Below are 288,358 nucleotides of genomic sequence, written 5' to 3'. Positions count from 1 at the left end.
AAGGGGGTAGTGAGTTGGTGGAGGCTGAACTTCTGAGATTACATGGTGTATGTTGGTTTGGGTAGGATGAAAGATTAAGGTGGTGTTTTATTTTGTTTTTTTGTTTGTCTTTTAAAGATTTATTTATTATTTTTTGAGAGAGAGAGTGAGCATACAAGCGGGAGAGGGAGAGAGAGTCTCAACCAGGCTCTGCCCTGAGTGTGAAGCCTGAAGCAGGGCTCGATCCCAGAACTCTGAGATCATGACCTGAGCCAAAACCAAGAGTCGGATGCTTAGCCGAGTGTGCCACCCGGGTGACCCTTATTTTGTTTTTTTAAAACTATCTGAACAATCTGTAGCTACCGTGTGTATATGAATGTTCAAACATCTTACAGCCAGTAGATTTATCACACAATTACGACTGGATTCGCAAAATAAATACGAGAGTCACATGCTATTTTAAACACAGTATTTTTAAATTCAGATGTTTCTGGGGAGTGGATGATGAATGGAGAGGAACAATGGCCATGGCTTTCTTTGGAAGCCACACTCCAAACCCTGTCTAGAGGGCTGAGAGCAGAATCTTAGTTTTGAAAGGGACTTTCTGTGGCCAGCCGTAGGTGAACCGTAGGTGGGGATGCAAACTGGCGCAGCCACGGTGAAGACAATTTGGAGGTTTCTCAAGAAATTAAAAATAGAACTACCGTTACATCTAGTAATTCCATTGCTGGGTGTTTACCCAAAGAATACAAAAACATTGATTTGAAAAGATATATGCACCCCTATGTTTACTGCAGCATTATTTACAATAGTCAAGATATGGAAGCAACCCAAGTGTCTATCGATAGATGAATGGATAAAGAAGAGGTAATACATAGCTACAATGGAATACTACTCAGCCATAAAGAGGAATGAGTTCTTGCTATTTGCAACAACATGGGTGGATCTAGAGAGTATAATGCTAAGTGACGTAAATCAGTCAGAGAAAGAGAATACCGTATGAAGTCACTCATACGTGGAATTTAAGAAAAAAACCCAAACACGCAAATATGAGACAAACCAAGAAACAGACTCTAAACTATAGAGAACACACTGATGGTCACCAGAGGGGAGGTGGGTGGGGGATGGGTGAAATAGATGAAGGGAACTAAGAGTACACTTACTGTGATGAGCATTGAGTAATGTATAGAATTGTTGAATCACTACATTGTATACGTGAAATGAATATAACACTTGTGTTAATTATACTGGAATTAAAAAATTCAGTTGGTTAAGCATCCCGCTCTTGGTTTCAGCTCAGTTCATGATCTCAGGGTCGTGAGATCGAGCCCCACATTGGGTTCTGTACTCCGTGCGGAGTCTGTTTGAAATCCTTTCCTCCTCCCTTTCCTTCACCCTCTGCTCCTCCCCCGGCTCACATGTGCTCTCTCTCTCTCTCTCAAATAAATAAATACAATCTTTTTTTTTTTTTTAAAGCATGACCGAAAGAAAATACCTGCTGCAGTGTCATAGTACTGGAAAGGATTTCAAGGTATTATCTATTGTAGTTTAATCAATTAGATGTAATTCATCTAATATAATGTCACCAATTCATTGAGCACCTATAACATGCTGGGCGTTTGGATTTGGTATTGTGAAAGCCCTGAGGAAGGGCCCTTGGCTCAGGTGGATCAGAGAGAGTTCCCTGAGGGGATGGCGCCGTAGCTTAGAGTTGAAGGGTAATCAGACATCAGCATGGTGGTACTCAACAGTTTGGAGGGTGTAGTTTTGGCGATCGTTGTGCAGGGAAGCCATCATACTTGGTATAATTGGTATATAAAGTAGCAGGTTGGAAGGGGCAGGAGATGTAGTTAAAGATGTAAACATAGCATGGAAGGCCTTGAGCGCCATGCTGTATAGACTGGGCCACAGAATCATTTACCCCACATAGTATTTGCATTTCTGTACATGTGGAAGAGAGATTCACAGGAGGCCACGTTGACAGAAAGGATCTGTTAGGAGGCCAAAGTCCAGAAGAAAGAGATGCCTAAGAGAGTGAAAGGGTACAGTAGGAAGGATGATAGAGGAGAGAAGGGAGGAGAGAAAGGGTTTCCACAATGTCAAGGTGGGAGTATGAGGAAGAGGAAGAAATGCAGAGAGCCAGTCCTCTGGTGGATGTGCCCAGGTGGACGGAGCCCTTAACTGTGACAAGCTTGCAGAGGATGGACTTGCCCAGAGGAGACCAAAGTGAGTTGAGTTCTAGACTTGTTGATTTTGAGACCTGTCCAGCAGGAGTTGGATCTTGAATCTGAAGCTTATGGAGAGGAGGTCAGTGAAACCGTGGGAACAGATTAGATCACCCAGACTGATGTGTAATGATATTTAATAGCTGTTACAGTCATTACACACTTTCTGGGAGTTTGTATGTATTTAACTTATTTAATTCTCCCAAGAACCCATTCAATTGATACTTTTACCCTATTTGTGTAGAAATGAGAGATTAGGAATAATAATGAGGACTTCTATAACCTCCCCCGAATCCACCTGCCTTCCTCATGTACTTGGTCTGCTGGCCTCAAATATTTGGTTTACTGTGGACCAAAGTCACTCTTCTCAGAGTGCAATCCCTCCAGTTAAGTACTAGATCTCATCCTTTCTCACTGTGGACACTGTTTCAACAATTTTCCCGTCTCTCTATCCATCACAAAAATTTCCCTCTCCATTAGATCATTCTTGCCAGCCTACAAACATACAACGATTTCTCCCAATTCAAAGAAAGACCGAAACTCTCTCTGACCGCCATCCTGCTTTCTTGCTCATGTTCCATCCTTATTCTTTCTTTCACGTCTCAGAAGAGTTGCCTCTACGCATTGTCTCTAACTTGCTCTATTTCATCCTTATTTGGACTCACTCCATATAGCTCTATTGCTTCCAGTCTGCCAAAATTGTTCTTGGCAAGGGGCCAAAGACCTCCATTTGGCTAAATCCAAGGATCAGCATTCAGTTTTCATCTTAGGTGACCTATCTGCAGCATCCGACTCAACTGACCACTCCCTCCCTCTTCTTGTTACTTGCTTTGGAGGCTACCAGTCTCTTGGGTCTTCTCTTACTTCTCTGGTCACTCATTTTTTTTAAGATTTTATTTATTTATTTGAAAGAGACAGCAAGAGAGGGAACACAAGCAAGAGGAGTGAGAGGGAGAAGCAGGCTTCCTCCAGAGCAGGGAGCCTGATGCGGGGCTCGATCCCAGGACCCTGAGATTATGACCTGAGCCGAAGGCAGACGCTTAATGGCTGAGCCACCCAGGCGCCCCTGGTTACTCCTTCTTAGCATCTTTTGCTTATTCCTCGTCTCCCTGAGCGCTTAGTGGGCAGGGTCTCAGCACGCAGTCCTTTGCAGCTCTTCTCTCTTCTACTTTACATCTTGGTGGTCTCATCCAGGCTTATGGTGTTAAACACTCTCTGTATGTTGCTAATCCCAGATTTATACCTTTAGCCTATGCCTGTTTCCTAAGTTCTATATTCATAGATGTGACTGACATCTTCAATTTGACGTCTAAAGGAAAACTCAAGCTCAACTTGTCCAAACTGACCTCTCGATCTCCCCCTTCCCAACCAAGCGTGGTTGTCTTTCAGTTTTTGCAATTTTAGTTCATAGCACCTCTAATGTTCTGGTCGCTCAGCCCAAGTTCCTGGACCCATCCTTGATCTTCCTTTTCTCTCATATCCCATATCCATTGCAAATTCTGTGGACCCTACCTTCAAAAGATGACCAGGTTCCCACCTCTTTGTTCCATCCCCACTGGTTCTTCCCTGGTCTAAGCTGTCATCTGCTCCCTGTTGATTTTTGCAATAACCTTGTAATAATCCACATTTGTGACCTTTCAGGCTATTCCCAATATAGCAGCCAGAATGATCCTGCTGAGACTGATTTGATCTTGTTATCCCCTTGCTCAGAATCATCCAGTGGATTCTTACACCACGCAGAATAGAAGCTGAGGTCTTGGCAAAGTCTTATAAGCCCTTCCCTCGCTACACACACACACACACACACACACACACACACACACACGTAATTACCTTCTTGACCTCTCCTCTTTCTACTCTCTCCCTCACTCACGCCCACCACACTGTCATGCCTGCTGTTCTTTGAACACATCAGCTCTGACTTCAACTCAGGGTCTTCCATTTGCTATCCCCTCCACCTAGAACTTTCTTCCCATAACAATTCCCAAAGCTTGCTCCCTCACTTCTTTCGGATTACTATGTAAATGTCACCTTCTTAGTAGGTCCTTCCATGAAAATCCTATTGAAAATTGCCAGCAGTAGTCTTTATTCTCTTTCCTAACCACGGCGGGTTTGTATTGTCAATTGGGCGGGGCTGGAACTGTTCCCTGAGTGTCTTCCCTATGGAGTTCTCAGGCTGGTGGGCCACAGAAACATGTTGCATGACGTTTGGAAGGCAGAAGTGAAGGAATGGCCGTACTGATTGAACAGTTATAGGACCGCTTCGGTGTGCGAAGTGTGGGTGAAGCCCACTACGGTGTGGTTTACCTGCTGCTCTCCTGGTTGACACCGGGCTGTGGCCGGACCCACAACTCTCATAGCGCTCACTGGAGCTTCCTACAGTGTCTCAGACTCCTGGGTCAAGGGTGTGCTTAGCTCCATGATGAAGGCTGCTGGCTTCTCCTGTAGGACTTCCCCACATCCCTGAAAACAGAGACTTGGAGATGAAGAGAGATGGATGAGAATTCTAGTCCCTCCGCCTGGTTTCATCTCGCTTCCCTCACTGCACATTCATCTTCCCTTGCTGCCTGCCTGCCCTGCTGACCTCAGGCACCAGCGCCAGAGACGGAAGCAACAGAAGTTCCCACAATTGCATAGAGTCAAATTCCTATAATAAATCCGTGTGTGTGCTTGCGTGCATGTGCGTGTGTGCGTGTTTTATGCTGGGAAATGTTGAACAACTAGCTTTCCAGGAAAAAAAAAAAGGCCCAATCAGTAGCATTTGCCAATTTCCTTGGTATAAATATTCCCACTCTGAGCATTTTAAGCTGCTGATCGCTAAATGGACTGGGGAAGAGATGCTCGCAATTGGCTCTCTCAGGCCAGGGCTAAGCAGCAACTCGCACCGCTGGGCATCTGTCCTCGTGGCTTTGCTTCTCTGAGCGCACCTTGTCCTAGAGACCGACGTAGATTTTTTCCGTAGCTCTCAGCACCTTCTACCCTGCTACATTGTTTAGTCATCTGTCTCCTACCTCGGAGACTCTTTCAGGGCAGGGGTTTTTGCCTGTTTTGTTCCCTGCTGTCCCTTTGGCTCTCAGAACAGGTGGTGCGCTGGGTAGCTGTTCATATGTATCGGCTGGAGGGGGGAGGGAATGAACGAAGGAATGTCGTGTGGGAGGCTGATTGGGGCAATAATAGGACCAGATGTGTGGCAGATGAGGAACCTGAGTGAGAACATTGTCCAGGTGTCGCCTGGTTGAGTCAGTTCAACAAATATTTGTGGTGCCTGCCATCTGCCGGCCATTTTGCTGGTGGGGCACATACAAAGGGTAAGGCCTGGGGGCTAATCTGGCGAAATTTAGAGGGGTTGGAAGAGAAGGGGGAGAAATCACTGTCAGGGGAACCAGGGACACTGAGGGTTTTAAGAAATGAGGAGATATTCCACGGTGCCAAAGGCAGCACAATGGACCAGGAAGAAAGTGATTGAAAAGTATCCTCTGAGTGGGGCAGTTAGGAAAGTTAGAAGGGCTTTTCTCTGAGAAGCCCCCCCAGTATCTCCTTTCCCTGGAGGTTATATTCCCAAAGCTCTTTGGCCATGTTCCACTGCAGCCACGTGATAGAATTCGCGTTTCCAGCCAGCCAGCCCTTCCGGCGTGGCCTCTTCCAAGACAGCACTGTTGTTCAAACCCCTGACCCCTCACCCCGGTGCTCGGGCCAGTACTTAGTTCTTGTACACGCACAGCACGCATTGGATGAAAAATTAAATTACAAGGAGATTTAGAAAAGTTTTAGACGTCCCAGCTGTGTATCTCAGGCTTTTCTTAGAGTTATTTTCTCTTAGCGTTTTCTTCTGGAAACTTAACCGAAATCAGACTGTTACAATACTAATTTCATCTTTCAGTTTTCTAAAATGGAGAACTGCTTTTGGGATCAGAAATAAATATTAAGTGGTATTTTATAATGAGACAAGTCACATTCGGGATTAATAGCGAGTGGATTTGCAGCCCAATTTTTTAGTCAGGAAATACCACTGTCAGTGTGACTGATAACTGGACCAGGCTACTTTCCTTTATTCGTGTTCCTAAAAGGTGTTGTTTTATAGGATCTCGAATTTTGAAACTTCAACTTCCCATCCATCACTCACAAATTTTGTCCTGCTGGTTTCAGAAACATGTCATCTGGCCAGAGATCCCTCCCTTGACCATCTCATATGAATGGTAGCCCTTTGTCGCTCTAGACCTCCTTCCCTTCAGTTATATGCTTCCTGAGGGTGCGTGCCACTTCCTCACAAGGCATTCTAGAGCAACATGGCTGACAATGGTCGTCTCCCATGAGAACATGAGTGCCATGAGGGGAGGACTTCATGTGTTTAGTTCACTGCTAGATCCCCAGCACTGAGAATAACACTGGTGTAAAATAGGGACAGGAAATCTGTAGACTGGATGGTTATAAGCCTTCTGGAGAAGTAAGTCGATTTGTCCTTTTAATGGGCATTTTTTAAAAAAGAATTTCCAGAACGGATAACGTTAAGAAGATGAGAACTGATGCTAGGACTGTGTGGTACGTGGCATAGCGGCCCAGCCTTTTTTACAGATGGACAGATGGCTCTCCCCTCTCCCACGGCTCCCCTGACCCTTCCCTTCCAGCTCTTTCCAGCTTGCCCCTCTCTTCCCACCGTTACTTCAGCCTTGCTGCCAACATGCTCGAGTCTTTCCCTCTCCTGGAGACCTTTGTTAGAACCTTCTGCTCCCTTATGCCACTCCTTACCTTTCTCCTTTTTCTCACATTCCAAATTCCCAAACATGAGGATTGTGCTGACGACTTCCATCTCTTTCCCATCTATTCCTCCCTTAAACATTTATAATCTGCCTCCCATTCCTAAATACTTCTGGAAAGTTCTCCTTACGCAACTCGACCCAAAATGGTTTTTCTTAACTTTTTGAATCTATCCTCCAAACAGAGAGCAGAGTAATCCGTCTAAAATGAAAACCTGATCATGACAATTTCCTGCTTAAAAGCTGTCCAGGCTTTCCATCCACTTGAAGACCAAGTTCAAGTCTGTTTTTCATGACACCTCTTCCCTGATATGGCTGGTTCCGACCGCTCTGCTCTGCTCAGCTCACCATTCTCTGATGGGCATTAAGCTTTCCATCTGGACTCACTGTCTTATCCTTGCTTGCACTGTAATTCCTTTGCTCTGCCTGCCTCCTGTCTAAAATAGCAGAGCTCTCTCCCCTAACCCTGACGAGCCAATTCCAGCTGATGCTTTAATAATTTAAAAAGTGTTTTTTTTTTCAGTCAGTAAAGAGTGTGACTCTTGATCTCGGAGTTGTGGGTTTGAGCCCCATAGTGGGTGTAGAGATTATTTAAAAATACGATCTTAATAAAAAGAAATTTTTTGAGCAACTGTGTATCAAGTTGTCTCAATACCATTTATTGAGAACCATTGATTTTAAACATCACATCCAGCATATTCTTAAACTTGGGTCTGATTTGGGGATTTAAATTGTTTTATTAATCTATTCCTGTTTTTATTATTATAAATTTCAAATGACTTTTAATATCTAACATTAGGGAAAGCAAACCTTTCTACTTTCTTCCTGCATCACCTCTGACACCGATCCCCTTCTCCCAATTCATTTTCAAAATTTTCTTGATGAGGTGCCTAGGTGGCTCAGGTCATGATCTCAGGGTCCTGGGATCCAGCCATGCGTGGGCTCCCTGCTCGGGGCGGGGGAGTCTGCTTGTCCCTCTGCCCCTCCCCCCTGCTTTTGCTCTCTCTCTCTCTAAGTAATAAATAAAATCTTTTAAAAAATCCTTTTTCTTGGTTATTTTCAGATACTTATTTTCCCAGTTGAGCTTAAGAATCATTTTTTTTCAGTTTCTTCTTCAAAAAATGGGATTTAGATTGAAGTTGTACTGTAACTATCAATTACTTTAGAAAGTATTTTTTTGTTGTTGTTATTATAAAGCCAGGAAGAGGAAAAAGCAGAGGAGCCAGCAATTGCACAGCTATAATTCTCATAGTCCCCACCCATCACTAATTTGTTCTATACTTTGGATTTTGATAGGGTGCAATCGTTGATAAAATGGTTTCTTGTCAGGAAAAATAATCTGAGACTTGGGACTTGGCCAAAGAAACTATGGGCTTATCTTTCAGCGGAGTGCTGGGCACTGTCAAAAGAACACTAACTGATTTTGTAGGGTGTGTATACGTTTGATTGTCTCCTGTCGACTGTGGCAAAGTTAAAGTGGCAGAAAACTGGTAGGCATGCAAATGATTCTTGTCAATATATGGGCAAATCCTTCTGTCCAGTTGAGTTACAGTTGACTTCTGCCCTGTAGAAAGATAACCCCGGGGGGCCTGGGTGGCTCAGTTGGTTAAGTGTTTGCCTTCGGCTCAGGTCGTGATGCCAGGATCCTGGGATCAAGCCCCGCATCGGGCTCCTTGCTCAGTGGGGTGCCTGCTGCTCCCCCTGCTTTTGCTCTCTCTGTCTCTCTCTCTGAAAAATAAATAAAATCTTAAAAAAAAAAGATAACCCCAGTAGTATACATTATTTTCCTATGTAAGATTATCAGTTTCCCAACTATTAGCATGTTTATTTCAGCATTCCTGATTGCCTATATAAATGACCGTTCCTCAAATTCTTCTTGAAACTAGTTCTTAGTAATTAATTGTACCAGTACTTTAGTAATTAATTGAATACAATCTCTGACATATGTGCATTTATATTTGCATGAGTCATAATTTTATTCTTTTGAAAGTTATACTTCAGCAATATTGTGCCTTAACAGACTGTGTGGGAAATGTAATCAAAGCAGAATTCTTTAGCCTACGATCTTTGGAGGAATTAATCTATATAGGTCATATAGGACTATAAAGCAATTCAACTCTGCAGAAGCCAGCAATCTTAAATATCTTAAACCCAGGAAATATCATAATGCCCCTTACCTTAAAATAAAAACAATACTGTTAAAGACAAATTTTCAGACAATTTAGTCATGAGCAGATATCAAAGTTTTATGGCATTCTCGCAGGCAAAGGAAGGAGCATTTAGGGGGCTAATTCAAAGATTTATTTTTGGTAGGGGCATTTTATAGAAAAAGAGAAGCTTCTTGTGATCATCATAAGATCAGATACATCAATTTAAAAAAAAGTTTGGTAAAAAGGCACCTGATATTCCAACGGGTGAAGAACTCCAGAAGATTCCCCAGACAGATCGTAGTCCCATTAACCTTCATCAGCAAGCGGCCTGTGCATTTTGTGAGGAGTGCTAACTTCTTTCCGGGAGGATGTTTCTCCCAAGTCCAGGTTTGGGACAATTTTTTGTTTACACTCGTTTTACAGTGAAACATGAGAAAGTACACTAAAGTGCTGACTTTTCCTTGACTTCTTAGTGCTTTCAAATAAATAGTGCAGATTTTCAGTCCTTTTCGAATGTTTTTCTTCTTTTTTATGGCCCCGAGAAAATACATAGTCCTGCTGACTACAAGGTCTACAGTTAAACACAAAAGGCCCTTTTCCTGCTCCCAGGTTTTGATTCTTTTCTTCAGACTTGAATCTTCCTGGCATCTTCTTGTGTATTTCTTACAGATGTCCTGGGCATGGACAAGCAGACCTGTCTACAACCTCGATTATCTTTCTCCTATTCATCTCTAGAGATGGCCCCTCCAGCCTGACCACCTACCACAGCTGAGTGTGCAGTGACATCCAGGTGGACGAAGAAGAGCTAGGACAATTTGTCCTCCATGTGACTTGTCACTACTCTGGGTGACAAAGGGCTTGTAGGGAAGCCAGACAGAGCATTTCTGATGGAAAGAGGAAAAGCCGAGAGACACGACCCAGGAGAATTCCGACTCATGGTGGTCCAGGCACTCCCTGTTAGAGGGTCAGAGAGCTGGTCAGAGGAGAGACCAGCTGAGGTCCCAGTGAACCTGAAATGGCTGTTTACAAAACCCTGAAGGAGTTCATGAATGCTGGGGCTCATTTGTGTGAGGCCCTGCGTTCGATTCCCAGGCACCTTCCCTAAAACAAATACAAATGGTGGGAACTCTCTTACCTTTCTGAGAAGGTGAAGTGCCAGGGCAGGGGAGTGAGGCCAACAGTAAGGGGCGAGGAAGAGTGCCGGGAGGGTTGGGAAGCCTTGCGGGTATGTGTCTGGGGGATGGCAAGGGTGGGAGTCTTTCACAGGCCCCAACTCTGAGGCTATTCTCCTCTCGAGGGCCAAGAGGACAAGTTTGCAATTTCAATCAGTGCAGTTTTGAGACCTTTGAAGGCCTGGGTCCATTCTCTTCTTTGAAGCCTCACCACACATGCTTTCAAACACACTAAAATGTACTGAATATACCGACATTCCGTGTTACCCAAGTATAGTTTTTTCCCCTATAAAACAGTGGGTGTATTTATATAATTCTACTTTTGAAAATATTTGGCCGTAACTTTAATTTTTTTATTGCTTTTCTTCCTAATCATATTTACTTGTGATTTCTTACAAAGTGAGAAAATCTGATCTGTAAATTTTTTCAAATGCAAAAATATTTATGAATATTAAATGCAATGACAGATGAATTTCACATATGAGATTTGGTACATTTAATTAGGCATTTATTAATTTCACATCTGTAGCTTTAATTTTGGTTTAGAGCAAAAAATGTTCCCCCTAGGTCTGTCTTAAGCGTTTTTTGTAGACAGCATTGTTCAAGCTCATTGGCCCTAGGCCCCGTTTCTATGGTGCCTAATGGAGAAAACAGCTTGCTTACAGTCCTCGGGCTTGATGGTTTGAGCTGCTTCCTGGAAATGTCATGACAAAACTGCCTATCCCTTCGTGAGAATTCAGTGTGATGTCCACCCCGGGAAGATGAGGTACAATGGAAAGAGGCAACTCTCACCTCAGCTTTTTTTTTTTTTTTGCATTTTTATTGTTTTAAATTTTAACTCCAATATAACTAACATACAATGTTATATTCGTTTTAGGTATGCAGTATAGTGACTCAAAATTCCATACATCACCCGGTCCTCGTCGCAACAAGTGCCCTCCTTAATCCCCATCGCCTGTTTCCCCCTCCGACCCCCACGTGGCCTCTGGTAACTAGCAGTTCTCTGAAGTTAAGAGTCTGCTTCTTGGTTTGTCTATCTCTCTTTTTTCTCCTTTGTTCATTTGTTTTGTTTCTTAAATTCCACATATGAGTGAGATCATATGGTATTTGTCTTTCACGGATTTATTTCGCTCAGCATGATACTCTCAGGAGCCTCCCACGTTGTTGTCACCCTGACATTTTTGGGCCATGGATGCCTTTGTCAGTCTGATGAAGCTCAGGGACCGCTTCTCAGAATAATGTTTTAAAGGCGTAAAATAAATTACATAAGATTACCAAAAAAACTCCACAATTATATTGAAATATAGTTACCAAAAAGAATGTTTGTGATATAATCATACACGTGTTTATGAATGTAGTAAATGAGAAGACCTAGCTGTGGGCCGAGTAACTACCATCATTCAAAGCGGCGACGAGTATGCACAACACTTATTATGATCTGATATGAAAATATTTGTTAATTTTATCAGTGACAGGTCACCGGTACTGATACTACTTGGGTTTGTTGCTTATTTTGCAAAGACGGGAAATGTTACCTGTTAATTAAAGGTTAATGAAATTGAGATGTAATTGTTTTATGTAATTATTTTCCGCATCAGATTCACGGAACTCCTGAATTCTACCCATGACCGTGGACCTCAAGTTAGGATCCATGCAGGGTGAGGGGTTCTCCACCATCGTGGATTATTATGTGGGCATTTATAGGCACCATTAATGACTCTCAAGCCTGACAGATTCTGGGGCTGAGTCTCTAACTCTCCTGATGCAGTAGCAGTTAGACAAAAAGTAAGTGCCTTTGAGAATTCAAGATGTTCAAAGTGATTTCCAATCTCTAGTTCAAGGTCAGAGCTAGGACTCTGAATTGCAGTCTTTATTCTTTGGGTAAATGACCCCCAGACAGCTCTCCTTAGGTATCCTACCTTAGAAGTTTCTAATTTCTTCCTAAGATTTATTTCATCTTTAGCTCTAAAGACATGTAAAAACACATTTTACACCAAACCATCACTAACCCACCTTCTTTTCCTTCCTTCGTTCCTTCCTTCCTTCTACCCTTCCTTCCTTCCTCCCATCCCAACATTTACCATACATTTGTTACCATACAGTTAATAATGATATCATGATATAAAGCTATGACTGTGTAACTTATTTCTCTTATTCGTAACTTCGTACCAGGAAATGTCTACATTAGTGCAAAGGATTATCTATGATAGAAACATCCTCTAGGATTATTAAAGCAAATCAAGTCACTTCACTATGCAGGACTAGTTTTAGGGCCAATTTGTGAAATATGCAGTCTATTTTTGGCTCCCAGTCCTCAGTCCTGAAATGTCTAACGTTTGGCAGTAAAATCCCCTAGCCCACATGTAAGATGACACCTGTTTCCATGATGGCTCATTCTCTCTCTCTTTCCTCTCTCCTCTCTCAGGTGAAGATGGGCCAGCACCCTGTACTTCCTGTTTGCTTTGTCAGAAAACAGCAATGACTTAATCTGCTATGTCTGTGAGGCTTTGTTCTTTCATGTTCTAGGCTGAGGCTTAACTTTTCAGCACTCTCCTCTGGAGAGCCAACTCCATGGAAACCCTGACAAGTGGCTTCAATTATGACACTTGAATTATGACTCTTGAAGCAATGTTTTTCTTTCCCTTTTAGTCTTACCCAAACGGCAATGAATCACGGATCACCTACTCCATACACACCTTGCCCTTCTGGCCACACAGAGCAAAGTCAACAGCTTGAGGGCCCAGAACCCACAGCAGCACCTGTCAAAGCACGAGTCCCTGGTCACAGAACAGCTGAGCATTATTTTTCTATCTCCAAAGGTTCCCACGATCTATGTGTGAGGAATCAGCTGCTGCTGCTTCTCGCCACCATGGCGGGAATCTGAAAATCCAGTGCTTGGGACACTGTTGCTATGACTGTCTTCCCCATCCAAGAGCATCATCTGCAGTTCAGAATGATGGGCTTCCCCTCTCCCTGTTAGCTTATCAGGTGCCTTGGTGACCGGTAAACGTGGCAAAAACCAGGCTGTCTGTCATCTTCTCCACATGGACTGGCCCTGGAGTCCATCTTCCCTTTCCAATTGGCTTCCTATAACCATATATAGACTATGAGCGAGTACTTCACTGCTTGACCTTGGTACTTGGCGCATACCTTTCTTTATAACACTGATAGGGTTGAGTCCTTCCAGTTGATGTAATGCCAAGTTGATTTAAATGCCCCTATAAACTATTCAACAGCAGGGATCATGCCGCTTGTTTCTATGTCTCCACCGAGCACGGCGCCTGGCTGTGGCTCTCTATAAATATTTTGGTATGCATATGTTAATTAAGGTACACTTTAATTTTCTCCAATAATTTCCTTTGTTCATGAACTCCCTTACATACACATCTCTGGTCCATATTCTAGTTCGGTCTATATTCTAGGCACTAACTTTATGTATATAATTTTTAATGTGCTGATCCTGCCCATTTTTTTAAAAAAAATTCTGTTATGCATAAGAAAGTTGAGACCCAGAGAGTTTAACTTTCCCATTTCAGGTAGCTATTAAATTGCTGAGCTTTGGGGCGCCTGCGTGGCTCAGTCGTTAAGCGTCTGCCTTCGGCTCAGGTCATGATCCCAGGGTCCTGGAATCGAGCCCTGCATCGGGCTCCCTGCTCAGCGGGAAGCCTGCTTCTCCCTCTCCCACTCCCCTTGCTTGTGTTCCCTCTCTCGCTGTATCTTTGTCAAATAAATAAACTCTTAAAAAAAATTGCTGACTTTTTTTTTTAACTTTATCATTTTTTTATTAATCTCTACACCCAACCTGGGACTCAAACACATGAGCCCGAAGTCAAGAGTTACATGCTTTTCTAACCGAGCCAGCCAGGTGCCCCTCAATTGCTGAACTTCTTATCTAAGGGCTCAAACCCCAGTCTTTCTGAGTCTTGTTCTACCTTCCCCCCTTCCCCTCAGTATAAGGCAACAGTTCTCCAAGTGTGCTCCACAGACTCCTGAAATGTAGCTGAGACTCTTGTAGGGATCCACAGGCCAGAACTGTTTTCATAATAATACTGACTTTTTTTTTTTTTGACTGTGTTGACAACTGCACCTGGATGCAGAAGCAGGGGCAAGAATAGCCATTGTGTTGTTCAGTGCCATGCCTTTGCAGGAAAAACAACCACGGGCTCACTTTAAAATGTCCTGATGAAGCTATAAAAATTAATTTTATTAAATCTAGGCCCTTGAGCGCACATCTTTTTAATATTCCGTATGACAAAATGGGAAGTGCACACGGAGCGCTTCTGCTGCGTTCCAAAATGTGGTCTTTGTCTTGAGGCAGGCATTTGTGTGATTGCCTGAGATGTGACCTGTGCCCGCTGCTTTTTTCGTAGAACACCGTATTTGCTTGAAGAACAACTGATAGACAAACTCTGGTTCTTCGGGATTTCACAGAAATTTTCTTGGAAATGAATGGCGTGAGCTTAAACTATCAAGGAAACCAACTGACAGTATTTATTGCCAATGATAAAAATGGAGCTTTCAAGAGAAAGAATTTTGGAAAACCTGTGTCTGCCGTTGTGACTTTGATCGTTTCCCAAACACTTATAAACTTAACTTTTCTGATGAGATTGGTGGTGACATTAACCAGGAGATTTATCTGAGAAGAGATATGGAATGTGTTAACATTTGGAAGATCTCGATTTTCTAAAAGACAAACACTGTTACAAACCATGCATAGGTAAACGATCCACTCAAAAAAACAAGACTAGACTAATGGATTTTAATATAATAGAATACAAAAAAGTTCATCAATGTGATTTTTAAAAAAAAATTATTTATTTATTTGACAGAGAGAGAGCAGAAGCAGGGGGAGCAGCAGGCAGAGGCAGAGAGAGAAGCAGACTCCCCACTGAGCAGGGAGCCCTACGTGGGGTTCGATCCCAGGACCCTGAGATCATGACCTGAGCTGAAGGCAGACGCTTCACGACTGAGCCACCCAGGCGACCCTCTCTTTGGCTTTTCTGGTACCTTAGGACACATCTTGCTAATGGATGCACAAAAGAAATGGAGATAAAGCACAGATGCTTGTAGGCAACAGTTCCGAGCTTTGGCGGCTGGCTGCGGAGACGCGGAGGGCAGTTCCTGGGGCAGGAGCTTGGCGGGGCCACCCTCGCGGCTCTGGGGGGACGCTGCCTCTGTAAGCCTCGCTGCAAAACAAACACTGGGTGCTGTTTTTGCTTTTCACCTCTTTTCATAAGAGCAAAGTTATCTTCGGATTTCTTTTGGTTAGCAAAAACAGGTACGCATGTTGGGCTTTTGTGTAAATGAAGTGATGTGAAGGGAACTTTCAAAAAGCGAGGGATACCTGTATTCTTGTTGGACAGAAATAGGCAGGATGAAAACATGGGGTGATTTCATTGGCCTCTCTGCAAACAAAATCTTTTTATGAGCCTAACGGTGATGAGGTAGGCTATAAAAACCGTTCATAGACAGACACTGATTTTCAATAGTCCCGTCCGTGTCTTTCCACGCACGTGTACCAAGTGCCTATTAAGTGTGAGTACTGGAGTTGCCAGTTCAGTGAGACTGCTTCTAGGTGGTCACTTAGAGGAGAGGCTGATTTATAAGGAAAGAACTAAAATCCTGGGCAACAAGTGCCACATTTAAGTGGAACCAAAGCACAGAAAAAGCGAGGGATCCCTTCTTGCAAGTGTTTGCAGTCCTGAGGTGTGGGCGAAGAACGAGACGTGAGTCTGAGGGAGTTAGAACTCTTGAGCAGTCCAGTGAAACAGACATACAGATATGAATTTAGGGGCAACCTTGCAGGTCCCTGTTTGCATCGCAGAGCCAATGGACGCCCATTCTAGACCTGTCCTAGCTTGGGTGAATTTCTTTTTTTTTTTTTTTTAAAGATTTTATTTATTTATTCGACAGAGATAGAGACAGCCAGCGAGAGAGGGAACACAAGCAGGGTGAGTGGGAGAGGAAGAAGCAGGCTCATAGCGGAGGAGCCTGACGTGGGGCTTGATCTCGTAACGCCGAGATCACGCCCTGAGCTGAAGGCAGACGCTTAACGGCTGTGCCACCCAGGCGCCGCTTGGGGTGAATTTCTAATGGCACTAAGCCAGCTGAGCTAGAGGTTGCCACACTTCTCAGGCCACCTGGTGAGCCCTTTGCAGTGGTGGGAGGAAGTGGTTAGCTGCAGCTCCCGCCCCCACCCCAACCACTGTCTGTGGGCTGGCTCCAGCGGAAGAGGTCCCTGGATAAAGCCAGTCCACAGGGGGGCCTGCCTGGCTCAGTCGGTAGGACATGTAACTCTTTTTTTTTTAAAGATTTTATTTATTTATTTGACAGAGAAAGAGACAGCCAGCGAGAGACGGAACACAAGCAGGTGGAGTGGGAGAGGAAGAAGCAGGCTCCTAGCGCAGAGCCTGATGTGGGGCTCGATCCCAGAACGCCGGGATCACGCCCTGAGCCAAAGGCAGACGCTTAATGACTGCGCCACCCAGGCGCCCCTAGAACATGTGACTCTTGATCTTAGGGTTGTGAATTCAAGCCCCACGATGGGCATAAAAATGACTTAAAACAAACAACAACCCCACTCCCACCCCTCGTCCAGGGATTTAAAGTAGGATCGTGCTGTGTAGGAATAAAATTGTTTCTCACTGCCTCAGTCTAACTGGCTTTGTGAAATCTGAAGGGTCACTCCTGGTCCTTTGATGATTTCCTAGCATTACAGACATGACTGTATTGTTATTCACGCTCACCACGAACTGTAGTACATAGCATCTTTGTCTTCAGCCAAGGGTGTGGCTGACAGTTGAGCCAATTGTATTAAATGGCAATAACAGTCATCTTTAGTGCAACCAATAGCTATCCCATAAACAGGTGATGGTGAAGAGTCTGGCAAATAAAAGAGAAGCAAAAAAGTAACTGATGGTTCCTTTTTCTGTGTCAACTTGGCGAGGCCACAGTATCCAGAGATTTGGACAAATATTAGTCTAAATGTCACTGTGAAGATATTTTCTCGATGATGCTAACATTTAACTCAGTTAACATTGAAAGCAGATTTCCTTTATTTATGTGGGTGGGCCTCATGTGAGAAGTTGAAGGCCTTAAGAGACAAAGACCAGAGTTTCCAGAAGACACGATTCTGTCAGCAGACTGCCTTTGGACTCAAGCTGCAGCATTACCTTTGCTCTTGGTCTCCAGCCCGCCAGCCTGCCCTGCAGATTTCGGACTTGACGGCTTCCAAAATTATGTGAGACAATTCCTTACATGAATTTCTCTATCTATATACAGATCCTATTGGTTCTGCTTCTCTGAAGAACCCTGACTAATGCAGTAACATACCACAATTTGGAAAAATGGGGTGAGAGATGGTAGTTGGGGAGGGACTTAGAAGGATGTGATTTTGTCTGCTCAGTCCCAGGGGGCACAGATGTCTTATGAGCTCTTCTGCTCTTTAATTGTCTGGGCCCCTAATGAATTTGTGTTCTTCCAGCTGCCTGGGGACTCCTTTGGTCACCACGCTCCCCATCTCTTCTTTTTTCCTAGATCCATTTAATTTCATTTAAATTCAAATATATGCACCACCCTAATATGTTATAGATGTGTTGATAAGATTTCATAAAGAGCTACCATTGGGAGACGCAGGAAATAACTCACAAAAAACTTTTTTTGCTGTTTTTGGATGAAGAACTGGGTGAAGGAAACAGGCGTTATGAGAGACAGGAAGTCTTTGGGATCTTGTGTTGCAATCTCTGTACTTTTCCTCTAGAAAGCTTTTTATATTCAGGATCTGCTACCCTCAGGTCTAAAATTTTCTTGTATTCCATGGGGATTTTGAGAATCACATTCCTGAGAGAAATATACTTTCCCGATGGTTCCAGGAGCTCTCAGAGAATCTGTGAGGCCAGAATCTTAAGCACCATTCATGATACCCCCTGGGAGAAATGAAGACCAGAAGAGGACCAACAACCAGAGGCAGACACAGTTTCCTGGGATACAGGTGAGAGGAGCTGGCGGTACGTTAGACCAACCAAGTGTAGCTTCTGCATTAAAGAGCTTTATTGACAATTCCAGAAAGAATGAAATACAAAAGATATCCATTAATTGTAGTCAAAACACATTTCCAGAGATGGATTTCAGCCATACCCCCATGCCTGTCCATGAGATTCCTAGTGAGGTTGTCCATATGCTGTGTTAGGGGGAGTTCAAGACAGACTACAGCAGTTCCAGGAATGACTGCATCCTACCTCCCTGCTTTCGATTTCCTAACTTCACATGTGAGCTGTCTGTTCCTACACTTAGCTTGCGGCCAGGGGTCTCAGCTACACATAGCTCTCAAAAGCAGATGTGCAAAATAAGTGTCTTTATTTTTCTGTAACTGTAATTATTGTTTGGGTCTGCATCCACATAAGTGGGAGAAATTTAATTGCAGTCAATTGAGGATTCCCATCTTTTACCCTTAGGCTTGTGCCTAAACTTAATAGCCCAAGGCCCCATCTGGTCCCAATGGCATCTGTCCTCACAGACATCGGCTGAGATGTCCATCCCTCTGTCTGGTCCTTGGCTGTCCTTCTATGCAGCCCACTGTGGAGACAGTCTTATTCTTTTCCACATGGCCTGCTGGCTTTCTCTGATACTGCTGTGACACTCTTATCTCCAAGGAGTTATTCTCTTCCTCTGAAGACATGCTTTCTTTTGTAGAGTGTTCTTGGCTCCTTGTAGCTCTAGCCAGGAAACAGGCCTCTTTGATTTTGCATCCCACAAACTGTCTGCAGGATCCCAGGGAGCCAGCGAGGAACTGATCCTACCTACCATTTTTAACTTTCCCTTTGAACACTTATTCTAGCCTCAGAGGGTGGGAATGACTTGCTTGAGTGCAAAGAGCATCCTCCCAAGTCCTTTGTCTTTACCACGTCTTTCCATATCCTTTCTATTAGTGCAAAGTGGGGCAAAGACCAATCCTGAGTGGGGAAGAATATGTTGGAGGAAACACGGGTGTCTCAAAAACATGAACCTGCGTCACGCTTAAGTTGAGAAGAGAAATCGTGGGAACACAGAGAGTGAGCTGTCTTTAAGGAGAAGTTATCCCAAGAAAAGAAGGAAAGAGGAAGAATGGAGAGATGGGTTGGGAACATTAGTTTGTCAGGAAACAGGTGACCATTCCTAGCCTGTTACCCTACCCCTTGAGTTTGCTTGATGGGAATTTTCAGGAGCGAGATACACTATTTTGCTACTTTATATCTAACTACCAAATACGTCAGTTTCCTAGCACGTAAGTGGATTTTGTAACTCAATGGACTTTTTATTAAAGGAACGAACGATAAAAAGCCATGGACGTAACTGGATATATGAAAGCAGGGCAGGGTTAGACGAGCAGAAGGAGCCTCACAAGTGTTACTGTCTGAGGAGTGCCGGGGTGGCTCAGTCGGTGAAGCGTCTGCCTTCAGTTCAGGTCGTGACCTGAGTCCTGGGATGGAGCCCCGCCTTGGGCTGTCTGCTCAGCGGGGACCCTGCTTCTCCCGCTGCCTCTGCTCTTGCCCCCCCACTCCTCCCTGCTCGTGCTCTCTGTTTCTCTCTTTCAAATAAATAAATAAAATCTTTTAAAGAAATGTTACTGGTGGAAAGATTGAGATTAAAAATTAATTTGATATTTTCTTTTGCTCGAATAGCCCTTAGTAATCCTGGGGGCAAGTATGTACATAGTAGAGAACTCATTTCATTAACAGGTGTCAGCCACGCACTTGGATACTGAATGGTGACCGAAACAAGAAAAAAAAAAAGCCAGCTCTGCAGGGCTGTGTTCGGGATACTGGACTTTAACTCTCTGATTACAGGTACTACTACCACAGCGAGCTGACCTGCAAGATGGATCATCGAGATCAAAGGCTAGAAGTTATGATGTTTGCCTTTTAAAAAGTAAATGCTATTCTAACTTTCACAGCTTGTGGTTCCAACTGGAAGCGATAACATGGATTCGCGGGGCCTGCTTTGGTTTCTGTTCTCTGCCGTTCTCCTCGAGGTTCCTGGCTTGGTAAGGAAGCAACGTTTGGAAAACGATTAGAAAAGTTGGGGGCCGATTGCCTGTTTGTTCATTTCTTGTTTTTTAGGAGTTTCAAAATGTTAATGAAATGAGTGTTACTTTGGGGCCAGCAGGGACAGGGAGGGTCATAGGGAGTGAGAAGCAGTCCCCCCTCCCCCACCAGAGAGAAAGACTCAGGGACATTGACATAAAATTATATGTTTCTTTTAGTTTCATTTTTATGTAACATTTTCTTTTGATAACATGGAAAATGTGAAATTTGACAACCATTCCTTTTTTACTGCTGAGTGAAATGCATATTGCTGTTGCGGTAACGTGAGCCACGAATGGAGTGAATGATGAATGTCACAGGCAAAGCAAACCCTTACAGTTTTGTAGCATGGGGTTTCTCATCTGTTTCTTTGTCAGTTTCGACCAATCTTGCGACAGTGACAGGTAGTTTGTACCACAGACCAACTCAGGGTTTTAAATGAAGTTTCAAATGCCTAGGGGAAAAAACTTTAGTTGTGATTTAAAAATAATTTATTATATTGAGTTGATTCTCTGTAAATGGGATCTACAGCATTGATAACAAGAGATACCATTTAAGACACATTAAAATTGCAGTTTCGCACAAATACGTTACCAGTGTGCGGTGCACTGGTATTCCTCTGAGAGCGTGCCTTGTGTGGCCAAAGTGTAAGACAGATAAGGCACTTCTTAATATCAAAAAGAAGGGTAAACTACCCAATCAGTTCATTTCCATTGCTTGCAGAACAGTCCATAGGATTCTGTAATTGGATATGTAAGCCATGTTAACCTGTTTCACAGATAGTCTGAGTTTCAGGAGGGTGAACTGACCTGCTATGAGTTGGGTATAACTCAGACCTACTGCCTGCCAGTCCCACGAGCTTTTTCACTAGACTTCACTAAGACATTTCTCAGGTTTACTTAAGTTTTTCTATTGGGCATGTATTCTGGGTTTTTCATTTGATCACTTGTAGAACCTATTTTCAGATGTTTGGGGTTTTTTTTAGTTTTTTTTTTTTTTTAATTGCTAAGTACACCCATTGATTTTTTTTCTTAAACATTTGGTATTGTCTTTGAAAACAGAGTCTTGAGAAAAATGTGAAAAAAACCATGATTAATGAGATCTTCAATAAAATTTCTTTAGAAGGGATTGTTACAAATTACAATAATATTTCAACAATGGGGATAAATTATAGGTTTTTCAAACATTGCTCCATGAATCCTTTAGAGAACCATGTTTAAGGTGAATGCTTATCTGAGGTCTGGAGTCTTATGTTTTGCCTTCTTTTCAATCTGTGAAGCTGGTTTCTTGTTTCTTTCACCTTCAAATTCATATAACAGCCAGTTTCATTTTTTTATATGAAATAAGAAGACCCTTTGGTCAAAAAGTTATTTTAGACTCCAGACTAGACTAGATGTCTTGGATATAAGCCAGAAAGCAATCCACAATATTAATTTAAAAAACCCCACAAATTGCTAGATATAAATTGGAACCAAGAAGATCATTTATGCCATGGGCGTCATAATAATGTCTTTTTTTATGTTTGTTTCTCAGCCAACTCGAGAAAACTTTGGTGAGTCTGTTTTGAGTTTTTGCTCTTAAGTTATAGTAAAAGAAATTTACATGGATAACAGAACAACAAAACAGAAGAACTTAGGGACAAATTTAATGCCAAGCACAATGCATAATTGCATATGCATAATTTTATAATTGCTTTGAACTTTAATCGAACACTTCCTTCTTTTGATTTCTTGAGGAAAGTTTTATTGTTTCTGCTCTAGGACTCCACATACCCAGCAGAAAAAGAAATGGTGATATAGGAAAGTCCAAACACAGTGATTGACCCAACACATCCCATCAAAGCTTGCTATTGGTACTTTTGCTATTTTGTATAAACTCAGATAGACCTGATGTCCATCCTGTTTTGTTATACACTTCGAGATTTGGCTATATTATCCACTCCTTTGCAACTTAAAAAAGTAAATCAAATTTAAATTAGGAATTTTGCTGGAGAGTTCCAAGGTATGTTACTAGCAAGGGATAGATGGGGCAGATCGCACTGGTTTGACCAACTTTAAACATTTGCTTTCGATTTAATCTAATCATCTAGTCTAGTCTTTATTAAGTTTAATATTATACAGAGTGACCAATTACTTATTCTGGAAGTCATCTGACGTTCAAGGGATATGGATAGGATAAGAACATATACGCAAAAGCCCCATAGTCCCAAGCATGGCTCATGGGAGGTTCTCAGTTAATCAATCAATCAATGTATATTGAATCAGAACCTAGTAGTCACTTACCTGAGGCAGAAGAACCTTACTTACTTTTAATTTGGTAATTGATGAAGATTGTCTTCTTTCATAAACATAATGTTTAATGTGTTTTTCTTTGTTCCTTTAGTTAAAGATGTAGATGGTGGAATCGATCAAGATATATTTGATATCAATGAAGGTCCGTGAATTTTTAAAAATATTTTTTATTAAGTGGAGAGTTTGAATCCAGTTTGCTAACATGAATTTTTATCTTCCCTCTCAGATTTGGGACTGGACCTTTTTGAGGGAGACATCAGACTTGACGGGGTGAGTTGAATCAAAGCAAAGAAGGAATCTTCTGTTAATTATTGCAAACCAAAATACAGAGTATCTGAGAACTGTTGGCCAGCATGGGCTTTGTGAAGCCCAACTATCTCTAAGGGTGCAGAGTCACGGTGACAGACTTATTTAATGAATACGTTATACTCTGAGGGACTCCTATAATTGTGTCTTCATCACCCATTCCTCAGATTTCTGTGTGATCAAAGCCACCATCACGCACCATGTACGCCTTGGTCTTGTTGCTCTGATGGATTTTCATTATTGGAATAATATGATGTTTTCATTTTTAAATAGAACCTCACTGATTTAATCTAGTCGAAACAAAATTAAACTGAATTTGTAAACATCATCAATGAATCTCACTTTTTACCGTAAAAGATAGATTTTGAAACTTCTATCCTGACAGCTAAAGATAGTGTTGCCAAGTACAGACCCTCCCAAATCTATGCCTGAAGAGCACATGGTGCACAGACGCACGTCGGTACCTTACAGATAGTTTAAGTCAACCTCCCACTGGGAACTTCAAGAAGCAGAGCTGTGGTATCGAACGGTTGGTCCTGGGCTCTTCTATCTGTACTCTCCTTCTCGATCTCACCTTGTGCCCGGCCTTGACATGTCATCTTTATGCTGCTGAGTCCAAATGCGTGGCTCTCATCCATTCCTTCTGCTGCACACCGGACTGGTCTATCCAGGTGCCAATTGGTCGGTTCCATTTCCACATCTACGAGGTGCCTCAAATGTAAGGCGTCCTAAACTGAACTCGGATTTTTCATGCAAACTGCTCCTCCCAGATCTTCCCTCTTAGCAGTCATCCCCCTACTGCCCTGAATAAGTAAAAACTCCTAGAGTCACCTTTGCTTCTGCCCTTTCTCTCACCCCGCCATCTGATCCATTAGCAAGTTCTGTCATTTCTATCTGCAATGCATGCCCCCAATAACACAATGTTCTCCTAATTTGTCTTTCTATTTCAAATATTGCTCCCCTACAATCTTTTCTACTCTGTCCCTGTCCCCACCCTCTATGCTCCCCCAACAGCAAAGTGGTCTTTTAAACAGACAATGACACCATTTCACTTCCTGGCTTGAAACACTTCAACAGGGGGGCTCAGACGGTTAAGCGTCTGCCTTCAGCTCAGGTCATGATCCTGGCTTCCCAGGATTGAGTCCTGCATTGGGCTCTCTACTCGGTGGGGAGCCTGCTTCTCCTTCTCCCTCTGCTTCCCCTCTCCTTCTCTATCTCAAATAAATAGATAATATCTTTTTTAAAAGAACAACAAAACTATTCAACAGCTTCCTACTGCATGTAGAATAATATACAAATTTACCTACATCCTTCAAGACCTGCATAATTTACCTCCTGCCTATCTGTCCGTCCATCTCCTCTCCTTCTCTTTTATCCTTTTTCTCTCCTAATTCACTAGGCTACTGGCCTCAAAACAGATTAGAACATACCAAGTGTTATTCCCACCTCAGAACCAGACCAACCCCCCACTACTATTAAATGTATCCTGCTTAAACTTACTTATTTTCTTCCATTTTAAATTTCATTTATTTCTAGATTAACTATTCATTGTTTCCTAAGTTTTTGCCTGATTCATTGAATTAACCCTTCACATTTATTTTTGACAGGTACAAGAAAGAAATTCTATCATTGGAGAAGAATACAGATGGCCTCATACCATTCCGTATGTTCTAGACAATAGCTTGGGTTAGTATACACCTTGGAGTATCTGTAACTGATATATGTTCCTGACAGAATATAATCACAGTCCTTCCTTCCTTCCTTCCTTCCTTCCTTCCTTCCTTCCTTCTTTCCTTCCTTTCTTTCTTTCCTAAAGATTTTATCCATTCATTTGACACACACAGAGAGACAGAGAGCACAAGCAAGAGGAGTGGCAGGCTGAGGGAGCGAGAGAAGCAGGCTCTTCATTAAGCAGGGAACCTGATGTGGGGCTTGATCCCAGGACCCTGGGATCATGACCTGGGCTGAAGATAGATACCCAACCGACTGACCCTCCCAGCTGCCCTATAGTCACAGTATTTTCAACGGTAGGCTCATCTGGTCTTTAAGGGTTTGTTTGTTGCTTTATGGGGCCATGGACATTTACTTATAAAAATAAGCAAAATGAACAATGAAAAGAACTTAAAATGATTTTGTCTGAAATATTTGCTGAATTCTGACCAAGAAAGGGATTAATGCAACCAATATTTAAGGAGAACATACACTGTATTGTGTACTGGGGACATAAAGATCAGGGAGCTAGTTTTTATTTGAAAGCAGTGGTTTTTCATATGTTCAGATTTTACATGTGAGTTAAAAAACATGAAACAAACGAAGAAAACTTTAGGACCTGGCATTGTTTTACCAACATTTTATTTTGCCAAGTCAGGAACTACAAGAACCCACTATCTTTATCATCATCTTTTCATAAAATAAAGAATATTTCAGGATGATCTGGTAGATATCAAGCTCGATTCAGGGGACCAGCTGAAAAAAGGGTCCCCTACTCCTCCGCCATCTTTTTCCCCCCTCAAAATAAAGAATATTTCAGTACTAAAGAGTCAGAAGACTCTAATTCAAAACGAAAGACAGCTTTCCTACAGAAGAAATTTAATTGTAATGGAAAACTCTAAGCATGGTCCTCATTTTATTTATGGTGCCAGTTACCAGAATCACTTTGGGAACTGCTTTTTGGGAAACTTTTCTTAAAGTTCATACATTTTAGTGGAGATTCAGATATGCCGAAAGTTAATTATAATAGGGGCGCCTGGGTAGCACAGTGGTTAAGCAGCTGCCTTCGGCTCAGGGCGTGATCCCAGCGTTCTGGGTTTGAGCCCCACATTAGGCTCCTCCACTAAGAGCCTGCTTCTTCCTCTCCCACTCCCCCTGTTTGTGTTCCCTCTCTCGCTGGCTGTCTCTCTCTGTCAAATAAATAAAATCTTAAAAAAAAAAGTTAATTATAATAGAATGGAATAAACATTTTGCTTAATGATATATATATTCAAAAGCTATGGGAGCACATTGGAGGGGCATTGAACTCAACCTAGATATAAAGGCATATGCATCAGGAAGAAGCTGACACTGTGTGGCAAGGCTGCCATGAAAATTATGCAAGTTGTACACGACACATAGGTGCCTCCTGGGGGGGGGATAGTTGGACTGAAATCAAGTTTGCATTTTGTTCATCAAGAGGCATTTGTTACTTTGCATGAAGTGCTATTTATCCACCTGCCAAGTCAACACTGGCCACATCTGCCCAGATGAAGTGCTTCTTTGTAATTTGCGGAAAGGCATCATGTGGGCCAGGACCCCCTCTGATGGCAAGGGAAGGGTGCTCTGGGCACATGGATCACTACGTGCAGAGGCATGAGGAAAGGAGAAAACCCTTAACTGGAATTTAGATTGGAAGTGGGGAGTTAATGAGTTTGAACAGGTAGGCAGGAAAGACTTGAGTCTTTCCCCTGTTAAGTAACTTGGGGTGCCTACTGATGGGGAACCTCCCACGGTTTTAACATGGATGTGAGATTGTGATCGTACTAGTTGTAGTGTAGAAGATATACCGTTAGTGGGGCAAAAAGGAAGTAAGGAGATCAATGAGGAGACTATAGAAGAAATTCAGGGAAAGACTGAGAGTTTCTGAACCAAGACTCTCTCACTGAGGATAGGCGAGAATGGACAATTCTAAGGGAGACCTAGGAGACACTTGTTAAATTTGGTGATTGACTGCAAGAGGTCAAGAAGAAGGTGGGTCTAGGCAAAGAGTTCTTGGTGCCCAGGATTCAGTCTTAGGCACCCAGTTGGATGGTAGTGCCTGTATCAAGAATGAGGAATATGTCTTGAAGAGGGTAGAATAGAGAAGTGTGGTAGAAATTAGCATTTGGCATGCAGAGTTTGAAATGTATCAGGCCCACTGTGGTGGGGAGATCATATAAATCAGTGTATGACCTTCTCATTAAAGATAGAGAGGCATTTGGGTGTTATTAGGCTGTGGGAGATGGTTGAAGCCACGGGTATGGATGAGCACCTCCCACAATGCCCTGCATATAACAGGTGCTTCTTAGATAATTGGATCTTATTGAGTGGCCCAAGAAGATTGTATTGAGGGAGAAGATGGCCAAGATCAGAATTCAGCTCAGGAGGAGAACTCTCTAGAATTGATATAGATGGAGGATCTGATAGAAGTTATCTGGCCAGCCCTCACTGGCCGGAAACATAAATGAAAAACCAAGAGTAGATAGAAAAAGTCAAGAAAAAATTAAAAAATAAAAATAGAAAAATAAACTGATACATGTATATAAATCAAACATGTTAGGTAAAAAATTTAGTCCAAATCTTACCGTCCAAACTGTGTACACTTTTACATGAGTATAACCATAGTGTTTTAAAGTTTTTTAAATTGTTTTATTTTTAATTCAATTTATTTGTTTGTTTATTTTAAAGTAAGCTCTACCCCCAATATGGGGCTGAACTCACAGCCCCGAGGTTAAGAATCGCATGCTCTGGGGCGCCTGGGTGGCACAGCGGTTAAGCGTCTGCCTTCGGCTCAGGGTGTGATCCCGGCGTTATGGGATCGAGCCCCACATCAGGCTCTTATGCTGTGAGCCTGCTTCTTCCTCTCCCACTCCCCCTGCTTGTGTTCCCTCTCTCGCTGGCTGTCTCTATCCTGTCAAATAAATAAAATCTTTAAAAAAAAAAAAGAAAAAGAATCACATGCTCTACCCATTGAGCCAGCTGGGTGTCCCTGTTTAAATTTTTTGATCTGCTTTTTTAACTTAATATTACAGCATCATTTTGTACTAGTTTTATAACATGATTAAATTTCAAATTTTTATAGGTCATTTTTTAATTCTATGATTTTGATTCTTTCTCAGTTAGAAAGTACTTTATCTCTGTTTAATATTGTAGCGTTGAACTTGCTTTCTATGCTCAAAGTGAGAAGAGTATTTCCTTGCATTTCTGAAATTCAGACCATGACATTCAGTCATCCAAATGACTCCAAGGAAATCACTAAGCAAGGCCACTTTGCAGGTAGCAAAAGAAAATAACTGTGAAGGGTTAGTAAATAGCTATGAAGGGTTCACTGGATAGTAACCATATTAAATTGTCAACATATAAAAGTCTGCTTTAGTCTTCTCGCTTACACTTCAAGTGTTACCGGCTGTTAGATGCAGCTGCCCTGAAAGGGGTAACAGTTGAGCTTCTTTTCCTGAATGTCTTTGTCAGAGGCTTTCACGCTCCATGTCTATCCAACCTGTTAGCATCCCTCTTCATTCAGAAGTAATGGTTCTCTCTCTTTTTTTTAAAGATTGTATTTATTTGATAGAGACAGAGAGAGAGAGAAAGAGAGAGAGAGGAGCAGAGGGAGAGGGAGAAGCAGACTCCCCGCTGAGCAGGGAGCCCGGAGCAGGGCTCCATCCCAGGATCATGAGGTCATGACCTGAGCCGGAGGCAGAGGCTTAACTGACTGAGCCACCCAGGCGCCCCTGAAGTAACGGTTCTTAACCCTAATGTGGGCCCTGAACTCGCTTGAGAAGCTCATGAACAGTCTCCCCAGGAAACAGACTTTGCAGATATACGGACTGATACAGATGATAGATAGATGATACAGACACAGAACAGAACCAGGTGATATAAATACAGATACTTCACACACAGTTGCAGCATATTCACGGACCCGTCTCAAGGTCCTCAAATTAAAAGCTCTGCTGTGGGGCTTTAAATACACACTATAGTTTCTCAGAAGAAGCCTGTGACAGTGAGTGTTCACTCTGGCTGCCTGTGATCCAAGGTATATGTTCTTTGAGGCAAGGACATGTCTTTTCGGTTGTTCTGTACTCTCTAAAGGTTCCAGAGAAATAAAAATGGGGCAAAATCAGGGATCTGAAGAACAATAAAATACTTGCATATGATACATACTTAATTTGTAAAGAATACTAAATTTGGTAAAAATAAAACACTTCACATTCATGAAGGGACTGACTCATGATAAATAATATATTGCAGAGCCTGTTTCCACGGTGAATCATTTAATGGTGATAATTTTAATACGCGTGTTTTTTTGTTGTTGGTTTTCTTCCAACAGAAATGAACGCAAAGGGAGTTATCCTTAATGCATTTGAACGCTATCGCCTAAAAACGTGCATTGACTTCAAGCCTTGGGCTGGAGAAGCTAACTATATATCAGTGTTCAAGGGCAGCGGGTAAGATGGAGAGCTTGTCTTCCGGGGTTCAAGCGAGAACGTTGCAGCTGTGACCTGTCACAGCAGTTGCCCTAGGCCCTGACCTTGAGGTGGGTGGGGGGCTTCCTTAGCTGTTTGCTGGGGAGTAGAAGACAAACAGCATTTAGTGTCTCTAGCTATGAAAATAATATTTTCATACTCGCAACCGTATTAAGACAGGGGGGGTGGGGTTACATGCCATCCATCCCACAACTCAGCGAGTTTCAGCCATTTGTAGCTTCCATCCTCCTCCTTTCCCTCTTCCAGGAGAACGCGTGTGTGGGTGTGTGCGTGTATGTGTGCACGCACGTGTATTTCAATTTATTTTAACCTGCACTTTCTACTTGAGTTCAACTGACGGTGTTATTTGCCCAGAGCTCAGCAATTCTGCGGGGTTGCTGTACCTATAACGCCTTATTAGCGATCACCCACATACCAAGGACAATGTGAAAAACCTAGAAATTTCCAGGAAAACATCAGGACTAGGTTGATTGGGGGAGGACTTGCTCCTATGTACTAGTTGGTGCCAGGGCCAGAGCTCCAAATACCGTCTGGTCTGTGGGGTTTCTCATACCTTCGTCAGGGTTATGAGAGAAATGCATTGTCCTGACATGAGAGCGAAGCTTCTAGGTGGGCACTGGGGATTTTACTTGAGACGTCATGAGAACACCCTCTCCCCCTGTCCTGTGAACGCTCCTGTAAGGTGCTGGTCTTCAGTGGGAAACAGGCACATGGGGAAGCAAGAACTCTCCATTGGGGAGAACTGCGACAGAATCGCAACGGTTCAGCACGAGTTCCTGCACGCGCTGGGATTCTGGCATGAGCAGTCTCGCTCGGACCGGGATGACTACGTCAGCATAATGTGGGACAGAATTCTGTCAGGTACGTTTCTTTTGCTTTCTTACTTTTGTTGTTGTTGTTGTTGTTAAAAACTGAGTTTCTAAGCATGTGCCCTCTCCCGCCAACTGTTAATAATAGAAAAACTGATCTTTTGATGTTTTGCTTCTATGAGCTTTGAAGATCAGATCCACCTCACTGTTTCCACAAAATCACCCCTATTTCAAGTTGCAGTCATTGCCTGTCAGTGTGATGCGAAACAACTAGGCATCTTCCCTACATATACTTGCAACTGTATAACTTGCACACATGTTCCATTAACCATGAAATTGCCGGCTGTATCAGTTCCTTCTGATGACTCCCGTCTGTGTTGTTCCCAGGTGCCTTTCCACCACACCTCTCCCAGTCCTCTTACCTCCATTTCCATCTACTTTGGGTGCCCCCACCCTCCCATCAGCACCTGCCCATGACCTTGACTATCTCCACACCACCTTTGAGAATCTACCTTTCTGTTAGCAGTTCCTAGAGCCTTACACTAAATGTTAATGTCCAACCTTGGGAGATGATTGAAACTTAGAAGAAGGTAAAGCTAAATGTTGTGAGCATCAAATAATTAAAGATCTTCTCAAATTTATCATTTAGGCAAAGAGCACAATTTTAACACCTACGATGACCTAGTATCAGACTCCTTGAACGTTCCCTATGATTACACCTCGGTAATGCACTACAGTAAGACTGCTTTCCAAAATGGAACAGAGCCAACAATTGTCACAAGAATCTCCGACTTCATGGATGTGATCGGCCAACGGATGGATTTCAGCGACTATGATCTCTTAAAGTTGAATCGACTGTATAACTGCAGTACGTGGCAGCTTCTTTGAAATGCCTTCTGCGTCTCTCTGTGTGTAGGAAAAATTTTGCGCTGCGCCATTTTGCTGAGCATTGTTGGCTTTTCTGAAGTGATGGTTTGATACTTGTTTGATAATTATAGTTCTTTTTTAAGATTTTATTTATTTATTTGACAGAGAGAGAGACAGCCAGCGAGAGAGGGAACACAAGCAGGGGGAGTGGGAGAGGAAGAAGCAGGCTCCCAGCAGAGGAGCCCGATGTGGGACTCAATCCTAGGACCCTGGGATCACGCCCTGAGCCGAAGGCAGACGCTCAACGACTGAGCCACCCAGGCGCCCCTGATAATTATAGTTTTATAGTTGAAGTTCGATATTAAAAAAAAACAACATAAGAGCACACAAATCCCAATCCACAGCTTAGAGGCCACATTTTTCTTCTGAGAAGTTCTGTCCTTCAGATCTAAACACAAATTGGGTCCTAGAGTAACATGCCCCATGTGAATTTTTTTTAATGAGGCGCCATGATACAAATGGGATCAAATCATCTGTGTTGCAGTTTAATAATCTGGATAACTAGAGGAGTGTAGACTCAGGTTCCTATAAATTAGATAATGAAAGAAAAACATCTTGGGGCAGACAGCTTCTTCAGAGACACAGAGTTGATTACTCCCTTGGTTTTGCGGATATCAAGAGGTCTTCAAACCACTACCCCCAGAACCAGTGAGGTGTCCCCTTTAACGCCATCCTGGTATTCCTAGTACTTCCGCGACAAAGTCGGTTTTTATTACTTGGGATTATCATGTTGGAGGAGTGCCAATAATTGTTGTTTTGCTTTTGTAGCCACTTCCCTGAGCTTTATGGACTCATGCAATTTTGAACTGGAAAATGTGTGTGGTATGATTCAAAGTTCAGGTGACAATGCTGACTGGCAATGGGTGTCCGAGGTTCCCAGGGGGCCAGAGAGTGATCACTCCAGCATGGGCCAGTGCAAAGGTAAGGGGAGTGAGATACTTCTGGATTTTACACTCGGTGGCCCCAGCATTTTCCTTTGCTATGAAAGACTGGGATTTTATCTCTAAGTTCTATCAGAATTTTTAATGGTAACACATTCGGTTGCTACTAAGGAAACAGTCCTATGCCTTATACGGACATGGTTCATTTCTTTGCATTTCCTTTCTGACCCTTCTCTTCTTTCTGTGAGTCAGAGCTGGGCTCTGTGAAGCCTCTCCCTGTCTGTGCCCACAGCAGGAGGGGACCGTACCTCCTGGAAGGGCTCTTATCTCCAGGGTAGTGCGGTGGTTTTCTCAAAGCTCGCGAGATACGGGAGACTTCCCAGTGAACAGCACAAGGCTGTGAATTAATCAGTTTCAGAGTTTCAGCTGGTTGTGATTACACGCTCTTGTTATAAAAATCCTGAAAATAAAGAGACAAAGTACCATTTATTTAATTTTATTCAGATGAGTATCCTTTTCCGTCATAATTTTGTTTTAAATTAAACAGTCATTTCTTTGGCTCCAAGTACTCAGTTTTTATTTATTTGTTCATTCCTGGCAACAAAGATGTAAATCTAGACTCAGAACAGGGTCCGTTCGTTGCATGACAGCTCAGCCAGTCTAGGCAGCGGTTGGGGTCCCTAACAGCAAAGAGTGCTTTTCCTTTTCTCTTTCTTTCTTGGAGGGGCGGGGGGCCGGAAAGCAGATGTGAAGGGTACAGACTTACAAGGAGTTGTAAAGAAGCCATGGAGATCTAATGCACCACGCAGGGAATATAGACAGCAATATTATATTCTAATCACTAAACTTGCAAGACTAGAACTTAATTATTCCAACTACAAAAAAAAGGATAATTATGTGACATGTTAGAAGTTGCTAATTATAGCTACAGTGGCAATCGTATTACAGTGTATAAGTGTATCGAGTTAGCATGTCTTACACCTTAGATTTACACAGTGCTCTATGTCAAATATATGTCAGTAAAAATATCCTTTTCTTTTAAAATGCAGATTTGGATAGTGGATAGTGGTCTTCCACAGGCCAGACGGAAGGAGGAAAGAAAGGAGGGAGGGAGAAGATGAGAGAAAGAGAGAGGGACAGAGATGAGGCCAAGAAGGTGATACCTTTTTTCTGCTTTTGAAAGCTATAGTAAGGAAAAGGTGGCCTGAGGTGTCTTTTATCAACCACCTGCTTGTGCAACTGTACTTGATGCCCAGACAGCGCTCTGCACACACGGGCGCTAAGTCGTACTCGTGTGCCCACAAGACACGCAGTCCTAGCCCTCGTATCTGCTTTGTCAATTCCGCTTTTGTTTCCTGAACAGGTTCCGGTTTCTTCATGCATTTCAACAGTAGCTCTGTAAGCGTGGGGGGCACGGCCGTGCTGGAAAGCCGGACGTTATACCCCAAACGAGGGTTTCAGTGCTTGCAGTTTTATTTATATAACAGTGGAAGTGAAAACGACCAGCTGAACATCTACACCAGGGAGTATTCTGCAGACAATGTGGTCGGTACTTTAACGCCTGTGGAAGAAATAAAAGGTACGATGTCAACATTCTTACTATCTTGGTTCAGAGTGAGGTAATCTTCACTCTTTAAGTCTGTGGCACTGAGGAGGTCAGTTCTTGGCAAGTAATAAAAATACAAAGAGAGAGGGGCGCCTGGGTGGTGTAGTCAGTTGAGCATCTGGCTCTTGGTTTTCCGCTCAGGTCGTGTTCTCATGGGTCGTGGGATCGAGCCCCGCGTTGGGCTCCGCACTCAGCAGGGAGTCTGCTTGAGATTTTCTCTCTGCCCCTCCCCCTGCCCACTCAGTCTCTCAAATAAATAAATAAATCTTTTTTAAAAAATACAAAGAAAACTAGTTTAGGCAAAATGGGAAGTTACTGCTTCCCTGTAAAGAGATTGTGGGATGGACGAGGGAGGAACTGGCCTCAGGCAGGCCTGGACCTATCCGTGAACATGGCTGGGGACCTCTCATGTTATCTCAGATGGGCTTTGTCCCCAAAACTGGTGCTTTCGATATTTCACTTCCCAGCTCACATTTTTATCAAATGTGCCATCAGACTGGAAAAGGGACTCTTCCTCTAATTTCTAGCTTTAAAAAAAAATAAATCCCAGCAAAGAATTCTAATTGTTACGATTTGGGTTAAGTGCAACTTCTGGAGCAATTCCTGGGTGGAGAGAGGGCAACACTCCATTCCAATCACGTGTCAGAGAGGTGGGTCACATTGACCAACTATAAAAGCAGGTGGTTAAGAAATTTCCCTGCTGCCAATTCTGCTACTGTCTGCTCCACATATTGACTCCTTGGTTTGAATGAATTGAGTAAAACCTATTATAAAATCGATCTACATTATGCTATATGTCATACCATTTTCCTCCCATAAACAGTAGCACGAAAGGTACTTAAGAAATGTGCTTAGGAGTCCAGAATTTAAATGGATAGTGCTGATCATAATGAAGTGGAAGGTCTCATGAAAGATTTTTGTTCAGTCCAGAGTCGACCCACGATAATAGTATTTTCTCTAATTTGGATATTTCTAACTTATTTTCACATAATTGTATTTCACATTAAGTGCCAATATATTTAAGTTTTAAGTCGTTGTGTTACAACTAGTTCAACATGAATTCCTGAGTTGTTCTCTACCTGGGGGATTTTGAAATTTTAAAAAATGTATTGCTTCCTGTTTGGGTATGTGATGCAAGAAAATAAGACAAGATAGCATAGCCTGCTAGCTAAGGATAGGGATGGTAGTGAAGGGGGAAGTGTAGGGTGCAGAGAAAGATGATGGTCTCAAATATGACGACGTATTTAAAACGTTGAGTCACTAGTAAATGATCTGAGCAGTGAACAGTAAGTGTGGGCTTTCTGGGGTTTGGTGGATTCCTGTTTAATACAACCAAAATGTTGATTGAAAATTTTGCATGTGAACGAAGTATTTCAATCAAACTCTACATGAGGCTTTGGGCGAGTCTCACAGGAATCCTGGGTACAAGTGTAGATGCTGGTGTTAGGTAACATAGAATGGAGGTAACTCATGGACAGGGCATGGAGAACTCCTAAGTTAGATGTGGTTGTCTGGGCACCCTTCGCTGGGAAAGGGTGACCTATCTGAGAAACAGTAGTTAAGCATCCAGGTATTCCAGAGAGCGGTTTGACACCACAGAACTCCCTTGAAGGGAACGGGCCTGGGCTGGAGAAGTGAGAGGAACACACTGCAGACCTGTAGCATCAGCAGCTCAAGGATGATCATTTGTTCTGTGAAGGTTAAAAACTCCAATGTTGATTTGCACATGATGCTCAGTCCTTTGCTTTGGAATAATAATGTCTCTTTTGCAGAGATACCCATTGGGAGCTGGCAACTCTACCACGTGACACTGAAAGTGACCAACAAGTTCAGAGTGGTGTTTGAAGGGGTCAGAGGCACGGGTGCATCCTTGGGTGGCCTGTCTATTGACGACATCAATCTTTCGGAAACACAGTGCCCTCATCATATCTGGCATATAAAGAATTTCACGCAGTTTATTGGCAGCTCAAGTGGAACTCTCTATAGCCCTCCATTTTATTCTCCCAAAGGTTATGCCTTTCAGATTTACTTGCACCTAAGTGATTCGACTAATGCAGGGATATATTTCCACTTGATCTCTGGAGCCAATGATGATCAATTACAATGGCCGTGTCCTTGGCAACAAGCCACGATGACACTCTTGGATCAAAATCCTGACATTCGACAACGTATGTCCAACCAGCGGAGTGTAACTACAGACCCATTTATGACCACCGGTTTGTGACTCATTTTCTTTATTGCTAATACATGATCGTTGCGCTAGGAGGGATGGATGATTTGGGAATGAGAGACTGCATGGTCAGGTACCTAGGGAGGATTGAGCCCCAAGTTTTAGGAACAGAAGATATTGAGGGGAAGGGCTTCATCAGTTGTGGGAGAGTCCTCCAGGCAGGACACTGTCAGGAATGTGAGTTGGGAATGTCCCAAAACATACAGAAGGTACGGATGTTATTCCTGGCAATTGACCATACCTGAATTCCCAGTTGTTCAGGTGTTGGTTTTAGAGTCTGGCATGCCTGGGTTCAATTCCAAGGTTTGCTTCTCCTCAGCTAGGTGAAATTGAGCAAATACTCTTTTGGAACCCCAGTGTCCTCAGCTATAAAACTGAGATAGTGACAATAACCACCCCCTTGCCACCAGGGCTGTCAAACACAATGCAGCTCTTGTAGAAGGGGATGGTTCCTGATGAGAAGGAAGACGTTGAGCAGGTGCTCTTGAGTGTTGGGAAGGCTCTGAGAAGGGATTATAACTTATTAAAGAGTTCTGGAGGACTCGCCAATGGTGACATGATTCCCCATCTTCCCAGTCTCAGAAAGGAAGAGCTCCCCCCCCCCAAATGATCACATTTCTAATTTTAATAATCCTCTGCACTCTGGGAACCTAATAAAAAATGAAATTATGGCAAGGTGAATATTATTGCCAAATTTGAATTCTGTATATGAAAAAAGTCGACCTAAGTGACATAGGAAAAGAGAAACCACTAATCTGATAGGAAAAAAGAAATATTCACAAACAGGATTGTAGGGACTTGATGTTCAGAATTTCTTCACTTTTTTCCCCGCAAACATGTTTCCCTGAATGACATTGAAAATGGCTCAAAGTTGGGTGGGTCATCACCTTTTCCCAGAAGCAGTGCTTCTCACTGTCTTCTTTCCCTGAAGGACTTTGCTCTGGTAGGTGAATAATTCAGTTAATGAGATGAACTGTTCTATGTTAATATTAAAAACTCTCTCAGGGCGCCTGGCTGGCTCAGTCGGGAGAGCATGTGACTCGATCTCGGGGTCGTGAGTTCGATCCCCATGCTGTAGATTATAACATTTTAAAAAATTCCCAGAAACATTTGGATTTCACTTAGTTAAAAGGACTATCTGTGACTCCAGGCAACTGAGGAATGATTTTAATGGGCAAGGGAGTTTCTACACTGGCCAGTGAGTATAGGTATGATACCCCACCCAGGACACTTTTGGTATGTCTCCACACCAATTCCAGAATGCGGTCTTCCTTGCCAGGCAATCTCATTTTCTTTAGGACAGTATGAATGAACAGGCTTCAGGGACTTGCCAGGGACTACATCACAGGTCAATAGCATCACTTAATTATTTTGAGCTCTCTCCTAACTGTGTTTCACATTGCCTGTTCTTTCCTACCACCAAAAGCTATGATGATGTTAAACACAATCCATTAATATAAATTGCTTTTTCAGATGATGGAAACTATTTTTGGGACAGGCCTTCCAAAGTGGGAGAAGTGGCTTTTTTCCCAAATGGAACTCAGTTTAGCAGAGGGAGAGGTTTTGGAACCAGTGCATTTATAACCCACAAGAGGCTGAAAAGCAGAGATTTTATAAAAGGAGATGATGTTTATATCCTCCTGACAGTGGAAGGTATGTCAGTAAAAATAGTTTTATATAAGCTATTTTTGTTGTGGTCGTGGCCATTGAGTATTTACTGTGTTCTTCTGGGTTCTAGTTTTAGGTATAGGAACAAATGGGCATGAGTGGGATTTTCTTCTTCTTCTTTTTTTTTTTGGTATGAATCATTAACAATATGAAAATAACTTAAATAAAAACTGTGACCATTCCAGGATAAATAACTTAATTATCACCACATGGAGCCATGGAAAATTTAGGCCAGAAATCTTTAGAAACAAGTGAAAGTACAGCTATGCACCCTAGAATTATACTCTGGGGTTCCAGAAATAGAAATATCACACAAGCATATGAAATTAAACTGGAAATGAGCTGTCTTTAATGTGTTTTTTCAAATATATATATATATACACCCACATACATATATACATGTACATATGAGCATACAAGCTGCATATATATTTTTATGTATCCTATATAAGCACACACACGTATGTTTTATCAGTAGTAGCATTAATCTATTACCTTTTAAAATTTCTTACCCATGGCAGCCAATAAATACATTTTCCAGGAATACTGGTGGTTTCCATGTGTTATGTGGCACCATTTTAACTCATTTACTCTTAAAGACCCACTTGCATCTCAGTAAATCAGCATCTCGTTTGTGACGAAAGGTAGTGCAATTAAAACCCATGAAATTTTTATGTCAGTGTCAATTAGAGTAAATCTAGATGATACTTCTTAGAAAACATTACTCAATAATAACTGTGTCAAGGGAAAAATCATCTTCTGTAGCAGAGTAGAAGTCCCACGTTTATCAATTCAGTTCAACCCTGTTTGGAGGAGAAGCAACAGAACGCACTGCAGCAAATAGAGGCCTGGTTGTTTGGGGGACCTGGTGGCTTGTGTCAAATACCCCGCAGCTCGCTCCCCCCCCCCCCCCCCAGCAAGAGACCTGTGACCTTGGGCAAGCCCATCAATCACCTTGCTTTGCTGTGCTTTGGTCTCCATGTCTGTCCCTTGAGGGTGGGTTGTAAGGGCTTGGGCCCCTTGTAGCTCAGGCAAGCACAGGCCCAGGCAGGCATGTGGTTCCGGTGACAGCCCCGTAGGCTGGTCCAGCTTCCGTTTGCATCTAGATTTTGACTTACTAATTATTTCACTGCCTGTGAAACCTAAGCATCTATTTTGAGACTTAAAGATCAAATGCTTGTTAAAGTCAAACTGATTTCCATCCACATTCTCCCTCTGCCCCCCTTAGACATTTCCCACCTGAATTCTACAGCAGTTGAGCCAATCCCAACCTCCACCATCAATGACTTTTGCGTGAACTTCACGTGTGAGAACGACGGCATCTGCATTGTCCAGAACGGCAGAGCCGGGTGCAGGTAAGGGGTCCCTCGGACGAGATCCCCGCATTCTCTTGTTAGAAATTTTATCCTTTCCACATTGTAGGATTAAACACTGATGTGTTACATGAATGATCAGTTGGTTCTCATCTCAAAACAATTCATGGGATATTTATTTTTTGCTCTCCATTTGGGATTTTGGATGGCCACAAGAACAGTAAAATTATTTATGAAGAAATAGTGCATTATATTGTAATTGCCTGAAAAGTCCTCATGAGTTATATGTCTTATGAAGTCCTCACAACCGTCTGATGGGGTGAAGTGGAACTGTCCCCATTTTCTAGATGGAGATAGTTCTCAGACGTTCTGGGATGAGCTTGGCCAAGGGGTACGGGGGGAGGTGGAGGCACTGAGCCATGAGAACTAAATTTTCTCCATGATCTATGCTACCTTCCTTTCCCACCTTAGAGCCACTGTTTTGAGAAGTAATTCCATTTCTTTTGCACTGGCCTTGCCTGGCCTCCTGGAGCTGGTCTAAGCATTCTCCTCTGGTTGAGTTCCACATGTCAATGACCTGAATGTTGACCCACACCTTCAACGGTGAAGATTTTCAGACTGAAATATCAACTCGTAACTCTGGGTCCCGTTCCGACATGCAGGTGTCCGTCAGGGGAAGACTGGTGGTACATGGGGGAGAGGTGTGAGAGGAGAGGCTCCACCCGGGACACCATTGTCATCGCTGCGTCTTCCACCGCCGCTGTGTTTGTCCTGATGCTGATAGTCACCCTCGTCAGTGTCTATTGCATCAGGAAGAAATACCGTAGTAGGACAAGTTCAAATACGGCAGATATGACTCTGCAAAATGTAAGTTGAGTCTCATAGTTGGTGATTCAAAACCTACTGATGAAATCATATGAAGAAGAATTAGGACTCTCTTATATGCTTAAAAAGGAATCTCTTTCCTTTCTATGCTGAATAACAGCTTTGAAACCATGAGTTCCTGTTACCTTCACAATAGATCAGCAGTTCTTAAATCGGAGTCCTTGAAGGAGTTCATATCCTCCTGGAACTGTATCCAAAATTGTGTGTGGTTGTACATTTTTTTCTAAGGTGGGGGTCTGTGACCCTTCTGAAAGGCAAAACTGATTTTGCCTCTACGTCCCAACCTTCCTGGTAGAGGGGACCGGTGAACTGTACGGGTTTTTCTCTAAAGGTCTTTTGGAGGTGGTTGAGCTGAGGCTTGTAAGAAGGGGTGCCGACCTGTTTGAGGCTTTTCCATTAACAAAGGTTCCAATCCATCTGGCTCCATGTGCAGCAACTAACTCCAAGGCAAGATTTTTAAGTAGAGGGTTTAAAGTCTAGCCTCAGAAAGTCTCTAAAATGACAATAGACTTGAGATTACCCTGTCTCAGACTGGCTTCCCCGGAGAGAGTGTTCCTGGGAGCACGGAGTAACAGAGTAAGGGAAGCTGGACAGGGCAGAGGGTGAGGGGACACGGAACACGGTGATGGGGTTACAGCTGAGGCCTCTGCCCCGCTACGGAGCTGGGATAGTGTCCTGAACTTAGGCAAGGAGGCCGAGCCAATGTACCCCCCACATCAATAGCCATTGGATTGGGGTTGCCCCTAGGAGGGAGCGGACAATTGGGCGAGGCAGGGCCCCAGGCAAGGGCATGTCCTGCACGAAAGCCTTCATTTTGAAGGGCAGGACTAAGCAGTGCACCCCAGCACCCATTACACAGGCCGTAGTAGAGCACACGGACTCCTAGTCTCACACACACAGGAGCGCAAGGAAAATGGCGTCAAATCTGAACAGTGTTTAAAAGGGAAGCCATAAAATTCTTCCAGTTCTATTTCATTCAAAATAGTCTCTGAAAATTACTAGCAAAACTGAAGAAGACACATGCCAATGAGGGTATCTCTGAAACTAGAAATACCTCAATTAGCTAAATCGAGAGCATATTTTCTGAAGAAAAATGGCTATTCAAGACATACTGTATTTTGCAATAGTGATTTTTTGAAGTAGACAAACTGGTATTGAGACCCTGAATTTGTTTGTGAAGTTAGTCAAAAGATGGACAATGATAACAAACAGAAAGCAAATAGTTTTTTTACACACGCTGCTGTCACATTTCCTCAACGACAGGAAGCATTTACAGCTCATCACAAGCTTGTTAGAAAAGTACTTAAAATGCATACAGGTGTTTTGTGGTGTGTTGTTTAAAAAGACAAACAGGTATGACTCAAAATAAAAGGGACAGATCAGCCGATGACCTCATGGGCCAACCTGATGAAAGCCGTACTTGCAGGCACGGTGCCCTGGGCCAGGAGGGATGCACTTGAGGGTTGACCTAGTGGCAGGGAAGTAAGGACACATTAGCTAGTAGATAGGGCTGCCAGGTTATTCTTCTGGAAATTGGAAAATAGAGGTACTATTTAAAGGGCTGACTTAGGAAGCAAATATTGGAAGGAGTTAAAGAAAATGATAAAGAGAAGAGAGAGGAAGAAGCAAGTTAAATCAAGAAAGGGGAGAATTATCAGAGTATCAGGGACACTGTAGGGCCGCTAAGTAAACACACAGGCGTGCATGCACACACACACACACCTAACCACCATATTCCCAAGAGCAAGAAATCAACTTATATTTTCCCCAGTCTAGACATTTCTACAGTTAATTCACTAAAAATGGAACCTCCAGATTTAGTTTAGGTCTTAAATCAGAATGCCCTTCTTTCTGAGGCTGCAGTGTGTGCTGGTCCTAATGGTTTAGAATTCTGCCAGCCAGACAGGCCGGTGCATCTTCCTGGAGACCTGGCTGGGGCAGCCCTCCAGCTGGGGGGTATGCCAGGAGCCTGTTGATGGCACTTTATTTAAAAATGAGACTGCTTCACTGTGATTCACTGAAATGACAGTTTTTAAATTTAGAAATTAAATCATCAATTGTTCTTTCCCCTTTTAGCAGCATGCATTTTGAAGATTAACTCAACAATACGACCAGCAAATGAAATTAAAAAGGATTCTTCATCATGGATTTCACCTCGAATCTATTCCAACTGCCTTGTTCATCTATAAATGGATCTTCTCTGTAAATAGCTGGATATGCTATAAATCATTATTTTGGTGAAAGTCTAACTGGTGAAATGTTTGTATTTTTGTTTTTAAAGGAGGGGAGGCAATTCCAGTTCCCGGAGAAGTATAATATTGTCTATAAAAGCGAACGCCATAGCTGGAGGTAGCTTTCCAAATTACTGATCCTTCCCTTGGGGGGCCTAGTGCAGTAGCCTCACCTGTGATTGTCTGTGTACCACTGGAAACACCCAGTGGGAATGATCTACCTGCCATGTCAGCATTTGCGTGTGGTCCCGGCCCAGTGTAGGGAGGGGCGGTAGGACACTCCCTTTCCGGGAACACGCGCCCCTCTGGCCAAAGCTGGCCACTCTCTTGTTTTCTGACACAGACTCTTCAGAACGTGAGCTGGGTTTAGAATTTGTTGGAACATGCAACTGAGAGCAACCAGAAAACTTTTAACTCTCAGAACAGTGGTTCTCCAAGTTCTTGGTCTCAGGAGCCTCAATATTCTTAAAAGTGATCGAGGGCCCCAAAGAGCTTTTGCTTGTGGATATCACATTTATCAGTACTTATGTTATTAGAAATTCAAACCAGGAAAATGTAAAACTATGTATTTCTTAATCATTAATAAATAATAAGCCCAATGTTTACAGGTTAGAATAAATAACATTTTAATGAAAAATAACTCTATTTTTCAAAACAAGAAAATTTAGCAAAAGGAGGGGTTGCGTTTTGCACTCTTTTGCAAATCTGTAATGTCTGGCCTAATAGAAAATAGTTGGATTCTCACATATGTGTCCGCGTTTGGTCTGTTGTGATACGTTATTTTCATTGAAGGATACAAAGCAAATCTAGCCTCACACAGCTATGCAGTTGGAAAGGGCAAGTGTATTTAAATAGCTTTTCAGGTAATTGTGGATACTCTTTTTGAATACTTTGTTAAAAGTTGACGAATGGTAATTTCTTAAAGGTTAGCTGGGACTGGAAACTGAGACAGTATCAATGACCTTCTGCATGCAGGCTAGTATTATCCACCAGTCAATCTTGTATTTGGAATGGATCATCTATGTGTGATTTTGTAATATCGCGTATTGATCATTTAGAAAATACCTTACTGGTTCACTGAGTTATGCAATGCCTCCAGCTTGTGGCATGTTTCAGTATACAGTATCAAAACATGACATTAGTTAATATCACTACTGATCTTATAAACAAAAAAAAGTCTTCGAGTCTCGGGAACTTGACACTCATGGTGGCGAAAGCAAATTTTCCAAAATTCGGATTTTTGCTTGAAAGCTTACATCTTATCATCGGCAACAAATCCTGTTTTCCTTGTAGTGACAGGCTCACTTCAGTCAATTTTTTAATTCAAATTTTATTTTAAGATAATTATAGATTCACATGTAGTTGTTAAAAAAAATTAAAACAACAGGGAGAGATCCCTGTACCCTTCTCAAAGTTTCTCTCCGTGGGAACATCTTGCAGTGCTATGGTACGATGTCACGGCCGGGTTATCAATAGTGTTACGGTCAAAATACAGAGCATTTTCATTACCGCAAGGATCCCTCAAGCTGCCTTCAAATAGCCACTCCATTTGCCTATTGTTCCTACCCGCTGTTTAACCCCTGGTGACCGTCAATGTGTTCTCTATTTCTGTAATTTTGTCATTTAAAAGAATGTTATAGTAACAGAACCATGCAGTATAGCATCTTTGGGCATTTTTTTTTAACTCAGCATAATTCTCTGGAGATTCATCCAGGTCGTGTACACACTAGTTTATCCCTTTTTATTGCCGAGTGGTGTTCATGGTACGGATTCACCACAGTGTAACCATTCATTGTTGAAGGACATTTGGGTTGTTTCCAGTTTGGGGCTATTACAAATAAAGCTCCTGTAAACATTCATGTACGAGTTTTATAGAGACATAAGTCTTCATTTCTCTGGGCTACATGCCCAGGATAGCAATTGTTGGGTCATATGGTAATTGCATGTTTAGTTTTTTAAGACACTGCCAAACTGATTTGCAGAGGGGCTGTGCCCTTTTACATTCCCACCAGCAGCATACGAGTAATGCCATTTCTCTGCATCTTCAACAGCTTTTGGTGTTGTCACTGTCTTTTTTTTTTTTTTAATAGACAATTCTTTTAGAGTACTTTTAGATTCACGGTAAAATTGAGCAGAAAGTACAGAGTTCCCACATACCCCTTCCCCCCCACATACCCACAGCCTCTCCCACTATCACCAAAGTGGCAAATTCATTGCTGTCAACGAACCTACATTGACCGAAGTGTGGACTAAAGTTCATACTTCCATTAGGATTCACTGTTGGCGTGGTACATTCTATGGGTTTGCACAGATGGATTCACTGATTATAATATCCTACAGAATAGTTTCACCACCTGAAAAATCCTTCTGTGTTCTGCCTAGTCGTCCTTCCCTCCACTTAACTCCTGGCAACCATTCATCTTTTACTGCCTCCAGAGTTTTGCCTTTTCCAGAATGTCATTGGGTTGGAATCATACAGCATGGAGTCTTTTCAGATTGGTTTCTTTCACCTGTCACTATTTTTATGTTAGCCATTCTGATAAGTGTGTAGTGACCTCTCATTATGGTATTAATTTGCAGTTCCCTAATGACTAATGACATTGGACGTCTATCTATATCTATCTATCCATTTATCTATAGTGTTTTTGGGTGTATCTCTTTGTATAGCTTTTATAGTGCTTACTCTGAGTATTACAATTTCATATATAGAAGTATATAAAATATGTGGTTATAATTATATATTAAATATAACATATAATGCATATGTTATATATAATATATACTTACTTACATATAAATATGTTTACATAGCTATACAGAAATGTAATATATAAATTCTATTATATATTATTATATATAAATTATGTAGAAGTATGTATAAATGTAATATATATAATTTATATTTTTAAAATTTATATTTATAGCCGAAAAAGATGTATACTCAATGGTTAAGCTTTCATAAAGTTAATAATGTTTACTGCTTCATTAGGGACATTCTTAAGTAAAACTGGCTTTAAAATTATGTATTTATTTATTTACTGCGGGTGTACAGCAGTGAAAATTACAATGACTTCCAGTGACAGTTTGGTGTGGCTGCCTCGATTTGTGCTAAGACACTAGCAGTTTTACCCATGATTACTTCCCCCCCCCAGTTTTTTTTTATTGTGGTAAAAATTTGTAAACTATAAAATTCTCAGGATGCCTGGCTGGCTCAGTCCCTAGAACATGAGATTCTTAATCTCAGGGTTGTCAGTTTGAGCCCTGTGTCAGGGGTAGAGTTTACTTTAAAAATAAATAAATATAGGGGATGCCTGGGTGGCTCAGTCCGTTAAGTGTCTGCCTTCGTCTCAGGTCCTGATCTCAGGGTCCTGGATCGAGCCCCACATCGGGCTCCCTGCTCAGCAGGGAGTCTGCTTCTCCCTCTCCCTCGGCCCCTCCACCTGCTCGTGCTCTCTCTCTCACTCACTCTCTCTTTCAAATAAATAAATAAAATCTTTAAAGAAATTAAAAAATAAATACAAGGGGCACCTGGGTGGCCCAGTCAGCTAAGCATCTGACTCGTGGTTCCGGCTCAGGTTGTGATCTCTGGGTTGTGAGATCGAGCCCTGAGTGTAGTTGAGCTCTGTGCTCAGTGGGTAGTCTGCTTGAGATTCTCTCTCCCTCTGTCCTTCTCCCCTGCTCTCTCTCACTCTGTCTCTCTAAAATAAATAAATCTTGAAAAAAATAAATATATAAAATTTTTAAAAACTATAAAATTCACCATTTAACCATTTTAAAGTGGCATTTGGTACATTTAAAATGTTATACAAGCACCACCGTTCTCTATAAGTTTTTGTTTGAACATCTATTTTTTAAAATATTTTTAAATTAAATAATCTCTATGACAGTGTGGGGCTCGAACTCATGACCCTGAGATCAAGAGTTTTACGCTCCACCAACTGAGAAAGCCAGGTGCCCCTGAACATCTATTTTCAGTTCTTTTGGGAATACATCTAGGAGTAGCATTGGTGAGTCATATGGCAATTCTAGGTTTAACCGTTTGAGGATTGGTCACACGCTTTCCATGGCAGCTACACCATTGTACATTCCCACCAGCCATGCCCAAGGGGTCTAATTTCTTTACATCCTCACCAGATTTGTTATTTTCCATTTCTATTGTTGTTGTTTTTTTAAAGAATCATCTCTACACCCAATGCGGGGCTTGAACTCATGACCCCTGAGCTCAGGAGGCGGATGCTCTACAGACTGAGCCAGCCAGGTGCCCCTATTTTCCATTTTTAAAAATTATAACAATTCTGGTGGGTGTAAGGTGGTATCTCACCATAGACTTACAAATACTATGGTACCAGAAGTTCAAATGTCGCCATAGGAGAGGCACATCACATTTTAGTATTAATATGAAAATATTTTTCTCTCCGTGACCCCACGAAAGGATTTGGGAGGTTGTTAGGGTTGCGTGAACCACCCTTTACGAATAGCTGCACGCGTTAAATGCAGGGGGTAATGGTAGACTTTACACACCTCATTTTATTTATTTTTTATTTTATTTATTTATTTATTTATTTATTTATTTATTTATTTAAACATTATATTTATTTATTTGAGAGAGAGTGAGCAAGGGAGAGAAGGAGCAGCAGGAGGGGCCGACAGAGAGAGAAGTAGGCTCCCATTGAGCAGGGAGCCCGACATGGGGCTCGATCCCAGGACTCCAGGATCATGACCCGAGCTGAAGGCAAACACTTAACCTACGGCGCCACCCAGACGCCCTGGTTAGTGGCATTTTAGATGATTTTTCTTGGCTGCTTGCCTTTCAGAAGGGGCGTTTTAGGAGAGTGGCTAACGACACTAACTTTTGTAGCAGATAGACCTGGATTTGAATCCTGGCTCAGTATATAGTAGTTACATAATTCTAGGAAACTTTCCTAATATCTCGGAGCCTCAGTTTCCTCAGCCATAAAATAGGGACAATTCCCTTGTGGGGATTTTTATGTGCTTTAATAAGACAATAAGTGTAAGTTGTTCGCTGCATAGTGAGCACTCAACAAAGAGTAGCTATGCAAAGTAGGTAGTATTAAAAGTGTGATAAAATTTATTATCTAAACAGGGCAATTTTGAGGTCAAGAGTGCTGTCAGAAATGACTATGGATGGGGTGCCTGGGTGGCGCAGTCGGTTAAGTGTCTGACTCTTGGTTTTGGCTCAGGTCATAAACTCAGGGTCATGGGATCAAACCCCCCAGCAGCCTCAACGGGAAGTCTGCTTGAGATTCTCTCTCTCCCTTTCCCTCCACCCCCTCCCCCAGCTCACACTCTCTGTCTCTCTCTAAAATAATTAAAGCTTAAAAAAAAAAAAAGAAATGATTATAGACAGCAGCATTTCCTTTTCTCAGACAAACCTGGAATACAAAGAAGTTATAGGAAGTCCCTTTAGCAACAGTGTCGCCCAGGTGCTGCTGGGTAAGGGTGCAGGCTCTGGAGCCGGACTGTCTAGGTTCCCATCCCACCACACGTTGGTTGTAGGACGCTGCACAAACGACTTCACCTCTCTCTGCCTTAATTTCCTCACCTCTGTACTGAACGCTAACGATACTTTTCTCAGAATGTTGCGGGAATTAGACTAGATGATCTGTGTGACGTGCTTCGAACAGTGTGCTTTGAACAGTGCCTGGCACGTCACAAGCACTTTGTAAGTAAGAGGGGCTATTGTTAGAAGAGGAAATGCAAGGGGAGGGTAAGAAGAGGGAGGGTTGGGAGGCGGGAGGACGTGTCTTGAATGACAATGGGTTATTTTCAGTAAACTGGCTGCAGTAGGGTGAGGGGATTAGTTAAGAGTAGTTTTTTGTAAGCGTCTAATTGGCAATTTTGCAGGTGATATTATCTGTAGAGCCCACTTTTCGGCAAACAGCTCTAGCAGTGGAACATAGAAAGGGCCCACAGCGACCCCCTGGCCGAACCCAGCAGGCCCATCAGGTGACCCACCCGGAGATTTCCAGAGGCCCCAACTGACCAATGGGCTACTCACACCCAGGCACGGTTACCAAAAACGGGACATTTTGTAGCTCCTCACACCTCCTCACCTTTCCTCTTTAAGAGCGGCCCACCCACGGCCTCTGCAGTCCTGCCTGCTGCCCCCTTGCCCTGCAGTCACTCAACTCTGTCTCCTTTGTTCTGCCTCAGGTGAATTCTCGTCCCTGCCTGCATCACCAGCTTCCACCCAATCATTGTTGTCCCACATTGGGGCCCTCATCTGATTGAGACACCCCCATTTAGACACCATATTATCCTTATTTGGCAGAGAAGAAATATCACTTCTAGAATTAGGTCAACTGGCTTTCAACTTGTGCTGCTCCGTTCTGCTGTGTGCATGGGAGGCCGCAGGCTGTACCTCGGAGTGGGCGATGGGGCAGCTAATCTGTCTTTGAGGTCCACAGCTATTGGAAAAACTGCAGGGAAATCTTTAAGGTGGTCAACGTCAAGCAGAACCAAACCAAATCCACCCTCTATCCCCAGAACAAATGGAAAAGAAATCCTACTGGGAAGTGTGTAGTGATATAATGATTGACACTAAGAAACACATATTTGGTCTTCCTCTGGTTCCTGCCACAGAGCTCCTAAAACTCCTGGAATTTCCTAAATGGTGAAAGCAGGAAAGGTGTCTTTTGCTCTGTTAATGAGGTGATTTTGGAAAATAAGTTTAGGAGCTGGTTGCCAGGAGAACCAACCAAGATTAGGTAGAAGTTTCAGTCCTATCCTGGTTTCTGGGCATGGGGTGGGGTGTCGAATCAGTCACCAGTGGCCAGTGATTTCATCAGTCATGCCAATGTGATGAAGCCTCCAGACAAACCCAAAAGGGCAGAGTCTGGAGAGACTTACAGGTTGGTGAACATGAGGTGGTGGGGGGAGACTGGTGGGCTCAGGGAGCATGGAAGCGCCAAGCCCCTTCTCCACACCTTGTTCTATGCATTTCTTCCACCTGGTTGTTCCTGAATTACGTTCTTTCATAATAAACTGGTAATCTAGTAAGTAACACGTTTGAGTTGTGTGAGCTGCTCTAGCAAATTAATCCAACTTAAGGAGGAGTTCGCGGAACCTCTGATCTATAGTCTGGTAGATGGTGCTGGAATTGAGTGGTAGGACACCCAGCTGGCACCAGATAATTGCTTGGTGGTGTGGGGACACCCTCCTCACCCCCTACATAGCAAAATTAGAAGCAGAATCATTAGTTTGGAAATGTGAGGTAAAAATCTGACTCAAGATTTGACTGAGACTACAGAGAGGTTCCTCAGACCGAGGAATTTGTTTTACCAAGGAATGTGTTTGACTTGCCAATCCAAGGTCAAGGCCTCGGACCTGAGGCCTTTGTCATCTCTGCTTCTAACTGCTCTTGACCCCCTTAAGACTTAAGGTCTGGGTTCCAGTTTCTGAAGTTCAGTAAGCCTTTTTGTCCCAGAGCTGATGACTATAACAGCTTCTGAAAGAATATCTTGAGATCTTCCCCCTGTCCAACCACCCCCATGTGCACAGCACAGACAGGCCTCCCAGAGGCTTAGGAGAAGCACGCATGGGCAGGAGCAGGAGGAAGACGGAGAAGGTACCATAGTTCTTTTCTAATCTTTTTTTTTTTTAAAGTAAGCTCTATGCGCAATGTGCCGCTTGAACTCACGACCTTGAGATCAAGAGTTGCACATTCTGGGGCACCTGGGTGGCTCAGCCGTTAAGCGTCTGCCTTCGGCTCAGGGCCTGATCCCAGAGTCCTGGGATCGAGCCCCGCATCGGGCTCCCTGTTCAGTGGGAAGCCTGCTTCTCCCTCTCACACTCCCCTTGCTTGTGTTCCCTCTCTCACTGTCTCTCTCTGTCAAATAAATAAAAATAAAAATAAATCATAAAAAAAAGAGTTGCACGTTCTACCGACTGAGCCAGCCAGGCGCCCCTCCTTTTTAATTTTTTAAGTGTGTTCCAGTAACTACATTAGGATGTCTAAAGTATAAGGAGAAGCTTTAAAAAAAAAGGAATCTTGTGCATCTTTCATAGAACTACCTCAAGGGCATATAGTCTAGTGCCGAGTTAGCTATGTGGGGTTTTTAAAGTTTTCATTTTCTAACTATTTTCAAATATGACATGATCTTTTTGGGTTTACTTGCATTCTTCCTCTAAAGATCACAATAGAGAGATTTAATTTTTTGTCATCCTCTTCTGGTAATTGCATAACAAAACAAAAGTCACCCCCAAGTCCTCAAGAACTTACCTTTCCTGGGTGATGTCCCGTCTCTGCGCAATGACTCAGTCACCATAAACCTTAATGACGGCGACCTGGTACACCCTAGAGCAGCTAGGATTATGAAACATTTCTTTTTAGATGGAGCCTTGGAAAGCGAGCTCATGTAATGAACCCTGGAATTGTCAGGACGGCGCCGATAACGCGGGAGCCGATAAGGCTGCTGGACTGTCAGCGATGTGCCGTGAACGTGAACGCCTCTTATCTGCCAACCTGACGCAGACTCACCCTGCTCACAAGGCACTTCCTGGCTTCCAGAGTCTGGCAGTAGTTCATGCATTAATTTTCACTCTCTCTGGAAGCTCCCGAGCCGATATTAGGGTACTATAAAAAATGAAGTTCGTATCAGAAAAGGGCCAAATACGCGTCTCTCCTTGGAAGCTCTGACAGTCCCAAGAAACTGACCTATTTTCTACTCTTACTCTTCTGTCCAATTTCGGTCTTCTTTCGGCTGCCACTGCCTCTGCGTCTGTCTGCAGGTTACAGTTTCTTGGGCCATTTATAATGACAAGAGGAGAAGGAACAGGGAAAAGCAAAGCTAAAGAATTGATGGCTCCGAGTGGCAGAATGGGAGTATTTTCTGAAAATAATGCTCTGAGAGCCCACTGACTCATAACCCACGTGATCTACCAACCGACAAGCAGCCTACAAAAAGGACTCCCGTGCCCCCATTGGTAGGCTGCATTCTTCTTCTTCTTCTTCTTCTTCTTCTTCTTCTTCTTCTTCTTCTTTAAAGATTTTTTACTTATTTGCTAGAGAGAGAGCGAGCAAGAGCACAAGCAGGGGGAGCGGCAGGCAGAGGGAGAAGCAGACTCCCCGCTGAGCAGGGAGCCCGACGTGGGACTTGATCCCAGGACCCTGAGATCATGGCCTGAGCTGAAGGCAGCCGCTTAACTGACTGATCCACCCAGGCGTCCCCAGGCTGCATTATTCTTGAAAACTTCACTTAGAGAAAGTAGTTAATGGTCCCCCAAATTTGGGGATTCCAGAGGTATGTTCCAAATAGTTACTCTTTAGAGAGATTTTTCTAATTTATTAAAAGAAAAGAAAGACTGCGGCTCTGTTTAGTATTTGAATTTCTAATAGTTAATTGCATATTGTTCTTTTCATTTGATCTTAAAAACTGTAGAAATGATTAAAATGCTAAATTTAAGAGTAGAGATAGTCTTAAAATTTGTTTTTTGTTTGTTGTTGTTGTTGTTGTTATTTTAGGTAAACTCTACACCCAGCATGGGACTTGAACTCACAACTCCAAGATCGAGAGTTATATGCTCTAACGACTGAGCCAGCCAGGCCCCCCAGAGATAGTCTTATTAAAAAGAAAACAAGGGGCAGAAGAGCATGAGACTCTTGATCTTGGGGTTGTGAGTTTGAGCCCTACAGTGCTGTAGAGATTACTAAAAAAATAAATAAACTTTAAAAAAAGACCAATAAAATGTGCCTTTAAAAAAAAAAAGGCAGGGCGCTTGACTGGCTCAGTCAGTGGAGCATGTGATTCTTGATCTCCAGGTTGTGAGTTCGAGCCCCATGTTGGGTGTAAAAATTACTTAAAAATAAAATCTTTACAAAATAATAAAAAAAATTTAAAAAAGAAAGAAAACAAGTTTCAGTTACCATTCAAAAATTCTGATGATAGTTTTTTTTTAAAAGATTTTATTTATTTATTTGAGAGAGAGACTACAAGCTAGGAGGAGAGACTAGGGGAGGGAGAAGCAAACTCCCCGCTGAGCAGGGAGCTCAATGAGGGGCTGGATCTGGGAACCCTGGGATCATGACCTGAGCTGAAGGCAGACGCTTAACCGACTGAGCCGCCCAGGCGCCCCAGACTTCTGATGATAGTTGAAAAGGAAAAACAAATTATAAGGGAAATAAGGAAATAAACATTTTAATTTTGTCGGTGTTATGAGTCTATTGTTAGAAAATTCAAAGGACTCTATCAAAAATTATCAGAGGTAAAAAGTTCCTATAATTGTATATGTAAAATAAATATGCAAGATTATTTGTACATGTGGACGCCATCACGCTAAAATAATAATGAGAATGAAATGATAATTTGGATTCTGTACTCAATTCCAATCCGTGTGTGTGTGTGTGTGTGTGTGTGTATAGGGATGGGGGATTACACACACAAATAAGCAATTCTCAAGACATCAGGCGGTGTCTTAGAATTTAAGTCAGTTTCAAACTATCTACCCAGAGACAGCATCAGATTCCACAGGTTCTGGGCTCAGTCCTGCAAGACCGCCCCTCACCCCCCAAATCAGATGCCTGTTGAAAGCCTGAGTTGATACTTGTGCTTCCCACCGAGGGCCTATAGATCGGAGGTTCCCATACCTCTGCTCCAGCCTTGGGCTTGATTAACTTGCTAGAGTGGTTCATAGAACTCAAAGAAACCTTTTATTTACTAGATTACTGGTTTATTCTAAAAGAATATAACTCAGGAACCTCTGGATGGAAGAAATGCAAAGGGCAGGTATGTGGGAAAGGGGCGTGGAGCGTCCTTCCCTACTCTGGGCATGCTACTCTCTCTGTACCAGATTCACCAACCCAGAAGCTCTCCAAACCACGTCATTCTGGGTTTCTATGGCGGTTCCGTGACATAGGCAAGATTGATTAAATCACTGGCCATTGGTGGTTGAACTCAAATTCTAGCACCTCACCCTTTGCCAGAAGCAGGGCAAGAGGTGAGACTGAAGGTTCTGACCCTCTAATCACAAGATTGTTTCCCCATACAACAAGCCACCATCCTTAGGTGCTTTCCAACAGTCACCTCAGTAACATAAACTCAGCTGTGGTGGAAAGGGACTTCTTATAAATTAGATACCCTTTTCACCGTAATGGCTCTAAAGCAATTTCAAGAACTGAGGACAAAAACCAACTATTATGACAAAAACCACTCCTGTTCCTCTTAATAGCTCAGGAAATTCCAACGATTTTGGGTGCTCTGAATTATGAACCATAGATAAGGACCCAATATAATGAGAAATACATTTTGGTCGTTCAGATGATTTCTTATGAATCATAATATCACTGATTCCTTTTTTTGTTTGTGCAAATATTGAATTATTGATAATTAACTCAAGACACACAACATTTATAAAATTGTAAGATTGTAACATGAAAAATAAGAGGACAAGAATAAATGGACAGATATATAATAGTTCCAGTTGAGAATTTTAAATACAGAAGACAGTAATTTCTAACTGAATGTAATACATAGGTTTATGCATCATTGATGTATTATCAGTGGAAGTTATAACAGAATAGAAAATAGAACTTGACAATTTGATAGTCACATGGAGGACCAAAGAACTCAATATGAATTTATAAATATGTATATGTTTACATAAAATTGTTCTGTCATATTTGAAACACTTTAGAAAGTAATAAAAACCAAAACATTATAGTACTGGGTTAAAAGAAGATAAATTGCCCAGGGGATTCTCTTCCATCGTTCATATACTATAAAATTAATGTATGGTGAGACAGAAGCAATATGACAACTGGGGAGAGAGGCTGGGGGTGGGTGAGTTGGTAATTCTGCTCTCAGCTGGCCTCTCTGACTCCCTGTCTCCATGCCTGAGCTCCTGCCATTCGCTTGGCTAAGTGGGTTCAGGGCCTGCCAGGTGTCTCTCTTCTGTATCTGCACATCATTGTGTTGCTATATTTGGTATCTGGCCAGAAAGTGGTATTATCTTAGGTGTTGGGGTCAGGCTTTTGTTGGGAGACCCAAGCTGCATGCTCTAACTCAGCTTTATTGCATGGAGACACTGGGAGTATTGGACGGGAACCCAGTTCTATCCAAGCAGTGCTTCCTTACCTGCAATTTCTTGGAGCAGGTTTCCAAGTTCCTAAGCTCTTGTCCCAAGTTCCCTGGGAGCCTGTGGTAGCAGGGAAGGTTTGGATGGATATGGCTGATAAAGGCGGATTGAGAATTCCTGATTCTTTGACTATCATGCAATATAAACTCACTGCAAGTTCTTCCCAAATCATTGCTAAAGAAAGTTTATTGTGGTAATTGGATATCAGGATAGGGAAAAAATTAATTTAGATTTATACTTATTCTATACACTGCAATGAATCTGAAAAAATTCAGAGGCCTAAACATTAAAAAATATATGAAAAACGAGAAGAAAACAGAATAGCATATAAGACACGTGCCATGTCCTAGCCTGGGCAGTAAAATATGAAGTCAGATTAAGAGTAACCTCAACATAATAAAGGCCATATATGGCAAACCCACAGCTAACATCATACTCAATGGGGAACGATAGAAAGCTTTTCCTGTAAGAGACAGGGCAACCCTCCCGGGCCCCCTCCCTGCCTCGGAGATTTGTACTATCACTTTGGTATTGCTCAATAAATCTTGCTTTGCTGCTCACAAAAAAAAAAAAAAAATCAGGAAAAATACAAGGGTGCCCACTCTTGCCACTCCATATAGTACTGAAAGTCCTAGCCCAAGCAATCATGCAAGAGAAAGAACCAAAAGGCATTCACATCAGAAAGGAAGAAGTAAGACTGTCTCTGTTTGCAGATGATGTGAGCCTATTTGTAGAAAATCCTAAAGACTCCACCAAAAAAACCCTGTGAGAACTAATACATGAATTTGGTACATTTGCAGGATACAAAATTAACAGACAGAAATCAGTTGAGCTTCTATACACTAACAACGAAATATCTGAAAAAATTAAAAACAAAGAAAACAATCTTATTTATAATAGCATCAAAAACAGTGAAGAAAACAATCTTATTTATAATAGCGTCAAAAACATCAAAAATTTGGGAATAAATTTAACCAAAGAGGTGAAAGATATGTATACTGAAAGCACTAAGACTTGAATTTAAAAAAATTGAAGAAGACACAGGTAAATGGAAAGATATTTAGTGTCCATGGATCAGAAGGACTAAACTTGTTCAAATGTGCATAGTACCCAAAGCCATCCAGAGATCCAACGTAATCCCTGTCAAAATTCCAGCCGCATGTTTTACCGAAAAAGAAAAAACAATCCTAAAACGCATATAGGATCACAAAAGACTATAAATTGGCAAAACAAGCATGAGGAAGAGCAAAGCTGAAAGCATCACACTTCCCGTTTCCGGTGATGCGATGAGGCTATAGTAATCAAACAGTCTGATACTGTCATCAAAACGCGTACTTAGACAAATGGGATCGAGAGTTCAGAGAGTCATCCTTGCGTATACAGTCAGCTAACATTTGACGTGGTAGTCGAGAACACTCAATGGGGAAAGAATAGTCTCATCAGTAAATGGTGCTGGCAAAACGGGATAATCACATGCAAAATGATGACAGTGAACCCCTATCTTAGACCACCCACAAATATTAACTCAAAATGGATTAAAGCCTTTAATCTGAAACTATTAAACTCCTAGTAGAAAATATGGGGAGAAGTGTTCTTGACAGTGGTTGCAACAAGTTTTTGGATCTAATACCAAAAACACAGACAACAAAGGCAGAAGTAAAGGAGTGGGATCATACGAAACTCAAGCGCTTCTGCCCAGCAAGAGAAACAATCAATGAGAAGCAAAGGCAACCAATGAAATGGGAGAACATATTTGTAAACTATCCGATAAGGGGTTAATATCCAAAATACATAAGGAAATCCTACAACCCAAGGCAAAAAAAAAAAAAAAAAAAAAGATTAAAAAATGGGCAGAGCGGGGCGCCTGGGTGGCTCAGTCATTAAGCATCTGCCTTCGGCTCAGGGCCCAATCCCTGCGTTCTGGGATCGAGCCCCACATCAGGCTCCTCCGCTGGGAGCCTGCTGCTTCCTCTCCCACTCCCCCTGCTTGTGTTCCCTCTCTGGCTGGCTGTCTCTCCCTTTGTCAAAAAAATAAATAAAATCTTAAAAAAAAAATGGGCAGAGGTCCTGAATAGACATTTTTTCTAAAGAAGACATGCAAATGGCCAACAGACACACAAAATGATATTCAACGTCACTAATCATCAGGAAATGCTAATACTCAAAACCAAATGAAATACCGCCTCACACCTGTTAGAGTAGACAAGAGGTAACCAGCGTTGGCGAGGAAGTGGAGAAAAAGGAAACCCTCGTGCACTGTTGGTGGGAATGTAAATCGGTGCAGCCACTCTGGAAAACAGGATGGCGGTTCCTCAAAATATTAAAACTAGAACTACCATGTGATCCAACAATCCCGCTTCTGGTTGTATATCCAAAGGAGATGAAATCAGGATCTTAAAACTCTATCTGCACTCCCATATTTATTGCAGCGTTATTCATAGTAGGCACTATCTGGAAATACCAAAATAGAAATGAACAGATAAAGAAGATATGGTGTAGCTATATAATGGGTTAGTCAGTAATGAGAAAGAAATACTGCCATTTGCAACATCATGGATGGACCGTGAGGGCATAATGCGAAGTGAAATAGACAGGGAAAGACAAACACTATAAGATCTCACTTTTATGTGGAATCTAAAAATGCCAAACTCGGGGTGCCTCGCTGGCTCAGTTGGTAGAGCATGTGACTCTTGATCTCGGGGTTGTGAGTTTGAGCCCCATGTTGAGTGTAGAGATTACTTAAAAATAAAAATCTTTAAAATAAAAATAAAAAGGCCAAACTCACAGAAACAGAGAGTAGAATGGTGCTTACCAGGAACTTGGGGTTGAGGGGAAAGGGGGAGATGTTGGTCAAAGGATACAAACCTCCAGTTATAAGATGACTAGGTCCTGGGAGTATAATGTACATAGTGACTACAGTGGACAATACCGTATTATAATACTTTAAGGTTGCTAGGAGAGTAGATCTTAAATGTTCTCATCGCACACGCGAATGGTAATTATGCGAAGTGACGGAGGTGTTAACTAACTTTATGTGGTAAACATTTGGCAGTATATACATGCGTGAAATCATCACGTCGTATACCTTAAACTTACACAATGTGACATGTCAATTATATCTCAATAAAACTGGAAAAAAAGTAAAAGGAGAAAAGTAATAAATTGTATTTTTCTGTCTTTTGCCTCCATTTGCTTCTGTGAGAACTCCCACCACTTCTAAGGCCTCCACAAGAGTTTTTGAGAATTTCCAGAGGCTTTCCCACGTGAGCTGAGCTGCACGTGACATCCATCACTCGCCCTTTTCTGCTCCTACCAGTGTTGCTTCTGCTGTTATGGGTTGGATTATGTCCCCCAACCTTTATATGTTGATGTCCTAACACCCGGTCCCCCAGAACATGACCGTATTTGGAAACAGAGTGCTCGTAGATGTAATTTGTTAGGATGAGGTCATACTGGAGTAGGGTGGGCTCCCAAATCCAATATGACTGGTGTCCTATAAAAAGAGGAAATTTGGACCCAGACATGCACACAGGGAGAACATCATGTGAAGATAAAAGCCCAGAGCAGGGTGGTGCTTCTACACACTAAGGAACATCAACGATTCCAGTAAATCACCCAGGGGTGAGGCGTGGGACGGATTCTCTTTCATAACCCTCAGAAGGAAACAACGCAGCCTGCGCCTTGCTCCTGGAATTCTAGCCTCCAGACCTGTGAGACAATGTATTTCTGTTATTTCGGCCACCCAGCCTGAGGTCCTTTATGATGTCAGTTCTAGGCAACTGATACACTTGACAAGTGCTTTCTGGAATCCAAGCCCTACTAAATAGGCAGACACCAAAAGTGCCTTGTTTGTCATTGTGCTCCCAGGGTTTAGGTCGGAGTCTGACCCACTGTGCACAGTCATTCTTTATTAAGTGAAAGCCTAAATCCCTGCTAGTGCTGTTCGTGCTCACAGACTCTGGTGGGGAGGGGCGGCTGTGTCCTGTCCTGTCCTGTGCCGAGCGGGACACGGCTGGTGGGAGGGTGTCCTTTCATGGAGGCTTGCTGCTGAGCCATGCGGGAGCTGGCTGTGTTCTCTGAAAGCACGCTAGACTGAAGGCAGTGTTCCCAGGGTGGCGTAGGGCTCTTACATAGGGATCATTCTTTGGGTCTGTCTTTTGTATTTCGGTTTTCCTAGGGTTTTGCTATGAATCCATGAAAGTGTCCCAGAGAAAAAATATTGGACTTACTCATAATGTGCAGAACTCAAAACGCCACCTCGCCTCCAAGAAACCTGGTATTGTTTCTTTTTTAACGATCATGGAACCTGATTGCTTCCCCTTTATGTGCTCTCTCAGCGAGTGCCTTGGTGGCCATCCATGACAGTCTCTTGGTTGGCCCATCCCACCTGCCCTCTCGACTTGTCTGTTCATCGGAGTCTACCCACGAGGACTGTGTCAGTGAAGCAGTGGTCCCAACTCACATTCCAGCTCCCAGGGTGTCCGTGTGTGATGGTACGACACTGGAACTTGTGTTTATATGTTCACCGAGATCCTGTTTCCAATGTCTACTACTGGATGCAACTGCGCAATCCATTCCATCCATCCACGCATTCATTCAACAAACAGTTTCAAATTGAAAAGCGTTGGTTCTTAAAATGGCAAGCTTCGTCACCTAGATAGCTCATTTCCAGCTGGCAGTGAATGGATAGTACTTTCAGACCTCAGCATCCTAGAAATAGGCTCTGTTAACTGATTGACCAATTTCATTGGCCTGTATCTGAATTTAGAGTCTTACAAAATGCCCATGCAACTCACCCTACGACGTAACGCAGTGCGTGCTGAGATTCATGGCAAACATCCAGTGTCCCTACCCATGGAGTTCTCAGCTGTATCATTTTACCAGCGGCCCCTGACTGTCTTTTTTTGACAGCAAATCGAAACAGAAGGATTTCAAAATCACAGAGAAAAAAGGCGTATATCTGTAGAAATGTGGATGATCGCCATCTTTTGCAAAAATTCAACCCAAAAATTCTACGTTTCTCCTTCTGTTCACATCCAATTGTCCATCTGCTCTGCATTCCTTGCTTCCCCGTGGCTCACTTTGCACCTTTTCCAGGGCTCATTCACACTTGTCATTCAGTCGTCTGTCCTTTCAAATCAGCCGCAGCCACACTCTCATTCAACAGCGAGATGACAGGTGTTCCTCTGGCTTTAATGTGGGCTAATTTGAACAATCTGCAGTCCTCTGTTTATTTTAATTTTCAGCCTTCTGCGGATGTTATCTCCTAGCACAGCAGAGGACGTTTTTGTTTCTAAGCACAGTGCAACAGATGCTCTGTTGATTTTCCCATAGAGAAGGCAACCAGGAAGGCTAGAAGCGTGGCCGCCATGGGGGGCTGGGTGAGCCTCCACGGCAGAGCAGGCTTCTGGAACAGCAGGGCACCTTGCTCTGACCTTGTTTCGATTTTGATACTGAAAACACGAGTGAAGAGAGGCACAATCTTTTAAAATACGGGAGGTTTGCATAAAAATGTTCTGGAACCCATGGCAGGATACTAGGTTTAAGATGCTTGAGGTCCCCATTCAGCTTTACCTTCTTACCTTCCTCCCCGCCCCCCTCCCCCCATCCCATTCCAAGTTCTCAGGACTACACAGTAAATATTTGTGGAATTGAATTGAATAGATTAGCACAATCAAAGACATGGTAAAGACAACACATATCAAAGAACTATTCTTTAGAGAGAAGCTTTAAAGTAGAGACAGTACCTCATTTGGGTCATTGTTATTGGCTAGCTAGGCCTCAGTAATATTTAGGGCACTTTTTTCACTCGCCTGTCACATATAATTGTGCCATTTTTCCTTTTCTCAGATTGGCAGTCCTTCCGTTTGACATAAAATGTTAGGAAATGAGCAAAACACATCATCCCAGATTTTAATTTTTCGTGACATTTGAACCATATACTTAAAGCAAAAAGACAACACTCATCTATAATCCAGAATGCGTTTTATTTTCTTATATTGTTTGTTATTCTTTATTGTTTAAAAATTGTATTCCTATAGTTTGATATTTGTGCAGACTTAGCTCGAGTTCCGTGGTTGTCCTAGGCCTGGGCTCTGGCTCTGACCCTTATCTGAGGCATCGGAGCACGTGGAGAGCGTATTGGCGAGGACGGAACGAGCATTCTGTGAAACCTTGTGGGACAATACTGGATATTGATCGACTGAGGGCTCATACGGGTGCTAGAAAAGTGGGTGGAATATGGAGTTTCGAGAAAGCAAAGGAGACCTGGCCTCAAGGCTGTTTTGAGAAAATTCTGTGATTTACCATTCATCCGTTCAACACTATTTTTGAGCATACCGTTCTAGGCACTGGACTTCAGCAAGCAATGAAACAAAGTCTGGCTTCCTTTGGGCTTATAGGCAACGCATAAACCCACGGGAAAGACAGATTTTGACAAATGTTATGCGAAGTTAGGGAAAGTGAGTGACCGACTGGTGGCTACACTATTTAGGATATCTGGTGAAGTCTCTTGAAGGTGACAATTAAGTGGCAATCTGAATATGTCACAGCACCAAATGTGGGAGATACTAAGGAATACTTGGAAGCAGGTATTCTTCAGGAATACTTTTTTTTTTAAGATTTTATTTATTTATGAGAGAGAGCACAAGCAGGGGGAGTGACAGGCAGAAGGAGAAGCAGACACCTGACTGAGCAGGGAGCCCGACATGGAGGTCGATTCCAGGACCTTGAGATCATGCCCTGAGCCGAATGCAGACGCTTAATGGACTGAGCCACCCAGGCGCCCTAGGAATACTTTCTAATGAGTCCTTAAGTGACCATTCCAGGGAAGTGTTGAAAGCTAAAGTCGTGCTCTTGAAAACTTCACCACCATTCTCACCTGTGTGATATTTTTCTTCTCCGAATCTCCTTTCTGCTACGTTCTGGGTGAGCCCTCTCAACGTTCTACTTAGACATCAGTCATAGAGCCTAGGGCACCCTGAGGCACTGATTTCTTTACAAGTGTATCCTCTTATTTTTCCCTGTCAAGCTCTTGAGGACAAGCTTTGTGTCTTCCACTTCTTGTCTGTGGCTGGCAATCCCTGGCATGGAGTAAGTATTTAATAATTGCATATTCAACCACTATATTCGTCTCATCTCCACAGCTAGACAGAAAGGCAGACCATGAATCACATGTATTTTTTAAAAATATATAGTGTTTTATTTATTTAAGTTATCTCTACACCTAAAGAGGGGCTCAAACTCATGACCCCGAGTTCAAGGGTCTCGTGCTCTACTGACTGAGCCAGCCAGGTGCCCCCGCATGTGTTTTTGCCTCGCCAAGTGCCCAGGATTGGAGCAGGATTATGTATTGGGGCAAGATTTGCCAATTGCAGGTTCTTAGATGCAAGCACTTGAAATCCTTTCTTAAACCCCACCTGGCTTTTGAGTCTTTACTCAAAGGGTAAAGTGGAAAGATGGGGAACAATGGAGGCAAGAGGGAGATTTAGACAATAGTCCACTTTTTTTAGGGTGTTTGTTGGGTTTTTGACTAGATCGACTTAGGGCTAGATAGAAGGGGGAGAGGTCGGGGGGCAAGTGGGGAATTTGGGGAAGGGGATTGATATATTGGAGACAGGATATTTGTTACAAAGGTCAAATGATATTCTCAAGGATAAAAAATGTTTCTAATAAAAGGCAAGCACATTTCTGTACAAGAAAATGATGACACCGTAATTGTGCTAGTTTGGCTTTTTGTTTTCTTGCTAATATTACATCATCGAGTCACACAAGCGTGGTGAGGAGGGGACAATAAAAATAAGTTATCAATGCACTATTAACTCAGCGTGCTCTTACCTATTAATAAGACATTGATGTCTCCTCTTATGCGTGTCCCATCGAGAAGCACTTTCTCATTACCTCCAAGCAGCATACACAAAATGGCTTTTCTAATATACTCATGCCTGTGGATGCTTGGTGCTAAAGACTTGTTTAAATGGTCAAAGATACCCTATTTAAGAAACAGGAAACACTTACATTGCACATTATCAACATTAGAATAGGATCTCATTATCCATTAGCTGGTATTTGTGCGATTTATAACTCACTTTAGATTGAGTTTTGCAGAATCTCATGATCTTTGCCACATCATCAGCTGAAAACGTAGGTGCTATGTCTTTACTCATCAGTTTATATTATTAGCTGGGATTATGGCCTCGTGTTTTCTAGGCTGGAGAGATCTTTTAAGAGACGCTGCTAATTAACTATTAAATAAACGCTTGGATGAAGTTATCTTCATAACAGATAAGCTACTTGGAAATTGCTTTCAATAAAATGGAATGAGTTAAATTTCTTTCCATTTTTGTAAACCTTTGCCTGTCTTCTCTAAATCTCTGACAGAACGCTATACTGTGGTTTTGCTTTGTTTTGTTTCCCTACTTGTGCTCTCTCAAAACTTTCGAAAGAAGGAACTAGCAAAGAGATCTTTTCTGAAATGGCCTATGGGAAATCAAGATGCTTCCAATGACTACTGACGCTCTCTCGGCTTTGGGACAAATCTGGCACAACGCACCTGGGTGCTCACATAGCGGAAGAAGGAGACCTAACAGAGGCTAATGTTTCGTACCATAAAAAGTAAATCATATTATAATTTAGAGAGAATTATATATTCATTAAGTTGCATATATATATTTTACCATTTTCAATGAGAAAAGGTAAATAAAAAGTCAAAAGCTAGGGAAATTGGGAGCCTTGCTGGCTCATTTGGTACAGCATGCAACTCTTGATCTTGGGGTCATGAGTTCAAGCCTCATGTTGGGTGTAGAGGTTACTAAAAAACAAAACAAAACAAAACAAAACAAAACAAAAATTTTAAAAGAATTGGGCGCCTTGTACTTTTTTAAAGCTATGGCAGATTATTTCATTGGACTGAAAACTAAAGTCAGGCTTCAACTTTAAAAACAAAAATGATGCCTTAAACAGGTAAACACAGGTATCTTGAGACATTTAATGTTTTTGGCAAACATTGATCTTCCTTTAAAAAAAATGACTTAAGGAAAAGTTTGCTGGCAAAAGCAGATTGAAATGGTTCATTTGTTTCCATTCGTTGATCCAACAACAAATAGTTACTGCATCTGAGCAGAGGGGGGCAGGCTGAGAAGCAGGCAGGTGGGCCAGTCTTGGGGGGACCAGGACTGAGATAAAGAAGGCATGGGAGCCTACAATCCAGTGACAAAATGGGAAGGTTTAGACCCCAGTTCACGTTCTAGAGGAGAATGTCTCTTATGGCTAATGCGAGGATATGCATGCTGGTTCAAACGGTATTGAGGACAGGGCTGTGGGAAGGTATCAGGGGGAGAGACCAGGAGAGAGAAACTGCTGCAACACTGGAGAAGAAAAGAGAGGAATTTGCTGAGTTTAAACCCCAACCAACTCATGCACTTGCCCACCCTATTCATCCATGAAATAGCCGACAGTTACTACCGAGCACCCACTACCAGCAGAAGCTCGCTGCCGCGCTTGCTGTCGTGAGGAGTAAAGACATACAGGACCCAGTTCCTGACTCAGAAGAAGTCTAAATGCCAACCCTTTCCTTCCAGTGAAAAGGTCAATCCCTGTTGGGTCATTTTCTTGCCATTTTACATGACAAATAATGACAAAGCGTCACCTTTCCTCTTTCCGCTAATATATAAGTCATGTTGCCTTTTTATTTTTCCTTTGGGCTTAACTTTCCTCTTTCAAGGAAATGAAAGTCTGGCTCTTGCTTCTTAAAGGCAATTTTATTTCTTCAATACTGTTCCCGAGACTCTGTTTAGGTGTTTTGAAGTCAGATAAAGTTAGACATCAGTTATCCTATACTGAGGGGCAGACTGACTCACCACCTCTGCTTTGTGGAAGATACCACTTCTTTTTCTCCCCTGTCCTGCCTCGTTGCCTTCCATTCATGGGGATTGCGGTGACAGGGGTTGTTGGGATAAGTACATTTTAGGCTGGAAGTGGAAGAACAGGACAAAAATAAATGAAAAACTGCAGACGTGCCTGGAGCTTTGGGCTAAAGAGTTCAGCTTCTTTATTACTTTTGTTTCTTGCTTAGACTTGTGGGTAAGTCTGTTTATATCATCACATCATTCTTATCAACATCCAGAGATTTCAAAAGAAATTTCTTTTTTTTTACAACTTCACAACCCTGAGATCGAGATTCTATGCTCCACCCACTGAGCCAGTCAAGTGCCCCCGAAGACGGTTTTAATGGAAAAGGTCTCCAATGTAGCTCCGATTATTTGATTTTTTAAAAAAGATTTTATTTATTTATTTGACAGCCAGAGACAGCCAGCAAGAGAGGGAACACAAGCAGGGGGAGTGGGAGAGGAAGAAGCAAGCTCCCAGCAGAGGAGCCCGATGCGAAGCTCGATCCCAGGACGCTGGGATCACGCCCTGGGCCGAAGGCAGACGCTCAACGACTGAGCCATCCAGGCGCCCCCGATTATTTGACTTTTGTTCCTGTTCTTCGATATTTCTTTCAATGTGAGGGACCGGTTAGATCGGTGGTTGCTGCTTGTGTGCATATGTGTTGGGGGGGAGGGGGTGTCCTTCGTGGTCACGTGGCTGGTTCCTACTATGTTTAAGAACTAGAACCTCAAACACACTTGACAAAAGGACTGATTGGTAAGAGAAAAATCAGATCTTGGGCTCCACCAGAGTCTGCCCTGGAGGCCTGGGTCTCAGCTCTGGCTGTTTAAAGAGTTTCTCTAGGCTCTGGTTGGATCTTGTCAAATTCTTTCACTCACCAGCCACTATTTTGACCCACCAGCCAACTGGGCACCTAGTACTGGTCCATATACTGTGTTAGATGTTGAACATATATAAATTAATAAAACACAATTCCCTTCCCCAAGGCACTCAAAGAGTCTTTGTCTGTTTTTTTAATTATTTTTATTTTTTATTTTTTTAAGTAGGCTCTCTACCCAGTGTGGACTTAAACTCCTGACCCCAAGATCAAGAGTCACATGCCCCACTGCTCGTGCCAGGCAGGCAGCCCAATTGTCTTACTTTAAAAAGATTTTGTTTTAAATTCCTCTTCATATCCATTTATGATAACAGAATAAATCTAATTTCTTTTTTTACTATGTTTGATGTAAACTCGACGTATCCCCCTTGACAGGAGTCAGGGAAGGGTGTGAATAGGAGCGAGAGAACACTTCCAATTTTTTTTTTTAAAGATTTTTTATTTATTTATTTGACAGAGATAGAGACAGCCAGCGAGAGAGGGAACACAAGCAGGGGGAGTGGGAGAGGAAGAAGCAGGCTCATAGCGGAAGAGCCTGATGTGGGGCTCGATCCCATAACGCTGGGATCACGCCCTGAGCTGAAGGCAGACACTTAACCACTGTGCCACCCAGGCGCCCCCACTTCTAATGTTTTAACATTTTCATATATGTTTATGTATGTCAGTAAGAAGGGCAAACGTACTTACATGAGCAGGCACTGCTTCTTCTGAAATAGGAAAAAGCTAAAAATACAAATCATATATATCTGATTTTTATCCTGTTGTCTGAGATCAGCTACAATAGCTTTCCGGGCTCCATGCAAAATGAAAACATGAAGCCCCTTGTTCAAAAATTAATTTCAAGGCAGCAATGGCAGAGCATTAGCCCAAGTGTGGGGCATTTCCAAGCACGAGTCCCCGTGAGACTGCACGTTGCATGCTCAGGAAACTGGCTTTGGACCTTCAACCCTATGGGGTGGAAATCTCATGTTCCTTATATCTTGCCAACAGCTTAATTATGAGTGAACCACCTGGCCAAGAAGAACTAAACTACGTGATCTCAAGGTACTGGCCTGGATGAGCATTTCCCAAGCACGGTCTGGAGAATGGTGGGGAAATGTTGGGTTAAATATAGTCAAACAAGTTTTTATTGAAAATCTATCAGAGCCTGTAATACACTAATATGCCTTATGCATTTCCAGGAGGTGAAATATAATATTCAGCATTTCTCAAAAAATTTTTTGATGGGTTTGAGACAATTGCAAATACAGGCAAGAATAAGAATGCGATCCCAGAGCATTAATGGTCTAACTTGTTCTAGAGCTGAGTTCCAGCCTCAACTTCTGACTCATGTATCAAAAATCTCTCTAGCAGGATGGCCCGCATTCCTACAGCCAGCACTGGGGCAATGAGTACGTATTGCACAAGGGCCTATGCAGATGCTGCAGGTTATTCTGATGCTTAATCAATGTCTGAGCTCTTCTCCTCTGCCCAGAGAGCCCTGATTAGTTCAGGGTTAGAAATTCTCACCTATGTGACTGACGCTTGCCATTAGGGTGGTCACGTGACCTGGTTTTAGCCAAGCGGAAATCTATGCAGTGGCGCTTCTGGGAAATACGTTTCCTAATTAAAAAGACACAGAGTCAGTTGGCACGTGTCTTTTACTCTTCACACTTACGAGCTTGCTTTCTGCTTGGAAGTCAGGAAAAATGCTTGTCCGTACAGGATCCAAGGTATCATCTTGACAACCACAGGTGGGGGCGGTGGAGCAGGGGACCAGCAGGATTCTTGTTCCTGGATGACCTCCTTAGGTAGCCGCGCAAGAACTAAGCTGCCTTCTTTGCGCTTCTTGTTACTTGAGAAAAACAATCCTCACTCAATGAAGCCGCTGTAGTTGGGTTTCAGTTCTGTGCAGCCAAACAAACATAACCTCGACTGGGCGACTGTCTGAAATGCAGCCCACCGGAAGCTGACGCGGCACTTCCTTCCCACCCTGCTCCTCGGTTCTTTTCTATCCACTTGCTCCAGTGGACAACATGGATGCGATCTTCAATCCCACGTCTCCCTCACTCCCCGTAAGCTACGATCCTTGTCCCACTGCTGCTGCTGAAGGCGCTCGGGGCACAACCTCTGTCCCCAGCCCTGGACCAGCTGAAGTGTGGTCTCTAGCGGTCCTGGGGAGCCCTCTGACGTTGGAAAATCTCAGGCTCACTAGGGTTGAGGAGGCCCATGCGGCTGGTGGACCAGAGGGATGCTGCCTGACGAAGAAGGAGGTCCAGCAAAGATTCTAGCTGGAGCACAGTCATTAGTCATATAGTTAATATTCCCTTTGTTTAGTCTATGACTCAGACACTGAGTCAAGACACAGTGGTGTTCTTCCTTATTTGCTGCCAGAGCACCTTCTTGCATCTTCTCATAAGAACATGGGCGCTGGGTCAGAAAGATGTGGGTTTAAACCCAGGATCGGCCGTTTACTTGCTATGTGATGGATGTCTTGGATGAGTGACCCTTTTAGACTCTGTTTCCTCATCTATAAAAATGGGAAGAACAGTAGTCGTTACCTCTTGCTGCTTCTGTGTAAATTAAATGAGATAATGTGTGTGATTTCCTAAGTTCCAATGAATGGAACACATTAAGTACTCAATAAAAGATTTTATTACTGGGCTAACTGTAAACCATCAGCTTGTAGACAGAGGACGTGTTTTGTGCACTGGAGCGACTTTCTCACTCAGGTCTGTACTAAAAACTTAATATATGCTCAAAAAGCACTTGCTAAATGAATGGATGACCAGGAGAAAAATATAAGTTATTCCCATCCCCACCTTCTTTCTCATTTCTAAACAGGTTTAGTACTATTTTAAAACAGAATGAAGTCTTGGAACTAAGTGGTATCACATATATCAACTCATTTAATTCCCATAACCACTCTAAGAGGGAGCTGTTCCCATTTCTGTTTTGTAGGTAAGATAATGAGGCCAATCGTCACACTGATAATAAGGAGCAAAGCTCTGATCCAAGTTCAGGACTAGGTGACTCCATAGGTGTAAAATTATCCTCACTAGAGGGGTGCCTGGGTGTCTCAGTAGGTCAAGTGTCCAACTCTTGCTGTCAGCTCAGGCCATGATCTCAGGGTCATGAGTTTGAGCTCTGCACTGGGCTCCACATTTGGCACAGAGCCTACTTAAAATAAAAATAAGAAAGTGAGAAAAAGACACCCTCCTTCAAGATATACGGTGGAAGCATGTGCGAGAATATAATCACGTCTCTATGCGTGGTATATCAGAGCTTTCGCAGAGCATTTGGGTAGCTAAGGGTGCAGTTATGAAGAGGTCTGTGGTTTGTTATTGGGTCTATTTCCTTATGGGTTAGACTGTGAGTCTTTGAGAGCACATTTGTCTAGAGCGCGTGTGTGGGTGTATGTTTATGTGTATTTACCTGCTGGACACCTGGGATTATAAGAAAGCACACCTGTAACTCATGCTGATGGAGCAGCCTGGACACTGACCCTTTATAATGCTGCTGGGGAGAGGAAGGGCCAGAAGAGGACAGGAAACGCCTGTATGCACATCTTGAGTGACAACTGTTTGCAGAAGCAGCTGTCTAACCAGAGGTGGTGCCCAGGAGCTCCAGGCGGTGGTGAGTAGCAGGAAGCGATCCTGTGGCCTTGGCCAGGCATGGTGCATTCGCCAGGGCTGAGACTCAGAGGATGACTGAGTGCTGGTCAACCGAGGAGCAAATGAGACACATTTTCCCCTAAACACACTGGGCATGTGTCTTAGGGGCATGCCAAAGGGTCAGGGGCTGGCTGGTGAATATGTTTTTGATACCGAAAGTAATTTCAGACCTGACTGTAGCATTCATATATCTGGTACCTAAAAGGCAAAATTTTACCTCTTGGGAATGATGGTAGGCACTTCCCCCAAATTACTTCAGTTAATGAACCCATCCAATGCCACACCAATCGCCCTTTCTTCTTCCATTTGCCCATGAGATCAATCCAGTCTCCAGTGTTTGCCTGGTGGGCCTCTTTGGCTGTGATAAGAACATGTTTATGAAATCAGGTTAGAGAATGTTTTAAAGCATCCTCATGAGCTAATTGGAGATAGAACGAGAGAGCCTAAAAGGAATTCAGGGAAATGTGAAATTCGGGCTAAGTCTGGGTAAAGATCTAAGAAGGTCCAGGAAAAGAAGTGTGAGAAGAAACCCAGAATGGGGGAAGACAGAGTAGCTGGGGTCCTTTATTTCAGTGAACAGTAAGACCCGCAGTGGTCAGTGAGGAGAGCAGGTGAGCTAGGTGAGAAGGTAAACAATTCTGGTAGGGAGATAATCCACAGCTCGGAACATGGCTTCTGGAATTGGATGTGGGTATCGAATCCTTGTCTCCAGCAACCGCTGCCCACTTGCCCTTGACAATCTTCTACACCAAAACACAGCCCTGACACCGAGTGACAGTCAGGAGGAGATAAAAACCTATGGATGGAAAATGAATGCTCTAAAAATGGCCAATATTGGCACCAGGGTAAGACTAAAAATATAAAGAAACAACACATCTCTCAAAAAAGCTGGCAAGGGTTAAATAATAGCATTTTTTTTTCATCGAGCCTGAATTCTGGTGAGATATAAAAAAATAGTTAACCGAATAAGGAGAACATGTACTTCATTTTCCATTCCATATTTCAAGCTGTTCTTTTATAGTTAGTTATCTGTGAAAGATAAATGAGTTATCTCAACCTCCCAAATAACAAACTATCAATGATTAACTAATTCATGGATCCCAGTACTTTCTGTTACTAAAATAGTGATATCTCTACAGGTTGTCTTTTTCTTTCTTCCAGCACATATAATTTCCACCTCCTTCTATCGTCCAGGATAATTAGTATAGAGAAATCTCACGTCTTCAAACCGTGCCCCAGATAACTGGTGTACAACAGTGTTGTACCTTGGTGAGAAGTCAGGGGCTGTTCTCATCATGGGAAACTAGGAAGAACAGGAACAGTCTCAGGCCGGAGAAGAATGTAATAGAAAATGGCCCGACTCATAATTAATCACATGGAGGAATAGGTAAGCTTTAAAAAAATTGTGATATAACTTACATACCTTAAAGCTGAGTGGACAATTTAATTTGCAAAATGAGGCAGAAAAGGAAGAACCCAGGACCGTACGACGTAGAAACGGGAACTTCTCCTCTGGAGATCTCTACGTGTATAAATAGATCATGACAGTGTTTGAGGGTCTTTAAAGTCCTGTCCAGGACTCAGACTTTGAGTGGGTTCATGAGTAATCCTAGCCCAAGGAGAGATCAGTCAGATCACCTCTCCGAATTGCATTAGCTTCAATGATAAAATGATACCTTACATTGCTAGACTTTTTCAACTTTAGAAGGGGCCAGCTAGGGTGTATGTGAACTGGCTTCATTCTACAGTCTTCACGTGGATGAGAAACCAAAAGTGAGAGCTTTTGTGTGTTGGACAGGGGTAACATAAAAAGAAACACAAAACCAGGAGAGCTGATCATTTTACAATGTGAAGAACAGTGTTTCTGCGACATGTGCCCCAACTCTCAGAACAAAGCTATTGTCCCATGGCCCTTCATCTCCAATCACTGACATGTGGTAAAAACAGGGAAGGGTGGTTATATGAAAACTTGGGCAATTATTCTATTTCAAGATGGCAACCTAAACTCAAACTGAAATTATTTTATCTATTTAAAATTTTATTTTATTTTTTATTAAAGTATAGGTGACATACAATGTTATATTGGTGTCAGGCATACAACATACTGATTTGTTAAGTCTATATGTTATGCTATCCTCATGACAAGCGTGGCTACCATCTGTCAGCATACGTCACTGTGACAATGCTATAGACTGTATTCCTTAAGCTGTACCCTTCATCCCAGTGACCTATGCATTCTGTGACTGGAAGTCTGTACCTCCCACTCCCCTTCACCCACGCTGCCCATCCCTCCACACCCCTTCCCTCTGGCAACCTGCAGTTTGTCCTCTATTTATGGGTATCTTTCTACTTTTTTGTTGCCTTGTTCATTTGCTTTGTTTTTTTTTAGATTCCACATGTAAGTGAAATAATATAGTATCTGTCTTTCTGTGTCTGTCTTATTTCACTTAGCATAATACCTTCAAGGTCATGCATGTTGTTGCAAACTGCAAGATCTCGTTCTTTTTTATGGCTGAGTAATATTCCATTATATATATATGTGTATGTATACATACACATATACATATATACACACATACCATTTCTTCTTTATCCATTCATCCATCAATGGACACTGAGGTTTCTTCCATGACTCGGCTGTTGTGAATAATGCTGCAATAAAAATAGGGGTGCATATATCTTTTTGAACTAGTGTTTTTGTTTTCTTTGGATAAAAAATTGAAATTATTGGTAGTTCACTAGATTTGTAAGTTCATCTCCTTAAAAGTTGAATTGAGAGACTTCCTTTACCTTGTCAAAAACTGTGCTACTGAAAATTAGTAAAAAGCACAGAGAATGAAGCATAAACATATTTATGCAAGAGCTGAAGTTTGATGTTTTCTTTGTTAAAGTTTATCTTTTTTTTGTTCTTCCTTCCAGGACCAATTAGGTAGGTTCACGGTTTGATTAAGGTGAAGGAGAATTGAAGGAGATTTATTTTTCCAATCTTATCTTGGAAGTCAGCTTTAACGTAATGATACTTGATAGATTTTATTTCTGGTTGAGAGTTTTGTGGCTCAAAACCAACCGATGGAATTAAAAAAAAAAAAAAAAAGGAGGTACAGCTTTTTTTTTTTTTTCACTCATGAGCACCATTCACTTTCAAAATTCCAGAGACTCAGAACCAAGAAGGGGCAAGGCATCTGACAAGTCAGTTTTGCACTTTGAAAATTCCTCTACCCCTCTGCAGTGGACAAATGTGTAGGAACCACGGGCAGGCCACCCCAAAATGTGCCACTTTAGCATACTGATTATTCTAAATGCGTAAGAGGCAGCTGGTGCAAGAAGGACAGTCAGACCCTCTGTCCCCTGAAAGCAGGAAATATGTCTCCCATGAAAAAGTTACCTTCCCTATGCCAGGAGATAAAGAGACATCCTTATCACCAGAGATGGGAAATTTAGAGCCAAGAAGGCAGTTAAAAAAAAAAAAAAAGCACCTTTGTTACTTTTTATTAATTTACTGCCCCAGTCCAAATTCTGTTCAGAATTCCCTACTAATTGAAGCTCCCAAAGTTAATTGATTCCTTACAACTTATGGTCTCTTTATCTAAAAAGTACAAAACCTGCCAGCCTTGGTCATTTCTTTTGGTCTCAATTTTGTTATGGGGCTTCTGTGGGCACATAATACAAATTCGGTTCTTTCTTCTGTTAATCTGTTAAATTTAGTTCTTAGTCCAGCTGGAAGACTTCAAAGGGTAGAGGAAGAATTTTTCCTTCCCTACATATGGTTTGGAAAAACGACAGCGCTCCACTTTCAAATTTCTTATCTTTTTTGAGCCATTTCTTTCTGTTTCCATGACTTCAGGATTCCAATGTGTTTGGCTAAGGAAATTGGAAAACTGAATGAGGGGAAGTTGGAGACCACCAATACCGGCGGGACTAAAAGTTTTACTCTGTACTAATCCTTGCCTCACTGTTGCACTCCCTCTGAGTTGACTGGAATAAGCCTTGTATGGTCATTAGCTGGTTGGAAAAGCCCGACATCCTGCGGCCATGTTTAGTACTACAGTTGCTTCTCCAACTACATGTCCTAATTTGTAAACTCTTCCTAGGCGCTGGCATGGCTGGATACAATGGGATGAAAGGTGTGTGTACCATGTGTAAGTTGTTGTTTGTTTTCTGTTTTTTCTTTCTTTCTCACTTTCTTTTATTCTTTTCTTTTCTTTTTCTTTTTACGTTTTTTCACTTTATACCTGTCTCACTATCTCCATGGAGTCATCTCTTTTGATCAAGAAGCAGGAGACATGCTCAAAGCCTCCATTTTATAAGTAGGAGAGGTTTTTCTTGATTTCCAGCTAGCATTGGCTGGGTAGCATCAGTTTAAGATCTTAGAAGACAGAGAAGTTGGAGGACCAGGATAGGAAATTCTTTGCACTAAAAAAATTAATTTTTAAAAAAGTAATCTCTATGCCTAACATGGAGCTCAAACTCATGACCCTGAGATCAAGAGTTGTATGCTCTACCAGGTGCCCCCAAGAAAAAATTAAATATTATTAAAAAAAAATGAAAGTCGAGGAAATTGGGAGACAATGTTGTAATAGAATGGATACAGAATGGGGAACCAGGAGACTATTTCTAGCTCTGATTCTGTCACAAACCATATGTGGTCTGGGGGAGTCATTTACCCTCCCTGTGCTTCATTCCTATAAAGTTAAGAGGTTGGGGGTGTCTGGCTGGCTCAGAAAGTAAAGCCTGTAACTCTTGATCTTGGGGTCGTGAGTTTCAGCCCCATATTGAGTGTAGAGATTACTTAAAATAAATGAAGTTAAAAGATGGGACCAGATCATTTTCAAGGTTCTATGCCCTGCACAGTTGTGCTTCTGGACACAGAAACTCTCCATTTTCTTTCTTTCTCTCTCCCTTCCTTCCTTTTTCTTTTCCTTCCTTCCTTCCTTCCTTCCTTCCTTCCTTCCTTCCTTTTCTTTCGATGGATCTCTACACTCAACGTGGGGCTCGAATCCACAACACTGAAATCGAGAGTCAAACATTTCACCAACTGAGCCAGCCAGGTGCCTGACTATTTTCACCCGTCACTGCTGGTAGTCCTAAAATAAACCGTAGCTTAGGTCACTCTACCATATCTACTATTCAATTGCCTGTGTCTTTTAGAACCAATATTTCACTCAGTCTGTGGGCACACACTGATCTTTTTTAGTTTGTTTTATATCCATTAAAGATTGAAGTCATTGGCTTAATTAAACTGTTAGAAGGAAATTAATTCATTGGCAAACGATGCAAATGATCTGGGACTCTAAACGAGATCATATCTTGCCCTCTTTTAAAAAGTCTATTCAGAAGTCTTATGATCAATACAAGTTTCATTTGTGCCTTTTTCCCCTTTTCCTTCTTGATCTTGATGGCACAAAGCCTGGCTGGCAGCAGGAATGTGAGGGGTATTCATGCTGTCATTCAGTAGAACCCCAAGTAGCATCTACTTTTGAAGACACAACAATGGAGACATAAGCCCTGATACGAAGAGCTTATAGCTTACAAAGGGACAGAGATGGGCACGGAAGCTACGTCAGCACAGAGTGAAACCTAATCAGCTTTGGGGGATGGTACTGGTAAATCTAGAAGGAAGTGTATGAGTCAGCTAAGCAAGGAGGAGCAGGGGAAATTCATTTCAGTGAAATGAGAATTTATCATTTATTCAGTGAAAATTCATTTCAGTGAAATGAGAATTTATCCAGTAGTTAATCATTCTTTTCAATGATTCGGCTTTTTCTAAAGTCAGGATATTTGACTCTAACCCCACTTATTTCTAAACTCAAATTTACTTTGCAATTTTCAGTTTGGGGGAGTCATATGTACTAGTGTCCATCTATATAAGTACTCCTAGGACTTTGAGATAGATCCTTCATGTGTTAGCTAACCTCATCCTACAGGCTCAACCCTACACGTTCCTCCAGTGCATATCCCCAAAATCCAGGGAAGTGGCCACCTATGGATTTAGCTACAAGCTTTATCCCCTGTGAAACCGGACAGAGGATTGAAGGCTTAAATAGAAGATGATTTGAGAATGCTTTGTCTAGTAAAAGAGTCAGGAAGATTCTGTGGATTATGAAGCTGGGTGGTGGTGGGGGTTCCTGTTGGGCCCAGGACATGGGTTCCTTTTAGCCTCTCAACCCCTTGACCCTCCCCTAAAGCCTCTCCACAAAATGGTCTGAGGCTATTTCATGCTATTTCGAGTAAAATAGAGGCTCTCCCAAGCAACCCCCACTTGTCATTTGCCAGCTTCTCTGTAAAACTCACTGGTGGATGTCGCAGCAAGCCGAAGACTCAAGACTTTCTCCAGTAACCCCCACCATCTCTCACCACTTATGCTGGCTGTAATTACATAAATTCAACTGTGTCTAAGCCCCAGAGAGAGGAATGTGTATTGTTTCTGTCCCCCATACAAACATGGACTCTTTCTCTTTTTTCTTCAAGCTCGGCAGTTCATCTGTATTTCCTTTTGTTCTAACTCCTGACCACACAGGTACTGGGTTTCCTTTGAATGCCAGCAAGTGACCTGGTTCCCAGCTGCTTCTTTGTTCGATAGCCATTGTCTTCAGTCTCTTAGTACGGAACGAATGGGCTTGCAGCATTAAGAATCCCTTCAGATGCGTTCTCATCTCCTTCATGAGGATGGGGAAGAGAATTCTAGAAAGCTATGCACTAGGTCCGACTCACTAAGGAATTGCAAGAGGAGCAACTTTTAAATTTTCTTTATTTATAGACATTTCGGAACCATGTAAATCAACAATGAATTTTTTTAGACATAACATACCATGTTTATCTTGAGGTACACATTGGGCCCATTAGATAATGCTCTGGAAAGTAATACAACTGTTAACTGATAGTTAACACCCCCAGTTTTCCAAGCAAAGAAACTATAAAGATGGTTACAAAATGCTTTGAAAAGAATATACCCTTTCCATTTAAATCAAGGAAAACTCCCCCAATTTTTAATTAATTGAGTTCAATTTTTAGGCTTAGCTTAAACAATATTTTAAACGGAACTTAATATGAAAATGGGAGAAGAGGTTGACAACTAAGAAATTATCTGAGCCCGACTACATGAGATTGTAAACAAAGGAAATTTGTAATCTGATAAGCTCATTACAAAATTCATAGCCTAAAAATTAGAGCAGCAAAATTACAGAAGATATTTGTACATAGTTTTAACTGAAATCACGTTTACCCCTTGTTTCTGGTTTTCACAATGAGATAAATTTTAAAACACCAAGTTTTAAAGACTAAACTGCAATGTGACTTGGCAAGAAGGGGCCATGAGAATTCCACAATATTACAACCCCACAGCATAAAAATCCCACTTTCCATCATTTGCAGTCTGGGCATTTTACTCTTCTTGCCCTAGCAGCCCATTGCCTTAACATTACTAGATCAAGAGTGGGAATTGACAGAATGGTCATAGTTTCTGAAAGTCTCATGTGTCCAACAGCAGATGTAACTTTCCTGGGGGACTGACCTTGAAATTTCCTTTCAATGGTTCACGAGGTACTTTGGAAAACCGTTTTTCCAGTTTGTTATTCAGAATGTTAATTTTATGCTCTTTAGGCATGATGAGTAGTGACTTGTTACACAAAGTGTTTGGAAAATGAAGGACCCTCTATCCATCCACATCCACCCCCTGAACTTCTCAAGGAATTGGATGGATGGTGTGCAGGTGGTTCTGGAATGTGAGCAGAGGGTGCTTGTGCATGTGTCTGAAAACAGTTGGAATGGATTGTCATAACAGTTACCCATAAGATTGTTTTATTTCTACACGAGACAAGAATAAACACAGCAATTTAGTCGAATGGGCAGCTTGCTGCAACTTCATAAACTTGAATGGTATGTGTGGGTGAAAGAGTCTAAATGTAAATTTCACAGTTCATAAAGTTGAGCAGCTCAACTTCAAGATTCTGAGAAAGAATTGGTCTGGGAGTGCGTGAGTGCTCCCTTCCAGCATGAGTTAGGTCCCTAGTCTACACCTTAGCTGCTTGGTTTGGCTTATTGCTGATTTTCTTTTCTGATGGGGGCCATGAATTTAAACCCCAAGAAGGGCCCTGTTTAAACACTTTCCCCCGAGCCCCACAGTCACCGTACTGACTGGAAGGAACCTGCCAGATCTGCTCAGTCTTGACCTGGTTGGTTAGAATACGTCCTGCTTCTGGGGATCTCTCTACATGGTTTCTCACTGCGCAGCTGCAGCTCTTGGAAGGGAAAGGCTGGTTCCTCCCGGCCTCCGCGCTGCGTTTCTTGCCATGATTCTCTCTGCCTGTGCGTACCTTGTCTAGTCAGGGTGCCAAGGTCCTCTGCGGACAAGTGTTCAGCTCAGGAACGACAACTACATCTATCTATGCCTTTAGAGATGCCAGAAGATAGTTATCACGGTTAAAAACATTCCGAATCGGTCAAAGAGAACATCAGCCAGTGGGAGTCTGAGATACTTTCTGCCTCCAACATATTCCAAGTTTTCACGATCACGTGGTGTTGATTTTCCTACCCCTTTTAATAGAGGCTGCCATTTCTCCCATCTGTGGCTTCTTTAAAGACAGAACACACTTAACTCTCCATACATCGAACTGCCCAGAAGATTTCACATCTCTCTCACTCACACATATGCAGTCTCAGCAACTGTGATTTTTAAATATAAACATTATGAGCTCCAAGAGGGCTTTTTTTTCAGCATTATCGAGTCATACCAGCAGTGTGCCTGGCAATAAAAGGTGCTCAACAAATTTGAATACATGACCCAAAGGCCATAGCGCCTGCCCCCAAGTAGCCGCTATGTTGCCACCAATACAAACTTGATAGAAACATGCCAGGACAAAACCCAGAAACTATTTGTGTCAAGTGTTTGCAAAAGAAAAAACAAAAAGAAAAGAGAAACATACAAGGAGTCAGCTGTTTAGGTGGGGCAGCCTTCATAGTAAACCCGAACCCACGCCTCCTCCCACCTGAATTTGAGAATTGTGCCCAAGGGTCAGGTGCTAAAGAAAAACATGCAGTGTTTCAACTGCATCCTGTCTGTTTTTATTTTCGAAGAAAGCACTGAGAGGTTAATGCTGCTATGGAAGCTTGCTCACACAGAAGGATGTTTTTTAAACGTGAAAATTACTGACGGGTCTCATGTCATGTGAGTGCAGTACCAGACACTTCCATATAGATTTTTCAGTTACTTCTGAAGGGGCACTAACCAGTCTGACAAATTGTACAGGATACTCTCCTTATGGGACACATTTTACCTAGAGTATTTACATTTTGGGACATGTGTTAAGGGGGAAAAAATGCCTTAAAAAAAAAAAGATTTAGGATGGAAAATGAGAAGAGGTATCAATTCACCTCAATTCTAAACCAGGAGATGGATTAAGAACATCTTTAACGTCAAGAAACAAAGCCATAGTGCATACTGCCTGTTGTGCGATCGTGGATCTTGTCTTTACATTTGTTTATTTATTCTGGTGAGCAGGAAGGTGGATAAAAAGATAGAAGCCAATCCTGCAAGTCATATTGACCGCTGGTTGGCCGACTTCAGTCGCAGATGTCCGCACATCCAGAGTCAGACTGGGGGAGGCAGGGCTATGGCTGACGGCTTGCTCGAAGAACTAGCACTTCTCTAAGATTTACATTCCTTCAAAAAGTCAACAATGATGATGAGGCCATTATATTTTGGAACATTTAATCACATTTGGCAAAACCCGTCAGAATCACGTCCTGGAATTCTTGGAATAAAAGTATGGTGATAATGTAGTTTCTTTGGAAGAGAGGAAAGAAGAGGCTTATGAACGAAACAAGTGTACTTACTGATACTTTACAAAAAAATTACTCAAAAGATGAAGGTCGTCAGTCTGATTTCTGAGCTCTCCTGGAGCACAAACATGTGGAGACCACCTAACACGCTCCGAGAAATGCTCTCCAGACCTCTCGCTGTTAGACACCAGGAAAAGAAGACCCTCAAGCTGGAGATGAATTGCCCTCTGACAAGAAACTACCATTTTCCCAGACATCGGCATGCCAAGTGTTATATGCAAACCACCGCCCATGGGCTTAAGATCAAATTTAATTCTTTAATACAAACCCTCTGCTGATTTCTTCCAAGCTTGCAGTGATGAAGCCGAGTCAGACTGAGCTTCGAGGGGAAGGGTTCTGAGAATCTTTGGAATCATTCTGTCCACTCTTCCTAAGAGAATCAACTTTGTTAATGGCCCCAAACCTCAATGGATCTTTGAAAGTGAACAGATGTTATCTAAAATATCAGACTAGTGATGTTTAAAACATATGTTTGTATTGTGTATACATATATACACATATATGCATATGTTCTGGGTTTTTTCCCCCCCCACTGCTCAATAAAATTAGCAGCAGTTACAGATGAATTATTGTGGTCATGATTTGTATTATTTCATACATCCTCTATCAACACACGACTTTTGGAAAATGCCTTTTGATGAAAAGATCCCCACCAAGCATAAAACAAACAGTAAAGTGTCATTTCATATTACTAACATTTTCAGGCACAAGAGTAAAACAATTAGCACTGAGCAATCCAAACGACAGAGCACAGAATAGTTAATTGTCTAAAGTCGATTCCCCCAAAGGAAAGAACTGTTGCTCAAAAACTGGTTTTTTTTTTTAAAGTTTTTTGTTTTTTTTTGTTTTTTTGATTCTTATGGTTTTCAGCTTTGGCTATTTTGTAATAAATATCATACCTTCTCGCATAAACCTACTTGGGTGAGAATTACTTCTCTGAACATGCCTTTTGTCTTTTAGCAGCTGTTGAGTGTTGAGTGACGTACAAGGCACACCTCTAAGTGTTCTGTACAGCATTTTTATTGATGTACAAAATAGCATGTTCGCCATTCAAAAACGTAGTCTGCATAGTAAGAGTTTCTCTTATCCCTATTTACAGAGAAGGTTTGTAGTGCAAAAAACATGGAATTGTGTCCCAGCCCACCCCTTCTAGCACACACGCTTGTCCGTTTTGTTCAATGCTAGCTGGGGTTATTTGGCTATATTTTGGGCCTCCAGCCATTAATGAATTGCATTATTTTCTTCACCTGCAGTTTGCTCAATTTGAAATCCTCCGAGAGGATTTCTTCCGTTAGCTGGACGAGCAAATTGCCATCGATCTTTTCAGTAACGAAGAATGATATGACATCTTCAGACAAACCAATAAACCGTAACGACTTGGACACTTCTTCGATAGACAGTCCCGACAGGTCAGCAGGCGGCTGCCACGGGGAGCCGTCGCCACAGGACCTGGGGGCCAGCTGGAGGTGGAGCGGAGATGAGAAAGGGTAGGCGACGGAGAAGATGTCCAGCATGCCCTTTTTCACAAAGTACTGGTCCTCAGAGAGGTCCGGCGACCCAGACTTGGGGTCTTCCTCAGCACCATCAATTTTCAGAGGCAAAGGAGAAGTGTCCGAGGCGGCCTTCTCTTCCACCGGTTTTGGAGCCCTGGGGGGTAAGGCAGGGCACGAAATACTCTGCTTTGTTGGGCCAGGAGCCAGTGTTTTCTCGTCTGTGCTCTCCACAGAGTAGCTGGCTGACTTGGGACAGGCAGAGACGCTGCCGCTGAATTCTGAAGTGACGGAGCCGGGGGGACTGGCCGAGAGCTCGTGGCCGTCCAAACCGAAGGGTGCTGGGCAGTTTCTCTTTGGTGTGCCTGGTGTCTTCTGTCTGGGGTAACTGTAACTCCTGCTTGGACCCAGCAGGCAGTCACTCCTGGTCTGGCTCTCCGACGCTCCCGAGTAATGGTTGGGCCACGAGAGCCTGGAGGAGAGAGTGTCAGCAGAGGGACTTCCCATTGGGGACTTCAGGTCCACGGAATCAGTTTTCACGCGGGTACAGGGATAGCAGGACACAGGAGCGCTTTCGGAAGGACACGTGTCGCTCTTAGGAACGCTGCTTAAAAGCAAACACAGAAAGGGAGGTGAGAAAAAAGTAAAAGCCAAATATCAAGCTGACCCTTATCCCCCGGATGTCACTTCTGAATAGAAAAGGAAGGTTAGGAAGAAAAATGGCAGTATTTCTTATCATGAATTCGATAAAATACCTGCTAACTTCACCAGGTTTTAAAAAAAGTTTTTAAGTTAGTAAAATACATTGACAATGACACATATGTGAATTATGATTTAAAAGGTTGTAGTAGAGGTGGCAAATATATAATTTTTTTTTTTAAACTAACGAGAAAATCACTGTGAGTGGGTGCCTGGATATTTACGGTGAGAAAAATTCTTAAGCCATGGTTAGGCTCATCACCAACAGGTCATGTGAATGGTGAGTCACGTCTGCAGCAGGAAAAGGTGGCGGGAGGGCTGCAAATGGGGGCCTCGTGCCTGTCGTCCTTGTGCCATGTGACAAGACTGCAGCACCCGCACCTGTGACTCTATTTCCATCCAAAAGTCTGAGGTGAGAAGAAATGCGTCAAACACAATGCTTGCCTTGGCTTCTGTTCAACTGAATGAAACTAGCATAAGGATTTAAACGTCCAGAGAACAAAAAATAACCGCAAAAGAAAGCTATTTTCAATGGTGAAGACCCTACGTGGAGTGGTGCCTTCAGCTGGGGGACCATATTTTAAGAGTGACAGGGAAGCCTGGGTGTGCTCGGAGGTGGGGTGACCAGGCTGATGAGGGACCAGGCATTGATGCCAGGGGAAACAGGTGACAGAGCTGAGGCGATCTCTTTGGAGAAGAGAAGACTTACATCTTAGCTGACTTCAAATTGTTCACAGGCTGACAAAGAGAAGCAGGGAGGATCTATTTTTTTGTTTTCCTAGATGTAAGACAGCTGAAAGTTACACGGAGATAGATTTCAACTGGGTATAGTGAAAGATTACCAAAAATCATTGGCGTTTGCCAACGATGGAATGAGCCGCCGGCAAAAGAAGGAGCTCACAGCACTGGAAGGATCCAGACAGAAGCGAACGGCTACCAGACCACAGTGGTCAAGAAGGGATTCCCGTACTGGGTGGAAAGGCAGAGCACAGCCAACAGGACCCTTTCAACTCTAGGTCCCAGCGGAAGGTACTGTCTGTGTGCTTGTGCAGAAGTCGGAGTGGAAAGAATGAGATGTTGGTTTGTGAGAACCGGTGGCACTCCATGGCTTCCTTTAAAGAGAATCCAGTTGGCCTTTATGGCTGAGTTTCTCATGAAGACTGGTTTCTTTTCTTCCTAGGACCCTGGCTCTTCCAGCCTAACCTGAAACCAACAGGGGCCCCATCATGCTTTTCTAGTGAAATTCTTCTGTGTTTAAAGAACGTTTCCTCTCCCCCCTCCTGCCTAGGCTACAGCTACCTTGACACTGTTCTCAAGAACCGGTGAGCTGGCCGACAAGAAGACACGTGCCCTGGCGTTCAAGACTTACATGTCGTGCAGCCCTGAAGAATAGTAGGACAAGGTGGGGCTGGGAGAGCGAGTCTGCTGCCGCGCTGGCTTGGCTGTACGAGGAGGGACCGAGGGGCTTGTGGACAAAGGCTTTGCGCTTCGGGGTGGAACAGGAGGGGCGTTCAGGAGCCGGCACTCTTCCCTGACCTGGCGCAGAAAAGAACACTCTGGGTTAGCAACAGACTGACAACGGGTCAAGTTGCTACTCTTAAACAGTAACAGCAGGGGGGTGAGGGAGGGAGAGAGAAGACTGCAGCGCCCAAGGAGGATGATAAACACAGATGTTGCCCGAGATCAAACCCACGCCTGTCGCGGACTTGCCGGGACAGACGGATTTTCAAGGGGACTGCTTGGCCAATGCCAGTCACAGCCAGTAACGTGCACGACAGCGAGTTAAAGGGCTCGTGATATGTGAGCTGTATAAAACGAAGTATTAAGAAGATAAGGACGAAGGCAATCATGATCTTAACAGAGGGTCAAACTCTTCTATTGGGTTGTGTTTATTCCCTGTTCAAACCGAATTCAGTGTGATCCAGACCTTAGGGACTGGAGGCTCTTCTCCTTCTGAAGTTATATGCAGGGATCCTCACTCCTAAGTGCGCTTGTGAATCACCCGGGGGTCTTGTCGATGTGTAGACTCTGACCCGGCAGACCTAGGGCCCGGGAACCTGCATTTCTAACCAGCTCCCGGGTGCCACTGGTGCCACTGGAACAAGGCTGCAGATGGGGTAGGGAGGCCGACTTCCAAACCCCAAACACAGCACTTGTCATGAGAGCTGCCTCTAACTTCCTTCAGCTTCACCTTGGAGAGGATTAGGTGACCTGTGATGTCCATGGCTTGCGTGAGTCTGTGGGCTGTTACCACCCCCCCCCGCCCCCTGCCGTTTCTTTGCCATTCACAAAGGCATTCGAGAACAGGGTTCTTTTAATGAAGCTGACATTTTTAAATGTACTTCTCTGTGTCAGGCAGCAGGGGGCAGTTTATACCCGGTGCTGCTGGTCTACCCTAAGCCACACAGGTAAAAACAGCCAATTCTGACTTCGTCAAAAACGTCCTTGCTTGCTTTTAGGCTGTGTTCCCAGCAATTTTTTCGCCTTTGCCTTCAATTTCTTTCTGTCCCAGCAGCTCTGGGGTAATGAGGACAATGAAACAGCAAGCTTCCATTAGCTTTGGTATTGGGTTTACTTAAGACCGAGTAAAATAGGTTCCCGTGACATTGCATCTTCCACCACCAACAAGGCACACTGGGCCTCTAACTGGCTTCCAAGACCTGAGTCGCTTGCCAGAAAAAACCAGATGTTAGGAAAAGTCACATGACCACGCAGACCTCAGTTCTAAGTGACATGGAAGCAATTTAGAAAGTCTCATCTGTTGCATTTCTTCCTAGCGCGGAGGATCCTCGCTCCCACCCGCAGGACCCACAGCCCAGGTTACTGGGACCCACCGGCGATCGTTTTTCATTTGGAAAAGCTCTTTAGTCCGAAACGAAGTATTCTGAGCAGCAGATTCTCTTCTCCAATAGCTGTAGGCTTTATTACCCTTTTGAGTTTTTAAAAAGGAGGTGGATGACTACAGAAAGAAAATCTGGGAGGACATGGGTTTGGATAAGGAAGAGAGAGGACCCTTCAGCTGGCCCGGGGCGGCGGGGGGGGGGGCGTTGGTGGGACGACTCCTGCACCCCTGGAGGGTCTCCTTTCCTTAAGGAGCCGAGAACCAACTAAGACACTGAAAGGCTCGGGCTGGGTTACCCCACTGGCTGGCTTTCAGGAGTAATACTGGTTACAAAATAAGTAACCAAGACAGTGAGTCAGCTTCCGTCTTGTTAGTGATTTGAACAGGAGCCAACTACCTTTCTTTTCTTTCTCAGGGAGTATCTATAGAGTCTAGGATGCATGGGTGTTACTTTACATGTGCCTGATTTTGTGTATGCTTACGGTAACAGGAATCATGGAAAACATAAGATAAGGAGCCTGTCCCATAACTCTTTAATTTTTAAAATAAACAGTCCCTTCTCAATACCGAGTTAGAGAAGAGCACGGGGAAAACATAGTTCATGCTGAATTTGATTTAGAAATGTCTAAGTTCTGGGAGTAGTCATTAACTGTGACGTTTCATTAGGGCTCACTTACCTAGATGTCAATTATGATATGCTGAGATGTCCATGACAATACGCATTTTAATTTAAAGTAACTGACTGACTTAGGTCTTAGAACACAGAAAAGCAGCCACCCGTACTTGAATTTGACCTATGGGAAGTCCCCTCTTCCTGTTCTTATAAGTAACTCCAGGCACTCAAGGTCACTTAGAGCTGGTTCTGTCACCTACTTCCGTCGCTGTGCAGTCCTGAAGAGCTTTCCAATAGGTTTCCCACATGAGAGGAGGAGTGGGGAGGAAGAAGTGAAAAGAAGCATTTGTAGGGGACAGGGCCCGGGGAGGTGAGCCACGGCTAACCGGAGTGTTTATAGCTAAACCCTAGACTGTATCGGAGATACAGGAAGTGTTTGGGGTGGCCACAGGACTCCTGCAAGGGCTAAGAGTGTGTGCACGTGTGTGTGTGCGTGGTTCTTGCTCTTAAAGGATGGGGTGGTGTCAGTGAAGAGATGCTATTCGAAGGCCAGAGAAACGTTCTCTTCCATTGTGACAAGAGGCCTGTTTGGGTGTCATTGTGAGTTCAGTGGCAAGGAATTAGGCTGATTTGAAATCCATTTTGGAGAAAAGGTAGTTGAAAAACAAAACAAAAAAATGACTTTCAAAGGACCTGGTCCATGACAAGAATTCAGGTAATTTTGTCGAGGCACAACAGGGCCGGCCTGTGCTCCTCGAAGCAGGTGCTCTCTACCTACTACTTCCAACTTGTTACTTCCTTTCTTTCTACTTGAAAGATTTTATTTTTTTTAAAATCATCCCTACACCCAATGTGGGGCTCTAACTCACAACCCCGAGACCAAGAGTCGCGTGCTCGGCTGACTGAGCCAGCCAGGCGCCCTTCAACTTGTTACTTTCCACTTGTTGCCACAGATTCTCAAACGAAGTCATATGCAGTTTATGGGAAAAACGACATGCTTTGGTGAAATACATACATTTTGGGATCCAGAAGTACAAATAGTGAGGGTTTGTTGTGCCATTTCACTTCCTACCTCCTCCACCCTAACAGTAATTGATCTACTTTGCTTCTTGACTGGATTCAACATGGGACATGTATATCCAAGAGGAGTGTAGTTCTATTTGAAATGAATTTTATCTGACAATAGAAGGCAATTTACAAGACTGGATGGCCAATCACCCTGCTTCCAGTTTCCCTCATACTCAATTTCACTTTCAAGTGCTACATTTTCAGTGGATTCCTTCTAAAAGTCCCAGCATGTGGCTTTCATCACGTTATTTCCCATCTCCAGTGGCACCCTTTGATTGTTGGGTAAAGTCCAGCCTCCCCTGCTTCCCACTGAAGCCTTCTGCAGTCTTTCTAGCTATATCTGGTAGCCACAGAAATTATCCATCTTATTTCTTCTTTCTAGTTACTTCTCCCACCATTCCTCTATATGAACACACAGGTCCACCCAAAGAGGCAGATTCACGGTCACCTAGACACACCTGTCCTTGTCTGCTCCTCTCTGCTGTGGTCATTACTGCCTGTCTCTTCCAAAATGCCATTTCCCAAGGCCCAGTCCCAAACATTACATGCTCAGTCTGGGGCCGCTGCACGTGGCCACCAGTACGTGTCACTGCTTCTGAACTCAGCTCACACTGTTTATATTTACTTACTTTCCATGTATAGTCAATTAGCCTACAAGTGAAAATGGTAGGGACTGTCATCGTTGTTATTGGTACCCTGTGGATGACAGAGTTTGGGGATTCGTCACCTTGGGTACAAATATGTCCCACAGAATGCTAGGTAGAGGTTAACAGATGTCACACAAAAATACAACAAAAAGGTACTTTTATTTCAAAATGTATACTAGAAGAATGCCTTTTATATTTTTATGTGGAAATTGTTATTGATAAGTCATTTGGGCTGGATGTTAATTTTTGGTGCGTCCTCATATTAGCGTCAGTGTAGAGAAAAAAATGCACCAGCAGACCTGGCCCTAAGACCGACCTCAACTCTACCACCACCACACTGGACATAGCAGGAGTGTGAAAGTGACAATGACGTATTTCTAAATTGGGAAATGTCAGCCCCCCCCCGAATAATTACTATTCTAAATGAGGATATTACAGAATACACCACGGCTGGTGGACTAGAGTCCTCTTCCTCTCCAACGCAGCACGTATGGCAGCACAGGGAGGGTGAGGTACCTGCGGATTATCAGGAATAAACCTCCAACACTGGTCCCAGGCGAGGGACTGGCACTGTTTTGAGACAGGTGTTACTGTCTATCGCAGATTATACACGACCTTTGCTACTGGTTGATCATTTCTGGTGAGTAATTTGGGTGTTTGCAGAGAAGCTCCTGGCATCTGCTGGTTTGGACAGGGTCAATGAGCACAACACGGACTCAGGTGGCAGCAGGGAGAGCTGGCTCCCTGCTGTCCCCAGAGCCTTGCTTCATGAAGTCTCCAGTCTAAGCTTTTCTTTCCAGGGCATCTGGGTGGTTCAGCTGGTTGAGCGTCTGACTCTTGATTTAGGCTCAGGTCATGATCTCAGGGTCATGGGATCGACCCTGAGTTGGGCTCTGCGCTCAGCGGGGAGTCTGCTTGAGATTCTCTCTCTCTCCCTCTGCCCCTCCCCCCGCTCAGACGCATGCACACAATCTCCCTCTAAAAATAAACAGATAAATAAATAAATAAACAAATAAATAAATAAAACTTTTCCTTCCAGCAGTTACACTTCTAGTACAAAGATCTCATCCTTGCTCCTTCCTGGCAGGGTCTTCCTTTTCATAAAATGCTCAATGATTAAATTCTTCTCCAATGTAAGATACCACTACTCAGGATTAAGACAACTGTCCTTAGCATTCATGCAGCAGACTGCTAACCCAGGGCTAAATATAAAGGTAATTTACTGACAGGTGGAAATGGTGAGTTCTGCTCTTTCTAGGACACTCTCTAGTCACCTTTCTTTAGTCTACGAGGCCTATTCACGTGACTGTCATCTAACACACTGACACAATTTAATAGGGTTTGAAGTAAGCTGTAAAAGGTGTCTAGGGGCTAAGGGCTGAGATCAGAGCCACTATCTACTTCCACTGTCCCTAAATGTCTGAAGAACATGTGGCCATCCCTTTCCCGTTTCCTACACACTACATTAATTCCATTTTGCTATTGATTTGTTCACATGTATGTTGAATGCCTATCACATGCTCACTGAGCTAGTGTTAAGTGTACAAAAATGAGTAAGCTCATGGAATTAGTTGGGAAGAAGAGAGACAAACATATAATCAAGAAACAGACTGGCCCTCTAATAACAGAAGTAAGACAAAAGTTAGTAGGAGCACCATTAATTTATTCAAGGTGATAGAAGAACAAAGTCATAGGAAATTGTACTGAGAAGGTCTTTAGGAAGAAGGAATTATGAGTGTGCAAAAGGTACCGAGTCTGAAAAAACCCACCAGTGTGATGCTTGGGTCTTGGGGCTTCAAAGATGAAGCAATACTGGTGCTATTTATCAGACAGAAACTTAGAAGGAAGAATGGAGCTTGGGAGAAACCAATGAGTTAAGTTTTGAAAACACTGAGCTTGAGCTGGACGTTCGACCGACAGAATCTGCATGATGGGGGCCTTGGGCTCTCAGATGAGAAGCAAAGAAGGCCGAACACCTAAGGAATGGGCAGAAGACGAGACAAAGAAGGAGGAAACAAATGACTAGATCTTACCACTCCCAGAACAGAATCCTGCCAAATGGTGTCAAATAAGTGAAGGGAGGGGAGGACAGCAGGAGAATGGCAGTGTAAGGATGGAAGGATGTCAGGAAGTCAGGAAAGGTCTGGAAGATATGTGAGAGTTAGCAGGTCACTGGGGATCTTAGCAAAAGAAGTCAGAATGAAAAAAAAGTAAAAGAAAAAAGCTTGGAAGACAGATTCCAGTGAGTCAAAGGCAGAACAGGAGGTGAGGGTGGAGCTGGGAGGGCACATCACTCTTTTCAAGAATACTGACCAGAAAGGAAGGGAAGAGGCAGTTATTAGAAAGGGACAGTGGATTGAAGAAGGAATGGCTTTTTTTTCCCCTAAGCTTGGGGGGGAAAATGTGCCTGGGTATGCACACGCACACACATAATAACCCGGAGGTTGAGTGCTTACTGACTCCCAGGACCTATGCTTTCCCTTCATGTAAGGAGACAGAGGAGAACAGACATTTTTCCATTGCTTTCTGCCTTGGCCATTCCACCACTGGCCACTGTAAAGCTAGAAAAGAAATTAGTGGCAACTTATTGTCTAACAGCAAGAGTAAAGATGGCACACACCGCCAACAGAATGAATGACTTTGGAAAGCTTTGTGTTTTTAAGTGAAGGCGTGGTCAACAAAGTCAAAACCCAACCCCAATCTTTGGTCAAAATCAAACACGTCATAGAATGGGACTATTTTATTTTCAGAATACTGTCCACAAAATTTAACTTGCTTTCCTGACTCTGGGAATAGCATTTAACCTTCCTTTCCCCTCTCCACTCCCTCCAGCTCCAACTCTGTGTGGCTGGGAGGGAACTGAGCACAGTGTAAAGGACCAATAATTTATGAAAAATGGACAAGAAGATCTTCTCCCTAAATAGCCACATGTTAAAAGTAATGCATGAGAATTTGTTCAAAGCACAAAGCTCATTATTGCGTGGTTGGAAAACAAGGTTACATGTATTTGTTAATGTATGTTTATTATATGTAACATTTGTTACACACAATTGGACCATTTTATATACATTAGCTCGGATCTAATTTCTTTCTCCTGTGACATTAAGTTTTTCTGACACTTCCTAGGGATTAAAAGAATACAAGAAACCAAAGACACATCAAGTGTTTATGAAACAGCACAGTGTAGGGATGGGGGTTTTGGTATAGTATTTCTTGGCAAGTTTTCATTTCTTGGAATTCTACTTGTCTTCTATGGAAGAAATAACACTTTTTATACCCTTTCACTAACTAGACCATAGGACCACTGGACCGCTTAAGAAAAGAAAATGGAACACTTACTGTGACATCTTTTGTGTAGCCATCTTTTTTGGGGAAAAAATCAATTTTATCGCAGTGTACTCAACTTCTAAATCCATGGCGATGGATCTGGAGACACCTGCTGACAAGGCCATACACTTCCCTTGTCTGTGGTTTAACATGTACCATCACACGCCCGTGGGTGAAAATCTTCTGTCTCAAAGATCATGCTGCTTAGAATTGTGGGCAGTCGCCGAAGAGATTTCGGCATCACTTAGGCAGAGTGAAGATCATTTTGTTTCTTTGTTGACAATGATTCAGAAAATATACAGATACTTTAAGTGAGCTTGATCTATGACTGGACTCACCTGCACTGTGAGTTTTCTTCTCTAAAAAGCCGACTTCAGGATATTGTCAGCAATCGAAAGAAAGGAGTTTTGTAACCATGCTTCCCTGAACTTTGCAACTTTGCCTTCACTGCATGCCCTCTGCCCTGGATTTTATATTGCTTCCCACACTCCCTCTCCCAGATAACAAAATCATTACAGCCTTAAGAAATCTTATTTATAAAGAGGCTTTTATACAAAGAGTTCATAACCCTGTCACATACCCATCAGGATATTTTCAGCCAAACACAAATGAAAGTTTATAATGACAAAATAGCAATAAATGAAACTCTATGTGATTAATTACGCAAGGGCAAATGTGATTTACACTCAAAATCCTGATTCTTAGATGAATGCTTATTTTTTTTCTTCTTCTTCCAGTTTTATACACTGACGATAAGGACCTAAAGAGAGACCTGGGTTTGAAATGACCTCCAGTCTCCAAGCCTCGGGCGCAGGAGGCAAGGCGGAGGCCACTCACTGGGAGGCAAGAAGGGCAAGTGGTTCTGAAAAGAATACTTGTTTAAATTCTAGGGTGCTTCAATGGACTCAGAAGAAGGAATACGCTATTGGGGCAGAGAATAAAGCTCTCTTCTGAGCAAGGAGTATAATACGTGATAGATATATTTAAATAGTATATAACCTTCACATTAATGTGATTTTGTGCAAATGGTACTCAAGAGTGCAGATTTGAAACAAGAGCTATCCCACAGAATATTATAATTATTAGCATTCTCATCATTGAGAGTTTCAAATGGATACAGGAGAAAAACATTTCTTGGTTTAGAAGGTTTCACTGAAAAACAAATAACCTACATGAAACCAGAGGCAATTAGTTTCAAATTACCAAAACACAGTAATAATTTAGTCCTTATTTCAATTAACAAATGGGAACGTAGGTATGGCTTGCTCTCAGAGTACTCCTCAAAAGTCGTAATTAAAATTAATTAAATGTCAAATGCCTTAGGAGACCTCATTAATTAGCGGAATCCTGAGTGAATCTTTTTGTAGAGCCAATTACTTTGAAAAATAAATAGTCACTTCCAGATTAATCTTTTTAGTACCTAAACCTGAATATTAATATGTCATATTTATTTAAGAAAATCTGTCTTTTAATGCCTTTTCTAACATTAACATTTGGTACAGGGCAGAAGCCCAAAGACAAAATAAAGTAAAAACTCACAGTCAAATCAGTTCTCATAGCCACTTCCCTTAGTTTATGAACAAACATCTTTTTATAGCTTTTTCCTAACTTTGGTAGTCATGTGAGGTCCCTAATTCTGTAGGGTGGATACCTCCAGGTGGTGACACCATGACCTAGCCATGCTGAGGAACAGAATTTGCCAAGGCAACTTGTCAGTCGTTTTTTTTTTTTTTTTTTTTTTTAAGATTTATTTATTTATTATTTATTTGTCAGAGAGAGAGAGGGAGGGAGAGCGTGAACAGGGGGGAGCAGCAGAGGCAGAGGGAGAAGCAGGCTCCCTGCCAGGCAAGAAGCCCGATGCGGAGCTCGATCCCAGGACCCTGGAATCATGACCTGAGCCGATGACGGATGTTTCACCGACTGAGCCACCAGACGTCCTGGCAACTTGTTAGTCTTCACATTTCTATACAGGTTTGTCTGGGAATTCCAGTTTCCTGACATGTGTTTGCAGCCTTAGAGTCTCCTGTGGCTTTTTCACAGGTACTCTGAAGCTCCTCAAAACCCCCAACTGCCCCCAGGAAAGGCCCCACATTACTGGGGTCCAGGACGCTGAGCATTTCTGTGCCTCTTTGGTGAGTACAAATCTGGCTCTGCAGCCGGGAACTATAACATGAACACCTAGCTTATCAAATGGATATTTTAAAAGTCAGATGAAAAGAATGTTTTGTTATTTTTAAACCCAATTAGGTTTTTGTAATATCTCAGAGAGCAGTAAAATGAAACTATCACACATGCTTTTGGAATGTGGGGATGAAGGGCCCCTGCCTGGGTGCTGGGCTGACAGTTGGAGGGAGAAGTGCGTGTTCCCATCAGCTTCCTTGACTCTTTGAAGAGGCCTTATTCCTTCATTAAGAAAGGACTGAAGGAAAAAACCTCCGAAAAATCATTTTCCATCTGACCCTAAATTGGAATCTGTCTCCTATTAAGTTACGGCTACTATTTATCGAACGCTTACCAAGTAAGTGCCAGGGAACAGTGCCAAGTACTTTGTACCGTACAACAACGCAATGAAGAAGCTGTTATTCTCCCCCCAGGAACTGACTCAGGGAGGTTAAGTATTTTGCCAAAGGTACGAAGCTACTATGTGGTGGAGTGAGGAGGATTCAAATCCATGGCTCTGTTTTTTTTTTTTTTTTTTTAAAGTAGTCTTCACACCCAGCATGGCGCCCAATGCAGGGCTTGAACTCACTTCTTTGAGATCAAAACCTGAGCTGAGATCAAGAGTTGGATGCTTAGCCAACGGAGCCACCCAGGCACCCCTCAAATTCATGGCCTTAATGTGATGTTACATGCCTCTAATTATCTCCCACATAGGGTGGCAGATCACTTCTCTCCCTGCTTCTAGTTAAATGCCACTGAGATGGGGAAATGAAGACTCCTGGGATGCTTGGCATTTCTTCACATTTTCTCATCAGTTGTTCAGCCTGTCTGAGGCAGATTGGATACTCTGACTCACTGCTGTATAGCTCAGTCCGTTTTCCCAAGCACCTACTGGACTAGGTCCAATCAAATGTGGCATTAAATTCACCCTGTAAGTCATATTCTTCCCAAACACCAACGACACACCTCGTTCCACTGAAGGAACTTTATTTCTGATGGACTTTCAGCCTTGCACAGCGAGCATGCTATCAGCCCATCTGACAGCAAATCCCTGCTCCTAGTTTCTCAGGGGCTCTGGGGCGTCCCTGTCTATCACCATGGTCCACAAACTTTTCACCAATCTGGCAATAATACTGCATTTAAAACAGTGGCTCACAACCTAGTTCCTTTTATGATTTTCTTCTCATGAACCTCAGGAACTGCTCTAATGTCAACAACCAAGCAAGACTGAACATAGTTTTTTCCTGTTACTGAAGGTGAGGGGGGATACTAATCCCTGGGTTCTGGATCCCCAGGTAGGATACTGCTGCATAAATGGTTTCAGAAGAGTCGTGGTCCTGCAGTTTTGATAATGGCTTGTAATTCCGTGTGTAGACTGGGGCAGTCTGGGACTCAAACCTTCTATTTATAGAATTTTATGCAATATAAAGTCTTTCCATGATTGCTCTCCAAAATGGCATCTTCTAAAGAGGGGGGAAAAACAGCTCTTGAAGACTGTCACTTGTTGAGTGTTTCTGGGTAAATATTTGTTTACTTATTTATTTTAAAGATTTTATTTATTTATTTGACAGAGAAAGAGATAGTGTGAGAGGGAACACAAGCGGAGGAAGTGGGAGAGAGAGAAGCAGGCCTCCTGCTTGAGCAGGGAGCCCGATGTGGGGCTCAATCCCAAGACCCTGGGATTATGACCTGAGCCGAAGGCAGACACTTAATGACTGAGGCACCCAGGGGCCCCTCTGTAAACATTTTAGACTGATCAGCCAGTACCCAGAAAATTTAGATTATGGATAGAGGCCCATGATGCTAGTTAGGAAGCAGAGGATGTGTTTAGAATACAGGTATGAAGCAAAGGGTCGCCCACTTAAGAAGGACTGTCAGGTCATTCTGATTTGGGGGCGTGTTGCACAACTTAGAAAAGTGAAACTGTCACCATTCAGCGAGCTGGGTATGCTCCCCCAGTTTGGGCTCATCTACAACAATTCTGAGGGATACAAGTGGCTGCACCCCTCTTAAACTCAGCACGATGCTTACTTTTTCCTGGGATATTCCTATGGGGAAGGGAGTAGCCTCTCCTATTCTGGAGAAATAAGTGCCAGAGTTTTGTTTAAAAAAAAACAACTGTATTTAAAATTAAAAAAACAAACAAACAAACAAACAAACCAAAAAACCACCCAATTTTTCACATATAAATGAATCTGGTTTTGGCTCCCTATTCTGTTCCATGGTTTAATTTTTCTAGTTCCATGCAACTATTACAATTTTAATCACAATAATTTTAGAATAAATATTGATAGCTGTGAAGGAAAAAAAAACTGTACTCAACAATCTGTACAAAGATACACGAAGACTAGAGCATATTTCTAAACAGCCACATCAAATACAAAGTACAACAGGGCTACACCGATTACCCCTCCACTGCGGATTTTCTGTTTGACCCCACCACTTAGTTTTCCGCTTCAAGATACGGGGAGGAAAGTGCTGAACAGCACAACCCAGATGTCACCAGAATCGTAGCACAGTGCAGGAAACACAGTAAGCATTACTGTGGAAGGGCAAAGATTTACTCTCTTGGTTACAGAAAGAAACAAAGACCACCAAAATGTGCTGGAGACAGAGCACAAGTACGTGTTATAACTTCGGACACTAGTGTAGGAAGTGAAGGTTCAGAAGAGAAGAATTAGGAGACAAGGAACAGGTGGACATGCACGGGAGCCACTGAACCCCGGGACGTTAACATGACGGGGTCACGCACTGTGGCAAACAGAGTGCATTTGCCGATTACCAGCTTTGCTTCCCTTACTATGAAAGACATGCTTTCTTTGACCCTGTTCCACTGTTCAGCACCTTCAATCCCTAAAGACCTGGAGGGAGTTGTCACCTTCCCAGATGAGGTCTCACTTGAAAGCTTATCACCATCTTTAATTATCAGGCAGGATAGCTGTTAGGTACATGGCATGTCTTTCTCCCAGGACTCACTCCAGTATAACTTTCCAAAGAAATTTTATTTAATTCTGTGGGAGCGCTTGAATTTATGCCCCATTAAAGTTCCCTTTTGAAAATTACAAGCTGAAGCCACATCTAACAATTATGACGTTTCTTTGGATCCCACACAGTTCCTAAAAATGGAAAACTCATTTCATGGTCACAGAGCCAATAAAAAATATGACTTCATTTGAAATGCCTAATTTTTTAAAGTAAATTAAGTGATTTCAGGTGTTTAAAAAAATTTTTTTTAAAGATTTAGCATTCTATAAACATTGGACATGCTCTGAAAAGACTCTCTTGTAAGACATTACATTTGAGACTGGAGACCAAAATCTTTGCTTCTCCCGTGGTTTGCTTTTGCTTTCAAATTTAACTCTCATAATTTTTAGTACCAAGGTCAAGAATAGAGCCTCTTAATATTTATGTTCTTACTCATCTTTTATTACACCATAGAAAAAACAAGTGGCGCTAGCTTCCTATTTCTTAAAGACTTAGTTACATAATGACTTTGGGTATGACCATCATGAATGAGTCAATCGATCATTTAACAAACATGAGTCCCCACTATGTGCGAAGTAGGACCAAAGTTCTACAGGAACAGCTCATGTGGTCACACTCCTATTGAAGATCGGGGTTCCAAGCTTGTAGTAACATCAAATATGTAGTTGAGTTGAGACACACTGAACACTGCTTACTTTCCAGAAGGACCATCCCCTTACTTTTTACCTGCTTTTTTGTGGGTGGAGTGGGGTAAGGGAATTCCCTTTGTCACGAATAAAAATACCAAGGGCTCTAACTTCACCAAGACTGCCCTGAAATTTTCCATGGCCTCTACTAGGTACTGGAATCTCTGGGCTTGTGTCTTGAGGTCTGTGGAAGATCCTCCAGGGAACAAGGGAAAATCCAATCTCTGGGGAGTTCTTGTGTCCTAGAGCAAACAGCTGGGGGGGGGGGTCCCCCCTCAGGAAACTCTGTGGCAATGAGGGCCCTGCACGGACAGCGAAGCAGGACGCCTGGCACAAAGTGCTGCCTGACGTTCAGGGCTGTCCGTGACCTGGCTCCAGCCTTTTCAGCCATCACCGCCCTTCCTACATTCTAGTCACTCTATTCTTCTGACTCAACAGCACTTCCTATTTTCCCTCACCTGTCCCAGCTTCCTTCCACACCTTTGCTCATGCTCTTCTGTCTGGAATGGCCTTCTTTCTCATCTCTCTGCTATTCCAACTCATGCATGTTCTCTCAGCTCATTTAAAATGCCATCATCTCCGTGAAGACTTTTCTCCTGCATCACCCAACTAGAAGCTTCTTTCTCCTCTGAATTCCCACACACATTGTGTCTATCTCTCTTCTATTGTTTATCACATTTTAACCTGTATGACAGTCATCGCATTTCATCTGTTAACTTCCCTATAAAACTGAAAGATACCGGAGTCCACAGTGCAGGTCTTATTGGTGGTCCTATTTCTTGCATCCCACCCAGTATTTCCATGGTTTTGAAACTGGGTTCTGCACAGCTGCAGGGTTCCCCAGAGGCGTCCTGAGACCACCATGGGAAGCAGAGAGAATAGATGCATATGGAGATATCCTCCCCCTAAATGTACTTCAGTCAGATGGGTTGTGAATTCTATTTATTGTGATTTGGGGAAGCTTTTTTTTTTTTCTTTAAGGATTCTGCCGGAGATAAGAAAAAAAAAAAACACCAAACAAAAACCATTGCAGTAAACACTGCCAAATAAACAAACAGAACTGTACCCAATGTCTCTAACGCTTTCTCAATTCAGATATAATTAAATCCAATGATTAAAAACAAGGAGCAAAGGTTCAGAGTGCCTGTCAATCAAAGAACACGGTCAAAACAGAGGGCCCTTTCTCCAGTCCCATACTGACCTTTATACAGTAAGATTTGATAGAAGCCTCTGGAGCCGTGAATGAGTTATTTTAAGGTGTTAAATAGAACCACTCTGGCTTGGGTTCTGCTCTGGTGTGTGTCCATGAACACAAGCACACCTACCATGGTTTGATCTCTGTAACTTCAGGGAAGTAGGAAGGGTTACAAATGACACTGATGTCTCTTGGTTCCTCCCCCCCTTGGAAACTCCCCCCAAATAAATCCACTCTTCCTTCAGTCTGCCCCACCGCAGTAACTGGCAGTAATATCCACTCTGTTGCTCAGGCTGAAATTCTAGGAGTTGTCCTTGATTTCCCTCTTTCCTTCACTACCCACACCCGATTTATCAGTAAGTACCGTCGGGGCGTTCTGAAGCAGCTCGTTTCTCCCTGCCATCCGCTGTGACCCACTGCCTGGTTCGGGGCATCGTCATTTCGTACCTCCCTTACGTAATGCCTCTTCTCTGGTCTCCCACCGTCTGCCCTCTCCTCCTTATTACCCATTCTCCAGACAGCAGCGAAAGGCATGTCTAAACCTCTCCTCTTTCAAAACTCTCAAGGTTTAAAAACTTGAACTCCTAACTGGTAAAAATAATCTAGCCAGCATTTATATTTCACTCCAAATGAAGCAAATTTTCTCATTCCGATCATTTCCCACTGGGAAGTTATCATTAGGAAAGATACGTGAGTAGGTGACCGAGCAGAGTTGGAAGGACTGACGCATCACTCGAGAACACAAATGACTTACGGCGTCAGATTTCGGAGGCACTGGAGGTGGAGGTAGGGCAATCTCTGAAGACTTCATGGCTGCTCCCAGAGTTCCCGGGACAGGAAGAGGAGAGGTTGCACATTTGGACCGAACGGAACCTCTAGACTGATCGCATCTGCTCTTCTCGCTCAGGGAACGAGTGAGAGGCTGATGGCTGGGCTTGCCGTCCTCTAGCCAGAGCTCTTCATAAGGAAGTTCTGACTTCCCCGGGATGCCTGCTGATTCTTCCCCGGCTTCCGGGAAAAGGTAGTCGCTCCCACTGTCACCCAGGTCCTGATAGGGCAGGATGTCATGAGGAAAGGGGGCCCACTCTCCCCCCAGGTCCCTGCAGCCATGGAGGTTCACCTCACTGTTGCCATGGAGATTGTTGCCATACACACAGACAGAGAGCCGGTGGAAGGACTGGGTGAGCTCATCGCGGGCGTAGCTAAGAGAATTGGGCACGTGGTTGTGGCCAGAGCACCGGCCCTTCTTGGGGCTCTTGCAGTCCTCATTCCAGTCAGTCTTCACATCTCGGACAGCCCGGGAATACTCATCGATGTCGAACTGTTCTTGGCAGATACCCAGCCAGTGATGGACCAAGGTCTCGGGCCATATGTCTCCCTTTACCAAGTGTTCTGGGAGGCTAAACTTGGGGACAGTCAAGTGCAAAGGGAAGTGCATGGGGAGGATCTTGTTGTTGCGTAGCACACAGCAAACCACCACCGTCTTGGTCTGGATGTTCACAAACTTGTAGCGATGGCCCTCGCGGATGAAGTGGAGGTCATACGGGTTCCTGGGTGGAGGGCTGGGCACAGTCACGTTCACGGGGAGCCTGGTTTTCTCCACAATGTTGCGGATGGTGTGTTCGCCCTCCTGCATCTGAAGCTCCAGGGGACTCCGGGTGCTAAATCTGCCCTTGCACTGGAATGGCAGGCTAATACTTTCATTGGTCCGGTGATTCATGCAAATCAGGCACGGCATTTTGCCTTTTCCCAGCTTGCTGATCGAATTGAGCTTCCCAATCTTTTTGAAGATAGTGTTGAGTCGTGACTTCTCCTTGAAAGTCTTTGCGTACAGGATTTCTGCCTGCCCCATGAGAGTGAGTTCATCCCCAGTGCAGAGGGTGATGTTATAAACTTCGGTGTCCTCATTGCATTCACCTGAAGCAACCTACAATAGGATAAATCAAGTTTTAGGTTAGTTGCCTTTAGTCCATTCCCACAGAAAAGTAGAGAACTTGCCATTAAGACACACAAGCACGCATACAAAGGAAAATGCTGTTCCCATACTAAATTTAGCCGCTCCATTTCTTTTATAATGTTTATATGGCTAACAGTAACAAGAAGATATTCGTTTAGACTTGTAAAAACACACTTTGTCCTGAAGAAATAAGCAATCTGTTCATTAGTAAAAATTTGGGAAATACGGAGAAACGACACAAAAAGAAAATAACGCCCACGGGCCTGACTCAGAAATAGCCACGGTTAATGGTTTGATAAACATTCTTCCAGTTTCTTTGTCTATGTAGAGTAGTCTATCATATGGATAATAATTCTGGGGCATTAATATTATCATTCTATCTCTTCCAGTTATAAAAAAATGGTTCCATGAAAACCACTGTAGAAAATTCCTTATTTTTTTTTTTTACTATTAAAATTTTATCAAATTTTCTAAAATTGGAATTGGGACAGAGGATGTAAAAATGTTTTATTTCTCCCTGTTCTTTAATTTTATTATACAAACTATTCATGTCCATTGGCAGAAATATTAGAAAATACAGAGGCAAAATGAACAAATTCTATAGTCTTACCACTAAATATAATCTATGCTAACAATTTTATATAAATAGAAAGAGACTATAGATGCATCATCTATCTTGGAGATATATAAATACACACACAAGTTTGTTGCTTTATTTCTCCCTGTTCTTTAATTTTATCATACAAACTATTCATGTTCATTGGCAGAAATACTAGAAAATACAGATGCAAAAATGAACAAACTCTATAGTCTTACCACTAAACATCTATCTTGGAGATATATAAATACACACACAATTTTGTTGCTTTGTTTCCCACTATATTCATTTTCTCCCGTTTAAGTATAAACCATCAGTTGCCAATACTGACCTTATGTATTTGATTATCTGGGCATATGCCTTAATTTATCTGACTAGTTCCTTATTGTTAGACAGATGGGTTTTCCCAATGTTTAGCAATTATAAATAGTACTGCAATTAATTTTTTTCAGTTCAACTATTTCCTTAGGATAAAGGCCCTGAAGTAGAATTGCATGGACAAAGCTATAGATATATATTTGAAAGGTCTAATGTGTATTTCCTATTGTGCTTCATCAATGTTATACCTATTTACACTTCTTCCACTTTATGAAATTATCTGTCTCTCCATACCCATGCTAAGTTTAATGTTTACCAGTATTAAAGGTAAAGCACGCATCCTGCATTTATTTATTCACATTTTATTTTGATTTGATTTATTTGATTATTAGGATAGTGAAAATATTTTGGTATTTATTTATCTGGCCATTTAGATCTCTCCCTTTGTGAATGTTTTTTGTGCCCTTCACCCATTTTTCTATTGGGATGGTCATCTTACTGATTACTTTTTATGTCACATGAATGTCGTTTATGCTATGTATTTTCCTATTTGTTGTGTTAATTTCAACCTTATAATTTCTTTAAGTGCTAAGGTTTTTTCTTCCTATGTAGCAAACATTTTCAAAATTTTCCTTTGTAATTTCACCCTTGGACAGTATGCTTCTACTAGTTGAGATGATATAAAACAGTGGTTCTGAGTTAGGGGTGATTCTGCCCCCACTCTCCCGCCGCTGGGGACAATTGACCATGTCTGGAGACATTTATTGATTGTCATGGCTGGGAGGATGCTACTTACATCTAGCAGGTAGAGGCCAGGTATGTTGCTAAACACAGTACAATGAACAGAACAGCCCCTCACAGCAAAAAATTATTTGTCCAGACTTCAGTAGTGCTGAGGTTGAGAAAAACTGAGATGATCAGCCAATATTTTCTTCTAGTATTTTGATGGTTTCATTTATTAGCTGTTTCACGGATTTAATTAAAATTTCTTTGATGGACTATTAAAGGTAGAGATCTAACTTTAGTTTTTTCTTAAAGATTTATTTATTTATTTGAGGGGGGAGGGGCAGAGAGAGACAGAGAGTCTTAAGAAGACTTCCCGCTGAGCACGGAGCCCAATGTGGGGCTTGATCTCATGACCCTGAGATCATGACCTGAGGGGGAACCAAAACTAGGATGCTTAACCAACTGTGCCACCTAGACACCCCCAACTTTAGGTTTTTAAACAGTTAACTGACTGTCCAGTATACTCCTTAAGTAACTATCTCCTTTCATCACTGATTGAAGTGCTACTTTGATCGTGTACTAAATTGATAAAATACATACACTCATTTGTATACTTATATTTGCATCTACTGGGAGGTCATTTATCCAAAGACCTTTCTGTCTATTTTCTCATCATAACTATACTGTTTCAATTTCTACATCTTTATCTTACATTTTCAGATCTGATAACAAAAACCCTCATTTGTGGTTATTCCAACTCAAGAGGTGTTTGGATGGCAAGAAACAAGGGAAGCAAAGTCAAAAATCAAGTAACAGTCTGAGAGAAAATATCTGCAACATTTCCACAAGAGTGAACCTCCCTAAAACATAAGCAACTTTTACAAATGACCAAAACTCTTCCAGAAAAACAGGTGAAAGTCATGAAAAACCAATTCACTAAAAAAAAGGCACACAACAGACTTCAAATCTATGAAAAAATGTTCAACTTCTTTTATAATTAGAGAAAAGTAAATGAAAATTATACTGAGATACCACTTCTTTATTTAGAACACTGATAAATATTCAAAAGCCTGACATCATGCTCAGTGGGTGAGGCTCTGGGCAAACAGGCACTCTTGTTCATAGCTGGTAGAAATGCAAAATGATACAAGTCCTATGGGCGGGCATTATGGCAATACCTAACCAAACCATACATGCATTTATCCCTCCATTCAGCAATCCTACTTCTAGGAAATTACCTGAAGACATTCCTCCAACAGTGTGAAAATACAAATGCACAAGGTTATTCACTGTAGCATTATTTGCATTTGCAAAATCTTAGAATCAATCTAAATGCCCAAACATAGGAGATTGATTGAATAAATTACGACACAAACACAAAATGAATTATGCAAAAAAGAACAAGAATGATGAGTTCAATGAATTAATAGGAAAATGACTTTCAGGATATATTAAGTAAAAAACAAAACCCAAAATGCATAAAAGCTTATATACAGTATACTACACCTTTGGAAATATCAGTATATATTTTTCTGCTTATTTTTGTAAAAAAAGAAAAGGATACAAGAAAAATAAACCAGAAAACAATGAAATTGGTATCTAAGGGAGGGAGGAAACTAGTGGAAGGGAGGGAGTGGTACCTCTGTGAGTGTACCTAGCTAGAGAGTTTTGATTTTTAGGAGGTAAGCCAATGTTCTAACATATTCAAAAAATAAAATTAAGTCAACAAAAAGTTAAAAGAAACTGAAAGCTAAATGCAAATGGAAACAGATGAATCCAATCTTATTTCAAATGAATAAACTAAGCACACAGGGGACAGAGACAGAGAAATCATCCAAGTAACTTTAAAATGCTTTGACTACAAATTGCTAGTAGGGAAAAAAGACCAACACATACTGTGTTGTTTTTGGTAGATTCATTTTGCATAGGAGAGTGGGTATAGGGATTCTGAAACAACTTTTATGTATATTATAGAAATAAACAAATGAGTAAATGTGTTCTTTTGAGCATCAGAGTTTTCACTGTGGAGAGAAGACAGAAACATGGAATTAGGAAAGGTTGGAAGAACTCCATCGCGTTGACTGAAATTGGAGGTATTGGTACTATAACCTTAGGAAACTATACATGCGCACACATATCTATTTCTTAGCTTTGTTCTTTCTAAGGGACTAGAAGCAAAGACTCCCACTATTATGAATATACCTAGTGCCCCAAACCGTTCTCCACTAAAAGGAATCATGGCTCCTTGGAGAAATGCCTGATTCCAGGGCTAGGACAGGAAAGGTACAAGATGAGCTTGGAACACTGTGTTGTCCCACAAAGTAAAGAAGTGCTCTTAAGATGATAGGAACATGTCAAAAGGACACTGGAGCCAGCCTGACCTGGCCTCTATGGGCCAAATCTGGGACAATTTGAGCATCACAACACACAAAGACTGCAATGAATGATAATCTATTGAACAAAGCAGGAATGTCTAAGTCCATACTGTTAACAAAAATACGAACGAGTGAAAAAAATGAATGGGGGAAAAGCTGACAAATGTGGGGGAGTGGTGGGATCTAAGATTGGGACACACAAGAAACATCACTGGATGCCCAAGTATAGGATAAGTTTGATTGAGGAGTAGGTTATGTGCATGGTCTTAAAGTATCTTCTCTCAGAATGCTTACTGACTGCGAAGGGAGAAAAAGTGAACTACAGAGTGCAGAAACTGGACAACACCTTGACCAGGTGGTCAAAGTTAATCGAAGCAGAAAGGCATCCCCATGTGTGTGCCTCTGGATATGATTCCCTGAGAAGGTCAGGACCTCCGTTACAGAACAGTCCACCTAAAAATGCATTACTGGGACCTAATTCCAAAGAAATATCAGACAAACCCAAAGTGAGAAATACTGTACAAATACCGGTACACGTTTGTGAGACACGTCCATGCGATGAAAGACAAGGAAGGTTGAAGAACTGCTCAGATTAAAGGGAATGAAAGATAAAATGCCACATAAATGCAATATGCATTCCTGAATGGATTCTGAACTAAAGGGAAGAAATGCTATCAAGTACTTTGACGGATTATAAAGACGAGTGTCACATCCCTGCTAACTCTCCTGAATGTACTGTTTTTACACAAGAAACTAACCTTATTCTTAGGAAATACATATTGATGTATTAAGGTGTAAAGGGCATAGTGTATGTAATTCACTCTGAAATGATTCAGAAAAATGTAAGTCGTGTGCCTGCGTGTGTATGTGAACGTGGGGAGTGGAGGACGAGAAAACAAATGTGAAATGTTAAAAGTTGATGAATATGGTACGGTGTCGAGGGAGATCTTCTATTATTCTTGCAACAATTTTTTAGGACTGCAAGTATTTCAAAATAAAAAATTAAAACATGGCAACAGGAAAATCTTAGGTATTTTGGCTCATTTTTCTAGATGAACTTCACAATCATTTTGTCTATGGTTTGCACTGATAATTTTATTGAAAGTGCTTTTACCTGTTGTTTTGGCAAGGAGTGACATCATCAAAATATTTCTAAATAGGCACATGGTAATTCTCATTATTTATTGAGATCTTTTATTTACCTTAAGTCGGCCTTCGTTATCGATTCCTGAACATTGCTGTTCACTCACGGTGGTTGCATATGACCAGTAACCTCGCTGTAAGAGGTTTTTTTTTTTTTTTCAGTTGATTACCTGGGGATTCTTAAGTGATTAAATCTTATGTAACCAATGCAAAATTCACCTTCATCTTTTTTTTTTTTTTAAAGATTTTATTTATTTATTTGACAGAGAGACAGCCAGTGAGAGAGGGAACACAGCAGGGGGAGTGTGAGAGGAAGAAGCAGGCTCCTAGTGGGGGAGCCTGATGTGGGGCTGGATCCCAGAACGCCGGGATCACGCCCTGAGCCGAAGGCAGACGCTTAACGACTGCGCCACCCAGGCGCCCCTACCTTCATCTTTTTAGTTTTTAGTTTTCATCCCTTCTCCCCGACAACAATGTGATGGTGAGAATGTTGTTCCATATGTTAATGTGAATTATTTGATATTAAAACTCATCAAATGAGAAATTCATTGGTTTGAGATGAATTTTTTTATCGTATTAATGTGTCTTTCCAATTCTAGTTTTCTAAAAGTTTCTATGAAGAAATTTTAAAAATATTTTTATTTCTTTTTTAAAGATTTCATTTATTTATTTGAGAGAGAGAGCATGCACACAAGAGCATGGGGAGGAGCGGGGGGGGGGGGGGAATAATCTCAGGCAAGACTCCATGGCTTAGCATAGAGCCCAACGCGTGGCTCCATCCCATGACCCTGAGATCATGACCTGAGCTGAAACCAAGAGTCGGACGCTCAACGACGTGAGCCACCCACACGCCCTAAAAAATGTTTTTAATCAAATGCCATTTCTGCATCCAATAAAACAGTCATATGTTTAACTTTGGTGTCCTGCTTTTTATTATAATAGTCGATTCCCAAATATTAAAACAACCCTACATGCCTGAAATAATCTGTATATGATCATGGTACACTTAGAAGTGTATTGCATGATTCTCTTTGATACTATTTGATCTATGACTTATGTATCTTAGTCACAGGTGAAATTAGTCTATAGTTCTATTATGTTATCTTTACCAGGTTGTAGTACCAGGCTTATATTAAGGCTGAGATTGATTTTTTTTTCTTTTATGTTAATGAAAAAGCATCTGGGTAAAGTGATTGGAAATGTTCATGCTGTTTACTGAGCAGTAATCATCAGTATGTGTTTAGAAGACTTGGTAGTGGCAATCTTTGTAAATAATTCCTCACGCACTGTTCTAGGTCATCTCTGTATAATTTTACACTTTGGAACAAGCAATTTGTCAATCCACATTAGTGCTATAAAAAACAAACAGCTCCGTTGTCTCTACAGTGAAGTGCATTTCTCTGTAGCAGGCACTGTCAATATATAAATGGCAACACAATATTATTTTAATGGCAGTTCAGGCCCCTAAGGTTTAAAGTCCATTTTAGGTGATTCAGATTAAGTGTTATTAATATTATTTTTAACAAGACCACAACTGTATTTACTTTCTAACTGTATTTACTTTCAGACTCAGTATTCACTTGGGCTGCTATACTGGAGTTAAGTTTAGGAATCTAAGTAAATAAATTAATAATAAATAAACACAATTTAACTTTTTATTTGGAATAATTCCAGATTTGCAGAAAAGTTGCAAAGCTGTATACCTTTCTCTAACTTCTCCTGTTAACATTCTACAAAACCATAGCATATTATCAAAACTAAGAAATTAACGCTAATACAAGATGACTAATTTAACCACAAAGCTTTATTTGGATTTCATTATTTTTCTCTCTTAATGTCTTTTTTTCAGTTCCAGGATTAAACCAGGATACTGCACCACATCCAGTCCTTGATTCTGTGAGTTTCTTAGTCTTCCTTGTTTTTTATGACCTTGACAGTTTTAAAGAATACAGATTAGGGTTCTTTTTAAAAAGCTAATAAATCATTTATAAATTATAGTACTTGGCCCATATGAGGGCTGACTTTCTTTTCCTACAGGACCTGTAAACTTCAAGGTTTCAGTTACTTTATTTTGTTGGCTTTGGTCACCAAGAGTCCTTAAAAAGACTCATTTGCTATTAATTCTAATTTTAGTTTATCCCTAAGGCTTTTATTTTCAGCTAGCATCCAGCTATGTTTACAACAATACAGATCAGAGGTCAGCAAACTACTGTGCACAGTCCAAATCTGACCCAACATCTGACTTTGTAAATAAAGTTTTATTAGGACACTGCCATGTCCATTCATTTATGCATAATTCATGAGTGCTTTCACTCCACAATGGCAGTGTAGGGTAGCTGCAACAGTAACTACATGGCCCACAAACTAACATATTTATTCTCTGTCCCTTTATAGAAAGTTTGCGAACCCAGGTATAAGATGAATAAAAAGAACTATGGCCTTTGGAAATTAATTGGGCCAATACTATTAACTAAATTACAGGCTAAGTTTGAATCTGCCCTCACTATTAGGTGACCTCTGAGAAAGTATTTTACTTTTTTGAGCCTCAGTGTCCTCATCTATAAAATGAGAACACCACTGTGTACTTCACAAACTTAATCAATGTATGTAAACAACTTCCCACAGTGGTAAGCTCTCAATAAATGGAGGCCATTACTGTTATTATTAGCTTTGTGAACAATAAAAACATTATTATTTTTTTTTTAAGTAAGCTCTAAACCCAATGTGAGGCTTGAATTCATGACCCTGAGATCAAGAGTTGCATGCTGTATCAACTGAGCCAGCCAGGTGCCCCCAAAACAATTAAATTAGTATTATTATTATTTTTAAAGTAGGCTCCATGCTGGGCTTGAATTCACAACCCTGAAATCAAGACCTGAGCTGAGATCAAGAGTCAGATACTTAACTAAGCCACCCAGGTGCCCCAACATTTAAATTCTTAATAATTCTGTTTCATGTTGCTTTTCACATCTCTGAATTTTCATGTTGGTTTCTATTTCTACCCACTACTGTTTTCAAGCCCAAACCACTACTTTAAGCATTATCCTTTCTTCTGTACTGAAGAATTGCTCAAGTTTTTATGCAATGTGTTATCCCAGAATAAAACTTAATGTCAGAAGAGGGCTTGAAATATCCTTACAGTTACTTCCCAAAGGAAGTGAACATATTGAAATGATTCAAAAAAATATACCGTTTTAAGATAGACTAGGCTCCAAGACACTCAGATGCACTGTTGTACTTCCTTTCTGGTGAATCTTTGTAAAAAACTTGGCAGTTCGTCCATTTGGATCAGGAAGGAGACAGAGATGTTGAGAGAAAGGGTTCCCAGGAGACTTGAGAAACACACACACACACACACACACACACACACACACACTCATACAACAAACTATCCCCAGTTAACATACAAGGAGCCAACAGTGCTTCTCAAATGTGAAGCAATACCAAAGCATATGTTTCTTCCTAGCTCTTTAAATCAATACTTAATATATTTTTCCTATTTACCTTTATAAACATACACCTTATAGAATGAAGAAATCATATGGTCTAGTGAGTACCACGCACCAGACGAGCTGAAAGAGAATGCCTATGCTGCTCGGGAGACACCGATCAGCCACAATGTGCACAGATTAAACAGATCAAAATTATCCTTACTAAATGTCACTCTCTGGGCACATTCACCAGTTTGGTCTACGTTTTTGTGTATGTGTATACTTCTAAAGGAAGTTACTCCTACTCCCGTACATAAAAATGCAGAACATATGTGAGGGCAATCTGTAATTCCATGCTCGCAAACCTGATGTCATCATTAACGCTAGCAGTTCGCTCTGCAGAAATTATGAGACCAACGTCCTGACCGACCTCGTGGTCACTGTCAGGGACAGATGAAGAATCTCATAAAGAAATGCTTTTCCTTCGGCAGTTGAGCCAGTCTCCGCTGGTTTCCACAGATGTGATTTATTTGCATAATTTCTTTCCTTTTTTATTTTTTTAATAGCAAAAGAAACAATGCGTTCTGTCTAAGTGCTTCGGTATGCGTGCCTGGTTAACATTTCCAGTTTCAATATTTCCTGAGAGGAAGTAATTCAAAGTGTGTTATCTAAACAGCTCTAATAGGTCTAATCCAGGAAACTATCAGGGTTTACTGTTCATAATATCATTCAGAATTAATACCCCATGGTCAAGCAACATTTTAAAACACTGATATAAAATTTTACACACACCCACACCCACAGATGGCTCTGGCAACAGATAATCTGTTTTCTAAGAACAGTTGTTCTAAAGATCAAACATGTAACAGAGGTTAAAATTGCAACCCATGGGGGGAAAAAATCAGGACTGATCTGACTGCTGGATTAAATATCTAATGTTTTATTCATATTAGATTATTTCCCCCAAAACTTCAATTTTTGTAACTCTTTCCTTTGCAAAAATGGCAGAAAATGAGAAACAAAGGGGCATGAGGAGTTAATTGTCAATCCTGAGTATCTCTCTCTTTCTTCTTTTTCAAGAGGAAATAGGGCAAAGATGACAAGTACAATGGCAGTGATTTAATTTGCGATGGCACAGAAGAGGGCTTGCCAAGAGGTAGTTTTTCAGACAAGGTCTCAAAACCTCAGATGACAAATCAACAAAACAAAACAAAACAAAAAAAAAACCTCACCCAAAACAAAACCCACTGGGCTATCTTCAAACACTGTAATAATTAACCTCACAATTGTACCCAATTTATCATTCTGAATGAATCCTGAAAATATATGACATCTGACTCATGGTATAGAAAACATGTAATTTTAAACAACTGGAAAGTAAAAATAAAAACTGGCTACCTCCAAGTCCTTCAATCTTCATTTAAAAAATTTGTTCTTACATCTGACAAAATTCAGGTTGCACAGTAATCGATAATTCCTGATCTCTCTGGAATACAGCCAAGAACAAGGCAGTCGGGAAAGGCCTCGAGCAGGCAAAAAGATGTGATGTTGATGTTAGGGCTTATCGAAAAGCCTTTCAGGGCCATAACTCAGCACACTTACACCCCCACAATCAAAATTCCATCCAACCTGGTTACCAGCCCGTAGCATAGCACAAGTGGAAATTAAAACTGGAAACGGGGTTGGTTAACTAAGGCAGGTATTCTCACTAACAGAAGAGGCAACAAATAATTTGAATGAGACCATAAAACACCCAGTTGTCAGGGTGTAAGTTCTCTCCATATAAAGACAAAAGTCATACACATCTCAGGAGATGGAGAGAAGTTCAACTTTTGTTCAAGTATGTTTCGTTAAGATGGCAATAAAGTATTATACATTTCAGGAAACGGAAATGAAATTATAATTCTTTGGACAGAACTTTTGATAAAATTCACAGCTCCCCCAAAAGCTGGCTAACTAGAATTACTCGTGCTCTAAAGGTGCCAGAGAGGAGGTAGAAAATGCCAGAGCAAATGATCCCTACTCCTTTTCATAGGAAAAACCCACCTCTCTGATTATAATAGTCTTACAACATGCGGAGGAGATGCTTTTTCTGAACTGTCATGACAGACACTAGAAATGGTATTTTTTTTTTTTTTTTAGATTTTATTTATTTATTCGACAGAGAGAGAGACAGCCAGCGAGAGAGGGAACACAAGCAGGGGGAGTGGGAGAGGAAGAAGCAGGCTCCTAGCGGGAGAGCCTGATGTGGGGCTCGATCCCAGATCGCCGGGATCACGCCCTGAGCCGAAGGCAGACGCTTAACCGCGGTGCCACCCAGGCGCCCCCTAGAAATGGTATTTTAAACTAGGAATGGTGGTTATGCCTGAACTATATAACACACACACACACACACACACACACACACACACAATTCCCCAAAGAACACTCATGTTTCAGCACCACTGTTTTGTATTACTTTACAGGACGACCATAGGACGGCCAACAGACACAGAACAAAGTCTACATAGCAAGCTGTTTTTGCCTAAAAGACAAAATGATCAGAAAGATGTCAGAGAATAAAATAATTATGACAAGAGTAGAATCACAAGCAGCCCCAAACCTCTCCATTAATGTATTCTCAAGGCCTTGTGTGTAGTTGTTCTGTGAAAAGGAGTAAAGAAAGCAACAGGACATATGTTTAATTTGTTAACTAACTACTTTATACCTGGAAATAAGATATAGTCTAACTAGTTCGCAGAAGAGTTAGAGCTTTATTTCTTCATCTTTTTTCAGATGGCAACTTTAAAAAGGTAAGTAATATTTTAAGATACGAGGCACATGAATTGCCTCAAATCTGTGACTTGGGGGAAAAATCAGCTGATTCTCAGTAACTTGGAAGCCTTGGAAAAAAGCCAAAGTTCAGCATCAAGTTGCACGAACCACTCACCTTAAACTTTAGAACTCTGGCTTATTTATTCCGTGGCGCCTTGTTGCCATCTTTAACACTGCTTCGAGCCAACAATGCAAGAACCCAACTGCATACAGCCTGGTTTCTATGATAATACTGGTTAATACTTAAAATACTCTGGGTTAATACTTTACAGAGGTATTTTTGTTGTTTTCAAAAGGATTCGTTTTGACACATGCTGCCCTGATGTTGATAGTACGTTAACTTACAGGATTTTGTTTTTTAAATATTGGCATCAGGAAAGATCTAAAAATCTACACATAGAGCTTTCATAAAACCTGCCAAGTCCTGTGTATGAGACAGGAGCTGTTTCCAAAGTACAAAAGACAGAAGGATTTGGCTGGGTAATAATTATAGGACCCATGTATTTAGATTTTTAACTAAGAAAATGAATTAACTGTGCAAGCTACTGTGTCATTGTGATAGGATATTCCGATCACAGTTGTGAGCCTTATTTCAATCCGCAAATAGTGTTCAGGGGGAGTACAAAGATGACCGGATTGAATCAGGAGACCTGGCTTTGCTGCTAAGTAGTTTTGTGGCTTCGTGTGAATCAATGAAGTCAGCTAACATCTGTTTCTTAGTTTTCCTATTTGTCAAAAGGAGTAGGACTCAGCGGTGTCTAAGGGCCTTTCCAGATCTAAAATGTGATGATTATAAAAACTCTTGTCTGTAAACTTCCTTAGTCGTGCTGGATTATTTATAATATTTTATTTTACTCTTGGTCATGTTTCTCAGTATCGGGAAGCTCAGCTATCATTTAAGTTCTCTGAATCGTACACGATTTTTTTTTCCTATTAAAAAAAGACAACACTGCAATCCTTCTCCCATTAGGACAGCTCTGCTGCTAGACACTACCACCCCTGCCAGAAACAGGTGCCAAACCCAGTAATCACGAGCTGATATGCAGGTGACAGGAATGTCGGCTCCGCTCTCGCCCCAGACCACATGGTAATGGTTCTTAAGAGGTCTGTGCAGGCAGAAGTGGTGACGATGCTCCGGGTTGGCCTGAAATCTCACTATTCCCCAGTGCGGCATTTCCCCCAGTTGATACAGTGCAAACTTGTTATTTTGCCTCTGGGGAAAATCTATGCTGGAACAGCTGAAACCTTGGACCTCACTAGCTGGAATGAAAATAGCAACATTATAGCATCCAGATTAGGGTATTTGGACTCTCTCTGATTTAAGAGCACTAATTTTAATGCAGAAAGCTTTTGGGTGAGAGCCGTGAAGTCAGAACGTCTCTTACGCACTTGCCGAGGGCGGCAAAGTTACCCGATGCCAAATTGAAGGTCATCTTTTCTTCCCTCTGCTTACGTCTCAGTAAAGACAGAAGTGAAATTAAGACGTAATTTGTTAGTCATTATTTTGATGGCAGAAAGTAGATGTGTGGTAAAATTTCTCATCATTATTGGGCTTAGTTCAAAAGGCTGGAAGACATTTGAAATAATTCACTGGGTACCAGTATAATAAGTTTCCAAAAAAGTATTTGAGGTGAAGGGGTATTTTGAAACAACAACAACAGTTACTATGTACCGAGTTTTTAATATCAAGTCCAGGGTACAAAGTACTAAATAAAGAGTAAGTGAAATAATCTGTGGTGGGAATTTTTTTTTTAATGCGAAACTTAATTTAGTATGATTTTATGTTCTGAATCAGGGGTTGGCAAAGTTTTTCTTACGGGGCCAGACAGTAACAATTTTAGGCTTGTGTGCCATATGATCTCTGCAGCAACTACTCAATTCTACTGTTGTACTGTGGACCCAGCCACAGACATTGAACACCTATATGCATGGGGTGGCTGCGTCCCAATAAAGCTTTCTTTGCAAAATCGGTGCCTTACCCAAGGCTGTAGTTTGCCAATTCCTATACTAGACACTTGCAAAAAGCACATTAGTGCATTACTTCATTTAATTCTCATGAAAAGTCTCTGTGGAGGGTAGAATCACCCCTGTTTTGCAGGTGATGACACCTAGACTCGAGGGGTCATGTGACCTTTTTGTGGTCACAGTCCAATGCCTGGACTTGGGGGTCTGAACTCAGCTCCGAATCCGGAGCCTGAGCTATGCTATACAGTCCAATATGCTCTTTACATCACGGCAGCTTGTTTAAAGAAAGGTGCATGCCTGAAAATTATTCGTGCAGCTATTTTTCTTATTAAAAGGTAGAGGAATGAGTCTTTAGTTGGGGCAGCCAACTGACATCTTCTGACTCTGGAAGTAAACATAGAGATGGCTGATGAAAAATTAAAACAATTAAGAAAGAAAATGCCTATTACAGTAAAGAACAAATATGCAGGGGTGCCTGGGTGGCTCAGTTGGTTGGGTATCCCACTTTTGACTTTGGCTCAGGTTGTGATCTCAGGGTTGTGGGATCGAGGCCCATGTTGGGCTTCACTCTCAGGGGGGAGTCTGCTTGAGATTCTCTCTCTTTCTGCTCCTACCCTTCCCCTCCCCTGCTCACGTGCTCTGTCTCTCTCTAAAATAAATAAATCAATCTTAAAAAAAAAAACCACCCAAGTATGCAGTAAAGCAGGTAAACAAAAACAGAACTCTCACCATGGGAACCAAAAACTGGATGGATAAATGTGACAATGTGAAGGCGGTAAGTTACTGCTGTTTTGTTTTGTTTTGTTTTGTTTTAAAGATTTTATTTATTTATTGGACACAGAGAGACACAGCGAGAGAGGGAACACCAGCAGGGGAGTGGGAGAGGGAGAAGCAGGCTTCCCGCTGAGCAGGGAGCCCGATGCGGGGCTCGATCCCAGGAGCCTGGGATCATGACCCAAGCCGAAGGCAGATGCTTAACGACTAAGCCATCCAGGTGCCCCGGCAAGTTACTGCTGTTTTAAAAATATCGAATGCCATTGGCTTAGAAGGGATTAGAGCCAATGTACACATGATGAGCAAGAGGCTACCTGTCCACATATTCTTTCACTTCCTTGACTATCTCATCTCCCATTTTCTGTTCCTATCACCTAGTTGCCCACTCAAACAGACACACTTAGATTTGTTTTTGTCTGCTTTTTAAAAAAGTTTATTTAAGTAATCTCCACACCTGACATGGGGCTTGAACTCACAACCCTGAGATCAAGAGTCGCATGTTCCCCCGACTGAACCGGCCAGGCACCCTGGACATACTTAGATTTGAAAAAATAGCTACTCCTGTCATTTCCAACATTATTGCCTAAAGTCCAATTTCAAGCATTTTATACTCTACCGCCACTCCAATTTTGCACATGACTTTCTTAACCACTTCAGAAGTTCCTCGACTCCATTAGGATCTCTAGTTTTCACTGGCATTACACTTCTTGTATGCACACTTCTTCATCCGGTGAGGAGTCCATGGCTTATCACTACCTGTCACTCTAGGGAACACTTCATCCACAGCTTTGCTAATTTCTGTTATACTCATCCAGTAGAGCCCCAACTCTGGTTTAACCTAATGCTCTGTCTCCTCTGTACCTACATCCAGGAAGCCAAAGACGGCTGGGAGAAAAAAAGTTGTTGCTGGGCACTCTCACTTGAAATGTATACCTTGACAAAATTCTGGGACCATCCTATTGTACTTCCCTGGTAAACTTACTTTCTGGGTCTCTGAGCTGGTTATTATTTTCTTTCTGTCAAGGCTAACAAGGCTTCCATTCTGCTGAATTTAATAGTTCACAGTCCTCCTCTAATTCAATCACTAAGTAGCATTTGACACTGTTGCCCATTCCTCTTTGAAACAGTTTTTAAAGTCATTTGATTTCTGGAACAGCTATCCCATGCTCTACCATATTTCTATCTCATTGTTACTCCCTGCAATCTCTCTTGGACCCCAATGCTGGGGTGTTCCAGGGCTCAGTCCTTGGTCTCCTCTCTTCTTCATCTAGTGTCTGGGTCACTACTGACATTTTGGGTCAGACCATTCTTTGACATGGGGCTGTCCTGTGCCCTGTAGGGTTTTTAGCAGCGTCTTTGGCTTCTACCCACTAGAAGCCAGGAGCACTCACCCTTCCCCAAGCTGTAGCAATCAAAATTGTATCCTGACATTGTCAAATGTCCCTGGGAGGAAAAAAAATCACCCCCGATTGAGAACCACTGATGTACGTGAACTCAACTAGCTCTACGGCTTCAGATGCCATCCAGGAGCTAATGAGCCCCAAACATACAAGCCTGTTCCTTGCCCCAAGCTCCAAACTTGTACATCCAATTGTCTCCTTGATCTCTTTATTTGGAGGTAGTATTTGTACTTCTACATTTATTGTCTTCAATTGACTATTTATTTCCAGTGGCCAGACATATAGAAGGTGCTTACAATATATTTGCTGGTAAAGAATTAAACATTTAAAATATATTAATTCACTTCATGCAAGTTAATCAATGATGGGGGCCATCAGGCAGCTAATTTCAAACACATCCAGGCATCTTAAAGACATATTTAACTTCAAGATAAAAGGAATGGCTTATTTTAAATTTTTTTAAAAGTAATCTCTTCACCCAACGTGGGGCTCAAACTCATGACCCCAAGATCAAGAGTTGCACACTCCACTAACTGAGCCAGCCAGGTGCCCCAGGAATGGCTTAATTTTAAATAAATTTGTGAACAGTACTAATCCTAGCCATTAAATTTTTAGATAAAATTCTGCTACAGTCTTGAAAGTAACAACCACTATAGAGTTCCCCATCTTTCAACACCTCTGTTACTATTCCACAGTGTTACTATACTTCATTTCTATTTGTTATTATAAGTATATATGACTCCATATAGATATATATCTGTTTCTTTATTTCAAATTATAATTGTGCCTTTTGACTCCCAAGATGCTAGTTAGCTGCCAATTCTTAACTGCAAGTCATTTCTTCAGTTGTTTATCCTCTTGGTCTAATTTATGCCCTATCTGAAGTGGAGAGTAGAGGGTGAAGTTTTGCAAGAAGGTTTGAATTCTGCTATCGTTGAAAAAATTGCTTTCTGGATAATATCTATATTTACATAATATTTAACACTACTTAATACTATTTATAATGGGCATAGTTATGAAAATGTGGTACTGTTGTGTTTTTTTAAGTTAGCTCTATGCCCAACATGGGCCTTGAAGTGTCGCATGCTCTATCAACTGAGCCAGCGAGGCACCCCTGTTGTCCTGTTTTCTGTTCTTTTTCTTCCTCTCCAGGCAAAGTAGTAACCAAGCATACTGCTTAGCTCTCCCATTAAGCACTGCACACATGCACGTTATAATCAATTCTTACAGACCATGACGTTCAACACTGTGTTTGGAGGGGGGGTGTCCATGTAGTACCCAGACATCTTTTCCATAAACCTCCTTGGTTTATTTATTTACTTGGGTGTTTATTCACTAAGCACACAGACTTTTGTGTATTTCTTTCTGCAAATTTCCTGAGGTTCCTTGATCAATTCTTCTTTGAATATAATTGAATGATGTCTTAATGATTAATGCCAGATGGATGTAATAGCATCTTAAAACTTTATAAGTAATAGAGTAGAGGTATTAAATATTTATGTATGCATAGCACAGGAACTCAACCCAAGTCCAGTCAGCTCTATGGATGCTGTCAACGTGAAGTCCACACACTTACCCATTTGTCTGTTCCTTTGAACTTTTTTTTTTTTTTGGCTTTTTAGAAAAATTGTGGTAATATATACAAAACATAAAATTTATCCTCTTAACCATGTTTAAGTGTGCAGGTCAGTAGTGTTACATTCACACGGCTGTGCTGAATTTTTAAATGGCATCTCTATTACGTATGTTCTCGTAAATAGAGTTAATCATGGTATTCTGTAAAAAACCATCAAACTGCATTGATTTCAGTATTATTCTTTCAATCACTGCTGATTTCATACAAATTCACACACACACAAAACAGCTGCTAGAGGCATTTAAAAAAATCTTTTGCAAGTACAATATGCCACAAAAGACCGAATGTTAAATTTTAATACCTGACAAAATCTTAAAAAAATCATAAAAAATTTTTATGCTTGATTTCTCATGATTTATCAGCAAATGCAAGATTTTCAGAAAACAGTTTAAAAGTATTAACTTTCCTTCCTAAAAATTTAGGAAATTTTAAATAGAAGCTTTAAGGAAAGATTTAAATCATATCAAGACAAGAACCAAATAGGATTTGATTAACTTCTGACCAATGGATCTTGGTATGTTTAAAAATGAACATGTTTTCACAAACCTTCAAGGTAAGTTCAAGTTGTCTTGAGGACTCATAGACTAAGTTACTTGAAGGGCTTAAAAGTTATAAATACTTTTGAATACAAGCTTAATTTAGCTAGTAAAGAACTGAACAGGCCACAGAATTTATCCACGTTACTAATAAAACCAAAGAAGTAGACTATAGCAGCTGTATTTTAGAACTGGAAGGATGACTTGGCTTAGCCGATCAAATGGGCAGGACCACCGCTCCACTCCAGAAGCTGCCTTGGGCACTTTCCCCGTTTGGTAAGGAGTGTGGGTGGAGTGACTGCTGCATTCTTGGACTAAGATACCCCACAGTCTGTTTTTCACATAGAGTGGATTTCTAACAGGCATCTTGCCCCCCAAATATTGAAATGTTTAGAGAATGTGCCTTCGCTGGACTTCCTGCTGAAATGAGGTTAATGCTTTCCTTGTGAACACTCTCGAGAATGTTGTAGCATAACTGTGGGTGTTGCTGAAGGAAACACAGTGGATTCCCAGGCAAAGAGGCTGGGGCTCAGTGACATTGCTTCTCTGGTTAGTCCCCCTTCAACAGCGAGCCTAGTCAAAGAAGCTCACTCACTACGTACCCAGGGACAGAATGGCCCCCTTAAGAACACAAAACGAATACAGCACAGTAAACACTATTTAGCTTTTCTCTGATGAACGAAGATCAATAAATACCTACTGGGCAACATTCTACACATCAATTTTCCCTGTGTCCTGACAGAGATAGTCTGCAAAGAATGGAATGAATACAAGCTGATGTCAGGGCGTATTCTGGAAGTTTCTCTCTTTTTCTTTCAGTGCTCGGTGTTACTTGTGTCGTCTGCCTTTTGCTTGCTCCCACGAGTGAGGCATCCAGCCTCACAGAAGAGCTGGCCAAACAACTGTTACATATTAGAGAATAAAGTCCAAACGAAAAAAAAATCTTTTGATCTGCCTTGACAGTCGTTCTAGGCAGGAGATACTGTTAACATTGTAACCTGCTGGAGAGTCAGGTCAGCTACAGCTCGTGGGGTTCTTAAAAAGACCAGTTTTGGCCACGGACACGAACCCATTAGGAGGATGGAACTCCCCTACGAGGCACAGAGGGGAACGTACTGCGTACATAATGACCTGAAAGTTAAGTTATTTCAGTGAGGATAAATATTTGGTTCTTCTAGAACTACCTTCACGTTGAATGTTATTTCCTCCATGACGTACACGCGTTCAGGAAATGCTTTAGCCACCTCCTCCACACTGTTGAAATATTGCACTGGTTCCTTTATATCTCGGTCTTGTTCCAGCAGCTTGAATTGCCCTAAAATACACGATAAACGGAAGAGATGTAAGATGTTTACGCTGGACAGCTGTCACCGTGGCGACAGCATCCCTCTCCCTTACCCCCACTCTTCTTTGTCAAAGGCTTCTGATCATTATCATTGGGGGAAAAAGTTCCATGGCAGAAGGTTTTCTTCAACTAGAATACAGATAGAAAAATCAGCTTACAAATGAAAATAAACACTTATTTTTTTTTCATTTTTTGTTCACATCGAGAGTTTATTACCAGATGACCAAAATCAAACTGAATGGATGCTTATCTGTAACTTGGTCTCAAAGTGAAAACTTTGAGACAAATGATTGCTCTTTTTTCCCCCACAGTAATCACCTTGTCATTTAGTTGTATTTAACACCCACCCATGTGTAGTCTAGAACAAAGGCCGAGTAACCTGGGGGAGCGATTTTTTTTTTTTAAATTAGTATTTAAAAGTTTTGCAGGTAGGATAAAATAATACAGTGGACCTTTGGCTCTCGCAGAATTGATGTCCTTGGTTTCAACAATATGGGGGTGACGCTGAGGGCTCGTGAGCTGCTAATTTGAGGTGTTACTACCTCACAAGTGTGAAGCCTGAGCAGAACGACACTGGGCCAGGGGGTGAGCCTCCTTCTGATCCTTTTTACTGCTCTGTACGAAGTTCATGTGAGTAGAATATACCATCATGGTATTCATAATTTGGGGGATTTGTGAAGAACTTTGAATGTATTCTTAAAAATTTCAAGGATCTATTGCTGTTTATATACTTTCAATATTGATGAGACTTCTGCTCCATTCTAGAGGAGTTGTTTTCAGTTTAGAATAAAAGACCATATGTCATCAAGCCAAAGACATAGTGTTTCTTGGTAGTCATTTTCTGAATGCTGTTTACAATCTAACACTTGAGAAAGTTGAAAAGGAATTAAAAGCTATAATGAGGCAGATCTCTCAGCATGTGACTACGGGGCATCCGGCGGAAATAGGGGAACTTTCATTCATATTCTCAGGACTTTTTTTTAAGCATCTATTAGGCATTATTCTAGATACTGGAGAGAAGTCAATAAATAGGCCAGATAAAAATCTCTATCCTCCTGAATCTTACATTGTCCTATAGGAGACGATGATAAATACAATAAATGACTAGGGGATATAATAAGTCAGGGGGTGAGAAATATTATTAATAGGGCTGGGCAAGGGGGACAGAGAGTGCAGGGTGGCCAGAGTAGGTATGGCTGAGAAGGTGAGCTTTGATGTCACTGGGAGGTGTGTTCTCAGAATTCTAATCATAGGCAATAAAGAGCTGCAGGTGGATGGGTGGCTGCCCGCTTGGCAGGCTACTGTGTGGCTGGAGTGCAGTGAGTAAAAGGTAAGAGGAAAGAGAAATAAAGTCTGAGAAATAACAGGTGGTCTGATAACATACAGCTTTGAAGACTTGTAGCTCTTTATCTGAGTGGGATGGAGAGCCGCCGGGGGGTATGGGTGAAGAAGTGATCTAACCAACATTATAGATGGACCACTCTGGCTGCTGTTTTGAGAACACACACTGTGAAGGTGAAAGGTATAGAGGCAGAGCAGGGAGGAGGCTCCTGCAATAATCCAGGTGTGAGATGGCAGGGGTTTGAAAAAGGTGAGAAAGTGTTACGAATTTGGCCTGAGCAGCTGAAGGAAGTAGGTTTGGAGCGGTGGGAGTAGGGTCAGGAGTTCAGTCTGAGACGTCTACTAGGCATGCAAATAGAGATATCCCAAGAGCTCTCAGAAGAACATGTAAGTGTGGAGCTCAGAGAGAAGTCTGGCTGAGGTAATAAATCTAGGCGTCCTCAGCACACAGATGATCTTTAAAGCCGCGGCACTTACTGATGTTGAACATGGCTTAAGTGTAGACAGAGGACTAAGGTTTGAGTCCCAGGAGACTACGAAGGACTGGCTGGGGGAGTGCGAGGCAAATCCAGAAGGGGTGCATTCTAGAAGCCAGTGGTGATTCGAGCACTTCAAGGAGCAAGAGAGATGTCACTGCTGCTTATAGGACTCTGAAATGAGGGCTGACAACAGTCGGGTTTAGCAACTTGTATTTAACTGGGGACTTTGACAGGAGCAGTGAACAGTTGGGGTCAAGCCTGACTGAGCTGGATTTAAGAGAGACTGAGAAGGGAGAAGTGGGAATAACAGGAATGGACAACAGGTGACATGGCTGTGAAGGGGAGAAGAGACACGGAGTGGTAGCTGAAGGGAGCACACGGAATAGGATCGAGGGAGTGTTTCTGGTTTCCTTAATATGATGGATGCTGATGGGAATGACCACTGGAGGGGCAAGCCTATGAGGATGGAATGATGGGAGCATGTCCCTGGGTAGGCAGAGGGGACACGGGAGAGAAGGCGCTGGCCCTCAGCAGGAGCTCACCTGTGAGAGCTCAATGGGAGTGGTGGAAACTCCCTCTTATTGCTTCACTATTTCCAGCAAAAGTCAGAAGAAAGGCATCCGTTGAGAATAAGATTGAGAGCGGCAGGAGGTCTAAGGAAAGAGGAGATGACTGTAGAAAAGTCCACTGAGACTGAACGACACATCATGACTGCTGGACAGCTGTAAATTCTCACTTGAGGTTCACAGTCATGAATTAAAAGTGAAACCAAACATTACGGTTGTATGTTTTTCTCTAGCCAATGTGCAATGCACAAGGGTTGGCACAATGCGGGCAGAGCTTTGGATTCAGCCAGGATTGTAAGACTGCCAAGTGAGGATGAGACATGAAGGAGGGGCAGAGGAGCCAGGATGTATGCAAGGGAGCAAATGTAATGACTGTTCGTGGAACTTGAGCTGGACCCAACATCTTGGGAGGGAAGAATGTGCATGAAAAGTAGTGGAATCAATGGATAGTGGGTTTTGATGGAGTTGAATTTCTGGAGCGGGGGAGCTCGAGAGCCAGGCAGAGGAGTGGTCAGAGTGACAGGCATGCACTTTGAGATCATGGAAGCATGCAGTGGCTGGTGATGACGTGGTCTAGGGAGCAACCGTGGGAGGTACATGTTGAGGTGACGAGAAGCTAGAGAATCTCAGAGGCCAGGGGTATTAGAAGGATCATATATGCATGCATTGAAATCCCCAAGAATGAAGAGAGAAGGAATGCTGGAGAGAAAGGCAGTGAGCCAGGAGTGAAAATTATGGAAAAATGAGGGAGGGATCCTAGGCATGGTAGATGACGGGAGCAACATGGAGTAGTGGGTGAGAGTCTGGGGACAAGAGATTAAAGCTGAGAGTTTCCAGGGAGGGGAGAAGTGGAACGGTCAAGGGAGCAATGAAGAACCCAGCTGCTCAACTTTGGGGCAACAGATAGAGCTGCTACCTGGGGGCCTTCAGGGAAGTGGTGTTTTCAGGGCAAACCCAGGTTGGGGTTTAACAAGATAAAAGCAATTTCAGAGAAGAGTTTAAGGACATAGGGGTTGTGCTGGTGACGGACCCTGAACGAAGAGTTTTCAGGAGTTAAGGGAGGGCGAGGAGGACAATGTAGAGAATGCACCTAGATACGATGTAACAGGTCACATACCTTTAGAGATAGGGAGGGGTATGAATAAAACATTCGAAAATATAGTCAAAATATGTTAGATTATATCCTTTTCACAAAAAACAACAGAATTTTTAAATTTAAGAAATTACATCAATATCAGTACTACTTAAACAGATTTTGCCACCATAACAAATCAAACCTTCATTTGTCTCTATTCCACTTAGTCCTCGTACAAATTCTTAATAATTATGGAGTCTTTCCAGTGTCATCTCTGTTCCTCACCATATTTTCCGACATCCCCCCCCCGCCACGACTACACTTAGGATGTTTGCATCACATTTCATAATGGATTTAACTATTTTTCTTTTCTTTTTTTTTTTTTAAAGATTTTATTTATTTATTCGACAGAGATAGAGACAGCCAGCAAGAGAGGGAACACAAGCAGGGGGAGTGGGAGAGGAAGAAGCAGGCTCATAGCAGAGTAGCCTGATGTGGGGCTCGATCCCGTAACGCTGGGATCACGCCCTGAGCCAAAGGCAGACGCTTAACCGCTGTGCCACCCAGGTGCCCCCGGATTTAACTATTTTTCTGTTCTTACACAATGAGTCTGAGATAGGCTAAGACTAACTTAAGTGCAAACTCTGCCACTGACACATGACTAATCCATTTGAGCTTTGTTTCCTCACCCGTAAAGTGGGGACACTTCAAAGGACTGTAGCTAAGATTGAGGGAGAGGATTTTCAGTACTTAGCACAACTAACCACTTAGCAACCCTCGGCTCCCCTTCCTGTTCTCAAGATGCACAGAGATTTTCTCTTCTCTTTTTTGTTCTTGTGGGATAAATTTTCTAGCGCAGGATTACTAAAGCAAAGGGTATCAGACAATTCTTTGTGTTTAACATGCCGGGCTATCCTGCTTTCTAAAATACCTAAACCAATTTATATTTCTACCGGTAGCCAATTTATATTTCTTCCATGTGCATCCTAGTTGGACCACAATCTTGCCATCAGTGAGTATTCTTTTTATTTTTTTTTAAGATTTATTTATTTATTTGAGAGAGAGGGTGCGCACGAGTGAGCACGGGGAGGGGCAAAGGGAAAGGGAGAGAGAAACTTCAGCAGTCTCCTCCCTGAGCTTGGAGCCTATGTGGGACTTGACCTCATGACCCTGAGATCATGACCTGAGCCAAAAGCAAGAGTTGGATGCTTAACTGATTCTGCCACCCAGGTGCCCCGGCAGTGAGTATTCTTTAAGTTAGATAATTCACTGGTTACTAAAAATGCATCTCCTGCCTGTAATCTGCATTTCTTTGAAGATCAGCAAAGTTAGACCGTTGGATTTTTCTTGTGCAAATGGCTGTATAAATATATAATAAACATATCTGATGTCGTCTAAATTTCTTTTAACTTCTAGAGACCTATGTCTAAGAGTCTATTGGATATTTATACTTGCGAGTCTCATTAATACCAAATTCAACATGTCTCAACTCAGGGGAGCATAATACCTCACATGCAATAGGTACTTAATAAATGTTCACTGAACAAAAGACAGAAAATTACTTGGTCCCAGGACTAGCAAACAATGAAGCAACACATTAGTAACTGTAGGTTTTCAAAGTTAAAAGTAAAAGGTGAACTGCATGACTGTATACAAGGTTTGCCTGTTTCTGAACATTAGCTGAATGTTTTTACTCATCAGAGAAAGAAAGTGTGTTATTGGTCTACTTAAAATTCATTATTTGAATCGTGCACAGAATCTCAAATAATACTTTTTTTTTTTTTTAAAGATTTTATTTATTTACTTGACAGAGAGAGAGGCAGTGAGAGAGGGAACACAAGCAGGGGGAATGGGAGAGGGAGAAGCAGGGAGCCCGATGCGGGGCTCGATCCCAGAACGCCGGGATCATGACCCAAGCCGAAGGCAGACGCTTAACGACTGAGCTACCCAGGCGCCCCTTAAGTAATACTTTTTAGGGAGGGACCAACAGAATAGATTAGATTAGCTAAGCAGTTGCAGTGATCTTCCAGGGTGAAATAGACAATGTTTGAGCACTGGAATGTGATTCACAGGGGCACAAAAGTAGTCTTCAGTGAGAATTCAAATTTAGAGGTCCACTTGGTTAGAACGTCCAGAACCATTTGACAGAGACACCAATTTTTGCCCAACATTTCCAATTTCTGTAATACTCTGTTAGAAGAATAAGAAAAGAAACTATCGATTTGGAACCTGAACATAATTCAAACAATCATTAAATCAGGTCTAGTTTATGAAAACCTACCAATGATATCATCTTTCCATGAGTACGAAATACTTTGTTTTAAATTTGTGATCAGTGTTTTAGAAAAATTTCCTAATGGGACAGGCAGAATCTGCATGTATGCCAAATGGTCACTAAGTGGTCTGCAGATGTACAATCTCTGAGCTACGAGACCACCTGAAAGCACACAGGCCTGTACTAAATTCCATTCCGTCCCTTCAGAAATGCATCCCGAGGCCAACTGTGTGCCACTGCACCCTCACTGTCTGTGTCAGATGGGACATCACCCTTTAGAATTAGTGCTGCCTAACCGAAATACAGCATGAGCCACATATGCGATCATGTATTTTCCAGTAGCCACGTAAAAAAAGTAATTAAGAGGTGAAATTAATTTTAATAATGTTTTACCTAAACCAATACATCTAAATAAGAGAACTGTTAATAAGATATTTTTATCTTCTTTTTTTGCATTAAGTCTTTATTGTTATTATTATTTCTTGCGTTAAGTCTTGAAAATCCTGTGTATGTCATACTGCGGCACTCCTCCGTTCACACCAGCCACGCTGCAAGCTCTCCACAGCCACATGTGGCTAGTAGTTGCCGTGTTAGATAGTGAGGGTCCAGAACATCTCTGCGTTCCCTTAAAACGGTGATGGCAGAAACTGTTCGAGTCCTTTCTCGGGTGACAGAATCCTCCCAGGGGAAAAAAAACTTATCTCCTGACAAAATAGGATGCTTCCTCTCATGAAATAAGAGCTTTAGAACTTTTTTTTTTAAAAAGATTTTATTTATTTATTCGACAGAGATAGAGACAGCCAGCGAGAGAGGGAACACAAGCAGGGGGAGTGGGAGAGGAAGAAGCAGGCTCATAGCAGAGGAGCCTGATGTGGGGCTCGATCCCAGAATGCTGGGATCACGCCCTGAGCCGAAGGCAGTCACTTAACCGCTGTGCCACCCAGGTGCCCCAGAGCTTTAGAACTCTTATCCTTTGTTTTCCTTGCCCTGTTTGTCATGATTGCTGATAATCTGGTTCTTCTAATTGAGCCTGGGATTCCTGATATAACTACCTCTGTCCCTTTAACACCATTTTTCTAACTCTCCCAATTTGGAGGCTTGACCTTCAAGCAATTCTTTAGTTCTTTTTCTAGTGTGTTTGTGATCTTATACTAATAGCAGCCTCAGATATATTTTGGCTTATGGACCCAATGAATAATCATCTCTGGTATGGTTGGTGTGTCAATATTCAGCTGAATAAAAATTTTTAAAAGACTGTATTAATTTATCTCAGAGAGAGAGCAGGGAGAGGGGCAGAGGAGAGAATCTCAAGCAGACTCCTGCTGAGCGCAGAGCCCCACTCGGGGCTCGATCTCATGACCCTAAGATTAGGACCTGAGCTGAAACCAAGAGTTGGATACTCAACCAACTGAGCCACCCAAGGCGCCCCTCAGCTAAATAAGTTCTAAACTTCTAGTCTCACCGGTGTCTGCCCCCTTGTTGAACAGAAAGACCTTAGAATCACATACACATGGGAGCACTTACAAGAAACTATGCTGAGGCCAATTAACATACAGAGATGAAAGAAAAAGAATAAAAGTAAAGTAACAGCTAAATATGACCAAATGTTTTAACATTTGAACACATTGTACCTCGGAAAAATACATTCCTTTCATTCACCATTTTAACTGTTCATTGCACATCCAGCAGTCAGTTAATGTCCCTTTTTTTTTTTTTTAAAGATTTTATTTATTTGACAGAGAGAGACACAGCGAGAGAGGGAACACAAGCAGGGGGAGTGGGTGGGAGAAGGAGAAGGAGGCTTCCCGCTGAGCAGGGAGCCTGATGCGGGGCTCGGTCCCAGGACCCTGGGATCATGACCCGAGCTGAAGGCAGATGCTTAACGACTGAGCCACCCAGGCGCCCCCCTTTTCTCTTTTCCATACAATTTCTTCAGACTGTCCTGGAAGATTTTAGTTTATATATTTCTTTGTGTACTTATATTATTCTTTTAAAATGTGTACTTATATTATTCTTTTAAACATTGTCCTAGTCATACGTTTAATGCTCTAAAACCAAATTATTATTTTTCATTTCTTACATCCCACAAACACCTTCAAAATCTAAGTATACCAAAGCTCTTTTGCCAAGATTTTATTTTTAAGTAATCTCTACCCCCAACGTGGGGCTTGAACTTACAACCCCAAGATCAAGAGTCACATGTTCCACTAACTGAGCCAGCCAGGCACTCCCTAAATACACCAACTATCTTAATGTAACATTCTAAACAACGGGTCACAGTATGTATGCGACTTCCTACAGCAGGGGTTGGCAAATGTCTTCTGTAAATATTTTAGGTTTTATGGCTAAATGGTCTCAATTGCAACTTGTCCCCTCTGGCGACATCTCCTAAAAGCAGCCATACACAATATGGAAACAAAACTGGAGCAGCTGTGTCCCAACCAAACTTTATGTACAAAAACAGGCAGCAGGTCAGATTTGAACCTCGGGCCGCACAGTTTGCTGATCTCTGTCCTGCTGGAACGAGTGGAAAGTTTGGATCAGGGTAGTGGCAAGAGGACAGGACATCAGACTGACAATGACCAGTTCCTTATATCCCAACACTCTCAAATAGTGACACTGAGGCCTCTTGTAAGGTGCCTTGTAAGGTACACACGTTCATCTGAGGATGGCAGTTTTTCCTTCCAATAGGAGTCTACAGTGAAAAAGTCTAAGCTGCAGACTGGACTGTATTAGAATAGTCCAGATGACCAGCAAACATGAGTGGCTACATTCTCTCATTGTATTTTATAAGACCATTTTTCTACGGATTTTTACTTAGCTTCTGTTCTTTTACAAAAGAATATGATGCTTGCAAATGAGTCACTTTTAAGTCCTCTGGGAAAGATGCTGAGCTCTTGCGTTACTATACTCCTTGCGACTGCTGTGGCCCGTCAAGAGTCCAAGCCTGGAGACAATCTAAAGAGTGAAGAGCCAGTTCCCTACCAAAATGTGAAATCGATTTACATAGCACATAGTCCCACAACCCCCACATGAAGGAACTAATTTTTTAACAGACCGTTTCATGAATAACAGAGTCTTTGTGCCACCAAATAAAAACATTTGGAGATCATCAAAACATCTGTTCTGAGATGTTACTGTCAAACTCTGGTCTTGGAGAGGGAGGAAACTGCATTGTTTTTCAACAGCTTTGATGATTCCAGAAAACGTCTCCATTTTGAGAACAATTCTGCCTGCAGAACCCAGAAACTCGCAGGAATTAATTCAACACCAAGGACATGCCCATCAATTAGAGCTTACCCAAACCTACAATAATATTTAAGAAGGAAAGATTAGGGGGGGGCGCCTGGGTGGCACAGTGGTTAAGCGTCTGCCTTCGGCTCAGGGCGTGATCCTAGCATTATGGGATCGAGCCCCGCATCAGGCTCCTCCGCTATGAGCCTGCTTCTTCCTCTCCCACTCCCCCTGCTTGTGTACCCTCTCTCGCTGGCTGTCTCTATCTCTGTCAAATAAATAAATAAAATCTTTAAAAAAAAAAAAAAGAAGGAAAGATTAGGGGGGAATGAACCATGAGAGACTGTGGACTCTGGGAAACAAACTGAGGGCTTCAGAGGGGACGGGGTAGAGAAGTGGGATAGGCCGGTGATGGGTATTAAGGAGGGCACATATTGCATGGTGCACTGGGTGTTATATGCAAATAATGAATCATGGAACATTACATCAAAAACTAAGGATGTACTGTATGGTGACTAACATAACATAATAAAAATTAAAAAAAGAAGCAAAGATTGGTATTAACTGTACCACTTTCACGATATGTTTCTGAAACTATATTGCGTAATTAATATGTTGACAAGAAATATCCATTTCTGTGGGTGTGTCCTTCAAGATATTCAGTGAATGACCTCAGAATGGATGAGGTGTGAAGCCTGGCTAAGAGGCCCGGAGTTCTCCCAGAGGCACCCACGTTTCAGGCACCTGTAGGGTGCTATAGAGGCTATACACCTTCTCCTTTACTTGGAGGGAAAAAGTCAGTTGTCAGAAATGAAAAGGGAAACACACTAATTAAGAAGAGACAGCAATAATGCTGAGACGCGTAGAAATAACAGGGAAAGTTAGGGATGGCCAAATTCAGGTCTGTCGTGTTTGTTACTGGCTGAGAAGTTATGGTCAACGATCAGTGGGAAATAAGTTCCATGCCACTGGCGAAGATGGGGCTCCCTGTGATTCGTGCTTTCCGGGTCCCTCTCATTACCAGTAATGAGCACGGCCTGTGGTAAATCTTCTTTTACAGCTCAGGTTTTACTGTTAGCACAGTGGTCAACCTCGTGTGTGTAAATAAAAAGAAATGGAATGAGAGCTGAGGCCTCTCTAGCACCCATCTGTGGGCCCATAACGCAAGAGAACACCACTCTACTGGCATTTCCCTCATTCTGGGAGCAGAAAAACATTGCATTAAGTCGGTGCAAAATGATAAAAGAGAAAACAAAGCAAAAGCAACAAAAATGGCCCCCGACCACCAAAGCAACCTTAGAGTAGCTACAATAAGCTATTCCTTTTAAATGGCTAAGAAAAAGGAAACCTGGAATGTTGAAATGCCATGACCATGTCTGTTTTATTCAGTGTGGCACCCCCAGCACAACCCCACACGTGGCATACAGTAGATGCTTATTAAAGAGTGAATGAATGAAAGCCTCCATTCTTCCCTTATCTCTTTCAGAAACAGGCCACCAATATCACTTAAAAGCTTGGACCCACAGGTCCATTGTGCAAGTGAAATACAATCTAAATCGTTCAAATAACTGAACTTTAAAACCTGTGGGCCATTTCCAAATATGAAGAAATGAACACTTCTCAAGTGATAGAAATAATAAACCAGTTGGCATTTTTCAGGAAGCAAATAAACCTGGGCAGGAATCTGCACTTACACTCAAGCTTTAACTGTATGCCTACTCTTATATTTTTATCTTTACCTATGTATGCTGGCTGGAGTTTCCAGAGGATTGAAATGTAGAAGTAGGATTGCCAGGGAAAAGATATGCATCTTGTTATTATGAACTGCACCAACCAATATAATGCTCTTTAAAAACTTTATGCAAATGGTCACTTCCACCAACAATGTATGAAAACTCATTTACCTCAACCCTTCACCAAAACTGTTGGTGTTATGTGAACAACTTGGTGTCCCTTTTCTGGAGTAAGGGAAAGAGATTTAAAGATTACTTAATATATGCAATTGCCAAAAAATTCACATAGTACCAGAGGGTAGAGGGTGAAAGGGAGTCTTCTTCCCAATACCATCCTGAGATCTCTTTGCAGAGGCAGGCCTGTCATTCTCTTGTACATCCATCCAGAGATAGTATCTGATACAATCTCTATACACACAGTGCCACTCTTTTCAAAACAACTGGTAGCATTCTGTACAGTTATTTCCTTATTCCATAAAAAATCTGTTTCATTCTAAGAGCTGGACCCCGTGCAAATACCATCACTAATTTAACCAGTCCCCTATTGATGGGTATTCAGATTGATTTCAGTCTTTTGCACCCAGTGATGCTGAAGTTCATATATTCGTACCAAAGGCACTGCATGCTTAATGCAAAGATACTGGCGGGAAAATGCCTAAACGTGGAATCGTTGGGCCAAAGGGTAAGCGCATTTTTATTTTTTACAGAAATTGCAGAACTAACCTTCATAGAGATTGTGCTCACCTATATCCCAACCAACAGTGTGGTTCCTCCTACCTTTCCAAAGACTTTATTGCCAAATTTTTTATCATTGCCAACTTGATAGATGAAAAATAGTATTTTACTGGAATTTTAATTGCATTTTTCTTATTATAAAGGTAGATCTCATTTTTATGATAATTAAGTAATTTATATTTCATATTCTGTGAATTTTCTGTTCTTTCTCTTTTTATCAATTTTAGGAATTTCCTGTAATCTTGAGCATAATTTAAAAAAATAATACAAATTTGAAATAATACAACACAGCATTTCCTATTCTGAAATCTGATTCCTACATCATTTCTAGTTAGTTCCTAAAATTATGATGTTTTGGGGAGGTGGGAGTAGAAATGGAACTGGGGGAAAAGGAAGGTAAAAGAACAAACATCAACCCAAAGGCTCAAAACATATAACCACAGAGAATAGGAATTAAAGCCAAAGAACAGAAAGAAATCATTAGCCAAAATATGGTGAGTTTCACCATAAATTATCTGTGGGTATTTTTATTTATTTCTCCACCTAAGATTATACAGCACAAAGTAGTCAGACCATTAGTTTCAACTCTGAAACTCCATCCTTGAACTTAACTAGACCTGGATTCAAAATGGCTTCATTCTATTTCACACCGTGCACATGTTTTCCCCATTTTTTTGAAAATGGGAAAATTGCATTTTTCATTGTTTCTAACTGGCCAACTGCTTCTTCAGGATTATCAGAAATTTTCTGGGGCAGAATTATCATAAACATGATGGAACTTATAAAGGTCTTAGATTTGAATGTGGAAATCTTGGGGTCATCTTCATCTTTCTTCTCTTATACTCATTTTCCCCTAACTCTCACTCTTTGGGCCCTTGCAATCACTCTGCCCTAAGCACTCCCTGGTACTCTTCTGCTTCGATCCTTATCACTTCCTACTGGTATTATAGCTTCAGGTGTTAAGCCCGTTCTCATTTCTGCCCTTCCAGGATCACTTTGCTCATCTTAAAACACAACCTGAATGGATTTCATCTCACTCAAGTGATCAGTGCTCCCTGGTAAAATAAGTAAACATATAACAGCCCTTCAAGTTCTGGCCCCAATCAGGCTCTTCTGCCTTAGTTTTCAAGTCTCTCCATAAACTCACTCCACTCTGCTTCTGCAAGCATTTCCCCCACCATCTGTGCGATCAGTACTCATTCTCTCCCTCTCTGCTGTATTTCAAGCTTTCTTCTCAGTCTCTGCAAAACTATGGGTCCTTTTAGTGCCATTCTAAGTTCTCTGCATGACCATCTTCCTCCAATATTCTACTTCTTCTCCCACCCTCTCAGCTCTCCTGGGGGAAGCCCTCTATCATCCTAGATCCAAGGACCTCCTAAAGGCTGACAACACAACAACCTTCCCTCCAGCCAGACCTCACTCGAATCCCAATGCTACCCCATACCTGCTGTGTATCTCCAACAACTCTCCCACAAAGCTCTCAAAATTGACCTATGCAGAACGGAACTCATTTTTTTTTTTTTTTTTACTTCTTGAACCAAGCAGCCACCCAAGTGAGAATCCTGGGTGGTCATCCTTGACTCCTCCCTTTCCCTAATCTCTTACCTCTAACTGGTGTTAATTCAACTCCCTTCCCCTTCCTGTATTCCTTTCTATTTCCACTACAACTGTAAGTTCCCAACTGCATCATCTCTTACTTTGGCTAATTTTCGTGGACTGCTTTGCCCCTGACTTCCATTCTAGGAAACTATTCCTTACACTACTGTTTAAAATTAAAATCTAATCATATTTTAAATGAGGACGATTTGCAGAGGATTTATTTACAATGAGACTATTGCTAAGGGTGTGGGTGGGCTGCATGGGAAGCACAGTGATAACCTAGGAATAGTAGCAGAGAAGGACCACCATAGGTGTGCCGGGACAAGGGGAGGGACTAGTTACTGGAAGGAGGCAGTGATGTAAATAAGGTCGCCTTGAAAAGGGGCGATGCAGCTGTTCCCTGGTGATCTTTGGAGGGAGGAAGCCAGAAAATTAAAGACCTTGACCTCACTCTCTTCCCGCCCATCTTCTGCTGGGGCTAGCTATCCACTGGCTGAACTTATCTGGAAATCAAAGAGCAGGAGAGTCTGGTGATTTAGCCCTATAGGTCAGCCTCTGGGACAGAGGCAAGAGAGAATGTACTGGGATGTGTGCCCCTCTATCCTCTGACTTTGGTGGCTCTCTATCTATGGTAAGTTTAACTTCTTACTGAATACGCAGGCCATCCAAGATCTGGCCCTCACTTTCTTCTCATCACACTAAAACCCATCTAGATCCATCCATGGTGAACTATGCTTCTTCTCATGCTGAATTCGGTATATGGAATGCCTTTCCTCTATTCCCTGGCTTAGCTACTCTTTTTATCCAGAATCAGTTCACTCATCACCTACTTTATTAAAAAATCTTATTTCATGTATATAATTTACCATACTCTTTAGTGATCTCATTATCTGTCTGTAGATTTTTATCCAAGCATGTACAATATTTTATTGTCCTTATTTGCTACATGTCTAGGTTTCTACACTACATAGTAAACTTCTGAAGAAAACACGGGATGTGCCTAACACCATTTTATTGCCAGTGCCCAATACTGTTCAAGACACATAGTAGGTACTTAATAAATGATGTCTGAATGAGGGAAAGAATTTAAGCACCAGCTTAAACCCAGTCGTCCACAAAGTTTTCCTTGATGACCTCAGCCCATGCTGATCTTTGCTCACATAAATTACCAGAGTTTAATGTTCAGTGATTCCCCCCACCTACTTCACCTGTTTTTGTATTGTTTTCTTAGGTGACCCCAAGCACCCTGATAGCAGAAGTCATGTCTTCTGCTTCTCTGACAACACAGTTTGAGTCCACACCAGACACTTAATAAATGATTGCTCTGAAGAGTAGGTATTTAGAAGCAGGAGAAATATAGGTTTTTTGGAGTCTCAAAATCAAGCACTTACATGACCAGAAGAGTCTTATAAATTGGTAAAACTGATAAAAAGGTGAAGATGGTAATCTGATAGCTGTAGCACCTGCTGATTTCCAGAGGCAGGAAATCTGGATTTTTATGGAAACACACCCAATTTTTAATGGTTTTTAATGGTTGGCTCAAATAAAAATCTCATCTAACCCAGAGACTACGCTACGTTTTTCAGAGGAGGGCATGGCTGTGGTTTGAGTAAGGGCTTATAACATCACTGATCTAGGTGATGCCGTATGTAAGTGGGTGAATATCGGCCAGGAAATGTTCAAGAAATGTAGGTGGAAGGTCTAGGCTCTTGGAATGCTTCATTTCTCCCTTAAGTTGAAACAATGATCTTTAGTGGGAGGCCTCTGTTTATAGCCTTTCACATGAGTGTTATGAGCAAGCTCACATAAGACACAGATTGTTGACAGCCTTCTGTCAGGACATATCCTGAGTTCCTACTCCTGCCCTGACAAATACATTCAATCTGAAAATGTAATAAGGGATGGAAGGTCCTGCCTGCTTCTGAATGCCAGGCTATGTTAAATGCCAGCATTGGCAAAGATTAGAAGAGACAATCACATACTAAATGACCAGCTTCTTCCTTTTTAAGATTTTTATTTATTTATTTAGAGCATGAGCAGGGGGATGGGCAGAGGGAGAGAGAGAGAGAGAGAGAGAGAGAGAATCTCCAGCAGACTCCCCGCTGAGCAGGGAGCCCTAGGTGGGCTCAACATGGGGTTCAATCCCAGGATGCTGAGATCATGACCGGAGCTGAAACCAAGAGCCAGATGCTCAACCGACTGAGCCACCCAGATGCCTCTTAAATGACCAGCTTCTTCAGAAAGAGACTCAATACAGGATGTGGAAAGAAAATAGAAAAGAAAGAGAAAAATCCAGAGGAGACCCAAGCCATCTCAGGATGCCTCTTCCCAGCCAGTCTCTCTCTCTCTCTCTCTCTCTCACTCTCTCACACATTATCTCACTCAACAATCCATGAGGGGGTGGGGATTACAGGAGACTTGACCCATGAGGAAACGGAAGCTGGCAGAGATTAAGGACTATGACTTTGGTCACAGCAAGTCAACAGTAAACCCAGGATGGTACCTCATGCGTTGTCACCCTAAGCCCACCTTATTTGCTGCTTCTCCAAACTACCCATACCTCCCTCTTCAGGATGAGGTCAACAGGGTAAGGAGCTGGCTATGCCTTGTGTGTTACTGAAAAAATATCCTCAAGATAGCAGGAAGAAGGATCATTTACTATTTATATATGCAAAGAATTCTTCTTTGATAGAGTTTGGAGGGCTATTCAGTTTGTTTTGTTTAATCTCCAAAATGACCTTGGCAATTGGTTAAATGATAAAACAGGTCTTGACTTAAGTGTAACTTAAGGTTATGGAAAGTATACGGTGTCACTGATAATTCAACCCATTTTGTGGCATGAGAACCCAGCCACTCTTTTTAATCTCTGGCATTGTACTCGTCAATGGGATGAAGCAGCTGCTTCCACTGAGGATCAAAAACCTATGTTAAAAAAAAAAAAAAGGTCAAGCTTCCAGTAAGTAAAAAGTAACTTTATTTGAAATAGGATGCTTTCAGAGAAATATAAAATAATCTATTTATCTACATAAAAAAATAAGAATAGCAAAATAAAATTCTTTTTTTTTTTTTTAAAGTATGCTCTATGCCCAGTGTGGGGCTTGAGCTCACGACCCCAAGATCAAGATTGCATGCTCTACTGACTGAGCCAGCTAGCTGCCCAGGTTTTGATTTTTACATAGAACTTAAAATCATATAGTATAAAAAGTGAGGAAGAAAAGATGAACAGAAAACGGGAAGCAGGGAAGAGAAATGAGGAGAAAGGGAGATAGGGAAACAGATTTTAAAAAGAAAATGGGACGTAGAAATTGACACAAGAAAAAAACATTATACACAGATAAACACAATTTCAACCCAGACGAGGGAGAGGAAGAGCACATCGATGCAGACAGGCGAAATACGGCTGACGCGACAAAGAGACTTTAAAGTTATGTTGTCAGCTTACACCTCCAGGCAAATAGGAAGCACACTATATAGAATCAACGTTGGGGTCTAAAAGTTTTCAATACTATAGTTCCTGCGATATATGGTTCTTTCCCATGCCTTATGGAAGTATTTAAAAAGGAAAAAGAGAGCCAAACTGCATGTCCAAAGTGTGTGTGTGGGGGGAAACACTCAAGGATTTTAACATTCCACTATTATTTCTCTATTGAAACATGACCCCATTCTTGGCTTCTTATTTGCTCCCTTTTCCACAGCCTAACAGTAAACTCCCACACACCAGTGGGACCACAGAGGGGAACAATAATACAAGCAGCTGCTCAAGCTGTGGTTTCCATTAGGAAAAAAAGTGCCTTGATTATAAGGGATTTAGTTTTTAACCTTTCGGCCAAAACTGAAGTGATTAAAACTCCACGTACAGAAACACGAACGGTTTCTTAAAAGTATGTACTCAGCATTATCCAAGTGGAGTGGGGGGGGCAGTCTGAATTTTGACACCCACCTTGGCTTAGTGCATGGACTTGGATATGGGAAAGCTAGCAAAGACACACAATCAAAACATACCGTATAGATCCTAAATTTCATTGTTGTAAAGGTCAGGGATACATTTTCACCAAATTCTTCAGCTACAGAAATCAAGCCTTAAATGATACGGAGGAACCTTAAATGCACGCGACAGAAGGGAAAGAAGCCAATCTGAAAAGACGACATGTTGTATGATTCCAACTACGACATCCTGGAAAAGGCAGAACTATGGAGACAGTAAAAGGATCAGTGGCTTCCAGGGATCAGTGGAGAGGGAAGGATGAAAAAGAGGAGCAGAGAGGACTTTCAGGGCAGTAAAAGATCACTCTGTATGACGTTATAATTGTGGATATGCTTGTCAAACACAGAATGTACAACACCAAGAGGGAACCCTAATGTAAATGACAGACTTGGGGTGTTCATGATGTGTCAATGTAGGCTCATCAACTGGAACCCCTTGGGTGGGGACATGAGGTATGTGGGAAATCTCTGTACCTTCTTCTCAATTTTGCTGTGGACCTAAACCCGCTCTGAAAAATTCAGTATTAAAAAAAAAAAAAAAAAAAAAAAAAGCAAGGCAACTCCTGAAAGGCTTGCATCTGATACAAGAGCAGAGCTAAGGTCTAACATCCCCAAAGCCAGGCATGTTCTATTCTCAAGGCTCAGCACATGGGTGGCGTCTCCCGATTTGCCATGTACTCACTGGCTTTCCTTTTGCCTCCACAGCTTTCTCTGCACAACAGTTACCTGCAAGAACTTCTGGAGTTGAAACCCTGGCTTTCTCCCTTACTGAGCAACTTTGCTTACATCATAACCTTTGACACTTCCATCTGCCTCCTGACTCTACAATACAAGGGCAATAAAACCAATATCAGTTATTGGGATAAAACATAAAGGGCTTAACCCAATAAATGGCATATGATTAGGTCTCAATGAACATCAGATGTGACAAAGATATACTTGTCGTGAAAGGAAAGGAGTGTGGTCATGCTACTATTTTGAATTCCTTTCTGTTGAGGAGAAAATTATTAGCTCTTGGAAAAACTCTGCTAGAGATGAGCCATTAAAAAGTATTCTAGGGGCGCCTAGGTGGCTCAGTTCAACTCCTGATCTCAGCTCAGGTCTTGATCTCTGGGTTGTGAGTTCAAGCCCCACATTGGGCTCTGTGCTGGGTGTAGAGCCTACTTAAAAAAAGTATTCTAAACTGGACATAGTTAAAGAAGTGGCACAGCTGGCCATCGGGTAGATGGGAGGAAGAGGGAAAGAAAGAAATACAGAGGACTGGGATTTTGGGTAGCTTGCTGCTACCTGCTCAGAGACTCCTGTTCCGGGAAAGAGAGTGAGCCAGAGATAACAAATGCTACTTTTTCTATGACAAGCTGCCTCCTGAACCCTCTGCTCAAGGAAGAGCAATTCCAACGAAAAGTTCTCGTGCTTAAGACAGAATTACTCTAATATATTTGCGACCACCATGACTGTGGATGGAGTCCTCTGCTCACCAGGAAATCAGCCAAAACTACAGGAAAGAACGGAAACTCCGGCAAAATGAAAAGGACGTACGAGACAGAGAAGCCTCATTCTTCTCAAATTTTTTCTTCTACTTAAAAAACGAAGAAGCAATAGTCATGCTGGTGCCCTGAGACTGGGGGCTCCATTTTTGTTGGAGTTTAATGAATGGGCATGCTTCCCAACAGTAACACATACCTTTGTCCTACACTTCCAGAACCAGCGAATGGTTTCCCCTTCACCCTGTTGTGTCAGAGCCACTCTCTCTTCTTGTGTTTTTGCTGGTCTCTGCGGGCGAAACGCCCCACTCCTGCTCAGCTCCCTTTTTCCAATACTTGCTTTTCGTCCAAATGCCTCCACTTCTATTCCCTACAGATCTAGCTTACTGAGCATTCCCTGGTGCCTTTCAGGTTTTGTCCCTAGACCATGTTATACGGGCTGCGGTGCAAGTGCAGGACTGTGCTCAGTAAAATATTCCATTGCACAAGGGCAGTTATGTAAACAGGCTGCTTCTGGCAGGAACGTCCGATGGGATAAACAAGGCTGGAGAGAAAATGTACTCCGCGAGCAGTCACTTTGTCAGGGCGCAGAGACATATTTCAAATAAAGAATTCTTGTTCCTAATGTAAGTCCTGGCTGTTAATAAACCTAAATTACTGGGGCGGGGGGACCCAAACAGTAAGGACTGAGTCAGCAACTATGATTTCTGAAACTGTACTAAGGGGATTGACTTTCAATTTCTGGTTCTAGAATTTTATTTTTTCAAAAACAAAAACCAAAACCATTTCAAGTGCCAGGGGAATGAGAAGGCTCCTGTAAGAATTTATAAGGTTTAAGAACCTATAGAGATGCTGAATGGAAATTATGGCTAATAATCTACCGATTAAATAAGATACGTAATCATCAGAAAATGTAGTTTGTATCCGTGTTGATACAGAGGCTTCTTGCTGTCTTAATACTTTGGTCCATAGGAACAGTGATGAAAATGTGGTATTTAGCCTCGCAAACAGGAGTATATGGACACAATTCACCATAGGAAGGTGCTGATAGCTCATGACGGAGAAAACAGGTATCAGTAAAACAAACAGGTCTTGTAATACCTGAAACCGGACACCCGCCAATATGTGTGGCAAGGGAAGAATGCCTAGAAAGTTTACGGCTTTTGTTTACAAATTTACCGTAAAACATACGGTGTGATGGCTAGTACATATCTGAACTGGAGTGATTGCTATGAAATGTACAACGCGCTAGTCAAATCTTTCTGCGTAAGTATAAACACATGTTTACATGAACACATGTTCATTCTGCAAAATATTACTTAGGCTTCCTTCGCTACATTAATGGTAGGCAATGTGAGTAGCAGAGGAGCCCAGCCCAGGAGCACGCAGACCTGGGTTTGAATCTCAGCCCTGTCCCATAGGAGATCTGGGATTTTGGGGAAAGGACATCTCTCTGGGCTTTGGTTTCTTCACCTATAAAACTGGGATGATAATACCTATCTCCTGGGATTATTGCAAAGACCAAACGAGACCACGTATTTACACAATACTCTCACGGAGCAGCACGCACGTGATGGATAGTAAGAGGAAACTGATACCGTTTCATATTATCAAGATTCAATAACAGAAATAAAAATAAGGGCTGAATTATTTTCCCTCCTTGTTTTAACTCTCAGTCAAAATAATCTAACAATCCAAGCATATTTATTTATTTACTGCTCTGTGCAAGGCAGTGCAGTGTGCGAAGTGCTATAGACATTTCAGGTACGTGGAGATTACTTGGCAGAAAAATACTTAGAAACCTGTGGGTTTTTTTTTCTTTCGTTTACATATAAGTTTGAATTTTCCAATACCTATTCACTTTTTGAGATGTGAATGATTTAGGGTGGGTTGTTTTATTTTGCGTGCCCTGCAACTAATTCATAAATCCAAAATACTGGGATAGTTCATAAAAGCAATCACTGAAAGATATAGTAAAATGGGACCTTAATTTACGCTGGCTGCTATGGCTGACATCCTGTAGGTAAAATAGACAATGTCAACAAGTAAAGGTTTTGCTCGGTAATCACACTGTATTTAAACCTAAGGTCCAGCCGAAACTTTCCAAGGCTGGGAGACAGCATGTTGACACTGTTTTCGTGAGTGTTATTCTTACTAGTCATAGAGTGCCAGCTTATTCCTCCAGCCCTTCTGAGTCATTCAACTTATACAAACATTTGTGTGGAATGAATGAAGTTAGAGAGGGGTAGAGAAATGGAAAAAAGCTTTATATTAAATGCCAAGGACTGGAAAAGACTATGTAGTCTTTGGTGTTCGTAAAACTGAATCCCTAGATAGAAAAAAAACTAAAAATGAATCCCTACCTGACACTATCTCTGGGCAAGGAAGGACAGCAACAATTACGTTAAAATTAAGATTTCTGTTCAGTGAAGGATATTATGGGAAAAGTTGACAGACAGGTGGTAGAACAGATGATGTTTGCAAAGCCTAAAACTGAAAAGAGATGATCCAAACTGTTCAATGAAATCCTGCAGATCACACACACACACAAACCCCCCCCCCCCCCACAAAACCAACCAAAAAACCCAAACACCATTGCCAGTATAAGCATGGACCAATATAAGTGGGCCATTTACTAAGGAGGTAGCCTAAAGACTAGCAAGCATGTGAAGAGAAGCTGTATAGTCAAATATATGCAAATCAAGAGCTATTACTTCACGCCTATTAGACTGCAAAACTGTAAATTACTGATGGGGGTCGGGAATCCTGCAGGACGGTGGTGGGAGTGAGCGGGAGCAGCCACTCTGGAGAGCCGTCTGGCATCATTTAGTCAAATTAGCTCCACTTATTTCTAAGACCCAGCAGCAGTTCCATTCCTGTGTCTGTATTCCAAAGAAATGTTCACCCAAGGCCACAGGGGGAATGGCCACGGATGCTCACTGCTGCATGATTTTGGCTGTCCATCCTTGGGAGAGAAACCACAGAAATACACAGTGGTAAGAATGGATTTTTAAAACACGTTGTATCTCTAAAACACAGTGCTACACGGAAAAAAAAGAAATATGAGATTTAAAACACAGTATGATTTATGTTAGTTTAAAATATTTGCACACAAACCCTTGCACTTTTCTAAGAACACATCCAAAGTTAAAAGGTACACTAAACACATTTAAAGGGTTGCACATGGGAAGGTGGGAGGGTAATGTACTCCCTGGGATGAAACGGAATAAAATCAACCCCCCCCCATTTATTTCCAAAGAGAAAACTCTTATCACTAGTATTTTTAACATTTACTTAATATATCAGGAAGGGAAGAAAAATGAGTGAAGGAGCCTAAAAGGTAGGAGGGAAGAAGGGAAAGATCCAAGTTTTCTTACAGGCCAAGCCTTGGGTTTGACCAACAAATGAAAATACTCTTTCTTGAAACAACAGCTGCCTTCCAGAGCTGTCTTAAAAATTCCACACAGGCCCCCACAGGATACACTCTGATGTCACTATATCCTAGCCTTTGAAGAGAATAGGAAATACCTCCCAACCTCACCAAGAGCTTTAGTTCACAAAAAATCTGTTCTTTTATCATTTCCACCAAATTGATGTCACGTAGAAAACTTTATGTGCCCCCTCCCCGCACTTCTATTCCATTCATTTTGGGGGTAGCAAAAACCTAATGATCTCAGGGACATTTCCACCTCACATTTAAAAACCTCACATTTGGAGTTATAACCCTTCCAGTATTATACTGCTTTCTGTACCAATAGGAGCCTCTCAATGGGTGTCCTAGGTTGTGAAGAATTTAACACTGCCCTACATATATCATGGATTCCTAACCAAAATGAGAGATGACTAGTCGTACGGAAGTAGGTGAAAATTGACTGGAACAGCTTGTATATTAAACTGTTACATACAATGCAATAAAAATACAAATTTGGGTAATGTCGTGGATTTATAATTTTATTATGGAAGCAACATATTAACATATGAAATAAGAAAATAAAGCAACACATCATTAAATTCTTAAGGAGTCGCATAAACTTCTGGTTCTCAAACAGGTGTGCATCAAATTCACCCGGAAGGCTTGTGAAAACACTGCCTGCCGGGCCCCACCCTACTCTCTGATTCAGTAGGTGCACGGTGGGGAGTAAGACTCTGCTTCCACTGAGTTTCCAGGTGCTGCTGCTGCTGCTGGCACCCACTCTGAAAACTCCATACCAGCTCAGGACAGAACTGGCGCTAACTATGACAGCAGACAGATCACAATGGCATTGTTGGGACAGAAGAGAAACTGGGACAGCAGGGACACCCTGAAGCTGGGTTGGGCTTTGGACAATTAGAGAATATGGAGGAGGTGAGAGTACCTGGGGGCAGGTAGAGCTGGGGGAGGAGATGACAAGCAGTAGGGACAGCCTGATGGGCTTGGTGACAGATAGGAAGGCAGGTGGGTGAACTCAATCTACTGAAATGTTGTGAGCAGAGGACGGACACAAACTGTTGCCCTGGACAGCCCTCCTGCCACTGGGTATGCACCTTGTCCCACTGCTACCCGCAGATATAAAGCTGGGGGACAGGAGAGCTAAGAGCCCTCACTGGTGAGCACTTTGGCCCACAAAGTTTTTGTAGCATTTATCACAATTCTAATCAAGCAAGTTTAAAAGGAGTTGTATGAAGTGTATTTGTCCCAGTCATATGTGAAAGACGGGGTGATATTTCTGGCATGTTACCCTACACAGCTCAGCACTGTAAATACATACTGAATGAATGAGCATGCAGGCAGGACCTCAGACCCAAGCTGGTCAGAGCACGATGAACTCTTCCTGGCTCCCTCTATGGCTCTCCTTTAGAACTCAGTGCCAAAGTCTATGCTAAGTCTTACATGTCTCACCTTACTTTGGGCAGAGCCAAAGGTGGACGGCACAGGGAAGGCACACCAGAACCAAGTATTACCGCTCTAAAAAGGGAGGATAAAAGAGGGAGGGAAGGAAGGTACTTAAGTTCCCAGTCACAAGATCCCCAAGGGAGCTGTCCCCCACTATGTAACCTAGATTGATAATCCATTTATCCTTCCATTCTGAAGTCTGCAGTCAGTCCTGTGATGTCTGGACAGTAGTTGGGGAAAGAGTGATGCCTGTTCCCATCTCTGGATAGAACCCAGTTCTTCCCCTTTGCGACCTGATGGGAAGCTGTGAGGACTAAATGGAATGAGCCTAGTAGAGTTGAGTGCAGTGCTTGGCACTCAGTGCTTCGCACATGGAAACAACCGATTCTAAGTTCCTAATGCTGTTCCCTCATAACACGCACGCACCCTGGAAGGCTGCTTGGGCCCTTCTCGAGAATGCTGGAATGAAAGAGTATGATTCACCAACATGGTGGTCTAGGAGAAGGACTGAAATGACAATGACAAAAACAGACACACCAGAAGGAGGATCCAGTTTAGGGGGTCAAAAAAACATTTTTCCTTTGCAGCATCTGAGGCTGAGGTGAGAATAAGAAAGTGAAGTGCATTCAGTAGGCAGCTGAGCTTTGCAAAGGGAGAAGTCGCGAAGCCAAACCTATAGAAAAGCCAGTGGAAGCTGTGAGGGTTAGGTTTTCTGCAGAGATGGTGAGAGAGAAGACAGGCACTGAGTCTTAAGGTCAACACAGTAGGGATGAACCAAAGAAGACAAAGAAGGAATTGAGAAGATGGGAGGAAGTGGGCCATCAGGAGGAGTGGCAAAAAGAGTTCCAAGGACAGCTGTCTGCTGTTGCAGAGAGAAGGAGCAGAAATGGGAAAGACCATGGCTCTGACCACTGGAAGTCATTGTGACATCAAGAGTCAGGTTTCAAGGGGGAAGGACCCACTGAGATGACCAAGGGCCCTACAGAATGGCTGTGATCCATTCTCTAAGTCAGAACTTGAAGAGTTCTTAAGTAACTTACACTACTTCTCAGGCCACGTATACAAACTCCAATAAAGTGGAAACCTAGCCTACTCTTTTTCATTCCAAAGAGCCCCAAATACTGCGCGTCTACGTGATTTCCTGTGAAGAGGCGGTTCGATCACGGCATTAGAGCTCATCCTCTGCATCATTAGCCGCTCCAAACACTCTTCCTGGCTGACAATGACACTTAACCTGGTGTTGCTTTTTTTTTTTTTTTAATTTTAGAAATTACTTCTAGGTGCTCATCATTAGTGTAAATAATGGCGGGAGGTGCATGGGGAGAAGCAGTGACTGGTTTGGAAAAAAGGCTCAGATCTCTACGCAGGCTGGTGTGTGATGTGCAGAGACAAGAGTGAAGTCTATTTCTATTCCACGTGAGCATGAAGCCATGACTGCACAGGCCAGCCCCTGCGGTGCTCAGGAGGATGAATCAGGGCAGAATTCATCAGGGATGCTCAGGGCCATACTGTGCACTGAGCAGTTAAGAACATAGTGAAATTACAGTTAGAAAGAAGCAGGTGTATGGAGAGAGGGAGAAAGAGCAAAAACCTACACAAACTGTAACGAAGCCAAATACTTCAATTCCCAGTCTAATTTAGCCACTTTCCCATCAGAAAAATCTATAAGAGAAGAGAGTGCTTTATAGGAGGCTTAGTCAATCAGACCCCAAGGGGTGCAAATTTTCGAGGCAGTTCTGATGAGTGATGAGAAAGCCCCAGTGGTATATTTAGACTCCATTGGGAACAGCTTTGAGACAGATGACACCCTGAGATGTCAAAATTGTTATTTTTGTGGAAATAAAATCTGCTGCCAAGTTTCTATTTACCAAAACTTCTCACCTTAAAGGGAAAATAAATAGAAAGCTGCAAATACACTAAAACGGTCCCATTTTGGCGGGAGAATGGAAAAATGAAAGCAAGGATGGTTTTGATATTTTTCCAGCCTAATTAACAGATGCAGAGGGGAGCTCCAACTTCATGAGGCAGAAGACAGTATCCCTGTGAGTGAGGTTCCACTTGGGAAGAGGGAGACAAAGAAAGTAGGAAAATGGTAAAAATGGGAGTTGTTTCAAAGGGCACAGGCTGTCCTGACAGGGCGTAACCCAGTACTCGTTGATGTTAACTTTGATAAAAAGTTATGTTAAAAAGTTAAAAAGGATATGCCAATCTTATCATCTTTCTTTAGAACATCTCTCTTGGGCTAACCAGGGGAATATGCTGCCCATTAGACTCTCACTTCTCTACTCTTTCTCTGTGAAAATCCTGTGATCGTGTTTCCCTCCTCTTGGTAGTAGTGGGAAACTGGTTCGGGTAGGAGATGTGTGGGAAACAGCAGGAGAATGACAGAAATACTGAAGAGGGGGTGGCCAACAGCACCCTATCTTTGCCACTAATGCCCACTTTGACCGGGGAGCTTTTAGGAACGCCCTTTTCGCCCACTCCTTCCTCCCTCCTCAAATATAGCCCCCCCCCCCCCCGCTGCCAATTTTCAAATTGGCACAATGATTAATGACCCAGGCAAGAACTTAATTTCCTGTCCAGTAGTACAAGGCTGATTTCCAATAAAAGAACTCACTCAAGACAACTATTTCCTCTCCACAGCTTCTAATCTTTTATTCAATTGTGGGCATTCTTCCCTCTCAGTGTGAAAGCAGAATCAATTTTTGAACTTCCATTTGGTGACTATTCCAAAGGATCACAGAATGCTAGAGCTGGAAGGGACCTTAAAGGCGATGTAATTCGACCTCCTCTTTTCTTGCAATTCAAGCAGGACTTAAGATGAAGGCTTTGACTCACATCTTCTGCGTGCGCATGGTCAAGCTGCAAGCAGAGAGGGAATTACTATCATTAAAGCACACAGCTTGGGTCCTCATTGGTCTCATTATGGAGTTACCTTTAATGAAACAGTCTATTTTAAATTGGGAACTAATCACCATGGGAGAATATTTCTGCAATTATGGGCTCAGGCAAAACACAAACAAAACAAGTGTCAGTGAAACCCGTCAGATGCAGCAACACAATTACCATGTTCAATTACCTCAGGACTCCTTAAATACCCATTGCAGATGTAATGAGTTGTCCTGATTTGAACTACATGTATCCATCTCTTGTCTTTATTTCTCAGAAATGCTTGATAGATAACTCCACTGCTTGCTGTGAAATTAATTCTGAAAAACAGAGATTCCCAAACTAGATGCTAATGACTGCATAATATAGTACCTTCTTTAGATGCATGATTTCCCATAGACAATTCTAGTTACAATTCAGGAAATGGTCTCTGGGTTGCTGCCTAAATTATCTGAAATTCACAAGTGAGGGTATGCAAATGGCAAGGAATGGGTTCGGCTGATGATGGGTTGAGGGATGGCAGAATGACCACTGTAGCGACAGAGCATGTTATGAGCAGTAAGCATTAACCCTGGAGAACCAGTAATGGACAGGAAGTTAAAAGATCTCAGGGCGTATCCTGCTCTACTTATTAGCTACGTACTCTTCCCTAAGTATTGCATTCTTTTCGAGGCTCAGTTTCCTTATCTGTAAACAAGCAATAATTGAGGCATGCTGGAATGTTATAAAAATCGTATTAAATAGATGATGGAAAGCGCCAATCACAGCACCTAGCAAATACTGGTGCTCTAAAAATACTTGTTGAATTTAAATACCTTAATCTCCTCATGTTATACTTTCCTCCTAGCCGAGACAGCTTGATTGCCATAAAAACATGCATTATTGCATTTCATTATTAAAGTCAGCATATAGCAACCACAGGATCCAACAGGTCAAATGTGCGTTGGCTCTGATCTATTTCCCGCTCAAATGTTCTGATGAACTAAAAATCAAATATGGGTCATGCATGGTCACAGAACTTAATGACATCAATCTGAACATTGTAATGAGGCGAAGCCTGAAAACTAGAAAAAGCATGGGCTTCAGACCAGGTGAGCTCCACTTACCAGCAGCAAGACCCTGGATAGATTATTTAACTTCCCTGAAACTTGCCTTCTTCTGTAAAGTGAGAACCCTACCAGTGACTTCACAGGTAGTTATGAGGATTAAATCATACTATAGCAGATGTGTGCAACCAGCCAGCTGGAATCAGTTCCTGGACTCAACACAGGTGACTCCAAATGGCAACTGCTAAAAATACACAGTCCAGGGGTCTTTACGTGAATGCTCTTCCTCCGTTTCCACTTATTTTATAAAACAGTAATGACACCAGCTGTCCTACCTACTGTCCACATTTGTCATGAAAATCCAATGAGACAATCTAGGGAGTAGTTCAAAACTATGAAGTGCTAGCTATGGACTCTATAGTCAAGGCAAAAATCACTGCATTTTGCTTTGTCTTTGGGTAATCAATCCCTGGAAAACATTTTTAATGGCCTGTTTTTAAGCTCCAGAAAGTTCAAAAAGGTGCCCAAACTGGGACTGATGAAGCCATACGCAATTTGTTGTGCTAGATCAAATGGAGCTTTGGCTATAAACTTAAACTTCATCCACACGAACCAAGGTAAATAACGTACACAAGGGAAGTTTTTGAAAATTTACAATATGAACGTAACTATGGCCAATTGACACCCATTTTGCACTACAACTCAGTATGTGGTATACACGCTTGAAAGTGGTAACTCCAGAAAATTTTGTAGGCCTGGGTGCTCCTATTCAGCTTACCCACTTACTTACGGGTGAGATGGCCGCCTGAGGCTCATCGCTTCCCTCTACATTAGTCCCAGGAGAGAAGGAAGACCTTGCTTTTAGAACCTTTGAGATACAGACGATCTAAGGTAGAAAGTTACATTTTTAAAACTAAAGTCTTTACCACACTTAATATGATAATGGGTAGGGATACGAACCTTCAAAATGGCCAAGAACTAGAGAGCCAGAAGGTATTTCCAAGGGTTATAGAATGTCTTAGCAGGATGTTATTTTCTATTGAAAAATCCATCTGTGCTCCAAGGTTTCCCAGCCTAAAATTAGTGGGTGGCTCAGTCATCACCCAGAGAACTCAGCCAGTCTGCCACTCATAAGTTGGACAGCACTTCTACCCTAGCTGGCTCTCTCAGAGGCAGTATTTTGAACTTCCTTGGTTGAATGCAAAACACATTAGCTAACTAACCAAACAAACTGGAAGGAGGCAGGACACAAGACCCAAACCTGGCAAACTCGACGACTGTGAAAGCATGCTCAGATGTTCTGGGGCTGCGGGGAGGGTGACCCAGAGAGGGAAGGAGGTGGTTTCTTTAAAGTTTCAATCCTTATGCGTCCACAAATATAGTCACCAAAAATGCAGAATTAGAAAGGAATGAACTGCAAACCTAAATTCTTCTAACTTGAAATATCCACAACCCCAGAGGGACCAAGTAAGGCATATAATCTGGTAAAATTTTTCCCCTTCCTATCCTGAATTCAGGTAGGAGTTCTCTAAGTATTCATTCTCATATTCATTCATGTTCTCTGCACCCGCCTTTATCCTCCCTTAGAAATAAGTTTTTTTTGGGGGGGGGGGGGTCAGAGGGAAGGAATGGTTCAATTTAAAGTGAAAGGACCGAGGTTCAATCTAGCCTCTTTAATAGCCACCAGTGTGGCATGGAACCTAATGTTGCCAGCCTCAGTTTTCTTATCTGTAAAATGGAAAAACACACGAACTGCTGATTTCTGTGTGTGAGTGTGCGTGTACTCTGCTTTTGAAAGGCAATGCAAACTACAAAACAGAACATGGAAATTATGAGGCTTAAATACCTCTAAAGCAAAGCTCCTGAACTAGGATAGGTAACAAGGGCCTCCGATTTTTAAGGATCTCAAAATTTTGGATGTTTTGAGTACTTCACATTTAAGCTCAAGATGATCACACTAAGGTCTGAACCTCCCACAGAGGCTGTCTTATATAGAACTTCAGTATTCCAGAGCTTTCCTGCAGCAGGCTAATGGCACAGGCAAGGACAGCTTAATAGGTGTGATGATTAATTTTCTGTCAGTTTGGTTCCCAGTCATTTGGGCAAAGACTACTCTAGGTATTTCTGTGAAGGTATTTTCTGGGAGGCAACTAACATTTATATCAGCACACTGTAAGTGAAGCACATTGCTCCCCATAATATGGTGGGCCTCTTCCAATCAGTTGAAGGCCTTAAGAAAAAGACAGGTTCCTTGAGGAGGAGATTCTCCCAACAGACTCTCTGGTCTCAAAATCCACCTCTTCTCTGTATCTTCAGTCTGCAGGCCTATCCTGAGGGACGTGCCAGCCTCCACAAATGTATGAGGCAATTCTCTGATATCGATCTATCTCCTCTCCCTACTGCTGTTTCTCTGGAGAAGCCTCATATACTGAGTTTCACCCTTCTTAGTTTTCGTTAACACTAAACCATGGACATTTACTTCATGTTGTCCTTCGTGTCCATTCCAGATGTTGACGTGAATGCTAGTCCTGTGGCCCATGATGAATGGCTCAAGAAGCACACCTACTGTGACTCCCATACATCTACTCTGTGGAAGCACTGTCCTAGTGGGGCAGGGAGGTCTCTGAGGGCAGCTACGCCATCACTGCACAGGATGCCTTCTCTGCATCTTTAAGAAACTGGAAACCCTGGAGAGAGAAGTTTTCTTCACAGAAGGTGATGGGCTTGGGCTGGGGCTACGGGGAGGGCTGCTGTCTGAACCACCCCATGCATACCTTCAGCCTCTACCTTGTACAGACCTGTACCCCCTAAATCCTCTCTAGTTCAGTCTGCCTCAGCCTCCACTAAACAATTCGTTGAGGATGCTTCACAGAGAGTTAACATATTCAGATCTCATTTCATAGTATTTCTCTAATTTGACTTTTTCCCTCTGCCTAACTTCCCAAATGAAAGTCAAAATCCATTACGTAACACAAAACCAGGAACCCGGATGTCCCCTTCATCATCACCATATGGCGTGACATCTACTCCATCACGTAGTAGTATTGGTTGTTCCATAACATGAGTATTGCTTGAATACTCATGTTCCCTCTGCTCCATCCCTGCGGCCTAAATTCTGGCTCTCCATAATTTTCATCTTGCTGACTCAGAACTCCACCCACCCATCCACCTGTCACACTGGCGTTGGAATGAGCTACTCTAAAATACAATCTAGGGGCACCTGGGTGGCTCAGATGGTTAAGCGTCTGCCTTTGGCTCAGGTCACGATCTCCAGGTCCTGGGATCCAGCCCCGTGCTGGGCTCCCTGCTCATCGGGGAATCTGCTTCTCCCTCTCCCTCTGCCTCTCCACCTGCTTGTGCTCTCTCTGTCTCTCTTTCTCTCAAAAGAATAAATAAAATACTAAAAGAATAAATAAATAAATAAACAAACAAACAAATAAATAAATAAATAAAATACAATCTAATGCTATAGTCATGGCCCTGGCTAAATCCTTCACCAGATCCTCAAAGACATCTGCATACAATTCAAAATCCTTGGCAGAAATGACACTATTCTTCAAAATGTAACAGCTCCCTCTTCTCTCTGGCATCATTTCTGCCAAGTCTTCATAGAGCCCAGAGTCTCTCCACACCTACCTGCACTTTTGGTTCTGGGGAAACCCTTTTCCTTCTCAGTTTGAGAAGTGCTGGGCCTTTAGAGGTTCTAGTCAAGTGAGGAGGGTGGACAGGGTGTCAGTTATTAAACAAACAATAACCCAAAGAAATATGCAATTACGAGTGGGATAAATGCAGCAAAGAAAAAGTACTCTGAGGTCAGGGGCAGCTGACCTTGTTTCAGGGACCCAGGAAAAGGGCACAGAGGAAGTGGAAGAAAATCAGCACGAGATAAAGCTACGAACACCCAGGCCTTGCAGGAAGTAATGAGAATTCCCCCAGATATTCTTGGACCTTTCTGTTCCCCTTTCCTTTAAAACTTTCTTTTAAATTTTTAAATGTTGGGGTGCTTGGGTGGCTCAGCCAATTTGAGCATCTGACTCTTGATTTCTGCTCAGGTCGTGATCTTAGGGTCGTGAGATCGAGCCCTGCGTTGCACTCTGTGCTCAGCACAGAGTCGGCTTGAGATTCTCTTTTTTCTTCTTCCTCTGCTCCTACCCCATCGTAAATAAAATCTAAAAAAAGACTGTCTCCCTCTCTACCCCTTCCCCATAGCTTGCACTCACCTCTCTCTCTCTCTCTCTCTCAAAAATAAATAAATAAATAAATAAATAAATAAATAAAATAAAATTTTAAATGCACTATAAAGGCAAAGCATGTGTATTCGAACAACTCAACAACAGAGAGGAAAATAAACATTAGAAGCAAACACATAGTACTTACTAGCTGCTGGGCACTTTCCAAAGCTTTCCTGCTCTTACTATCATCAGTAACAAGGTACAAACAGGTTAAGTTTAAATAACCTGCCCAAGGTCATACAGTTAGCAAGCAAGTGCTGGGTAGGGACTCAAGCTGTCCAGACTGAGGGTCTGGCTCTTAGCCACTACGGTAAGGCCACCACTTGGCCTGTCTCCAATCCTACTCTCTGAAATGACATATGCTTGTATATGTTTTTTGGTGCTCAAATACATAAAATCAAATAGATTAAAGAGAATCAACATATATTTGAATTTTTTCCCTACAAAAGGGAAATTTTGATAATTTGTCTTAAGAGCAATGGGAAGCCACTTGAGTTTGTTTCTTTTATGGCAGGAAGGCCATCAGATTTGTGTTTTAAGAAGATTCTCACACTCTGGCTCCCAAATGGAGAATGGGTGGGGTGGGATGGGGCAGGGAGAGGTGGAAGCGAGAAGCAATGTCATAGGGGCTTCCTGCTGTCCTCTGGGCATACTGTGGCATATGGCAGGATTCCCTTTATCCATTCATCCGTGGACACTGAGGTTGTTCCCACATCTTGCGTGTTGTGAAGAGTGCTCCAATGAACACCGAGTGGTAGTATCTCTGCAAGATCCTCACTTTAGTTCTTCTGAATAAATACCCAGAAGTGATATTGCTGGAGCAAATGGTAATGCTATTTTTAATGTTTTGAGGAATCTCCACACTGTTTTCCATCGTGGTTGCACCATTTTGCATTCCCACCAACAGTGAACCTGGGTTCCAATTTCCCCACATCCTTACCAACGCTTGTTGTCTCATTTTTTTGATAACAGCCATCCAAACAGGTGTGAGGTGATTTCTGTACTTCTCTGATGATAAGTAACACTGAATATCTTTTCATACACCTGTTGGGACATGTGTATGTCTCCTCTGCAGAAGAAATGTCTACTCAAATCTTTAGCTCATTTTTTAAAAAATTTTATTATTATTATTTTTTTACTATTGAGTTGTAGGGATTCCTTATATACTTTGGAAATGAACCCTTTATCGGGTACATGGTTTGCAAATATTTTCTCCCATTCTGCAGATCGCTATTTCAGTCTGCTGGCTTCCTTCACCATGCAGAAGTTTTTAATTTGATACAGCCCCACTTGTCCATTTTTGCCTCTGTTGTTTATACTTTTGGTGTCATATCCATGAAATCACTGCTAAGATCAATGTCCAGAAGCTTTGCCTCTCCTTCCAAGAGTCTTACGGTTTCAGGTCTTGTGTTTAAAATTAAGTCTTTAATCCATGTCCAGTCATGTTTTGTGTATGGTGTAATATAAGGGTACAATTTCATTCTTTTGCTGGTATATCTAGTTTTCCCAGCACTGTTTGTTGAAGAGGCGATCCTTTCCCTATTGTGATTCTTGGCACCCCTGTCAAAGACCAATTCATTGTATATACATGACTTTATTTCTGGGCTCTCTACTCTATTCCATTGGTCTGTATGTCTGTCCTCATGCCAGTACCAAACTATTTTAATTACTGTGGCTTTTTAATATACTTTGAAATCAGGAAGTGTGATACACCTTCAGCTTTGTTCTTCCTTCTAAAGACTGATTCGGCTATTCACGGTCCTTTGCGGTTGCACATGAATTTCAGAATTTTTCACAAGAGCACTTTTAAACCATGCTAGTTAAAAGAAAACCAAACCCAACTTGCACTTCGTATAACCCATCTCATAGGTTCCAGATTATTATATATTTTAGTATAACATATTTCCATTTGCCTAACATGCATTTACATCATCTTCATAGGAAACAGTGGTTGCCAACTTTAGCGCCGTCTAGATCCATTTCAGCTTAGAAAGACATCCAGTGTCAGCAAGCCATCCACCCCCCAGCAGCCTGTGAGGGTAGCAGTCCAGGATATTCACGGGTGCCTCCCACTCCCAGCTCTTCTGCCCAGTGCCTGCATACAGAGAGCTGCAGCCTGGTTCCCTCCCATCCCAAGCACTGGGCCAGGGGGTTCTCCAATTCCTTCCTGGGCACAAAGGCAGTCTTTAGATCATCTCCTGCTCTGCTTCTGGCAAGGTGCAGGTCTCCAGGGGCCTGTGTACATCCTGTTCTGGTCTTCTCACATCCTACCCTGGAGGAAGTCTTGGAAATGCCTTTTGGTAATGGTATTAATACCACCCCTGTATTATAGTCACACGACTGTGCTGCCTCCCCCATCCCGCCTCCAGCCCCCATCTGTCAGACTTTGTTTCTTTTGGATTTGATCTCTTTTTGGACCCAGCTATCCAACGAGACTTAGACTGGAAAGGCTACATTCTTGTTAAAACCTGGGCCTGCACTGCTGGCTTCTTCACAGAAATTATCAATAATTATGTCTAATCATGCTAAATGGCAAAAAAAAGTAAGCACTTACCATGCTGAATAAACAGCAATTTACTATATCTAGAAATGCCTAATTACTTGAATAATTTGGGGGAAATTAAATTATACGGATAAAAAATTAAGCTTAAAGAATTCTAATACAAAACCATTTTAAAAATAAAACACTACCGGGGGCTCCTGGGTGCCTCAGTCGGTTAAGCATCCGACTCTTGGTTTCAGCTCAGGTCATGATCTCATGGGTTGTGAGATCGAGCCCCCCAGTGGGCTCCGTGCTCATCGAGGAGTCCTCTTGAAGACTCTCCCTCTGCCCCTCCCCCACTCCTGAGCTCTCTCTTTCTCTCTCTCTCTCTCAAACAAATCTTTATCAATGATAAATGATAAAACACATGCATACACATATGCACAAATTTGTAGTAATGAAGTGACAGGTTGGAGAACTAGTAAATAGTCTACAATAAAATAATAGTCTATAAGCAAACCAGACAAATAAAATGTATAAGCAAATCAAATATATATACAGAGTACAGTTAAGTCTTCATCATACAGAGACAAATTAATGACAAAGTCATGGTATTTATGAAAAGGTTAAAATGACAACAAATCAGTGAAATGTCTATGTACTAGAAGACCACTGTTGGGAATCCAGTATTACTACCAAAGCATGGGGAGTCTTTCCCACTGATCATATGTTATCTAATGAAATTTGTTAAAATCTGTACCCGCAGTAAAATCTGGCAAGTTTTTAAACTGATAATTAGAAATACCATTTAATGATAAACCAGTAAAACAAAAAAATCACGATATAAAAAAGATATAGGATAAATAATTTCATTTTAATCTATGCTGAGTTCTTCAAGACTGAAAAATAGGGAAACCTTTAAGAAGTGTCTCACTACAACCTGGATAAGGCAATGCTAATTTGGTTAAATTGGCAGTGAGTACAAGAAATAGTTTCTGGTTAAATCTGCTCAAAAAAGCAAAGGCTTATTTAGTTCTCAAGATGAAAAGTACCTGATGAATTTCTGGCTGGGATTTACTTGCCAAGTCGAAGAAAATGACATCGGGGACAATGTGACCTGGGTCTCAGATTCAGGTGATGATGGCACTGTTGACTTAGGTAGTCAGAGGAAGGGTCCAGCCAGCCAAAAGCAGATCACGTGTGGTCCAGCAATTAATCTTCTCAAGGGTCTAAGCATTGGATGTGCTTCCCACTAAGCACACTCTGGGCTGGTTTTATTTTAACTCTGACTTGGGTTAAAGTCTGGGAGGCCCCACATAAATTGCCATATTTATCAAAGGTTGACAATATCAACATCGACATATTGCTTAATTATAAACATAACTGAAAAAGAAGCAAAGTCAAGCAAGTACAGAATTTTAAATGTAACGAGATACAAACATTTAGGGGTACTTTCACACAAAATAAAATGATTGCCCTTAAATGGCTTAGATCTATCAATACAAACTCACAATACCATTCTTTTATGAGGATTCCTTTAAGTGTTCTGCAATGCTTCATCAATATAAAGCAAATCCTCTTATAAAGCAATGGATATTATTAGAGGTAACTTGCCATATGAAGAATGTGTCTAAGCCCTGATTGAAGGTTCTTTCTTTTCAGACTCTATATAGAAATAAAATTCTAACAACACCAAAGGATTTGGATTCTCCTTTGGTGGCAGGAGAACAAATGGTTTATTGTTCTGCTTATTTTTTTGTTGCATTAATATTATGGGAATCAGAAAAATGATCAACGTCTTACTCCGGGTTGTGTTTAAGACATGGAAAAGTGAAGGGACATGGTATCATTTGATTTTGGAGAACTTCATAGTATCTGATTCAAGAACTTTTAATAAGGTTCCCAAAACACAAACTTAACATCAGAATAATATTTATAAAGCAGAGTTGAACTGCAGGGGGGAAAAGGCCTTGCAGAAGGCAGCAGATCTGAAAAGAACTTCCCACAATGGGGAAGGAGGTGGGCACCAGGGTTAAAGAGAAGGGAGGAGACGCGGTGTGGGCAGCATCTCGGTTCAACTGACCTCAGTCTCCGCTGTGTTTACGCTACATTGCTGTTTGGAAACAGAATCTGGAGAAGTTTGACTATAAACCCACCCTGGGAGAGCCAGGTCTGAAGCCTTTAATTTAAGGAACTATGCATACATATGTCCCCAGCTGCTAGAAGTGTACGTACAACAATAAAAAAAAAAAAAGAAGCAATTTTCAGATGGTTAAGGATAAGAACAGGATAGTTGAGAGAAGGTCAGATTCAAGTTTAGTAACAAGAACATTATAACAAACACACATGGTTGCAGCTCAGGTCTACTGAAAGCACTGCTCTGCGACCAAGGGAAGCCTCCTCTCCTTGCTGAACAAAGAGGATCTCCCATGCTCCCATCCGCTGCTTGTGCACAACGGGGACAAGAAGGAGCTCCTGTTGAAAATAAGGAAATGAGAAATATGAAATGGAACCAAATTCAGAAAAACAATCTTTTCAAAGGTGAACTCAGGGAACTGTACCAACCAGATAATAGAGAATGAGTTTGTGTCAATTTGGTAAGACGTCTTTTTTTTTTTTTTTTAAGATTTTATTTATTTGAGAGAGAGAACATGTGAGCGAGAGAGCACAAGCAGGGGGGGCAGCAAAGGGAGAGGGAGAAGCAGGCTCTCTGCTGAGTAGGGAGCCCGATATGGGGCTTGATTCCAGGGATCCACTTAACTGAGTGAGCCACCCAGGCGTCCCATTGGGAAGATGTCTTGAGGAAGAAAAGGAATCTTCCTTCTTTAGGAAGTGCCATGAGATGCACAAAATAAACGACTTGAACTCAAAAATCACAGACAAACCGAATCAAGGTCAATTAAAAAAATGTTATGTACATTGTACAATACATCAAAGTAGGGAAAAAGGAACATAATAGGGGTTTGTAAGACAGTTCTTGTCCACAGACAACGGTTATATCTAAGAAACAATAAACTGTGCGGCTTAGTAGAGACTTATCTTGCCTAACCTTTCATGCCATCTAACTATCTCATTTGCTTAAAGACCTCAATGGTATTCCATTATATAAATATACCTTAAGCACTCACTAATTTTGAGCTCTCACGGCCATGCATTAATTTCAGGGAAGGTAAGATCTGGAAGTCTGACAAGGCTGGGCTTCAGGTCCCTTTCTAGCTCTGCAAATTCACTATTGAAATTCCAAAGACCATGATTCTAAGACAGGAATGAAAGGTTGGTCGAGGCCTCCTAGCTAATTTGAAAACTACTTTTGGAATCTGCAATTATTTCTTAAAATAGAGATTTAAAAATTGCTGAATTCAAGCTAGATTTTAATTGATCTAGTTTAAACCTGCTTTAAAACTTTTGTAAAAAGCCACAAGGGAATGCTGTACAAATTATCAAAAGGATATATTATGTTGCTCAATGAGAACAAAGGGCAGAGAGCCAGGGTTGTAACCATTATTAACAACACTTGTCCTAGTTTGGGCTAGTAAATCAAGAAGTTCCATTATTTTGAATGAATTAAAATTTGGTTTTCGAAAGAAAACTATTTATACCTCACATTACCATAAGAGAAATGAAGAGTAGTTAATATCCAACATCAGCCTAGAAAGTCAACCAAAACTCAATTTAAACATTACTATTAAAGGACACCTCTCTTTCCCACCTTGTAAATATGTAATTCACCAACTCAAATGAGAGGATATAAGAGAAATCAAATATTTTTATATCAATAACGACTAACTGGTATTTTATTTTTTAGGTTAATTAGGTCATTAACGTACATTAACTCTAAGAAAGCCATGTAGACATCATCTGTTCGGTAATTACGAAGAATCATGTCTGAGGACAAATAAATTTCACAGAATTTATCATATTTATTCCAATCATCCTAACATGTAGTTAAACTGTCCAGAATTATTCAGTTATCCACGCCTTAGCCATAAAATTTTAGTCAGACTACATGTTCTTCAAGGATCATTTCAGAACTAAAATTCTACACATTGCTTTGGGTTACATGAGATAACTAGATCAAATGTAGTAGATATAAAATAAAACAGGTTTTATTTTAAACCTTGGTTCTCTGGAAGTCCATAAACTTGAATTTACACACATTTTAAAAGTTTGAGGGACTGAACTTTTCATGGTCCTCATAATTTCTCTATAAACGGAAAGTCCATTAAGTTTACTAGGACCAGTATACACAAAATCAAACTACTCCCTTCAACTGTAGCCTTTTCTCTAAATAATCTTCAAAAGCTGTTAGGGTTTTCTGATATTTTGGTTTATAGGCTGATATTATTTATGAAATAATTAGAAATAATTATTTATAGCACAATGGTTTCCAATCAGCTAACCAATAACCAAGAAGTATTGCAAGATACCGTGTACACTGAGTAACTTCCACATATAAGGCTCTCTTCCCAAAAATAGGCAGAAGACATTGTTATTTGTAAAAATTTAAAAATCAATAAATAATATTATAAAAATTTATTATAAATATTCAGCAAATATTTTATATCTATGAATTTAATACTAAATTCATCAACTTTCCATTTATTAGATTAGCAAATCTTATTGGTTTTTACACCTAATAAATGTCTGGTCATTCTGTATTTCCTTAAACAGCCAATACAAGATGTTATCGTGTGGGCCTACAAACAGTTGTGAGGTTAAAAATGGAGCCTTGATTTTGAAAAGGTAGCATAAAGTACCGAAAACAATGCATGCTTTTTAAATCCAACCCTAAAACTTCAATGAGCTCAAAAAGGACATTTGCTCGAGTCCAGGGAATGTGAGCACAGCATGAGAAATGTGAACATTCTTGGTAAGCTGACATCATCATGACAACTTTGGCAGGGCTCCAGGCGTCTGGAGCACAACCGACCAAGTCTTGTTTATGAAGTGGGAGAAAGAAACTTGGACTTTCTGATTTACACCTTGGCAACACGGAGAGATAGTTAAAAGAAAGGGAACACTTTTTATGTACAGTATCTGGCAACATTCAGTGAAGAAATGAAAAGAGGAGAAAGCTATCTGAAAAGTTAAAAACCGCCCCCCCTTTTCAGAATGAGTCATTCAGAGTCTCTCTCCTCCCTAAATATATATACACATGGAGACATAAAAAAGTCTATTTATGAAAGTAATATAACCACTTTACAGTTTGGAAAGTAAGAAATAAAATAACCCATAACTGTTCAACCTCAATAGAACTACTATTATACTATACTGATGAGGATTTTTGGCTAATATTAGAACATTCTTGCCCCAAGTCCTTTAAAAATAGAGCCAGGGTCTTTAAAGATATGAAAAAATGGACCCAAAGACACTTAAATTAGGTTTAAGGAAGGATAAACATTTCTACTCAAACTTGTGGATGTCAATATTTCTGACTAAAGATGGGTTCTAGCTGATACTGCTTCAAACTAAACATAAAACCCCTTTGCTCTAGGAAATTTGAAAACAGTGTGTAAATGCAGTGTAAAAAATCGCTTTACATGTTAACTCTTGTAGGTGGTGGATCACTTTTTAAAGTTCTTATTTGGATGTTTGTCCTTTATTATTTAGCAAACTACAAACGGAAGAGTTTTCATTTCTATTTTATGCAATAAAAAGATAACACGAGTGATAAAAATATCAAAATTCATACTGTAGAAACAAACCAAGCAAGGGCCTACTGGTTTCCAAATACACATGACATCCAAATGGTCAAGGTTTTACATTTCTGGTCCACATTAAGTTTTATGGCACATCAGGAATGTAAAGTATGACGTTTGAATAAAATTACAATTTATTAGATAAGTTCCTACTTTCTGATAAACGTACTCTGTTTTCAAATGGTATGCCTATTTTTCACTGGAAAGAGAGCAAACATTAGCAAAATAGTGTGTTGTGTTTGCGAGGTTGACACAAACATTTACCTAGGTATCTGTATCTTAAATTTAGTTCTTAGTCTTTTGGCTAAACATAGGGTGGTTTGTCATTTCAACTTTGAATTTTTATGGTGCACTGTTGTATTTCTTTACCTCATTAAAAAACGTTGAAAGTCATCAATGATGCTATTTTAATGTAACTAGGAAGTAATTTTCATTCAATTGCGTTAAAGCAGAAAGAACCACCCAAGCACCGCTGGAGTGCCTTAGTCACATCTCCTTTTTAATCACCGTTATATATTCACTTTCTTAGCTCTCCCATGGTTTTAAAAGGTTATCTTTAGATTTATTACTCATTAATCTGACTCAAATTTATCAGTAGAGGAGACCTAAGTAAAACTACTGATGCAAGCAGGAGAACTAACAATTACAGTTCTTGGCCCTAATTTAACTCAGATATAAATAATACCATAATAAAGGTTCAGATATTTTCCATGAAAAGCTTTACAGTGTGGACCAAAGGGCCGGTATGACACAAGTATCATACAATTCAACTACATGTACGAGGCACACTTCAATTAGTGAAGTTTAACCAAGAAAAGTGTGGAGACCATTAGTTCAAGGATGACCTTAAAAATTCAATGTCCTGGAAACCTGGGTAATAAACAGTCTAACTAATACTTGAAAAATGAAAATGTAAGTATTTCTAAAGCTATACTTCCTTTTCTTATCAGGTCTTTCTTCAACAGAAAACATTACTCACATAAAAACTCAAATTTTGCTCAGCAAGACTCAATAGATCCCACAGTTTAAATCTGACCAGCTACTCCATGTTAAAACTCTCAGTACATTCTTTGAAACGATGGATTAAAATATTAGTTTCCATGCCATAAAGAAATGCCTGTGAAAAGGAATCTTTTCCTCAGTGGAGGTACACAGCTGTTGATACGTAGATTTATGGAATTATCTGTATGTGAAATACATGTTTTTTGGTGCAAACGCACTATGTCTAAAATGCCCGAAGTTAAAGGGAGAAATAATATAAATGAAGATGATTCAAAAGTGCTTTTAGAGCGAAGTATTCTCAGTGTTAAAATAAAACCAACAACACCCTTTTCCCCCTTTCAACCCCCAACCCCAAAAAAGCCCTTTCGAGCAGCTGCAGGATACATCTTATCGGAAAGCAGGCAGGCACCAATTTACAAACTTAGGGTGTTGCAAAAGTTCACTTATTAGTCAGTTCTTCAAAACTTTATCATTTTCCCAGGGAAACAAGATTACAATGGGGGATTAAGTCGCCAGATCGGCACACAAAACCTGATTTAAGCTATGATAATACTAAGGCAGGGCCAAGAGTGCTACAGGACACTGGGAAAATGCATCCCAGGCCAATCCCACATGGGGTGTGAGGAGTCCATCTTCTCGCACTGCCACACTGGTCTGTCAGTGGCTCTCCTGTCCTCCTCACTGCTGGTCACTGTTGGAGGAAACTGGGGTGTGGGCTCCATAAGGCAGGGCTGGGAAGTGGCCTCTAAGAGGGCCACAATTTCAGGAGATGAGGGGCAGAACTGGGGGGTTCGGGATGACAAGTTGAATGGGAACATGGAGGGATGTAGAGAGGGGTAAGGAGGTGAGGAGTGGAAGGTAGAACAGAAAGAGGAATGGGACTGGGTCTCAGGGTGTGAGACTAGTGAGGATGGATGTGAGCCAAAGTTTACTCTCCTCCTTCTTTCTGTGGCTCTCTACCTTCTCTTTCCCCAGGATCAGATTAAAAAGACCAGACCTGTGAACATCTGTGATTATGAGAGAAAGCAAGACTCTCCATGGAAGAAGGGTTTGAAAGGATGGGATGAGAGAGAAATGCAGGCTGATGGGTGTTCTACAGAAGACAAAAACTCCCCAATTATGGCCATGGGATAGAGGAGTCCCTACCACCTCCCTTGTGGAGCTGCTACTAATATAAACTGGTATAAACTGAGAACACAAAGGGAATTAGAATATAAATAACAAAACAAAGCAGTTTGATGAATTTTTTATTAGTAACAGACCAACTCACACTAAATCTTTCAACCATAGATTTCCACATACCAACTAGATCATCTGTAGTTTTTGATGGAGTACTGAGTTCTTAGAAGAGGCAGATGTTAATATGGAAATAAAAGTTACATTCATTTTCTATTTAGGATGAGAACCTATACGTATCTCTTTCTCCACTGCCATTTATTTCACTTTTGTTGAATATTTTTAAATGTCCCCACATAAAGAAATGGACAAAAAAGTTCTAATCAGATGCCAATGAAGTCAGAAGATCACTTTTTTCAACAAATACCTTTTGAGAGCCTACTGTGTGCCAGGTATTTTCTCAGGATAGGGGAAACAGCAATGCTTTCTCAGAGAAGTTCTAAGTGCTACTTATATTTCTCAGCGACAATACTGCCACAAAGGAGGGATCTCAACTTGTAACTGGTCTTTGTGAACCACTGTTTATCTACATAATAGCTATTTCATTCATGGATGGCCAACTTTTTTGACCTTGGCCTAACCATAAGGGTTGAAAGAACTTGTCACACTTTGTTCTCAATTCACTGGTGTAGTTTATTGAATTTTTGCTTTGATTACATCAGGATCTTCTTTAACTCTATGCTTTAACTTTTGAGTTACGTTAGGTAAAAGTACGTTAGACAGAACACAAAGTTTACCAACAGATATCTGACTACCATACACTGAAGTCACACCACCACACCGTTGGGAAGTGGATTTCAAAATGCTTTCTGGTGGTGAATCAATTCTATGCTGTTCTATGAGTGTGTGAAAATACTGGCTAGTGGGACCTGAGCCCTTGAGGATTTAGAACTGTTAGAGGGCTAAGGAGAGCCTACAGAGGGATGAAGGGGAAGTAATGGAACTTGGGGAAGGGAGGGGAGGGGAGAGAAGAAGAGGGGAAGAAGGAAGAACTAAAACTCTCCAAAGTCAAGAAAACAAAGTTTTGTCCTTAGAATGATTATACAATTTTCACTTTTTAAATTATTTTTATTTTTAAATTTTATTATTTGTTTGTGTGGCGGGGGAAGGCGGAGGGAGAGAGAGAGAGAATCCTAATCAGGCTCCACCTCACAACCCTGAGACCATGACCTGAGACCATGATCAAAATCAAGAGTTGGACGCTTAACCAACCGAGCCACCCAGGCGCCCCATACAATTTTTATTAATAAACTGACTAGTTAGAAATGAAGGATTACAAATAAGAGATGTCCTATATGGGTCTATGTTAAGAAACTGGTGAATACTGGTGACGCCAAAGGAACCACAGATAACATACATGAGGTGTAAACCCTCTTATAATCTAAACTGAGAAGTTCATTAGCATTTGAAGGTTGCAATAAAAATGAAAAGAATCATTTAGTACCAGAGGTTGTGCCTTTTCCCCTCCACATTTATATTTCGCGTTCCCTATATTGAAATTCCTATCAGTGATGAAAATATTATTTAACAATATAAGCAAAACAAAATTAGCAAAGCATTATGTGTGTTTTCATAGGATTTTATATGCACCTCTAAATACGAATAGCTCAGTATGAAAAAAACTCATTAAAATACATAGATTTGCCAAGTTTAAAACCACTGTATTGTATAAGACATTCTATTTCAGTGCCTAAAAGAGTGCTTGGCACTTGAGGTCAATAAATACTTATTACATGACAATGAATGGTAAGACAAAGGCAAGATCACTATGGGTAGAAAAATTGCAATTTTCATCTAGGAGAGTCCAAAATTAACTCAAATTGCCACCAGCACTACCTCTGCACGAAAACTTGTTTCTTTTCTACCTACAAGGCAAATTTAAGACTTTAATAACACATCATAGCTAAGAGAGAAACAAGGTATAATTCTCTCTAAACCTCCACAAAATCAGGATTGACATTTTAATCATCCTAGAATGGGCTCTGAAGAGACCTCAGAGACAGCAAAGTCTAATTCTCTCAATTCATTGCTCAAACTTGGCCCAGAGAGGTTAAATGATATGCTTGAGGTCACACAGCACAGTAGTAATTAGAATGCTATTCCTTATGACCTCCCTCCAGTGTTTTTGCTCTTTACTGCATTTAAATAAATGTTTTATGAGAAACCAGAAGTCACAGGCAAGATAAGAGGGAGCGACAGAAGAATCTACTGTATTTGCCTGATGATGAATTTACCACAGAGATCACTGTTTCAACAGACTCTGTTCCAGGAAACTCCACAAACAAAATTGTCTTTACAGGCCTTTAAAAGAATGAAAATTTGGAATCAGAGATGGAAGAAAAAAATTTTAAGAGAAGATAGTTGCAGGATATTTAATTGTATTGAAGGGCTCATGTCTAATTAGGGTATTCCAAGTGTTTTCCAAAACTGTTGACCAGTTACACAATTTTACAGATCTACATCTAATTCCTTTAAAAACAAATCTGGGAACAAGAAGCCTATGAGGAAGGAAAAAGCAATGCAACATAGACCTGTACCTTTGGATAAATAAATACATAAAAACTTCTTACTTTGTATCTTCAGAAAAGATAAATTTTAGGTATGGCTGTTTTATTTGGATTTCTGTTTATAATAACTGTTCATATATTTTACTTTAAGAAATCAAGAACAGAGAGAAAAGTGGTCAAAATTACTAGCTTTCCTCTCATGTTTCAAAGCTTTACACTCAATGTTTCAGTCACTAACAATAGAAGGAATAAATTCAACCAACATACAAACATATTAGAAATTTCTTATTTCATTCTTACCTTTTTAAATAATGACAACTAAAAATCACTGATTTCATCCCGCTATTTATAATTATGGGGGAACTAAGGACTTCTTTCCTAGTATCTTGTCATCCTTAAGTTCAGTTTAAATTCACAGAAAGAAAAAAAGAGGGTGTTAATAGGTAAAAACTGTTCTATAAAAGAAATGGAGGATTTTGAATCAAACAAAAGCCTCTGAAAGGTTATAAGCCTACCAAACTGAAAGGACTTAGGTCCACACAATTGTTGAAAAAAAGAACACTCAGTACAGTGAACAGGAAAACTCCACACACACTTATCATCAGAGGAGGCTTATTTTTGAAAATGAACATATCTCTAAGTGCTGTTTGTTGCCAGGAGCAACATTCTTACAACCACATCCCACGGCCTGAATCAGGTCATGATTACCTTTAAACAGACCCTGCCATTCTCGAGAAGCACTTTTTCTTTCATTCAGGATTTCTGAGGAAATGGCTTTCATCTTAGGCAACTAAACACCTGGCTTCTTGGTTTGTTTTAAGAAGCAGAATGGGAAAAGAATGAATCACCACAAAGCAGGTCAGGTTAGCAATTTTTTCCTATTTCAAAAAAAGTTATAGTCTCCAAAAGTTCTTCCCTGAGAAAGTAAGTAATTCAAAATGCACTGGTAATTATAGATCAGGGATTTTCAAAGATGTCTAATGACCATTCACACTAATCTCCCATGTTTGTTTTCTACACTCTTACATCCAAGCTGTTTAGCTGTGATTCCACAGAGTAAAAATGCCAGGAGGAAAAGGAGTGACATTATTCTAGTTCTACTACTAGGCTTTCTGAGTTTTCCATCACAAAGACAAGTAAGTAAGTGTAATTTTTTGGGTGCCTCTCTTTGATTCTCAGCACAGACTCTTCTACTTATCCCTTTCCTACTTAATGGCCGGATAGTTTATTTATTCCTCTGCCCACTTACATTTGTTTGAATTCCTTGAATACATAATAACACCAACGAAGAAGACTATCATTCCCATTACCACTCCATATTGAGAGCTTATCAGATGTCAGGTACCGTACATGAGCCTTACACATGTCTTTCAATCTCTACTATGGTATTTGGTATTATCATACTGATTTTACAAGAAACTAAGGCCACATAGCTAGCAAAGAGCAAACTCAGGATTTGAACCCAGGTTTATTTGACAAAGCCTAAAATCTCCAGTAAGGTGTGAAACCTACCCCCTATACACCCCACCCCCTTGCCATATGTGACGGATCCAGTTTTGCCTATTCCCCATATATTAAGGGCTTCCGTTGTATCTGTCATTTTGAAATGACAGCCTTAATGAGCTTTGTTTGCATCCTGGCTGCGTGGCCCCTCCCTGCCTTTGCAGTTTAATCCGGTGCCACTCTACTCCTTCTCTTCTGAGCTCTAGAACTTCCTTTCTGAGGTCTGAACACTGACCTTCTTTGGATTCCTTTCATACAACGGGCTTGCTCTTGCTTCAAGTCCTTTGCACATTCTGTTCCCTGTGCTGGCAATACTTTCTCCTAACTCATCCTTTAGCTATCAGCTTACAAGTCATTTCCTGAACTCAACCTAAATTAGCTCTTCCTTTTCAGCTCTCAAGACATCTTAAACTTTTTCATTTACAGGGTTTATCTCAATGTGTAATGATTAGCATCTTTTCCTCCCTGCACTGTGAACTCCCCCATGACAGAGACTGACTTTATCCAGTCCAATCTGCATCTCCAGCATCTAGCACAGTGTCAGGCACGGGACCTAAACAGATATCCAGAAAAGCCACTGTAGACTGGGAAGAAGGAAGGCCTCCGATTGTTCTGTTAGCTTTACCTGGTATTCTAAGGCAAGCCTGAGTTAATGTAACCTGCGTGGGAGCTGTCACCCTTTACAGAACTGTTTTATCCAAAATGTAAAAGAGAGAGAGAGAATTTCATCTAAGCCATGAGTCACAAACATTTCCTCATACTACATAGAGCTCTCTCTAGAACATTACAATTTTAAATAATTTTAACAATAAATAAGACATAACTCCAAATAAATTCTTTGAAGAAATATAGCAGAACACATATATCCAAATTAGCTGTCTTTGAAATGCATCATTCTGGGGATGGTGCAATGACTGCCATGACACCATTATTGCTCTAGACATTTCTAAAGCTTCTCTTTGGTAACTGTCTTTAAAATCAATTTGCTAAACAAACACGAAAACCCGCCTCCTCACTTTACGGTGACAAGTCATATCCCTTAGTTGGCACTGTCTGCCCCCTCCTTCCACGCACAGGTGACACACTCAGCTTAGCCCCCACCACTGAGTTTCAATGATTCCCATCCCCCAAACAAGGGCCTTTGGCCAAAGGGTAGTAAAGAGGTGAAACAGATTTGACAGGTTCAGTCTGCCCATGGAGGAAGGGGACAGAGGAGACCCTTTCAGCACTTGCGTGCTTCCCCAAACTGGCATTCTCATTAACACAGGTGGGACAGGCAAACAGCTATGCAGTGACTAGCCAGGAAATGGGAATGGCCTGCAGAGGGCATTGCTAATTACAGGAAGCCAAGTGAGGTCTTTGCATTGGCCAGAAGGGGCCAGGTTTCAGTCCTCTTTGCTTGGTGGGGGTCCTTTCACACCCCAGAGTCCTCATAAACTTTCTCCCAAAGTGTACAAGAGTAGCTTTCCACTCCTCTGCTGAGCAATGCTGATTTTAAAAACAACTGGGGCTGGAAAAAGGGAGGGATGAATAAGCAGAGCATAGAGGATTCTTAGGGCAGTGAAACTGCTCTGTATGATTTATAATGATGGACATATGTCATTATAAAGTGGCCTAAACCCGCGAAATATACGAACTGCTATAGGCTGAATGTTTGTGTTCCCCCAAAATTCCTATGCTGAGATTTTTTAAAAAAGACTTTATTTATTTATTTGAAAGAGAAAGAGAGAGAGAGAATCTGAAGCAGACTCCATGCTGAGCGCAGAGTCCGACACGGGGCTTGATTCCACGACCACAAGATCATGACCTGAGCAGAAACAAAGAGTCGGATGCTTAACCAACTGAGCCACCCGGGCTCCCCACTATGTTGAGACTGAACCCCAATGTGATGGTATTTCGAGGTGGGAACTTTGGGAAGTGATTAAGTCATAATCCCTCACGAATGGGATTAATGCCCATATAAAAAAGACCCTAGAGAGCTCCCTTACCCCTTCGGACATGAGAAGACACAGGCCAATGCCTTGATCTTGGACTTCCCATCCTCCAGAACTGAAAGAAATAAATTTGTTATTTATAAGTGATTCAGTCTATGGTATTCTCTTATAGCAGCCAGAACTGACTAAGACAAAAACCAAAAGAATGCCCTATTGTATGGACTGTGGACTCCAGGTGATAATGACGTATCAATACGGTCATCAAATGTACTGCTCTGGTGGGGGATGGTAGTTGGGGAGGCTATGCATGTGCTGGGGCAGGGAGTATATGGGACCTCTCTACATGTTCTTCTCAATTTTGCTACAAACCTGAAAACGTTCTAAAAAATAAAGTTAAAAAAAAACACTCTGTGTTAAACACCTTCTTAAAAAAGAACAAAGAATTAACTAATAAAAGATGACAGAACAGTTTTCTGGGGTGTCATGTTAATACACGATTTCCAAATTCCCTTGTGAGGAATGTCCATTGACTCCATTCCTTGTGGTCATAGTCATTTCTGGGTGGTGAAAACAACAGGCCACTAGAAGGTCAGGGTCAAAGGAAGCAGCAGCAACCTCAGTCAGGCCAGAATTCAAACAATGTATCTATTAGAAGCAGGTCTGGCTACACAATTTGCAAGACAGTGCAAAACGAAAATATGGGGCCCTTAGTCCCTAAATCACTTAGATTTTCAAAATAGTGATGGCGGAACATTAAAGCAAATGCGGGGCCTCTGTGACTATACGGGATGCAAGCCAGTGAAGCTGGACCTGAGAAGAACCAGATAACCATCCCCAAATTTCCCATTGCACATTCAGCTAGCATTCCTCCTGCTGAGATATTCATGGGCTGTTTTAAAACTATAGGTGGTAGGCTTCGCAAAAACAATAAAACAAACAAAAACCCCTTTGCCTCTTGCTTTAATTTTTTAAGCAAAGTATTAGACATGCCCATCGTTTTACTGGTCAGATGGTACTGAATGTCATGTAATGGAAAAAGAAAAACAGCAGCCCATGTCCCACATCTCCCAACCGGATTCCTGCTCTCCAGCAAAGGTGTGTACATTTTTAACTGAGCAGTTTCTTCTGACATTTGTCTTAATGATTCTACATATGTATAACTTGTATGTATCACTTGCCGATTTCCTGTTATGTAGGAGGCTTATTACACCACCTGTACTCACACCATATCTCCCTCTCCAATCGGTTCCACGTCAGTGTGGGGATTCTAATCAATATTCAGTTTATATGATTCAGTTCATAGTGGAACCAAATGGATTACATATCTTGTCCTGTGCCACATTTTGTATTTTCCCCCCAGCGAGATAACAGTCTCATTTCTACATTTGCTTTGCTTTTTAAGTAACTATCACTAATTCTTGATCCAAAATATAAAAACTCTCTCTATATGATCAAACATGCCAGGTAATCAATCAGTTCGCTCTTCAAAAACAAAAAAGAACGCTGAAGATCATTCCCACCCATTCCTTTTCTGGAACACCTAGTGTTCAAACGTTGAGCCTGCTGGAGACATTCTCTAATTTTTTTTCTGCACTTATAGTTCTCTCCTTTAGAAAATTTTACTTCCTAAGAAAATTCCTCATATTTAGCCAACCAATCATTCCACTACTTTTCCTTATTTGGGGAATATTTTTACTTTATTATTATTATTTTTTTAAGTAAGCACTATGCCCAACATGGGGCCTGAACTCACAACCTTGAGATCAAGAGTCACATGGTCTACCTACTGAGCCAGCCACATGCCCCTATTTTGGGAATATTTTTAATTTCCAAAAGAAGAACTTGCTTGTGCTTCTTCTTTTTTTATTTTTTAAGAGTTTATTTATTTATCTGAGAAAGCGAGCACACATGAGCAGGTGGGAGGGAGAGGGAGAAGCAAACTCCCTGCTGAGCAGGGAGCCAATGAGGGGCTCTATCCCAAGACCCCGAGGCACCCCCACTCTGACTGCTGCTGCTGCTTCTCCTTTTTTTTTTTTTTTTTTAAGATTTTATTTATTTAGTTAGTTGTCAGAGAGAGAAAGAGACAGCACAAGCAAGGGGAACGGCAGGCAGAGGGAGAAGCAGGCTCCTGGCTGAGCAAGAAGCCTGATGTGGGACTCAATACCAAGACCCCGGGATTATAACCAACTGAGCCACCCAGGCGTCCCAGGACTGCTTCTTAAAAAAATATATCCTGGGGGCACCTGGCTGGCTCAGTTGGTTAAGCATCTGTCTTCGGCTCAGGTTATGATCTCAGGGTCCTGGGATCGAGTCCTGCGTTGGCTCCCTGCTTAGCAGGGAGTCTACTTCTCCCTCTCCCTCTGCCCCCACCCTCCAGCTCACATGTGCTCTCTCAAATATATAAAATCTTTTAAAAAATTACACACACCTATATATGTGTGTGTTTTTGCTGAATACATATCTTCTACCTGCCCATCTCCTTCAGGCAGTTAAGGACTTTTTCTTGATTCCTGGAAGGCATTTCTTCCGAGATTCTTTTTTCTTGGGACCGTCATGTTGCAGACATTTGTCACAGGCCTGATGCTCCTGTTTGCCATTCTGGTTTCAGAGGGAGAACTAAAACTCAAATGGGAAGTTTTGTGTGCAGGAAAGGGCTTGCTGACTAGTGATCAGCTGAGGAGCCTACATTTCATTAAGGGACCTCCAAATGTTAATATCCATAGACCTTTTTTTGAGGATCACTTTTCAAAAACAAGCAAACAAAAAAAACACCTCCTGCCTAATTACACCTAACCAGCAAAGTCCAAAGCCCAGTGGCTGAGGGCTCTGGGAGTCAGGGGGTGTTCTGACTTCCACAGAACTGTGTTTAGTACACGTATCTCTCTTCACTATGGCTCCAGTCTGCTGAAAATTTGGGAGATTATGGGTGCAATTGCCATGATTTATTTTAGAGATGTGTTAATATCTTTTATTCTGTTACTTCCTCTCCTCTTCTGTTTGTTCCTAAGGGTCTACATGTGTTCCTTTACTTCATTTTCCTGCGCTTGGGGAGAGAGCAAATACTAAATACCCAGGCAGACTCTGCACCTTTAAACAGACTTTACTGTTTGCTTCAGAAATACTGTTATTATGGCAGCCTTTCCAGTTAGGGGGAACTATATTTCTACTTAATAGTCTTTTAAAAATACTAAAATGCTCACAGATGACTGGCTTCTGATTTTTTAAATCCAATTGTTCGATCTTGGCATGCAACCATAAGAAAAACAGGCACAGCCCTGGGAGGTTCTCTTGGGCAGAGGAGTTTTTCTTTCTTCCCTGTCATCACTACCACCAGCTTCATTACCCCACACAATAACGTGCTCATACACAGATGATCTACTTTGAGGATCACCTACAGATAATCCCCAAATCTCAGACTGGCTCCTTACTTCCCACATCCCTCCGTGACCACATACACCTGGCCTACTTCCTCTTTTCTTTTTTTTTTTTTTTAAGATTTTATTTATTTGGGAGAGAGAAAGAGTAAGAGAGCATGAGCTGGGGGAGGGGCAGAGGGAGAAGCAGGCTCCCTGCTGATCGGGGAGCCCGATGTGACACTCGATCCCAGGACCCTGGGATCATGACTTGAGCCAAAGGCAGACGCTCAACCGACTGAGCCACCTAGGCGCCCACACAGGGCCTACTTCCTCATTTATTTATTGTTGACTCAGGCTATTTTTCATGTTAGAACCATCCAATCATGGTGAGAGAGGCAAATCTGTTATAAAAATCAATCGAAAATGTAATACTATATTATAATTAAATTTTAAAAATTAAATTAAAGTATTTCTGGATATTTGCTTCCCTTCAATGAAATTAAGAAAGAAGAATCAATTAAAATATTACCTCTCAACAACTGGATCTTACAAACTTATTTTAATAGTATGATTAACCACAAATTTATTTGGGTATACAGGCCAACTAACTCTCTTTTAAGTGCTGATTTTAGATAGAAAATTATTTTCAAGCAAAAGTGTCTGAAAATTTGACTCTCCCCCACACCCAACAAATGGGAAATGGAATCAAGACATTCTGTGAAAGACTTTACATCCATATTTTATCATTTCCAATACCCCGTTTAAGCTAATTAATTTAGACAAATTCATAAACTATTGTTATTTTCCAGTAGAATTTATAAAAGGTACTATGTTCACCTCATATAAAATCAACATCAAGAAGTTAAATCGATAGGTAGCAAATGGAATGGAATCTCTCTTTTGAATCCATTCATTCAATTGTCTTTTGAAGGCATATGCGCCAGGTTAAAAACTAAGATGTTGAGTACAGTACAAAATATCTCCATTTTAAGTGTGACCATCCATACGCATTGCTTACCAATGACTACTTTCAAGCAATGGTACAAAAATAAAAGCTTATAAGCCATTTCTGCCACGTTCAACAGCTACTAGAAATGTCCACAGTTGGTCTGGCAAGGGCAGGGGAAAAAGGCAGAGGTTCAGAGGTACAATAACCATGCAAATCCTCAATATTTGGACTAAGTAGCTGTGATCTTCAGTTATCTTCCACACCAGATGTTGAGGCTCCAAGAATTCCTATCCCAGGACACAGTCTCTCATTCATTCATCTTGGCATCAGTATTCACTATTCACACTTCCTTTCCATTCCGGTACATTTACCCTTAGGGTACTCAAAAGATCTCTCTGGAACCTGCCACTTTCTAAGTTAAGCCATTTTCATGCCCTTTCCAACTGATGATGAAATTAAATTCTCTTTTAGAGAATTTTAATGGGTTAATGATTTAGCATCCACTGTCATGTACTTTAAATTACAAATAATATTTGAAATTATAATATTCCTTCAGTTATAATACAAATCTGTAATATAAATATATGCAGCTGATCAATGATGGAAAAACTGTGTGATTTTCTCAGTTTTTCATCATCGGTTGTAAAGGCCAATTACAGAACAGAAAAATTACTGGGGAACATGAAACACTCCAATATAGAACAGCTGGAAGAGACCAATTTACATGATTTGACCAAATGATGGCCAACCTAGTGTTTACAGGAATAAAACACACGGTGCAAGACATCAAAGGGACGACCTATCTATTTATACTTTGATCTGCCCTTCCACTTTCAATTTCAAAAGAGAAAAACTCAAGACATTTTAACTATCAAAACAAGAGTGTATTCTAATGAGAAGTGATCTTTATCAACAGATTGCACTTTTAAAACAGTAATATCCTACTAATTATACAGTTGCCCATTTGTGCACCTCTCGTTAAAACTGTAAATTTGTATCTATATCGAATCCCTTTTATACTGACAAGCCAAGATTGCTCTTCCAAAGAATCGTATGGCAAATATGTCAAGTACATAATCATTTAATTAATTAACTAATTCATTCATTTTTAGAGGGAAGAGGGGCAGAGGGAGAGGGAGAATCCCAAGCAGACCCCCGCACCCCCCCCCCCCAGCATGGAGCCAGAGCTCAATCTTAGGACCCTGAGATCACAACCTGAGCCAAAATCAAGAGCCAGACACTTAACTGACTGAACCACCCCGGTGTCCCTATATACTCATTTAATTTAAACGCCTCTTTATTTGGATCTACACATCACGTTTGCTTAAACTATGGAGGTAAACTGGAATTGTAGCTTGTAAGTATTCAGCTTTGTCAATAGAGTACATGAGGAGTTTGGTTTTGAATCAAAATTGATGGGCCTACCTTGACCAAATAGAAATAATCCTGAAAAACTGGATAAATCACAATTTCCCTCATGATTATTACGCAAGTATACCTATGCTTCTTAAGGGAAAATTTTTTTTCCTGTCTCTAGGCAAAACAATCTTACTTGAGGACACAGTAAACCTTTAAAACACCAATTATTTAAGATTATTAAAAACAAATGCCTAGCCACTAACTTTAACCCATGGCTCCATTCCCTTTTTTTTTTTGGACATTACCTTGCCATTGTTTCTTTATAAAATGAATATGGCGTCATAATTGTATAGTTAACCACCTTCATCAGAATTACCAATGATCATCTATGTATTATTTGTGGCAGGTAAAAGTGAAATAAATATATATTTTTAGAATTTCCTTGATTTAATAAGATTTTCAATTTTTGGTGGGAGACCCTTTTGATCAAGGCACTGAAAACCTAGGTCTCAGTCTTCATTCCTAACAAATCAGGCTTCAATAAAAGACGTGAAAATCTGTAAAAATTTAAAATATAAGTGTAAGAAAAAGCTTAATGAGCTAACTCAATGCCCCTGCACCCACTCTAGGAATACTGGAACATTCTGAACTGTTTTTTTTTTTTTTTTTTTTTAAGATTTTATTTATTTATTTATTGGGGGGAGGGAGTGAGAGAGAGAGGGAGAGCAGGAGCAGGGGGAGGGGGAGGGGGAGGGGAAGAAGGAAAAGCAGGCTCCCTGCTCGCATGGAGCCCGACACAGGGCTTAATCCCAGGACCTGAGCTGAAGGCAGATGCTCAACCAACTGAGCCACCAAAGTGCCCCCACCCTGAACTTTCAAAACAGACAAAGCCTTACAGTTAGTGCATCTCTAGTCATCAGTATGAAGGAAGGGTTGTTCAGGTATTCTTCCTGGAACTTTCTGAAATAACCAAAGGAGAAGTCCTTGCCAGATCTGACTTTAAGGTGTACTCTGGTCAAGCTTATCATTCTGGTACCATGAAAAGAGTAATTTCAACATTTCACTTCCATAAACACTTACCCCAAGCCTCCCCTTCCCAACACAGACCATGCAACACAGAAACAGTACATGTGACAGAAAAAATCTAAAAGCAAAAAGTATATATATTGGTTTTTTAAAAGTGTGGTATTCTAGTGTTACCAAACATTCTATCTTATGAATACATTAATGTTAGTAAAATACATTTATAAAATTGTTTAATTTAGCTCACAGGACTGATATACAGGAAACTACTTTATAAACATAAAGCAAATATTAACAGGAGCAGAAAAACATAAGAAAAGTATACAAAGAGATGAAGATAATCAGATCAAAAATTTAAAATATGAGAATATACCATGTGCCAGACACATATGAGCACAAGAAAATATGAAGCCCTTTACTTACATTATGTTAAAAGTAAATTAAAGAGGAACTGATTTCCAGAGCATTAACTTAATAAAATCACAGAACAGTGAACGGTAAACCATAAACTCAAACCCAAGACTACTTCAAACCTGTGTTCTTAGCCTTTTATAGGAATTTTTAAAAATAGGCAAAGGGCAGTGAGATGGAATTGTTTTTATGTCCCAGCCCTCAGGAAGAATGTTGGTTCAAAACAATAATTTCAAATATAAAGAGAACCTTTATATATACAAAATTAATTTTATTTTTATTGGGAAACAATAAACATCATTTCAGTTGGCTTTAACTTTGATGTTCTACTATTCTGGCAATGATTAGATATTTTAGTTTATTCAACTGGAAAAAAAAATACTAGCCATTCACATCATCATGAAATACTGTCATTCCACACCCATAGTTACACTAAAGCAACAGAAACTATTTTGATTTCAAGTGTTCTGGTCGCTGTACAAATGTATCATGGAGATTTCTTGCAAATTCAGTAGTTAAGTACAAATATCTTACAGGAAGTGGCACAAAAATCTTTTATAAGATCACGGTTTCAATTTTTAGTTCAAAAATATAGACACTATACATAAATGTCATTTCACCTCTCATTTCAGGACCCCCCCGCTTCACGCTCCAACTGCCTTTTAGTTATCTACCACCCATGCCACCGAGCCCTTCATCGAAAGGCCTTCCTCTCAACATTAATCCTAACTCCCTCAGGCTCATTTTGGAAGGAAAGCAACATCATTAAAATAATGCAAAAGAAGTATGATTTTTTTTCAGTATGAGTTAAACCTATGGATATAATGCATTTAATAAGTAAAAGTTAAAAGAGAAATTCCAGTTTAAGGCAGGCAAGGATTTATGGAGGTGGCTGAAGATTTTCTGAACCCCTTCAAATAATATTCCTTAGATGTCGATGAAAGTCTTAGTAAATCACATATGGACCTCTGGATCAGACTCCTATTTACCAATTCCATCTCCCCATTTTTCCTTCTTCAAATTGTTGGCTCCAGTAGTTTCAAATATATAATTTTATTTCATTGAAATATACTGCTATCTCTCCCTATCTGTAACAATCCTCTCCTCTCCCCACCCTGTGACCCAGCAGGAACATTACCTGGTAGTTCCACTGATTCTACTCTAGTTTAGTTAGGAGCCGTTTTTAGATGGTCCTAGCATCTTGTGTTTGCCCCTCTAGTGCTACTTATTATCTTATGTTGTGACAGTATTTCAGGCAGCCTTAAGATTTCCTTGTACTTCAGTGACTAGCATAGTGTGTGGCATAGAAGAGTCCTCACAAATACTGGCTGCATGGATGAACTTATAAATAAAGTCAGGCAACGGCCACTCCAGGAGAAGACAAGAAAGAGAAATGTCTTTAGACTACAGTTTTAATATATTTATAGGGAGAGACCTGCGTATAAAAGAGAACCATTCTTGTTCACTGCAATCCATCCATTCAAAAGCCTAAAGCGTTGGTAGACTAGAAAGCTGCAACACTGCAGCTTTTAATCATCTTCCCGACCCATTTCTACAGGAAAGTTTAAACACTACATCATAAATATGAGATAAACGTTGGTTAAACTATTAACTGAAACTAAGTACTACAGTCAACCGGCAGTTATGCAACAAAGAAGAGTGATTTAAATTATATTTTGCTTCCGCCTGGCTGGGAGGTCTACATACCAAAACTGGGTTGGCAGCTTTCAGGTGTTGAGAAAGTCCTACAAATATTCTGGAAAAACCAGTGGGTGGAATTTAGGTCCTCAGTAATACAGCTTTTACTGTCAACAGGTGAAATGTAAAGTTGAGAAACCAAGTATCATCATACTAGGGTCATGTGCTTCACACACAAAACCGTGAATTAAAAAAAAGAAAACTGAATAGCTCTATTTAAAATTTTAAAAAAGAAAAAAAGAAAAATGGAGAAGTTATTGATGTTAGTTAGACCAAATGGAAAGGGCAAGGTTGGAAATCTACTTACATATCTTAATCTCCCCTAAGCCTTCTTACTCCTACAGCCAACCAGCAGAGCTAATGTTCTTTTTTTTTTTTTTTTTAAAGATTTTATTTATTTATTTGAGAGAGAGAGAGAGCCAGAGAAAGCGGGGAGCGGGGCAGAAGGAGAAGCGGGCTCCCGTCTGAGCAGGGAGCCTGATGTGAGGGTGGATCCCAGGACGCTGGGATCATGACCTGAGCCAAAGGCTCAACCAACTGAGCCACTCAGGCTTCTGCAGCAGTGCTAATGTTCTTAATTTATAAACTTGCATTTCTGATTTTCAAATGGATCCATGTCAAACAAAACCAGTAACAACAACAATAAAAAAACCGACACAAAATAAAAGCAGTAAACACTTCACTTTCTTTTATAATGTATCGACGTAAATCCCTTCATTTTCTGCAAAGCAAAAAGTAGAAAGTCTCTATTTAATGAGAAACTGATCAACTACTGTTTTCAAACAGTATTTAAAAGATAATACCATTGAACTAGTAGCAGAAACATAAGATACTGATTTCTGACTGGTAGAAAAACACTGCTTGGTACATATGCATATGCATATGATACCAGCTGATATGGGTAAAAGCATGTTTTTTCTTACTATAAATTCAGAGGCAATCAACTGGTTGTCTAAGACTAAGACTATAACTTTGAGGGGCGCCTGGGTAGCGCAGTGGTTAAGCATCTGCCTTCGGCTCAGGGCGTGATCCCAGCGTTCTGGGTTCGAGCCCCACGTCAGGCTCCTCCGCTATGAGCCTGCTTCTTCCTCTCCTACTCCCCCTGCTGTGTTCCCTCTCTCGCTGGCTGTCTCTCTCTGTCAAATAAATAAATAAATTCTTTAAAAAAAAAAAAAAAGACTATAACTTTGAGTCTAAGACTTAGACTATGCCTTTCTCTTCTCCTGACAGTTTTATAATACCTAGAATTAGCCCAGATTCCATTGATTTACAGAAAACATACTCCTCTGAGAAATTTCTTATACTTTACCTAGTTTTGAGATTACCTCTCTGACAAGACAAAACACGGGAAGAATAATCAATAAGGTCCTCATTGTCAAAGTCCAAATTTTGTTTTGTTTTATTTATCAAGCATTTGCAAGCTGGGCACTCTCCTAGGTTTCAGGGATACAGGGGTGATGTACAGGGTCCAGTCCCAATCCTGAGCCAGCCAGGGAAACACACATGAAATGTAATAACCATATGAAGTGAAAGGCTAATAACCATATGAAGTGAAAGGCTACATGGCAGTAAGAAGAGTGAATTCACTTATAGGAGGGATGACTAATTGCTTAGGGGAGCCAGGCAGCATTCCGCATGGGAAGTGACATTAATTGGGGCTTGAGGATGCATAGCCAGAAGGGCATTCCTGTCAGAGTCACAAAGACTCCATGTTTGAGGTGTTCACTTCTACACTAATCTCCTATTCCAGGCAAATCACATCTATTTACCTTTTTTTTTTAAGACTTTATTTTTTTACAGCAGTGTTAAATTCATAGCAAAATTGAGAAGTACAGACAGTTCCTATACTCCTGCCCCCACACAAGCATAGCCTCCCCCATTATCAACATCCCCCACCGGAATGGAACATTTGTTATAATCAATGAACCGACAATGACACATCATAATCACCCAACGTCCATAGTTGACATTAAGGTTCACCCTTAGTGTTGTACATTCTATGAGTTTGGACAAACGAAGGAAGACATGTATGTACCATTGTATTATCATACAGGGTAGTTTCATGCTTGTCATCCTCTTCCTCATATCACCCCTGCTTGGCCCTCCAAAGGAAAACACTGCTTAATAAATGTCTGCAGCCTCCCCACTGTTTATAGCAGCAATGTCCACGGTGGTCAAACTATGGAAATAGCCCAGATGTCCATCGACAGATGAATGGATAAAGAAGATGTGGTATATATATACAATGGAATATTATTCAGCCATCGGAAAGAATGAAATCTTGCTATTTGCAACGACATGGGTGGAATTAGAGGGTACTATGCTAAATGAAATAAATCAATCAGAGAGAGACAATTATGTGATCTCACTGATCTGTGGAATTTAAGAAACAAAACAGAGGATCATAGGGGAAGAGAGAAAAAAAAAAATAGGACAAAACCAGAGAGGGAGGCAAACCATTAAGAGATTCTTAATCATAAGAAACAAACTGAGGGTTGCTGGAGGGGAGGGGGGTGGAGGGATGGGGTACCTGGGTGATGGACATTAAGGAGGGCACGTGATGTAATGAGCACTGGGTGTTATATAAGACTTGATGAATCACAGACCTGTACCTCTGAAACCAATAATACATTATATGTTAATTAATTGAATTAAAATTAAAAATGCTTATAAAAAGAAAACAAAACAAAATCATTTCTGAAATAAGACTGAAAATAAATAAATAAATGTCTGCCTGCAGCCAGGGTGCCTAGGGGGCTCAGTTGGTAGGGCATCTGACTCTTGATTTCAGCTCAGGTCATGGTTTTGGGGTTGTGGGATTGAGCCCCACATTGGGATCTGCAGCTCAGCGCAGAGTCGATTTGGGATTTTCCCTCTCACTTTGCCCCTCCCCCCGGCCGTGCTCTTGCTCTCTGTAAAATAAATAAGTAATATCTTAAAAAAAAAATGTCTGCAGCCAATGAGGACCACTGATCAAAACGGAGCTATTCAGTATTTGAAAACTTGACCAACTTCTATGAACCTATGGATCTTCCGATCTGTTGGCAGCGTGTCATAGCTGGCCAAGTAATTTTCATGGACTACCAGGCAAAAAAGCTACATTGTAGAAATTAAAGAGAGGATTCAATATTTCTTCAGTAAAAACACCATTCTCCTTTTACACTCTGAGTCATTGTTCCCACTGCCTCACTGATAACCTCTAGATTGCAGGAACTCTATCTTTTATATATTAAGGTCATAAAGTCTCTACAGACCCTGATGCTAAGTACAGAGTGATTAAATTATTCATTTTAATGAATGGAAGTAGATCCATAAAGACCCTTCATAACCCAGCCCTAGTTAGTTACTTTCCTAGCTCATTCCTGGCCACTCTTTCTCATTCTTTCACACACTCCTCTCTTCTTCCCCTTCTCTCTCCCCTTCTTTCCCCTTCCCTCCCTCTCTCCCAAATATGCACACACAATATGAATGGGGCTTTTCGAAAACAGGCTCTGCATTTTGATCAGGAATCTGAGAAACATAGGTCCCCGGCAATAATAAATAATAGTGAAACTAAACAAACAAAAGGCATTGCTTAGCACTTTCATTTAAATATAACTAACCAAGAAAACTCGGCTTGGGGATTCAACAGTGGTAGTAATTGTCCTCCCAGAAGGTGGACAAATAGTCTGCAATTGATCTGAATGGCACACCTACACCACTGTTCTCAGTGAAGGCAGAGCAGCACAGACATCTGAACGATATTTTATTGCCTTGCCTTTCCAACAAACAAGCTTCAAGGATGACTATATTCCAGCATAGCTGCAAGTTATCAGACATCCTGAGAACGAGTGAGTGAAAGGCATAACCAGTTCCAAAAGTATATTCACAGTTCAGGGCCCATATGCTTCTTTCCAAGATGCAGAATGGCTTTCGCATCATGAATTTGGACAATGATCCAAATTACTTGAAGTATGCATATGTTAAGCATATATATGTATACTTTATATATACATATATATATATACTTTTAAAATATTTTTATACTTTAGAGAAAAGATAGTTAGAAATTGGCCTTGTAGAGTTTTTTTAAAGCTTACAGATCTGAAACTCTTTCCTTCTACTTTCAGCACTAACAAAGAGAAAGATACTTTGCTGACAATGTTATTTGTTGCAGGATATATATATATATATATATATATTTACTTATATGTAATATATTTTATTAAGATAATATATATAATATATAACATAACAAAATATATATTATATATCAAGCTAATACTAAGCTAAATATATATATAAATAATGTATATTTATTTATATATCTAAGTATATATTTATATATGTATATAATACATATATTTGAAACCCATATAGTCTTTTAAAATGAGAATGGTTAAGTGTATGGTTGTTAATAAACAAAACTTTCAGATAAAAACATAAAAAAAAATTGGGGAGGTGGGGGGTAGGTTCAGGTATCATTCAAAATAAAGACTTCTTACTTAATTTCTTCCTGATTAACCAAACCACATCATGCAGCACCTTGTGTGTTTTAAATACCAAGGACCTTTCTGGCTACTGTGTGGGTAGCAAATTTGGGGGGGAATCTGGAGGCAGCTCAAAGGCCACTGTAAATGAAAAAGGAAGAGGGTTTGAATTAGGGCAGCAGGAATATGTTTTTTTTTAAAAGGACACATTTGATATGTAGGGTAGATAGAATCAGTAGACTTCTAATCACAGGATGTGGGGGATGAAGTCGTGGGCAGACTACCAAATTTCTGGCTTGGGTGGTGATGCCACCAAACAGGACACAGGAAGAAGAGCAGGTTGAAGAGTGAGTTGCCTGAGATGCTCCTAAGGACAAATGTCAGGGAAGGAGAGGAGTGTGCCAGGGATGGCACTCTGGGCAACTCCAAGTACCTGGTGTGGGTGGCACTGACAGCGAGAGCCCGGAGAGGAGCTGTGAGCAGGTGGTGATGTCCTGGTGGCCTGCAGATCTGCAATCCCAAGGAGTAAAACAAACACTTGTCTTGAATGTGGTAGAAAGGCCCAGCAAGGAAAGGACTGGAAAGTGTCCCAAGTAAGTAGAAAGTAGGATGCACTAAGGATCTTAGTAAAACCATTTCAGTAAAGTTATAATAACTAAAGTCAGAGCAAGTTGGGAGGTAAATGAGACGGGAGGAGTGGAGATGCCTGACACAGAAATAGGGTTAAAGGCAGGGTTTGGGTTGGTGTTTTTTTTTTTTTTTTTAAATCAGTTGCTATCTCACCACCTAGAGATGGTCAATGTTGACATCTTGGTGGCCATCCCTCATACATTCTTCTATGCACTTCTATATGTGTGTATGTAAAATATATATAAAAATACATACACACATATACACACAATGCAGACACAACATTTACTCTGTTGTTGAGATTATTAGATACTAATGAAGCAAATTATATCTTCACACTTCAACCACTCTTTAAGTTATAAGAATCACAAACATACACACAAAAAGGAAGTATAGTCTCTCTCTCTCTTCTAAATCAAAACCCAAGACCTCTATGTGACGCGCTCTACCCTTTGACAAAACAAATGTTTCTTACTTCTGAGAAACATAGGAAACCGACACACCCAATTCTATTGATTTTTTGAAGATAGAGAGCCATTACCCACTTGGAATGTTTCCAGGGGTTTAAAGATAACGATCTTAGGAGTAGAGCCCTAGGAGCTCTACCTCTGTGGGCAAACAACCTCCCAGCAAAGGGGTACTGATCATATACACCCAAAGAGTGACACCCAGTGAGTCATCAGAGGGGCAAGTTCCACCCTGTGAAGCCTCCACACCTGTCTGTCTCACCATGACGAAAAGGAACAACACACAAAGCTCTCTACTGTGGTGTTGCAATGTCAACAAAGCTGGGAATACTGGTTAAACTGGCCGCGTCAGCTGAATAGCCACTGGATTTGGCTTGGGTTCCCTCTACCAGGAAATGGGGCAAGAGGTCAGAACTGTAACATAATAAAAGTAACCCCCAAGGACTTCCAGAGAAGAAAGCAGGACAAGGGTCGTTCCTGGAGAAAGTGGAGTATGGTGCCTTTTTTTTAGTCCCAGCCTCCAAGCAACTTCATTTTGGTTACAGCTCTCTCCGTGCTCCCTTGTACTCCCACGCTTACTGCTGCTAATGCCAGTTTCCCTCCCCTAGAAGTTCTCCTAGCAGTTATCAGCAGGCTTGATAAAGCTTTCTGTATTAAGCACTCTCCCTAGTCTGTATACAGCAGAAAGGCTTAAAAGCACTGATCGTGGATACTCCATAAAGAGTAGATAAATATCTGAATTTTTATTTTTAATTAGAGGATAAAAAACGAAACAGTCAAACAAGCCTAGCTGGAGGAGACATGCAAAACTGCTGTTATCAACTTGGAAGATAATACTATTTCTTATTTATAATGTCAAAACTCAACTCCTTCTGGACATGTTTTAATAAAAGGAAATTTTATCTACTTAGGTAAAAAGTAGGTTCCATTTGTGGGGAGCAGGGATTTCTTTCTACTGCCATGGAACAGACATAGGTATAAATAAAGTCGATGGCACCCTGCGATATAGGAGACAAGACTGGATGCAACTCAAAGCCCAAAGCAACGTGTTCTTCGATGGGGGGGGGCGATGAAACGAAGGGGACAATGGATAACAGGTACTTCCTGTTGGACACATCACTTCCTGTTCTCCCTGGCTGAGTTCTCCAGAGAATAACAGGACATACAGGTGCTCATGTCCTTCATCTACCTTAACTCACAGACACAAGTAGAAAATGTGTAAAACATAAAGCTTTCTTTCCTTGGATAACAACTGCTTGGTATCATCTTCTGGTTTGGTCAAATTATAAAAAGGAAAGAAAAAAGATCTGTATTTTTCTCTTCCTGCCCATTTTCCCAAGAAGACTCTGACAAGGAACTGTGAAAACATGAATTTTCAGGTTTTCAGGGTATATACCTTTACAAGTAAACCCCCTGAGATTAAGGCAGCCAGAAGATGACGGCAACATGGAATAGCGGTCACACAGTAGGCTCCAGCTGCCCTCCAGTATTTCCAGATCACTAAGGTTGGGTCACTACGTGCTGTCCTATTTTTCAACCTTTCAGACATATAGGAAGCTGGTCACTTTCTATCATCTGCTTTAAAGTGGATCAGATTTGCTGTCAGTGGTGTCCACTTATGGCAAGTCTCTCATAATTTCTTCTCTAAATTGGTCTTCAAGGCCTTATAAAACTGCAGGTGAGAATTTCTAGAAAATGAACCCTAAAATGAAACCACTGGGATTCACCCTAAATAAACTATGAACACACAGTGTTCGCAATTGATGGAGAATGTGCTCACAGATTTCATTTTGCCAATACACCGATTTGCTTACACTGAGCACGGGATGTCAGGAGCTTTAATCGTAACAGAGATAACAGCAGCCAGAGTTCTCGTATGTGAAATGCCTCAGCTTCCACTGAAGACTATGAACCCAGCGTTCACACTACATATTTCCTATCACATATTTCAAACATGGTCTTAAAAGACGTGAGAAACATTCACGGAGATGTTAGAAGGTAAAGTGAGGTCACGTGGTCATCAATTCCTTTTCTAGGCAGTTGTCCAATTTTGTACAGTGTTCAGTTATTACATACCTCTCCACTTCTTGCTCTGTACGATAATTAGAGTGCGTCCTTTAATTTGCAGCTTGGTTTTCTAAATATAAATGTATATGTTCTTGGGTCAGTGACTTAACTCTCCACCTCTCCTGCCACTGGTATTTTCCTTGTTTGCCTATGCCCGTAGGACAGGATTCTACCTCCAGCTTAAACCAAACTGGTAATAATACTCGCCTTACGCTAGACCCTTTCTTACACTCAAGTAAAACAATATAGCTCCAACAAAAGCAACTGAGCATTAGTTTTAAGCAGTACCTCTAGAAATATATATATAAATTGTATGTCATGATGATGAGACAGAAAAGTAAAGGATGAAAGGCAAAAGGAAAATGCCTGAATGATTCTAAAAATAAAAATGTTTGTAAAATAGGAGTCTTTGCACAACTCTAAATGGCAAATAAGACACGCAGCAATCTAATACTTCCTCATGTACTCATTTATTCAACCATTTAAACATCTATGTAACAGGCATGCGGCAAGGGACTATGAAGAATGCAAAGATAAATGAACAACTATACTCAAGAGCTTATAATAAAGTAGCAGATAGATATAAAAGGCATGTTATATACTGAAGTCCCAGACATGGTTTCAATAAAGTGCTATGAGAATTACAAGAAGAAACAGCGCTTCCTACAATGGCATTTGAGATGAGTGCATTTAGAATGGCTTTAAGATCAGGGGCCACTTATTCTAAGCACAAAAGATGCCCACTTTTCCTAAAGAAGGAGCTTAGTATAGAAAAACTGGGAAAATCTCGACCTACTAAAAGTAATGCTTTGCAAAAGGATAGTTCATTATAGTTTGCAGAGCTTCTATATGTAATATATTTAATATCATAAATATTACTATCACTCTTTAAAATCCCGGACCTGAGAAAGGATAAAGATACTTTTGGAAGTTATAGAGATGGTAATGTTAATTGCAGAGTCAAGCACTAGAATCTCTAACTTCTGACTCCAACTCTAAAACCCACTGCACCCCACACAGCCACCCAAGAGCCTGCGTACTTCAAAGAGCAATTCTTAAGCCTGGTGAGACTGCAGATCCTAAACTATATGGTGTTTTCCACAGGTTTGTCTGACTTTGGGGAACCTCCCTAATCTTACTCGTTCAGACCAGTTAAACTGAGTCAGGAATCACTTGAGGAACCCCATCCATTCAAAAGCTGCCAAGTGGAGTAATCCATCCCTTGAATTAAGTCTCTTGTAGGTACAGCATCATCACGTTAGATACCCTGCCTATCCTTACAGCTAGTCAAACTGGAAATCATCTCATTGAAGACAATGGCTAAGTCCAGTGATTTGGAATTGATTCCAACATGAACAGATTTTTAAAGGACGATGGTACATGCCTGACTCTTCAATCCAATTTACATGAACTTTGTTCAGAACATGACCAAACAGGGCCATCCCAGCGTAAGAACTGCCGCCATCACCACGGTGGAGCCATACGTGGATTGCCAGGAACCTTAACTTCTAACAGGGGTCTATGCATACTTAATGGAATTTGAAAAACAATCTGGAAAATGATCTTAAGAAACTCATGATACGTTACCATGTTCAGCCAAATGGCTGGGTTAAAAGTATGGTAGAAAATAATCAGGGTCTCTCATTTGGCTGAACATGGTGATGTATGATGAGTCAAACAGGTATTTGGAGGAAATCTGTAAATAAGATCCTTCACATAAAGGTAGAAGGGACATTTTAAATACTATAACAAATCTATACATAACATTTAACATGTTTTCACATGCCAACAAAGAATCACTGTCTTATTGAATAACAGATGTGTTGACATTTCAAGGCTTAACCACCTTCATTTAAATCAAGCAAAGACATTATACAATGGAAACAATGTGTTCTGGATGCTGCTCTGTACTACTCTGCAGAAATTACATTCTCCACTTAGTTATTTCTAGAATATTAGAAGCATTATGGATTTTTATAACCTAATCTTATACCTGACCACTAAATTCTGATATTAATTATAATCTTTGGTTCCATTGCTGTACTTGGATATCCTAGGGAGACAATCATAAGACATTTTCTTCTTCCTTTCCAAAATCTGGAATCTTGTCTCCTTTTTTGTCTAACTATGTCAATCACAAAGTAACAGGAAAAGCAGCAGGGACTATTTACAGATAGAAAACACTCAGGATAGGTCAGATACTCTTCTTAAATTTGTTAGTTACATACACGCTCATTTCAGCCTCTTGGTACGTAAATGAGATAGGTATTATTATCCCTATTTTATAAAAGATGAAATTGAGGCACAGAAAGTTTAGGTAACCTATATAAAAGATCCCAAAGCCTCTAAGCAGTTGAGCCAGATCAATGAACCACCTCTTTATGTTGTCATTTTGGTATAGAATGCACTCTAGTTGGGAAAGTTCAAGTTGACAGGCCACTGGTATAAACTGAATGTGTCCTCGTCCCCGCCCAATTCATACTTTGAAATCCGAAAGCCCAATGTGATGGTATTAGAAAGCAGGGCCTTCAGGAGGTGTTTAGGTCATGAGGGTGGGGCTCCCATGAATGGCATTAGTGCCCTTATAAGAGACCCCAAGGAACTCCCTAGTCCCTTCCACCATGATGGCACAATGATATTGGACTTCTCAGCCTCCAGAACTGTGAGAAACAAATTTCTGTTGTCTAAAAGTCACACCGTGTGTGGCATTTTGTTACAGCAGCCCAACAAGACTAAGACAGCCACAAAAGAGCAGACGTGAAAGTGGGAACCCTCATTGTGCTCCTGATTCCAGTCGTTGCTGTTTGCTGCAAAGAAGGGGGCAATCACCTTGAGTCTGCCAGGAATCACAGAGCCGATCCAAGGTGGTTCCTGCTACCTCATCATCCTGGAGCCCATGTCATTCAAGGTCTAGTGTTACTACTGAGCCAGAGTGTGGCACTGTCTGGATAGTCAAGCATGAAGACAGTGGTCCAGGGACGACTGGACACCAGCAGCAATAGTGGGTATCGTCCTGCCACACAGCAACATGCTCGGCAGGGATGACGGATGGAACTCACCAGGAACACAGTGTCAAAGAGAAGATAATTTCTTAATGGTTCCAGCCACAGGTAAAATGCATCATCTGACTTTCCCTCTATCACTTCACAAAACAAGACTGCTCACTCACTATATAACATGTGTACGTGTGTGAATTCAGGAAGAGAGCAGGACTGAGGTGAAGTGAAGTTATATATGCCAAGAATTCTGTGGTTCGGTTTAAATGTCTTTATTCCTTAAGTTTCCAGTGGTCTGCTCTACTAACCCAGACACAGGGTTTTGCTCAAATAAGAGGACTGCTCTTTCCCTCGCCAGTTTATACCTTGGGAACACACAGACCCTTCCACATGGTGCTCCAAAGAGAAAGAGAGGGGCAATAAAAAGCCCTCGGATTTGTGAGCTTTTCCTGCTAGACAAGCAGAAGAACAGTATTGTAGGTCTTACGGCTGACAAGTAGCTTTGTTAAATGTAAAGGAAAGATAAAAACACTAAAAGAACAATTACAGCCTCAATCAAAACGCTTTCTCATACCTGAGGTTATATCCTCTTCCTGATTCAGTCAGCCTGCCCCGAGAGACTTCGGAGCAGTCCTAAAGAACAATGGAATGTATTATTTGCTATTTCCACCTTCCTTAGGCAATTTGCGAGTCACAAAGGGCCACCCCCACTGGCTGCCAAAGAGTTATCTCTAAAACACAAATATAACATCATGGGAGGGAGCTCCCTGCTGACAAGACACAGTGCAAACCCAGAAGGTTCATAAGAACGTTGTGACCCAGCTGCTGTAGCAGGATGCAGGCTGAGTGCTCAGGCTTCACTTGGGTTTGAATCTCGACTTCATCTATTGATTGCAGGACCTTGGCTAAGATCCCAAAGCCGTGGTTTCCTCATCTAGAAAGGGACAGTTTCTATGATTAAATAGGAGATGCACTGGCCCGAGAGCTGACTGTTGTGGGTCTTACGTGCACAACACGTGAGACTCCCTCCTCTCCAGCTGTCTCTCCATTCTCTGCCCCATCGCCCAGTGTCTAGTAGGTATTCAGTTATTCAGTCAATCTCCGAACATCTCCACAGACCAGCAGGCCTGCTTTCAGGTCTCCTTCCTAGATCTGAACTCCTTCGGTGTCACCTGAACTTAAAAAAATGCTTTTGTTAAAATGTTGGGAAGGGAGAAGAGAGAGCCATAAAAGAAAAATAGTGATACACTTCCATTTAGGGGGTCTGGGAGGAGGGCCCTCAGATCTTGACCCCACACAGCAACACCCTGCTCAATTCTTAATTTCAGCAGCGTTTTAAGAACCACACGTTCTGTGGATGCATACGCTGCAATCCGAAGCAGGAAGACCGGGTTTCACAATGTTGTTATAATTCTTCTAAAATCTGTTCACGTTAGGCATTTACAGATATACCCTTTTTTAATATAAAGGAAGAAGGCAAGAGCCAGGGTAGTCGTGGAGGATAAAAAAGCCTTGCAACTCAAGGGACTGCTCTTTTGCTGCCCCCTGAATTTTTCTGCCGTGACACACATGGCTGCTGTCGGTCTCATGCACTGTGTGCAGAAAGTCATGTCTATTCATAAACTACGTAATGTGGGTTTTTTTTTGTTTTTTTTTTTTTTAAGTCTGGGCAACGGCTTGTTATGTTTCAGAAATTAACTCTGACACTGGCTTTCTAGACCATGTCCGTCTGGCAGCCTCTATATAAAAAGTGAGCATTTTTGATAATGCAGCATAAAACTAATGATCAGTAATATAATACTAATTTCTGGTTTCTCCATCTCGACAGCACTGACACTTCGGGCTGGAGAGCTTTCTGGTGGCAGCTGTCCCGCACGTTGCTGCAGGTTCGACAGCATCCTCAGTTTCTGCCCACAGATCACGGTAGCTCCCCTGCTCTCGTTGTGACAACCACACACATCTCTAGACGTTGCCAAATGTCCCGGGGATGGAGAGGTGGGTGCAAACTCTCAAAGTGGTTGAGCAACTTGCTTGCTCAAACTTGGTTGAGAACCACTGCTCTATTAAAGAAAGAAAACAATCGTTTGTTTTCTTAAAGAAGTAACAGAGTTATTAAGAATTGTGATAAATTCCGGAGCACCTGGGTGGTGCAGTCGGCTGAGCACCCGACTCTTGGTTCCTGCTCAGGTCCTGATCTCAGGGTTGGGAGATGGAGCCCTGCGTCGGGCTCTACGTTTAGTGTGGAGTGTGCTCCAGGCTCCCTCTCCCACTGCCCCTCCAGCTCTGCTTTCTCTCATTCTCAAAAAAATAAAACAAATCTTAAAAAAAAAATTGTGATAAATTTCATAAGAGATGTTTTGATCTTAACAAGTCCACCTACAATACACATATTCTCCTCCACAGATGAATTTATTATGGTATTCAAAATGTGAGCAGACTATTTCATTCAATTCATCAATGTTTCCTAGATTTTTTTAAAAAAGATGTTACGTATTGGGGCGCCTGGGTGGCTCAGTCATTAAGCGTCTGCCTTCGGCTCAGGGCGTGATCCCAGAGCCCTGGGATCGAGCCCCACATCAGGCTCCTCTGCTGGGAGCCTGCTTCTTCCTCTCCCACTCCCTCTGCTTGTGTTCCCTCTCTCACTGGCTGTCTCTCTCTATCAAATAAATAAATAAAATCTTAAAAAAAAAAAGATGTTATGTATTTATTTGACACAGAGAGCGAGCACAAGCAGGGGGAGCAGCAGGCAGGGGGACAGGGAGAAGTAGGCTCCCTGCTGAGCAAGGAGCCTGACATGGGGCTCGATCCCAGGACCCTGGGATCACGACCTGAGCCAAAGGCGGACGCTTAACCGAGTCACCCGGGCGCCCCATTATTTCCTAGATTTTGATGCATAGAACAGATAATTCCTTTTGGATGAAGGAAATAAGTAATTGCCAAATATAGGCAAAACTATTAAATCTTTACGGCATCAATCTTTCAAGGCTGAGATTTTTGTACTCCCCCCCCCCCATCATCTGATCTCTTACTCCAAACATACTTTTCTGTGGAATTATCTCTGAGGTACCTGGCATCAGAACTGAACTGGGGGTGCCTGGGTGGCTCAGTCGGTTAAGTGTCTGCCTTCTGCTCAGGTCATGATCCCAGGGTCCTGGGATTGAGCCCCACATCAGTCTCCCTGCTCAGTGGGGAGTCTGCTTCTACAGCTCCGCCTCCCTCTGCCCCTCCCCCCTGCTCATTCTCTAATCAGCAAAATCTTAAAAAAAAAAAAAAAAAAGAGGGGCGCCTGGGTGGCACAGCGGTTGAGCGTCTGCCTTCGGCTCAGGGCGTGATCCCGGCATTCTGGGATCGAGCCCCACATCAGGCTCTTCCGCTAGGAGCCTGCTTCTTCCTCTCCCACTCCCCCTGCTTGTGTTCCCTCTCTCGCTGGCTGTCTCTATCTCTGTCGAATAAATAAATAAAATGTTAAAAAAAAAAAAAAAGAACTAAGCTGAAAACTGTAAGGAGAAGAGCATTCTTCCCAATCTGGAAGCCCAGCAACTGAGATGACAGGAAACTTCTATTAGAAGGCCCTAATCTTTACTTTCCTACTCTATTTAGTTTTAGGAAGAACTTGAAAGATTTTTTGATGTTGTTGCCAACATTTTAAGGGAAAAGAGTGTTTTTAGCAAAAAGGAAAACAACAGAAATAAAACCATAAGGAAAAAGCATGCATGACCACTTGAAACTGGGAGGTTAAAAAAAAAAGTCTGTTTCCTTAGACATGGGACAAAAAAAAAAAAAATAGAATTATGTTTTTCCTTTTATCTTGTTCCCTGACATCTAGGTATCAACTTTTCGTTCATCAGCGTTTCCCCCAGCCTAGCTCAGGGCTTCATTATCTTTCATCAGGTCTATTTCAACAACTTCCTTATCTGGTTTCTCTCACCTTCTTCTAATCCTTCTTTCTGGATCAGTGGGGAAGGTGACAGAGTGTTGGGGGGCGGGGGAGGCAGCCTCATGTAATCATCTAGAAACACAGATTATGTGAGTGCTCCCCAGGCACAGAGATGACAGCTCCCAATATTCATCCTAGAACTCAAACCCCTTCACCACTTGTTCTAACCTTATTTCCTAAATACTCCTTTCCCCTCTTTCCACAAAGCATTGATAATTCACTCTTGCCTACAATACAAACCTTTGTTCAAGCTGGTACTGTCTAGAATGCTCTTTCCTCCCACCTTCGCTTGAAGGCCCTCACCTGCCACTCCCAGACACCACGAATCTCCCCTTACTCAACAGCTCATCACTATTTGTTTGCACCTCTATTAGGGCAATTGCTTACTGGCTTCTTATAGCCATGTAGGGGCTTAGAGCTCTGTCTGCTACTCCAAGGGAATAAGAGACCAGACCAGTTCTCCACGTAGTTCTCAGGAATCTTCTGTCAACCTGTTGAAAAAGTCTGTCCTTTAAAGATGAATCAATTTCAGCTAGGTCAAAAATATTTAGTTGAGGCCCTGAAGTTGTCAGGCTTGTGATATAATAGGACTGCCCTCAAGGAGCCTTTAGCAGTGAGAAGAGCAAGACGGAAACACTCTTGGGCACAGTCTGTTATAGGGATTCCAAAGTGGAAGGGAGAGGAAGGCCCTTGTCTCTTTACATGGTGTGGAAAATCAGGACAAGCTTCTCGAGGAAGGTGGTGTTTGAGGCAGGATTTCACAGTTGGGTGGTGACTCTGATGTATGAGCCCTCCAACTACCAGAAATAGCAAGGGGTAAGGCCAGGCAAATGGGGCCTGAGGAATAACCAACAGCCCAGGGGAGTTGGCACCCAGTGTGGGGTCTACTAGACAGCAGTGCCCTTAATCCAATGGATGGACGCCAGGCCTCGGAAAGGCTCTGTGTTGGACAAGAGTCTGCACTCATGTGGGGACGTGTCTGAGAAGTCCTGGCCAGTGGTCGAGCCATAATGGGGGAAAAATAACCTGACAATAGCACCGAAGACTGACTGGAGGAGGAGAGGAGACTCTTGGGTCTTCAGAGCAGGTGAGACCCAGTGAGGGTAGTTGGGAAAGGGGAGCAGCTTTGACAGGCACTGTGGAGACAGCATCAGCAAGACGGGGCACACAATTACTTTAGGGGTAAAGAGGTGGATAAGGGCTAAAATTCCCACCCAAGGCGACTAGCTTTATGCTAGTAGTAAGAAAGCCAAGATGATGAAACAGAAAGAAGAGCTATAAGGAAGAACATAATTGCCAGTGAGTATTAAACTCAAAGAATGCCAAGACAGGGGGGAAGAAACGGAATATTTCAAAAGTCTATGTGCTCACAGCATTTCACTTACCTACAATGATTTCTAACGTCTAGAAAATAAAAGCTCTGTGTTTATTTTGCTTGTCTCACACTCTCTCATTGGCCTGACTCACTCTTGGGGACAAACCCCAGGATGTTCTGTAAACCAGTCCTAACAAGTTGGAGGCCCTGGTAATGTATACTTTACTAAAAACACATGGATGTGTCTGAATCAACTCTCCTCTTGCCCTAAATGTCAGAAAAGTCAGCCTGGTCCACGTGGTTCATTGTTTTTCTGTGTAGAATACACCTGACAACTTCTCAGATGGGGAAGCAGTTGAACAGAAGGCCAGCACACAACTTCACGGAGAGTGACTCATAAAGGTAAGTGATTCCAGTTCTAAGCAACAGAGTGGAGTGACTTCAGGAAGTCTGACCAGCACTACCATCAGTTTTGGAACATATTATTAAGTCTGTTTTCCGCAAAGAAAAAAAAAAAAAAACTCAAAGCTATTCCTCAAAGCTTAAAAGGTGACCTTTCAAAAGGTCACCTTTTAAAAAAAGATTTGCACTCATTTAGAGGTACAAATCCAACATGGAAATCAAATTATGAAGTGAGACAAGCCCATCCCCGCCCATGCTATAAACACTTCATTAACAGTGTGGTTTCAGGCAGCTCCTTCAAACTTTCCACCTGATGTTAATCGCATTATCTCATAGGTTAAATTACACTTGAACTGGAGGTATCCCATTCAAGTACCAACTTTCCATCCAACACCAACATACAAGAAGAAAAGGTCTAGAAAAGAGCAGCTCAGGAGTTTTAAACCCCAACACCATCCCGGTTTTATGTCTGAGTTTTGGTTTGTTTGTTTTTTGATCCTAGATTTTCTACTTGTAGAGTCACTGTATGATTTACAAGGAGAGTAAACAGGCTGAAATGTGAAAACAGCAATCGAGGGATTCTCAAGGTTTTATTAAAGTCATTTTACTAGCGTTTATAGATCAAGAGAAGCCACATGGTATGACACCAAATAGCTCTTCACTGAATTTGCTCCTATGTTCTCCCTTTCCCTATCTCCCGTAAGGATCTTATTTTAAGAGGAAACTAATAAAAAAAAATGTTTCCTTCCTTCCCCAAATCTTACACACACCCCGTTAACCCTTTTACTTAAATCACTACCACGAACTTGGGCACCCCCTGGAAACTGGCCCTGCTGAGAGCAGTCCCATCTCCTTAGGAAGCCATGAGCTGGATGGTGCTACCATGCTGCGAAATGCAATCGTTTCTTCCCAAGTTCACCTTTCACTGGGCTGTTTCCACAAACACTCAACATCAGAACAAAACCACCCAGTGAAAGGTGAACTTTCGCCCCTATAGAAATTACCCAAGACTACAAATAAGACTCAAGGATTGAGGCAGAGTGTTTTGGTGAGAAAACTACTTAAGAGTTTTATGTTACGATTAACTTTGCTACTGGTTGGTAAGTCACAGTCCTTTTTATGACAAACATTTTCAAACACACAAAATTAGGGTAATGAACACCCCATTTACTCTTCACCAAAATGGAACAATTTTAACAGCTTGTCTTATATTCATTTATTTTTATGTTTGTTTTAGCTGAAGTATTTTATAAATTATAATCACATTCCCTCCCTAAGTAATTCAGTATGTACCTCTAAAAAACAAAGATGTCTTCCTCATAACTATAAAACTAGTATCACCCCTAACAAAATCAAAATAATTCTCAAATATCATCTCATCACGAGTATCATTCATACTCCCATTTCCTGGGGTTATTGTTCTTAAGCATTGAGAAGTGAGACTAGAAAGCTATACCAAAGGTTGATGACAGTCCTTGAGTCATCCTTTCTCTGAAAGGTAGATGCTTACATGATTTCTTTATCCTTGCTTTGAGTTCAAGTGTCACTGTAATTGCCCAAAGATAACACCCACCTAAGCTCCGACATAAATCTATGTTATTAACAGCTACAACAATGACTTCATGAAGTAAAGAAGTGGAGGGAACGAGAGAACAAATGCCTTTCCAGGAAAAAAAAAATGACAAGGACGATTTCCCAGACACTGGGCGATTACTTAAATTGTCTCCCCCTCTTTTCTCTTCTGAATCATTCCTCCTAGCCTAGCTCCTTCAGAATCCATTATTCTTAAAAGTGAGTATTAGAAACTTTTGGCTCTTATGTCCTCTCTCTTGGCTTCTTTTTAATACATCTTGACAAGAGTAGTTGCTCCTTGCTTGCTCTTACCTTCCACTCATTTTTACCCCCTTTCATTATCTAATTGCCTTGCTTTTATTCACTGATAGCACCCCTCTGGAGACAGACAGTTTCTCTATCCACTTAGAATATGCTTTCTCCAGGCCTCAACCTCTCTGCTCCCAGAAGGCTCCCATGCATTGCCCTCTCCAAGTCCAAGGGGCTCCCGGGAAGCTCTTCTGCCTTTGCTTCTTGCTGGTAATTTATTCAGAGACAGGAATGTTACCTGTTTGCAGATGACTTATAAATCTGGAAAAGGTCAAGATAAATATATATTTACTTAAATTTCCCCTAGAGTCAGAATATAAGCAGTGAGCTGTGTGTGAAAGGAGAGGAAAGTGAAAGAGCGTTCTTCACCTTACTGACTAAGTCTAACCGATCTCTCTTCTGTACAATGGTCAGAATGCCTTATGTGTGGACGGTGCCTTCTAACACTTTCCAGGCAATAGCAGTGAGGGAAGTAGGCTCTGGTGCCACATATCCTGGGTTCAAATCACACTTCCTAGCTGTGTAGTATTAAAGACACTTAACTAAATCTTTGAACTTCAATTTGTACCTGTGAAAAATGCAGGTAATAATAGAACCCACCTCTGGGGTTTGTTGTGAAAGTTACATGAAGAAATAAAAGTAAAATGCTGGGTTAACGAAGTGTCTAGATAAGAGTTAGCACTAAATAAATTTTAGTGATTTATGCTAACTGTGACCTACAGATTCAATTACGAAAAGTGGTTATTTCTTAAGTATCTAATATTTATCACTGGCAAAAACTGGCTGGGATAACGTTCCTTGGCATACTCTGTTAGTCCATAGGCCTTTTTGAAAGGAAGTTTGGTTATTTCCATTTTAACACCTAGGCTTTATCTCATGTAATACAGAAAGTACACAAAGTGTTGTTCAATGCTAGTAGCTACTTTTGTAAACGGATGATTCATGCTAATTAAACTTGCAACCCAGGAGAATAAAATTAGCTTGTTTCGACATTTCCTTTTGTTCAGTAATCACACTTCAAGGTTATGTAGATACCACATTACTATAATTTTGCCTGAGAGACAGACTGCACACCCACATTTTTAAGAACAGGCACTGCCGACAGAAATCCAGGTGCTTGCTGAGTAAGAGCCCTGCAGACTTCACAAGCATATCTTCTACTAACCTTGTGCTCCAGTGTCACTTATTTCTGCACATATTATAGCTAGTAAGGAAGTACTGAGATCACTTTTGCTTGTTATAGATTCACCGGATTTGCAGGAGGATGAGAATTTAAAAATAGAAGCCAAACGTGGCTGCCATTTCTCTCCGATGCTTACGTTCCAGTAGCAATCTGTTCACCCGTGATGACAGCAAGCGTTCCATCAGATGATTTAAATTTTCATAAACCTGGTCAGAATTCCACTACTTCTCAAACGGGGGGATCCAAGACATACAGACACATCACATTCTGATCCATTTGGGTTCTCCAAGCTTTGCTTTACAGACAGCTATTTGGGGATAGCTTTCATGAGAGGTGATTATGAGGGGGTAACACTGATTAGTGGTCGTAACGTGCCTGGCACGGCATGAGTCACGGACATAAGTTACAAGGAACCTTCATGACATTTCTTAAGTAAATCTCCTTTCCATAGATTGGAAACTCAGAGCTTAGGAAGGTAAATGAAATTCCAGAGATCCAGGTGTTTGTGGAGCCTGAAATTTATATTAGTTTTAAAGGGAAAAAAAATGTCGAATTGTGAGTACTGACTTTGGTTTAACGCTCTAGAAGGGGTCAGCGTAAGTAAGGAATCCCGAAGCAGGAGCTTCCACAGTAACGACCTTGTGTCTGCCTGACAGACCCCTCCGAGCTACAGAGACAAAGGGATCTGATGAACAGAAATGTGAATTGTAAAGTGAAAATCATTCATCTTCAGAAAATCTTGGCTATAATGAAGTTGCACTCGACTTAAAAAAATTTTTTTAAATAGATTGGGTTTTTGGTTTAGTATGTCAGGAAAGACGGCAGTGGGCGGGGGGCAGTGGGAGGAATGCATGTAGGGTGAATGAGCGGTCTTTGATGAAGTGCCAAGCAGTAATTTACATGGTCTGAGTATGCAGAATGCAGAAAAATTCTGAGTTCTGCATTGTATGTTCCATAGAAAATCTTTGCCCTTTTGGGTGCAGTGAGAAGTTAGAAAGTTTAGATACAATTTATTTGTGATGCCTTTTGAATAAAACTTGTGTGAAAGCAGCAATCGCTTTTCTAAACACTATGCTAATTTTTCTTGAGTGGTTTCTTCACTGTTAGCAAAATATGTGATGCTGACTGAACACATTCTCTCTCTCAGAATCAATTGTTTGTTATACCAAGAAAACTCTTTCTTATCCAAAATGAAAAACTTATTTTGCCAGAATGAGGGAAGGTCTTTTTTTTTTTCCCCAAAGCACATCTAATAATTTTAGAATTCAGAATAAGGCAACTCTTATTACCATCGTATCAGAGCATAGTTTTGATAAGAAGTTCAAGTCATATTTATCTTTTCTCAAAGTTTTATGAAATTATTTCTTTTTCACGTAAGGAATTTCATGAAAATTTCTGATAAAGAAGATGGAAAAGGCACTCTAAATTGTGATCTCCTAAAAATGCTGTTTTCTTATATTCTGGAATATACGTGACTAGAGCTGTATACTGCTGCCCAGGCTGTGCACTACACAACTCCAAGGGATACTATTTACACAAAGTGAGGAGCGTTGCCTGGAGCAGGACAGTGCAGGGGGCTCTGAGGGAAGGAATGGTTGCTACCTCTGCCAGAAAAGAAGGACCTCCTTGGAAAAATGAAGGCAGCATGTCACAGAGACACGTGGGCCAGCTGGACCCAAATGGCTAAATCTGGGACAACCTGAACATCCAAATAAATAAGGACAGGAATAGATGATAACCCACTGAATGAAGTAACAATCCATAATTCCATAACAGGTGAGTAAGTAGATAAATAAACGGGAGAGACGGAAAAGCGCTCCTTGCAGTACAAAGACAGCTAACAAAGGGAGGAATCAATAGTGGGGTCTGGTTAGAAACGGGCGTTCTACCATTTTCGTGGTAAATACCAAATCAGACAGAAATCAATAGCTGCACAAGGATGGGGGTGGAGAGGTTTAGAGAAAGACCACTCCTCCTTTCAAATGCCCTAGTAATCACCAAGTAATCCTCACGAATGGGACTAGTGCCCTTATCTGAAGAGACAGGGGAGAGACGGTGGAATTCTCACTCCACCAAGTGAGCACACAGAGAGAAGACCCCCACCTGGAAACCAGGCAGCCCCCCTCACCAGACCCCAGATTCGTCCTGCCTCCAGAACTGCGTGAGATGAACTGTTTATAATCCTCCCCCTCTACAGTATTTGTTACAGCAGCCTGAACTAAGACGGTCCTGTTTGAAGGTTTTTTCCCCTTTAAGATACTTTCTTTCCTTTCATGTGAAGCGGTATGATCTTGGAGTCCGTGTTTCCTTTTAGTCTTGGCACCTCAAATTTTCATTTAAAAAAGGTACCATTTTCTTTTCTTTTTAAATTTTTATTTTAATTCCAGTACAGTTAACATACAGCGTTACATCAGTTTCAGGTATACAATTTAGTGATTCAACATTTCCATACATCACCCAGTGCTCATCATGACCAGTGCGCTCCTTAATCCTCATCACCTGTTTAACCCATCCCTCCACCCACCTCCCATCTGGTTTCCCAGTTAAGTGTACCACCATCTTCCTTATAAATAAAGAATAAGCTGTTGAACATACCATATCTTTCATCCTAGTGGAAGCTGAATGGCTATTAATTAAAAAAAAAAAATGTTCAAGACAATAAAACACAAATTCTTGGGGAAATCTTTTCTTCTGACACTGTGAACATCCACCCCAGAACAGTGGGTCCCAACCCTGGCTGTATAATTTAACTACATAATTTAAAATCCTGATGCCCAGCCCACACTCAAGACCAGTTACTGCAGAACCTCTGGAGATGGGATCTGGGCGTTGGTCATTTTTAAAGCTCTCTAGGAGATTCCAATGTGTAGCCAAGTTTGAGAGCCCTAGATCAAGAATCTACAGCAATAAAGAATTATATCTTTTGTGTACAGATCCAAAGAATTCACAAAGGTTTTTTAGAACTGGTCTCACTGCCTTAATTATAGAGAACAAGCAGATGGTCACCAGAGGGGAGGTAGGGGGGTAATGGGTGAAATAGGTGAGGGGGATTAAGAGTGCACTTACCATGATGAGCACTGAGTAATATATGGAATTGTTGAATCACTGTATCGTACACCTGAAACTCACATAACACTATATATTAACTATGCTGGAATTAAAATTTTTTTAAAAATTAAAATAAAAAAGAATTGGGCTCACATGTTGAGGAATGTACAGTCCCAACTAGCAAGTCAAGTTTTGCGTGTATCCAGGAAAAGGTAACTGAATGAAGACCAGGGCCTGTGCCATATCAATGTGAGACACCATAAATACACGTGGGGACCCCAAGGGCATAGTAGGGATGCCCGCACCCCCCTGAAGCAAGGAAAGGCCCTGATAAGAGCAAGGCTGATGAAGGCCATGCCGGCTGGGGAATGGAGTAAATGGAAGGGTAGCCAGTATGTCCAGCCAACAGTGAGGTGACCAGTCTAGCTAGATGGAAGGTTTGCTCTCCAGAGTAGAAGTGTGGAGAAGCAGACTAGAACCAGCCCTAGGGGCTTTGAGAAATAAGCCGTGGAGTCTGGTGGCAGTTCGCGGTCTCTAAGGAGATTTAAGCTAAGGACCAAATGAAAGCATTCCTTTGGGAAGACTGCATTGCTAAGCCATTCACAGTGAGTCAGGGGAAAGACTGAAAATTCAATCTACGACGAGAAGAACACAGTACAACAGGTAAAAATGCGTATGTGATGAAGCACAATCTTATACCTTCCTTTACAGTTTTCCACAAAAGACAGGCACCAGGAGTTTGGGCCTCCTAAAAATAGCACAGATCTCACCTGTCACGGGACCCCCTGGCAGGAGAGACTGGGCAGGCCAGAGGTTTGTCTTGTTCTCTGGTCCCTTTGGCCTGGTTCCTAATCTGACAGTTGTAATACTTTCTGCAGCTACACGTTCCTCCTTCTTCCATGAACGTCACTCCTATGGTCAGCAAATATAATTCTAAGGGACAAAATTTCAGGCTAGAGAAATTCTTTCCTATAATTTTTTTTAATGGGAAGAATTTTTGAGAAGCTGGGTGATCCTGAGGTCAGACTGGTAATTGCGGGCTCCTAGGAATCAAAAAGGGGCCAAACTATTCATTTATTCAATAAATATTGAACACTTACCATTTGCTGCCATTCTAGCCAGTGGGACCACAGCGAGGTCCCTTTTCCTGAAAGGCATCTCTCTGGGCATTATAAAGGTTTCACTCAAAAACATAATGGCAGTCTAGGGCTGCACAACTTATAAGTAATTGATTAAAGTGTTCTTCTACAGAATTTGAAAAACTGAATAATTATAGAGAAAAAAAATCAAGATCCTTTACATACTGATCTATAAGCCACAGATATAAATATAGGATAACATGTTTGGTTTTTTTACACTGTGTTTATAAGCCAGCACTATTGAAACTGTATTCAAGCCACTAGATGTATCCTGAACTCCAAACAGTGCTGATACATAGAACGTACTCAGTACAAGTTGGTTCAGTGGCACTGTTGAACCAAATGGCGTTCAAAGTGAGGTGAAATGGCAGCTCTCGCCCTGATTTAATAACTAAAGCAGTGAGGGCATCTCAGCTACCTGTATTCCAAATGCCTTGTTGCAAGAGGGACATGGTCAGGTAACCGAGCTTCCAATCCAATATTTTTGAAGCCAGACCACAATGCTCATATGCAAAATGGCATCTTGTAAAGTCATTCCCAAAACCAACATCCAAGGGGTGCCCAGGGTTATTCAGACACTGCAGCTCAGATACCGACGGCCATCCCAAGACGACAGAGACATTCTTTGTGCTTGTAAAATTTTCATTTTATAAATATCTGATAAGAATCCATATGTAACTACATGATTAATTAAAAACTACCCATGACAAAATGAAACTGAGCTTTCACTGACAGATAAAATAACCACAAATTCTTCTTTTTCTAAGTCGTCATACTCTAGTTTATAGACAAGTCCTATCTTCTCATTCAGGAAGAAAAAATTTTCATAGTCAAGTCCCTTCCTCTGCCTTTCTTGCCCCTTGAGGGGATCTGTACCTGGATAATGTACTGGAATCTCTATCTTTGGCCCAATGACGTAGTGTCCCTCCTCCAGGCTGTGGGCAGTGATGGTGGTCCACTGACGGCACGAATGAATCAGAAGGTATTCATTTTCCCGCAGCCCTTCTATGCATTCTCCTAGAAAAGATAATTTTGTATAAGAAACTTAGAATTAGCATCTGTTTGCTCCATACTCTGCGATCAAATTTCATTAGTTAAAGCTTCACTAATGCAGAAATTGGTAGTTCATCCCAAGATGACATACGCTTGCTTCCGAATTAGCATTAAAAAGGCATTCGACAACAAGTTGACAACCGCACACAGGATTCCCTAAAAATGTTTCCCACTTTTCTGCAAAGATATTTTCAAAACCTCATTTTATCTAAATGATTGTACTTAAGGGTAATAAAACATTTATTAAGTGCCAACAATATGTTAGGCACTACTTAGATGCTTTGCCTGTATTATTCCATGTGATGCAATAATATTATGAGGTAGGTATTGCTCCTTCTTTACAGGTGGGGAAAAAAATCAAGGTTCAGAATTTTAAGTGATATGTCTGAGGTCACAGATTTAATAAGCAGGAAAGTGAGGATTCAGGCCTAAGTCAGACTGATTTCAAGGCTTATGCTCTTAATCACTAAAATACAACTACCAAAAATGTATAATAAGCCTTTCTGTTGAAACAGTACTTGAAATGAAATGCCAGTATCTCCTTTTAAATTTTGTATATTTTGCCAGCTCTTTCTGGCCCCCTACCAAATTTCCCAATCAATTAAAAATAATGAAACTTTATAGCATGCAAATGAAATTATTTTTTTCATTTTGATATTTTCTGAGGTGCATTTTTAGCATCTGAACCAATGACAAATAAATTATTTCAAAAGAGAAATTCATCCCCTGAAACTTAAAAAGACATTTTTTTAGATGCTGAAACGATCCATCTCATTAATCCTGGCTTAGTCATTTTCAATGCTCAGATAATACCTGAAAATGCTAATTTCTTAAGAAAACAGTCTTTCTTATTTCTGCTGTTTATTACACTGCAATAACTAAAAGAGTCAGTGATTTAACTGGGTGTTTTGAAATGGAATTTATAGTTCACTTAAAAAAGTTTCAGTACTTTTATAATACAAAAGAAGTTAGAGGAGGCTGTAATGACCAATTTGGTTATCACAGTCATAAGCCATCAAATGTTTCCAATCCAGTAAGGCCACAATCTTCAAAACAGTCTTTTTTTTTTTTTTAAGATTTTATTTATTTATTTGTCACAGAGAGAAGGAGAGCACAAGCAGGGGGAGTGGCAGGCAGAGGGAGAAGCAGGCTCCCCATTGAGTAGGGAGTCTGATGCGGGACTCGATCTCAGGACCCTGGGATCATGACTGGAGCCAAAGGCAGATGCTTTACCAACTGAGCCACCCAGGCTCCCCTCAAAACAGTCTTAATGCAAGAATACTTCATCTTGGCCACAGGAGACACAGATGGGGAGTGGGGATGAGGGTGGGACAGGAGAAAAAGCAGATCTGGAAGCAGAGGTACCCCAGCAAAATTGCGAGGTCTAACTCCCCAGGGGAAACTTCCCAAACCAGACTCCCCTGCCCTTCACTCCTTGGGAGACCAGGTTCATGAAGTCCTCCCAAGGAGGCTGCTAGTACTTACAAACACTCTGCAATCCCCTCAAGCATGTTGGAGCAGGAAAGAAAGATCTGGAAGGGCTGCTCCAAAGGAGAAATCATGTGGCCTCCCCTGAGGCTCCCCAGCAGGAGGCAGGAGGAGGGGGAAGGGCACATAGACAAGGGGGCAGGGGTTACAAGCACGGGCCATGAAGTCCAACAAATTTGGTCCAGTCATAGCTCTGCCCCCGACCACTGTGTGGTCTTGGGCAGACACCTTCTCCCCCCTTCCCCATGAGATGGGGCAACAACAGTACCCACTTCACAGAGGGGCCATGAAGATACACAGTGACAGTGATGGGAAATGTGGGGCACCAAATCTGTCGTATGATGTTAGGAGGGATCCGGAAACGTCAGCTATTAATTTTATTTACTGTATGCTGTTTCTCCCTAGAATTCCATCCTTATATAAACATTGTAATTTAGGTCCTATTATCCTCCTACAGGTGAGGAAATAACCTTCAGGGCAGTTAGGAAACGTGCCTAAAGCTGCATAGCAGAAACTGACTTTGGGGTCCCTCTACGTCTCCCCCTGTTCTTTCAACACCACACTGACTTTTGCCTTGAAAACTGCCAACCATAATCCAAAAAACGGGGAGAAACTGACCCTCAGCTCCAAGTCTCACTCAAGGAAGGAGGGAGACAGTATCAGCAACAAAAATGAATAATTAAATTATGAATTCATTAGAAAGCGAAAGGTGCTACGGGAAAAAAGAAAAAGTAAAGGGTTAAGAGGATCAGGAGTACTGTATACGAGAAAGAAGAGTAGTTTGCAAGGTTGTCGTTTTAAGGATTTTTCATTCATTTATCCAACAAACATTTATCTCCTTATTTGTTTAGCTTTTTCTAAAAACAGCTCCATTGAGGCGTAAGTGATCGCCAAAGAACTGCACATGTGTCCATGATGAAGACTGGCAAACATTTATGGGGATCTTGCATGCACCAAGCAATGGAGGAGTGGGCGAAAATAAAAAGAGAGCTCGGTCCCTGCATTCAGGAAGCTGACATCCTCCTTGTGGGATGTGTCCACATGTAATTTTATGTAAGGTAGGGCACGACGAGGGCTATGCAAGAGGAATAAAGAATCTGGAGTGGGGACGGTGACTTTGACAAAGCATGTTAAGAGGAATAAATAGCTTTTGGGCTGGTCCTAATTCTCTGGCAATGGGGAGCCAGAGAAGGGTTTGGGATGAGAGACTGGCCAAAGCGCTGCTTTAGGAAGATTAATCTGGCAATACTATAGAGGCTGGATGGAAGACGGGAGGAACCAGAGCCATGGGGTGTATGTAAGGAAACTCAGAGGGAAAACACACTACCATTCAGGGAAAAAGAAAAATGTCATTTTCTGCAACTAAACTGCTATATCATAAAACTGTTTTAATTTTATTCCGCAGTGGGCTCTAAAGAGGCAGCCAAGAAACAACTGCAGTCAAGTTAATCAAAATGAAAATTTAATGGTAAGTCCTACCGCTAGCTGATGTAGTAAACACTCTTGTCAAGAGGATTCAGAATGATTTTCAAAGCTATAAAGTAGTAAGAGCCTAGTGCCTGGTTTTGAGCTTATGTCTTTTTTTTTTTAATTTTTTAAACAACTGAACCATGTGCCTGCTTTAGGCAAAAGAAGTTTCACAAAAATTGTCTGGAAATAAAACTTAATATATTCACTTAAAATGTCCCAGGGTAGGCCACTAACAGAGACACTACATTAAATGAATCCCTAAAGTAAACATTTTTGTGATATAATTATCCTGTTGCTTAACTACTATATATAACATGCTAAAACTTATATATTTAGCTCAAAGATGTAGTAACAAGAAGCCTAAAAGAAGCATGTGTTAAATTCCAAAATACATTAATATCATCCTGAAATTTCCCCAGATTCAGCATGCTTCTGGGATATACTTTCCTTGCCTGGTTTGACCTTGATCCCCTCAACATTAAGTCTTACACACTTGTTAAAATCATTTTTAACGCTAGGAAAACTAGACCCCACAAATCCTTCAAAGTAAATCTGCTTGAAAAAATCAAATTCAAAATTTAAAATAAAAATTTATAAGCTGGACACGCACAAATCCTGCTGGTTTGGCTGCTGGGCCGCTATCAACTCCTGATGCCCCTTTCCGCTCTCTCCTTGTTACTGTCACGGTTTTCCCCTTTTACACATTAGCTGTAACTGTAGGAGTTAATCAAGGTTCCACCCTGAATCTGTTCACTGTTTCTCTCTCCTTTATCATCTTACACACCCCTCAGGGATTCACTTAGTTATGGACAACTTGAGTATCCATGCTCTCAGCTACCAACTTGTATTCTGACTTTATCCAGACTGTATTCAGTCTTCATCCAGACTTTACCTTCTACTCTTGTCTACCTGATGTCCCCCTGCCACTCACTCAGGCATCCTTCATTCATCCAATAAACATGTATGGAGGACCAGCAATGTTCTAGAACCTGGCGATATAGTATTGAACCAAGTCCCTGCTCTCATGGAGCTGACATCTGGGCTGGGTTTTTAATCCCCCGTTCTTCCCTGTCAACTTATTTAAATATTGCTGTGGATAAAACTTCCAAGAATACAACACAGCTCATCTTATTCTTCTACTCACATTTGCCTTCAGTGTTTCTCATTCATACAGAATGAGGCCTTTAGTCTTTGGCTCAATACTCAAGGCCCTCATGATCTCTCCACAGAATATAAGACCTATATCCCCCCACACCATACACTAGAGCCCAAAGCACCTGTTTTCTGTGCCACACACATGGCACAGTCTCACTCCTCTGGACCCCCTCACTCTTTCCTTTGCCTGAGACTTACCTCCCAATCCTTATTTATTCACTACTCATGATACTCATTCTGAAAGACCAGCTCAAATACTACTTTCATGAATGTCTGCCTGATACGAATCCTAATATTTTTCATTTGAACTGTAGCAATTTTGTAGTTTTGCTAATATTCTACGCTGAATTTATAAATTTCTTTAAGAGCTCAGAGCAGGGGGCACCTGGGTGGCACCTAAGTGTCTGCCTTCGGCTCAGGTCCTGATCCCAGGGTCCTGGGATCGAGTCCCACATCGGGCTTCCTGCTCAGTGGAGAGTCTGCTTCTCCCTCTCCCTTTCCCCTTGGCTTGCGCTCTCTCTCTTGCTCTCATTTATAAATTAAAAAAAAAAAAAAAGCTCAAAGCAGGAGGAACTTAGACTGATATATTTAAATGACACAGTGAAACTAATTTAACAACATGGGAGTTAAAGGCATTTTTTTCCTTTTGAAATTGGTCTATACATTCATCAGTTTTCAGAATCATGGTTATAAGGGTTAAAGAACAAAGATAATTCAGGACCAAAAATGCTATTAGATAAGATCCTCTCTAAACTGGTGCATCTGGGTGGCTCAGTGAGTTAAGGGTCTGTCTTCGGCTCAGGTCCTCATCCTGGAGTGCTGGGATCGAGCCCCATGTTGGGCTCTCTGCTGAGTGGGGAGCCTGCTTCTCCCTCTCCTTCTGCCTGTCCTCCCTCCACACCCACGCCCCACTCATGCTCACTCTCTTGAACGTGCTCTCTCTCTCTCTCTCAAATAAATAAACTGAAAGAAAGAAAGAAAGAAAGAAAGAAAGAAAGAAAGAAAGAAAGAAAGAAAGAAATCCTCTCTAAACTACCTTGTCTTACTAGCACCCACAGCAATGCAATGGAGTTGCCCAGACTCACTGCCTCATGGTTTTGTTTTGCTTTTTTAATATTCAAATATAATAATGTTTACATTTATTTAGAATATCTTCCCCCATTGAATCTTGTTATGCTGTTTATAACTATTTTAAGCTTTGTTTAAATTGTAATTAAATTCATGACATATGAATATACTGAATTAGTGCATCACTATACTGCCTCTTATATGGATTACTCAGGAGGTGTCTCAATCAGTTCAAATAGTTGTATGTCTGTCACAGCAGAATCCGAATCTCTATTAAATGCGTTTTTATTTTTAAATATGAAGTATGATGTACTTGGATGACAATTTATAACGTTTTGCTATTAAACCTGCTAGCTTACTGCTGATGAGTTTTCTATTAAGGTTGGGCTGAATCCAGACAACACAGACACACCTACATTGGTTTGGTTTTGGGTTTTTTTGCTATCCTCATGTCAAAAAGAACAAGGGCATGATTTTACACAATTCTCTATGCTGTGTTGTGATTTGGGCAATTAGTAAATTAAAGTGTTTTTGATTTTCCACTTTTGTGTCTCTTTGTTCTTCCCATAGGCATTTCACACCAGAGTAACGGGTTTGGTCAACAATCTGGGCTGTATCTCTACCGAGGGCATGCAATTTTAATCCTTTTAACTTCCAGTGTACCTGGTTTTCCAATTCGTATAGCAAATATATAAACTCATATTGCTGATTATCTTTCCTTTTAAAGTATGCCTTTATCCCCATTTAGTTTGGTTTCTTATCAGCCCATTAGGAGAACCATGTCCGCAGTGGATACTCATGTTTTTGTTGACTGATTAATGAGGCCCCACTGAAATAACGATTTGTTAATACATGTGTAATGAGAATCAGATTTACTAACCTTGGCATTGTTTTTATCTGTTATGGATATAAACTGCTCCTTATGTTGTAACTAAATCTATCAACAATGGATAAATGAATAGGTTTTATGGTATCTGTTACTACTTTCTACGAATCTAATTTAACAGTTGTCCATTGTTTTATTTTACCAATGTTAAAAGGAAACCCGGTCAAGTGACAACATTGGATTTTACCTCCTCCTTGTTAATGAAGTTGTTTAATTTTAATTATGTGTTTACTTGATCTTACAATCCTTTTCATGTAGATAGGAACCCTGAGTCAGTTACATACTCAAAGCACTGCATTTCTCTTACAACTTAGACTTTTTTTTTCAGTTTTATTGAAATATAACTGACATATATCACTGTACAAGTTTAAGGTGTCCTGCATGATGGTTTGACTTACATATATCATGAAATGACTATACACTAGGTTTGGTTAACATCCATCATCTCAAGTAGATACAATAAAAAGAAAAAGAAAACATTTCTTCTTGTGATGAAAACTCTAAGGAGCTACTGTCTCAACAACTTCTCTGCACAACACACAGCAAGTGTTAACTGTAGTTAACTGTCATCGTGTTGTGTACTATATCCCTAGTTCTTATTTATCTTCTAACTTGAAGTTTGTACCTTTTGGCCACCTTCTTCCAATCCTCCCTCCCCACTCCATTTTTTAAAAAATACTTTCAATGAGCAGAAATGCCATTTCCCACTTCCTGTCCTTGCCCATGAAAAATGCCCACAAACCAGCCTCTCTGCTCTTTTCTCAGGCAAGGGCTGAATATCGATTCCCAGGAAGACCTTGCAACAAGCTGGAGAGAGGACAGCTGCCAGCAGTCTGGGTCCCTTCATCAATACACAGTGGCACCAACCGCCTGCCTGTGCTCTCACGACCCACTGAGCTGGGATGGGAGAAATATGCTTCGATGTGATATCATGCCAGTGATATATTATCGTTTTCCTTCTTTTGTTTCAGTAGTTAGACTCCGTTAACTAAAACATCTATAATGCATGATCTTCAACACCAGCAAAGCCTCCTGATTATTGTGATCACGAAGATTTTGTTATAGAGGCTATTCCTTCTAAGTACTCTTCATAAATACAAGCTTGAATTCACCAAGGTAGCTGCCACAAAAAATTCCTTTCCTCATTCTTTTAGTTACATTTTATCCCATAAACTGAGGGATATAATTAAATGTACTGAGCATCCTCAAACAGTGTCAGTGTGTAAATTCCTGGTTCTTTTATTGTATTGCAAATAAACAATAGTTACTATGAGAAGAGAACATGGCACTACCATACTCTTTCTTTGTCCCAGAGAACTACAATCCAAATGACATGGTAAAGTAAGAAAGGATATGGGGAGTAAGGAGATAAAGGAGGGCAAGAAATGATGTCATAGCAAATTGTTCTAAGACAGTTAAAGAGCAATCATGAAACCATGAAATTAAAATCTTGTCTGCAATGAAAAAGCAGTAAAGTGTTCTAAAAAGGAAGTAATATAAGGGGAGGAAAATCCTAAAAGAATGAACTAATTAGCAACTAATTAAGATAGAGAAATTATAAAGTGGCCAGGGAGGATGTGGTTATAGGAAACCACAAAAGCACAGGTCATAATTTCAAAATCAATGGAAACTGAAAAACAAAATAAAACAAAATTTCACCAGTGGAAAATAAAGCTCTAGGAAAAAGGGAAGAAACTGCTTTTAGCCTAATAGTTGAAGTATTAGAAGAAAGGGAAGGACAGGAGAGGAAGGATCAGACACAGGTTATCAATCAAATAAAGGCATCTAAAACCACTTGATAAGAGCTTCTCAAAAAGCAAGGAGTAAACAAAAACAAAGCTTCTGGCACAGACACCCTGAATGCAAAGGAAAATGAATGTCCTACTTCTGGGCAGACACATGAATAATTTTAGCAACCTAAGAGTCCCCTAGAACATTCCCCTCCTCCAGATACCTAGCCCCAGCATGATCCTCCAAACATAGGCACACCTGTGTCTCTACCTTCATCCCCTTCAACAGGACAGTCCACTTCTAGGTCATGACATCTTGTGACTGCTAAGACGTATCTTGTGGAACAGAGAAAAGCCTCAGTGGGTGGATGGGGGTGGGAACAGGAGAAAAGAGCATTACCTGAGCTAAGCTGCTGTCCAGTTCTAACCACTTCTAAAATGAGACCGTATCTGCAGTCTCCAGTCCTGCCATACCTTCAGAGGCTGACCATCCTTTGTGTGTAAGGGGAGGAACCTACAGCCCTAAGGAAAACAGTGGTTCCAACCCTGGGCTCAACAGTCACTGTAATCCTCTGGGGACTTGTAACAAAAAAAACAACAAAAAAACCCCTCCAGTGGCAGGGAGGGTAAGGGCATACACCAGACCACTGAAATCGGAGTCTCTGAGAGTGGGATCCGGAAACCTGCAGTGTCCTGAGATCTCCTTGGGCGTCCTATGGTGCAGCCTGGATTCAGAGCACAACTGAGGCAGTTCAGTGCACAGGCCCTGGAGGGACATATCCACCAGGGGACTCTGTTCTTGCACTTAGTGTGAGAAGGGGGCAAGATCAAACTTACCAGGTGCTTACAAAGCACCTGCCTTATAGCAAGCTCTCCAAAAGTATCATTATTATCATCGTCCCCGGATATGTCAGGTTACAGGATTTTCTCAGGCTAATCAAACTTGCATAGCATTTACTGTCTGCTTTTTTGCATTTTGTAGTAACTATGAATTATCCTGTGTTATTTAACATTTTATGCATACATTATGTTTCTCCAATTAGACTGTGACATTCTTGGGTGCCAGGGACTTTTCTTCTTACCAGACCAGGGTAATACACCCAGCTGGTATCAATTAAGTATCACTGATGATTATTTGACATGGTCATTTTTCATTCTTGAGTCTTGTGCTCCAATTCACATTGAGCTATCAGATGAAATTAAAGGTTTTGTTCCTCTTTTTTTTTTTTTTTTTTTGGTCTTCTATTTTGCAATGAAGAATAGGGGCAATTCTATTTTCTCAAACCTCTTTTTGTATTTAAACCTTTTTAAAAAACCAGGTTATTATTTCTAGCTAATAGGAAGCTCTTCATCAAGAATGACTGCTGACTTGTAGCAGTTTTGTTATGATTCACCTTCAGCTAGAAGGTGGCAGAAATTACTAGATGTCGACCAATATCTCACTCGCTCCTTGTCCTCAATCACAGTCCCCTTGTGTTAGCTGAGCACACGGCTGCCCAGAATACAGAGCACTGTTCCCACCTTCACTATTCCTTCCCTCAAGTGGGTATCACAGTGTAACTAAGTTATGGCCAACAGGATATAGTAGAAATCCTATGTGTCACTTCCAAGATTAACTTTTTATTTATTTATTTTATTTAAAGATTTTATTTATTCATTTGACAGAGAGAGAGAGACAGCCAGCGAGAGAGGGAACACAAGCAGGAGGAGTGGGAGAGGAAGAAGCAGGCTTCCAGAGGAGGAGCCTGATGCGGGGCTTGATCCCAGGACCCCGGGATCATGCCCTGAGGCAAAGGCAGACGTTTAATGCCTGAGCCACCCAGGCGCCCCCAAGATTTACTTTTTAAAAACATCTTTCATATGCCAGAAAATTCACTGATTGAAATGTACAATTCAATAGTGTTAGTATAGTCACAGAGTTGTGCAAACACTACAGTCTCATTATGGAACATTTCTATCACCCCAAAGAAACCTCATACCCATTAACAGTCCTCACCCTACTTCTCACCCCAGCCGGAAGGAACCACTAACCTATTCTCTGTATCGATAAATTTGCCCATTTTGGACACTTCATATAAATGGATTATAAAATACGTGACCTTTTGTGTCTAGCTTCTTAGCATAATGTGTTCAAGGTTTATCTATGTTGTAGTGTGGATCACCACTTCATTCCTTTTTGGCCAAATAATACTTGAGTGTACGAATATACCATGTTTTATTTACCCATTCATCAGAGGATGGACATTTCGACTGTTTCCAGTTTTAGGAGCTCTAGCATGCTGCTGATATGGACATGTGTGTACAAGTTTTTCTGTGGACATATGTTTTCATTTCTCTTAGAAATATACCTAGGAGTGGACCTGTTAGGTCACATGGTAACTCTACATTTAACTTTTTGAGAACTCCCAGACTCTTTCCACATTGGCTGCACCATTTTACATTTCCACCAGCAATGAACAAGGGTTCTAATTTTTCCACATCCTCTCCAACACTTGTTATTATCCATCTTTTTAATTATAGTTATCTTAATGGGTGTGAAGTGTGCCCCACTGTGGTTTTGATTTGTATTTACCAAAAGATGAGTGATGTTGAGCCTCTTTTCATGTGCTTACTGGCCATTCCTATACCTTCTTTGGAGCAATGTTTATTCACATCCTTTGCCCAGTTAAATTTGGTTGTCTTTATTGTTGAGTTGTAAGAGTTTTCTGTAGATTTTGAATCACAAGTTCCTTATCAGGTATATGATTTGCAAACATTTTCTCTCATTACAGGGACTGTCCTTTCACTTTCTTGATAGTGTCCTTTGAGCCACAAAATTTTTAACTTTTGAAGTCAAATTTGTTTTTTCTTTTGTCATTTGTGTTTTTGGTGTTATATGTGAAAATTGTTGCCTAACCAGTGTCATGAAGATTTATGTCTACATTTTACAGTTTTTAGTTCTTACATTTAGGTTTGTGACCCACTTTGAGTTAATTTTTGTGCGTGCTGTGAGTAGGGGTCCAGCTTCATTCCTTTCATGTGGATATCCAGTTGTCTGAGCACCAGTCGAACTGTCTTGCCTCTTTATCAAAAATCAATTGACCATAGGGGCGCCTGGGTGGCACAGCAGTTAAGCATCTGCCTTCAGCTCAGGGCGTGGTCCCGGCGTTATGGGATCGAGCCCCACATCAGGCTCCTCCGCTATGAGCCTGCTTCTTCCTCTCCCACTCCCCCTGATTGTGTTCCCTCTCTCGCTGGCTGTCTCTTATCTCTGTCAAATAAATAAATAAAATCTTAAAAAAAAAATCAATTGACCATAAGTTGTAAGGGTTTATTTCAAATGCAAGGGTTTATTTCATCTTAAATGTATGGATATTTCTATCCTTATGCCAGTACCACAAATGTCTTAATTACTGTAGCTTTGAAATAAGTTTTGATATTGGGAATGTGAGTTTTCCAATTTTGTACTTCAAGACTGTTATGGTTTTTCTGGGTCCCCTGCATTTCCATACGAGCTCTATGGATCAGCTTGTCAATTTCTGTCCCCCCAAAAGCAAGCCAGGATATCTCAATAGTAACTGTGTTCAACCTATATGTCAATTTGGGGAGGACTGTCATCTTAACAATATTAACTCTTCTGATCTATGAACATGGAATGTCTTTGCATTTATTTAGATCTTTACTTCAATGAGGTTTTGTGGTTTTCAGTGTGCAAGGCTTGCACTTCTTTTGTTAAATTTATTCTTAAACATTTTATTCTTTTTGATGGTATTACAAATGGAACTGTCTTTAAATTTCATTTTTGGAGTGTTCATTGCTAGCGTAGAGAAGCATAACAGATTTCTGTATATTGATCTTTCATAACCTGAAATTTTACTGAACTGGTTCATTAGTTTAATGATTTTGGGTTTTGTTTTTTGGTTTTTTTTGTAGATTGCTTAGGGTTTTCTCTATACAAGTTCATGTCATCTGCAAATAGAAATAGTGTTACTACCCCTCCAGTCTGGATGCCATATTTGTTTGTGTTTATTTGTTTTTCTTGCCCTAATGCCCCTTGGTAGAGTCTCCAGCACAACGCTGAACACAAGTGGCAACAAAGATGTATGTTTGAAGAGGATGTGCCTTTCTTTTCCATCTTTATTCTTTCTGATAGATGGAATGTGGATGTGACTATTAGAACTGGAATGGCAGTGACCATCTTGGACTTTGAGGCGAACTTAGGACCAAAACTGAGTCCATGACATAGCAACAACTGAAAAGAAACCTGGTCTCTGCCACCTTGGGCAACATGCCAACCTGTGGTCTTTGTTTTTGGGTCTCTGTGACTTCAAGCCAAACTCAAGGCTAACGTGATACAGGAATATTAGAATAAAGTAAGAATTGTGGTGCCTGCATTATTCAATCAAAATATATGAACTAGGTTTAAAAAAAAAGAATTTTTGATTTTTTAAAAAAACCAATAGTATTAAAGGTGCCTATGTAAGGAAGTACTGTCTAAGACTGGCTCCTGGTTTTAAAATTTGAACAATGTCTGGTATCTATTTTTTTTTTTTACTTCAAAATAATGCCACAGAATTTAGAGGAATACCATACCTCAATATTATGCTTCTGATAATTTCTTTCAAGCTTCCAAACTAGTCTGTGATTGTAGAGGCTATTTACCAACCCAAGTTTACTTCATAAAGACCAGAATATTACTCAAAAGTCACTAAAAACATTATCACACATTTAACAGAACTCTTCATTTGTATCTAATTACAGATAGGAGCTACATGTTGGCTCACATTTGAATGGTTAAATTAACACATATGATAAGCTCTGGCTCTAAATTATTTAAGAAACCAAATCAGGCTCATGGTTCTAGATGGGGTGACATCAAGTATCCCTAATGCAGAGAGAAAAATAATGTTTTTAGATTAATGGCCAAAGAACATTATGAGGAATACAGATGAAACAACTTTCCTAGAATTTACCATCAGTAGGAGAATTAATGTCAGCATCAAGTACCTCAGTGATATCACGTGGAGGGTACCATGGAAAGCTCGTCACTCCACAGCCTGCCAGTTATGCATCCGTTTGACCATTACTAAGAATAAAGATCCAGGAACTAACTCTCAACTCTTCGCCTTGCATCTCACTTTGGCTATGAACTACAGCACAGAAACTCTACTATCCATGCTTCGTAGCTGCGTGTATTCTGCAAATGTGTAAGAATGTAAAAGAAAGCAACTTAATTCTTTGAAGCAGAATCTATAATAATATGCCAACTCAATCAGGGAGGTTTTCTTTCCTTTGAAGCCTCCAGGATATTTTTATTTTTGGAAAATATTCTGATTAAGTTAAAACAAATATGTGCTGTCATAGCACGTTGACTAATCTAAAACTGGTCTCCAGTTCCTTTACTGACTGAAAGTATCAAAAGTTGAGAAAGATGAGACAAATGCCAAGGAAGTCCTTAAATCCCCACAGCAGCTCTTTCCTCTCTCGCTCCCGGCCATCCTGGCAGCTGCTCTCGGTTGGCGCCGTCCTGAACCGAAGGCAGGAAGATGGTGGCCACAAGGAAGAGGAAAAATTCGCTGGAGTCGATCAACTCTAAGCTCCAGCACGTTACAAAAAGTGGAGTACGTGCTGGGATACAAACAGACTCTGAAAATGATCAGACATGGCAAAGTGAAAACTGGTCATCCTCGCCAGCAACTAACGGAGCAGCCTTTAGGAAATCTGAAATACAATACTACACCATGTTGGCCAAAACTGATGGCCATCACTACAGTGGCAATAATACTGAACTGGGCGCAGCATAGGGGAAATACTACAGAGTATGCACACCGGCTATCGTTGATCCAGGTGATTCTGTTACCAGTAGAAACATGCCAGAACAGACTGGTGAGAAGAAAATCACACAAAATGTTCCTTTAATAAAACGGGCCAGAGATTGTTTTAAAAATAAATGAATAAACAAATCCCCATAGCACCTATCTTCACCTGAGTGCTATGCATGGAACAACTAGGAATCTTCTTGTCTCCCCAACTAGATCATGTTTGCGTTCCAGAGGACTGCTGGGCATAGACCAGGTGTATAATAAATGCTTTATGAATGAACAACCTTTGGGAGAAATTGGTGAGCATTCACATCAAACACGTCTAAGTAAAAATCAAGCACTCAGAACTTAGTTAATATTTTTTTTTAAAGATTTTATTTATTTATTTGACAGAGATAGAGACAGCCAGCGAGAGAGGGAACACAAGCAGGGGGAGCAGGAGAGGAAGAAGCAGGCTCATAGCGGAGGAGCCTGATGTGGGGCTCAATCCCATAACGCCGGGATCACGCCCTGAGCCGAAGGCAGACGCCTAACCGCTATGCCACCCAGGCGCCCCCTAGAACTTAGTTAACATTTAAACACTTCAAGGAAAGAATATTTAGAAAAGGCTATTTTTTCTGTATCTCCTATTGATCTCTTCCTACCCTAAACAAACATCCAGAAATCCACATTGTCTAAGATCCCTTCTTTAGATGAATACTCTATTCAAAGGCCCAAAGACTGTAGTCTTGGGTTCTAAGCATGTGAAAGAATTGTATTTTTACGTTTTATGGTTTACTGTGAAATTCCAACAAGAAAAAAAGGAATTAGAGTTTAGTTTAGATGAAATACTAAGTGGTAATGTCTTCAAAGAACTTCACAGTGAAATCTAAGCACAAAGGAATGCATGAAACAAAAGAGAAAGATGTTTAAAATAAGAGAGAGGGAGAGATTAGGGATATATTATTACCTCTTTTCAAATGAACCCCTGGACAAAAGACTCCTTTGTCAACAGATTGACCAGGAATAATAGATCCCTGCTGTATGAAACAGAAGTATGCCTACTTAAGTCAAATCTGAAATGTTATGCTCTGAAATAGTGAACTGAACCTAACATTTAAAAGATAAGAATACTATGTCAAGTGATTTTTGGAAAAACAGGTGAGCAATTGCAGTATCAGTATTTCTACGAACATTTAAAATGTACGAAATCTAGCATGGTACCTGGCGAATACCACGGAATCACATTTCTGGCAGGTGAGGAAGGGGACTCAGATTTACATCGGAAAGCTGACACAGGAAAATCACTCTTTGGCAATCCATAAAGGACAGTAATAGACGTTCCTCTCTCAATGAGTCTGACACATCCAGTGTGTCCTCTGGTGTTGGGCAGTGAACGTAAGATGATGGATTTGGTCGGTGTGAGGTATGCAGTTATCACATGTGAGGAGATATACACACCAAATAAGGCCCTCAGAGACCGGGAGCGACTTCGAACCAGAGAAGCAGGCAGGCCTTGTCTCAGGCTCTTCCCAGACATCAAGCTACCTGAGAGAGGACAAAGGGCAAATCACCAGGCACATTTCCAGGCTGTCCCCATCCCTGGCCCCACGCTCTCTGTTTCCACTTCTTTAAATGAATATATAATAACTCCATAAGTTAGGTGGGAGGCAGTGTGAAATCTCAGAAAAAAACTACCGTTTGGAGCCAGATTTAGGTAATTGTGGTTCTAATATTTATTAACTGTATGACCACGAGCAAATTACTTAATTTCTTTGAGCCGGGATGTTCTCACATTTACAATGATAGTAATAACACTGTAAGTAAGTTGAAATGATTGAATGAGAATAAATACAAAGAACTCAGGATAGTAGTATCCTCTAGATAAAAGGCTCATGAAAAATAGGGCTTCGGTTTTATTTTCTCCTTCAATAAGTGTCTTCTCCCTTATTAGCCTGACTCAGGTACCTAATACAGGTTTTTTTGTCCAATGAGAAAACACTCTATAATGTGCAATGATTTGCACTTTACGCTTCACTTCTACTTCAATAAAATAAAGGGGTGATATTCACCAGGTATAAACATTATGTTAAAGCCAACAATGTTATTTCAAGAGGATAAATTGAGCCACAGGTCAACTTATGGGATTTTCATTGTCATTTTTTTTTTTTTAAGATTTTATTTATTTATGTGACAGAGAGACAGCCAGCGAGAGAGGGAACACAAGCAGGGGGAGTGGGAGAGGAAGAAGCAGGCTCCCAGCGGAGGAGCCCGATGTGGGACTCGATCCCGGAACGCTGGAATCACACCCTGAGCCGAAGGCAGACGCTTAACGACTGCGCTACCCAGGCGCCCCTTCATTGTCATTTTTCGTTTCAAATTTGATCTAGATCCCCTTGGACTTTATTAGGTGACAAAACAAACATAAAATACTAAAGAATCAAATTTAAAAATGATTCACTGCCATCGAAGTCACAACCCAGAAGATATATTCTTAAGAAAAATATTTGAATTATGCATTTGACCATTTTTAGAATTTTCTCATACTATGTAGATTTCCAAAAATCCTGCATTAGCCTTAAAAACCAAACAAGCTTTTGAAAAAAAGAAACAAAGACTCACACATATGCCACTGCTGAAAACCTCATGTTTCTAGTACCAACACACAAAAAGAGTAAATTTTAATATTCTCTGTACACATAAAAGACGGTTAGTAAGAAAAATGCAAACACCAAATAATACCTGAGTTTTTAATTTTTCCAGGTAGGTTGCCCTGAAGGCAAAAGAGCCAGACAACACTTTGCCTCTATAACTTCAAAATACATACAATAAAAAAAAACTTCAATATGCAAGAATATTATATACTAAAATACTAGAAATAAAGACTTAAGAAAAATCAGATCACTAAATTTTATAGACAGGTCTATAGAGATACAGTAGGCCTAAAAGAAATGCAAAGATGTGTGATAAGTAAGGTGCAACTTCTCAAAATAGAACTGGAAAACAAAATAAAAAACCATCTGTTCTTTCCAAAAATCTAAAAAAACCCAAAACCCAAAACACCAGTAGTTTATAGATACTGACCGGAAGATATCATCATCAATTAAATTGGTACTGTGGTTACTTATATCCCCTAACCAACTATATTGCTTACAGATAAATTATTAATACAATTTTCCAAGGCAAAATGTAACAAAGAAAACCACCCTGACATTGAATCCTCTGTATACAGGGCCACCTCCTGAATGCATAATCTGAGACATGGAATATTAATTGCCTTGAGCAGAGGCAAGATATAGTTGCAAGAGTTCTCAAGTGTATTATGTGTACATACATTTTTTAAAATAAAAAGTCAATTTTACTGGACCAAAATTACATTGGCAATTATAGATAAAAGCTCTATATTTGCAAAGGTTAAATTAGGTTAAATTTAAATGACATTTTAAAAGTTTTCACACACATTGACAAATAAAGGCTAGCACAGCCAGCCTCAATAAATGTGGGGGCGGGCTCCCCTGACCAGGGTCCGATAGTGAGTCATTATAAGAAAGTAATCAAATGACTCGAAGTACTCTAAGCTTGCCCAGATAAACTGATAATTAGAATCTATTTAAGCATATATAAAGATATTAGATTTTTCTCAGACAAGGGCAAACCTAATTAAAGAAGTTTACCTGAACAATGTGCATACATTAAAAATGAATATAAAAAGCTTGCTACTCCATCCTCTTCTCCCTTCCAGATCTAAGAAATAAAGAAATCATTTTACAAATTATTCAGTGGACCATCCTATATCCAGGATGTTATTTCATTACTTAATAAAAAGAGAGAATATTTCCTTCCATTTCAATATGCTTTTTTCTAGATCCAAGAGAAATACTAGGTAGAGGGTCCAAATAAAACCGAGGAGACAGGGTGCCCGGGTGGCTCAGTTGGTTAAGTGTCTGACTTTGGCTCAATTCATGATCCCAGGGTTCTGGGATCCAGCCCCGCTTCATTTTCCCTGCTCAGTGGGGAGCCTGCCTCTCCCTCTCCCTCTGCTCCCCTTCTCCTGCTCTCTCTCTCCCTCACTCTCTCCATCTCAAATAAATAAATAACACCAAAAAAAAAAAAAAAAACCCACAGAAAACAAAAAAACCCCAAGGAGATGAAAATAGAACAATCTTGTACATAAAATGTCCTCTTTTTTCCTTGAAGTGAGACAGTCACATTGAGATACTTTCTTCTTGGCATGCTTACAGATTTCACGAGCGGGACTTCAAGGTCCACAATCCCTCAACTGTTCCTTGTTGCTGGGTGCTCTGAACACCTACCAGCACATCCCGCACATCTCTTCCTGTTCTCAGTCCCCATCCTACCTCTGCTATGGGATAGCCACATATCATTCTTCTGCTTGTTTTCTACCTGTGAAATGGGAACAGCAGACCCAGTCCAATGGATAACATGAGAAACATCTACAGTATGATATAACATCACCAAGAATTAAATCACGAAAGTGATAAAGGACCTGAAACTAAGCATGACACTTTAACAATATTAACATGGAGAAATTAAGGCCTTCCCTACCTACCCCCACAGGATGAAACCTATACCAAGAATCATAATAAGATAGAACCAATAAGACTGGGCTCACTGTTTTATTTTATTTAAGATTTATTTACTGATTTTAGAGAGAGTGAGTGCACGTGCGCATGGCGGGAGGAGGGGCAGAGGGAGAAGGAGAGAAGCAGACTTCCTGCTGAGCATGGACGCCCCCCCCCCCAATGTGGGGCTTGATCCCACAACCCTGAGATCATGACCTAAGCCGAAACCAAGAGTCAGATGCTTAACCAACTGTGCCACCCAGGTGCCCCTAGACTCAGGGTGTTAAATGAGAAGAGGAGAAAAGAAATTGGAATCTCCTTGGTTCAATGCAATAGTGGCTATTAGGGCAACAAATGGAAAACATACCACTGCAAGCTTGAGAGATGCTAACACTGCAACTCTGAAGACCAATGATCAGCATTAGTAGAGAGAAATGGAGCAAGGGACAGTGTATTAGTTTTCTATTGCTATATAACAAATTACTACAAACTTAGCAGCTTAAAAATAGTGCAGAAATCTGGCACGCATGGCTGGGTCCTCTGTTCAGGCTGAAATCAAGCTGTTGGCTGTCCAGGTTCTCATCTAGAGCTCGGGGTCCTCATCTAAGCTCACTCATGTTGTTGGTAGAATTCAGTTGCAGTGGTAAAACTGAAGTCGTTTTCTTGCTGGCTGTTGACTGGAGACTGACCTCAATTCCTAAAGGGCGCAGCAGTCCTTGCCTGGTGGCCCACTGCTTTTCTGAGCAATGGAGTACCTGTCTCACCTTGAATCCCTCTCCTGCTTTGAATATCTTTGACCTCGCTCCTGTAACTGGCCAGAGAAAAATGTTTTGAAGGGTTTGTCTGATTAGGTTGGGTTCACCAAGGGTAATCTCTCTATCTTAAAGTTAACTGATTGGGGACCTTAATTACATCTGCAATTTGCCCCGTGCCATGTAATATGACATAGTCTGGTATAACACCAGGTCATGGAGATCAAGGGGAAGAATCCTGTCTACCACAGAAGGTAAGACACAAAAGAAGCCAGTTATTCCAGTAGAGAGCAGATACAGAATTCAAGTCAAGAGTATCATGGGTAGACTTTGTGTTTAAACAGTAACTTCCAAAGAGATTTTTGTGGCTAAAAGCAATCAAAATCAACTTATACTTTGAGATATTAGGATATGAAAGCGGTCATTACCTTGACCAAGGTGAGTGGAAGGGCCAAAGAAGAGTATGATTCTGCTTTATTTTTAACATCTCAAGGCCGAAAGAATATAGTTCACTTAGACTTGAGGTAAGTAGAAACTTACAATCAGATAAATTTCATTGAAAAAGGAATGTAGCAAAAACTTACTAGTCTATACTTAAGAATAGAATTTTAAGTAATTTCCAACAATTTCACCAGGATTTTTAAAGTTAACTGAATATAATTGTCAGAGCTTTAAATTGTTTCCAAATTATTACTCTATATACGAGGCTTAGGTTTCAATCCTTCTTTGCTATGTTCCTTTAATTGTATTTTTAAACCCTAGATTAGAGGGGGAAAGAAGAGAGGGAGTTCTTTTTTTCTGAAAAGGAAGTGCTTGCCACTGACATGAGAGGAGACACGTATGGCTGTTGAAACTCCCGGGCTCTCCCCCTCCTGGGATGATGCATCCTACCACCGGTGGGCCCTGGCTCCTGCTCACTCCTCTGCTCTTTGGATTCCATGTTCCTGATCCCGTCACCTTGGCTGGGATTAAACCCACAAACTCACTCATCCATTCAAAGGACCAGCAGGAAGCCACACACTCGTGGAAAAAGGTTTGCAAAGAACATTTTTATTTTAATTGTAAAGATGGAATCCAAAGCTGGATGCAAGAGAGCTGCTAGATTTTAATCAGCCTGGTTTCATAAACATGAATGTTATGTGCTGTGGAGCTGTCTTCATTACAGAAAATCTGGCAGCCCTGGGGTTCCTTAAACTCTTCCCACTCATGCTGATGCAAGAGTTCCCTCCCCAGCATTTGTGCTGCATGTGCCTATGCAGAGATAAAGGAAGGGCATGAAGTTCTACCCAGTCCTTCAGAGAGAGGGCGAGTAGGACTAGTTTGTCCTGATACCAACTGTACTTAGAGTTCCACATCACCGTCAGGCACAGACCCATGCTGAGCCCCAGGTCCAGATACCGACCCTTGAACAACGTGGGTTTGAACTGTGCAGGTCCCATGTATGGGGATTCTTTACAGTACTGTATATGTATTTTCCCTAGGATTTTCTTAGTAACATTTGCTTTTCTTTAGGTTACTTTATTACCAAGGATCAATCATCAATGACTCTTGTCCCCTCGTCACCTACATCTAACTCCCCACCACATCGTCGAGATGCTTTTTGATTCAGAGGCAACAGAATGAAGTAACTCCAAGTGTGGGCTCTAGATATAGACAGCCTTAGCCCACATTCCCCAACTGCCACTTACTGGCTGTGTAACTCACCAAGTTATTTAACGTCTCTGTGCGTTAGTTCTTTCATCTGTAAAATGCAGATAATATACTAGGGCCTACTTCACAGGGCTGTTGTGAGGATTAAATGAGTTAGTAACTATCAAGATCTTACACCAGACATCTGGTTTACTCAGTAAATCTCAGCAAATGCTATTGTCGTCATTACTGGAACTCATCCTCTCTCAGCTCCATCCCCTTCTCCATCTACATCCCTTCTGCTCTTGGTTTAACATTCGCTCCCACAGCCCTCAGTAGGAATATTGTGAGAGTATCTGTCAAGATTCTGAGCCCTCTCATCTAGCTTCCATTTTGCTGCCATGAGAGTCTTCCAAAAGCAAATCTGCTGTCATTATTACTCTGCGTGGAAACCTTCAGTGGTTCTTCACTGCTTAAAGAAAAAAACCCAAACTCCATGGGATACAGTACGAAATCCTTCCTGAGCTTCCGCAGCAATTACACTGGGAAAGTCTGAGGTCTGGAAGGGCCACAGAAGGGCCTACAGATGAAGAACGGCACAATCCCATGTGCCGTCTATCTTGGGTCTCCATGGTTTTTCCTCACACTTATCTTGTTGCCTAGAGTGCCCTTCCCCCAATGTGCAAACCAGAAATTTCAGACTCTAACATTGCCTCCTCTGCCATCTTTGTAAGAGATCCACTTTTTCTCACTTTCTTTTTTTTTTTTTCCAAAGACTTCACTTCATTTACTTAACAGAGATAGAGATAGCCAGCGAGAGAGGGAACACAAGCAGGGGGAGTGGGAGAGGAAGAAGCAGGCCCGCAGCGGAGGAGCCCGACGTGGGACTCAATCCCAGAACACTGGGATCACGCCCTGAGCTGAAGGCAGACGCTTAACCGCTGTGCCACCCAGGCGCCTCTTAAAACGTCTCCTTAGTGCCTAGGATAGTCTCAAGTCCATACAAGACTTGCCCCAAGCTTGCTAAGATTACCTCTCCAGCGTGTCATCCTCCTCTAACATGTTACACAAACAGAACCACCAGAGATTCTCTGTAGAAGTCTCCTTAAGGCTTCTCCAGGCCTCCTTTTACCTAAAAGGGGTCTACGATCCTTTCTGGTAAGACCCCTTTCTTGGTGAAGTCTTGGCTGGTGCATCTCTTCTATTTTCCACTCCACAGATGCTGCTGTTTCTTTTACTCTCTTGGCACTCACTACACATCTTTCCTAGGGTCCTTCTTTTTAAAAAAAAATTTATTTATTTATTTATTTTGAGAGAGAGAGAGAGAGAGAGCACAAATGGGGGGAGGGGCAAAGGGAGAAGCAAACTCTCTGCTGAGCAGGGAGCCCGATGTGGGGCTCGATCCCAGGACCTGTGGATCATGACCTGAGCTGAAGGCAGACGCTTAACCGACGGAGCCACCCAGGTGCCCCAGGATCCTTCTAATTACACTGACATTTCATATTTGTGTGTCTGCCTTCCTGCTAAGCTGGGAGCTCAAGGTCTTGGCAACCCGAGTACTTAATACTGCTGCTCAATTTACATTTGCTGAATGAACCCCTGTGTAACTGGCATTCTGTTGTCATTTTCCACTCTTCAAATTCAGGATGAGTGCTCGCACCATGTGACACTATTTCTTACAGAACAGAATTTGATATACGAAAAGTCTTCTCAGAGTCACCACAAAGGGATTCTGTTGCTACATTACCCAAAATTCAAAGTTCATCAATTCTTGGCATAGACTGTCCGGAGAGACGTAATGCAAAAATGTAGGCTAATCACGTGAGGCAAACAAATTTTTTAAAACAACAATTCTGAATGGAAAAGTAATAATTAAATTTGGAATCAGAGAATTTTAGAACTAGAAAAGAGTCTGGAGAACCTAATGGCCAACTGCCTTCACTTTCTAATTGAGGAAATGTACACAAGGTCCCCAATCAGTTGGTGGAGACTAGCAGCCCACTTGGTCTTCAACCACGCTACCCCATTATGCCCAATGTAAAGGAAAACCACACTGCCTATTTCACAAATGTAGATTTCACACAAGCACGTATGTAATTCACCTACACTGTATCTCAGTGTAGTTTTAAAGCAAAGCCAGCTTAGATGAACTCTGTGAAACAACAGAAAGACAGAGAACTGGTCTTGAAGTCTGAAAACAGAGTCTGAATCCTGGCACACTAGCTGTGTGATCCTATTTAATGCACAATAACCTTGAAGGTGGTTTTCATACTGAAATGCAAAGAACGGTTCCTGTTTTATAAATTGTTGTGAGGATGAAATGAGAACATTGATGAATCATTCTGTGAATCATAAATGCCACACAATTGCCATACATTAATAACATGAAAGGTAAGGTATTAGTTTACACGGCATCTTTTTTTTTTTTAGCATTGAAAACTCATCACTACTTAATGACTGTTTATCCTTATACCTTAGATCCTTCTCTCTCTCTCTTTTTTTTACCCTGGCACTAGCTCCTAAGGAAGGAAAAGAAAGGAAAAGCAGGTGTTACCTGAATATGCAAAAATTCAAGTTTTTCCCTAGGCTCTACTGCCAGTGACAAAATGTAAGTATCTCTTTAAAATAAGGTCACAAGTGGGGCACCTGGGTGGCTCAGTAGGTTGAGCACTTGACTTTGGCTCAGGTCGTGATCTCGGGGTCCTAGGATTGGGCCCTCAGACAGGCTCCATGCTCAGCGGGGAGTCTGCTTGTCCTTCTGCCCCTTCCCCTGCGCATGTGCACACCCTCTCTCTCCCTCTCTCTCTCTTTAATAAATAAAATCTTTAAAAAAATAATAAATAAAATAAAATAAGGTCACAAGTATATAATCAGCCTAAACTGTGTAACACAAATTGCTGTTTATCCATATATTCATACAAACTATAGGTCTCACACAAGCTTGATGTCAGTGAAGACTAGATAGACTCTTCAAGGCTTCAATGCAAGGGGCACTGGGGAATGAATCATCTAATCCCGATCTTTTCTCTTTTTTTTTGACAGAATTTTTTTAAGACTTTATTTATCTATTTGAGAGACAGAGAGAGAGACAGAGAGAGAGAGCATGAGCAGAGGAGAGGGGGAGAGGGAGAAGCAGACTCCCTGCTGAACAGGGAGCCTAATTCAGGGCTTGATTCCAGGACGCCGAGATCGACCTGAGCCAAAGGCAGACACTTAACTGAGCCACCCAAGCACTCCTAAACCCAACCTTTAAAGCATATTTAAGTGAAAAGCCTAACAAGAAAAAAAAAAATCACAAATTAAGCTATTTTACATTTCAACACATGTTAATGATTTCATAGGTTGAAACTGACTATAGATGTGTATTTATAAGTAGAACATTTGAATGTCCCACGGTAGTACTCTCATATGCTAAAATCTATAAGAAATTAAACTTGAGATAAATACTTAGCTTGTGACACTGAAATATAAATAGAAGTACTATAAAAAATTTTGACAGTTATTTTTCCCCTCCAACATTAAATCTCACTGACCTTTATTATATTTGTCTATGCGTAGATATGTAAACCTATAAACAGTATAATTTCCACTTGGGATTCCATTTTTAGGGAAAAAACCATAGTTACTGAAGATCATAAACTAAGAAACTAAGATTATAAACTAAGATAAGATACTAGGATAAGATCAAAGTCAAATTCAAGAAAAGGAAATAATTGTGACTGTGTCCCATGTTACAAATCAGTACTGCATGAATTTGGTTAATATAAATCAAATTACCAGGGCCTGATACATTTCAAACCAACAAGGCAAAAAATTGGATTCTGAAATAGCGTCAACTATATCAAGATGTGGTATATATTTGGAACCAGATAACATCATTTTCTCTCCGTATACATATTCATATGTAATTGAATAAAATTTTAAAAATAAAGTTTTAAACATTGGCTTTATACTGCTATCAAGTTACATATAAATAGAACTTGTAAACATCAGATGTTTTATCCACTTTCCTTTGTGAAACATCCTTATAACATTCCCTTAATTCAGCATGTTGTCAAATAGTACTTATTAAGCACTATTCTCAGCAAATGAAACAGAACAGTCCCTTGTTCTGTGTTGTAATTTGGCACAGACAACGTCCACACAGGCCAGCCTTCCAAAGGGTATATCAGAACTGTTCTAAAGAAAGATCACAACAGTACGGCCCAAGAAAAAGGCACTTAAAATTCTGTACCAGTCCCAATTTAGTGTTTGTGATTGAGTGATGTGTCAACCAAATGATCACTGGGCTCCTCCCTCCCACTATTTTTACCCCACTGGGCTGGTATACATTAATTAGTTACCACTTACTTACATATTCCACTATAAATGTGCTTAGGAATTTCAAACTATTTTGCTTTTAAACTCTACCAACTCAGCAGCTCCTACCTTTTGAAAAAAGAACCTTTCCCATATTTCGTGATAGGAAACATAGTTACTTAACCAATTTCCTCTATTGTGGCACAAAATTTTATTTGGAGACTTTTCCCATTAACAACTGTGAAAATCTCCCTAAGAAAAGAATTTCTACTTTTAAGTGGAATTTTCTTCTGTCGGAGGTGATGGTGATTCCAAGTACGCTGATTAAACACTGTGGGGAAAAATCTGCCTCCGTAGTCTGCTAATTGCTCAGAGCTAAGAGTGTCTTTCAGTGGGTATAAGAATTCATTTTGTGTTCCGTACTACCTTATAATTTGAAGAAAGAAGGGAGCTGAGGAAGCAAAAGAGAGAGACTAACATCCATGAAAGAACCAAGAAATACAACAGAACACCACATAAAGTGCTACCTGTAGGGCTGAGATTTTAAATCTATAGATGTTCAGTGAAGGCATGTAGCCGACCTCACAGGGACACAACGCAGCCAGCCGAGGACCCAGGGCTGTCCCGTCAAAGATGTGTGGAACAGCTAGTGTGACCACAGATTTCACGCCTCGCTCTCCCCTCTGCAAGAAGTACTTCTTTTTATCTAACCGAAGTCTCTGTGAACCATTTCCCTTCAGTTCTTAGTGAGAAAGGAAACAACCGCTCAGCACCCTCCTCATGACAACCCTTCACATATTTGAAGACAGTTATTAAGTGGCCTCTTGAACTTCTCTTCAAACTAAAGATTCACAACTCCTTTACCCCTTCCTCATGGGCCTCATTTTTTTTTTTTTAATAATCCTTTGGTTGCTTGCATTACTCTTCTCTGGATCCTTTCCAGCTCTCTTTCTTTAATCTAGAGTCCAAAAGAGAAAATAAAATGTTCTACCAATGGCCTGGCCAACAAGAGACAAAGCAGGATTATTCTGCTATTCTTAAAAATTGTTAAAAAAAAAAAAAGTATTCTTTTATTGATATTAAAATGCGAGTCCCAGGGTCTAAGGTAAAATACACACGTGACAGCAATTCTCACTTCAACCTATAGTTTGTTCTCTCAGCTTCTTCCTTCCACTTCATGTATGTGAGTTTGAGTCTAAATGCATTACCACCAGTTTCTCTATTTTATAGGAATTTATCTTTTAATTCTTAGAGCGTTCACAATTTAATCAATTCAATCAATTCCGTATTACCTGAATAGGCTATGGATGTTGCCACTTACTCCATCAGTTCACTCCTCAGTCTGTATTACCCTCACTGCCCCAATTGCCCATGACAGCTCCAGAGAGCTCCGAGTTTTGGAGAGCCATATACACCTGCCTCTGTAACGCAACAAAGTAGACACCAAATACAGTAGGATGGGAGCTTTTCATGGGTGAAGTTATATTTTGCAAGAAACACACCATTTACCAAAAAATTAATAGTAATTATCATGTTGTGAGCAATGATTATTTCTAGGAACTGTGTTAAGTAGCTCTAGAAGCTCTTTTCTCCGAAGAAAACTATAGCTCAAATAGGTGAAATACTTAGCCCAAGGTCACCTTGTCCATAAATGACGGAACTGGAGAAGCAATGGTGCCTGCAGTTGGATGTGGGAATCGAGACATCAGTCTCAACTGGTGACGATGGTGTTATATGTAAGGCAGCGGTGGTGTGGGTGTAACACCACTACCGTCAGAAGAAGACACACAAAAGCTGAGAGAAGCAACATGCTTACCACCCACAAGCACACATGAAAATCTCTACTCCAAAGGACTCTATTATTATCTTCTGTCATGTTGCAAAAATTAAAGTCAGGCATATGGAGGTAAGTGATACTCCGCATTTAAATTAAGCATGTAACCTTACAGAAAAGCTGGCATTCAACTCAGACAACTAAACTGACTCACAAATATTTCTGGTTTTCCTTCCAACCATAAAAAATGTGACCTTTCAAAAATGCCACATCATTTACTGATACATTAAAGCTATATTTCCTAACTTTGAAAGTTAAATTTCTTAGGTCTTAAAAAAAAAAAAAATCCAACACACAACAGCATAGGGAAAGAGAAGGAAAGGAATTCAGTACAATTTAAGGAAAATTATATGGAAGAATAGGACTATATGTGGAGGGGAGGTGTATTATAGAGAACTCTAAAAATGGTGATGGATTCTGTAAGAGGAAATCATCCCTTTAAAACATATAATACCACTTGGGGCGCCTGGATGGCACAGGCGGTTGAGCGCCCGACTCTTGGCTTCGGCTCAGGTCATGATCTCAGGGTCGTAGGATCAAGTCCCACATCGAGCTCCGTGCTCAGCACAGAGTCTGCTTAGGATTCTCTCTCCCTCTCCCTCTGCCCCTAGCCCCTGCACACACACACTCTCTCTCTATCTCGCAAGTAAATAGATAAATAAATAATAAAAAATCTAATACCATTAGAAATGCAGTGATCTTTGAGATAGAGAGCAGTCACCAGGAGGAAAACTGTTAGAACAGTATGACAGCTTGTGAATGAAAATGGTTAAAAAATTATTATATTTGCAAGTTTGATAAATTTTGTAACATTCCTAAAGGCCACACACCATTAGAAGCTTTAATTATAATAAGCTGGCAAACTTAAACACGGTTTTGTAAGAGATCACGTTGGGGGGTTGTCTAGTTTAAGCTATCATAATTAAATGTCACTCTTCCTACACAGGGGAAGAACTCCAGATGGCAACATGTGGACTCCATGCCCAACTTCCTAGATGTAGCTGATTGGCTCAAGGGTAGACACATCGACCCAAGATGAGCCATTTTCCATCTTTTCAGTTCAGTCCTTTGCTCTATTCTTGCCCTTGGATCCCATGAGACTTTTGTATTCTTTTCTGATCAAGCAGCTTGAACTTGTTTTTATCATTTGCAAAGCCCTGGCAAAAGTTTCCATTTTCAAAAGCATTTATACGATGAATTTTGTCTCTTTGGGTACTGCCCTTCCCCCGCCCCCTCCCCTGAAAAAAAAAACTCTCAAAAAATGAAGACTGCAATGATCACTTCCTTTTATTAGAGGGGAAAAACAGGGCAAGGTCAAGCTTGGGGATTTCGAATCCAGTGCCCATATTACCACTTACGATCTCCATGAAAGAATAAAGAGAAACACTCCAGTTCAAATTTGTATTCACCATTAAGCTTTATGTACATCAGTAACAATCAAGTTAATTAAAACTCTATATCATTCTACACTAGCTATTAGAAATTTATTCCTCTCGGACCTCCCCAGTAATATTCTAAATCATTTCGTGACTTCGACACCAATGACCTACCACCTAGGATTGTTTCTATCATGAGAACCATCATATACATAAGAACTTCAGCATTCTGGTTAATAATGTTCACCACCCCCCAGAATCACTGTTAGCAGCACTCGATAACCAAGTCTAAGCCTTTCTTCCCAAGAAAACAAATCCTTTCATCAAAGGGAGCTGTAGTCACCTCAAAGCGAGAGGCTGCTTGCCATTCTGAATTCTGGTCCTGCCATGATATGTTTGAACCTCACAACACAGCACTGTCAAATTCTAAAAGTGATTTCAAGCTGTAAAGATAGGATGTTGAGAGAAGCCAGAGAGCGCTTCAGCTCGCCAGCTGTGTTTCCGGGCTGGGTTCTTGATAACATTTTAATCTATGCTGATAAAGGACACATTACATCTTTAATGAAAAGCACTGATCCAACCAGAGGTCAACTTTAATTCTAAACGAACAGCCTTTTCAGTTCATCTTTTCCTAAAGAAGAACATTCTTTAATTTTTATTGCTGTTGGCCTGGAGTATGCATGTAAAAAAGCAAGGAAAAAAAACAGATAAATATTTGGCCACTTTCTGCACATAAGGATTGGTTAACATATTCAAAAAAGACCCAGAATCATGGTTTGTCATGGACAAGCCAGTAACATCAAACTATGGAACACAATATAGCAAGAATTTTGTTTCAGACACCATGTCACAGTATATCTTCATTTGAACTCTGAAACACAATGGATGTCACATGAATTTTTAAAAAGCCCGGGCCTCTCCTGTTGGCAAAAACATTATAGTCAAATGTCGTGGCATAATCACCAATCAAGTCCTAGAATACTGTTTACATACCAGTACTACAGTACTGCCATCAGAATGGACAACAGTTGCTGCTGAGGGAGGTCAAAAGTCAGAGGAGGGTGGTAGCTGGAAGAAACAATTCAGAGAGAAGTACAACTTTGCATGCCCTCACACTGAGCAAACAGATCAAAGACAGTTATGTTAGAGGGAGCTGGTGTTTCACGGTGTCTTAAAGACATGAAATCCAACCTTTAAAATGTTGTCTTACCAAATGAATCTGACTGTATCACAAATGAATGGTGTACATAAATACACTGAACGGATGGAGAGAGCTCACCCTAGTAGCTTTGGAGACTGTGTTTTTGAGTTGGAATTGTAATGTTAAATTAAAAACAACCTATACACAAATATTGTACTATAACTGCAAAATTTGTTTCTTATAGGAGTGTGGGTTCAAAAACTCCTCTATTTCTCTCTCTCTCTCTCACTCTACACACACACACACACACACACACACACACAGACGGGTTGAACAAGAAAGCAAATATATTGAAAGCAAGCGGGACAGACAGCCTGTCTGGGACTCTAAGAAGAACCACGGCCTTCCTAGATTCTTTCAAGATTCCAGATAAGATAGAGTAAGAAACGCCACTCTGTCTCTCCACTGAATGCAATTACAAACCCTGGACAGAATGCATAAAGCAGGATTCTGAGGACTTTGAAAAATAAGTGATTAACAGGCAGATTGGAGAAGGGGACAAGAACGTGGCATAGCAAAACACCAGAGGCTTCACGAAGACCAATGGTAGTGGCCGTGGGGGCTAGAGCAGGGCAGGTCCCTGAAACTCGGAGGAGGGGAATCCTCACTGACCAAATTAGTGGTGGTCCCAAGACAATGGGCAAATCATGGGCAAATCATGTTGCTTTTTCGTTTCTCCATCTTCTTGCAACATGGCCCTGGACAAAGATGCAATCCTGAGAAGTGCAGGGCAGACAGGAAAAACTAGAGCTTGCACTTTTTGGCTAGAGGACTGGGAAGAGTACACCAAGGAGCCAGAATGTGGCAGTGGCATGACAGAGAGAAGGGAACTCAAGAGAGCAATCCCATAAGTCGTAAAGAACTTGTGGGCTCACCTCCAAGCTGCGCGTGATCTGAATTTCAGCAAACTACCAACGCCTTGAGAAATGAACTACACACTGGCTGAGGGGTGGGGCAAAAGAGGTCAGGTCCAATGATCACAGCAAAGGCAGTGAAAACTGAACTGGCATTGGAACCACAGCCCATAAAAGCAGGTTGAAACCTGTAACCTGAATCTAACCTGTTGAATGCCTGCTAACACAGAGCAAAACAAAACTCACTTTTCTGCTTAAAATTTAAACAAGACCCTGAATTTCACAATAGAACATTCAACATGTCCAGATTAAAACCAAAATTATTTGGCATACAAAAAAACAGGAAAATGTCAACTTGCAAGGGAGAAGAAAGTGACCTAAATATTAGAATTATGAGATAAAGACGTTAAAGCAGCTGTTAAAACTATAGTTTAAGAAATAACTGTGAACACTCATGAAATAAATAGATAAAAAGTCTCTGCCTTTCCCCTCAAAAAAATATAAAGGAGCAAATGGAAACCTTGGAACTGAAAAACCCAGTAACTAAAATAAAATATTAACTGATAGTTCTATTGCAGAATGGAGATGACAAAGGAAAAATCCAGTGAGCTTGTAGATAAATCAAAAGAAATTATCTAACAGAAAAGGAAAAACAGATTGAAAAAAAAAAGAACACCTTCTTCTTACCCTAGTGTCTAATAATTTATGGGACAATACCAAAATGTCTCAGAATTTGTGTCATCAGAGTTTCAGAAGGGAGAAGAGCATGGTGCTGAAAAAATGTCCCAATAATGGCTGAAAACTTGAAAAAAACTTGTAGATACAAATTTGCAGATTCCAAAATCTCAGCACACAGAATAAGCTCAAAGAAATCCTTGTCCAAACACACACAAACTGCTGAACACTGAAGACAAAGGCAGACATCCCGAAAGCAGACCATTTATAATGACACACTATTTAAAAAAACAGTGGCTGAAATGATTACTGACTTTTCGTCAGAAATCATGGAGACCAGAAAGAAGTTAGAGCAACATTTTTCTTTCAAGTCCTGAAAAAAAAAGAATTGTCACCCAGTGAATTTTAAAACATCCAGTGAAAATACTCTTTACAAATAAAGATGAAATGAAACCATTCTCAGAGAAAGAAGAACTAAGAGAAAATTTGTTGCCAGCAGATTTACTCTACAAAAAATGGTAAATAAAGTCCTTCGAACAGAAGGGAAATGGTATCAGAAGTAAACGTGCAACATCGGAAGGAAGAAGAGCAACAAAAATGGTAAATATCTGGATAATTATACTATTGTTCTACTCTTAATTTCTACAAGATATGTATGATGGTTAAATAATAAAAATTATATCAATGTTTTGAAATTTTCAGTGTATCTGGGCTGCTACTATATGCAATGATTAGAAGGGTAATTAAAAAGCAGAGTGAAAAAAAAAAAAAAAGCAGAGTGAGGAGAGCCTGGGTGGCTCAGTTCGTTAAGCATCTTCAGCTCAGGTCATGATCCAGTGTCCTGGGATCAAGCCCCATGTCCAGCACTCTGCTTAGCAGGGAGACTGCTTCTTCCTCTCCCTCTGCTTGCCACCCCCTTTGCTTGTGCTCTCTCTGTCAAATAAAATAAATAAAATCTTTAAAAATAAATAAATAAAAAGCAGAGTGAGATAGGGGCATCTGGGTGGCTCAGGTGGTTAAGCATATGACTCCTGATTTCAGCTCAGGTCATGATCTCAGGTTCCTGAGACTGAGCCCCACCTTGGGCTCCACAATGAACAGGGAGCATGCTTAAGATTCTCTCTCTCCCACTCTCTCTGCCCCTCACCCCATGCATGCACACACTCTCTCTCTCATTCTCTCCCTTAAAAAAAATAAAAAATTTAAAAAAATTGGAGATAAACACAAAGCAATCAGAAGGAAGGAAATATGAACAGAAATTTTTAAAATGTTAAAGAGAGGTAGGAAACGAGAGCAGAAATCAATGGAATTAAAAACAGAAAAACGGGAGGGGGGAATCAATCAAACCTAAACCTAGTTCTCTGAAAAGATCAATAAAATTGATAAATCTTTAACCAGACTGACTAGAAAAGAGAGACAAAAATTATCAGTGGCAGAAAAGAGGAGGCCATCAATAAGAACTAGCAGTCATGAAAAGGAAAAAGCAACACTTAAGAACAATTCTACACATGTAAAATCAACAATTTAGATAAAATGGACTAATTTCTCAAAAATCACAATTTACCAAAACACTGAAGGAAAAAAAAAAGATAACTTGATTAATCTTCTGTTAAGGAAATCAAATTTGTATTTAGAAAAACCTCTCCAAAAAATAAATCCCAAAACCTGGATAGCTTCATTGGCAAATTCTACCAAACATTTAATGAAGACATAATACCAATTCTATAATCCCTTTAAGAAAACATAAGAGAAAGCATACTTCCTAACTCATTCTGTGGGGCCAGAATTACCATGATACCAGAACCAGACAAAGATAGTACAGGAAAAGAGAATTACACCAATATCCTTCATCAACCTACAATTAAAAATCCTCAATAAAATATTACATTAATAGAAATACACCACTTCTAACTGGAGTTTATGCTGGGAATTCACGACTACTTTAATATTTGAAGTCAACTAATGTAATCAGCACATTAATAGACTGTACAAAAAACCCCCAAAAAAACCACCCACACAGGATCATTTCAATTGATACAGAAAAAACATTTCACAAGATTCAACACTCATTCATGATAAAGACTTCCAGCAAACTAACCTGATAAAGGGCATCTCTAAAGAAAATCCAGAGTTAACATCATACATCATGGTAAAAGAATGAGTGTTCTCCCCTTAAGATCCATTGAGAAGTGAGGACATTCATTTTTCCTACTTTATTCAACATAATATCAAAAATCTTAGCCACTGCAATTAAGGGGAAAAAAGAAGTAAGGAAGCATACGATTGGAAAGGAAGAAATAAAATTGCTCCAATTTGCAGAGAACATGAATTTCTACACATAAAGAAGCCACAAAATTCTTAGAATAAGAAAGGTTGAAGAATATTAAGTTAACTCACAAAAGTCAATCACATTTCTGTATTGTAGCAAAGGACACTAATGGAAACAGAAATTTTAAAAATATAATATCACTTACAATAGCTCCCCACCCCCAAAAAAACACTTAAGTATAAATTTAATAAAATATGTACAGAATCTCTGTGTTGGAAACTACAAAACCTTTGAAGGAAATAAAACGATGTAAATAAACGGAGAGACAGCAGGGTTCATAGACTGGAAGACTCATTATAGTAAAAAATATCAATTCTCTTCAAAATGATTTATAGATTTAATGAAATTATAATCAAAGTCCTGGCAAAAGTTTGCTTATTTGGGTTTTATTTTATTTTGTTTTTGGTAAACATAGATAAGCTGATTCTAATATTTATAGGGAAAGGCAAAGGAACTAGAACAGACAAAACAATTTTGAGTAAAAAAATACATGGGGATTCATACTACCTGACAACAGACTTACTATAAATCAAGACTGTGGTATTGGTGAATGGACAGATACAAAGATGAATGGAACAGAACAGAGAATCCAAAAACAGATCCAAACAGATATGGCCAATTGGTTTTTGATAATGAGAGCCAGTTTCTGATTGTTGGAAAAAGAAGTCACAAATAAGCAAAAGAGGATGGTTAAAATAAACCCTGTGCTAGATATCAACCAGAGGTTATACGTATGGACCCCCCGGATCATATAGATAGAGATGTACGTGTGTGCACATTCGTTAGTTTCCACACGAATACTTCCTAACTCTATCTGCTGAGAGGCATGGAGCAGTGACCCTTCCGGCAGCAATAAACATACCTTCATTAAAAGGAACTAAGCCTCCTTGGTGCAGTGGCTGATTCCCAGGCTGACGCAGAGAAAATAGAAAATGAGCCTAGAACATCTTGTAGGATCAGAAAGTACGAAAGTGCTTTAAAATTAAAAAAAAAAAAAAAAAAAAAAAAAGGCACACCGAAGGACACAGAAGCCAACATGAGAACTTCCTGGGGCCAAAGCTGGAACAATCTGAGCAAACAAACTAAAGAGCAATAATACTGGGTTATAACACAAAGGATAAAATACATACCCATGAGTCCATGCCGGAAATAAATTAATTATAATATATAAATGAATAAATATGAGAGAAGACAAATCTTCCTCACAAAAGAATTCCAATTCATAAATGTAGACGTGATGAGGGAAATAGGAAACCACCATTAAACCACCATTGTAACATTGCTGCAGGCTAAATATGCAGATTTAAAATTGGCGGGCAGGGGCTCCTGGGTGGCTCAGTTGGTTAAATGTCTGCTTTCGGCTGGGGCCATAGATCCCAGTGCCCTGGGAATCGAGCCCCATCTGGGGCTCCCTGACCAGCATGGAGTCTGCTTCTCCCTCTGCCTCTGCCCCTTCCCCTGCTCCTGCTCTCTTTCTCTCAAATATGTAAATAAAAACTTTATAAAAATAAAAAATAAAAATGAGTGGGCAATGTGGAGAAAAGGGAACCCTCTTGCACTGTTGGTGGAAATGTAAATTGGTGCAACAACTGTGGAAAACAATGAGAGTCCTCAAAAAATTTAAAAAAAAAAAAAAGTCCTATAACGCAGTAATTCCACTAATGAATATTTACCCAAACAAAATGAAAACGCTAATTTGAAAGATACAAGCACCCCGATGATCATAGCAGCATTATTTACAGTAGCCATCATATGGAAGCAACCCAAGTATCCATCGATAGCTGAATGGATAAAGAAGGTATGGCATATATATATATATATATATATATATACACACACACACACACACACATATATATATATATACACACATATATACACACATATATACACACATACCGTGGACTATTACTCAGCCATAAAACAGAATGAAAGCTTGCCATTTGCTACAACATGGATAGACCTAAAGGGTATTATGCTAAGTGAAATGTCAGACAGAAAAAGACAAATACTATATGATTTCACTTACATTTGGAATCTAAAAGACAAAACAATTGAACAGACTCTTAAATACAGAGAACCAAACTGTGGTTGCTAAAGGGGGGTGGGTGGGGGCATGGGCAAAATAGGTGAAGGGAATAAGAGGTACAAACTTCCAGTTACAAAGTAAGTAAGTCATGGAGATGAAAAGTACTACATAGGGAATAAAATCAATAATACTTTAATAGTGTTATATGGTGACAGATGGTAAGTATACTTAACCACGGTGAGCACGGAGTAATACACAGAATTGTTGAACCACTATGTCGTATGCCTGAAACTAACTAACAACACTGTATGTGAACTATACTGCAATTAAAAAACATGAATGGGCAAAAAGAGAAAGAAGATATATGCACAGTCTCAGAGTGTCTGCCCCCCCAAATACTTATTCATTATCAAGGGAATAACAGTAACTTTACAATGGAGAAATCTGGGGGAGACCACCTTACCCAAGTGATCAAGGTTGGCATCACTTGTAATAAGCGTATTATACTGACATCACGGGCCCCTGACACAGCACAATGAGAAGAGAACACCCCTTCTGCAGTATACACAACCTCAATCTAATCAAGAGAAAACATCAAACAAACTCAAATTGGTGAGCATGCTACAAAATAAATGACCAGTACTCTTCAAAATGTTAGGATCATGAAAGACAAGGAAAGACCAAGAAACTGTCACAAATCAGAGAAGCTCAAGGGGACAGAATGACTGAATGTAATGTGGGATCCTGGATTAAATGCTGGAATAGTAAAAGGACAACAGTGGGGGAACAAAAAAAAAAAAAAGAGGTGAAATCCAAATGAAGCCTATAGTTTAATTAATAGTATTAGACCAATGTTAATTTGGCAGTTTTTTAATAAAGATTTTATTTATTTATCTGACAGAGAGAGAGGCAGCAAAAGAGGGAACACAAGAAAGGGGAGTGGGAGAGGGAGAAGCAGGCTTCCCGCCGAGCAGGGAGCCTGATGCGGGGCTCGATCCCAGAATGCTGGGATCACGCCCTGAGTCGAAGGCAGACGCTTAACAACTCAGCCACCCAGGCGCCCCAATTTGGCAGTTTTGATCATCATACTATGATTATCAGAGGAAGACGGGTTAAGCGTATCTGGGAACCTGCTATACTATTTTTGTAAATCATGTGAATCTAAAACTATTTCAAAATACAAAGTTAAAAAACACAAAGCAAAAGTTTTCTTTCTAACATTTATTATTAAACTGGGTCTGTCTGTCTGAATACTGGATCATTTTGTCTGTAGAAACATTACATTTGGTGGTCAGGTTTACAGGATATCCCACAAAGTCTATTTAACCAATAATGGAATTTTTTTAATATAGGAGAAATCAATGTAGTTATAATGCCAGTAGTTGAAGATAATGGTGACACAGAATAAAAAACTGTTTAACATGTTGCTACATAAAGAAAAGCTCCCTAAAGTACAGTTAAGGAGACAGCTGTTGCTGCAGATGTAGTTTCATGAAATCGCTGAGGAAGTGATGCGCCCAACTTCACAATGGAACCTGGAAGGGGGTCAAGGACAAGGGTGAGGAGTGCTCATGCCTGAATTCCTAGAATGTGCCAAACACAGTTCTAGGTGCTTTTCATGCCATGATCTTAGCTAATCTTTATTACCTTGTGAGGGAGGGATTGTTAGCCGTGTTTCACACATTTAAAAAAAATTGTCACTGAGGTCTCATGGCTAATTAAATGGGAGAACCAGGTTTCAGTCCCAGATCTGACTCATTTCAACACCTTTCTCTGTATGTACTGCACTGAATGAAAACTGAGAGTAAGTCTCCTGAGATAAAGGGCACATTTTCAGAGGCTGAGAAGGGAAGGCACCCAAGGGGCTCAGGATCCTAAAAGAATCATAAAGACAGAACCAGTTAAGTGTTAAAAGGTAAAAGAAAGATGCTGGTAGAAGAGGATTTGGTGAGCGTTATGCTCACAAAAGCTGCAGGGTTGGGGGGATGGGAAGGGATGTTACAGATGCAGCACAGAACAAGCCTGCAGAAGAGCTGTTCTCTAGAGAACCTCTGAAGGTCAAGGAAGGAGAGCAACGTAGAACGTAGAGCGGGTACAGCTTTACACTCTCGATTCCTGTCGCTCGGCTGGCCTATGCATTTGGGGGGCTTGTGTGTGTGTGTGTGTGTGTGGCTTTCAACGTTTTAAATCACAATTAGAAGAGGACACATATTTATTTACATCTTTCTAACCTAACACTTCAAATTAAGAGCTGGAACATCAATTCTGAGTAAAGGTTTACAAAATTTAAACAAGGTCTTTAACAAGGTTAAAAAACAAAACAAGGGTTTTTTTTTAAGCCAAATATTGATGTCACTTCTTATCCAACTAATTAACCCGACAAAGCAGCTAAAGTCGGATGTCATTTCTGGTACTTCAAACAGCTTCATTATTAGGACTGTTTAAATGCATCAGCTTACTCATTCCAACAGTTTCCTTTGAATTTTATTTTTAAATTAAAGCAAAGCAGGAAGATAACAGTTTAAGGAAAAACCCATTATTCTGGTTAGACATTTTCAGATTTAAAATTGATAAAATCTCAACTGTGAGGGTTCTTAAATTATTCTGAATATATAACCGGGGTACTGGAAGGGCAAAGATTTTGAAGACAGAGAAACAGCTTCAAATTCTAGCTCTTTCACTGACCAAGCTGTGTGGGCCTTTAAGCAAGAGGTCTTTTGAGCCCACAGAGGTAAAAACCTACTTTAAAGGTTATCATGGAATTAACCCAGAAATACCCTGTGTATCTCTCAACCCTGCATCTCCATGCAGCAAGCCTTTCATACAGTAGTTGAAAGAAAGTAACCATATCACATGGGTCTTCATTTCACACATGGGCCTTAAACCATTATAATGATATGTAATCATTCAAACGACAAAAGTGACAGCTGGGCAACAAACAAGTCCAACCGACCAAAGCAATCTGTTCTGGTTAAAATAGCACCAGACAGAGCCCGGAGACATGGGCTTTAGTTATATTTCGACTGCTGCTCAGCCAGTGACCTCGAGGCAAGTACACAATCTCTTGCACTTACCTCCCCCATCATATGAAGGGGACAGGGTGGGCCTGTCCTGGTGCTTTCTTCTAGCACCAAAGTCCTGAGAACCCACCATGCTATCCTTACTATAGTGGGGGGCTTGGGAAAGAGTGAGAAAAACTGTAAAGGGATAAAAACTGACAGACGGGGGTTCTATAAGGAAAGGAAGGAGGAGGAAGCACCTTGGACTTAAACTCTACAGTCAGAGATGCTGGTGGAAACAGTTTCCGGGGGTTATAGGCCAAGGAGAGAGTGAGCATCCAGGATGATGAATGTCAAGGATGACGATCACACCTTGAAACAGGCTGCCAGGCAGAATGTTCCTGAAAAGTCAAGGCCACCCCACCCCTGTGAGGACAGATCTACTACAGACAGACCTCAAACTAGAAGGGGGGTGGTCTACATACGAAAATGGGAAAAAGAATGATACTTTAGTTGCTGTATCTGCTTCCATCTTAAAATTCAATACAAATAATCAGATGTTTTAAAGAATGTTTCAGTTTTAAATATGGAAATACACTTTTATTCAGTTCCAATGCTCTTCACGTTGTTAAACTAAGCAAACTGAGTTTACTTTTACTCAGTGTTTTTTTACCATGTTTTATCTAACACAACTGGGTTGATCTCTTTAAAATACTAAGCCAGGAGCTCCGGGGTGGTATAGTCAGCTGAGCGTCCAACTCTTGGTTTCAGCCAAGGTTGTGATCTCAGGCTCATGAGATCGAGCCCCGCATCAGGCTCCGTGCTCAGCATGGAATCTGCTTCAGAGTCTCTCTCCCTCACCCTCTGCCCCTCTCGCTCATGTTCCCTCTCTCCTTCTCTCTCTTAAATAAATAAATCTTAAAAAAATAAATAAAATAAAATAATAGACTAAGGTCCAATAGAGCAAACCACCAAAATCCAGCATTCCGTAAGCCTAGAATAAAAACCGTTTCTTGAACAGACTACGGCTCCTTACCAAAAATGTGAGAAACTGAACATGTACAGACCCCGCCCCTCCCCCATTTCTATATTTTTTCTTTCTTACTTGGAAAGGAATGAACTTCAGCTGCCATTTCTACTCTCAGGAAAAAGGGAGAAGGCCTATAATATACAACTAAATAAGAGACAAAAATAAACACGCTTTATCTGGCAGAGAAAGTCTGTTTGCTCTAGTCTAAACCCAGGCTCACATGCAAGCTAGCCATCTCAGGATGGCCACAGCCCTGTGGTTATTAAGGCCCCAATCTGTGAACTTCCTTCCAAGGGTCTAGCTAAGCCCTCACACTGCCCTCACACTGCCCGCCCCCCCGCGCCTGGCTAGTGCTCCACCATGTGGCCCCGTTTGCCCTAGGAGCAGCCAAACCCCTTAACAGACTCTTCCCCTCAGGGAGCCGTGAGTCACACAACTGACCTGACCTTCAGCTGAGAAAGACCTGACCTTCAGCTGAGAAAGGCGGTCAGAAACAATGACAGCCCTCCATTCTTTACTGACCCTGGAACAAAAGAGGGTCAAGAACAAAAGCATGTCAAATCCTCATCCTGATAAATGACACTGAAACACGACAACAAGGAACTGTCTTGGAAGGATTTGTAAGTTTATAATGGAACTTATCTTTTATCTTTGGGCAATTACCCAAGTATTGAATCTCAGTTTTCTTATCTGTAGAATGAAAACCGTAACAAGTACCACCTTCCAAAGTTGCTTTCAAGATCTATACAGCTACCAGTAAGAATTCTAAAGTAACTATCACTAAAATAAGTGCTAAGTTCCTCAAAGTGACTAATCTGGATGCATGGTGTACCCCAAGTTGGAACTTCAGGGTTGGAGGATGGAAAGAGAAGGGGCACAGATTTGACTTTTGTCCCCCACCCCCCATATTCCCATGGGTAGTAGTGGCTCCTTACAGTAAGGACTCCTTTTTTTTTCCATTTTGTTTATTCATGAGAGATCACATGAGCACGTGAGCAGTAGGGATGAGCAGAGGGAGAGGGAGAGGCAGGCTCCCTGCCGAGCAGTGAGCCCAATTTGGGGCTCCATCCCTGGACCCCGGAGCATGACCCGAGCCGAAGGCAGACACCCAACCAACAGAGCCACCCAGGCGCCCCCACAGTAAGGACCCCTGATGGTGTGAGGGTGGCGAATATATATTGTTTGGGAAAGGCTCATCCCTAGTCCCACCCTTACCCCTGCTTTAGACAGAGGTGGGTATTTAAGTGTGACCAAGTTTTAGCAACTCAATGGAACAGGCACTAGTATTTGCAAGAATAAGAGTTTAAGCTACAAGATTGCACAGGATCCTCCAACAGCTCTCTGAGGTAAATGCCAGTGTTCCTTCTTGAGAGACAACACAACAGACTTCGGAAGATTGCCAGGCACCGAAAGGCAGGTCTGTAGAATTCTAAAGCCCATTTACTTTGCACTAAAGTGACAATGTCTGTTACTGAACAGGAGTTACAGAGAAGTGAAAGTTGGGTTCCTCCCCCAAAAGAACACAGAAGAAAGTAGAATTATATGAAATAAGAGCCTTGGTTCTGCCCTAGGCTGAAGTCTGATAAACATAGAATTGGCTCACAGATCAAGGACCCAAAAAGTAGGATAACTGTTTGTGAAAGGAGAAATTCCATGACTGCTCAGGTAAATTTAGGTGATGCTTTGGGTTTCTCCAGTCCTATAAAACCCCTCCAACTGAAGAGGGCTCTGTAGATTTATAAATCTGTGGGTTGGCCCTTATCTTGGGTCATTTCTGGACCAAAAGATATTGAAGAAGCAGTTCAGATGCTTTGGTTGCAAAGTCACAGAATGACCAAGCCATCTCTAATTCAAAAACAAAACAAAACTTTACTAGTGGGGTTATTTTTAATAAGAATATTCCCAGTCAGTGGTTGAGATGGTTGAGAGAGAGCAATGTTGGGTGTTTCCATTGCTCCCTATAGTCTCCATCAGCCAACAACCTCTATTTCTGACACACACGTGACCTTTATCTACAGTAGGGAAAGTGTGGTGTAGACTAAGCTGTAAGCCCTGCCTCCCACTCCCTAGCCCCCAACCCTACCATGGGATTCCCATTGCTAGGTTCCTCCAGTAGGGAAGGAGGCCCTCATGGCCATGATGGGCCCTCTCCTACAGTTTCTGCGCCTCTGCTCCATTCTCCTCTGTTGGCTGGCCTCCCGTTTATACCTGGTTCCCTACTTCTTGATATCAGTCATTTATTTGTTCATTAATTTATTTAACACAAATAGCACTTATCAATATATAAAGTGATGTTTTAAGGCACTACTGAAACCAACTTATTAAATCAAAAAACTCTGAGGTAGAATCTATCATCCTCATGGGTCTTTTTTAGATGGAAAAAACGGGGCACAGAGAAGTTAAGTAACTTCATTAAGATCATACCACTTCCACTTGGCTATAATGAGCATCTGGCACCTCTCTTCATCACGATATTTTAGTTTCAGATCCCAGTTCAAATTCCCAGCCACCATACTTAATACTTGCCTTAAAACGTAACACTTACACTTACTTAATTCTTAGTACAATGCCTTTATTCTTACAACCATCACTAATAATTAGCACAAGTACATTCAAGAGATAAAATGAGCCTCATTAAAGGTGATGAAGTTAAGAAATCTGAGCTTTCAATTTTGCGTCTTCCTCTAATATTGCAAAACTACATTTTGATTTTACAATGAACCTCCGAAGTTGGGCTACATCTCACAATCCCTGCTGGCCAGCTGGTAGCTGTGATATGTCATTTCCTGGGCATACCTACTAGATAGAACCTGTAGTGTGGAAGAGAAGCCTGGAGACCATGGTAGAGCATTCCTAAGAAATGCTGTCTCAATCCTCAACGATGCTCTTGCTGTCACAGAGGACCAAAGTACGTGGAACACCATGGATATCTATGGCTAAGTGAAAAAACAATGCAGAAGAGATCAACCTGGAAGGGAAAGAAAACTCAGAAACACCTTAATTTATTTCACATGTGTTTTCTTGGTTATATGGCCCAAGAATTTCATCTACATCTAAGTAAGCCTCAAAGAGCTTATTTAATAAGTATAAAAAAGAATTTTAGGTGATAAAAAGCACTGCTGGAGTTTATTTGGCATGTTTTCTTTCTTTCCTAGCTATATATAAAAGATTAGTGCCTCTTACAACTGATGCTTTTGTAAGATTTAATAAATTACATAACTATAATCATAACTAGCAGAAGGTGTCTCAGAGACGTAAGGAACATCAGGATGCCAGCTCCCTCACTTTGGGAGGGAAAAAATCCTCTGAGGAAGCCCAGAGGTGCAGATGCAAGTTCTCCGGTAACAGGAGTCAAAACACGGAAAGCAGTATCTATGGTAACTAGGAACGCTGAAAAATTCTCCCCAAAGTTTACCAAAGAATTTGGGCTCTGGCAGCCCAACTCCACGGACACCCTTCCTTCCCCACTCTCCTCTGGAGGATGGGGATAACAGTCCTTCACTTGGTGCTACTGTTGTGAGGATCAAATACGCCACCCAAGGAAAGTACACCCCTTGGTACAGATTAAACATCCGATCACTATTAGGTACTCCCACTAGCTACCAATCAAGAAAATGCAGCTTTTCAAAAAAAAAGGAAGGAGAAGATAAGGAAAGCCGCTACCTGTTATACCCAAGCACGTGACTTCGACTTCTTCCGTGATCATGTTCTCTATTTAATGACTGCTCACCCAGACACAAGCAATTCTTAGACAGAGCCTTCCCTTATATCCTAAACAAAAGCAGCGCCCACTGCAGTTTTATTTCTCTGTTTCTGTAATCACATCCAAATCTGAAAGGGTTCCTTCTTCCAACACAAGCCAACCCACATGGCAAATCTCTCCATGCACGGCCCACCCGCCCAACCCCATACAGAAAGAAAAGTGCTCTTAAAGTCATCTGGAGAGACAATGTGCCAATATTTTTGCTTGCATTCCAAAATACAGCAAACTTCCTGTCCCTGGTGCAGCCTACCAAGTTCCTTGGAAAGGTCACTGCAATGGCACTGGAAGCAATTCACAACAAGCCCGGGAGCACAACCTCTGCGGCTGAACGCTGCTTCCACCCATTCTCTAGGCAGGTGCAAACTGCAATTTCTCTCCACAGAAGAGATCCCTCTGAAGTGGCCCGAGCAGCTCTGCCAAATAGTAAACTAAATTACTGAACGGCTACATAAAAACCATTATTGATCTATCATTTAAAAATAAAAATCAGCATTGAAAATCTGTTGTTCTCTGTCATACTGCTAAGTAAACCATTTTATGGTTTTGTATGGCGCCCATTACCCTTGATATTGCAAGTATGACAGTCTCAGATAACTTTCAATTTTTATATTCATGGCCATAAAGTGTGAAACTAAGCTATGTCCAACAACACAATTTTTTAGCAACCTGAAAAGCGAAGTATACCAAAATAATAAAGAAAGAATACAAACCAATTAATGTGAATTCAATGCAAAGATTCTGTCTCAGCTTTTCATTCAATGTGTGACATTTCAGGGAAGCTGAAGCTCTTTGAAATATAAAGCACATTTTAAGAGATACTGACACCCTGAAATTTAAAACATGTTCTTTACAAAAAGAGCAGTATCACTGAATGCTGAACTAAGCATTTCAAAGAACTAAAAAAAATCCTGATTTAATGAAAAATAAAAATAACTGTGGGCTTTATAAGAAAATTTTGTAGCATATTATTTGAGGAGCAGAACAGACAGTGAAGTTTTCCCAAACTCAACTTTGGTATGGATGTAAATTTTCCGCGCTTAAAGCATATGGGATGTGGCAGTTTCCGAGTCACCTGCATGTCTTAAGCTTTTGCTCTCTACTCAGTAAGCTTTGTTCATTGTGCCGATAAGAGGCTGATGGGAAGAGAGATGCTTTCATTAAAAGATCCCAAACAAATGTTCCCGGAAAATGAAGATATTGTTCTAGAACAGAGACCAACTGTTCAGGTTAACAGAGCGAGAGTCTTCAGTACTACACTGTCTTGTATTGGCTACTGTAAAAGAGAACATGTGTATTCTTCAGCTCACAATAGCATTAGGCTTAAAAAAATGGAAAGTAATTGCTGTATGTCAGTAAGTTGATTTCCCCAAATGACCAACAGAAGACATGAAGAGTGGAAAATGGAGTTTTTCTTAAAGCTTCTCATGTAGTGGACTGAAACACCAGAAATATTTTAAAGATAAAAAAGCTGGAAAAAGATGGATAAGCCATCATTTAAAAGTAATCCAAAAAAAAAATCAACTCGAAATGGAAAGACCTGAACATAAGAGTTAACACTATAAAACTCTTAGAACAACACATAGAAGTAAATTGTTGTGACCCTGGAGTAAGCAATAGTTTGTGGTTGTTGTTGTTGTTTATGTGGCACCAAAAGCATAAGTGACAAAATAAAAAACAGATAAACTAGAAATCATCAACACTTAAAATTCTGTGTTTCAAAGGATGCATCAAGAAAGTGAAAAGATAACTCAACGTGTGGGAGAAAACATTTTCAAAACCTATCTGAAAAGGGCACGTATCCACAATACACAAGGAACTTTCACAATTCAACAAAAAGGCAAATATAACCCAATTAAAAATGGGCAAATAATTTGAATACACATTTCTCCAAAGAATATATACAAATGGCCAATGAGCACGTGAGAAAGATACTCGACATCATTAGTGATGAGGGAAATGCAAATGGAAACCACAATGAGATATCATTTCACACTCCAGACTATGGCTATAATCAAAAAGACAGACAATAACAATGTGCAGAAATTAGAACCTTCATACGTTGTTGGCAAGGATGTAAAATGGTACAGACATTTTGGGGAAGAGTCAAGCAGTTTCTTACATGATCCAGCACAGAGTCACCACATGACCCAGCAACTCTACTCCCAGGCATACATCTCAGAGAAATGAAAATATGAACACAAAAAGTTGGGCACGAATGTTCTTATCAGCAGTATTCATAAGAGCCAAAAGTAGAAACAACACGAATGTCTGTCAATTGATGAATGGATACATACCGGAGATACAACCATACAGTGGGTGATTATTTAGGCACGAAAAGTAATGAAGTACTAACACAGGATACAATATGAATGAAACCTTGGAAACATGATGTTATGTGAAAGAAGCCAGTTACCAAAGACCACATAATGTACAATTCCATTTGTACAAAAAGTCTAGGATGGGCAAATCCATACAGACAGAAAATAGATGGGTAGTTCCCAGGGGCTAGGGAGAGGAGGTGAGAAGTGACTGCTAATGGGCACAAGGTTTCTTCCGTTAGAGATAAAAATATTCTGGAATTAGACAGTGGTGATGGTTATATAACTCCATGAGCATACTAAAAAGCACTGCATTGTACACTTTAAAGGAGTGAGTTTTATGGTTTGTGAATTATTCCTCAATAAAGCTGTTAGTAAAGTTTTAAAAAAAATGATCTACTCTGTGAAAATAGCACAGGGCTCAGAGGTAGGGGTCTCAAGTCCTGTTCCGTTCATGTCCCCAAGCTTGTTAAATGCTAGTGGCTCTTTGAGCCTTAGTTTCTGTATGTATCAACTGCTTGACCTGTGTTCTAGGATAGAGGGCCCTCCCAGCTTCAACGAGGTGATTCTTTGATCATGCCAGATCTCAAAACACAGCAACAATCCCACTGCCTATCTGGGAGTCACTAGAGATACCACATTCTATCCTAATTAAGGTATAGTTATCACATTAGGCACAACTGTCAAACGAATTAATACTTCCAAAAATGAAAAAGATCAAAAAGGGAACAGTAAAACCAGCTGAACCAAGCCACCCCTGGGAAGCCCAACCACCCCATAGTGCCAGATAACACCCCAGTTCTTTCCAACTGCCCTGATAAATGAACCCAGCACTGGCAAGGGAAAAATTCACTATATCCCTTTTCCTAGATGGACTAGTTCAAAATAATCTATACTAAATGTATATGTTCTTACGGCACAAGAATTAAAAAGGGTATAACTTTCAAAGATTAATACAAAGCCATATCCAGGTAAGAGGTGTTTGAGACATAGGAGAACACAGACCAGCCCTCTTAAGCTGCCTAATTCCTATCCGTCTTTCAAGACTCAGCACAGGCAACAACTTCTCTGGAAACACACCCCAAGCCCCCTTCCCAATTCCCGCCTTTATGCCATCCCAGAACACCATGGATGGGAGCAAGCAACAGCTTGGAGGACATTGCCACCTGGATATCCCACCAACAACTCAGGCTTAGCATGTCCAACCCCTGACCTCATCTTCTGGTCTCTCTACTACCTACCCCAACCCTATTTTCTTATTTTTCATTTTGGAGAATGGCATTACCATCTATACAGACTAATGGATGCAGGTGGAAAAATCTACACACATTAGTAAAAAGGATGTATTATAGAATTTTTTGAAAAGATAATATAGCTTTCATTTAGGATCACACACATGAAAAGGTCAAAGACCTATTACAGATTTTTCTGAGCATCTTTCAGGAACAAAAGAGAATATATTAAAAAGCAGCATACCTATTATTTATGTGTAAAACAGTTCATCAGAAATACTTAACAGCAGTCTACTCCTCAAAAAGAGTTACAGTTGGTCCTGGAACAACACAGAGGTTAGGGGGGACTGACCCCCGTAGAGTAGAAAATCTGCATTTAATTTCTGACTCTCCAAACACTTAACCACTAATAGCCTACTACGGACCAAGAGCCTTACTGATAACATAAATAATCAGTTAACACATATTTTGTATATGTCTTACTGTATTCTTACAGGAAAATAAGCTACAGAAAAGAAAATGTTACTAGAAAATCTGAAGGAAGAGAAAATACATTTATAGTACTATATTGTATTTGTAAAAAAAAAAAAAAAAATCCACATATAAGTGGACCCAAGCAGTTCAAACCTGTGTTGTTCCAGGGCAAATAGTACATATCCCCCTAGTGCACCATTCACATTGTTACTTGAAAAACAAGAAAGAAAAGAAAAAAATAATGGTAGAAATAAAAAGTTTTGTCAAAATTATTGCATACGGTCATATTTAGAATTCATGAATCAATAATTTCTTGCCTCTGAATATAAACCAGGAATCTTCCGATGACATATGACGAAGTCAAGATGAATGGCTGAAGGTAAAGACTCCTAGTTAAAATCCCTGAAGTTCTCTGTGTAAACATAATTTCGTTTATTTTGTAGGATTTAATGCACAGTCATCTTACTGTAGCGTAACAAATGATTTCCAACCTCCTAAACATGCTTACAATCTCTACAGTAAATCCCAAACATTTAATTAGGATATATAATAATCCCAGAATCAAATCATATAGATTGAACTAGATTCATTTTTCTAGCAACAAAAATAAGAGCACAGTCGCAGGACAAAAATTACTCTCACAATTTATCATTTCAATAGCAAAACCATGTTATCCCAGGAAACTTATTGTTGAGGTAGAGTATATGGTGCTCATCAAAAGAATTGCTCTAAGTTTTAAATGACGCTTTGTCACAAAGTTACCGCAGCCTTCAAATTAATTCCATAACAGATGGAGATCCTGAAACAATGATACACAGAGCTGTGCAGGAGAAATTTCTAATGACATAAATACAGTAATTATTCCTTTCAAAATACCAAATGACTACCTAAACATGGTAAATGATTACCCAAATAGTCTCTCCATTTCTCACGCAGCAGCTTCCCCATAGGATGTACGTAAAACATATACATGTAAAATGAAATCAATCACCTTGATTATAGAATTCGCGGTTATCTACTGTAACAGAAGTTTTATTTTTATAAACCAAAAAAACCATGCACTTCATTTTCGCTTCATTTCATATGATCATCACACATCACAAGAAGACAAGGAGGAAGGTATTACATCACTTCACCTATGAACTGGTTGTCCATAAAATGTACTGTCCAAACAAGACACTTCAAAGAGTGAAAGAAGCACTACCAAGAGTTATGCTGGAGGCCCCTGGGCGGCTCAGTCAGTTAAGCATCTGCCTCAGGCTCAGGTCATCGAGCCCTGCCTCTGGCTCCTTGCTCTTGGGGGAGTCTGCTTCTCTGCCTCCCTGCCACTCCCCCTACTTGTGCTCTCTCTCTCTCTCTCTGTCTCAAATAAATGAACAAAAAAGCCTCTTAAAAAAAAACAACAACACATTTATTAAAAAAAAAAAAAGAGTTATGTTGGGGCAGGAGGAACAAACCGGGACTACCCTAGACAACCAAGATCGTCTATATAAGGAAACAAATTCAGAAAAGGTTTTTAATTTCCCAAATTTACACACAGGGTTGAGAGGGAATTGAGGTTGAAACCCATGTCTGACTGGGGTCCAAAACAATAACCATTTCCAAAACAAAACACAAATCAGGAGGAAGTCAACTCAGTAGTACCAGTGCTTGTGTTCCATATATTGCTATAATTGTGAGCTCCACAATATCATTTGTACAGGCTTCATGAGTTATTACTGCTTCCACTAATACTTGCTCAAATCCCCATGCAATTCCTGCAATTATGCTAAGTACGTACACATGGGAGTTAAATTTTCAAGACACTGGGAGGAAGAAACACTAAGAAGTGCGGAATGAAAACAGAAAAACCTCACCCTGGTGAGTGTTACCAAGCATGATCTTCCAATAGTTACAGGACAGCAGTATCTTATTAAGGGACGTTTACTGTATACATCATCCCAGGAGGCTCGACTGCCCCAAGACATCAATGGCTCTAATTGTACTGTATACACAGAGAGCACTAAGTACATGCAACTTTGCTGCTTTTACAACTCTATAGGCTGCTCCAGCCACAAGCATGAACAAACAGCACTCACAACTTCACACAGACTAACAGTATCTGTTACCATCTCATTTACATTCAGTAGGAAGCTGTGAGTGGGCTTCCCATAATTCATTTACATTTGCTACACAAATTATTCCTCCATGTTTTAAGCCAAAGAACCCCTGAATATGTATCACCAAATTTAAGACATTTCTTTTGCCTGGTTGGAATTTGGTACGTATAGCTCTAATAAGAAATGGGTTAATTTAGCTATATCAAAACATTCAACTAAATTCTCTATTTTCAAATTTTAGTTTTGCATATTTAAAAGCTTGTTAAACAAAACTGTTTAAGTCATAGTCCTGCTGATATGATATATATTCCTCTTTATATTATAAAAATCTTTTCTTGGCTTTATAGAAAAGTAAACTTTTTAGAACATTTTTTTAAAGATTGTATTTATTTGTCAGAGAGAACGAGAGAGAGAGAGAAAGTACAAACAAGGGGAGCAGCAGGCAGAGGGAGAAGCAGACTCCCCGCCGAGCAAGGAGCCCGATGAGGGGCTCAATCCCAGGACCCTGGGATCACAACCTGAGCCGAAGGCAGATGCTTAACTGACTGAGCTACCCAGCCATCATTAGAACATTTTTTTTTAAGATTTTATTTATTTGAGAGAGAGAGAGGGAGAGAGGAAGAGAGTGTGCGTGCGTGCACAAGCAGGGGGCGTGGTAGAGGGAGAGAAGGACAAGCAGACTCCCCACTGAGCGAGGAGCCGCCAGGGGCTCCATCCCAGGACCTGGAGATCACAAACCAAGCCCAAGCCAGACACTTAACCAACTGAGCAACCCAGGTGCCCCGACAAGTAAACTTTTTAAAAGAGGAAATATACACACATTAATGCAACTTTTCCTTTTTTATCATATCGACGTAGTGGTGAAGTCTAGGTAACTATATGTTTTACAGGAATCAATGAATGCTTTAATTAACTCTCAGATTGGTAAAGATTCAGTTCTCCTTTTTAAATCTTCCAAATCTACTGGACTAGTTGTAAAAAAAAAAAAAAGAGAGAATGCTACCACTAAAAGATAAAGTACTAAATTTTAAATTTCTTGATTGCAGGGGACTTAGAATTGTTTGTGCCTCCCACCTGCTTTACCTATCACAGGCATGTTCCCAAGACTGCAATTTTTATTTCTAGACAGTTCTTAGTGACATTAATGAAAAGAGGTACTCTGGATACTCCAGAAAACCATATAATTTAGAATTTATGTTGCCGAAATTCATTATGTGTAATTTACTGAGGTGGTTTTGCTTTCCTGATTCTATGCTATGTAGTGTTATACTGAATAATTTAGTTTGTACTGACAAAGTAGATTCTGAGAGGGCACTGGAGAACCTGGCCTAGGATGAAAATCATGCCATTTCACAAATTAAGTCAGGATACAGCCAATACAGAATTGTATACTGTGTTGCTAAAGGGGTTTATTTTGGGATCTCTCTTGCCCCATTTTCAAAGAGATATCTACCATTTATTAAACCCACTGTTAAATGAGCGTACAAGAGACTGGTCTATGCCCACACTAGTTTCTCCAAATGTACATACATCTCTACTTTCACCTCTGTAAATAAATCATACTAATCTCAAAGAAAACTGAGTAAGAGCAGATGGCTTAGGATAAGGGCTGGCAAACTCTTTTCTGTCAAGTGCCAGAGAGTAAAAATTTTAGCCTTCGTGAGCTATACAATCTGTGTTACAACGACTCAGCTCTGCTGCAGACGCACAACCATAGACCATATATGATGACAAGGGCGTGGCTGTCTTCTAGTAAAACTTCATTTACTTAAACCGGCAGCGGGCCAGATTTGGCTGTGCCTTAGGGAAACTCACTGATATTTGGTGGGGGGCAGGGGGCAATGGAGGGGGGTTCAAGTACAGCAGAATCAGATCTGTGTGCATAGTGTGTGTTCCCATTTTTGAGAAGCCTTCACTACGACTTCCCACTGCGGGGTACCTCCCCCCCCATAAAATCCCATCCTGAAAGCTATCTAGTAAACTGAAGATTCTACGATAAAATAATAAAATACTATGATGAGGTGTGTCTTTCCATTCCTAATGGCATCAGCGACCGTACTGTGCTCCACACCCACGTGCCCCACGGCAAGCTGGCAACCACATCCGTACGATGCAGTGACAGAACACACTAGCTCGGGGTTCTGAGTCCCCGGCTTCGGGAAAGAGGTGGGGCGGGCAAGAAACACTTTGAAGTTATGTGAAAACCTCTGTGTGTACACACATGTCTATTTGCAGCTTTCGTCAGAGCTCCAAAAGAGTTAAGCAAGACTCACTGCTAGAGTTGTTCCAATCAATACACAATGTAAAAATACTGTCCGGTAGAGATGAGCACCAGGGTAGAAGGGGATTGACAGCTGGTGTTGGAGCCTAAGTGTGAGCACACTCCCTGATCACACCTCTTGTGTTCTCTTCAGTTCTGGTGGTTACCAGCCTATCTTGGTTTCCGCAGTATTTGCTTGGATTCCATAGCATTTGCTATTTCATTTGGTAAGCTCTTCAGTTTCGGGATAAGGACCTGACTACACGTGTGGGTTCTGTGACTGATGTACATCAGAAACAGAGCCTCTCTGGGCAGAAGGCTGGATGGAGTTTTGCCAAGTCTCACCCCAAGGTAGGTGAAGGATATTACTATACTTATGGGTTTATGTATAGGAATATCACATATATGAATGTACGAATGGAGGCAATCAGAGAGCCATATTTTACCTGTCACATTCCACCCCAAGTCTTTCTTGTTGGGGAGGGCGAGATAGGAAGACAACAAACATTTAAAATAGAAAGCCTGGGTGCTTGGGTGGTTGGGTGCCTGCTTTCAGCTCAGGTCATGATCTCAGGATCCTGGGATCAAGTTCCGCATCTGGCTCCCTACTCCAAAGGGAGTCTGCTTCTCCCTCTGCCCCTCCAAATCCCATTTGGTCTCTCAACCTCTCTCTCTCTCTTTCTTTCTCTCTCTCAAATAATAAATAAAATCTTCAAAAAAATAAAATAAAATAGAGAACCCACCTCAGTAATCCCCAGTGTCCAGTTTAGTTCCTATCGTCTGTTAACAGTTCTGTGGGGGCTCTTCTGGCTCTCGTGACCTCAATTAGTGCAACCAGGCCCATCCTGGGAACCTTGCCTATTAGTGGTTCAAGTCTAATAAAGATGATTGACAAAAGGGATTCTCATTCTGTAATGTGCAATGTGAGTGGGAAAAGACGCCTGTTGGCCTGAGAATTGGGAGAGGCAAGCTAGAAGAACCGTTAAAAGCTAAAACTGACTGGCTGCTGGCTTCACTTTCCAGCTTGAGCGAATTATTGCCTTTCTCTCAGTCTCTGTTCCTTGTAGGTAGCCTTATGTCAGAGTACCTGTGAAAATTAGATAAGATAACGTATATAATGTGCTGTATAATAGCTAGCACCACAGTTAGTCCTCAATAAATGTTAATTATAATCATCATCCAGGAGTAAACACCAATGGTGTTGCTTGTTTGGGGAATACAGAACAGTTACTTTTAATAGTTTTATGTGTCTGCTGTCAAGAAGGTAAAAGCTATAGCTTTCTTCTTTTTTTTTTTTAATCTTTCACAGTTTAGTGCTATCAAAAAGTAGAAGTTCTATGAATACTTGTTTACCTAGAGTGTAAAGACCAGAATTACCATTTTACCATCACTCCTATTACAATTCTGCAAAATTTCCTTCAAAGAAATAACAGTGGCATGCATTAAACCAGGTTAGCTTTTTTCATTTTCCTGAGAAGTGCATAATCTTGAAGGGAGGGAAGTTTACATGGGGTAATCACATACGTCTACACAAATATTTTAAAGAATGAGTAATTTAGGTGTAGACCCCAATGGACATTGGGCAGGCAAAAGCACAAGAACTTTTTAAGAGAATGGAGAACAGGGGCACCTGGGTGGCACAGTGGTTAAGCGTCTGCCTTCGGCTCAGGGCGTGATCCGGGCGTTACGGGATCGAGCCCCACATCAGGCTCTTCCGCTATGAGCCTGCTTCTTCCTCTCCCACTCCCCCTGTTTGTGTTTCCTCTCCCGCTGGCTGTCTCTATCTCTGTCAAATAAATAAATAAAATCTTTAAAAAAAAAAATAAGAGAATGGAGAATAGAAAAAGCATGTCTCCTTATGTAGATACACTGGCCAATGGGGAAAAGTCCTATTTAACTACCGCCCTTTGCCAATAATTGGAGCTATAAAAAGGGTAACATGACAGCAAGAGTAAGCCCATATCTTTCTGTCTGAGGCAGAAGCAGTCAGAAATTTTATAAGGATTCTAATTTTCCGAGTACTCAGCAATCTTAGTATCAATCAACTTATAACTGTTCTTCAGATCAAACTACAATAACTATCCTTTGCAATACTTTTTCTTCCCTGCTGGGTCAGAAAATTGGCTGAAATCCTACTGCAAAATCTAAAGGCACCTTTTAAATGACTAAATGCAAGTCAGCGATTTTGGAGTCTGAGAAAGCTAAATTCCGTTTAAGTGATTAATTCAATTCCTATGCCAACAGTTACTTAAAATTATTTAAAAGTTATAACAAACTGCTAAAAAAAATACCGCTTAGGGTTGCAATATTCGTAACCACAAGCTTATTAACCTTGATCTCTTACCACCATTGGCTCAGCTTCTATTCCCTCCTGATCAATGTCATTCAATCCTGCGGCTTTTTCTATGACCTTTACATTGAAATTTTCCAATACTATTTCTCTAGCTCTGAACTCTGTCAAGACGCAAGCCCAGATTTCCAGTTCCTTCTGAACTAAATTTCCCTGAATTAAATACTTCAAGTTTAACATTTCCACATTAGCATGCTGCCTTTCCACACCTCCCCCCACAGTGATCGCTGGAGTCACATTCCCAGTTACAGGGAAAGACTGCACAAGACTACACAGCTCTACCCTCTCGAGGGTAGGTGTGGCCGTGAGATTTGCTGCTAACAATGGAGTGTGAGAGGGACATGAGGGACAGCACTTCAGGGTAGAAGCTTTAAGAGGCCAACACATGATCTGCCATATTCTCTCTCATGCCTCCACAAGTGTGGAAGCATACCCAAGGGCTTCTAGGCTGGGTCCTGCAGTGAGGGTGAGGACAGGGCAGAGCCCCCAGCCAAATCGTCATCAACACGTGGCACAAGAGAAAAATAAACCTCTGCTGTTTTAAACCACTGCCATCTCAGTGTTGGTACCACAGCCCACTCTGGCCTACCCTGACTAGTGCACCTACCTGCAACCTGCTGTTGTGATCTCTGATAAGGGCATCAGCACGCAAGCCAGTAAACTCAGGACTACTGAATGCTTCCCTCTTCCTCACAGCCCCCATATCCAAACATAGGTCCTGGAAATCTCACCTTTTAATTATTTACAATTCACCCCCTCCTCTATATTCCACTGAACTAGTTTTGGCTAGAAGGATGGCCTCATCCTTCTCCTCGATTATAGTTTCCAAATATTGTCATTCCAGTATTGCAAACTTCTCCTGCTCTAACTGATCTTCCAAAATGACACCACAACGATCCTTCTAGAAATTAAATATGATGAGGTGCTTCCCCTACTGAAAGCCCTTCAACATCTTCCCACTGCTCATATTAACAACTTGAGGAGCACTTCTGTAAACAAGCACTGTGCTTGGTACTCTGGGAACCACGATGAGTCATTTGCTTAACACCGATCTTCAGACTGAGATATGGTGACATAGTTGTAGAATGTGTTGCTCAATATTAGTATTTAGTAAAATATTGAAGTTCCTGAATTTATTCTTTTTTATTTTATTTTATTTTATTTATTTTATTTATTTATTTTTTTTAAAGATTTTATTTATTTATTTGACAGAGAGAGAGACAGCTAGCGAGAGAGGGAACACAAGCAGGGGGAGCAGGAGAGGAAGAAGCAGGCTCATAGCGGAGGAGCCTGATGTGGGGCTCAATCCCATAACGCCGGGATCACGCCCTGAGCCGAAAGCAGACGCTTAACTGCTGTGCCATCCAGGCGCCCCTGAATTTATTCTTTTTTAAAGATTTATTTGTTTGAAAGAGAGAGAGTGTATGTGTGCACATGAGTGGGGGGAGGGGGAGAGGAGAAGCATACTCCCCACTGAGTGCGTGAGGGGAGGGTTCAATCCCATGACCCCAAGATCATGACCTGAGCTGAAACCAAGAGTCGGTCGCTTAACTGACTGAGCCACCCAGGCACCCCTAATTTATTCTTAAAATAAAAACTAGAGTTCACTCAAGTTACTCTGGGAAAACTTGACTCACTCAATTTTTTTTTTTTTTTTTTTTTTTGACAGAGAGCATGTGAGCAGGAGGGGAGGGGCAGAGGGAGAGGGAGAGAGAATCCCAAGTAGGCTCCACACCCATCCTGGAGCCCAATGTGGAGCTTGATCTCACCACCCTGAGATAACCATCGAAGCTGAAATCAAGACTTGGATGTTCAACTGACAGAGCCACCCAGGCGTCCTGACTCACTCAAATTCTAAAAAGTTTTCTTGAGTGAAAGAAAAAGGGATGGAGTTTAGCCAGGCAAGGAAGTGTACAAGGCCTAAGATTCTACGTTGAGCCTCTCTGGAATCTGCTACTGACATAAGTAGCTTACATGTTATTAGAGTTCGTATCATTGCAGTTCATTATTTACTAATTTTTGTGTTGGAGTTCATCAAAATTTCAGACCCGAGTGGATTCTCTGGCAGTCTACAGGCAAACCTAGTTTTATTGCACTTAGCCTTACTGTGCTTTGAAGATACTGCATTTTTTACAGATTGAAGGTCTGTGGCAACTCGGCACCGAACACATCATTTTTCCAAGAGCATATGCTCACTTTCGGTCTCTGTGTCACATTTTGGTAATTTTCACAACATCAGACTTTTTCATTATTGTATTTGCTATGGTGATCTGTGATCAGTGAGTATGACTCTCTGAAAGCTCAGATGATGGTGAGAATTTTTTTGGAATAAAGAACTTTGTAATTAGTGTATGTACATTGTTTAGACATAATGCTAGTATACACTTAACAGACTACAGTATGGTATAAATAATAAGATTGATACACATTGGGAAACCAAAAAAATTCATTTGACTTGCTTTATGGTGTCATTCGCCTTACTGTGGTGGTCTGGAACCAAACCTGCAATCTCTCCAAGCTATGCCTGTATTCTGTTCTAACACCCTCTGTTATCTGTGTCCTGGAAGGGGGGCAAAAGGCTAAACGCCACCAGTTTAATCACAAGATAAAGGTCAAACTTCAACATGTTACAGCTCTTCAAAATCTGCTTCTAACTTGCCTTTGGGGCCTCATCTCCTATCACCCTCCATCAGCTGCCTCTGTTCAGGACGTTCCTAACCTGTTAGAAATAGCATTCCCCCTCTTCCAAACCCACCAAAACTCTACTCACTCTTCAGGGACTAGCTCAGTAGTCAATTACCATTTTCTGTGAAACTTTCCTCAAGAGCTCTTGGCAATAGTAAGCTAACCTTTAGAATGAAGCATTTCGATGCTTATTACATGTTAATAGTTGTCCAAGAAAAGACAAGATGCTAAGTCAAAGAATTGTCAATAAATATTCCCCAGCGGGCCTCTGAACTCCAGGATCAGGATTCCATTTATTCACCTTCGTGTTCCCAGCACTCAGCACTATGCCTGTAAGATAGCAGGCATGCGGTCCACAGTGGTTAAATGAATACCACTGTGAAAACCATATTCCACAATCCCAGGTATGTGTCAACCTACTGATGGGTGCTAGGGTCAACTATTATTTTGAAAATCCAAAAAAGAAGGTTATATATTTATAACGTCTAACTTTAAAAGATTTTCTGTCATTTTTTTAAAACTATGGGCCAGCAAAAATTATGTATTTACGTACGTGTGTGCTTCCGTGCATTTCTGTGTGTGTCGTAGTTTCCTACAGCTGCCATAATAAATTTTCACAAACTGAGTGACTTAAAACAACAGAAATTTATACTCTCACAGTTCTGGACGCCTGAAGTACAAAATCAAGCTGTTGGCAGGGCTGCGCTTCCTTGAAAGGCCCTAGGGGAGATTCTGTTCCCTGCCTCTTTCAGCTTCTTGTGGGTTCAGGCAAACTGGGTTTGTGGCTCTATCATTCCAGTCTCTGTCTCCTCCTCTTCTGCCTCAAGTCTCCCTCTGCCTTTCTCCTGTTGGAATGGCACTTGTCATCGGATTTGGAGCCCACGCAGGTAATCTGGGATGATCTCATCTCAAGACTCTAACTTTTATTAACATCTGGAAAGGCAGTTTTCCAAATAAGGCAACAAATAACTTACAGCTATTTGGACACGGACACATCTTTTTGGAAGCCACCATTCAACGCACTACACTGTGAGTGTGTATGTGAGTGTGTGCTGTAGAGTGTGCCAAAGAACAGTCCTCAAACCAGGCTTGACTAAACAGGTACATGTTGCCGCGGTGACGGTCTGTAAACTGCTCGGTGCTGGGAACACCATGATGAACATGAAAGACAGGGCCTGCCCTCATAGAGGATAGAGTAGGTGGGGGATATAGAAATCAAGTTATTTTGGGGACGCCTGGGTGGCTGAGTTGGTTAAGCATCTGCTTTTGGCTCAAGTCATGATCTCAGGGTCCTGGGATGGAGCCCTGCATCGGGCTCCCTGCTCCGTGGGGGTCTGCTTCTCCCTCTCCCTCTCTCTGCTCATTTTTTTTTCCTCTCTCTCTCTCAAATAAATAAATAAATAAATAAAATTTAAAAAAAAAGAAATCAAGTTATTTCTTAAAGTTGAAAAACATAGTATGAGGGAAAATTACACCATGGTTATACAGAACAGGGACCCTCGCCTTACCTGCTGTTAAATGTGACATGTAACCCTGATATTTTCTCAATTAGAGACGGATAGTTCAGAGAACATTTCCTGATTTTCAGTTTAGTTCTCTCCCACCCTGTATTGGAACATCCACTAAAAGTCCTCGTTTCACACATGTGCTTTGCACTTTAAATTATCTGACTCAAAGATACTCCATGGAGCCACCATAGGTCGCATAATTAAGGACACCATCCCTTGTAATACAGTCATTACTTCACAACAATCAAGAAAGAATAAACATGGCTGATTAAACTATGACATGCCATTAATTATAAGATGCATCCCAATTTCAGGGCTATTAAAATGCATGCTTTGGAATTAGTGAAATATGTCCATTTCCATTTTCAAATATGTTCTCACAACACATCAGGACAAATAGTATCACTAAATCTCAAGGTTCTTCTAACAAAATTTTAATGCTGAGTTGACTTCACCCAGACTCAGAATATTTTTCACCTTCTTTTCATAAGGTTAATATATGTAAATATAATTCAGTAAGTCCTAAAATAAGACATAACTTCATATATTGAGTCTCTTCTAAGCTGGAGATCATTTGAGAAGTCAGAGATTGGGAAATAACTCTAAAACCCCTGAACTGAAAAGCAGGAAGGGTGGCTGCTGGACTCGTCATTCCTTCCTTGCCCAGAACTTGCTGAAAGGTCAAAAGGTGCAAGAACAGAGTGCAGGCACCTGTGTGTGTAGTGGGGCTTGCAAATACTTTAGGGATAAGCTGGAGTACTCCAAAACCCTATGTCAGAGTCTTACTACACCCTGTGAAATGTACAAAGGGAAAAGAAGACAGGACGCCTGCTCTCAGATGGCTTAGAAAGACATTATCTAAAAAGAGAAGTGATAAAGCTTCCACACATACCTGACTCCAACCTATAAAGTTCCTCATGGAATGCAGGATTGAGATTTGTTGTAGTTTTACGCAGAGGTCATGCAGGAGAAGAGGTTTCAGAGAATAATCTGAGTCTCTACTCACACTACTTATTTTCTCCTTTATTTATGCAGTCTGGGTTTTGACATTGAGATATAAGGCCCACATTGCCCTATACTTTTCCTAAAAAGATGTAAGGTTGGTCCTTGCATGTGAAATTAAGAGGAAGACAAATGCCATCAAAGATTTTGTGGGAGGTAAGGAAAATGTAAGACAGATTTACTTTAAGTTTTAAAAAATGAACAGATGTGGGCCATTATGAAATTTTTAAGCAATAAACGCACATATACATTAAAAATGGTGTGTGAGGGGCACCTGGGTGGCTCAGTTGGTTAAGCATCTGCCTTCGGCTCAGGTCATGATCCCAGGGTCCTGGGATCCAGTCCTGCATCGGGCTCCCTGCTCAGTAGGAGGCCTGCTTCTCCCTCTCCTGCTCCCCCTGCTTCTGCTCTCTCTGTCAACTAAATAAATAAAATCTTTAAAAAAAAAAAAAAAAAAGAATGGTATGTGAAAGGGGCACCTTGCTGACTTGGCGGAGTGTGCCCCGACTCTTGATCTCGGGGTTGTGGGTCTAAGCCCCATGCTGGGTATAGAGATTACTTAAAAATAAAATAAAATGGGGCACCTGGGTGGCTCAGCCAGTTAAGCATCTGCCTTCGAATCAGGTCATGATCCTGGGTCCTGGGATCGAGTCCTGTGTTGGGCTCCTTGCTCAGTGGGGAGCTTGCTTCTCCCTTGCCTGCCTCTCTCTCTCTCTCATTCTCTCTGACAAATAAATAAAATCTTTAAAATAAAATAAAAATAAAAAATAAAAGAATAGTGTGGGAAAGTGTGCCCTTCATCCAAAAAATAATGGAGGCAATTAATTAAGTAGTCTAAAGTTGAGTGCAACTTGCAAATGCTTCTTAAATTCTGAAAGGCACATTCTCTTCCTCTCTCTGCCCCTCCCTCTCTCTCTCTCCCTCTCTCTCTCCCTCTCTCTCTCTCTCTCTCTCACACACACACACACACACACACACACATATGAACAGCAGCTTAGTAAAGTATCATTTTAAAACAGATTCTTCCCTGGAGAAAACTTATTGCCAAAGCATCTGGACTATATTCCAGAAGGCATTTAACAAGTTACTATCATTTCCCAGACTCACCAGGGTAGCACTGGCTTTAAAATGAATTAAAATTTTCTTTAGAAAAACAAACCTCAGGCCTCCCACAGCCATTGGAAAAGAAGAGTAAGTCAAGACTGGGGTGGCCCTAGCCACTTCTCTTCTTTGAGGAATAAAGGATTGTTTTCAGATTGCATTAACTGCAAGTATTCTTAGATCACAGCCCAACGCATTCCCTGAAAGACAGGTGCAATTGAAGTGTATTTTTTCTACTTTTAAAGAGCAAAATAAATTTGACAAAGATAGTTCAATTCAGTAGTTACGCAAACTTTTGAGTAAATGGGCTGGCATAACAACAGTCTGGAAGAAAATAAAAATCTTACATCATATGCAAAAATTAATTCCAGACAGATTAAAGACTTAAATAAAAAATTTTTAAATCTTCCTAGAATATCTAAGAGACACATATATTCTAAGAGTCAGGAAGATCTTTCTTAGCCAAGAGTGAAACACAAGAAGAGACTTGTCTGTCCATATAAAAATTAAAAACTCTGAAATGGAGAAATATAACATAAACAATGTCAATAGATAAATATAAATAAGGAAAAATCTCTCTATAATATACAAATAGCATCTAGAAATTGGCAAGAATGAGTCAACAACAGAAAAACCAGCAAAAAGTATGATTTCAATTTGCAGAAGAGCATTCTAAGTGGTAAACAATCATATAAAAAGGGCACAAAATCACTAATAACCAGGGAAATCCAAATTGACATACCAATAAGATCTTATTTTGTATCCATTAGGCTGGCAAATATTTTTTAAAAACTTTATAAAAGCTAATGTTGACATGGACGTGGAGAACTGGTATTCTCGTACATCAATGATGGAAATGAGAATTGTTACGGACTTTTTGGATAGCATTTTGGCAACATCTATTAAATCAATTCCACCTCTGTGAATTGCGATACTGGGAATAGAAGGCCCACTTTCCCCTGTATTTCTTCCAAAAAGATTTAATTTTGATCTTTGCATGTGCGATTAAGAGAATCAGTAACAGTGCTATCAAAGATGTTTTGGGAGAAGAAATAAAAGATATGAGATAGAAATCACAGACTTCTATAGAAACAATGAGCAAATTAATGACTTAAGTATGTGGAGGTTTAGTGAAGTATAATTCAGAGGCTAATAATTTAGAAACAAATTGAACACCAATCAATAGAAGAGGAGTATTTCCACACTGTGGAATATTATGCAGCTATGAAAAAGGAATGAATCTGTTTCACACCCAGTATTTCAGAAAAATTCCCATGAGTGATATAAGCAAAAGGCAAAAATATATATATAATATAATCCCATGTTATTAAGCAATGACACATTTCTCTAACAGTATGTGCCTTTGTATGTGTATCTAATGTCGACGTGGGATTATGTGAGTATGGTGAAAAGAAGGCTATATACTGGATTATTAAAGTGGGTGGTGGGTAGGCAGGGTTGGGTTGGAGGAATAGGGGTTGATGTGAAGGGAGAAACCAAAACCAAACCAAACCAAACCAAAACCTAAAATGCCTTGTTCATGTAAAATTATAAGTGTGTGTGTGTGTGTGTGTGTCTGTGTGTCTGTGTGTGTCTGTGTGTGAATAGAGGATACATGAGAAGGACAGTCACCAAAAGGTTGATGGTAGTTATCTCAAGGTAGTAGAAGCTCAGATAATCTTTAGTTTTTAAATATTTTTATGTATTCAAATTCTTCATTATGAATGTTAATCATCAAGGGAAATGAACTTTTGTTTCATTGTGACAATTTTAAAACTAGATATTTATACTTAGTCCATATATTTCCCTCCTTCTCTTCTCTCTGGTCTCCACTTATTAGCATAAAACTCCTATAGAATTTATTGCACCGTATTCTTTTTTTTTTTTAAGATTTTATTTATTTATTTGAGAGAAAGCACAGGCGGCCAGGGGGTGGGGGGAGAGGTAGAGGGAGAAGCACGCTCCCCGCAGAGCAGGGAGCCTGATGGGGGACTCAATCCCAGGACCCTGGGATCATAACCTGAGCCGAAGGCAGACGCTTAACCAACTGAGTGAGTAAGAGTGAGGGGGAAGGGGAGAGGAGGGAGAGTGAGAAAGAGACTAGGGGGAGGGGCAAAAACAATTCATAAACTACCTGGTCTACTGTAAAGTTAATTTGAGGCTTCTTTAGCAGTAAAACATAATCTTAACATCATCTCGAACTTCACTTTTAGCAACTGTCACCTCAACCCACAGATAAATAAAACTATTCAGAGTCTTCCGTGCCAAGCTGGTAAAGGGACACGCATTTTATTCCCCATCAATCAATGCCTATACATAGAGAATTAAATTGGGCTTTTCTCCTTATCTGTGGTTCCCTTCTTCTTAGACATCACACTGAAGCTGACACTGACACAGATATTCAACAGAAGAAATGAAATGACATTCAAGCCATCACATTTGCTTTTCTCCCTGGTGTCTGGAAGTTGTCTGTGAATCTCTATTATTTATTCTCTTACATCAGCACTCAGGTTCTAAGCTTCAACAGGCTCTCACGTTGCTGTGGTTCACCTTTTGTGATAGAATAGAAAATGCCAACTGTCCCAAATATAGTAAATTTGTCAACTTATTCTTAGTCCTGAAAACCAAATAGTGATGAACCTTATTGGTCCGCTTAGTTTCACACAACGCACAGGAATTTATCAACAACAAAGTATCTGTGGGGTCCTCTCCATGACTTGAATTCATGTTATGAATACACAGCATGGTTTTACCAAGACTTTCATGAGATTATTTTATTTTATACAATGGAAGAGGATTCCTTCTTTCAGAGGACTGGCCAAAATCCAACAAGGAACATAACACTTAAAACCAATATCCAGGTTGATAAAGAAAAGTACAGCTTTGAAAAACTCTGTCAAAAAATGGAACAAAGGGCTCATAAAATTCACAAAAGAAATATGACAAAATTATTGGTGATATTCTACTAGTAATCAAAGAAACACAAATTACAAAAAGTGCCAATTTTTAAATTATCTGAATTGGCAAAGACTAAGAAATATCTATGATATTCAATGATGTACAAAGTGGTAAGCCTACCTATTCACTGCTAATGGTACAAACGTTCCTGGGTACAATTTAGCAACACATATCAACAATCTAAAAATAATAAAGTCTGAATAATTATCCCATTTCCAGGAACCCCAAATAATGAAATGATATAAAACTGGCCAATTCAGTTACAAAGATATCCTTGAAAACACAATACTCAAAACAACCAAATGTCTAACAACTGAAAAATGGTCAGGTAAATAATGGTTTATTGCTAATAACAGAATCCCATTCAGTCATAACAATTTTATTTTTAAGGGATACTAATAATGAAGGAAAATGCTCACTATCTGATGTGAAATAAAAAATGCAGTTTTTATACGGTTTGCTCTGACTTTTTTTCCCCTACTTTTATAGTCTCCATTTACATGCCATGCCTGCATAACAGGAAAATGTTAATAATGGTTACATAACAAGTTATATAACTTCTGGAATTAAAACTGATACTCATTTTTGTCATTTTTTTGGTCTATATTTTCCAAATTCTCAATAATAATGGTATCTAGAGGAAAACGGTAAATATCTTTTTAAAACACAACCACCAAGCCTCTCTGGCAAAAGGAATAAAGCAGGGGAAAAAAGCACCTTTGAACAATTGGACAACTATTCCCATTGTGTACATCAGATCAGAGAGAAAATTGGAAAAGTATGCAAGTCAAAAAAGAATGTGAGGAGTGTCTTATAACAATAATTTTTTACAATTACACAACTTTTCATGGCTTACTTATAAAGTACTTTCGCGTCTAATAGAGGGCCTTTCAATGGAACTGCTTTAAGGTTTTATCTAGCGCTCAAGGAGGAAAAGAGAAAAGCTGGAGCAAGAGGTTCCAACTGTCTGAGCTGAAGAAAAACCTGTACAAGAAGATGTTAAGGAATTCGGGCTAAACACACAGCTATTTTGCTAAGGTTCTGTGTAGGAAAAAAAGGTGAAGAAAAAGCATCTAATCACAAATCTAAATGGCAAAGACTGCTAAACAGCTCCCAATATCCAATGTTCCCCTCTCCTATAGTAAGAACCCGTGGGTATTGTGTCCAGTCAAACTCCAGTTCCTTACTTTCCTGCCTATAGAGGAGTAAGTCTTGACCAATGAGATGCAAGTGAAGGGCTGTGTTAGGACCGCTGGTAAGGCATACCCTTGTACTCTTCCTGCTGCATGAGATGCAGACACGATGGCTAGAGCTCCAGCAGCCATGAAGGACCATGAAGTGAAAACCACCTCCTAAGGATGAAAAGCAGAAAGACAAGAGGAGCCTGGGTCCTTCACTCTGGATCTGCCATATCTATCCTGGAATATATGCCTTCAGACTCCTGTTATTTGAGAAGAAAGAAATCTCCATGTTGTATAAATCACTATCTTTTTTCCTGTTATACACTACTAAAAAGTAACCTTAACTGATGTACCTGGCCATGATGAGCTTGTGAAAATTTCTTCTGATCCTGTCTATTTTCAGTGGCTCTCCATTTCTCCCAAAAGATGGGACCAAAATAAACGGGGGGGGGGGGGGGGGGGTGCAGCAGAATATCTATATAAAGCCTCATGTTACTTACTTATGTTTCAGTAGGTAATCTGTATCTTCTAGAGCTCTCTCTCTTTAGACACAACTAATTAAACTGTTTTTGACTTGGGTCTGGGGCTTGACTGATTTCATGGGTCAGTGTGGTTCAAGGTAAAAATGGATCTTGCATTATTTCAGCTGTTAACCTAAAACAGACTAAAATTGAAGATCTCGAGCATAAGCTTTTTGAGGACCAGCAATGACAATGGAATGGATGCTAGTTCCTTGATTCCAACCATGCTTTGCTCGAAGGTTGCTGACAAAGAGAGAGGCAATTCCAAGTGAGTATCAATCATGTGTACAACACGTGCACAGATGGATATGAGGCACTGCATTAACCCATTTTTGAATGCATGACACAGTTATATCCGGTGCTTCCTAATTACCTACAAGGTAACAGAATATTAAAATAGAAAAGTAAACATTGAACCCTTTTTGGTTACTTTTAGATATTTGAATCTAGTTCCCTGCCACAAGGAAAACATGGTCAATGTGAACTAATTATCCGAACTAATTATCAAGAGCAAATCTTCATTTCTAACATCATAAACTCTGGTATTAAGAAGACTGTCATATCTGAGAAAGAAAATGTCTGACCAAGGAAGTTTTCCTCTACTGAGTGGAGAAAAGCAACAGAACATAACTTACTTTAAATCTTAAAGTACTGTTCATATTCCCTCCTAAACTGTAAGCAGGCCTAATCGTAGTAACTTACTGAAGATGTTAAATATTAACCTAAATAACAAATATCTTCGTAACTATAAGACTTCACATTGCATTTTAAATTCAATAACTTGGTATTTATTAAACAACCATTAAGCCATCAAAGCCCAAGTGGTATTTAAATACTTCAAACTAGGTTTAAGGATTAGCAGAATCAATTAAAATGACTTGCCCTTTAATTACAAAGTAATTCATCCACAAAACTGGAAAAAGGCTTGGGAACATTGTTTTTTCCTTCTTTTACCACCATGTAATACTCCCACAAGGGCATAAAAGGAAACTCATTGTCTGGGATTAAGACACTAAGGTTTCAAGTCAATCTTGGGGCTATTCTAGGAAGATGACAACTGTACCAAATTAGCAGTTGTAGTTTTGTAACACTATTTAAACCAAGTGGCTTACTTTGCTTAGAAGTAAAATCCCTGATACCCTGAGAAGATGAAACACTGGAGAGTTAAATGGTTAGCTGACTACCCAATCAGTCCTATTCTTTATTATACAGTAAGAGTTGACTAATTCCAAAGACTGATGGTATTCTAATCCATACAAGATTAAAAAGTCAACAACACAGCTACATGTAATATGTAAAGGAGGCATCTTAATTTCAGAACAAAAGAACTAGCGAGGGAGCAAAGAATCTAAAAACGAGTTGTAATTTCCAGAAATCATTTATTTAAAATATTAATAACTAATGATCCTAAGAATCATTATTTCATCATGATGGTCCACCACCAAGTCTTTATTTTCCTTACTGCTAATTTTAGGACCTACCATCTTCGTTCCAATTTACATATTTACGAATATGTCTATCACTGTTAAAACAAAAGTGAAATTCTATTTCAAACATGCAGAGGTCATAGATGCTTTAGTAATATACACATTTTGGACCTGAAAATTTTTAATTCGGAGATTTGCTCATTCATATATTAACTGCTTATGAACTATCTCTTATATGCCAGGCATTGTGCTAGGAGCTGGGGAATAGCAAAAATAATTGTAGATACCTTGAACCTGAAATTCAAGTAAACATTTTTGTGCCAATAAGGAGTAGGGGTGGGGGCTGAGGGGTGGGGGAGCATCTTCTTGTGGAAATGTCTTCTAAATGGTTTAAATCCCATGAGATTTAAAATATTTTAACAGGTATTTTCCATTTTGTCAAATATGACAAAACAATACATAAACCAGCAATAAAAGTTATTTTTCAAGTTACCTATAATAGCTGGTGTTCTTAAGATTGATAGCCCTGCTGAAGACCAGAGGGAGTTCATGAGTCTTCCCAGAACTGCAGCTCAGTAAGTAAAAAGACAGATACCTCAGGAATCTCAAAAATAAACGAGTTTACAAGCTGGCCCACTAGGACTTGCTAATTCAATAAGGCAGCCAAAGGAGCAAAAGAGACTCAAATACGCTCTTTAAACTATGATACAGTCGATCACAATGGTCAAACCAGTTTTCCTTTTACAGACGACTGAGTGTCTTAAGGCTTTCCAAACAGCCATCTTACTTGACAAGCAAGAGTGCTGAAGGAGCTATGTCTAAATCTTGTCTTGTGGGTCTGAATGCTTACCACTGCCCATTGTCGTCCAAAACATCCCTTCCTATTCTTTTTTCATTAACTTGTTCGCATAGCCCATTAGAATAGGGTGTAACTACAGAAAAGTGAAAGAATATAGTATATAAAAAAATGCTGAAGAGGCTTTATCACCCACTTGGTATACAACATTATACAAGGCACTCCTTTCCTGCTAAGTTATATAAGTGCTCAGAAAATCATCATCAACCCACTAAAAGTAGCGGTGAGTATCTACTAGAAAAAGATTAAAGTGTCTTGAAAGCATTTGGTCAGATTTACATGTGATGCTGGATTAAGTTAAAAGTTTCTTTCCTAACTTCCTGCCCTGGTCTCTCCCAAACCCAATCTTGGGTTAGTTAGTTCATAACACTTTCTCTCTGATAGACCTTAATGCCAACTTTTTATAACCTGTGGATTACCAGATCTGGAATACTCAGAAGGAAATAGCCTAAGATACTCAGAGCACTTCCCTCAGTATCTTTAGCTGTACAAAAGTCCTAAAGTATTATTCAGTGCACTTCTTTTACACTCTGAAGCCTCCCCCCTCAACTGGTCTACACCTCCACTACTCCAATCTTATGTATGTGTGCTGTTTTGCAATACACATGTATTTCACATATATTACTGCATTTAAGTCTCATGGTAAGCAGACACACAAGAACGCAGGCTGCATGAGGACAGAGATTCCTGATTTGTTCAGTTTTATTGTCCCCATACTTATTACAGGGCTTGACACATGCTTACTAAATATCAGCTGATTGAATAAACAAATTAACCAGTAACGATGAGATACATGGACCAGTATAACATACATCTTTTTCTGCATGAGATTTCTACAAATCAAAGGGGTTAAGAGACCTGACCAAGATCACGTAACTATGAAATGGCAGCCCATGAACCTGAGGGGAAAGGTTTCTAGGCTCCAAATTCAGCATCCTTTCAACTACTGTGTCTCCCACCCGGGGTGTATGTGCCCTCTTACGATACAGAATGCCAGGGGAAATGAAGCCACGGAGAAGCAGATCTTCTGGGAATAAGATGGACACTAAGTTAATTTAGAAAAAAATCACACACACACACACACACACACACACACACACACACATCAATCATGGGTTTTTGAGAACTTACTGTCAAAAATAAAACACAGATCTACAAACACCTTTGACATCTGCAAACAGCCACATGGAGCCTCGCTGTGTTCAGAGTGCCTGTGTCTCTGTTCCTTCAGCCTTCTAGGCACCTGCATGCTAGTTTGGGAAGCGCTTCCACACAAAGCAAGGGCCAAGCTCCCACAGTGCCAACACACCTGGGGCTGAGCACCAGCTGATTCCTCTGCACAGCTGGAAAAGAGAGGCTGCTGCTGACCCATCATTGCAGCTGCCTCCCAACTCCTACCATCTTATTCTCCCTCCCAGTCATTCCACGGGCTTCGTACACCTCTTCCTTTCAGCAAACAGGGCCATGAACTCATCTTTCATTGATGGAGGCCAGCATTCTTCGATGTACAGGGGTACATGTCTGATGCAAAGCCAATACTTCCCATCATAGCTGTAAGAGAGTCAATTTCCAGAACTCCAGCTTCCCCCCCCCCAAAAAAAATTTATTTGCCTGGGATCTTGGCTATGATGGGGGGCTGTCCACCCCATGATGAATGGAAGCTGTCCTCCACTACCTTCCCCTTACAAAGACCCTTCACCCACTTTACAGAAACAATGCATCTTTAGATCTTTCTAAGCAGCATTACCCCGGGGTGTAAAGACCTCAGGGTGACTAACAAAGAAACAAATAAAAACATGAATGCATGTAAAGGAGTAAGTCTATAGCGACTGGGTTGCACTGCCTTTTCTAAGTCAGGTAATTCCCAATTCTTCATTCCAAACAACCAGAAATATTCAAATACAAAGAGCCCTAAGGTCAAAAGACATATAAAATACCAGGTTTCAATTTACATGTATTTTTGTTACAGAAAGTATGATAGAGTGACCAATACAGCACTTTCAAGCGTAAAAATATATTGGGATAGAATTGTGTAGGGGAAGGAAAGTGAAAATATGAATTTAAGGAGGAAAAAAAGGTGTAAAGATTTTAACTGTTTAAGAACTTACTCACTCATGCATTTTTTTAAAAAAATGATACTGGGAATCGATGATAGACCTACTAAAGTATTTTTAATGATACAACAATTTAAAAGGTCAAGATTTATAATATGCTGAAAAATGACATTCTGTGCAACTATTTAAACTTAAGATGAAAAGTTTCAGCAATCAGCTTAAAAATGTGCCTAGGGTACAGGCTTCTACAGGATGTTTTAGGAGCGACAGGAACAAAAAAAGTGGAAGAGCACTGCTACAGACTAACCATTGGAGACTTTCCGAAACGAAATAACTGAAGAGACAAAGAATGAACCATTTCCCACCTACCTAGCTGTGAGTTAGGATGGGCTGGAGATGGGGCGGGAATTAGCATTTGCTCCACCCTCTTCTTGGTCATCAACACATCTGTTGAACTTGGTTCTACAGCCAACAGTGCCTAAACTGATGACCAGGTTAAATATCTAATGTCAGCTGCATCGTGGATGGGGTTAGCTCTTGGCTGATGAGCTTAGATCTCACTCCCTAAGGAGAATTGCTTCTTCTTGAGTACTTTTGTGTTTTCCAAAAAAATTCATGAGGCAAAACCATGAAGGCTCACTATTTTGTATTTCTCTTATCATACAATGACACATTTCACCACTGGGGTTGCAATACTGAATGTGTCTATCTGACTGGCATTTCAGGCGTAACATGCATTGTGCAAGGAACTGGAGAGTTCTTTACTGTGCAGTTAATATTTTAAGTATGGCAAATGTACTGAGGAGTAATCTCAACAGGCACATCCACGTACGTAAGCCCTCAGATACCATGTTTTTCCTTCTTTTTCTGATTTCGTACTCTCTTCTTCCCCACTGCCCCTTACGTCTTGTCAGCCACTCCTTTGGGAAGCAGAAAGTAGTCTAAATATGATGGATGAGGCCAGCACTTAATTCGGTGTCTACACTGTTTGAAAAATATTGACTTTCCGGTCCTCAAGCTCTCAGAGAGACAGTGGGGCTATTTAGAGTAGACATTAGACCTACTTTAAACCTACTCCCATTTAGTATGAGGAGGTAAAGTTTGAGATAAAAGGTCTTTCTTTAGAGTCAGAAAGTTAGCTGAAAATCCCACTCCACACATTTACCAAATATGTCACTCAATTTCGCTGAATCTCAGGTTCCCAAAGTCCTTAAAATGGGGTGCTGAGGATTTGAGACAATATGCATCAAGCACCTAGAAACGTACAGCACACAGTAGGCATTCAACAATCAACAGTTATGAAGTCAGATGTTTAATGTTTTTTAATGACTGCTTAAAATTAGTCAATAGTTCTCTCTTGACATCATGTCAGCTAGTGGCATGTTTTTCAGTTTCTAGTCTCTTTTAAAATAAGTGATTTGGAAAATGACTACCTTTCATGTCTAAGTATGGGGTGTGTGTGTGTAAAATGTACCTGCAGTACTAAAACTGGCAAAAAGACACAGAATGAGGACTACACAAAACTTGAGGTTTCACCTACAGCTTTTATAAATATGGTGATGTGTCCCGAATACGTCCTCAGCATTGCTGTGAAATGTGATTAAAAATAAGCATGGAATCAATGATCGACTCTTTGAAAGGCTTTCCAAATTTAATTGGTAAGTTAACACTTCCCCTCAATGGATTAGCAAAGGTTTTTGTTTTTGCTTTTTATTAAGGATACTTAACATTGTAAGGCTGTAGGGAGAGTGGTACTCCTACAATTCTCACGGTAGTCAAAATGAATATCACCTTTAGACTCTGAAGCAATTTGACAATATATACAAAGGACTCAAAAAGGATTCACATACTTATTTAGAAAGGCAGGAATGTATACCAACCCAAACAAACAGATTTATGGGTAAGGGTCTTCATTACATCACAACTTGTAATAGTGAAAAACAAAGCAGCTGATGTCTACTGTAGGGAAATAGATTATACAGTAGAGTCATCCTCTGGAATAGTATGCAGCTATTAAAAACAAAAAAAATTAAATAAGATGGGATTGTTAAGTGAAAGAAACAAGATATAAAGCAGTATTTGGCTATGATTCCAAATTTGTGTGTGCCACTGTTGATTCTCAAGGGGTAATAGGAGAAAATTTACAATCAAGAATTGGAATTACACAGTGATCAAAACCCATTCCACAGCTTGAAAGGACACAGTGTTAAGACTTTCTACCCACATCCTAATTTTAAAAAGAAGTGTGGGATGAGTACACTGCTGATTCAGACCCTTCTTATGAATGACAGGGATAGGAAAGCAGATAATAAAGTTAAAAGTTCTATCTGCAACTGACATTCAGCCTCTTTAAACTTTCAATTAAATGAAGCTTTTGGGTGACTTTTATACCATATGCATCAATGCTTTCTGCAGTGTGCAGTGATGAGAGAAGGTCAGAAAAGGTGAGGACTCGAAACCTTCCAAAATATACAATTTTGCACAGCGGAAGAGGAAATGAAACACTGTGAATACGAATACACACACACAAACATACACATACACAAACACAGACTGAGACCTGCAAGTACACAGTTAAAGCACAGAACACTTCCCCACCCCCACTGCAAGCAGAAATGCCTCCACACACCACCTGTCCTTCCTGGGTTCATCTGCACTTCATTACTAGTTTGAAAACTCCTAGTTTATTCCCACCACTACCAAGACCAACCAAACAAGGCTAGAAAGCATGGCCAAGATTGCTTTCGTGAACTTTCTTGCATTTATTTCTCACATCGGTCCTTCAAAATGTCTAATCTAACCCCAAGATAAGAAACAGAATAAAAATGCCTTTGGACATTCATACATCTCATGTTACACACTTTTGTACTCCAGAAAAGGAGTAACCCAAATCCATGTGACTTGAGATGACATCTTTCTACTGAGTGCTCTTCTTTCTGACTTGGCCTGTGTGACCACAGTTCTATCTGCTTGCCTGCCAGCCTGGGCCCAACTGCTTCTAAGCAGCCCCATGGCAGGGGGGGAAACAGTCTGAAATTACATGAAGCCCAAATCAACTGAAGTTATTGTGAAAACACAAGGCAAAACACACCTAAGTTGCCACCTTACGTGTTACAATTCACACTGAAAGGGGTCTACTTGCTTGACAGTATGCACTTGTTTGCAGATGTCACACTGCAGAGCAAACAGCTGGGGGATGTTTGGTTGGTTTCTGGTGGTCAGTTTCAGGAAATACAAGCATTTCTTAGTTCTGAGCTCAGGTTCCAAATCAATATAGGTTTTGGAGACGTAAATTTTTTCCAGGCTCCAAATGTGCTAAGCTAATAATTAACCTTAAGCATACCATCACTTCTGCTAAAAACATTTTCTACACTCAGCCCCAAATTACTTTCAGTTCGGTTAAACAAAACAGACAAGCTGTAATAAAAGGTCTCTGAGAAATGTGATCCCTTTCATTGGTCACCCAGGAGCTTTTCCTCTTAAATCTGCTCCTTCTTGGTGGGGGGGGGGGGGGGGGTTAGGAGAGCATCCAAAATAAAGATGCCACCCAAAGCACAATGATTTTGTAAGAAAGTTGCCTAAGATAACTCTTCAGGGTTTCCCAGGTTGAGTAATTCTTGCAGGCGGGTGGGGAGGGACAGCTCGCCTCCAAAATTACTATCTGCAGAGGTTTCCCCAATGTTGATTTTTTTTTAAGGCGTCCTTTTTAATTACACTGCAAGGGCTCTGATTTTCACATCTCTAGCTGCTGCTGGGGGTAGCTGAGAGCAACGCGCCAGGGCTGCGGCAGCCGCTCCGGCCAACTCCAGCGCCGAGAGGGTGGGGGCGGGCAGCCCACTCCCCACCCGGTCCCTCCCTCCCCAGCACACGCGCGCACACCCGCGCCGAGACTGCGGTCCGCGCGGGTCTGCCCTGAGCCGGCGGCCGGGCCGGGACTCACCGCTGTCCAGCCGCGCGATCTGGGGCAGCCGGTAAGTGCTGACCAGCAGGTCGAGCGGAACGGCCACCGAGCTCCACTTCACATCCTTGAGGCTGCAGCCCAGCGAGGGCGCCGGGTCCATCTTCCCCGCCTCCTCCTGCCCCGCGCTCCCGCCGCCGCCGCCGGCACCACCCGCGCCTCGGCGGCCGCGACTGCTCGCGCTCGCGATCTGGGGCGCGCGGGAGGCGCCGGGCACTCCGGCCGCGGGCAGCCCGGGGGCACGGCGCCTGAGGCGGCCGGGAGGGAGGGGGCCCGCGCCCGGCTCAGCTACCAGTGCGGGGCATGTTCAGGGCGCCCCGCGTGCCCTCAAGCCTGGAGAGGACTCGCAGCAGCCCCGCGGCTGCGGGCGGCGGCGGCCGGGGTGGCTGCGGCGGCTCCCGCTCCGCCTCCTTCTCTGGCCCCGGGTCTGCAGCTGCGGCGGCGGCCCGCTCGCCTCCTCCTCCTCTTACCCCTCCTTCCCTCCGCCTCGAGCGTGTGAGGAGGAGCCCCGGGTCTGAGAAACGCCATAGCAGCGCTCCCAGCACTGACCAACAAGGTGCGAGCAACGCCTGCGCAGCTCGGGGAGACACCGCCTCCGCCTCCGCCTCCCCGGCGCCGCCCGCTCCGCCTCCCGCTTGGCCTCCGCCTCCCGCGGCCCGGCGGGCTCGGCTGGGCGTCAGCCTCCCGGCTGCGGCCGCGGATGCTGGCGGCTCGGCGCGCTCTGCAAGCTTTAGCTCTCGCTCCCCCGTCCGACCGCTCCGGCGCCCTGCAGTCTCCCGGGCGTCACTGCGCGCCCAGACTCCTTCCCAGCCCAGGGCCTTTCCCGGAGCCCAGCGGGAGCGGAGCGAGCTCGGCAATCTTTCTCTAGTCGTGGCGTCGGCCACTCTCCCTTGCTACTCCCCACCCGGCCGATGGAGTTGCTAATACGGGCCACAAAAGAGATGTCTTTGGTGTTCACCTCTTGAGAGTGTCACAGACAGACCAGGAGGGGAAAGGCAGGCGTGGAGCACACGTTGGTGTTTCTCCCCCAACCCTACAACTTTACCAGCGGAGCTGGAAGTTAATCCTGCCAGTATAGACTTTGCTAGGCAGCCTGGAAAACGCCGAAACACCTAGCTGGAGAAAGGTGATGATGAGTGATCAGTGCCACAGAAGGGAAGGTGACCATTCTGTTCAGTACCTTCGTTGTACGAACGAGATCCTGGAGACCGCGAGATAGGAGGTCACCAAGCACGCCAAGACAAAGAGCAAACTAGGTTACCTGGAGCCTCCTGGGGCCAGCTGTTTTCACATGCTTTTCTCAATTCACTTCCAGTCTTTTAAGCTTGGGATAATTCCCGTTTTCTAGATACGCATACCAAGACATTAGGTAGTTTGGCAAGATTACACAGCTTTTACACAGCAGTGCTAGGATTCAAATCCCCAGTTTACGTTCCATGATAAATCGTTGTTTCCCCCGGTAGTGCGCATGGCCTGCTCACTGTGGCACAGCTCAGAAGGTAAAGGTGGCTGTAGAGTTCCTCTTTATCCAAGCAGATCCTGACCTTCTTGTGCTAATATTTTTTTAGCATTATTTTACACTAGCAGAGGTGAGTGGTGCCCAGGTGAAAGGGTTGCATATCAACTCTTTCTGTTTTTCAACACGGATTCAGTGTTCAGTGCATAAGGCAGAACAAGCACCTGGTTCGCCCACCCAAGGGGACTTGAAAACATCCTTCAGCCTTTCAGTGGACTTAGGTCTGTGCCAATGAATAAACCACTCCATTAGCAACTGAAGAAAAACAGGGAGATTCTTCTACACCCACCTTCCTCGTCCTCTCACTTTGAAGCATTGGCCACGATTTTCACAAAACTTTTTTGCTGAAAGTTTTGACCAATATGTCATGCGTATCAATTTTTTAAAAAAGTCTTGGGGGAAAAGTGAGAAATATTTTAATATATTATTTTACTCCGAATCATAGGCTCATTAAAGTTCTAAGATTTTGCTCACATAAAGAAGAATTTTGAAAAACCATAAGGAGCTAGGGGTGCCTGCCTGACTCAGTAGGTAGAGCATGCCATTCTTGATCTAGGGGTCATGAGTTCCAGCCCCACATTGGGCATAGAGTTTACTTAATAATAATAACAATAACAACAATAATAAAGGAGCTAAGTGCCAGCTAATTTTTTTCTATCTAAATTATTGTTTTAAAAATATTTTTTAAGTTTTTATTTTAATTTCAGTTGGTTAACATACAGTGCAATATTAGTTTCAGGTGTAAAATACAGTGATTCAACACTTCCATACATCAGCCGGTGCTCATCTTGATCTAAATAATTATTTTTGGAAATAAAGTTCAGACTCCAAAGGTGACATAAGAAACATTTAAGAATGGGTAGGGTGGGGTCCTTCAACTAGGTAGATCCTGAAACCTTATATGATAGAATGATTTCTTAAAAAAAAATAATTTTCTGCTGTTATGATATCCTCTTTAAAAAAAGCTGCAGGGGACAAAATTCCCATAATTCCCTCTCATGCAAGGATTGGTGACTTATGACCTAAAGACAAGATAAAAAGTAAAAAGATTAATGCAGTCAACTTTTTTAAAATCAATAAAGGACTTACATTAGATTTGCTGTTATTGCTGACCTTGCAGAAAAGGTTTCATTTTAATCTTGAGTATTAAAGGGAAGACATTTTAATGAGCTACAAATTCTTATGTGAGTCTTCATGTCCTGTGAGAATGCTTACAGAAAGATCTTATTTGTGGTATGAAGAGAGTTTTGGTTAAGCTGTAAGGAAAATCACTTAAGAAAGGTAATCTTTTCCATCTAGCTGAACTGCTACTTCCAAACATGGTATGAGGAATTATGTTTCTTAAGACTGTTGGACCAATGTAAACCATGTAGATAGAGGCGTAACAACCGGGTGCAGGGACAAAATTGTAGGATTTTGTAGTTTATTAGAAAGAGAGTATTCAAGAAAAGTTTCTATAAAGCAAAATTCCATGTACTGGTCCCCTGTTTCCTACTAGGTACCTTGTAGAATTGAGATCTGTGAGAGGCAACATATTATGGTGATTAAAAATGTCAACTCCAGAGCCTGATGGCATGAATATGATCTGTGCCTCTGTTCTTAGGTGGGATCTTGGGCAACTTGCTATTTCCTTCTCTGAAAAATGAGGGCAATTGGTATAGATTTGAATGTTTGTGTCCCCACCTCCCAAATTGTTATGTTAAAACCTAATCCCCAAAGTGGTGGTATTTGGAGGCAGGGCCTTTGGGAGGGGACTAGGGGTATGAACCAGGATGCTGCTCTCTTCAGACATGGAATCTGCCAGCAACTTAATCTTAGACTTTGCAGCCTCCAGAACCATGAGAAATAAATTTCTATTGCTTTTAAGCCCAAATCTGTGGTATTCTGTTATAGCAGTTTGAATAGGCTAAGACAATAATAACAGTTATTGTCTCATCAGGGTCATATGAGAATTTAATCATTTAATAGACATGGAGCATTTAGAATAGTGCCTGACACACAGGAAGTGCTATTGGAAGTACCTACTCTTCTTATTAAAGGAAGTATTGGCTTTGAATGGGGCAAATTTTAGAGAAAAGATGAAGAGACAAATGGAGCTGTGAGGTAATGATTAGATTTTGGAAGAGCAGTTTATATTAACAAGGAGTAGAGGAACATTCCTCAAATGGGAAACCCAGATGCCTGCTCTTGGCTGTGAGACCTCACTCCCGAATCTAGAGTCTATGGGGTTAACCTCTTCCACAGTGAGCCAGCTCTGCTACACAGCAGATCTGGGCAATGACCTTGATGGCCCTCCAGATGCTAATCTAATGATGTTGATAAACCCCAGGGTGAATCAGGCATATGATACTATAGAACTCATATGAGAGACGCTTCACAGCTTCCCAACTGTGAAACTACTGTTCATACATACATAACTGGTTAATTCCCTGTATATCAGCTTTGAAAGATAAAAATATTACATGTTGGTTTTCCTCCTATCGGCGTGTCCTGGGTCACATAATATGCTAGCAGTCAAGTGTGATATCAAAGTTCACAGCCCCAGTGCTTTTCCAGGTCTCTAAACTCTTTTCCCTTTCAATTAATTTCCATACCATTGCCAGAGTTGACTTAAACGTTACTCCCTGACTACAACCTTGTACGGTGTCTGTATCCTCCTTGTCTGTGGAATATAATAGAAAGCCTTTTGCATGATATAAGAAGTTCTTCCCTATGTGACTGAGCCTGCCTCCCCAGCCTTATTTTGGTTGACCACCTTCTGACACCCTAGCATCTAGCAGCAGTACCTCCCTGTAGTTGTCCGAACGTGCCAGGCTAATGCACACCCTTGAAGATGTTGCTCCGTCAGCATGGAGTGCCTTTCTCCCTTTCTCTTCCTGTGAAACTCCTATTCTAGCCCCACCTACAGTAGTTTCCCCTTTATCCGCGGTTTTGCTTTCCCCGGTTTCAGTATTCCGGTTAACCGCAGTCCGGAAGCGGATGATCCTTCTCCCGACCAGTGGTCGGAAGGTCAGTCGCCGCCGGTCCCTGTCTCAAGCCTACGTCACCTCGCTTCATCTTCTCACGCAGGCATTTTACTGTCTCACATCATCACAGGAAGAAAGGTGAGTACAGTAGACTTTGAAAGAGAGACTCCATTTACATAGCTTATTACAGTACATTTTTAGAATTGTTCTATTTTATTATAGTTATTGTTACTCTCTTACGGCGCCTAATTTATAAATTAAACTTTATCTAAGTGTGTATGTATACGAAAAAAACATATTCCACAGTGCTCGAGGGTCCAGCACGGCCCCTGGTTTTCAGACATCCCCTGGGGTCTTATAAGTATCTTCTGTGGACGAGAAGTGACCACTGTACTTGCATTTCGTGAAAAGCTGCGTCTCCTCCTGCAAGGTGCCGACCACTTCTTTTCCTGTATCACCATTGTACCTGACAATACCCCCTTTTAATTGTGCTAATTGCACTATGGTTTATTATGTGTTTTCATGTTACCTTTCGCTACTAGACAGCAATTAACCGTGGCCACTGAAAATGTATTTTATTCACCTTTGTTTCTCTGGCTCCTGCCACCGCGCCTGGCACATGGAAAGTACTCAATTAATGTTTGTCAAATTGAGTAACAAGCTGAGTCATGAGTCATCCTCTCGCTCTAGGTTGCGTCATAGGGCACTGCATCTTTGGATTATAAACAATTATTATTCATTCATCAGTCTAGAAAACAACGTTTACTATCAGATTGACTCCCAATTTTGTTCATTCACCTGAAAATCTGAATTTCATTGAGATCAAGATCTGCGCTTTTACCACTGAACTGGAGATGTACCTTTAGACTATCAGTTACAACATTTACTAAAACTGATAGCATATTGTTAGCTTATTTTTGTTAATTTGTAGTCTCCCTTACTAAAACCTTACCCTCAGAGGGGCTTGCTTTATTATCTTTGCGTCCCTAGCACCTGGCATTCAGTAGGCACGATCTCTCACTAGATGATATAGATGATAGATAGATAGATAGATAGATAGATGATAGATAGAGAGACAAACTAATCTTTCTTTCTTTCATCTATCTATCTATCTATCTATCTATCTACCTATCTATCTATTCTAGCTTATTGAGAAAATGGATAGATGAAGTCCCATACAGAAACATATCCCATATGGGTACTTTCAGGAAGGATTTAAAAGCATATTCAGAAATTTACTTTGTCACCTCTTCTGTTCTTGCTCTTGATATAGGATATGCCTTTCTTAAATAGATAATCAAATAATACAGATATTACAGTGCCAATATTGGAATGTTAAGGAAAACTATTCCAAAAGTATCCCTAGTTACAAATTGGGTATCGTGGGGCACGTTTACTTTTCAAAACAATACACAACATATTGTATCCTCATTTAAACATAAACTCAGGACGCCTGGGTGGCTCAGTTGGTTAGGTTTCTACCTTCAGCTCAGGTCATGATCCCAGGATCCTGGGATCAAGTCCTGCATTGGACTCCTTGCTCAGCGGGGAGCCTGGTTCTCCCTCTGCCTCTTCTTCTCCCCCTATTTGTGCACTCATGCTCACTCTCTCTCTCTCTGAGAAATAAATAAGTAAAATTTTTTAAAAACATACCTATCACATTTTAAGCCAATACGCACATTCATATGTAACTGAAATTAGTTTTACGAAATGAGTCTTTTTTTGGTACGTCTAATGTGTACTGCATCCTGATCTTGTAATCTCTTCTTTCATGTTTAATTTTTTTAATAATAGTCATGACCCCACTAATTTTATTTCAAAGTCTATAATGCAACCTATGGAATTAAAACCACCATAAATAATGGTTCTTCTTGTGCATTGGGTGTTTATGGCTCACCAAAACAGGAAACATTATGAACGAAGTAGCAGGAACTTCTAAAATTCTAGACTAATCAGAAATGAAATGGCAAATGGTAATTTAATCACTGAATTTACCAAAATCATCGTGGGGGTATGTGTGTATGTGTATAGTTTTACAGGCTATCAGTTTGGGTTTATGGAAGCAGCTAGCTCTTTGTAAGGGGTGTTTTTCCTCCCAACCAAGCACAAGACCTCAGTTTGAGGAGCATTGGTAATGAGTTAGTGGTCCTGGGTCTGGTGTGGTTTTAAGCAAGGCTTTCCAAAGGAGTGCTTAAATAATTCATAGGTTAGCTAAACAACTCTGCAGTTCCAAGAAATCCTTTACTAAAATAAAGCACAATTACTAGCTAATCACTAATTATTCATTTCACATATATTAATAAATTGTTTTTAATGATACATTTAAAGAATTGGTTAAAGCAATAGATAGCTTAACTGGCTATTATCACTCGTAAAGTAGACAAGCTAAGGTTCTTTGCACCCAGTAGAGTCTATAGTTCATGACATAATTGAGATTTTTCTTAATAAACTAATGTGGCAAAGCACAGGTAGAAAGACTTTCATTTTATTAGTGCCAAAATTAATTAATATTATCAACTATTTCCTAGAGCCAACATCTTTGCAGGATATGTGTAAGTTGTGGTTGGCATTCTGGTGATTTGAAGTTTCAAACGAGTTTTAATGTCAGAGGCAGTTACACATAGCTTCCGTTTTTAAGCCTCTCTCTAGAAAGATAATGAGATTTTAGATCCCAGCTGACAAGTCCTCTAAAGAAAGACCATCTTATAGGTTCCTACCCCTCTTTTGTAGTAAGCAGTGAAAAAAGAAAGATGGGAAGATTGTGATTATGCTGGGCACCTCTCCTACAACTTGACTACTCTGATCCAAGCTCTACACGCTTTTCCTCCTTAACTGTTCTCATTATTCAGGTTTGAAAATAATAACTATGTTCTACTTCATCCATTATATATGTCTAATTTATCAGGAGCTTAGGGTCCCTGGCTGGCTCAGCTGGTAGAGCATACGACTCTTGATCTGGTCCTGAGTTTGAGCCCCACATTGGAGGTACAGTTTACTTTAAAAAAAAAAAAAAGAGAGAGATTAGCAGGAGAAAAAGAAGATATTTATAATTGTTATTGAAACAGCAGCTAGATCTATCCTACTGTCGATATGTTTATCATAGTAACTAATGCCCTTGTAGTAGAACACCATACTGTAGTCTGTCCATTTTTCCATTCATTAAAATTTTAAATGTACTTTGATTAAATTTCTGTATAAATATTCATAGCTCATCTCCCACTTTTCATTCATCCATCCACTCATCTATCTATCCATTCAGTCAATAAATACTTACTGAATATTTATGTGCCAGATACCATTCAAGCCAATAGGAATGGAAAGATGGGTTCTTGCTCTCAAGTATCTTACTCTAGTGGAGGAGCCAGAAACACAATAAATACATGTAATTACAATCCAGTGTGTTAAGGGTTCGAGGCAGTTAGTGGTATTTTGAGAGCACTAAAAGGATCCTCTTACATGGGAAGGAATTGGATGAGAACACCATGGACTTCTTTGAATAGATGACCAACTAGAGAAACATGCAATAGACTGTCTCCAAGTCAAGACAGAGCATGGAGAAAGGACTAGGTAGTGAATACTAGGGAAAAAGAACAGTGTGAGAAATGGCGTGGAAGTGAGAATAGCATATTGTATGGGAGGAACTTAATCGTTTTGATTTTGCTGTATCTTGAGATTTAAAGTAGGAAGTGGCTGAAATGAGGCTGGAGAGTTAGACAGGATTCAGATCATGGAGAGTTTTTTCTGTCCTACGAAGAAACTTGAACTTCACCTTGAAGGACCTATATAATAAATGATCTGTGGTGTTAGTGATTGGAGATACTGGGATTGGGGGTGAGTCTTAAGCAGGGGATTTGTAGTCAGGTTTGAATTTTGAAAAGAAAATTTGAATAGAAAGAGTATACAAGCTAGATTTGAAGAGATTTAGACTGAAGAGACAGGGCAAGTAGGAGGCAGTAGAAGCTGGTGGTCGGTGATAAAGTGTTGAACCAGGATAATGTATTTCCAGACATGGAAAGAGGGAACAGATAGAAGATATTTGTTAAGGAGGTAACATTCTGAGAACTTGTTTATTATTTCACTTCATGGGGTGAAGCAGCTCTCCAAAAGTGATGATGATTCCATTGGACACCAAGGTGATATGTGTAGAATCCAGTTTGAGTAGGCATGTAGTTAGTGCACAGGAACAATTATGAGGAGCCAACAAGAACTTTGAAATAAGAATAATAATATTGGAGGTGCCTGGGTGGCTTAGTTGGTTAAGCGTCTGCCTTTAGCTCAGGTCATGATCCCAGGGTCCTGGGATGGAGCCGTGAGTCGGGCTCCCTGCTCAGTGGGGAGCCTGCTTCTCCCTCCCCCTCCGCCCTTCCCCGCTGCTTGTGCTCTCTGACTCTATCTCTCTGTCAAATAAATAAATAAAATCTTAAAAAAAGAAAAATAATATTGAACTATCAAGTCAACAAATAACAGTTTGGAATGGGGATAAAGCAGTCACTTTGATGGGACAGGACAACTCCCAGGTTGAAAGTCTTTGTTTACAGTATCAATGCATAACGGGCTTCAGCAGCATAGTTTATTTCGGGCTGATACTATTAAGCTGACTTTTCTTGGCTCTGATAACATGCCTACATAGCAATGAGAGTTTTTTTGTGGATTTCTTGCCTGAGGCCCTGGGAATGATTATTCCATTAACAGTTATGGGGAGGAAGAGACGATTCAGTACATCAGGGAAAGAGAGAATGGGTTCAATTTTGGACATGAGAAGTTTGGGTCACCTGTAAAATATCCAGATGTGCAGTAGGCAATGGGAAACTGGGAGCTGGAGCTTGGAAAGAAATTAGAGACAGACATGCATATTTGGTAGCTGAACTCATATGAATGGATAGGATTTCCTAAGAAAAAATATACATTGCAAAGAGAAGTGGGACAATGAAAGAATCTTTGGTGACTCCAACAGAGGAGGAACCACTAGAAGATACTGAGAAAGAATGGTCAGAGAAATAGGAATAGAAGGATAATTTATGCTTTCCTTTTCTTATATGAATTCCTTCTCTTATCTTCCTACATGAAACTGTCTCTTGGACAGAATCAATTTTGTTCTTTTCTATAGTATTTTGGGTAACTATTATCACAGTGATGACATAGTGTGGTTATCTGTGTGCTTTTCTTCCATTTTTATTAAACAGTGAATTTTTTGATGGCACTGTTAAGAACTGTGAAGGTTTAAAAATTTACCTACTTGCAGGCTAACAAGTTAGTCTGCCACAGCTTCATGGATGTTGGCAGTAGACAGGAGACTCCTGGATCAGAGACAAAGAATTATTCTTAGTATATCAGGCAGAATGAACTTCAGTTCTCCTTGTCCCAAGTCCCATGCGGTGACTCAGAGTGGCCCAGGTGGATGCTACATACACAGTGGGTTTATGTTATAGCAAAAAACTCCTGAGATTAGGGAAGCAAATATTTGACAAGCAAACCTGGCCTTCCTTTTCCCCAGAGGGAGATGTTCTTTTTTATTATACTAGACATTACAGAAACTGCCTTCTGCTCTAAAACGAGACATTATCTTTATCTTCCAAGGCTGTTCACTGTATAAACATCCTTGAAAAGATGATCCAAAACAAAATCTGTCAATGCCTCTGCTCACAAGACATGCAGAAACATTGGAGACCCAAGAAGATTTGTCTCCCTGTAAGCACACTTAATGTCTTGTATATTTTTCTATACCCTTTGCATCTCCCAAGTTAGTGCCTTGCATATGACAGGTGCTAATAAATATTTGTTGAAATAGTGATTTAGAAATCACATGAACAATAGAAATAGTTTAAAAGATGTTTCCCCAGAATTATTTACCATAGACAGTACAAAGTTTGCTTTTAACTTCTGCCATATACCATTTAGATAAACAGTTCCTTTATGACTGTAACCTTCTTAAGAACAGCAATGCGTATTGTTTTTTGCTTCCTAGAGTCTAAAACAGAGCTTAGAACATAGAGAAACAAAGATGTGCTAAATAAATTGAAATATGTGGACCATCACACAGATGAAAACGATGCAGAATTCAAAGTAGGCTGGCTTGCCCTTCTTTAGCTCTTCTGCTACTCCTCGGTAACAACACTAGCAGTTTTTATACTCTTCAAACCATCTGAAGAAAGGAAGATGAAAACACCAATTCCTGCTAAATGCTAGTGACATGTTAGATTACTTCTACGCAAAGCTTTTTTTTTTTTTTCCCCTTAGAAGCAGGCTGGATGTCCAGGATAGGATGAAATGGACTTTCTCCTATCTTGTTGGCAGAAATATAAATTGGTCTTTATTTACACATTTGGCTATTTTTGATGAGACTTTAAATGCCCTACCCAGCAATTTAATTTTCAGGAAACTGTCCTAATTAAATTAACTTAACTACAGAAAAGAACTTTTATTGTACAAATATATCAAACTCAAAACTTTATTTGTGATAGCATAAAATTTGGAGATTCTTATTCAGCTTAAGAAGGAGTTCTACCCTGAAGTGGCGAATCTCTGTATAGACCATGAAAAGACACTGCCAAGCTTTCCTCTTTGGAGATCTTTAAGAAGAATAAATTATCACCTTTCCTAGACAATTTAAATATTGGTGCCATGTGTCTTTCCCAAGGTCTTTTCCATTTCAGTTGGTTTAGGTTTTATGAACTATACTTCTTTATAAGGAAAGGTATTGTGGTTTTTAATTCCTTCTCATATTTGGGGGTTGATTTTTTTAATACAGTGACACTCAGTTAGAAGGAAGGAATTGAACTCTCTGGGGATGCATATTCAATATTAAACATTTTACATTTCTAATAGTGGGGGAAACTATTGACTTCAAAATTATTTCAGTCTAGAAAGTTACTTTTTTTTAAACTTTGTTTTAATATAGAATCATGCCTGGGCGCCTGGCTTGCTCAGCTGGGAGAGCATATCACTCTTGATCTTGGGGTCATGAGTTTGAGTCCAATGTCGGGGGTTAGAATTTAGTTTAAAAAATATAGACTCATCCCATATTATTTGCATTTACTTAAAGACATTGAGAAATCAAATGGGATCTTATCAATTTAGGTCCTGTTATTCTGTCCCAAAAAGTGTCACCAGTTCATAGCAAATCAGGAAGCAGCAGGCAGAGGACAAAAATACTTACTTAAGGTTTATTTCATGTAAAAATATAAAATCCTGATGAAGCTATTTAGTACTTCCAGGATTTCATTAAATTAAGTGTTGCTATGAGGTTTGTGCAATGTCAAAAAGCAAATCCCACATCTGGAAGGAAGATGGAAGTACTTTAATAAAGCATTTGACCTTTTCATATTAGTCATAATTCTATCTAGAAGAAGAGTTCATAGAGTTCTTTTTGTTAGTAAATCTCATTGATGCCAAGATATTCATTGGTGTATTTAACTTGCTTTTATTTGAAGTATGCATTCTAGGGTTTCACTGATATAAGTGTGAGATTTGGAGTCTTTGATTTTCAGGGAAACCTCTGGCCCCCCCACACACTCAGTGAGCAGTTTACATCACCTTTCTCATTATTTTTTAGAAATGATTTTTATTTTTAAGTAATATGTAAACCCAACGTGAGAATCGAACTCACAACCCTAAAGTCAAGAGTCGCATGCTCCGCTGACTGAGCCAGCCAGGAGCCTCTACACCACATTTCTCAGGATTAAAGAAACACAAAAGAGTGCAGTTGGCCAATATGGGTTTTTCTACTCTCTTTACATTTCTGTGGTCAATGTATAAAATGAAAATGGTGGGATTACTGTTTCTGGGATGAATCCATCTCAGGTTCTCCAGGAAGGGAAGAGGAGAATGTCCTATTACTTTTCTGACAAAAGTGATAGAGAATGTAAAAGACAGGGTAGCAGTTGAGAGAAAACCTGAAAATGGGAACATGGAGAGGGAAGGTCAAAGTGGAAAAAGCCTACTGGAGATAACTGAGCTATGACTGGGAAAGAACTGTCACTGGAGGTTACGGCAACAATAAAGAATAAGTAGAAACCCTTGAGGGAGATGATGAGGAAGGGGGGTTTGTGAAAGGGAATGGGGGAGTGGAGAAAGAGGGGAAGAGAAATCATATGGTAAAATCAAATTTGTGCTGATAAGTGTTCTTTTCTTTTCCTGGCATGGAAGTGGGTACAGGAATGCAAAATCTTCCTATGTCCTGAGAAACCCATTATTAGTATCTGAGACTCCCTGCCAAATTTATTTCAATCACCTGTAATAAAAACTGATGGGGATATTGCTTCAAACATAAAGAGAAGCTGATTTAAGCCAACAAATATTCCACGTTAATTACTCAAGTACAAACATTTCACGTTTTCCCTTTGATATCAAATGGAAATGTTTACTGGTCCAACAACATGGACTATATTATACACCGCCTGACAATACTGAGAAAGATTGGGTTAGTATTTCATTATGACATATTATTGAGATTTTCCTGGATTACTGAAAAGTCATTTTAAAATTAGTTGTTCTTCTAGTTTTTTTTTAAACATGTTAAATTCCACAAATACAATTTATTTAGGGTTTGATAAAGTAATGTGCTAAACAGCCACCGTTTCGATCCTCTTTAGCCAAAGTAGTCCTTTTGTATCCACACAATATTCCTACTCACCAGTCTACACGCACCTTTGGATCTCCATTGTGCCCTAAAGAGACACCATGCTATTGCCTTAAAATAGTTATAAAAAGCAAGCTTTTATAGTAGCTTAAGGATAAAGCTCTCACTCTCATTTTTTGCTTTGTTTTATGTTTTAGCATAGATTCAAGAAAGGAATTAAAGGTAGTCAGTGATTAATATAGTAAAATTTTTGTCATTAAGTGTATTTATATAGCTGTTAAGTACCTTGGTATAAAGGCAGTGTAAAAACTTTAATTCTCACCGTGAACAATTTATGACCATTTTAAGAGGTCTGAGGATTTTATTTGAAGTACTTGCAAAGAACTATTTAATAGTAGATTTTGTCATATTTTAGATGACTTGCTTCCAGTTGGTTGAAGACAAATCCACATTTATCTCAGAAGAGAAACCTGTTTCATATGGGCTATGGGGAAAGAGCATCTTCCACCTTTCTCACCTCTCTGCAAGGCTGAGTTGGATGTGGGTTTGTCTGGGGAGCTGCAGGCTGTGGGTACCACTGTGGGTCAGAGAGCAGGCTGAATGGAAGCAGAGTCAGTGGCAATGATCCCAGGGGAATTTGCTTGTATTATGTCTCAAGTAGGGTGGGTTAAGAGAAATAGGAGTTTATCCATTGGATGGTGTGTTGGTCATTGAAGTGAAAGATACCTGTGATCATCATTTACTCACCATAATCTGAAATTACTCCCCACCTAAAGTGGCTTTGGGGCTTTCTGGCCAACCTCTGTTACCTGATAGAACTGGGCGTTCTGGCTAAGCTTCCCTCAAAAGGCTTGTGGCAGCAGCTCAAATAAAGGAGGCAAAATATCCCTGGGAATTTCCTGAGAAACCTGAAGAAGATTTGAGGTTTTTCAGAGATTCAGGTGGAGGTGAGATATATCGATATTTGTGTAACTTCATAAGTACATAAGCTGGTGGAAACTAGGACATCTGTATTATAGCTATGGGATAGGAAAGGAGAAAGATACGAGAGGGATATAAAAGGAACAAAAGATTAAATAATTCAACTGATTTTTATTTTTAAAATTTTATTATGAAATATTTCAAATAATAGAAGCATATGGGGAATAATATGACAACCTGTATACCCACAACCCAGTGTAACGAATATTAACTTTTTGCTTTATTTACTTCAGATGTTTTTAAAGAAAAAATATTACTGTCACAAAGCCCCCCTCCCTGTTTTCATCTACTATCTCTTGTTCCCTCTTTTGCTTGTGGTAATCTTTATCCTGTTTTTGGTTTTTGTTATCCCCATGAATGTTTCCATATTTTTACTACATGTGTATGGGTCCATAAATAATATAACCCTGCTTTGCATATTTTTAACATTTATATAAATGATGCATTTATACATATACTGCAGCTTGCTCTTTTGGCTAACCATGTTTTTAAGATTTACCCATGCTGATCATTAATCTCTAATCTTCTTTCTATTATATATTTCATTGCATGAAAAGTCCAGAATTCTCCATTGATAGACATTTTAGGTTGTTTCACATCTTATGGTGACCATTATTATTTGTCTCCTTGTATTAAATATATATTCTATCTCGACTTTTGTCCTCTTTTTGATTGGTAACATGGGTCAGTCATCTTTTTCTCTTTTGTTCTTGTAAATCTTGCTAAAGAGTTATGAATTTGTGAGTTGCTGATGTTGTTTGAGAGAACCAGTTTCTTTGGCTTGGTTGAACTAATTTTTTTAATTTTCGATTTTATAAATTTCTGATATTTGCTTTACCTTTTACTACTCTCTTGAGGTTTACTTGGTTCTTTTTCTAATCTCGTGAGTTGATTTCTTAACTCATTTGTTTCCAGTCTTTTTTTTTTTTAATGAATATATCTATAGGTTCAAAATTTCACATGAAGACCCGCTTTGGCCTCATCCCACACGTTTTAACGTGTAATACTTAATTATCATTTTGTTCTAAATATTTTGTGAATTCTATTGTGAGTCTCTAACTGATGGCTTATTTTTTTTTAACCAATGGCTTATTAAGAATATATTTAAAGTTTTCTAAATATCCGGAGTTTTTAAAATTTTTTAAAGATTTTATTATTTTTTAATTTTTTAAAGTACTTTCTACCCCCAACATGGAGCTCACACTCATGACCTCAAGATCAAGAGTTGCATACTCGGACTGAGCCAGTCAGGTGCCCCAAGGAGAGTCCGACCCTTGATTTCAGCTCAGGTTGTGAACTCAGGGTCTTGAGATCGATCCCCACAATCTCAAGGTCATGAGATCAAGCCCCATGTCAGGCTCTGGACTGGGTACGGAGCCTGCTTAAGATTCTCTCTCTCCGTTTCCCTCTGCCCCTCCCCCCTCCACCCGTACCACCACCCTCTCCGCCCCTACCCTGGCTCGTTCTCTTAAAAACAACAACAACAAAGCATCTTAAAAAATTTATAGAACTTCTTTTGTTACCTACTGGTGATCAATTATGTGAATGTTTCATGTATACTTGAAAATATACTTGAAAAAATATATATGTATATATTCGGTTTGTTCAGTGCATTTGTACAAGCTTATTAATTCATTGCTGAAATATTTTCTATCCTACTCACTTTTTTTGTTTGTTTGTTTGACAAGACTTTCTGATAGAGATTCGTTAAAATTGCATACTATGATTTTGGATTTATCAATTCCTACTTGCAATTGCATTTTTTTGCATTTTGCAGTTTTTGTTTTGTTGTTGGGCTCATAAAAGTTTATCATTGTCATATCTTTTTGGTGGCTTGACTATCCTCTTGCCCATCTTTATCTCAATCTGTCTTGTTCTATTTTCTCTGATATATATATCCTTCACCAGATTTCTTTTGGGCAGCGTTTGGCTAATATAGCCTTTCTACCATTTTTCTTTATATATTTCTGTACTATCATGTTTTACGTGTATCTCTTAAAAACAATGTATAGCTGGATTTTCAAAAAATACAATCTCCTCTGAGAAACAGGAGAGAGCTGTCTTATTGTGGAAAAGTGCAAGGTTTACTTAAGCCATTCCAATTTGTTTATAGCCTTAATCTCCATTGTCTCTTTGGTATATAATTTCTTAGTGAGAAATACAAGATGCTCTGTCCAACGGTTCCAAGGAAACAGAGACTTAAGTTTGTACAGTAGTATGTCAAGATGCCCCAAGCAGGCAATAAATCCAACACTTAATTTGGTTTTCTTGTGTGCCTGCAGAAATTAGGGGAGAAATGATTCTGCAGGTACAGTAAAAGAACAATTTAATAAATTCTACTTTGCTTTCTATTATTTTCCTCTTTAGTTTTCATAGACGATAAATCTTGAGAAGGAATTTTGCCATAATCTACACAGATAGATGATTTCATACCCTCACTAAATTGTAAACTCTTCAAAGGCAGACATATCTTATACGTGTTTGTCTATCTAGTGCACACAATTGAAGCTCAAGGGTTGACCTGAACTGAACTCTTAATTTTATGGAGTGAAGAAGAAAAAGAAACAATTCAACAATGGAAATATACAAGGTAATTTTTTCTTCAAGACATAAATTATTGTGAAAGAATGGGAACGTTGGTAGGATTTTTATTGTACTTTGTTACTGATCTGAGTTATGGCCTCAGTGACCATTTTTACAAATATGCCCAAGTATATTATTAATATTTTATGAAAGAATAAGTGACAGGAAATTTCAGAATATATAAAGTATCCCCCTGTATCAATCACACTGTGAGCTCCTCTAAAGAAGTACCATGTCTTCTCATTTTTGTGACCCTAGTATGTTGTAACAGTGCCTGGCCCATAGTAGGCTTTCAATAAATGTTTGAATGAATAGATGGTTGGAGGTCATGCAAATCAACATTACATAACCGTACCTGTACTGAAAAATTTGTAAATTCATGTTGTTTCTTTCTTTACCTTCAAAGGCAGGTTGAAATTCTTTTGTTTCTGCACAAGATTTCTGGCATTCCCAAAGGAAGAATTAACTGTTCTTTTCTTTGTGTTCCTGCTTAGTCCATTATGTTGAGACAGCATTTTTTTAAAAAATCACATTGCAGGTAGCTATTTACACATCTGTCCCCATTCTAGTTTATGGTGAATTGTTTCTTAATCATTTAAAAAATCTGCCATATAGTTGTTGCATGATATGTAATAGAAGTGTCAGCAAATCTTTCTTGAATTAGATTTTAAAAGAGTAAAAATTAAGTTTTGATACTTGTTGAACATCTACTAAGTTGTAGACCCTATGCAAGAAAATTTAAAGACGTTTTTCCTTTGGTTTTCATAATAATCCTATGAATTAATCCCTTTCAGTGTGTGAGAAA

The 288,358-nt window shown here is 40.9% G+C and overlaps 2 protein-coding genes and 1 pseudogene across 4 annotated transcripts; 2 read left to right on the top strand and 1 right to left on the bottom strand.

The window, feature by feature from the left end:
• The first annotated feature begins 20,143 nt into the window (after positions 1-20,143).
• On the top strand, positions 20,144-42,970 carry MEP1B (meprin A subunit beta). The gene is made up of 15 exons (XM_026495972.4): positions 20,144-20,301; positions 21,875-21,893; positions 22,724-22,774; positions 22,859-22,902; positions 24,546-24,624; positions 29,000-29,117; positions 29,839-30,017; positions 30,615-30,833; positions 31,661-31,813; positions 33,137-33,352; positions 35,152-35,595; positions 37,083-37,262; positions 38,506-38,632; positions 39,253-39,457; positions 41,552-42,970. The coding sequence occupies exons 1-15, from the start codon at positions 20,239-20,241 to the stop codon at positions 41,564-41,566; spliced, it is 2,112 nt and encodes a 703-aa protein (XP_026351757.2). The 5' UTR covers positions 20,144-20,238; the 3' UTR covers positions 41,567-42,970.
• A 31,978-nt stretch (positions 42,971-74,948) lies between these two features.
• GAREM1 (GRB2 associated regulator of MAPK1 subtype 1) lies at positions 74,949-271,494 on the bottom strand. Of its 3 annotated transcripts, none has more exons than XM_026496161.4 (6): positions 270,912-271,494; positions 197,839-197,979; positions 116,624-116,754; positions 96,521-97,693; positions 81,613-81,779; positions 74,949-80,151 (listed from the first exon to the last, which is right to left on the bottom strand). In XM_026496161.4, the coding sequence occupies exons 1-6, from the start codon at positions 271,030-271,032 to the stop codon at positions 79,254-79,256; spliced, it is 2,631 nt and encodes an 876-aa protein (XP_026351946.2). In that variant the 5' UTR covers positions 271,033-271,494; the 3' UTR covers positions 74,949-79,253. The 3 variants fall into 3 exon arrangements, with proteins under 3 accessions (XP_026351946.2, XP_026351947.2, XP_044238845.2); XM_026496162.4 differs by having other exon boundaries at positions 74,949-80,148; XM_044382910.3 differs by lacking the exon at positions 270,912-271,494 and adding an exon at positions 213,054-232,128.
• On the top strand, positions 211,338-211,745 carry LOC123000896 (60S ribosomal protein L30-like; annotated as a pseudogene).
• Positions 271,495-288,358: the final 16,864 nt, after the last annotated feature.

This window comes from Ursus arctos, unplaced genomic scaffold (assembly GCF_023065955.2).
Source record: "Ursus arctos isolate Adak ecotype North America unplaced genomic scaffold, UrsArc2.0 scaffold_17, whole genome shotgun sequence".
Taxonomy (NCBI): Eukaryota; Metazoa; Chordata; class Mammalia; order Carnivora; family Ursidae; genus Ursus; species Ursus arctos.
This window is presented reverse-complemented; position numbering and strand designations above follow the sequence as displayed.

What these genes read in the sequence shown, in the direction of transcription:
- GAREM1 (XM_026496161.4), bottom strand. Translation starts at nt 271,032, where the DNA reads ATGGACCCGGCGCCCTCGCTGGGCTGCAGCCTCAAGGATGTGAAGTGG. An exon ending in GATTCCAGTACATTATCCAG is followed by an intron (nt 116,755 to 197,838) that starts GTACAGATCCCC and finishes CGTGTATTTTAG; the next exon opens with GGCAATTCAAGCTGCTGGAA. An exon ending in TGCCTCCGAAATCTGACGCC is followed by an intron (nt 81,780 to 96,520) that starts GTAAGTCATTTG and finishes TTTCTGCGCCAG; the next exon opens with GTCAGGGAAGAGTGCCGGCT.
- MEP1B (XM_026495972.4), top strand. Translation starts at nt 20,239, where the DNA reads ATGGATTCGCGGGGCCTGCTTTGGTTTCTGTTCTCTGCCGTTCTCCTC. An exon ending in TGTTCTAGACAATAGCTTGG is followed by an intron (nt 24,625 to 28,999) that starts GTTAGTATACAC and finishes TTCTTCCAACAG; the next exon opens with AAATGAACGCAAAGGGAGTT. An exon ending in TATCCTCCTGACAGTGGAAG is followed by an intron (nt 37,263 to 38,505) that starts GTATGTCAGTAA and finishes TGCCCCCCTTAG; the next exon opens with ACATTTCCCACCTGAATTCT.